This window comes from Brassica rapa, chromosome A09 (genome assembly GCF_000309985.2).
Source record: "Brassica rapa cultivar Chiifu-401-42 chromosome A09, CAAS_Brap_v3.01, whole genome shotgun sequence".
NCBI lineage: Eukaryota > Viridiplantae > Streptophyta > Magnoliopsida > Brassicales > Brassicaceae > Brassica > Brassica rapa.
The window spans coordinates 12456462-12718345 of record NC_024803.2 but is presented as its reverse complement, the minus strand read 5'-3'; the positions used below and the strand labels follow the sequence as shown (position 1 = coordinate 12718345).

Sequence of the window (261884 nt, the reverse complement as noted above, 5' to 3'; positions counted from 1 at the left end):
CGATCCGAAATAACCGAACCCGAACTAAAAATATCCGAACCCGACCCGAAGTACAGACATACCCGAACGGGTTTTACACCTCTATACCGAAATATCCAAAAATCCGAAATACCCGATACGAACCCGAACGGATACCCGAATGCCCACCCCTAATTTTTAGAATGGTTTGACACTCCTCGTTTTGGACCTTACAAAAAAATTGACTATCTTCTGGAAAGAGTAAGTGAGATATCGAAAGATAGGCTCTGGCCACTTTCCGCCTCTTCAGTTGCTTCCCTCTCTCCACTTTTTTAATATTTGCGATTAAAGTTTATATGCACATGATAAAAAATAAGGAGATAAAAGGTTTTCTTGTTATAAACCTTTATGTGAGATTATATGCCCTTGTGGATGACCCTAATATTGAACTGATGATATATAATCCATCATTAGTTTGATCCAGTGAAAATTAAACTTCATCTTGTGAAGAAGGGGCTTTATAAAGTCCCATTCTATCTGATCTTAGAACTTTCTATGAGTGCATCATAAATAAAGCCCGTCTTACCTCCTCTGTAACATTCCGTTAGTTTTTTACATTTGTATAATAAAATTTTAATGATAAATTTAATTCCGTTAATTATTTCTATCAATATATAACTAACTTAATACTAATCATTATATATTTATGTCATACGTACATGGTTTAACCCATCAAAACAATACAAACATACATGTGCCAGTGGCGTACCATTTAGATACCAAAATAAGACACATATTTTTATAATTTCAATGGCTAATTCGTTTATATACATCAAAATCTATCATTATATACATTATTCATACTAACAGCTTACAAATTAAGAATGATCTTAATAAATTTTGTGTTGTCCATAAATAAAAAATTTGAAGGTTCAAAAAATTATTCCATGTATTAAGTACATGATTCATTAAACAAAATACATTTTAAATTTGACTCTTGCAATATTATATACTTAATAGTTAGAAATACCCATCTTAATAAACATTCCAAAAAAACATTTTTCCTGCTTACAGTTTTATGTTAGTTTACAAATCTGTTAAGATACCACTCTGATAAATATTTTCCAAAATTTTTAGTAATAAAAGAGGATATTCAAGATAAATTGTTTTTCTACGTAAGAAATTATATAAGAAAATATATAAACTGATTTTTAGTATATTTAATGATTCTTTTGGTTTTAATGGTTGTTATATTGAAGACACTGATATTTTCATAAATAAATAATCAAAATGAATATGTTTGAATAAAATTAACATATTTAGAAAATGGTACTTTTGTCAATTGGTTAAACTTTTTAAGGGAATAAGGGAAAGCAAGAATTCATAAAATATAAATTTTGAGTTTGATCAGAAAATTTAAATCTTTTTTGAAAAAAAAAACCTGTATATTTTTATCAACAAAAAGCCCTATATATAAACCAATAAAAATTCTAGAGATATTGTTTAACTAAAAATAAAAACCTTAGATCAATAAATCTTTGGCCTATAATTTTTTTACAAAACAAACCAAACCAATAATTTTCCAGATCAAATAATTTAACATACTAATGTTTATCAAATGATTAAGCACATATTTCTTTAAATTATTTGATAAAAAAATTTAAACCGTGTAGTGTAGTAGTTTTGACAGTTTGAAAGAGAAGTTTTGGAGTTCTTTCCCATTACGCAAAGAAAAGTGGAAAACTAAAGACGAGATTGAAAGAGATCAAAGATTCAAATTGCTGTTTTATAAGGTCAGCGAAACACAACAATAGAAAAACAAGTAGCCCTCTTAATCTCATGAGGTTTAACAACAAGCATCATTATTCGAAACAAAGCTCCTTTATCATCTTTCACAGATAAAAACAGGTCTAAGAGAGGCAAGAGTAAGCAAGGTCCTTCTCTTCCTTCAACTCCTCTGCTGTCAAATCCATTTTCTTCCTCGATGCTTCATCGATCGGTAAACCTTTGAACAACATCAAACAACACACATCAGCAATCACCAACATTTTTAAAACATTTTGTTTTTACTTTGGTAAGAGAAAAAATATGTATACCTTGGACAATAGACCACTCTCCGTTACGGCAGGTTACGGGGAAAGAGTAGATAAGTCCAGCGGGAACGTTGTATGATCCATCTGAGTATACTCCCATTGAAACAAATGTGCCCTGAGAAATTAAACAAACAATATATTTTTAGTTATTATAGTTTATTTAGTACATAAATAATCAACTGGTTCGAAATTGAAAAGAACCTCGGGGGTTCCAAGGACCCAATCACGGATATGGTCACAAGCAGAGCTAGCTGCAGAGAGTGCACTAGACAGCTTCCTGGCCTTGATAATAGCAGCTCCACGTTGTTGAACGGTAGCGATGAACTCTCCATTCAACCTACATACATTACTCTTTAACAAACATCGTATTTACAAGAAAAAATAGATTGAGATATTAAAAGGGAATTTAAAGATATCTTACCACTCGTCGTCCTTGACAAGCTCACGCACTGGCTTCTCCCCAGAAGAAGTCTTGACGCTAGCGTGGTTGACATCCGGGTACTGGCTCGACGAGTGGTTTCCCCAGATAATCACGTTCTTGACATCAGACACCGGCACGCTTAGCCTCTCAGAGACCTGTCCCAAGGCCCTGTTGTGGTCAAGCCTCGTCAAGCAAGTGATGTTCTTCTCAGGAATCGACGGTGCAAACTCCTTAAGGATCAACGCGTTGGTGTTTGCAGGGTTTGCAACAACCAAAACCTACAAAAAAAAAACAGTTAACAATCTCATGATTTAATAGCTGATTCGAAAAAAGACTCATCATCAATCATCAATCATCAATCATCAATCATCACCTTGCAGTTTGGTGCGGCGTGCTTCTCCAAGGCAGCGGCTTGAGACTTGTAAATGGAAACGTTCTTGGACATGACATCCTTCCTCTCCATTCCTTCTTTCCTCGGGAAACCACCAACCATAACTGCAACGTTGACGCCAGTACACCCTTCAACAGCGTCAGTGGTAGCCACCACACCTTTGAGAAGAGGGAAAGCAGCGTCGATCAACTCCATTTTGACACCGTTCAAAGCTTCAGCAGCAGGAGGGATATCGAGCATGTGGAGGATCACAGGCTGGTCTGCACCAAGCATGATTCCTCTCGCAATCATAGGGACTAGAGCGTATCCGATTTGTCCTGCAGATTTGTTCACACACACACTTGAATACGATCCTTTTTAGATCTAACAACTACACTATGATTCATCGATCGGACGATACGAAACGATAACTATTGCGTTCGCTAACCAAAGATCTGATACTAGATCGGAGAAATGTGAAGTTACCTGCAGCTCCGGTGACGAGAACACGAACTGGATCCTTCGCCATCTGATCGATTGGAAAAGGTATCGCCGGAGAAAGAACTCGTTGATTTTCTCAGTCTAGCAGAGCTTGAAGGCGTGAAGATGGGCTGAGGTTTATTTATTAGTCATGATGAAGCTTCAGATCCATGGTGTGTTAGCCACGTCAGCTTATGCAATCGAATATCTTGAACGTGGAGATTACGTTTATCCTAATGAACTTCTTTAATGGGCCAATGTTTATATAAACAAGCCCATATTTTAACCAGAGTCTTTAGATTTTAGGCAATTTTTGTATGTGTCGGGCTGAGAGGCCTTAATCCATGCTTAATATTCACTTTTAAAAAATCATTTATATATAACAATTAGGGTTTAAAAAATTCCTAAAAATGTAAATATCACTCAACAAAGGGCAATTTTCTGAATTAAATTTTTGTCACAAAATAGTTATCGATAAATAAAATGACCAAAATAACTCTTTTTATTTTCTGAAAATTTTTATTTTTATTTTTTATTTTTTTATAATTTGAAATTCTATCTTCAAAACTTCACCCCTTAATTCTAAATTCTAAGTATAGATTAATTAGTGTTTCAAAAAAAAAGTATAGATTAATTAATCTTAAGATAAAAATAAATTTTTACTTTTTAATAAAATTTATTTTGGTCATTTATTTCATTAAAGACAAACTAAAATGGTTGTCCTATAAAATTTCTTTTCAAACAACAAGATGAGAGTAAATAATTTGACGTGGGGTGGATAACTTTATTAACATTATATTAACAAACGAAAAGAGAAAGATGAGAGATTCAACAAGATGTTCGTTGTTTCCAAAATATACACAAGTGTTTTTATTCAAAATATCAATAATCTATAATATAACATATCACTTGTCTTGCTATGTCACATAGCCTATATGCATAGAGTGGTTTAAAGTTTTTTAGAAGTTATTTTACGCAATTTTTCTACCAAATTTGATGATTCTTTTTGAAATGAAAATGTCGGAGTGAATATCCTACTATATAAAAGGGACTAAATTTAAGGCTTTTGAGACTATCCACCTCAGCCAAAATATTCTCATCCAAAAAAAATTAGAAATAGATGTCATTTACAAGATAATTAACTAACATATGACTTTTGATATTTCTAGAAATTTCAAATTTGTAACTGCTAATTTATTAATAGAATCATATATCTATATTGAATTATGTTATATTTTTAATCGTGAGACTTCAAGGAAAAATAAATTATTAATTTATAATATATATAGTTTATAACTTTATATTGTAGTTATAAATAAAGAGAAAATAACCGGGAAGGGTGAAGAAGCTCATGTAAAATTATGTAACTAAAATGGTAAAATGGTGAGTATGATGAGGTGAATCTAAGAAAATTTATTGTACAGATTATGGTGCTTTCTTCGTCCACTATAATGATTTAAAATAAAATATATATTCACATAAATAAGTCAATATTTGTTGTTTTTTTTTTGGTAAGATGTTAAGATTATCATTTTCTGAAAGGTTACACTATTGTTTTTAAACAACTTATTACAGCAAGGAAACAAAAACAACCAACAACAACTCAAGGTAAAAAAAGCCTTAAGGAAGTCTTATACAAGAAAAATAAAAAGAAGTAGAGAAGAGGAGAAAGGAGAACTTGCCGGGTAAGAGAGGAGACGGTCACCGCATCATACGGTCGAAAGAGGCAAGGATGACTGATGAAGGTGAGGAGTCAGCTGTGAACACACGAGCATTACACTCTTTCCACAGCAGGTAGATGGCTGACTGAAAGTAGAGCTTGATGACTGGAGTAGCATGCGGATCTGCATTGACGCGAGATTGATTGATCCGGGCTGCAACAAAGTATAGATCAGCCGGAGGAGAAATCCAAACTTCAGGAGCAAAAAGCTCTCATATCAAGCGAGAGAAAGAGCATTCAAAGAAGAGATGATGGTGAGTCTCTATTTCCAGATTACAAAGGACGCACGTTCCTGAGACATTTAACTCCCAACGCCTCAAGCGATCCTTGGTTGGCAGTCTTCTCCGCAAAGCCAGCCTTGATATAAACACATTAAGTGGAATATGTTCATTGAACCAAATAGTCTTCTGCCAATATCTGTTGTTGATAGTGTTTATATTCTTTTCTGACATTAGTATCCATATTTTTTAGTAAACTGATCCAAAGAGATTAGTTTATGGAGTTAACCAAACGAGGATTATAGTGTTTACTTTAGAAAAAGTAATAGGTTGAATGATAGATGGCGTGCATGCTTTTTCACATGGAAATCTGCACATATATTAAAATTGTAAGATTTGAATCATAGAGAAAATATAGTGTATATGACTGAAGTTGGGCCATTCTGAAACTAAAAATGGCTAAAATTCTTCTTTGTCAAAATGCATAGATGTGAATCTTATATGAATAGAGTTCTCCATTGCTTATAGCAGTGTAATAAACTCCGTGTGTAAAGGAGAAAAAATGTTATATAAGTGAAAACAAAAATTATGATTTTTTTTCTTGTGCCTATAGGCTCTTCGCAATTTGAAGAAGAAAGAACATATTGTGTGAAAATCTTTGGCTCGGTCAAATTTTATCCAGTTGTTTATAAAACTGTTGTTATCTGATTCATGTAATTTTTCAGTGTTGATTTAAAAGCCAAAAAAAACCATCTATACTGACTTTTTGATATTTTTCTGTGATTTGAATTTAAAAAGAGATAAAACTTTCGATAAGTTATGTAAACTCAGAACAAGTATTTTGCTTTAGAAAGCATTTACATGTTTCAAACTTATAATATATACATATATAATTTTTAAAATTATGAATATAAAACATGTATAAAATGTGCCTAAATATGTTTCTCATCTTTAATGTGTTAATCGTACTATATATAACATTATTTTAAAATTTCAAAAAGTTTATCACATACAAAAAACCATCAATAAAAAATATAATTCTCCATCTACAACAACAAAAATGAAAAATTATAAACATATAAATTTAAATTAAGAAAAACTAACATTAGAAAAACAAGAAGTTAATGTAAAAGAAAAAAATCGACAACTAATATTATAAATAAAATAAATTTATAAGACACAATCCGCGCGAAGCGCGGAAAAAATCTCTAGTAGCATTAAAATTAAGATGAGAAATGTAAGAGATACTGTACGGCAAAAGAAAACAAAACTAAAAGTGTAGATAGAAACAGAAAAGAAAGACTACAAAAATACTAATGTCAACTATTTACAAAATCAAGGTTGATATTTAATTGTAGTTAATCAAAATATACGTTTTCTTTCAATTTGTTTTAATATATGTACTAGATCTTGATCCGCACAACCGTGCGGATAGTTATTTTCATTTATCTATTTAAAAATATTTGATTTACATGATTAATGGTATATAATTTTAACATTTACTATATTACTGATCGTTTGATAGTTTAATTTAATATTTTCAAATACAACAATTTTGTAGTTTGAATGCAGTAATTTAATTTATTGTTTCAAATATTTAGTGATATTTTTTATAATAAAACATGAACACTTACTAAAAACCTTATATTATGAGATATTTATGATAAATTCTATTCAATTTAACTTAGATATTAATTTCTTTAAGTTAAACTTTGATAGTTATGTATTTATTTGTTTCTTTGTTCTTCATACTATAAATAAAGAATGAGTTAAAGGTAACGCAACTTTCATACAGAAATAAAATAAAATAAAGGTGACACAAATAAAACAACCCACCATCTGCTATAAAAGTCATTAGCAACCAAACATGTATTTGTAAACACTTGCTTCTGTTTTTTAGGTTTTAGAATGTTTATTTATGTTGTGCAACCTCATGGTTGCTGCTGGACCTGTGATTGAAGACAAATACACGTTGTTCTGATAGATAAAAAGCAAGTCATTACAGAGGACTGTCTCTTGGTTTAAGGCAAGACTTAAAACAAAAGATGTAATATTTTCTCTAAGAAAATAGAATCTATCTATCTATCTATCTATCTATAATAATAAAGGAGACTTTTCTCCCTCATTATGCTGCCACATCATTTGGGAGACTGGGGCAAAACAGGACACGTCAGCGTTCTCATTTCCCGTAAGAAAGTTAACTCAATTTCAGTGTGGGCCGTTTACGTTAGTATTGAAATGATGAGGCCCAATTCACAAACACAACAAGCCTAACGTAATCTCACTCCTTCTTCAACCATGGCTGTCTGCTCGAATACCTTCACCGGATTTGCCATAGCTGAAACGTAACTCTTTTCTAAGCCATTGAAATTAATCTTATTATTAAAATTCACCATTAACTCTTTCATTCAAGCTCTCATGATTTAATTACCCCTTACCTAACTTCAATCACTAATCCCTAATTTGCTCAACGTAAATATGGATGAAGAAAACTCAGAATCTCACTGCTACGCCTAATACAACCGTTCTGCTTCCTTATGCAAACAACCAGCAACAATGGTTTCAGCCCATATATTTGATTTGAAGTCCGTTTGTGTCTCTCAAACGGTGGTGACGCGTCTTCAGCGTTTATGGGAAGCACAGAAAGGAGGGGAGCTGATGGAACTTCACCTGCTTCTGCTTGATGATAAGGTTTGACTCCTCTTTTTACCTTAATCATGTAGTAAGAAGATTTGACAGATCTTTGCTGATATACATTTTCTTCTCCCTTCCCTTGAGGTTATGAGTTTTTGAGCTCTGTATCATGAATTAGATAAATATTTCGTATTTGTTTCAACTTTTTAAGAAGCTCTCAGAAGTTCATTCCACATAATCTATAATTGTCTACAGATTTTCATGTAAAGTAACTTGCAAAATCTTAACTTCCTGTGTTCTCTATGTATCTTTAATGTTCGATTGATATGTTCATAGATCAGGCCCCTGCAACAATAGACTCCGACATTGAAGAGACTCTCAAGAGTCTCTTGCTGCCAAAAAGACTTCTGAGTAGGTGTTTGATGCTCTCAAGAATCAGCATGTTGACTTGGTATTAACTGCTCATCCCACACAATGTAATCATTGGTCTTTGCTCCAAAAGTTTGGAAGGTCTGTAGACTTTTTTCCCAAGTTACTGACACTTGATTACTGATTTGTTTTTGCAATGTTATCAGGATATGTGATTGTTTTACACAGTTATATGCGAAGAACATTACTCCTACTGATAACACGGACTCGATGAAGCTCCGAACAAGAGTTATACACAAACAAAGAACTCTCTGTAAAGCTTTCTTTATTGCATGAGATATACTAAAGCTATGTATTTGTTTCACCAGATTCAAGCTGCTTTTGTCATGGATGAAAATCTGAAGAATTCCACCTACACCACAAGAAAATGAGAGTGGGTATGAGCTACTTCCATGAAAAAAAACTGAAAAGGAGTTCGGAAATTCTTGAGACGTTTTGGCACGGCTCCGAATAACATTTGGATCGAGCATGGTCATTACAATGCACCTCTCATTCAGTTCTCTTCTTCTATAGGTGGAGACCGTGACGACACACTCTTATTTATTTATTTTCATGAATCATGAAAATATATGATTGGTTTTAATTGTTGAGCATTTCTGAATCCAGGAAACCCACAAGAAACTCCTGAAGTTACAAGAGATGCATGCTTACGACCCTGGTTCGAGGTGGTTGATCAGTTGACTCATTCACCATTCCTTTTGCAATTTGAAAGGTGGACAGTCTCATTACGGTTCAATATATGAAATGACTAATTGATAGTCTTTTTTTAACTACTACCGAATCACAGCTTCATGATTCTCTCTTAGTTTTAGAGTTACCGTAAGTTGTAGTTTGCCAATAAATAATGGTTATAGAGTTTATAGAAAATAACAATGCTATTACAACAATTTCTCAGTGTCCTGTTTATGACAATATCTTGCTTTATGTTTCAGTAGAAGGGCAGTTCCAGGACCAAAATAAGTATGAAAGATTGTAAAAAACTATTCAAGTCTGTTTCAGCAGGTTAGTAACAATGGATTTGTGTTATTGTGTAATGGAATTATTACTAATTAACAAACCTTGAAAACAGTACTTCTATACATTTAAGATTTTAAAAGGTTGATGTGTTCATGTACAATCAAACAGAGTTCACTATGTATAGTAAAAAACTAAAAACAATAAGTAATGATGACAAAAAATGCAAAGGAAAAGATGCTCTCATCACGAGACGTAACAATCTGGAAATGATTCTAGATGTAGAAACTCAAATAAGAACCTTAAAACAACAGAGGCCGAACACAATGTCAAAGATACACGAACAGTGATTTAGTAATTGCCAAATATTTCCACTCCTTATTAGCATGATTACTTTTTTTTTCTTCCTGAAGACATAGCGTTTTAAGTAGCAAATGGTCATCTAACTAATTCCTTGACAGAGTTCTCTAAATGCAAGATACATTTTACCTACACAAATCACAAGAAGTAATTGAGCATATGGACACTGAACAATTACATGATCCCAAGAACGCAAAGCAAACATAACAAGGTATAAGATTCTAGCAAGCAGTTGTTTAGTAACTTGCCAAATTAATCCAGTGGTATTGTAAAATACATAATATAACTTAAACTTGGTAAAGAATATAGTAAAAAATTAACATATTCGTGAAAACACATTATACAATTCATAAATCCAATAATATATAGAGAACTTTCAAAAGAACAAAAAATGTTGGTTGATCTATTTCAATATTATTAGTCCCAAACTCAAGTTTTGAGAAACTAACAAAAAATATAAAACAACAACCAATGATTAATACATAATCAAAACAATTTTTTAAAAATAGTTATAAAAAACAAAAATCTTATTGATTTTTCTCTCTTTCTGGTAGAAGCTCAAGGTAAGGGAAATTAGCAAGAAATTATTAGAAAACCATGACAAAGAATTGATACACAAATAAAACTAATATTTTTAAAATAGTTAATTAAAAACAAGCAATAAAATAACAAAATAAGATTCAATCAGTTAACAAATAAACCAAGTAGGATTCGGACCTACGACCAATCAGTTAACAGCCGACCGTTCTATTAGCTACTTAGAAATAACGGGATATTAGATCTCATAGAGTTCAATCTTAAACTCAGGTTATATATTTTGTTGTGTTTTATTATATTATATTTTTGTCCTATCTAGGTAATTAATTTTTTTATAGTAAATCGTTGTTTTATTTTTTCGTATTATGTAAATCAATATGTTTAAAAGATATAAATCTACAACCAATATGTAAAGATATAGTAAATATGTTTATAGTAAATCTAGCATACAAAGCACTTTCTATGGTACACCCAATAAATCTACAAGCTACACATAATACAAATATTAAAACCATACAACCAACCGTGAAGATATATAAACACAATACATGTTCTACGTTCACTGATACAAACACATAAAGAAACCATACATTATATAACAAACAACATCCCGTGCGTGTAGTGTTTAAATGGATAACTTATCAGAGAATAAAGCATACGAACTACTATCAAATAGATAACAAAAAAAAAACAATTTTGAATTCATTAGAAAATAGAATTTACGAACCCGGCGCTACGCGCCGGAATACCACTAGTTAATTCAGTAAAGTCAAGTTTTGGAAACCAACATTCTCTGACAAAAAAACTTTTTGTTCTTCAAGATCCGTAAAAAAATTGATTATTCAGATATCATAATCATTAAGTTGTTAATAAAAAAATTAGAATAGAGCTTTAGAGACAAATAAATCTATGCTCGAAATCAAATACATTAACAACATAAGTAATTACTCTAGAACCTAAAAAACAGAAGCACATGTTTGTATTTTTCAGCCTTCACTTTCTTTTGAACAGAGCTGCTAGGTTTTTTAGAATTGCGATCATTTAGTTTTCTCTTTCCCTTGGATGGTTTTGGAGAAGGTGTTCCATGGGAAGATGAAGGTGGTGCTGCTGGTGCAGGATTTTGAGGACTGCTTTAAACAGGTTCTTCTTTGGTTGCAACCTTTTATTTTGAATTCGTAAGGGGATGAAGTTTGTCTATACCTCCACCGCTTTAAATATAATGAGTCGCATATACACTACCACAGATAAGAAGCTGCACATATATATTCACATTATTCTTCTGTTTCTTAACCAGCATGAGTCCATTTCTTATGATAAAAAATCTGAAGTTGAGATCATTGGCGTATGAAGAAGAGACTATGAGGAATGTGCCGAGACCCAACACAAGCTCCAACGATTCATTTTATTCCATCATTTAAATGTATGTAGATGAATTATGCATACTAAGTCATCAAGAATTATTTTATATTAGGGTTATATATAGGTTCACCAGACCTCTAGCTGCATCTTCAGTTATTTCAAGCCGTTTAATCAAAAAGTAAGAGGCTTTGGAGAATACATCCATATCGTTTTTGACTACTCTTGTGGCTGCATCTCTCTAGGATTTGTTCTCATCTTAAGCAAACCTGATACAAATCTTGCTAATTCTCTATGTAAGAGCTGTGGATATCTGATGTATATGAGATAACAGGTTTTGATCGGGGAAAAAGAAACAGACTTGAAAATATGAGAGTGTACCTTTTTGTTGTTGATTACTTGATGACTTCTTGTGTTTATTTTTCTGAGAACTGAGATATCACTTTCTTCTGTTTATGTAAACAACCCAGAAATTGAAATTAGGGTTTGCCAAAATCGAATTACAAATAATCAAAGAAAGAATCAGACGTATTTGGGCTAAGGTTCATATTTACCTTGGGGTTTGTGATTGCAATTAAAATTTGTGTGTTTTAATATCTATTAATGTAAATACACTGAATGAAATTTCTAAAGAATAGTCCAAATAAAAGATTACATTTTAAATGATAGGATAATTAAATGTGATGATTTTCTATAAGATGGTCCAAAGTAAAATATCACACATGAAAAAAGTCAAACTTTTATAAAATATTTTACATTCATATGGGGTCATATTACACTCTTATAAAATATAAATATCAAACTTTTAACTTTAAAATAAATATATAGTGTAGACACAAACAATGAAGGCGTGTATACGCACCGGAGATAATACTAATAATATATATTTTTCAAAAGATATTTTAGAATATGGTCTCTTTAATGTAGATTAGATTTTTTTTTTTTTTAACTTTAGATTAGATTTTTTAAGTCTTAATATTTAAACCGAAATCGTAGCTGTCTTTGTAGAAATGCATGTCATTACATGTTTGATACTGTTCAGGTGTACAACTGTATATTTTTATAAATAATTATTGGAAAATTTTTTTCTAAACAAGGGCTTTCAATTAGTGGAGAATTCAAGAAACACAATGAAGTAATATATGATTATTATTATTATTATTATTATTATTATTATTATTATTTATATACATACTTAGTGATTGTGAAAAAGAAGGCAAATAATAGAGAACTATATTTTCCTTAAGTTGAAAATAAAACATTCATAATAATAGTGATTGTGATTGTACAGGACACAGTTATAGAATACAGAACATTCAAAACCAACCACTAATGTTTAATATAAATATAAAAAATCTCATACGGTAATGTAAATGGTTTTAGTTTTAAACGGTGACGCCACTTTCTAATTAAACAACAATTAACCCACAAAAGAAGAATAAAGCAAGTTTTCAGAGAAAGAAAACAAGCAAACAAATTAGGGATAAGGAAAGACAATCTCTCTCTCTCTCTCTCTCTCTAAAGGCCGTCTCTCGTTTTTCTTCTAAAGTTTGATTTCGTCTCTAATTCGTTACCGTCCCATTTTTTTCAAAAAAGATACTCAATCGAATCCGAAGATCCCTCTTTTCAGCTCTCTTCCCTTTCATTATCCTTTTCTCCTCCTCAACCTGATCTGAAACTTTTGTCTGAAACAGAGTTTTCTCGATTACGACGCTGGTCAATTGGTAAAAATTTTAGTTAGCAGAAGCGTAGCTCAATCAATTAGATCACTTTGTGATTACTCTGATCAATTCAGCGATTAGGGCTACTTGATTCGATCTGAGTGGTGGTTATAGATTCTACCGAGCTAGGGAGGGAACACGATTGAAGATCTGGGTCAACTTGGGTTTTGTCTGGATTAGCTAATCGGGTCTGATTAGAGGCGAATTAGGGTGAGATAGATCGAATAAAGAAGGCGGCTTTTTGATTCGAAACTATGGATCGAGTGGTTGGTGGCAAGTATAAGCTGGGACGTAAACTCGGAAGTGGATCATTCGGTGAAATTTTTATAGGTATATTGAGAATATTCTTCTTTGTGGTAAATCTCAATCTCAAAGTTTTCTTTTTTAGTAACTTGTTTTAATTTTCAGGTAAGAATGTGCAAACTGGAGACGAAGTTGCCGTGAAGCTTGTAAGTCACAACAACGTTTGACTATCTTCCTTTACTTTGTTCGGATGATTAAGGGTTTGTGTGTTTTGTGCAGGAGCCTGCGCGTGCTAGGCATCCTCAACTTCATTATGAGTCAAAGCTCTATATGCTTCTTCAAGGAGGAAGTAAGTTTCTTTCTTTCCTTACTTGAGTATTCACACTCTTAGGTGTTGTTATTCATTATATTTACACTTGTTTTCGTGAAGCTGGTATTCCTCATTTGAAATGGTACGGTGTCGAGGGTGAATACAACTGCATGGTGATTGATCTTCTGGGGCCTAGCCTGGAGGATTTGTTTAATTATTGCAGTCGGAGGTTTAATCTGAAGACAGTTCTAATGCTCGCTGATCAGATGGTATGAATAAATATCCTCTTCATTTTATTTTTGAGTTATTACACTGCTTTACTTAATTGTATTTTTTTTTTTCTAATTTGTTTAGTTAAACCGAGTTGAGTATATGCATGTCCGGGGATTTCTTCATCGTGATATTAAGCCAGATAACTTTCTGATGGGTCTTGGACGCAAAGCAAACCAGGTGAGACTGAGAGCAGTTATTGTATACAATCTTATATGTTTGTATCCATTCTCTGATATGTTACTCTTTGGTCTTGTGTAGGTGTACATCATTGACTACGGGCTTGCGAAAAAGTACAGAGATCTTCAAACTCATAGGCACATTCCCTACAGGTACATATATTATGCTTCATCTTTTTGAAAGAGTTTAATTTAGAAATGTTAGAATAGAAGGAATATTGAGAGATACTTTTTCTTTTTTGGTAGAGAAAACAAGAATCTTACTGGAACAGCTAGATATGCAAGTGTTAACACTCATCTTGGTATTGGTGAGTGTTTTTGGCTCTTTTACTCTTCTATGCTTCCATCATATTTGTCAACTTCCTAAAACTGAGATCTCTTGCGCAGAGCAAAGTAGGAGGGATGATTTGGAATCCCTTGGCTATGTGCTTATGTATTTTCTACGTGGAAGGTATATATATAAATATATAGCTGCTTCCATTTGCTTTTTATTTGGTTCCATTTCACCTTACCCTCAGTTTCTCTTGCTAGTCTGCCTTGGCAAGGCCTTCGTGCGGGTACAAAAAAGCAGAAGTATGACAAGATCAGCGAGAAGAAAAGGCTCACACCCGTAGAGGTAATTAGTTTCTAATCCTGTAAGGAATCTGCAAGGATGTTGTCTTAAAGGTACCTGAAGATTCCTTTCTTACCAAATAATATGTACATTGACAGGTTCTCTGTAAATCGTTTCCACCTGAGTTCACATCATACTTTCTCTATGTACGATCATTACGGTTTGAAGACAAACCAGATTATCCATACCTAAAGAGGCTTTTCAGAGATCTGTTCATCCGAGAAGGTTTGGGAAAACTTATGCTTGAATATTTTCACATAAAACACAAAAAAAAAGATTTTTTTTTAAAATGTTATATATTTGCAGGTTATCAGTTTGACTATGTATTCGATTGGACAATCTTGAAGTATCCACAGTTCGGTTCAAGCTCCAGCTCCAGTTCCAAACCAAGAGTAAGTAGCATCGTTTTCAATTTCTCTAGAGCATATTATCAAATAAACTCTCACGATTGTCTCTGTGTTTAAGCAGTCAAGCCTTAGACCAGCTCTGAATCCCCCAGTGCCATCTGCCGAGAGACCAGAAAAACCTTCAGGTAATTCCTTAACCTTTGTTGTTAGATCATATGAGAAGAGTCTATTGATTCAATTCCAGTTTTGATTGAATATTGAAGAAACCAAATTTTTGTTTTAATGTATTACAGCTGGACAAGACAGCCGTGAGAGGTTCTCGGGTGCTTTAGAGGCATATGCTAGAAGAAACGGCTCAGGAAGCGGTGCGGTTCAAGCTGATAGATCTAGACCAAGAACCTCAGAGAATGCATTAGCATCATCAAAGGACACAATAACACCAGTGAGTCATCTTTAAATTTTTTATCAAAATCTTCTCAGAAATGCTCTTGAAATATACTTTTAAACAAAGAAACTTCGTTCTTGGTTAGCAAAACTACGAGAGAGTTGTTGAAAGACCAATATCTTCGACAAGACACGCAAGTTCTTCAAGAAAAGCCGCCATTGTCTCGAGCGTCGTTCGAGCTACTTCTTCAGCTGACTTCACAGAGAACCGCTCGAGCAGAGTTGTTCCAAACAATGGGCGTTCCTCAACCGCTCAAAGGACTCAGCATGTTCCTGACCCGACCAGTAGACCATCGTCTTCTTCATTTTCTCGAGCTGTGCCATCGAGGACTGCTCGTGACACCGCGCTCCAGAACTTTGAGCTACTCACCATAGGGAATGGGAAGAGGAAGTGAGAAGCTCTGACATTTCTATACCATGGCCTACTTTACGATGAATGAATGAGTGGGTCAAACTGTGACATTTCTCTTCGCCACTTTGTTTTTATTGCGTGGTTTCCTAATTCAAGGAATAAAACGAACGTCATTTGACTAAAAAATGTATGTGATAAATATATGGTTTTAGTTATGATAATACTTATAATTTATCATTATAGTTATATAGAAACAAAGACAAAAACTTGCAACAATAAGGGATACTGGTACATAAAGATAAAGTGATGTTTTATAGAGCAATTTTCTTCGATAACCATTTTTTAGTTTTTGTTACAAAAATAACTCTTAAAAAATAAAATAAGTAAAATAATAATTTTTTTATTTTGAAAATTTTAATATTTATTTTTTATTTTTAAAATTTTGAACTTTCATTCAAAACGTCATTTAAAATCGAACGAAGGGAGTATCATTCGGTTAATTAAAAGAAATATTAAATTTTTTGACCAATAAAAAACTGATAAAAGGATAACCCTATGAATTGTTGGATTAATCTAAGGGGGCGACTGGTTTTTCCGCTACCATCCGCAAACGTAGCTTTTACGGTTCGTAGTGGTTGTCGGCGGTTTGCAACAATCACTCAAATCGCTTCAAACCGCTTCAAACCGCTTCGAATCTCATAAATTCAAAAGCTGGCTCCAGCTAGCGTTTGCGGTTGCGGACGGTTGCGGGAGGGTAAATTTTTTTTTTTTTTAAACAATATATATACAAAAATAAAAATATTTAATAAAAATTTTAAAATTGAAATTATGAAAATATTAAAATATATCTATTATATTTTAATTATATTATAAAATTTTATAATAAAAACAATTTCAATAAATTTTCAAAAATTAAAATTATAACTTTCTAAATATAAATTTTATATTTTATTATAATTTTATGATTTTTAATATTTTTATAATTATATTAAATGTAAATATTGTTAATTTATTATTTGACTGTTACTGCATTTTGTAGTTAACCAGTCATAAGTCACCCGCAAACGCACCAATTTTTAACCGCAGTACCAGTCGTACAAATCTCTTAAAACCGCTAGAAATAGCAACCGCCCACATCCACAAACTCCCGCAACCGCAACCGCAACCGCTGCGTTTGAACCAGTCAGACCCTAAATCCAAGGATACAGATTTATTCTTCTCTCTTTCTCTCTGTAGACACATATTTCTCATTTTCTTCTTTTTTTTTTTAGTATGAATCTTCTCTTCCTCTTCTTTTTTACCATTTATTTTTCATATTTAATCAACAAAAAACATAAGAAGATGATAATGGACTTCAAAAATACGAAGATTTGCTGGTGGCGAAACTCTGGAGGCCCTGGAGACGAATCCAAGGCAGAGCTCAAGGTCGACTTCACGCCATCATCTCACATGTGCTCAAGCTCAACGTCACACCATCTTCGCAATCTCGTCGTCATGCCATCAGCTCGAGTTCGCCGTCAATCTAGCCTAACAAAGAGGAGGAAGATTCTTTCCAAATCTCCATTATTCTTTTTCATTTCTTGCTCTTTTAATCTGCTGATGCATGAATCTGATATGTTTGTGATGGTGAGATTTAATGTTCTTTTGTGGGTTTGATACTTAGAAAATCTGAAAGCTGAACCGGAGATTTGCATATAATCTAACGGTTTAAAAAGCTTACGACAAAAAGAAAAGAAACTACGCAGCTGATATCACTGAATATGCCTTCAAATAGAAATATTCAAGTTTTAAGAAGATCTTACCATTGCTTCTTATATATTTTCATCATTTTATTCTCAGGGCATAATGAAGCAACTTATTTTGTGCTTCGAACGACATCGGATCTCCTTTCTTCTAGTTCAACTCACTCACGCTGAAATGCACGATAAGTTGAAATTGAACAGTCTGCTGATGTTATCGACTTTCGTTGCTCTGTATTCTCCTTGAAGCTGCAACCAGTAGAGGAATCGTTGAGAGTTTTAGAGATGAAGGGTTGCTTTGTTTAAGATGAAGTATATATAAGGAGAATTTAAGGAGGTGTTACGAATCGAAACCATTAATAATGAATTGATTTAAGATGAGAAAATGAAGAAATTGACGAAGAGAAATTGTTTCTTACTTTCCTGGAAACTCAAGAGTCAAAACATATTTATCATAACATAATATCGAACATTTTTTATTTTTCGAAGAAGCCCATTTATCATATGGTATAATATCGAAAAAAATGAAAAAAAAAATACTTTGAGTGAGACCACCATATAATATGGGGGTTGCGTGGTTTGAACCCACAAACTTGCAGACTTAATTAGAAGCCTTAGACCACTTGGTTAAAGTGTATTTTGTTGTTCATAACCATCTTACCAAAACTATTGGTTTTTAAAAAATAAATGCGGGATCCACAAATTTGCTGACGTGGCACGCTGGAGAGCCTTAAAACTGCTTCATTATAATGGTGAAAGTTTAATTTCTTTTCTTTTATCAAATTCCTTCAGAATAATGTATGGATGCAGAAATTTTCGCTTTTGCACTTCTATCTTTATTGGATAGATCAGAAGAAGAAAAAACAGTTTAATTTAAAATCAATCCTTACATCAAAAAAAGAAGAAGAATCTACCTAAAATTAACATGTATCTATGATCTATCTATCCACTTGTCTAAATTAAACCGTATCCATCTTGTCCTATAAACCGCGAACCAGATAGAATCGTCCAGAAAAGGACACAACAAAAGATATCAAAATAATTAGAGAGAACTGAGTTCACCTCGTAAATCAACAAAACATCTTCTGAACGCAAGAAAAGCTTGAACATTCTGCGAATGGACTATTCCATTCGATCTTTAGACCCTTCTTTTGTATCGAATGGAATATTCGTATCTTGTCACTATGGAAATTCCTTCTGCTTCTTCCATTTATAAACTTTAAGTTTTGAGACTTTATAGAAATTAAATATTGCTCTAGAGACTATGGCATTGTCGGTATTTTCTGCCAAGTTGTCAACAGGTAATAATAAAAATAATTCTTGGAAATTCACTTGTTTATTTCAAATTTCAAATTTCTATTATTTGGTTTTAGGTGTTGAAGACGATAAGAAGCAGGAGGCATTTGTTTTCCCTAAATTTGTCGTAATGGGTCATAGAGGATTTGGGATGAACATGCTTCAATCTCCAGACGAGAAAATGAAATCAATCAAAGAAAATTCTATTCTTTCTTTCAATGTTGCTGCAGATTTTCCCATTGACTTCGTTGAGTTTGATGTCCAGGTTTGGGTTTTTGCCTAGAATATCTTCATAATTTGTTTTTTTTTCAAGAAAATAACAAAAAAATCACAGGCAAATTCAAACCACAAGTTTTAGTGTTAAAATACATTGCTTTTTAAAATTGTAAATGTAAACGCTAAGCACAAACACCATATTCAAATGAAAGAAGAAACTCCATTTGCAATAGTATTTGCAATAATATTTTAAATTTTGTAAAGAACGTTTCTAAAGAATAAATGCAAATTGCATGAACCTGCGTTTGAAACCATGACATCCTATATAGGGAATGTAACTATTTTGTAGGTTACAAGAGATGGCTGTCCGGTAATTTTCCATGATAACTTCATATTCACGCAAGAACAGGTTAGGTTTTACTCTCTCTTTTTTTTCTCACAATAATCTTGTTGCTGGTAAAAAAAAATTGTTCTGATAACCAAAGATAAATCAGCAATGTTGGCATCAAAATTTTCAGGGAGTCATCATTGAGAAGAGAGTAACAGAAATGGCCTTACATGAATTTATCTCTTATGGACCACAAAAGGATGGTGCGAATGTAAATCCTATGTTCAGAAAGACAAAAGATGGAAGAATCTTTCAGTGGAAAGTGGCTAAGGATGATCCTTTGTGCACCCTTAAAGATGCATTTGTAAAAGTTAAATGTTCTCAAGGATTCAATATCGAGCTCAAATTCGATGATAATATTGTGTATGGAGAAGAAGAGTTACGTCAAACTCTTGAAAACATCTTGAACGTAAAAATAAACATATTCTTTTACTCATCTGATATTTGTCTTGGTGTGTTGCTTCAGTAATGCAAACTGTTTTAATTTCCTGCGATAAATCTGTTATTGAACAGGTTGTGGATAAGCATGCAGAGAACCGTTCCATAATCTTCTCGAGCTTCCATCCTGATGCGGCTCGACTAATTAGGACTATGCAAATGAGCTATCCAGTAAGATTGCTTCTTTAATTTTCATTTCTCTATCCATGCCATCAATCAGTTAAATGGGTGTGTGATAAAATAATTTTCTTTCATTTATTTTTACCTAACAAAATAAAATAAAATGATATACTAATGGGTGTACTTGGTTTAGTTATGTAGCTAATGCATATATATGTTTAGGTATTCTTCTTAACAAATGGAGGATGTGAAATCTATGCGGATGTTAGAAAGAACTCATTGGACGAAGCCATCAAGATTTGCAAAGAAGGCGGCTTGCAAGGGATTGTTTCTGAGGCTAAGGCCATATTAAGAACCCCAAGCGCAATCACTCGAATCAAGGACTCAAAACTTTCACTTATATCCTACGGCCAGCTTAAGTACAGAGACATAAACATCCTTTTCTTTTCATATTGTGGTCTTATATCTCTTGCCTCCTCTGTTTTATTCTGAAAGGAATTATCATTAATAATTTCAGCAATGTCGTAGAAGTGGTATACTTACAAAATCTCCTGGGCGTGGAGGGAGTGATCGTTGATATGGTCATGGAGATCTCTGAAGCCATTGCCAATATCGAGGTTAAGAATGAGGAAGATGATGAAGAAAACAATGGAAGAAAGTGTCAAATTATGTTCGGAGAGGAGAGTAAAAAGGTGAGTATTTTCTTCTAATGATGGGATCGCTTTCTTAACAAATCTCGTACCAAAGACTACTTAATTTGTTCAAAAATAAAGTTTTTGATTTATTTATTCCACTTGTACGTAGACTATTTTTTACTATATTTTCGTGTCATTCTTGCGAAAGGACCATCCTAATATTTTCTTTATAGTTCTAATGTTATTGGATGTGAATAGACTAGTTAGGCGGTTTTAATTAAAAGTTTGTAGCGTAGTTGGTGTATAGTGTGTGTATTGAGTTGATTACATAATGGGCCAAATTCTGTTTTTCTCTTGTACTAAGAGATACATTACACATGTGAAGTACTTTTTTTTGGTAAAAGACAAAAAAACGGATAAATATACCCTTACCGAAGGCAGCTTGAGTTTTTGCTTCCCAAAGGAAAACTGGTTTGGCTTATGAAGCTCGGTTTATTTGTTTCATATGAGGCATTTATTGGTTAGGCTTATTGAGTGAAATGCCTTAATCTTGACTGTCGGATCTGGATCTTGTGGTTTCAATCAAAGGCCAAGATTGAAACTTGAGAAGTAGGTCAGCTTTGATAAGGACGTGAATTTATCGTGTTGGATGTGGAGGAAGCGACCGAGCACACTAAGTTTCTGTCTTTATTGGAGCTGTTCATGGCAGAAATTGAAGGTTTCGATTTGTTCTTGTTTTTGGTTTGACATTTATAGATCCAACTGCATTTTGCTTGAGTTGTGGACGGGTGGGCTGTGTACGGGAGGATTTTGGGTGGTAGAAGCGTGGACGGGTGAAACATTGATGGGGAATGAAGGTGTTTGGAGATTGTGGATTGGTGAGGCGTGGATGGGTGAAGCATGGACGGAGGAAGAGTGGACGGGTGAAACATTGATGAGGATGAAGGTGTTTGGGGATTGTGGATGGGTGAGGTGTGGATGGGTGAAGCGTGGTCCGAGGAAGCGTGGACGGGTTCACCAGTTGTTGACTTGCTGTGAGAAATTGAGCCGTAAAGCTGTGCCGCGTATTGGCTGACGACCGTGCCGCGTATTGGCTGACGACCGGAGAGTGGATGTGATCTTCCTCCATAGGAGCTAGCGACTGTAACAAGTACAGGAAGCGGCGGATATCTAAGAACGGCGGAGTGGCGGAGAGTGTGTGAAGAACGTAAGGAGATGGAAGGAGAGACTGTGAAGAACTTAGATCTAGGGTTTTCAGAAATCGCCGCAAAAAGAAAGCGTTGGAGAGAGAGAGAGAGAATCGTAAAAGAGAAAAAGAGAAATGTGTTAATCTGAATTAGAGATAGGGTTGGTACAATTGGTAAACCGAAATATAGGATTTCGACCGGTTTGGTTTTTTTACTTTCTCTACCATAAGGGTAAGAAAGAAGTATGTCACATGTGCAATGTGTCTTGGAGAGTAAATCCAAAGACATAAAGTGTCTTGGAGAGTAAAAAAATCAAAGAATAAAACTCGTTAATACATTCCAAACATCAAGGTGAATGGCTTATCGTCCATATAAATCTAAAATTTACTTGAAGGCCGTTTGCCAACTTATCTCAAAACTCTTTATCACTGGTTGAAAATAATACTAAAAGACTTTTCTTTAGGTGATTTAGATCATGTACTAGATCGGAATGCTCTTTTCTTTCTGAATGCTCTTTTTGTTCACTCTTTGGCCGATCATCCTCTTATCTTGCATTTGATGAACTCTTGGACCGAATTTGGAGTGGTGTGAAACTCATCTCTAACAATTGTCATTTTCCTTACAAACTAAAAGACGAATTGAGTATCCAAATTAGAACATGATCTACATGAGCAAAAATCTCACTAATTAAAATTTATATATGTTCCAAGAATTGTCAATTGTACTCATGAAACGCGGTGGTTTGGACTTTTTTTTATTTTGCTCATCCACTATATATTAAAAGAGAAGTATTTGTAAAAAAAAACATTTGTGATAGTTTTGCTCACACATTAATGACACGTGATAACTTCACAATCATTTAAAATTAGAATGCTGATGTCTTTATAATCACTAGAGGATTTGTCCGGGCTACGCCCGGATTTTTCCTATAATATTATTAAATTGAATTAAACTTGCGTAATTTTATTGTAAGATGTTAATTAGAATGCTGATGTCTTTATTGTAACTCTTTTTATATGTAAAGAGTAGTGCATCTCATTTTAAAAGAATGGTTATGGTTGATGTTAGTGAATTCAACTGTTGTTATATTATTTTGGTAAATGATGCTATGTGTGGTTTGTATATCTGAATTTTTAATTTTTATCTTATTACTATATAAAATATTTTGTATGAACTTGAATTTATTTTGCATATTTCTTGTTTTTGGTATTTTAAGCAGTTTTAACTAAATAGTTCATTTACTATTTGATTTGTTTCTTCCAATAAATTTAGAAGATAATTTGCTATTTCTTATATTATACCACATATCTTTCGATATAATAATATGTTTACAACTTATAAAATAAAAATGGACTTTGATAACTAACAAAGGGGAGTAATTTAATTTGTTGTTGGTTTTTTTTGTCAACGTAATTTGTTGTTATTTTTTTTCTCATGTCACCTATTTTGATCTTATATATGGTATGATGTGATTTTGTATTTTTTTAATTTCCATTTGAAACTTTGAATAATTTATATTTTTATGAATTAGTTGAAATAATTTTAATGGTATTGTGACCACCAGTACTAATTTCACTACATTATTTTGATTAGTTTTTAAAATATATTGTATATATTTAGTTATTGTAAATATTTTTAGATTTTGGATTTACTGCTTATGACCAACATGATATCTTGAAATCTTATAATTATCCTTATTTTTCAATGACTTGTAAACAACTATAACATCTATTATATACTGAAGCATACAAAGAAATATTTTGACTACACCAGTGATCACATTCTTATAAGTATTGTTAAGTGGATTTAGGGCGAAATCACATTTTTAAACTATAATAACGTGATAAAGTTCTGTAATATTCATCACATGTGTTTCCAAGTAACATTTTCTATAATACTAAAAAGTGACACTAAAATTATTTCAGTGTATTGTAAAATAAAATTATACAGAAGTTTAATAATCATTTAAATACATGTCATCTAAATAACATTTCACAACTTTGCTTATCTCTCTCACTCTAAATATGGAAAAGCATTCATAAAACAAAATAATCTCGAGAGATGAAATAGAATCACAGATTACTAAAACGGGGTTTAACAATCTCAAAAATAAAGACATTGGGAAGAAGATTGATAGTAATATACTCCATACAACAAATATATTTGCAGGAGCTGCGGAATGAAACCAGTCGCCAAGGTTGAGATGTATGTGCAAAAGGAGCCTCCAAAAATGCATTGGTGAGACATTTCTCTCTGTATCAGTTTTCACATGTGAGCTGTTGTTTCTCTGATCATCTGACGTAATAGTCTGCACGAAACAACTGAAGAGAATGCATCAGTAGTTAATACTTTAATAAATTGCTTCAAACCATTATTGGTATGCTTACAATGGAAACAAAATCTCAAGCCTGCAATTAGGAAAGTATATTAATTTGAGGGTTACACGATCTTTCTCAGCGTAGTCATTGTGAGGAGTAATGAAAAGCATTCTTCCTGATGACAAAAATTTAGTACATGAGAATTATCAGAATCTTACATTTGTTGTGTATCACAATTTGGTCAAGAGAGCAGCCTGTCCTGGCTTTGTCACCACAAAACTATTCCATTAAAATTGCTATCTTCATTGATTCTATCTTCCTTTGTTCCCTTGTCATCCTTTTCCAATCCAACAGCTTCTTTTAGCACACTCTTTCCTAACACAAACCCTCAGGTTTTGTGACCCTTGAGACGTATAAATTGGATGTGCAATTCCATGTCTGTATGAGAGGAGCGAACACATCAGAGTCTGACGTATCTGATACATTAATCTCAACACGGTACCTTCTTAAAAACAGATATGAGTTACTAAAATATAAGAAAAAAACATTTAATGGAAGGGACTGACTTAGAATTTTACTGCGGATGGGAATTTGAGAACACATGAATTAAGTTCTGACACTGTCAAAGAATTCAGAACTGACTGGCCATCAATATGAGGTGGTCGTAATTGCAGAAGCAGAAAACTCCATCAGGATAAGGTCCCTGGATCAGAGTTGACCATGAACAAAAAAATAACCCGTGAGACATTCTCAGATGCAAGAGACGCTGACTCACAGCTCACGGCGGTACAGATCCACAACCGGCTGTGGTGAACGGAAACGAACTCGGCAACGCTCTTGCTTGGTCGCTCCTCTTCCATACACAAACATATCAACAATCTCAGAAGAAGAAGAAAGGTGGGAATGAAGAAGAAACAAAGAGAACGTGAGGGAAGAGAAGAAGAAAAGGACATGGGTGGTGCAAGCAACGACCATGGCGGCTTGCCATCGCTCTAGACCTCACTTCGGCTTGACGGAATCACAACTGCGGCGACATGGGCTGCACCTCCGCTGACTCACAGCTCACGGCGGTACAGATCCACAACCGGCTGTGGTGAACGGAAACGAACTCGGCAACGCTCCTGCTTGGTCGCTCCTCTTCCATACACAAACATATCAACAATCTCTTGAAGAAGAAGAAGAAAAGAAGCATTGAAGATGAAGTAGTGGAGATTGAGGCTTGAGTGCCATTACGACTGCCTTTTCTCAGCTGAATCGAGTGGGGAGGGAATCAGTATGGTAGGGTTGCTAGAGTGAAACGTAAAAACAAAGCGAAGAGGAGACGTCATCTTCTTTTACGGATGAGCTTCTTGGGCTTATAATATAATGTAAATTCGAAAGCCCATATTCAGTCGAAACAAAACGTAACAAAACGTAAAAAATATTCGTCTATAAGATGCAGAAAAACAGGCCGAAAACAAACTAAGCCCAAAACAAAATAAATCGAAGATGCCGGATGACGTGGCTGTTTGCTGCATTACTATTGGTCGTTTTTTCTATCTGACGTGGAGGGCTTCATAAGGCTTTATATTGTGCTTTTAGTATAGTTTAGATTTAAAAATTAATGTGTTTATACACTAATTTTCTTAATTCCAGTGCATAATGTAATGTGTTCACTCACTAATACAATTTAATGTGGACATAATGTTCAGACACACATTCATCTGTGATCTGTGCCATTAGTACTTAAAGGGCCAACTTTTGGTTTCTTTTTTTTTCCGTTCGGAATGCTCTTTTCATTCTTCTTGAGCCGATTATCCTATTACCATGCATTTGAACTTTTGGACCAAATTTGGAATGGGGTGAAACCTACGTTGCATGGAAGCTTCATTGGGTGTCTGCTTCTCCCTTCGGAACCGGAATCAGAATCAGAACTTTGTGAAAGCTTACGGAATCTCGCTTCCAAACGCTTCTAAAATATTCTCTTTAAAAAAACGTTGGAAGCTTACGATTCTGTTGTTAAGAAAAATACAATGTCTTATATCAATAAAAATATAAAATTATAGTTTTTAATTTATATGAAATCCAAATATAATAGTATTGAATAGAGGGAATAGAAATATACAAATATTAAAATTAATACTGTCAATTATATTTATGCATTGAAGTCTTTATTAAAGATAAATCATATATTCAAATATATCATGTCAATTAATTATAAAGTATTAAAAATAATAAATATAATAATTTATGTGTATTTATGTGTATTTCCACAGTTTTAATATGAAATCATTTCAAAATTATTATAAATGAATAAATGCTTTATTTTAAATTTAAATCATATAATTTGTAGTTCTAGATTTTAAACAAATTCTTATATATATATATGGATATGCTTCCAACATGTACCCGCTTTCTAATTTTGTTTTTAAAATCTCGCTTATGCGCTTCTATACGCTTCCGCTTCCACGTACCCGCTTCCGTGTCTATGTAACGTAGGGTGAAACTCATCTCTAACAATTGTCATTTTCCTTACAAACTAAAAGACGAATTGAGTATCCAAATTAGAACATGATCTACATGAGCAAAAATCTCTCGAATTAAAATTTATAAATGTTCCTAGAATCGTCAATTGTAGTCATGACTCATGAAATGAAGTAGCTTGGACTTTTATTTTGCTCATCTTCTATATATTAAAAGAGAAGCATTTGTAAAAAAAAACATTTGTAATAGATGTGTTCATACATTAATTGACACGTGACAGTCTCACAATCATTAAAATTATAATGCTGACGTGACAACTTTACAATCATTTAAAAATTAATGTGTTCATACATTAATTTTCTTTACTCCAGCGCAGACAATTTAATTTGTCCACACACTAATTTTTAATCCGTTCATTTAATCCGTTCATTTTTAGTTCTTGCATTTTTAACTTTTTTATTAGTAATTTGAAGTTATCTCCGTGCAACTACTGAATAATATCATTATTGAAAGAAAGAAATTATAAAATCATTAAGATTTGCATCAACGAAAATGTTAGAATGAGAATGTTTTCAAAAATTAAAAGTTTTGTACCTTGCCAAACTTGTCATGGTTAAGGCTTCTATACACGAAGGTAACAAATAATTGTGATTGATTATGAGTTAAGAAAACTGAGGTGAAAAACACCACACACAAAGTCGGATCTTTAGTTTAGTCAATTATTGATTTTCTTTAGAGAGGTTTCATATCATACCAAGAATTAGAAACATAATCAAATAATTAGAAAAAAACTAGAAATCAGAAAAGCTTTAAAAGAAAAATAAAATTCACAAAATTGATTGAAAAATAGAATTCAAGTGTTGAGTGATAGATCACATTATTTTCGATGCAACTCTAGCCTCTTTCACTTGATTGTATCGTGTTTTTATTATAGTTACCAAGATTTTTAAAAAGAAAATACACGTTATTAATTATAGACTACGTCAATTTTGCAACATGGCCAATAATGACACGACACCCAACCATTTTACTGGCATTCTTAAAAGTATGGTCCAATAATTATATATGTAAATTTAGCCCAAAATATTTAATTTACATTTATTTAATTTGCTTTATATTAGTAGAAGAATTTATATTAGCAGAAGAAAGTAAGCCTAGGTAAAATATTTGTATCCGAATAACCGAACTGAATTTGATTTGAAAGTAATACTAAATAAAAACTAAAACGGATTAAATACTCATATGGATCTAAAATTTTAATTTCCGGATATCCAGACCCGAAACTGTTCCAAACTGAAATTTTTTGGATGCCGAAAATATTTAAATCACAATTATATATTAAAATATGTTAAGTATTTAATTTTATATCTATTATATATTCAAAAATATAAAAATATCAAAGTAGTCACAAATAAATATCTAAAATAACAAAAAAATGTTCGAAATACTGAAAATGTCTATTTGTTCTCCATCCAAATATTTAAATTGAGCTAATTTTATGTCAATTTAAGTATTTAATCTTACATTATTCAAAATTTGATGTTTTTTCTTATTTTATTTTTGGATTTTGAGAACTTAAGTATATTTAGATTTTTATTAAAAAATTACATAATTAATATAGGCACCTGAACTTGAATCCGAACCGAATCTGTAATGATTCCAACCACATACAAACCAAATTCAAACCAAAACATCTGAATCATATTTAAACTTCTAACTTTAAAAATCCGAAATCTGAATATATCAACGGAATCCAAATAGATATTTGAATGCATATCTTTAGAAACAGCTATACGACAAATCCCTTAGTACATCGTAAAATAAATAATCTAATCACCTACTTATCTTTACGTACGACACGGATTAGGTTACCTAGTAAGATTATTATAATGTTTTGACTAACCTTCTCTAATATAACCGTGATTTAGTTACAAATTTTAATTTAGTTATAAACTTGGAAAAATGCCTCAGAACTTTTTATGGAATTTAAAACCTCTCTCATTACGCGTCTATGATATAAATGGGCTCCCAAATTAATTTATGACTACAAAATAATATAGGCTCTGTATACACGTTAACATACATGGTTGACTTTGTTGAATGATTTGAGAAGGATAAATCCAAAACCAATTCATCAAATAGCAGAGACGACAAAACCTAAACCATTAAGTCAACCGAACCTGTCTGTATCCGCTACCTAGTCACACAAAGTTTTTTTGTATTTACATTGCAAAGTCAAAGCCACACAGCGACAAAAAAAACTCGATTTATTAATGCATGGGACCTAAGATACAAGGTTACGAATTTAGCCACGACGGTTTATTCATAAAATGTGTGGACAACTACACTAAAAAAAAACTAGTGATAAGATGACCCATTTAATGGTAGTGTTATAGGTCCTCGCAAAATTAAAAATGACAAAAAACGCATTATTGCCTCATCTTTCAAAATAAATTTAAAAATAAATTATATTCTTCTTGTTTCACAAAGAGTCTTAATTATTTTAACATTTCAATTATAAAGAATGTTATTAGAATTTCGATGCGTTTTACAGTTACTTTCAACTTGGTATTAACTGCAAACTGCATTGAACTTATAAATAAATTTTATTTATTTATCTTTGTGCAGGTGCATCTGTCTGTCCGTGAAGGCCGCAAGCTAGGAGGTCTTTGCAAGCTGTTCTTGACAAATCCGATCTTTAAGAAATGTTCACCGGGCAAACCAATTTCTACCGGGCTCAGTTCTCGTTATCACTGCGGGTTCAATTTTGCGGCAAGTGTGTTCCGATTTGGTTGTATCCTTTGCTTATTAGCTGTTGTGTTTGTAGTTAGTCCCTGTATAGTTATGCATGAGTCTCTGTTTAGTTTTATTTCTGTTATTCTGCTTCTTGTGTCATCTGTACTTCTGTCAAAAACTGAAAATTGGTAATGAATTTTAACATTTTACCAAAAAAAAAAAATTTATTTATTTAAAATATTATTGACTATATAGATATAATTAATAGAAACATAAATATATTTTTTATCATTTTCTATCAATGTGAAAAGTTTCAGATATTGTTTATGAAACTGAAAGAGTAATATTTATCTTGTAGTTTATGTTAATGTTTTTTCTGTAATAAACCAAATATAAACTCTATTAATTCATGCAACTACCAAATATATACATATATATAACACCCATAATATTCTGTCACCTACCCTAGTTCAAATCTTATTGTTGTTCAAAATAAATATTAACACAACAATGATTTCAACTCGGGTAATATAATATCGAGACGAATATCCGAAGTACAAGATTTATAGATATATATATATATATGTCAATAATATTGTAAAAACTAAAATATAATATTATAAGATTAATTCATTATGAATATTAATATAGGGAAATGCCATAGGATAACACTAAAAAAATTTCCATCACAAATATAGACTCTACGAATCAAAATGACCAAAATATTTCACTAAAGAGGTAAATATACGCTTATATTCCTAGGGTTAACTAACCCAAAACTTAGGGTTTGGAGTTAAGGGGTGTGGATTTGGGTTTAAGGTATAAAATTTTAAAAATAGTTTCAAAAAGTATTTTTGAATTACAAAAAGAAAATTTGAAAAAAAAAATAAAAAAAACCGAAAAGTTCAATTTTTTTTTATAAAAAAGTTCAAATTTGAAAACATATAATCTAAAACTATTAAAAAATATTTTTTTTTATTTTTTTTTTTTTTATTTTTTTATTTTTTTTATTTTATTTTTTTATATATATATAGGGTATTAGTGTTTTTTTACCTATTAAATGAAACATTTTGGTCATTTTCTTCCATGTGGTCCATTTTTGTGACAAAAATTTGAAAATGGTCTATTTATGAGAATTGCCCATTAATATATCAAATATTAATATTAATGAAATTTAAAAATTTAATGTGTTTTAGAAATACGGATCCGAATCCGGATATTCGGACCTAAAAATTAAGATATCTGGATTCAGTTTGGACGGATCCAAGATTTTATTATCCGGATTCGGATCCAGGCATCCCAGATATCTTATTTTCGGAGCAGATCTGGGATCGAATCCGGATCTCGGATAATAAGTCTCATGCCTAAGTAGACCCGTCAAATGTTAATAAAGTTTGAATATAAATTCAGCACACCTTTATCTTTAAATAACAAGAATCTCTCCTTTTCTTCCTCTTTATCCCCTACACCTGCTCCGCTGCTTGTATGTGTTTTCTTGTCCCACACTCATATGGCAGAAGAACAAGTCTCTGAGTGGAAGACAATGTATGGAAGCCACGCCCTTGACGAGTTTATTGTTAATGAGCCGCATCTCTTCTTTCTGCCTCAAGAACATCTTAGGCTCATGCCAAAGGAAAATTCCGTCATCAACAAGTTAGTCTCATCAAAGTATGACTCCAGTCCAAGACTCCAAGATATTACCAACGCTCTAGCCATGGTTGAACCCCTAACCCACTCAGTCCGACAGATCTCCGAATCAACGTAAATAAATATAGAACTTTTTCAACTTCAAGAACTCCTATTACTTTTCTTTTTTTGAAATATCAGCCTTCAATAAATTCTACTCATGACCCTTGTTTATCAATATGAAGGGTCCCAATATTGGGAAGGAGTACTTTGAGCAAGTTGGATAGGTATACATTAAAGGTGAAGAACAACTCTAATGGAATGAGTGATGATGGATACAAATGGAGAAAGTATGGTCAGAAATCCATCAAAAATAGTCCCAATCCAAGGTGCATATAATATATACATGATCTGCTTCAGAATCCTATATATTTCAAACTTCTATGGTTCAGCCAAAGCATATTGTATTTGTATATACTATAGCATATACTTTAAGCTTTTGGTCACAAGCCTAATGTTACTACTATGCCTGATTTATGTGTAGGAGTTATTTCAAGTGCACAAACTCAATATGCAATGCAAAGAAACAAGTGGAGAGATCAATTGATGACCCTAACACATATATCATCACCTACGAGGGTTTCCATTTGCACTTCACCTATCCTTTCTTCTTATCCAATAGCACACATAGATCCAATAAAAAACCCAAAATACATAATGATGCTCAATATAAAGCCCATTTTGAAATCAATCCAAAATCTCAAACCCAAGAAAAAAACAAACAAACCAAACTAGTCAAACCAGACTACCAATATTGTATGGCCTATGAAGCCGATGAAAACACACCGGCAAACCTGGAAGATGAATTTTCCCCCCTACTTATTCAGGACCGGCAGCAACAAGGTCTTCTTGAAGATGTGGTGGCTCCGGCAATAAAAAATATTCCGACCAAGAATGGTTTTTTGGCAGCTTCTCGGTCTTCATTACCGTCTTATACTTCCTCAACATGCTCTTTTTCTCGGACCGATTCACCACCCCTTTATCCATCCTTCTTTAAGTTGGACTCCGAGTTTTTTAACATCGGCTTTAGTGATGAAATAGTTCAATCGGATCTTGTAAACTTCAAGCATTTATGATAATTGTATTAAATATATGTTTGTATGTATCGGGAAATTGTTGTTTTTTGCTTTAGTCTTTCCGTTGTTATCCGTTGGCATCTGAACAAACGAAGACTCTCGTGGCGGGCTTTGCATAAGGAGTTTGGTTACATACAGATGGTTATTTTATACAAAATAGCATGTAAGATAATATATATTTCTACTTAAACGATATGAGATTTCAACTTAAATGACATAATGTAAGATATATCTTGGATCAAAATCTAATCAAAGATCAACTTCACTCAATGTGAATCAAACTGTTCAGTAGACTTAACCATTGATATAAAGGATCTTAACTTGCACGAAATTTGAACGATCGAGACAACTGACTCAAGCCCAAACTAAAGTCATCAAATTATTCAAGCTGCTGTAGAAACTATATAACAAATAGTTTTTAAAAAAACTTGTTCCAAGAAAAACCTTATTGTTTTAGAGAAAGCAACAGAGACTCTCGTCACAGTTTAGAGAAACGAGGCTGTCTTTTCATCATCTGCGCAGAGACAGCTTCGTTGAGATCGTTCGATATAAGCATACCCGAGTTCCAAGTTGCTACATAATCAAGACCTTGTTCTACACTCATCTCTCTGCTTCTCAACAACACAGCCTTCGTCCCTGTCACAGCTAAAGGAGACTTCGCTGCTATTCCTGAACAAAAAAAAATTATAAACTTTAAAAATTCTCATTCTAAAATAAAAAAAAAAAAAAAAAAGTGAGATTACTTTCAGCGATCATCGTGACGCCTTTATCAAGCTCCGACTTAGATCCAAAAACGTGAGAAACAAGACCAAGATCCTTCGCTTCACTCCCCGAGAATCGCCTCGCCGTCAACGCCAACTCCATAGCCTTCGCGTGCCCGACGATTCTCGGCAACCGCTGGAGAGTCCCGAGATCCGCGACGATCGCTAGATCAACCTCCTTGATCGAGAAGAAAGCCTCCTCGGAGCAGTACCTAACGTCACACGCCGTGACGAGATCGACTCCCCCTCCGATACACGCGCCGTGCACAGCTGCGATCACAGGCTTCCGGCACTCCTCCACGGCGGTTATCGCCGCCTGCATCGATTTGATCCTGCGGCGTAGACCCTCGCTCGAGCGCCCTCTGTCGCCGCCTGAGGAGGCTTGGGCCGAGATCGAGGAGAGGGAAGCGAGGTCGATGCCGGAGCAGAAGTGTTTTCCGGCGCCGGAGAGGATGATGACGGAGACGTCTGGGTTTTGGTCGAGGGAGGATAGGGCTTCGGGGAGTTCGTCGAAGAAGTCGAGGGAGAGGGCGTTGAGCTGCGACGGCCTGTTGAGGATGAGGTGGAACACGGAGGAGTCGGTGTTCTTGCGAACGATTTCGAGGGTTTTGTAGGATTCCATTAGCTTCGAGTTTGGAAAAAAATGGTGGTGATAAGATTTGAGGTTGCAAATGTGTATTTCGTTGGGAACGATGATGACCTTTTTGGTTTGATTGGAGACGGTTTACGTGAACCGTTTTTCTCGGTTATCAGTTAGATGAGCCGATGAAATCAACTTTGCAACTCGGTCAACAAAATGCTGCCAACAACTTAGGCCTCGGCATTCGGGGTCCCAATCGGGTTTCGGTTTTATCCAATCGGGTTTCGGTTTTTCGGGTTTATCAAAATCAACCCCATTCGGATTATATGAAAATTCGGTTCGGGATCGGTTCGGGTTCTATCGGGTTCGGGTCGGGGTTAGTAAATCTTCCAAGAACCGGTACAACCCAATATACTTTCGGGTTCAGGTCCCAATCGGTTTTTTGGTTCAAAAGTACCTGATTTTTACCTATTTTATAACTAAAACATGAGTAAAATCGGTTCTTCAGTTTTAAAATACCTGATTTATACCTATTTTGTAACCAAAACTTAAGTAAAATCGATTCAAAAATAAGGAACATCAACCATGATCATTCAAAATCAAACGAAAAGTAAACATATGTACTGATAAAAAGAAAACCAAATAAATAAAAACATAAAACGAAAACCAAGTTCTCATGAAATGAGAAACATTGTTTAACGAAAACAAAATCAAAATCTAAATACTTCAAGATTCAACGACCATTTTTAACCATCAACCTTCATGTAATAGAACCACCAACCGTCATGTAATAGATAAGTATTTTAGATGTTCAATATTTTTTAGTGTATTTTGGATACATATTTGGAATTGAGATCATGTTTGGTACAAGATCTTTTTGAGGTTTTGAATGTTTCGGGTTCTATCGGATATCCATTTAAATTCGGGTTCGGTTCGGATAATACCCATAACCCGAAATACCACAAAACAAGATCCATTCGGTATTTACGTCGGGTTCGGATCGGTTCGGATTCATTTATATCGGATCGGATTCGGTTCGGGTTTTCGGATTCGGTTTATTTGCCCAGCCCTACAACAACTCATGTAAATATTTTGATAATCCTAGAGATGTTTTACGAACTGAGAACAAATATTTCATGGAAGACAAATAAACGATGGACATGAATAAAGCATATGATTTGATTAAATAACTTTATTGAAAATGGAATTTGTATAGTTGTATATATATATAGTTGATTTGATTTTTTTTTTTTAAATAAGAGTAAGTGTTGCTAATAAGTTTTAAGGATTTAGGGATCGAATTCCTCGGAGACCAATGTTACACTATGAATCTACGAGAGGAGAATCAAGCTAGAATGAAAAGAGTTTGTTTTATGGTTTCAATTGAGACAAATGTAAAAGACAGAAAGTAAACGAAGTTGAACATCAAATTCATGGATTAAAATGCGAATCAAGAAATGAACATTAGACAAAGAATATGATTTAAAGCCCTTTTTGAACTCAAAAAACGCAAATAGTTTAGTCTACTTCCGCAATACTAAACCCTACTTACTTCCATTGAATTTAGAATCCTAATCATGCAATCTAACAAGTTTGATTAGTTCACAAGTTCCCTAACAACAACTTCCGTCGGTTATGAATACTTGCTCAACTAGATTTATTTCAAGAGTTTTTTTTTTTGAGGTCAAAATTTCAAAAGTTTAAGCATTCAATTTTTCGGTGCATTAAACAACCTACACTCTAAAAAGTCAAAATAGCATAACTAATCCAACGAGTTTCTAAAACAAAATATTCGAGTGGCTAGGGTTTTGGCGACGACTCTGGCGATTTCGGATCTGTGAAGACGTGACGTACAAGCAGAAGACGAGAGGGAGACTAACAGACACTCCTCTCTCTTCTACGGTGTCCTATATTGCATACAGTGTATCCAGTTTGGTTTTATACTAGTTTTCCACCCCCTTGGTGTGTTTCTGTTGCTTGACTATCAAGGCTCGTTGGCTATTTCGACAGCATGAACCGTCAGTTTGGATTCCGTGCAAGAGAGGGTAACGATGGGCACACCAGACGTCGACTAAAAGAAAACGAGGAAGAGATCATTAGGGTTCCTGCGTTTGATAACTCTGATCTGATTGCAAAGTTCAAACAAACCCTAATTGGTATGATGTTTCATTCTGATGGAAGAAGCGTGGAGGCTCTGCTCAAACACATGCCCAAGCGCCGGATCTGGGATGTCGAGGGTCGGGTTAGAGGAACGAATCTTGGGAACAATAAGTTTCACTTCGATTTTGATAGAGAGGAGGACCTGATCAAAGTTTTGGAAAAAGGACCTTGCCACTTCAATAAGTGGAGCTTCTCCCTAGAGAGATGGACCCCGACAATCAAGGAGGACTTCCCGAACTCTATGCCATTCTGGGCAGTGGTTTCAGGAGTTCCGATCCACTACAAAAAACAGGAAACCTATGAAAGCGTGGGTAAGGCACTGGGTGTCTTTGATAAATCGGATGTGGAAGGAAGTAGGGTGAGAGTTTTTGTGAATGGAGATCTTCCTCTGAAATTTGAGTGTAAGATAGGATTTGCAAATGGCGATGTAGTGAAAGTAACAATCCAATATGAAGATCTATACCGGCATTGCTATTCCTGTAAGCGACTATCTCATGAAGAGGGCACTTGTCCGGAGCTCAATGAAGATCAAAGAGAGAGAAACCGTCTGGCGAGAATTGAGCAAAAAGAGAAGGAAGAGAGAGCGACGAAAGAAGCCTTCTCCATTCCTCAACGCCAAACCCCAGGAGCATACATTGACTTCTACAGACGCGAGAGTAGGGGAGGAGAAATAAGACCGACATATCAAAGGTCCCCAAACTTCCGTAGGGAAAACCGCAGAGAAGAGGAGAATGAACATGACCTTCACAAACAACTTAAGGAGAGACGTGAGGTCCACTCAAAGAACGTATGGAACAGGCTTGACTCTGGTCAATACTCTGAGCTTCCCCGAAATCGGGATAGATACCATCCATATCAACACAGCTCAGGAGCTATATCAAAAGAGAGAACTAGAGATACTGCTTCTTCGTCCGAGTGGAGACCAAAAAGACCACAGGGGGACAGATACGATAAGCAACCTGCGAGGCCCTGGAATCAAACAAATACGAGCTCTAGGAGCAGGAGATCCCCTGATTCCCAGAGAACCATATCGGATAATCCCCGAAGACAAAGCTCCCATGCTCACACTAGGGGACGGAACTCACGCTTCCCACCATCGGGGACTCTAGAGTGGAGACCAGTTAATAAGCACAGGGAGACAGGGGCACCCCGTGGCCTTTTGAAAAAGGATGATAATCCTGTGAACTTAATACAGCTCTCAGAAAATGATGACGCTGAAAAATCAGCCAGCAGAAGGAGTAACACTGAAGTTTATGATCATGTAAGAGATAAACAGACTAATATCTATCTGGATGACACTGGCAAAGAAAGAGAGAATGAGGTCGATACAAATATGAACGTGGATAAGGAACCACTGATAGATACCCGAGCCAATGGGTTGAAGCACAGATCAACACATGGAATTGATCAAGAAACAGAGAAGGAAACATAAACAGAGAGGGAGAAAGAGGATAGAGAGCTGGAAGACGAGATCGATGAATACACTAAGCTCGCTGACCTTGCTGACCTGGATATGACAGAAGACATGGTCAATCAAGACGATCTCTTAGATGATATGGAGCTACTGAAGGAGCATACCAGAGACGATGAGATGGAGGATGGCCGGATAGAAGCTATCTCACAACTCTCTCCAGAGCGACAGCGTACTAAAACACAAATGGCTATAGGAAAGAAGACAGCCAATCACGAAGTGGAGAGAGGAGAGATTGTGGAGAAAGGAGAGACTGTGGAACAAGTTAAACAGGATCCGAAGAACAAGGCAAGTGCTCAACAGACCTCAACTCTGGGAAAGAAAAGGGGAGCTCGTAGCCCCGATCTCAAAGGGGCGTCAGCTTCTAGGAAGCTAGCCAGTCGTGGACGTCTTTCTCCAAAATCAAAGGTGATGAAGCCTGCTCGGGAGACGACATCTACTGCTCAAAAGGTCCCTCGTCATGAGGTGTATCCATCTGCGATGAGAGGCAGAAAAACAGTGGCTACTCTAGGTTCGGTGGTGTCCCAGAAACCACCCAATTCTCGATGAATGCAATTGCATGGAACTGTCAGGGGGTTGGTGCGTACCTGACAAAGCAACACCTTCGAGAGTTGCATCGCTGTTTTCATCCTCGTTTTCTTTTTTCTTTCTGAAACAAAAAACAATTTTAATTTTCTGCAAGATTTTAAGTTTGAATTTGGTTATGATAATTTGTTCACCGTGGAGCCATTGGGGCTAAGCGGTGGACTTGCTTTGTTTTATATGAATGATTCTGATGTGAAGGTTGAATTCTCTAATGAACGAATGATTGACATAGAAGCCAAGATAGAAGGACACAAAGTGTTTATTACCTTTGTGTACGGTGATCCGGTTGTTGAATACCGCGAAGCTGTATGGGAGAGACTCATGAGAATCAGCCTTCACAGATCGGGGCCTTGGCTTATGGTAGGAGACTTCAATGAGATCACAAGTAATTCAGAGAAAAAAGGAGGCAGGAAGCACCCGGAGTCGTCCTTTTTACCATTTAATAATATGATCTCAGCATGTGGTATGATTGAATTCCCATTCTCGGGAAATCTTTTCTCATGGGCTGGGAGGAGGAGATCAGGGAGGGTGCAATGTCGCTTGGATCGTGCTCAGGGAAATGAAGATTGGCACCAAGCTTTTTCCCACACTGATGTGGAGTACTTACTGCAATGGGGATCCGACCATCGTCCTGTTCTAGTGAGAATAAGATCGAGAGAATCTACAGGGCGAAAAGGGTTTAAATTTGATAAGAGGTGGCTGGGGAAAGAGGGCTTCACAGATACGGTGAAACAAGGCTGGGGGCATGAAGAGTACCAGGAATCAGGAAGCTTTCATGAAAGGATCGGCCGCTGCAGGAGGGCCATTTCGAGATGGAAAAAAAGAAACCCTACACACAACCAGAAACTGATCGAAAAGCTCAAACTGGAGCTAGACAGAGCTCAAAATAACAACAGCATGTCCACTGAAGAAGAGCTCGAGTTAAAATGGAAGCTCTGCGAAGCATATAGAGAAGAAGAACTTTTTTGGAAGCAGAAAAGCCGTACGATCTGGCTTCGAGAAGGAGATAGAAATACAAAGTTTTTTCATGCTAGGACAAAGCAACAGAGAGCTTGCAACCGGATCACAAAACTCCTGGATTCATTGGAAAACTGGGTCGAGACAGAGGAAGGCATAGAGAGCCTGGCCACAGAGTACTTCACTAACTTGTTCACAGCTTCCGCGCCGAACGACAGGGAAGAGGCCCTACGGTTTACAACCGCGAGGGTCACTCCGGATATGAACATAGCTCTTATGAGGGAACCAACAGAAGCAGAGATAAAGGAAGCCGTCTTCACAATTAACCCGGACAAAGCCCCTGGACCTGATGGAATGACGAGCCTCTTCTATCAACGCTTTTGGAACTTTGTTGGAAAGGATATCGTCCATATGGTGAAAGCCTTCTTTGCTTCGGGGGAACTTGATGAGAGGATCAATCAGACTAATATCTGTCTGATACCAAAGACGGAGAGGCCAAGATCAATGTCTGAATTCCGGCCCATAAGCTTGTGAACGTAAGCTATAAGATCATCTCAAAAGTTCTATCTACTCACTGAAGAAAATTCTCCCCAAGCTAATTTCGGAAACACAATCGGCCTTTGTGGCTCGTAGACTCATTACATATAATATCTTGATCGCGCAAGAGATGTTCCACGCACTTCGTACGAACCCGAGCTGCCAAAGCAAATATGTGGCGATAAAGACAGATATGAGTAAAGCTTATGATCGTGTGGAATGGAGTTTCATGGAAGAACTAATGGAAAGGATGGGATTCGACGGGAGATGGATCAATAGGATCATGCGCTGTATCTCGTCGGTCTCCTATCAAGTCCTCATCAACGGGGAAGTAAAGGAAACATCACACCATCTCGCGGAGTGCGACAGGGTGACCCTCTGTCACCATTTCTATTTATACTTTGCACGGAAGTGCTCATCTCTCAGCTAAAGAATGCGGAGCAGGAAAAGAAGCTCACTGGCCTGAAGATTGCACGAGCCAGCCCGCCAGTCTCGCACCTACTCTTCGCCGATGACAGTCTGTTTTTTTGCAAGGCGGACCAGGGAGAGTGTAGTGAGCTGATGAAAATCATTGACGTCTACATCAACGCCTCAGGACAACAACTGAACAAATCAAAATCTTCAGTTATATTCGGTTCTAAGGTAGTAGCGTCCTCAAAAAATGACCTGAAAAGGTCACTAGCCATATATCAAGAAGGTGGAATGGGTATGTATCTCGGACTCCCTGAAAAGATATGTGGCTCTAAGAAACAAGTTTTTAGCTACGTTCAAGAGCGATTGAATGATCGCACAAACTCTTGGTCGACGAAATTACTATCAAAAGGTGGTAAAGAGATCCAGATCAAAGCGGTCGCTCAAGCGGTACCATCCTTCACCATGTCCTGCTACCTCTTACCACAGGGAATTACAAAGAAACTAATGAGTGCAGTCTCGCGTTTCTGGTGGAGCACCAAGATCAATAATAAGGGACTTCATTGGGTAGCTTGGGATAAAATCTGTGTACCTACGGACGAGGGCGGACTTGGTTTCCGTGACTTTCACGCGTTCAACCTTGCCTTACTAACAAAACAGTTGTGGAGATTACTTCAGTATCCTCACTCTCTCTTAGCTCGAGTTCTAAAAGGTAGATATTACAGACACACAAACCCGATGAACGTGCAGAAGGCAAGCAACCCATCCTATGGATGGCGAAGCTTATTAGCCTCAAAAGAAGTTCTCCATAAGGGTCTCCGGAAGAAGATAGGAAATGGACATACAACAAAAGTATGGGAGGAGCCCTGGCTCCCAACGCAACCAGCGAGAGCACCACTTAGTATTGGCAACGTCCGAGATGAAGACTTCCACGTTCATCATCTTATCGATGCTCAGAATCAGTCTTGGAACCTAGAGATACTAAACACAGTCATCTCCACGGAGGATATTCCCAAGATTACATCACTCCGGGTGAGCCGTACAGGTCGACATGATAGGTACTCCTGGGATTTTACGAAGTCCGGAGTATACTCGGTGCGATCAGGCTACAAGATAGCCCGCGAGCTCCAGTCTACGGCCAACCCGAGCGTTGTAACGGAACCTAGTACAACAGAACTGAAGAAAGCAATATGGAAGTTCAAAGCCCCACGAAAACTTAAACACTTTCTATGGCAAGTTACAACAGGCTACTTAGCGACGGCAGAGCAACTTAAAGAGAGACATTTTGCAAAAGAAAGTATATGTGTTCGATGCGGTGATGAAAACAAATCCATCAATCACACAATCTTTAAGTGCCCACCGGCCCTACAATGTTGGGCTCAATCTGATATACCGTCTTCTCTGGGGCTGTTCCCGAGTAACTCTCTATATTCAAACATAGATTTCTTGTTATTTCGTGCTAAAGAAACTGGAGTGAGGTCAGAGGTACTGGCCGCATTCCCATAGATCGCCTGGTATATCTGGAAAGCGCGTAACGAGAAGATCTTCAAAGACAAAGATATCACGCCGTTGGACTCACTGCAACTCGCAGTTAAAGAAGCAGAGAGCTGGACACTAGCGCAGAGAATACCGGAAGACACGAAGGGTGAGAGGGACGAACAACGAAGAACACGACACAGTGCCAGTATACAAGAGCTTCCCGCAGCTAGATGGAGATGTCAAACTGATGCATCTTGGACAAACGAAAGAGACAGAGCCGGGATGGGCTTCGTACTGCTGGAGGACGACATACCGATTCTATTTGGAACACAGGGACTAAGTGTCGCAGTATCCCCACTCCACGCCGAAGCCGAAGGGCTACTGTGGGCGATGCAGGAAGTGATGAGGCATGGAACCAGAGCGGTACGTTTTGAGTCTGATTGTGAACAACTAATCAAGCTGATAAGGGATGACGAAGATTGGCCATCAATGGCATCTGAATTAGACGAGATCAAAGATTTATCGGCTGAGTTTATTGAGTTCTCTATAGCATACGTTCCAAGATCTGCGAACATCCGTGCAGACTCTCTAACCAAAGGGAAAAGATCACGCGTCTTCGGTACACCATTTGTCAACTGCTTTGCACCAAGTTGGCTAGCTCTAAACGCTGGCCAAGAGGCTGCTAACTAGTTTCGTATAAGTTTTATTTCCGATATCAAAAAAAAAAAAAACAACCTACACTGTACTAAATTTCTGACATAATATATTATACTTTGAAATGATCAAGAAAATTTTCAGATTAACCATCCAACTTCTAAATATAGTTTTTTTTTATGGTTAAATTTGCGAAATCAATATCAGTTTAGAAAGTGTATTCAACTAAGAGATTAACCTGATTTGTATAAGAATGATAAACCCACAGTTACTTAAATATGATTTTAAAAAAACCTCATTTAAAATTTAGTGTTATTAAATTTAATATTTTATACAATAGTCTAAAAATTAATGTTATTGATAATATGTTAATTTGTGAGTTTTAGAATTTTTTGGCAATTCTAGAATATTTGGATAAAGTTTCTTAGTTAAAATAAAAATTTTAATTTCATGATTTTAGATGAAATTTTAAAGTGGTTTAACAAAAATTATTTTAAAATCTCTAATTCATCTAAAAACTCAATAAAAATAAATAGCTTGAAACTCTAGATTGAATAGACCTTCTTAATTTACGATGCTATGGTTGGAAGCAAATCTGTTAATTTAAATATTTAATCAACTTTTTTTTTTGAACAGTATTTAACCAACTAAATGAGCATTAATCAGTGCTTCAGGAGACAATTTTAAATAAACAAAAAATACAAGGGGATTATAATGTTTAGGATTGTGCCATACCTGATGAGTGGCTTGTCTTCCAGTACAATGATAACTCTAACCAACGTTCCATTCCTATGATAAAATGTTTTTAAAACAAACTTATTAGTATATATAAATTTACTAACCCAAGAACTTAACCTTAAAAGGGTGTATCGAATCATTTGCATTTTAATATAAGATTAAGAAGGGGAATCATGGGTTATTCTTGATTTCGACGCTCTTTGATATCTACCAAGTCCACATGCTTGTTTAACTATCAAATTGCTTTTTAATATATAACATAAAGGTTTTTTATAAATAAAATTTTGCTTTTTCCTCGACAATGAAGGAATCGTCCAAAAAAGTTGAAGGTGATGAAAGCAGTTTGACTCCTTCCCATCTCCCAACTTGCACACACCACATGCTCTCACTCTTTTCTATCTCTCTCTCTCTCCTCGCTCTTTCTCTCTCTATCTCTGCTTCTTCTCTCTAATGCTCATTGTTTTGTCAAGCAAGAAATGGAAGTTTTACTCTATTGACGACGAGATCCTTCCCTAATTCTCTAATCAGCAGGTAACCCATCTTTTGCTTAGATTAATTTCTTGTTCTTATAGCTTAAAGTACAGATTTGTTATTTACTTAGCTTAAAACAAATATTAAAACAAAAAGTTGTTATAAAATTGGAGAAAAACTTCTTTACCATAAATGGTGAGACATCAACTTTATCTCACTCTTCATTTTCTATTTCCATTATTTTTTTTTCTACTTATCCCTTATATATTATAGGAGAAGCATTGTAATAAATGCATTCACACTATAATATACACGTGGCAGCCTCACAATGATTTGATAATAAATATGTTAACGCGTTCACACTATATTCATAAATGTGTTCACACTATATACTTTTTTATTTTTTTTAATATAAAACTTATGTGCATGGTTCAAATAAAACTTTGGATTTTTCGGTTCGAATCAAAACAAATAACGAATCAAAAGCTAAACTATATATATATATATATATATATATATATATATATATTTTTATTGTTTACGGATAAAGTTGGGCAAAATATTTATAAGTTTTGATTCAATTCGTTATCCGTTTTGATTTGAACAAAAAAATATGGACATCGTAACTATACGAAGCAAATCAACTACTAAAATACAATTAAAAAAAAACAAATCACAAATACCAATATTTTTAGAAACGGATATCAAATTTGATCTGTTATATGCATATATATACATATATGTATAGAATTATATATATATATATATGTTATATATATTATAGTTTATATAAGTTTTACAATATTTTTATGGATTAAATTTATTATATTAGGTATTAAAATTTAAAAAGTTAAATAATATTTTATTTTTGTAATAAAATGTTATTATTAAAATTTTCAATTATTTTTAAATTTTATTTTATTTACGGATCAAATCAGATATTCTTTAAAATTCTAAATCATTTCGGATATCAGAGTCAAAGCCTTTTTAATTTTTAATTAATTTTAATTTTATCTTTCATGTATTATTTAGAACAAAAATGTTATTTAATACTAATTAACAATATATTTATATATTTATCATTTATTTTTATATACTTTTACATACATATACATGTGCACCTTGATGTGAACACTGTATAAGTATTTACCACCAGGGAAGTATCAATTTTTTTTTGGAAGTTGAAACATTTTTTTTCTTAATGTTTCTTTCACTACCGACCAAATTATAGTAAAATGATTTGTCTTAATAATTTTTTTTTCTTGAACTATTATCCATTTACAAACTATGAAACCATTGGTTCAACATGACGATTATCTAAAATTTATAACATGAAAATAAATAAATAATAATTATTTTTGGATTTTACCGAAAAAACTAAAAAACAAACGTTCTAACAGAATAAACCAAAATAAATATTAATTTAAAATAATGGTTATATTTTAGGAGATTAAAAACAAAAAAATAACTTAAAACCGAACCGATATCCAGATTAAATAGATTTGTTTTTTTTTTAATTAAAAATAACAAAACTAATAATCACATCCCGCGCAAGGCGCGGGTTATTACCTAGTAGCATCATAAAAGATAGGGATGGTTGAGTAAAAAAAATTTACCATTGTTTTGCATCTATTGTTGAATATATAAATCTCAAATCCCATTTTCTCTACAAGGTTAAACAAGAATTGTTACTCTTTTCAATTAGCCCTATAGATCTTAGGAATCAAAAAAACCTTGCAAGGAATGTCATGTAATTTAAGTAGTAGAGACACATGTTACGGAATGTAATTTTAAAAGGGTGATTTTGACAGCTTTTGAGTAGTTAATCCGCATCTGTGAAAGGCTTTTGATAATGAAATGGTAAAGGAGGGTCCTACATCTTGAAGGATTGTGCCCCCACAAACTCAATGAATGTGAATTATTGGTGAGCAAAAAGTTTTTGTGATGAGGGTATCTTTTGTTGTTGTTGTTATAGATGTGGATGACCTTGTGATAGAAAAACTCTTACGCACCCAGAATAAAAAATACAGAAAATAATATTTCTGCTTCCTCTGTTGTCACGTTACGAAGAGTTAGTGTGTGTGTTTAAGGTATGTTAGTGTTTATGTGATCTGTTGAATTTCTCCTAGGTAAAGAGTACTTTTTTGCAGGTTGAAGTTTTATGTGTGTTTTATTTTTCTTTGACTTTACAAGTTGATTTGCTGTTAGAAGACTATGGTTATGTCGTGGAAGAGCTAGAGAGTGGGAAAGCTTCTTAGAGATCTGTGTTTAGTATTTTTCGTTTACTTATTGATCAGACAACAAATATCTCTTATTTCTCGAGGAGAGGATGAAAGATATTGAGCAATTCAGAGAACTTAAGCTAAAAACATCCGAGACTTTTGTAATAGAGAACCTTGGAAACCTTAAATAAGACAGCTCATAATTCGCATTTTAATGGGAAAATCTTTTTTTTTTTTTTTTTTTTTTTTTTTTTGAACAACTTAATGGGAAAATCATTCTTAGGAAAATCTATTTTATCCTTTTTATTTTTTTTCTTCTTGCTCTGCTTTTAGGTTGGACTCGAGTTGTCATGGTTTAGTTTGTAACAGAGTTAAATAAAGTAGACCAAATATTATGCTCTTTCATAAACTAGCTTTGACAAGCAAGAGTTAAGGTTGACTATTCTTGTAACCAAAAGTTCCAAGTTTTGAAATACTAATTATTACTATATATTGTAAACGCATTTTCGTGCATTTGCTAGTTAGTTTCTAAAGAGAATTTGTGATTCTTTCAGATCTTGGTGGTCAGTGTCTAAATGGAGTGTAATGCGCAGTGTGATTGGGAAAATTTAATATCTTTTGGTACATCATCAGCTGAAATTCCAAGAAAGCTACGACCAATGGATTGGGAAACTGATGAGTTTGATTGTAGCTTTCCTACAGCTGCTTGTGGTAGTAGTTCAGGTCTAGCTCATGCTTTCTCTAAAAGCTCAAAGTCAACTTCCATTAGCTCCTCATCACCTGAAGCGAGAACACTCAACTTCACATCAGAAGAGCTGGGGAGCAGTGAAGAGTTTGCGAAAGGAATCAATACATCTCCGAGTCTTGAACTATCCTTTGGGTCTAGTGATCCAGTTCTTGGTTTAAAGCTTGGTAAGAGAACATACTTTGAAGACTTTTGGGAAGTGGAGAACGCTGCCAGAGGCTCGGCACTTCCTGTGAGTCTTGTGTCATCTTCTGCTTCTCCCGTGAAGAAAACGAAATCTGTTCCTCAGAAGGTACAAACTCCTCGTTGCCAAGTTGAAGGATGTAACCTCGATCTCTCGTCAGCTAAAGACTATCATCGGAAACACAGGATCTGTGAAAACCATTCAAAGTTCCCTAAAGTCGTTGTGAGTGGCGTAGAGCGTCGGTTCTGCCAACAATGTAGCAGGTAAAGTGATTTTTGATCAGTTAGCTAATGCATTAAAGAAAACAACATATGACCTTTTATGTTTTTTTTGGTCTCCAAAGGTTCCATTGTCTCTCTGAGTTTGATGAGAAGAAGCGTAGCTGTCGCAGGCGTCTCTCAGATCACAATGCACGACGTCGCAAGCCAAATCCTGGAGGGACATATGGTATTATATAAAACAATCATTTCTCTTTAATTCTTAGATGAAATCTGAGTTTGGTAGCATTTAGTAGTTTGAAGTTCACAATAATTTTGTGCATGAAAAATTAAATTAAAATCATAATAATAATTTTGTGCATGCAGAAGGGAAACAACAAATGGATTTTGTATGGAACAGATTTGCTCTTATCCATCCAAGGACTGAGGAAAAATTTCTATGGCCAAATCCAAAACCTATACCATCTAGAGGGTTAATACAGCAACCTGCAAAGACTAGATCAGCTGAGTTGTTCAGTAAAGGTTTGTTCATTTATTTCTCTTCGTTTATATTTGTTCATGATTTTGATGATGTTTGTTTTATGTTGGATATTTTAGAAAAGGTCACAATCTCTTCAAGCATGGGTGCTTCCCAAGATCTTGATGGTGCTCTCTCTCTTCTGTCAAATTCAACAGCATGGGTTCCCTCTGACCAGCCAACACGGTTTTCCCTTGATCACCACCCCACCACCAACCTCCAACCCACGGCTCACCGGTCCGTGACTCACCTCAGTACGGTGTCCGACTACTGGCAGCCGGACCCACCAGCGGTTGAGGGGCCAACCGATCTACATAGAAACGGAGTAGGCCAGTTTAATGAGAACTACTTCAGCTTGAACCAGTTTTATAACTGAATATGTATTGCCTTGAAATCCTAATAAGATGTGTAAGGATCATGCATGCATAGTGTTAACGTTAATATAGGAGCTGTGAAACTTGCTGAGACACCAAATCCTCTCTTCTTTATTTTCTCCATTGATTTTTTTGGGGTTTGAGAGAGCTGTGACAATTAGTCTTATAAATCATCTTGTCGTGTTATTATACATTAGAATTTTCATATTTTGTACTGATAGTCTAGCAAACTACAAAATTGATCAAACGCATGATGATGTATATGATCTTTGGAAATTGGAAGTAACGTAAAAGAGATCAGTTATTCGATCTATAGATATAAACTTACATTATTAAGTTTCACCAGTGGAAAGACTCAGTTATTTGATCTATAGATATAAACTTACATTATTCAGTTTCACCAGTGGTAGTGGACAAAGTCATCATAAAGTGCTTTAAACGTTAATGAATCAAACTGAAGTATGTTTCTCCAACCATAGCAGAAACAGTGATCCTTATGTAGTCACATACACAGGTATATATATAGCTATGATAGATTAGGATATAGTGTCATCTTCCCGCATTGATCTTGACTCCAAGCATTGGTTTATGGTCGCTGTCTTTGGGTGCCACAAAGCCTGTGGAGTAGGACGTAGAAGCGCCCGTGTCTATAGTTTGAAAGGCGCTGAAAGAGGAGTTTGAGGTCTCATCAAATCTCATGTCGGTTAGGTAACCTAGCTTGGAGGTTACATCACTGACCTCAACATCTCCTGTAAGCATAGCCACCACTCTTGACATCGATGGTCTCAAGGAATGAGAAGAATATGTGCACAGCAGAGCAATGCCTATCATGCGTTTCACTTCTTCCATATTGAATTCAGTCAGCTTATGATCAACTAGTTCAACTTCACGGCTATTCTCGTGTAGATTCCATGCCTGTATACACCCATAATTGATAGTGTTAATTTTAAAAGTGTCTTAAGTGTTTAGGTATTGTAAATTCATTAGTTTACATAATCAATATGCAAACCCTAAAATAATAGTTGTCTCAATTCGTTTTTTGCTCTTGAGTTTTCTTTTAAAGTTGATTCACGTTGTTGGTTCATTGATAGATTATATAATCTTTTGGATGATAACATTTACAATCAATTTTTGAGAAACAAGCAAGGACGTACCCATTCAAGAAGATATTTTTTTTCATTCCCTAGGTTCACATCAGAGTTTTTCCTTCCACTCACCAGCTCAAGAGCCACAATACCAAAGGCATACACATCTGTTTTCTCCGTTAAATGCCCACGCATGGCATACTCTGGCGCAAGATATCCACTTGCATTTCGTACAAAACAACACGTGTGTTATAAATAATACCATAATGTATATAATAATGCTGCAAGGAAGAAAAAGTTGAGGGTCTGGAATGCTGCTTACATGGTCCCTGCCACTCGGGTACTTATGTGGGTTTTCTTGTCATCGTATAGCCTTGCAAGCCCAAAATCAGAAACTTTTGGGAGAAGATTAGAGTCAAGCAAAATGTTGCCGGCCTTCACATCTCTGTGTACTATGCGAACACTCGCCTCCTCGTGGAGGTAAGCTAAACCTCTGGCTACTCCCATGCATATCTCAAAACGTGTTGACCAATCAAGATGTAAAGTCTTATCACCTCCTGCAGCATCCAAATAATGAATAACTGAGCCTTGTAGAAACAAAGATTAAAATAATTCATATTTATGTTTATGTAATTATGTTCATTACCAAATAGTGCGTAATCGAGGCTTCCATTTGGTAGATACTCATATACCAGCAAACGATGATGTCTTTCAAAGCAGCACCCGTAAAGTTTTACTAGGTTGCGGTGCATAACGGCAGAAATTGCTATGATTTCTGCAACAAATTGTCCCTTCCCTTGTCGGGATCCAACAGACAACACTTTCACCGCGATTTCTCTTCCATCATTCAGGGTTCCCTGTTGCATGTGTTAAAATCATCACCAAAACACCTAGGTGGTTCTGGGTATAGCCAAATGAAGCATTGACATATGACCCCAAATTTTTTAAAAAAAAATTACATAGAAAAAGTCTTCGTATTTGTAAAAATTTTTTTACAAAAAGCATTACTAAATTGTTTATGGACCCCATAATGTAGGATCGCCCCTGCATGTATATGTTATCCATTTTGTTGGTTTTAGCATTACCTTATAAACAGACCCAAAGCCTCCCTCTCCAAGCTTGTTTGCAGGATCAAAATCTTGAGTGGCGCTTTTAAGCTCAGAGTAAGTAAAAGTGTAAGGCTTTACGTCCATATTTAGAAGCTCTGCAACAATAAAAGTATGAACCCATTTGAAAGATGATATTAAAGCTCAAAGCCTTTCTTGTGCTGTTATCACTACCTTCATCATCTGTGTAAGCCTTACTGCTTTTTCGGATGATAAAGATAACCGCACCAGCGAAGAGGCCTAAAAGTCCGAGGCCAACTATAACACCCGCAACAGTACCAGTCCTATTATTTTGCTTTGATGGTGGCCTGCTGTCCACAGTTGGTGTAAAGTCTGAACATAGACAACATGTAACACTTAGGCACCAGGAAGGAGATAGAAAAAAAAAGAGTTTGCCAGTATCCTAGGCCAACAATAACACCCGAAACAGTACCAGTTCTAGTGTTTTGCTTTGTCGACGGTGGCTTGTTGTCCACAGTTGGTGTAAAATCTGAACAATGACAACATGTAACACTTAGGCGCCACTGCACCAGGGAGGAGATAGAAAAAAGAACATGTCAGTTGTTGTGATACCTGGTTTTGCACTGACAGCCGATATAAGTGGTCCATAATTACCCATAATAGGAACATAACGTGATCCTTTGCCAGCCCAGAAAAGATGAATTTCAAGATAATTTTCTGATACATTTGTTTTATATTCCCTGTAAACTGCTCGGAGAGTAGTGTCACCAGATGTTCTGCGTATATCAAAATCCTTTTCAACAAGTCTTCCCTATAAAAACGGAGCTACGTCTCAGAATTCAGGAAGAGGATTATTACACCAACAAGTTAATTTCTAGAGCTGTAGAGCAGACCTGGACATAAATGTCAAAACGTCTTGTTCCTGAACCTTTCCAAGAGTAAAGCCCAAATGTTGACTATTTCAGCAAACTGAAGTGTTACGGTGTAGCCTCCATTTTCGAGCCCCAACCCATAATACCTAAGGGAAGATGAAGAATGTCTTGCTGACTGAAAAAGCTCTGAATCCAAAGTGTTGTTAATCCGTACAATATTGCTACTCCCGTAATAAATTCCTACGCTACTGACTGCCCATCTTTCAACATCACTCACGTAAAATGAAGTTGATCCATGATCCACGTCGTCCCTCTCAAATACTGCTCCGCTTAAGGACCGTATTTGTGGTCCTCCGCAGTTGATCAAAAACTCAGAATCTAGTCACCAGACAATAGAGAAGCCCTTAAGCAAATATTTTGTTTTCCAACAGTAAATACAAGCATAGTCCAAAACAATGATATCTCTTTGTCACACTTACAGATTCCTTTGCCTCGGTTGCAGGGAAAGTTCTTCTGCAGACACTTCAGTCTTGCTAAAACCCTTTTAACAAATTGAAAACAGATCTAAAATGTAAAACTGAAATTTGAATTTCAGATCAACATGAACATATTTAATAAAGTCACCTCTTGTCAAGACCATTCAAGGTGAAGTTGTTAGCAACAAGATTGCTGCACAAATACTATGTCAAAATTAGAACTAAATGGAATAAGTTATAAAAAGTTTTGTTAAACATCTTGCTTTGGACTCTCTCACGTCCAAGCTCTTCTTTGTCTCTCTCTTTATTTTTCACTCTCTGTTTTCTTCTTTCTCTAGTGTTTCATGTTAAGTTGTTAACACAAGCATTGCTGTCTCTCTTCACTTTCTTTGTCCCTTTTTATTCGGTAGGGACCGTTCGATCTAAGAGAGAGAAAAAAATGCATTTGATGTCTACTGATATATCTTGGTTGTTACTAGTCTTAAAAGGTTTTTAGGTGTTTGGACGATTTGGAAGACTTTGGTGAAGTTTTACAGGGATTTCAAGAGATTTTAGTAATGATTTGAAGAAGGAGAAGAAGTGCGGAACATGAGGAGATTGATCGATCCTGTTTCAAGAGCAAAAACGGATCGATCGATCTGGTACAAAGAAGTGAGTGGTCAACCATGAAGCATGGATCGATCAATCTGAAACCAACACTGATAAGTGTAGATGATAAGTATATAAGGGTAGATTAGTCTTTATGTAATCCCTAGATTAGTCTTGTACTTAGTATAAATACTCTATTATACCTTTCTAATAAATCATTCAGTTTACAATCCATATGGTATCAGAGCAGCAATACTTAGTGATCTAAAAATTTTTTTTCCGCCGTCAAATACAAAAACATCTCTTTCACGGCTCTAATGGCTTCTCCTGCATCAAACAGCGAGACCATCAATATCTCTGAAACACAGAGTATTCTCAATCTCAATATGACCAATGTGACTAAACTTACGGCATCCAACTTCTTGATGTGGAGTCGTCAAGTCCTTGCTTTACTTGACGGATACGATCTCAGCAGCTACATCGACGGCTCCGGTATTATACCATCCCCAACGAACACTGTCGATGGTGTCACCACACCGAATCCGGCATACGCGATTTGGAAGAGGCAAGACAGGCTGATCTATAGCTCCCTACTAGGAGCTATCACCGTGACGATCCAGCCAATTCTCTCCACTACCACAACGTCCTATCAGATCTGGGAAACTCTCTCCACGACCTATGCTAAACCGAGCAGAGCACATGTGAAGCAGATACGCCAGCAACTCAAGACCTGGACGAAAGGCACCATGACCATAGACGCTTACGTACGTTCAAGGTTTTGTCACCCGTTTTGATCAATTGGCTCTCCTCGGGAAACCGATTGAAATTGAGGACCAGCTCGAGTATGTCTTGGACGGTTTACCGGACGAGTACAAGCAGATCGTTGATCAAATTGAAGGTCGCGACACAGCCCCTTCCATTGCTGAAGTTCATGAGAAACTTCTCAATTTTGAAGTTAAACTTCAGAGTAAGACAACCACTCCTGCTACAACACCAATCACGGCGAACGTCGCAAACTATCGTGGCTCAAACCACAGCAACACCACCCGCAACAGCAGCTACCAAGGGCAGAATCGCTCCAACAACAATCGTCCTCAGCAACAAACCTGGCAGCAACAGCAGTTCTCTGCTCCTGGTGGTCAAGCTCCTCGTGGCTACCAATGTCGCTGTCAGTTTTGCAACGTCCAAGGACACAGCGTAAAGCGCTGTCCTCAGCTTCAGAACGTCCCTGCTGTCAGTCAGTCATCCCGGCCGTTCACTCCTAACGTCAGCTCTTGGAATCCTAGAGCTAATGTCGCGATCGCCCAGTCATACAATCCCAACAATTGGATTCTTGACAGTGGTGCCACACATCATTTGACTACTGATCTCTCCAACCTCTCTCTTCACCAGCCGTACACCGGTGGAGAAGAAGTGACAATCGCCGATGGCTCCAATCTTCCCATCTCGCATACTGGTTCCACATCCCTTAACTCCTCTACTCATTCCTTTCGTTTAAATGATGTCCTTTATGTTCCTAACCTTCACAAGAACCTTATTTATGTGTATCGTTTGTGTAATACTAATAATGTCTCTTTTGAATTCTTCCCTGCTCATTTCCAGGTGAAGGATCTCAGCACGGGGGTCCGATTGCTCCAAGGCAAAACTAACGATGAGTTGTACGAGTGGCCATTGACTTCCCAGAACACCATCTCTCTCTTCGCTGCCTCAACATCAAAGACGAACCAGTCAACATGGCACTCTCGCTTGGGACATCCATCTTTTTCTGTTTTTCAAACTGTTGCTTCAAAGTTTTCATTACCAGTTTTTTCTTTATCTTCAAAAGAACCTCCTTGTTCACATTGCCTTATTAATAAAAGCCATAAGCTCCCTTTTCACACAAACACTATTACCACTACAAAACCTCTCCAATACATCTACACAGATGTCTGGACATCTCCCATTCACTCTCTTGACAACTACAAATATTATCTTATTTTTGTCGACCACTTCACTCGCTATACCTGGTTTTATCCCTTAACCAAAAAGTCCCAAGTTCGAGATGTGTTCATTCAATTCAAAGCTGTTGTCGAGACCCATTTTGGAAGTCGGATTGAAAATCTCTACTCTGACAATGGAGGCGAGTTCATTGCGCTGCGATCATTCCTTGCAAGCCATGGCATATCCCATTTAACTTCACCACCACACACACCGGAGCACAATGGCGTTGCGGAACGGAAACACCGTCATATCGTTGAGATGGGTCTCACACTACTTCATGAATCATCTATGCCCACGACGTACTGGACCTATGCCTTTGCTACTGCGGTTTATCTAATTAACCGGTTACCAACACCAGTACTACAGCAGCTGTCTCCCTACGCCAAGCTTTTTCAAAAAGAACCCAACTACTTGAAGCTCCGTGTCTTCGGCTGTGCTTGTTACCCTTGGCTGCGTCCTTATGCGAAGCACAAGCTTGATCTACGATCATTGCCAATGCATCTTTCTTGGATACTCGCTTACACAAAGCGCATATCTCTGCCTTCATCAACCAACCGGGAGAATATATACATCTCGCCATGTGAAATTTGATGAAACGCAGTTTCTCTACAAACCACCTTCGTCCTCTGCTCCACCAGATTTTGATCATTCATCACCCGCTTATGCTCCTCCGACCATCATTCCCCTACCATCAGCGCCACTCGTACACACTCCGTCGTCTGCCTCCCCGGGCCAGGATCCTCACCTGCCGCAGTCGCCTGCGCCGAGCACTGCTCCATTGCCGCAAGGTAACTTCGAAATGAGTTCAGGTAATAATTCAACAGGTTCGACATCAAATAGTTCTACACCGACAAACACAGAATCTAACCCAACCCAACCGGACCCTCAACCCTCTCAAACCATACCCTCGTCATTACCGAACCCGACATCACCACAAAGCTCTTCCTCACCTGAACCTCCACCTGAACCTGAACTTGAACCTCAACCTCAACCTGTTCCCCAAAATGCCCATCCTATGAGAACCCGAAGCAAAAACCAGATAACCAAACCAGTTAAAAAGCTTACCCTTACAGCTGTAACCTCTGCCCCTAACCACACTATTCCCAAAACCGTGGCTCAGGCCATGCGAGATGAGAAGTGGCGCGCATCCATGAGTAGTGAATACAATGCTCAACTTGATAATCACACGTTTGAGCTTGTACCACCGCCTGCTAATCATCGTATTATTGATACACGGTGGATTCATACAATCAAGTATTGGCCTAATGGTGATATTCGCAGGTACAAATCACGGTGGGTTGCGCGAGGATTCAACCAAGAGTATGGTATTGATTATGGGGAGACGTTCAGTCCCGTGGTCAAATCATTAACCATTCGTTTGGTGTTGCATTTGGCAGTTACAAACTCTTGGGAGATCAAGCAGCTTGATGTTAACAACGCTTTCTTGCAGGGCACTCTTACCGATGAGGTTTATGTTACACAACCACCAGGCTTTGAAGACCATGATCGTCCTCACCATGTTTGTCGTCTCCGGAAGGCTCTCTATGGTCTCAAGCAAGCTCCACGTGCTTGGTACCAAGAACTGAAAACATTCTTGTGCCAAATGGGGTGTCACAACTCCGCTGCTGATACTTCCGTCTTAATTTACACTGACAACACCAACCTTCTCTACATTCTCGTGTACGTGGACGGCATCATTATCACTGGTAGCAGCTCCACACTTGTCTCTGCTTGTATCAACGTCCTGGCCTCCAGATTCTCACTGAAGGATCCGACTGACCTCGATTACTTTTTGGGGATTGAAGTAACTCGCACCAGCCGTGGACTCCACTTGATGCAGCGTAAGTATATTGTGGATCTTCTCACAAAGATGAACATTCTGGACGCTAACCCTGTCTCCACTCCACTTCCTACCACACCAAAACTGACGCTGAATTTTGGCTACGCCCTGGACAATCCTCATGAATACCGTCAGGTGATCGGAAGTCTTCAGTATTTGGCCTTCACAAGACCTGATATTGCCTACAGTGTCAACAAACTGTCTCAATTTATGCATAAGCCGACAGATGAGCACTGGAAGGCTGCAAAACGAATCCTTCGCTACCTGGCTGGTACACTCTCACACGGCATCTACATCAGTAAGTCCTCGCCCCTCACACTTCACGCTTACTCCGACGCAGATTGGGCTGGCGACACTGACGATTACGTCTCTACAAATGTGTATATCGTATACATGGGTTCCACACCTATCGCTTGGTCTTCTCGAAAACAAACCGGAGTCGCGCGGTCCTCTACAGAGGCGGAGTATAGGTCTGTCGCTAACACAGCAGCCGAGTTAAGTTGGGTCTGTTCTCTGTTGACAGAACTTGGCGTCACACTTAGCACCACCCCGGTTGTCTACTGTGACAATGTGGGTGCCACTTACCTCAGTGCAAATCCGGTTTTTCACTCTAAAATGAAACACTTGGCATTGGATTTTCACTTCGTTCGGAATAATGTTCAGTCGGGGGCTTTGCGAGTCACACATGTGTCTACAAAAGATCAGCTTGCAGATGCTCTCACCAAACCACTCTCACGATCTCGATTGATAGAGCTTGTTAACAAGATTGGAGTGACAAAACTCCCTCCATCTTGAGGGGGTGTGTAGATGATAAGTATATAAGGGTAGATTAGTCTTTATGTAATCCCTAGATTAGTCTTGTACTTAGTATAAATCTTGTATTATACCTTTCTAATAAATCATTCAGTTTACAATCCATAATAAGAACTTAACCAAAGTAAACCAATAATTTGGTTTAAGAATACACGTGTATTAGTGGAATTGTCTAACGTGTGATATTTGGGAGATTGAGGTTCTGAATGGTAAAAGCAGTTCAAACAGGACATGTCAAGCGGATCATGCAGATCAAGCAGGACAAGTGCAGATCAAGCGGATCATGCAGGAGAGATGCAGATCAAGCAGGACAAGTTACTTGTGAAAAATGCAGATCATCATATTTAAACAATAAAAATTACACCAAAATATCAACATATAATATAAATAATACATAACAAAGATAAATGAATTTATTAAAAAATATTTAGATTTTCCCATAACATATCTGCAATATTAAACTAGTGTTTTAAAAACCGGACCGGATGATCATACCGGTCCAACCGTGACTTAGTGAAAAAATCGAGTCTGGTTCGGTTTAAAACGTGGATTTCAGAAAAACAAGTAAAACTGGCTAAAAACCGATAAAACCAGTGAACATGTTCAATTTCAAAACCCGGTTTCAAAAAATCAACATAGAATTAGTGTGATTTCAATTATTATTAAATTTAATATTTAATAGTTAATGTTTAACTATCACTATTTAACTAATTTTCTTTTTAATTTTATTTTCTTAAGAAAGAATGTAAAAAATTCCTTTTTGGTTCTCATATACTATTCTTATTTTGTTATATTCATAAAACTTAAGACTTCAATTGTAAGAATACATAATGTGGTAATTTGAACCGTTAATTATTTGGTTTTTATCAATTTCAATTTACATAATATTTTCTTGTTTATTATATAGCTAGATTTATACTTATTGTATACAGATATATATATAGATATATATATATATATATATATATATATATATATATATATATATATATTTAATTTAAAAAATAAAAAACCAGGTTGATGATTATATATTTAAAAATATCTAATACATATATTCCATGTAATGTATGTGGTTTCTACGAAAACTTCGTTGTTATTAAACTCTGTGGTTCTAAATTTGAAGCCTCATAAATATTAGTCATTTCTTACATTCATATATTATAGATAAAACAATAAAAACATTAATTTGTAGAAAAATCTACTATATGTTGACAAGAAAAAAAAAGAATTAAATCTACTATATTTGTATTTGATAAGTGAAGTTACCTAATAATGAAAAATAAGAGAGAAGAGTATAATAGTTTTTTAAAATTTAATTTGTAGAAAAATCTTTTATTGGTTAGAAGAGAGAGATAATGGGTGAACTTCTTTAAAAAGTAGGTGTTTAGAAAATGAGGCAGGAGAACTGCCTTTTGCACAAAAGGACAAAAAAAATATCCAAATATACAGATGTCCTGCCTTTTACTTTTAGAAACAGAAAAACAGTGAATGGGAGTTTAAAAGCAATTCTCCTGCAACACATATGATCTGTCCTTGTACTGCCCCTCCCATTCATAACCTGAGTAATTATATATTGATGTAATTTTATTTGGATGATATGAAAAGAAAATTACAGTAATTTTGTGTTCTTGTTCTCTCAAGTCTGTGGGACCTATCAAACACATAAACAGAACAATCGATCAGGTCCATAAGAACATTGTGATCGTCTGATCGATCGATCAATCCTGAGAGCTGAAGAAAAAGAAATCTGTCGGACAAGAATGGATCGATCGATCGATCGATTCGATGAACACGACAAATGCTGATGTTTCCTTTTTTCCTGTTTGGTTTGCCATTTTCTCGAAAGTGTCTATTTGTCTATAGATATCCTTTAAAACGAAAATTAGAGACATAATTTTATTTATTTATTTATTTTTGGTCAAAAGACAAAATTTTATTTTGCACCGGATTTTAGGTTTTAGAGTTGTGGGGATCGATAGTTTATTATTTAAACTCATTTGCTTTTCTTTTATATAATTACTAGTACGCACCAGATTTTGTTTGCATTTATATTATTACTAAGATAAACCTTCGCAGAGTAAATTTATATAAAAATTATTTAAAAAATATTTTATGGAAAAAAAAGTTGTATTATTGATCGAATTAATATATTTGGCTCTTAAACGATCTTTTAAATTTTTTTTTGTTGATTACATAATTTGTTTACTAATAAACTGATCCTATTTTTAAAAATATTTTAGGTCAAAAGTGATATAAAAATCTTAAAGACTAATCAGGAAGAACACCATAACATATTTAGCCAATAACACTTTTTGCAATAACCAAACAAATGAAAGATTAGACAAATAGATAAACGAAAGAGGGACATTTAAAAATCAGCGGAGTCAAAAAATAAAATCACCGGAGTCAGTGAATTAAGAAGATAAACAGATACGTAACCATCAAATCCTTTTCCACAACAGCTGGTAAAAAGGATATTCGACTGTAACAGTAATCAGAATTAGAGGAAGCGAAGGAAAGTTACGACTATTACACGTTAATGATCGCTGAGTTTTGGTTGGCATTGATGGTCCTTTGGATAAGCGGAGACTGCTTGACAAGAATAAACAATAACTTTACACAATCGGTTTTGTGATAAATGTTTGTATTAATAAGAAACGGATGAGGTCGTGGGAGTTACCTTCTTGTCAAGGATGAGGTTGGAGCTGTTGCATTACAGAGTTTAATATTTAAGAAATCTGGCCGGTGGGGTTGTTCATCGCATCAAACAGACTCATTTATAGGTGGAGCGTCAAGCCGGTACCTGCGCCGATGATGAGACTGAATAAATGAGATGGAGTGTGAGGGGAGGTGGAGTGTAGTTTAATGATTTGATTAATGGTGGAGTTACAGAGAAGGGAAAACATTACAATTCTTTTTAATGGGAACCATGGAAATATAAATGTTTACGGAGCCGAACAGTAGCTTGAGCATGAGATAATTCTAAAAGACATTTCGGGCCGAGATTTTTGTGTAATCAAACGAAAAAAGAGGACACAAAATTCAAACATAAAGAAAGAGCGATGGAACAGCGACACGTGGCGAGTTTTGGAGCATGGAGGGATGACGTGGACGTACGAGGAGCCTTTCTGAGCAACTTTATTATTATAGATAGATCTGAAAAATACATGCATTAATGATCTGGTTGCATGTGAATTTCTTAACACCTTGCACTTTTATTTTATAGTTTACATGTGAACAAACGTTTTTCTCTGTTTAAGTAGCTTTAGCGGTTGATAGCGATATGACCGATTTTACCCCCGAAAAATAGTTGGTGTTAGCTTGGTAAAAAGCCAACTAAGTGGAGCGAGAGTGTTTGAGTAGTTAAGAGTGTGAAAACGTTAGACTTTGTATAAATTGGATCTACATTTTCTCATTAGACAAAGAAGAAGATTACAATAGAGTCACTTATATAGTCTCAGTGAAACTCTAAAACCCTAGTGTCATGCCTTAATCTAGTTACACGTGGGACATTTTAAACCCTTAGATACATGACACAAGTGGAGCGTATTGGTTGTGCAGGACCACAGCACCAGCTAGCTCCATCTTCTTCCTTGCCGTACTCGTTTGTCTACACTGCATACCTTCTTCAGTCAAAATTTCCTTTACCGCCTTAAGCTGTGGGATTATTCTGTTTCTCTTCATGCACATCTGAGTATCTTTGTCGTGGCCCACACTCTTCAACTCTTCTTCATCCTCTGTTTTCTTCATATTTCTTACAAAGAGTTGTTAGTGGTTGAAGCTCGATTTTTACCCTGGCTTGTAAGTCATCTATCTAGGAGTAAGGTCTAATGAGTAGCTAAATCTATAAGTTTGAATGTGTGAGTGGAGTTAGTAGAGAAATTTACTATAAGTTCATGTATGTAGTGTTGTGTAAACTATCCGAGTGGTCTAACTTATCGATTTAATTAGACAATTAAAGTCAAAATGTGTTCTTTGTTTTCTCTCTGGACAAATGAACTAAACAAAGTGAGAGAGAAAATTGTGTTCAATAAAAGAGAGAGAACCAGAGGAGGAACAAACATAAGAGAGTTATAGACACAGAGTTGGAACAAAGGCTCCAATTGATGAATTCTTTGTTCATCTAATTTTATACCAATCATGTTAAATTTTTTTGTCAATTTTCTTACATGTAGGTCCCACTGAATTCATCTCTTTTCCTCTTCATTTCCATCATGTTTAAATGAATTAATCAAGAAATTTATTCCTTTTAAATTTTGATGAGGAACAAATTGAATTCTTTCTGAAAAGTTATTCATGGCCGTTTTTTTATTTATTTATTTCCTTAAATGAAAATTTGGTCATTTATTTTTTCATTCCTTTGATTCATCGAACTGACACCAATTGGAGAGTTCAACAAGTTTCTTTTTTAAATTTCTGAGATTTATTGTCGGTCAATTTAGAAATTTAAGTTCTAGTTAATTATAAAAATAATTATATTAGACTCTCACTCACGGTACCCGAATGATTTTTAATTTTAGTTCAAATACTTTAAATTTAGATGAAAAATAGTGTGTTAAAGTGTTATTTTAATTTGAGTTTTATTATATTCGTTAAGATCTAATTTTGGAACTTAAATTTGTGAATAAGAACTTAGGTTTCATTTTGGGATATCAAATATATTCATTGCTTGGATATGTGATAGCAATTCTCAATATAAACTCCAAAGATTTATTCAAAAGCATCTTAGGTTCTAATCATAATTATGCGGGATTACAATTTAAAAAATATTTTATTTTTAATAAAACAGTTGCTATATTTTTCAGATATATTTTTTCAATTGTAAAGTTTGGTTTCTTTTAATTAAGTCAAAAAGAAAAGGAACATGAAATCTTTTTAAGATTGAAAAACACGTGAATAAAAATAGAGATATAGTGTATTTTGATTACTTACAGGTCTAAGTTTGGTAAGCTGACCCATGAAGGAAGACTACCAGATAAATCATTGTAGGAAACATCTCTGAAAAAATAAAAGGAGAATGATTACAGGATAAGTTATATTTATATATATTCCAAAACAGTTTCTTGATTATCTACAAAACTTGAGACTACCCTGTGGAAGCTTTTCTAAGAGGGAAACAGTTCATTAATCATGACTTTATTGATTTTAAAGATGATCGACTGTAAAGGACTTTGTTACCCACATATTTCTCAAATTATGGCTCTTTTGAGTGGGCAAAGAACCATTCAACGTGTTGTTTCCCAAAAACCTAATATGAAGACAACAAAGATTTCCGCAGTTATCACTGGTAGTAACGAATTGGTCCATGTAGACAACAAAGATTCAAAAGAAGTAGAACAATTACAAGTAACTAAGTAGATATAGGCTGAAAAGTGAAGCTGGAATTGGCCCATGTAGTTTGTTGAAGCTTAAATCACTGGCAAAAGAATTGCACGGCGACATATTAAGTTCAATGAATGGTGAAAACTAAGAAATAATATCATAGAAATGTTAAGATCAATTTGGTAATTAACATTTTTTACCAAAAAAGATCATTTTAGTATTCTCAAGGTGACTTTCACAAATCATCTAACTCGTTTAGCAAGAGAGACTCCGACACACGGGGGGCGTATGTTCTACTTACAGTTCTTGCAGATTTGAGTATTCCCCGAAATTAGAGGGTATTGTCCCAGTGAGATTGTTGTTCCTCAATACTCTAGGAAACATATCATCAATGTTAAATACACGTAACGAGAATGAAACAGTTCATGAATTGGAGTAGAATTGCTGCCTTACAATGTACTTAGAGATTTCATGTCTTTGATGAATTCTAGAGAAGAGCCTCCATTGGATATATCGCCAAGCAATCTACATTTAGAGTAAGATTATGTGGAGATAGGGAACGAAAAAGATATAGTAAACAAGAATGATTTCTGACACAAAGGCAACACATACAGTTCTGTTAAAGAAGTTAAGTTGGAAAATGACGACGGTATCGGACCCCTCCAAGCAGTTCCTTGGATTTTCCTGCAGCAAACATGGTAGCCCAAAATTGCCATGAATAATTTTCCACGAAGATTAAAGATATAAAAACAAGAGCAACGTAACAAATACATATATAAGATATTCTCTGTAGAAATTCACTCTTACAAGATAGTTAGCTTGGTCCAATTTCCTATAAATTCCGGTATCTGACCAGTAACGTCCAGATCATTCATTGATCTGGTACAAACATTAAGGGAAAACCAAGCCACGGTAAAACGAAACAAATAATGTAAAATAATATATTACAAAAATGTAAAAATAGCGTTAAACTTAATTATATGCAGTGTTTTGAACTCCGATCCAAACTTGACCGGTAAATCCAGTGATCCGATGTATAATTCGATTTGGATTTATGAAAAGATCATTATTTAAAAACCCAATAATATCCGTAAGACACCATTAAAACCCAGAACCCGACTACCAGTTGAATCACGGGTTAAACCATATATAACTTTTACTTATTTTTTTAAATACTTTTAGTTATGTTATTAGAATATGTTTTGTTTTGTAACCTGGCGAGCTTGATTATAATGAATAATTAGGAATGCTCTTGCTGAAAAATATCTCAAAGATGATGAAGTGACAAACCCATAAAATCTTGATGGTAATTCTTAAAGTTCTAATTGAACTTTCTGATTTTTTGTCATATATAATACCTGCTAAACTATTTCATTTGTGATTTTTAGATTTTTATGAAGACTACGTTCTCTCTCCGCGCGATGCGCGGAAAAATGTGTTGATAGTCGAATTTTGATTATAAGTTTCAATATTTTTGTTTGAAATGGAAGCATCGTATGTTCCAAAATGTCCAAAAAATTAGTGAATATTGAGTTTACGCAATTGTTTAAAAGCTAACAGAGTAGCAAAGTAAAATAAATAATGTAAGAAACAGATTAAGTCTTTCGCAGATCAGAAGTTGTGTTGAGGTTCATAAAAAAGAAATGACCTGAAATTGGATAAGAATAAGTTAGTTAGTATAAATTTAGGTAAATACAATAGTATTGTTATTTATATAAAAAGGTTTGTACCTGGCTTAGCTGGGAAAAAACCTATGTGTAAGTCCTTTCTTTATTGGATTGTATCATCACTTGGTTGATATGTCGGGCATTGTTGGACCAGAGTTTATTGTATTACTCTTTGTATATACTATAAAATATTTTCTTTTAGAGTAAAAAAGTCTATCAACTCAATACTTCTTCTGGAAAAAACATACATCAGGATTCTACTTTTTGGGAAAAAAATTTAGCAGATCTTACTTAAAAACAAAAATTTAAAAATTTAAAAATTAACAAATTAACTTTTACCAAATGATAAGGAAATGAGACAAACATAAATATTTAGCATATACATGAATATAAGAAATCACCTTTAAAACAAATAAGTTAAAGGTATTCTGCTTTTTTTTTTTTCTCTCTCTAAGGTATTCTGCTTTAAATCGACCATTTCGTCATCAATATGCTAAAAGTAATATTTTATAATAAATATTATTATTTTATAATAATTTTGGATTTTGTACTTATTTTTAGTTTAATTTAATTTATTCGAATCAAAATTAGAATAAAAAATTGGATATTCGAATACCTAATATCCAAATAGATACATCGTGGATTGGATATAATTATTATAATCTCGACGATATATATCAGATCACAAATACTTTTAAAACCCCAAATATCCATCTTCTCAAATATTTTTCTCTTACACGACTTTTTTCTTGACATGATCGGTTCTTCTGAATTTGTAAGAATAAAATAATTAATGAGTTAAGTGTTAGTAAGGGCTGCTATTCTAAAATTTGTGAGTTTTTATTTTAATATATATACGCATACATATATTGAAACTGGTTATATTGTAAAGCAAATTTAAAATCATTAGAAAAGATATTATCATATTTTATAATCAAAATTATATACAGAATTGTGAGTAAGATGAAAAAATAATTAACCATTATTAAACTTACAACTTAATTTTTTTTAAAAAAAATTCACATTTTTTTCTTTTATCTAAAGAAGAAAGTACCAACTCCGTATTTTGTATATTTTAATTGACTAAATAGATTAATTGATGTAGTTAACTTTACGGTTATGCAGCCTTTGTTAAATATAGATATAATATTACATTATATTCCTAACATATATATATATATATATATATATTACAGCATTTTGGATTTGACTTTATTATTTAATTGTTCTCATTTTTGTCATATAATTTAATTTTTCTAAAATATCATTCATATCTATTCAACTTATATTTTGTTCCTTAGTTTTCATAGCTTTCAAACTCCAAATTGTTCTATACTATATATGATATAAATGACATGAATCATATTATATTCTAACTCATAAAAATTTTAGTCGCTCAGCTAGAGAAAGTTCACTGGGAGGAGAAAAATTATGATGAAAAAAGGACATGTAACTGTTCTGCTATTGTGTTAGAAAAAAATAAAGGAAAAAAAATTCCTGCTAGTAACAAAGCACAAGACTATATCAGTCAGAAAGTTACAACATCATCCTATAAAATTTTAAGGATCAGAGGTAGTTTCTCCCAGCCGGCATATCCCGGAGCAAGCCCAATATCCTCTTTATCAAGACTGACCATCCTTATTCAGTTAGATCACAATTCCACTGGATTTCACATCTTGTAAACCTTGTAAAGATTTCCTCCTACGAAATTAATCTTTTAGCTCATGGATGACTATGCAGTTTCTTTTGTTTTTGTATGCATTTTACTGATTTCCTCTTTATCTGCTGACATCAAGCTGAAAGTCGTATGATCTAAAACATGGAGAATATAAATGTCAATAACAAACTACACAAAAGAGAATGTGACGTAGAAGATTTAATTTGTTTGAACCAACTTAAACAGATTAAGCACAAATTTAATGCAAGGAAAACATTTCAAGGATTTATGCAACCAAACTAACTATATTGACTACATCTCAAGATATACGGGGACTTTTCACAAAGTAGCACTTGGAAACACACATAAATCAGGAAATCATCAGACTGAAAAAGTGCAAACCTGGAGGAGCCGTTCTTCTTCATTGGTTGCTAAATCAAAAATGGCAACTTCTATGGTCTCTCCGCTCAATTTGCCACCCCGTTTACATTATAGTTACATTATATTACTATCTTAATATAAAACTTTTTGAACTTATATACGTTCTTTGTCTTCAGACCAATCTCTTTACCTTAATCCACTGCACGTCCGAGACTTTTCTCTGGATTCGTTAGCATAATCAAAACTCCAAGTGCATGTAATTTGGAAGTTTATCAAAGCTGGCATAGTCACTATAAGGTTATAAGCTTTACCTGCAGCCACAATCGCAAAATCGAAGCTGGCATTGTCTACGATGGCTCAATATCAAAATATGGAAGATATGGAAAATCAAGAAAGATGTTTCTCGGATTTATGGCTACAGAGTGTTCTTCATCGACAAAACTCTAATAGTTTCCAAACATATAGAAAAGGGGAAACGCAAAAAAGTATATTAGTCTTAAAAGGGTACTCACACCGAGTTGAGCCATTGTAGACTATAACAGTGCCAATATAATAAAATGCACTGTTATGCAGAAAAAAGAGTAGCTTACAGAAGCAAAAAAAAAAGTTTCTTCTGTGTAATTGTCCAATACATCGACCAAGCTACTGAGCGCTACGCTTGCAAAAAGAAAAGATAATTAGCCAATGCCCCCGGTAATTGGGATAAGGCAACTGAACATCTCTATTTGGCAAAACTTGTTTAGAGTTTTACCTATCATCTTTCCAATAAGAGTGGTGATCCAACTCAGGTACAACTAAAGTAGCATTAAGAATCCGTGCAACAACCACTGCATCTGTTATCTGATCATAAAGAAAGCATTCAGTTTCAAAAAGACAATGAGCAATACAAACATGTATACTCTTCTATTGGGCATATCCTAACACATTTAATCTTTAAGATATAACGTCACTTACTCCTGTTCTTTGCTGGTTGAGACCTCCACTGGCTGCAATCAGCAAATACCCATTAGACGTACGCTCTGGTAATTGGGATAGTGTAGTCATGAGAATATAAAACAAATAATAAAGTAAATAGAATGTAACAGTACTGCACCATGGGAAAAAGAGATGAAAAAAGAGGATTAATGCTTAGACCACTGGTTTTCTTTGCAGACAAAGTTACATAAGACAGATGCACGACTAATGGTAGTTGTTTGCTTCAAATATATAGACATAATAGGTCACTGTAAACTTTTTGCTTACTATATTTGTTGGCAGCAATAGAAGGTTCCCTTATAGCTGAAATCCAATAATTTTTTTTTTGATCAACCCCTCAGAAACACATCAAGGCAACCAATTAAACCGGTACGTTAGGAAGCTAACCTTCAAACAAATCGGTTATGATGTCAATTGATATGTATCTAACCTTCGGTTTTTTTCCTGACCAAATTAATATATATCAGTACAAACATCAATACATAACGCCAATACAATCAACATAGATAGCACGACACTAAAACATACATGCCCCTTTCTGTGTTTCACAGAAACCAAAGATATCAAATCCACCAAAGAACTTCCCCTTCGCACCTGCAGTAAGAAACACACAAAGCTATCACCAAGAGTATAAAAACCTGTATTAACAATATTTTTAACATCGTTCCGACTCAAGGTCTCTGCGTAATTACTTTTGAGGTTGTATACCAGTGTACAAAAAAGAGTAGAAAACACATTCTTAGTCAGTATTAGACTCAGAGCGTCGGAAGTGAAGTTTGTCGAGATCATAAACTATCTTCTACAACCAAAAAAAACACATGAGATCAAACTATTTGTAGTCCCAGTTTCACATAAGCAAATCATAAAATCGACTGGAGACGTAAGAGATAAGAGATTCCATATCAAACAAATAAATAAAAGTACATGGCGACGGGAGCGGGAAGCCTTTCTGGTGGTGGCGGGAGCCATTCCGGTAGACTTAACAGAGTTCATAGCTATCGCTTTATATTTTTCAGTGGAAATTTTTGATTAGAAGAACCATTGGATGAAGGAATTTATAAAGGAGGAAGAGGAGGAACAAAAGGAGGTGGAACAAAATCGTGGTTCCAGATTAAAAACAAAATTGAATGAAAAAGATTGGGTTTGGATAACGGTGAATTGCAAATAAATGGAACGACCAAGACGTATTTGAAGAGTCGGAGATCAACACCGTTTAACAATAAATAGGTATGTGAGAGGTGGATCTAAAATGGGCCAAATCAAAATATTGGGCAGCCCACATGAATGGCCCGGTTAAAACTATTTAAAACGAAAAACGATTTGACATGGCAAAATAAAGAATCCATATTGGTTGATTTTTTAAAGTGACGTGGCATGCTTCTCCTTGCACCATATTCCTCTTTTATTATTGTTAGATATCACTATGCCACCTGAAGAAAATGAAGTGAACGATGATAAAGAGAATCAAAATTAATTGATGTTATTTGGAATCAGTTTAATTTTGTTATCCATAATCTATTACCATTTAATGTTTTACTTTTGGTTTAGTTTGGATTTAAAGTTTAATTTTATTATATACACTAGACATGTAAAAAATCTTGACATTTTTTTATTAGATGTCATAATATTTCATTTTCATTTGACATACAAAGTATCAAAAAAAAGAATATTTAATAATTTTGTAACAAATTAGAAAGAAACAATAGTGAAGTATTTTCTACATTTTAAAAAAAAATCATAAAATATATATTATATATTTCAATAGCTAATATATTATTATATGATAAAATAATTTATTTTAACCTATGGTTTGGCCGTAGACCCAATAAACTGGTGATCCATGAAGTTGTTCGGTTCAAAATCTGAGTCGGGTTTAAAAACATTTTTTATATGTGAATTCGATGAAATCAAATTCTTACACGTCTTCCAGTTCTACAAGATTAGCAAATGATGAAGGTACTTCCCCTCTAAGTCCTGAATTGGATAAGTATCTGCAATAAAATGTAAGAAATGAGTACAACACTAAATGATTTTGAAAGGTAAGTAATCAAGTTTTCATATCTGAACTAAAAAAAGACAGCATAACTGAACACATAAACTACTTTTACATTCTCACATTTTCAGTAGTTTTGTACAAGTCCCAATCTCAGCTGGTATAGGACCGGACAAATTATTTAGACCAATACCGCTGCATGCAGAAAAAATATACAAGACATGTTTAATAATAAGGAAACATCAAAATCTGACATTATTTATGACATTTTATAAGAAAAATGAGGGAGAAGCAGCTTACAGCGATTTCAAGTTTGTAAGCAAACCAATTTCCTTGGGAAATGGGCCAGATAAGGCATTGACACCAAAAGTCCTACGGTAGTTGAGAAACAGTTGGAGCGTGAGATACAAGAAAGACAGATTTGGAAAAAGAAGAGGAACGTTTCATTCAGTCAACAGCCTTACAGCCATTCCATTCGAGTCAAATTTCCAATTGCAGGAGAAATGGAGCCCGTAAGATAATTTTGAGCTAGGTTCCTGAAAGAAAGAGGCGTATGATTTTGAGGTACAGTGAATGCATTTACAGACTCTTTTTGATGATGATAAGAAAATAAAAACAAAAAGGTATAGTCTATACAGATTGCTGAGGTATATCAAAGTCCAGAGCTGTGGAGGTATAGGTCCTACAACATCTAATGCATAAACCTTGCTGTGGAAGTAAGAACAACAGCATGGTAAAGATTCAGTGGGTTAAATCACAGAGATTAAAAAAAGAAAGAGAAAGAGAGATTGTACTGTACAGGGCCGTGATGCGGCAGATTGTGGAGCTGTTGAATGTGCAGTCGCATTTAATAAAAGGGTTGTAGGCTTTGTCGTCGATGAAGATATTGTCATCGATGGCTGCCCCGGAGCACAATTCACCGCTCGTGTTCCATGCCCTTGACGCCCGGATCTTCCAAGCCGCGAAGATGGAGTTCAAAGCTTTCTCTGTTGTTAACAACTATCAGTTTATTCAAACCAAATAACTTGTTATTAATTATTTAAATGTGTTCAACTACAGAGGAAAGACCGTCGCCGGGATGAGTAGTGGCTCCGATTTGATTTTGAGCTCCAACCATGTGAAGTGAACCGGGGATACACAAAAGGAACCAGACGGTGAGGAGCAGACACGTGGGCATCGTCGCCTACCGAGGTTTTACTCTCTTTTTTTTCTGTTTGGTTCAAAACAGCTATCGTCTACCTTACTAAGCTAAGAACTTAAGCTTTCAATTTATCGTCTCCTTAACTGTTTTCATACGTTATTGTTTTTCTAATTGTCTTTACAAATATCTTTCTTGACTTAGATCCATTGACTTATATATATCATATATGTGCCAACCAAAACATGATAAGTGGACCCAAAACCTTATTGGAAAATTGCCACGAATATCACATTCATAATACCACTTTTCATGTTTACACTAACTAATTTTATCTTTGTTTTTAATGAAGGATAAAAAACAATTATATCCTTAGGATTAACTAATCTAGACTTAGGGTTTAGAGTTGAGGGATGGTAGAGTTTTTGGAATGTGAAATTTAGGATTATAATAAATATATAAATAAATACTTAAAAATATATATAAAATTTTTAAAAAATAGTTTCAAACATAATTTTCGTTTTTCAAAAAGAAATTTGAAAAAAAAATAAAAAAAAATTCGAAACAAATTTCAAAAAAAAATTTATAAAAAAGTTCGAATTTGAAAAACTATAATTCGAAAACATAAAAAAAAAATTACTTTATTTTTTATTTTTTTTTATTTTTTTTTATTTTTTTTATTTAAATAATGATTTATTGTATATATATAAATAACAAGGGTATAAGAGTCTTTTGAATAAAGAAGATATTTTTGAAAATATCTCCTTAGTGGTGGTAAAAATGAAAAGTGGTACCATGAAAGTGGAAAACAAGTAATTTTCCCAACCTTATTTTATCTAGGGTTGGGCATTCTATCCATTAATTTTTATTTGATTGTTATTCAATCCAAAAAATTAGGATATTCGTAAATATTCAGAACAAGACAAATATTAAAAATCAGTATCGTTGAAAATGAAGCAAATCATAAACACAAAACTTTTTGGAATCAAAAATCCGCTCCGCTCTGACTTTTATACAAATAGATGTATATTTACAATTAAATATACAATTTTCAATGTATAATTTTATCTTATAATTATTTTTACATATAATTCTATCATTTTTATTTATAAAATTATTTTAAAAGTATTAAACTAAGAAAGGAATAGAAAATCTTTATAAAACTACATTTTTTCTAAAACAAAATTTTTATAACTAATTTTAAAATTTATAGAACATATAGTTTCACTAATCTTTACTTTTTATTTTATATTATGTTAAAAATATTTTTAAATAAATTTTTATAGTTTTTTTTCTAAATCTACTTGTATTGAACAAAGTGAACGAAATATCCGTAAATATTTGTAAATAATTTGTAAAATTTTTGGATATCTAAAAGACCGGATATCTGTATTTTTCTAAATAAAACAATCACAAAATTAGATATCTGTAAAATATTAAAAAATAAAAAATATTAAAAATTATGGTAGTATTTTATCCGTGCCCACTCCTAATTTTATTGTAAGCCACCAATTTTTTATTATTTCAAGGGTATGATTTTTGGCTATCAAAAATTATAGGTAAAATAAATCATCTTTGTTACATTGTTGAAAAAAAAGCTAAGATAATTCAAACAAAAAAGTAGTCACAGCTTGATAAAAACAAAATCTTTTTTTTTCTGGGCAACCACAAAATCTGAATACTACATTTTATAGTCTTTGTCGGTTTACACAGGTTTAATCTCTCTTTAATCAAACTGAAAGAAAATATCGTTCTCCTCTCTTTTATTCACTTAAAACAGAAAAGACGCAGTTATAACTAGGTGACTTCATTCCATCTCACAAGTCCAACAATCTCTCCTCTCCAATCTTAAACGCTAGTAGTCGACTGCTGATCTCTTTGTAGATGTAATGAGCAAGGGACAAAGGTGATGATAACGAGCCATTGTATTTATTAAATATGAAATCTTATGTTTGTGTAAATTATTACTTTTATAATTTTCTTTATTTATAATTTTGGAATTTTAAACTTTTTTAAAAATAGAATTTATATAAATAGAATTTTACTAACTTTTTAAATTTGTATTCCTAAATATTTTTAAATTGTAAAGTAATATAATCAATTTTATTATAAATAAATATACGTCATCACAAATTATATTGTCATATATTCACATCGTCAATTTTTGCTACATCATTAATTGGTTAGTGTGATATATAGTTTGAATATGTTAATTCTTTTTTTTCAAGTTAAAGTAATAATGAAAAAAAAATCAAGATTAAAATGTATGTATGTGTTGCATGATGTGCTTATGACCGAAGAATCCGATAACCCAAACCAAACCTTGATTGATAAAGTAATATGGGTCGGGTTAGCTTTTGATAAGAAACCGTCAAACCGATAGATCCTTAGATTTGGTATTATGGGTGTTCAAGTCGGTATCATATATATTTGAAACCGATGGAGTATATGCATAACTCGAGTTATCTTATATTTACCTTTTCATAACTTGATTCAAGCATCAAATTTCCACAAATCCCATTATTTTCTTAACAGATCATTTCCTAAACCTTATACTCAAATATTTACTCTAGCTTCTGTAGAGGATAAGTATATAAATGTCTTTTATACTTATCTTTTACATAGTCTTCTATACTTATCCTCTACAGCTTCCCTTTAATGATCAATAGATTTTGATCCGCGTTTTCAAAGCGCGGGATTTTTGTTCATAAATTAGTAACATGTCTGTTTGTTCATATTAGAAATATCTATTTGTTCAACCCGTTTCTACTCGATAAATATTTTGTATATTCGACGAAATAACCGGGAAAACATAAGTTGAGAAAATTATACTCATTAATCATAGGTTGGTTTAGAAAAATCAACTTTATTTTAAAATTTTAAATATTAATTTAAAAATAACTAGAAATTATTTAATTAATATTTATGTATAATTATAGTTTTGTAAGCTATATATATTTAGGAAATTTATGTAATATCAATTTAGAAAAGTATTACATTTAATTTTAAAATATATCTTATAAAACTTAGAGAAAAAGACCAAAATAGCACTAAATCAAGTTTTTGTTCCCAAACTAGCACTCAAGGCCAAAAGTCACAAAAATAGCACTCAAGGGGTGGGGTTTAGGGTTTAGAATTTAGGGTTTAGGGTTTAGAGTTTAGGTTTTAGGGTTTAGAGTTGAAAAGTGAGGTTTTGGGGATAAGATTTCAAATTTTTAAAAATAAAAAAATTTAAATTTTTCAAAAGATAAAATGCTATTTTGGTCATTTTAGTTTTTGAGTGCTATTTTTGTGATATAAATTTAGAAAAGTGCTATTTTGGAGATTTGCCCTAAAACTTATTCTAGTATAATTAAATAGAAAGTATAGATTGCATAGACTTAGAGTTATTATGATTCACAAAGATATGGAAAGATTAGTTACCATAAATATAGGAAATATTCAGTTGTTTATTTTAAATAAAAAATAAATACCAATGGCAGTCTCTTGTAAATAATTTGAAAGCTAATGGAAGAATCCCTAAATGGAAGAATCCAAGGAGAGATTCTGCTTTAATAGTATAGATTATCAGGTACTCGTAATGCTCCTATGTACCCAGTATCAAGAAGAGATCAATCATTTTTCATTTTGGGTTTATCGGTTCGATTTTGTATACAATAATTTTGAACTTTCTTGTCCCATAGATTATTTGTTTTATGTATATTCTTTGTTGTTAGCATAAGGTTTGCGAGTTTACTTTGAGATTTATATATGATTTGTGTTCTTATTAGTCTCATTATTCGGGTTCGTGTTCATGTTAATATATGATTTTTGTTACTTCCTTATTCTTTGTACTCAAGTTTTTTTTTTTTTTTGGATTTCACGGGTAACCAAGAAATGAAAGAGAATAATACATTTCTTACTATTCGTAATTTGTTTTTACCATTTATAAGAAATATTTTTTTTTCTTTTCATTCATTCTCGGTCCTTTCATTCTATAGGAATATAGAACAAATTTGTTCCTCAATTAAAATTGATAAGGAATAATCTTCCTTTTCATTCTTATAATTTTATTCCTCTGTGTTTTTTCCCTACTCATTCCTAATGTTCCTATAATGGTCACCAGTTAGATCCATAGTGTTTTTATATATGACTTACCAATAAGTGTTATGAATATAGTAAAACCTCTATAAATTAGTAATGTTGAAACATTAAAATTTTAATAATTTATAGAGATATTAATTTACAAATTTTCATTTTTTAAATTTTTTTCTATTTTTATTAAAAGAATAAGAAAATATTTGATTTTACTGTATATAAATTATTTAAATTTTAGAAATTTGACTTTCATATTATTTTATTTGGTGTATATTTTTATGTTTCATAGATTTTACCGCATATAAGTTATGTGGTTTTCGATATAATTTTACTAAATATTATCAAAATAAATTAAAATATTTAGAATAAAGAAGTATTTTCGTTGTGAATATAAAACCAAAAATATTTGTAATTATATAAAATACATATATAGATAGATTATTAATTTATAATTTTAATAGGACTATATATTTACATGGGAGTCTTAAAAATATTATTATCTTATTATTTTATCGATTTGTGTCATATTTTACACCGGTCAAAGTTGGGACCAACAAAATTTATTAACTTATAAAGATTATTAATTTATCGAGTATTAATTTATAGAGGTTCTACTGTGTGTATATATTTGGGGAAATTACATGTTTACCACTTTCATGGTACCACTTTTCATTTTTACCACTACTAATGAGACATTTTCAAAAATACATTCTTCATTAAGTGACAAAAGACTTTTATAACCTTGTTATTTATATATATAATAAATTATTATTTAAATAAAAAATAAAAATAACAATAAAAAAAAATAAATAAAAAAAATAAATAAAAAAATAAATAAAAAAATAAATAAAAAAATAAAAAAATAAAAAATAAAAAGTAAATTTTTTTTTTTGAAACATACTTTTTCAAATTCGATTTTTTTTTAAATTTTTTCGAATTATTTTTAAAAAAAAAAATTTCAAATTTCTTTTTGAAAAACGGAAATTATGTTTGAAACTATTTTTAAAAAAATTTTATATATTTTTTAAGTATTTAAATTTATTAGAATCATAAATTTAACATTCCAAAAACCCTACCCCACCCCTCAACTCTAAACCCTAAGTCTAGATTAGTTAACCCTAAGGGTATAATTGTATTTTACCCTTCATTAAAAGTGAGAGTAAAAGTGGTTAGTGTAAACATGAAAAGTGGTACTATGAATGTGGTATTTGTGGCAATTTCCCTATATATTTTCATGTTTGAGTTATTATTAGTTTTGTTCTTCTTTGGTATTAGCATAATTTTTTTTTTTTTGTATATATGAGTTATCGTTAAGAGTTGTGATTGGTTTGTAAAAGGCTTTTATAACCAAATCTTTGTTCTAGGTCAATGATCTCAGTCACTGACAATTACAAATCCCACATTTTACGTTCTGAGTATATTTTCAATATAAATGAATGTATCAGGTTTTACCAAAACCCGATTTAAAACTACCTGAAAGTGTTATAGATGCAAAAGGTTTTCTGTTTTTCACATAATTTAATAATTCGAATAAACCAAAACTAAAACAGAAACTTCTATAATATATATGAATTTAACTTTAGGGGCATGTTCAATCTAAAATTTGAAATAATTTGAGTTTAATGAGGTTTTAGATGATTTTAATGAATTGCAGAGTTTAAAATAACTTTTGTTAAACTGCTATAGAATATCGTCTAAAATCATGAAATTTTTTTTTTTTTTTTTTTTTGACAGCAAGAAAATTTACAGACTCATATAGACTCTGTAAACCAATGTGGTAACTCTGCATCCATGTGTACGACGAAAGACGGTTGTGTCCGAGCACTACGTGCCAAGCGATCCGCCTTTATGTTTTCCGTCCTTGGAACATGAACAATCTCTGAGTTGGTAAAGCTTCTTCTCAAAAACTTAATGTCATCCAGGTAGCTTTCAAATGCCGGCCATTCTTCTGGTTCCGAAACCATCTTCACCAATTGAGAACAATCCGTTGCAAACGTGACCCGGTACTGTCGTAAGTTCTTCATACACTCCATTGCCCAAATTAGAGCCTCCAACTCCGCATGAAGAGGTGAAAGACTTGCCCTTACATTTCTTGCCCCTAACAAACCCTCAAACTCCGGAAGCGTGCTGAACCAGCCTTGTCCTGAGAAATAATCCTTGTCTTTCCAAGAACCGTCAATGAAACACCATCTTCCTGTAGTCTGTGAGTTAACTCTGAACTGCGCTTCAGGGGCCATCCTGGAATCATTAACAATTTGTGCCTCCGCCCAAAGTGTTGATTCCAATTCAGCTAAGTTTAGCGTTTCTCTCGGGTCAACATCAATATTACTAAAAACTTTATTATTCCGACCCTTCCAAATGTACCATAGAATCCATGCAAACTGATGATCCTCCATTTTTGGATTAACTCTCCAAAACAGATGATCCATATTAGCAAATATCGAGCCCAAAGGGAAAATATTTGGGTTCGATGGAATCTTAGATAGTGCCCACACTTGTCGTGCCGGAGGACATTCAAAAAACACATGATTTATTGATTCCTCCGGATCACCACACCTTGCACATCTTGTATCTCCTTGTATTCCACGTGATTTTAAATTTTTGGTCACTGCTATACAACCTGTCAACAACTGCCATAGAAAATGCCTTAACTTTGGAGGGCACTTCACCTTCCAGCAGAATGCCTTAAGAATATCCACGTTGGGTCCATAAAATTCTGGTTGTTTCTCCTTATCAGGATATATCCTTTCAATTTGATACCCTGATTGTACCGTGTATCTTCCATTTTCAGTGAAATGCCATCCATTTCTATCATCCAACAGATTTCTACTCACAGGAAGACTTTCAATCATTTTTGCATCATTGGGTTCCACCAAAGTCCTAATTGCCTGTAAATTCCATGTTCGGGATTCCTGATGAATGAGGGAATCCACTGTGAGGTCCGGGTAGCTATCGTGAAAATTTTTGTTTGCTGGTCTCGGGCGAGTGGATGGGAGCCAGGGATCATTCCATACTGAGATAGATGACCCTGTTCCAACCCTTTTAATTAGTCCTTTACAAACCAGAGATCTAGCAGAGATAATACTCCTCCAGCCATACGACGGGGAATATGAGCGAATCGGTTCCAGGGGTGAAGCATTCCTGTAGTACCGTCCTTTGAAGATTCGCGAGAAAAGAGAATTTGGCTTCTCAATCAGCCTCCACAGCTGCTTTCCCAACATTGCTGTATTAAAATCCGTCAAATCCTTGAAACCTAGCCCACCATTATCCTTATGGGCACATAATTTATCCCATGATTTCCAATGCATACCCTTGTACTTCCTCCTGGGCTCCACCAAAACTGAGCTACTGCACTCGTTAACTTCTTCACTATAGCTTTCGGTAGTCGATACACCGACATCACATGATTTGGCAGAGCCGTGATAACCGACTTAATAATCACCTCTTTTCCCCCTTTTGTAAAAAATCGAAGAGTCCAGCCATTCACCCTATTATTCAGACGATCTTGTACAAAACCAAACACTTGAACCTTAGATCCCCCTAAACTTTCTGGCAAACCTAAATAAGAACCCATACCTCCTAGGTTCTGAATCCCCAAAATATCTCTCAACTCTTGCCTATTGGATTCCTCAATTTTATGTCCAAATTGAATTGAGGATTTCTGAAAGTAAAAAAAAAGAAAAAATTTAAAACACTTGAACCTTAGATCCCCTAAAATCATGAAATTTAAGTTTTGATTTTTTAACTAAGAAATTCAATTCAAACACTCTAAAATCACTTGTAAACTCTACAATTTAAAATATTTTTAATAACAATAGATTTCAAAGAACTTTATAAAATGTCAAATTTAGTAACAATAGATTTTCAATGAGTTTGTAAGATCTATCAATAATCGTGGATTTGTCCTTTTAATACAAATTTAAAAAAAAAAAAAAAATTGAATACACTTTAATCTGTGCTTGGAAAACCGAATCGACCCGAAACCAACCCCGGCTGGACACCGCCTAACTATCACTTTTGAAAATTAAAATGAACATTTTCCCTTAAATAAATACAAAATTAAAGACCACATTTTTGTCTGAAAACGAACAGGAAAAAAAAAATCTTTCCTTTCTTTGGACGGTCTCTCTTGTTCAATCTCTCCACGATTCTACCTTTGCGTTATCCCCAAAATTCGCAACCTTTTTTCTCTCTCTTCTCAACACAATGGGTCCGATCGCCATCACCCAGCTTGCCACCGGTCTTAGCGTCTTAGCCGGCGCGGTTTTAGTCAAATCGGTTCTCGACCAAAAGCCTATGGCCGGTGGTCCTTTCCCTCGTTGTCCGACCTGCAACGGCACGGGACGTGTCACGTGCTTCTGCTCTCGATGGTCTGATGGAGATATTGGATGTCGTAGGTGTTCCGGTTCTGGTCGTGCGGCTTGTAGCAACTGCGGTGGTACTGGAACCGGTACACCTCTACCGGTTCAGATCACGGTTCGGCCACCGAGTCGCCCTTTCTAATTCTAAAGATTTGTAAATTGCTTCTCTTCCCTTCTCTGTATCTCTGTATTGTAAGTTGATTATATGTACTTTTGTTTCACACAAAGAGAAATAGGAATTACGTTTGTTTGTGGTGAATAAATTTAAAATTCATTCAGAAGATAAAAAAGAAATATAAATAGTTAAGAAGAAATAATATATAGCTTTCTTGATTGTGTTTTTGTGTTGTGATATAAAGATTGAAAAGGTTAGCTTCTTTAGGCTAATCGTTTAGGATATCAAGAAAAGAGTTTACAGCAACTTGTTTCTTCACCACGAAACTTAAGAATTGTTTTCATCATAACATATATAGCCAAGACAAAAAAAAAAAGAGAAGAGTCATTGTAATCCATCTTCCTTCCATATTTCTCTAAGGAGCTGATATCTTACGGTCTTTTTGCGTCCGTATCCTTTTGGCATCCACTCTGATGAACTGGTTGTTCCAGGAGCAGAGATTATGGAGTTAATGGATGTATCTAAGTCATCCAGCTCATCGTCACTCGTGTATTGTTTCTTATATACCGATGACCCGACTTCTGATAAAGATGGGTTGTTCAGCTCTCCTATGAAGCGTTTTATGGAATCTGTAGACGGCATTAAGTATACTGTGGGTGATGCTGCACAAGGGAAGACTATGATGCATCCATTATCTTCTTCGGTCAAACCCTGAGTTTCAGACATAAATGGTCTGTCAAGAACACACACTGACTATTTTATTGTGAATACGGTTTTTATTCTAACCTCAGAGTTTAGAACATCGAATAGCCTTCTAGGGATTCTGTGCGGGTTAAATTCGTCGGGGACAAAGTTTCGTAGAACTCTTTTTATTATTGGGGGACCAAGGGTTGGACAAACCTTTCAGACAGGAACAAAAAGTAAAGAATTAGTCAAAAAGTTTTTTTTTTCGGAACAAGAGGAAATGAGTTGTAAGTAGTGTAGTTACCTCTCTTCTGGTTGATTTGTCTGCAAGCATTTTGAATGGAAGCATCATAAGATCGCCTAATGAGTTAAGTAAATGGAACTGTCTGAAATTTTCACATTCTGGCTTCTCCTTATTAATGCTATCAGATTTGCCTTCCTTTTGCTCGAATTGATCCTCAAGCCATCTAGACCAAGTTCCTATCTGCAAAGGCAAATAAGATATTACATACCAGATGACTAACAATATTTTTGTGGTTGTTAACATTGGTCATGTGGAGCCTAAGTTACCGCATTTTTTAGTTCTGCGCCTGCCCCAAAACTTGCTTTCCCTGCTGGAATTGGAAGAACATTTATGTCGCTGATCGGATCAGAGACAGGATCTGTCGGCATTTCACTTGCTGACTCACGAAGTATCGCGTTGAACATTGCTACATCAAGTCTACTGATTAACTGTTCCATAACCTGATTTTCAGAAGCAAGTTAAGCAGCTACAACAAGAAACTGGTCAATCTGATTTAACCTAATAAACCGAAAAAATCAAACTAAAATGCTTAATATCTCCTACCAATTTAGCAAGCATAGGTAGACAACCACACTCTTGTCTTGAACCTCTTAGTGGGCAAAGTCTTTCACAAGCAGCTTTAAAAGCACTCTTCCATAGCTCTATAGCATAGATTCCATGGTTCTTATGACCTAACCGTCTTTTCCCCGAAACTTTCCTCGACATTGATCCTTTAACTGCTGCAGATTGCATATATGGCGTCATACTCTGCAATGTGATGATCATTTCAGATCAAAGGTTTGATGAAAACTCTATTAAATTTTAGAAACATTTTGAAAATTTTATTTATTTTTTAAATTACCTGCCACCATACTGATTTAACAACTCGAGAGAATATCCAAGACTCCAACTTCTCCAAAGCCGCAAGAAAAGCTCGAGGGTCTTCCCATTCGTCTGAACCGGGTTTAATAGAGACCAGGTTCAGTTTCTCCATACCTCGGCTTAAAGTTGCTCTAAGCACAATCGAATTTGATAGCCAAAATGTTAACCTGTGTATATATATATATATATATTTATAGAGACATACAACATTAGAATCATATGCCAACATGTAACCATCAATATATATTATGGAGGAGAACAAAATCTGAATGGAAATGGTTACGTATGTACCTTGGGATATCATTTCCACATGCTTTAGAAACTAATATCAAACCAGAAACCGCGGCTCTAGCTGCACATGCTCGCTTAGAATGATCTGAGCCGCCATTTCCTTTACAAGCATGAAGATAAAACCTAGCAAGACGACGAGCTGGAGCATGAACCTTGCTCATGGAGCTACTATGCTCAGCGACCACAGAGTAAACAGCGGCTTCAAGAGCTGCTGCTTCTTTCAGCTCATCTTCAAGCGTCTCTGTTCTAGACTCTTGCGGAGTTATCAAACCTAACTTGTTACTCACTCCACTCACCTTTTTCGGATTATCATCATTGATCGTATTTGTACCGGTTCCGTCAAAATGCACCTGAATAGACTTAAGCTGTTTAAGTCTTGGCACACCTTCCATTCCTAGAGTCTTTCTTCCTAAGGCAAGAGTGTTTGTCCGAAGTCTCATCTGTTTCCTCGCTGCGTCTGGAGGTAACGGAGACGGAAGGGATTTGATCTCAGAGAACTGTTTCTTGAGCTTTGAGGCAATTGTATCATTCTTGTGTTTTTGGTCACTCTCTGCGGTCACAGCCACTAACTCACTGCTATGTCTCTTTCTCTCTTCTTCTCTCAGTAGATTCTCGATCTCGGAGACTAGTGCTGCCTCGTTGTTACTGTGCTTAAGCGTTACATGTTTCCAACCTTTCTTCTCATCTTTGTTCATCTCCGCCTCTGCGTTCTGCTTTTATTCAACAGTTCATAAATATTTAGTCTTGCTTCTTCAGGAATGCACCAACGAAACACTACTATTGTACTTATATCACATATATTATGTTTAAAAATCAGATCTTGATAGCCCTATCACAATCATAAAGTGAAATATTTGCTATACAATAGTGATCTTTAACAAAAAATAAAGGTTCAGAGAACAGAGAAAAAACAAATAAAAACAAATAACTCATACCAATAATTAAACAAATCATCAACAACAAAAAAAAAAATTGGTGTAAATGTTACAAATCATCAAATCTTGTTTTGCTAAAAGCCTAAACCTAAATTTAAAATATTTCTAGTTATCCTAGTAAAAACAGGGGAGGTCAAAACATTACATACTAGAGATATTTGCTAGACTTCAGTTACAAAAAAAAAGATTTGCTAGATAAGTGAAGTGTGTGTGTGTTTTTTTTGCGTGTGCTTTTAATTTTAATAAACAAGATATACTATATATCAATTAGATAAGGTATTATCGGACAAAGTAACATGATATTTGTGTTTTTAAAAACATGTACTGTCATTTTAAATAAAAAACATGTGGTTCAAACTACTTGTGATTTTGCCATCGGTATTTGATAAGTAGAATATCTCTCTTATTAAAACATAAATTTTGTAACCAAAATCATAAAAATACAAAGAATCTAGAGCATAGACGTGCGTACCTCAGATCCAATTCGAAACACAATGTTACTAATCCAAAGATTAAAAACTAGAAATAAAAAAAATTATGAAATGTGTACCATGGGATTAGCATCACACGTAGCTGAGAAAGAAACCCTCCGTGAAGACGAACACTGCGACGAAGAATCATCGTCGTCATCCGTCAACGACGCCAAACTAAACTCACTACCTTCTTTATCAACAGATCCTCTCATTTTCGGCTGCGATGAACTGCTACTCCTATAACCATCATCATCTCCGGCCGGCTCAATGGTTAGGTAAATCTCAGAGTTCGCATCGTTCCTCGAGCTCTTCTTGAAAGTAAACGGAGCTCCCACGGGAACGGAGTTGGTCAACACGCCGTAATCAGCTAGGTTGACCACGGCCGAGCCAAGAAGCTTGTTCTTGACGCCCTTGTCTTTCTTCTTGGCGTCGTAGACATGAAGCTCAAGAAGATTCTTATGGAACTTCTTGTCATCCACACCTTTGGGTTCTAGCGTTAAGGTTAGCCTAAAGGACTCGTTGAACATGATCGTGTCTTTGCCCACGACCGCGATAAATGAGCCTGAGCTGTTTTCGCCGTTCTGCCATTTTAGGAGGACGCATTGTACAGGGACTTGGCTCGTTGGCCATGGCTTTAGCTCTTTGATTGAGATTAGATACTCAACGAAAACTCCATTGTCTCTACGGCTCTTTGTTCGAAGACCCAACACCATTTCTTCTGTTTTGGATGTGGATGAAAAAGTGATTGTTGATTGTGATTTAATAAAGAGGGGTTTTGATTGTGGGTTGTAATGGAGTTCATGTTTTGGTGAGAGTAATAAACAAAACCACCTTTCCTGAATAGGACGTGGGTTGCACCATTTTGTTTTTCTTCTTATTATATAAATCATGAGTGCTCTAATATACCTTTGCCTTTTATGTACTGAAAATTTTACATGAACTAGCAAATAATCCCAATGAAATTTAAATATGTTGAATAATATAGTAGTAGTATGTTTTTTAAAATGAATAGTGTTGTTATTCTTAAAGTGAATGTTGTTAGAATGATATTATTCTAGAAAACTTTTGAGAGAGTAAAAACCTTGTTAGGCCGGCTCAACATTTTTTTGAACCCATAGGCAAAAGAAAAATTAGGTTTTTAATGTTCATGTTTATGTAAAATTAAAATGTAGAATAGTGTTGTTATTCTTATGTAGAATTTTTTATCATTAACATGTTATAAAAAATTTGATGAAAACAAATTATATACATGTAAAATATTTTAGGACCCTTTTTAAACCAAATTTAATGAATACTAGATCTCAACCCGTGCAACCGCGCGGATGTTTGTTTTCATTTATTTTTATATAAATATTTTATTTTTAATTCTTAATTGGTATATGTTATAATATATATGAGGTGTGTCAATCACTTTTTAAAATATAATAATTTTACCATATTTTTTTAATTGAATTCGTTGTTTCAAACATTCACAAGTTATTAAGAAATCAAATTTTTAGCTTCATACATTTATATTATCGAGTATATTAAAGTTGTTCAAATATAATAATATTAGAGTATACTTGTTCTCCATCAAATACATTGTTTCAAACTTTCATATGTTTTTACTTTTTCTTATATTTTTTTTGTTGGATTAGTATTTCATAATTGAATATATAAATAGAAATAGAATTTGGAAAATATTAAAATATTATCATCTCCAAATATAATCAAACATTTCACAAAATAATAAAATTAACAAAAACTAAACTTAAAGCTTCGTGTATAAATTTTATAAAGAATTTAATTCAACATTTAATTATATTTTGTAAATGAAGTATATACAAAACACAAATCAATGTGAAATTAGTTTAATTTTAAAACTGTACCTGGTTAGGTGTAGAAGTCTCGAGAAATATTTATGTTTCTTGCAGTTTCTTTCTAACACGATGATAAAAGATATGGAAGTAAAAATTGATAACAGAGTTTCGAGATCACGTTTTTTGCTTGGAAAAGATTGATAGTTATTTAGTTCCTATAATGTAGCAATATTGTGTTATAGACATATTTTTTAGTTCCTATAATCTAGAAAGTGAATTATTTAGACCTATAATAATGATAAGATTATAGATTAAATGTAACATGACTTTCGAGTAATAGGTTCATTAGGTCCATTTAAAAGAAAATCAAACATGAATTAAAGTTGTGACTTCTATTTTAATATATAAGATTTAAAATTATATATAAAATATGTATATATAAAAAAAATTGGGTCCTTAACTATCAAATTACAGAGAGACAAGGGTAAGGACCTGGGGCGTCGCACCGCTTGTCCCTCCATATTTGCCGGCCCTGACCTTGTAGAGAGAGAAAGTTTTGAAGGATCAACCAAAGGACATGTGATGGTAATAAGTGGTAGATTTTCGTCTGTGGATTCTGCCCGATTCGTGTATACAATTTCAGTCACACAAACTCATATTGATCACTAAATTAGGCTAATATTTGTGTTCAGTTTACATGCTACCATCATTAGGAAAAAAAACATGCATCGGCATGGCACCGACCACCGAGCCATCCACGACTAGTCATATTATCCAAAGCATCGCAAATTAACTATAAGAAATCATTTACAGTCGATCCCAGCCATGGGTGACAGTAAATACGAGGAAAGCTTTGTCCAGTGGTTCACAACAAAATAAATAAATTAAGTTCCAAGTTACGTTCTCTATTTTAAAACATCTCAAAGTAATTCTAGCCACGAAGTCATGACAGTGTGGTTGGGTGGTTGCATGGCGTCTCAGTGTCTCTAAGGGATGGAGACTCGAATCCGCGCCAACTCGGTTTACCCATCTATGTGGCCAGACGACAGAAATATCTAAACCACTTGCGAATAACCGGGTCTGATTAGCGTCGGTGTGGTCAGACCCCCAAAAAACTAGTCAGTTGGATCTCGGCTTACCGAATACTCCCGGGTTATAAAAAAAAAGTGTCAGGAGCATTTGATGTAAAATGATATTACTTAAATATTAATTTTACATACAATTCAAACAAAAAAGAATAAAAAGTAAAGTGTATGAGAAATGAAAATTCAAAATGTTGAAAAGTGAACATAAGTTTGAAAGATTTTTCTATATTAGAAATTTGAAAGATTTTTCTAAAGTACGTAAAGAAAGAACTTATGTATGAATTCATAAGTGCATACCATAAAGAGTATGAATAAGAGGATACACCAAGCTAAACGCAAACGTGCACGGCATTTCTCAGTTTGGTTGGGTCCGAATCTAGGTCGAATTGTGAACATATGTTAAACAGAACAAGTCAAGTATATTGTCAAACTTGTATAATTTCTTCGTTAAATGTACAGAAATCAAACTATGAATCAACAAACAACCTCGAAACTGCCATTTTCGGACTGTCAATTCAATCTGCCAATGACAACTATATTGGATTATTTATCTTCGGACTATAATTGTGGTTGCATGTGAAATGACTTGAATTTGAGCATCCCCGAATGTAAGAAACCCAATCTTATCATAAAACCTGCTTGTGTATCATGTCCTCTTATCTCCATACAGAATTCTGAATGATTGAAGCAACACAACAAATGCTCCCACTCCCAGCAACATATTAAACTTGACCACGAGAGTTTTGTTTTGAACAAATCTGATGCATAAATTTGAATAGAAAATGATCTGCTCCTTTTTAAACTCTTTATAGTTACTAGTAGACAGCTTAGTATTAACGTAGTAGTTATCTCTATGCAAATTCAAGTTTACCTAAGATAGACTATAAGTAATTAAGTATGATTGTCTTTGATATCATTTTTAAAATCGATATCAACTAACGTCGTCCTACGATTAATCATTCTAACCCACTTGTTCCTTTTCTCAACACTAAACATGATGGTTGTCTTACGCCGTTCTGACTTTGATAAATGCTATCAACTCATTAATAGTCAAATTCGATTTTTCTACTTTGCTTATGGCAGTTTCGAGGTTGATAGCATTTAATTGCATAAGCAAAGTAGAATTTTTATAATAGTTTTTAGCATATTTAAAGTATGTATGTATTAAAACTAGTATTGTTATGTATCACCATCCGAATTCAAACCCATCAAAGACCACACTTAAATTATTTTATTCCGTTCAATTTGGTTTTGCAATAACTTTTGTTACGTATTAATTGCGATTTGAACTTTCCACGTCTATTGTCAACAAACGGGATTCTTTACACGTCTTCTTCCCTTCTCCTACCTTCTTGAAGTAAAGCACCACTTGATTCAAACCACTTTTTTCTCTCTAATCTTGCACCATGTTCCGACTCAGAGCTCCCGGCAAGAAACCCATTACCATCACCACCACTTCAACCTCCGCCTCCAATTTCCTTTACTGGTCACCGGAATCTTCCCCCACCGCCGTATCCTCTCCCACCGCTATGGATCCGGTCATTTGGTCCAATCTACCTAACCACATCCTCGACCACATCCTCTCTTTCCTCCCTTTCAAAACCCTCGTCTCTCTCCGTTCAACATCCAAGCATCTCCGGTCTCTGATCCTCTCTCCAACTTTCCTCTCCGACCATTCCTTCCCCCTCCCTTCGTTCCTCCTCCTCTCTCACCCTCAGGCTTTTCAATCCTTCCCGCTCTTCGACCCTAACCTCATCTCCTGGCGCACGTTACCACTCCCCCGCTCCCTCTCGCTAACCTGCGCCTCCTCCCTCCTCTCTTCTTCCCACGGCCTCCTCTGCTTCTCCGTCTCCCCTTCCTCTGCTTCTTCTCTCTCCGTCTTCAACCCCTTGACCAGATCCTCCAGATCTATCAAATTCCCGTTTTACCCTTTCCCCTTTGAGCTCCTCTCCCTCGTCGCTTTCCCCGACAGCTACCGGATCTTCACCATCTCCTCCTCCGCCTCGAGGTCCGTTTGTCTCTACGATTCCGGCGACCGCTGGTGGAGAATATTCGGCGGCGTTGACCAAGTGTTACCCCGTGGGTTTAATCAAGATGGAGTCTTTTACAATGGGTCACTCTACTTCGTCAGATCCGAGCCTTTTCTCCTCGTGAGCGTCAATCTCGACGACGGAAAATGGACAACCGCCGCCGGAGATGGAGTCTTCCCGGCGGAGGATGAGATCACGTTTGCTAGATTAGTTACTGATCCCGAGAAGAAGATTCTTTACATGGTGGGAGGCATAGGAAGCAACGGGATATGCAGGAGCATCAAGATTTATGAATTTAAAAGAGAGACAGAGAGTTGGATCGAAGCTGAAACGCTCCCGGACATTGTTTGCCGGAAGTTTACTTCGGTTTGTTACCACAACTACGAGCATGTGTACTGTCTTTGGCACAAGGAGATGATCTGCGTCTGTTGCTATAATTGGCCTGAGATTCTCTTCTTTCATGTTGGGAGAAGGACATGGCATTGGGTTCCCAAGTGTCCTTCGTTGCCGGAGAAATGGAGCTGTGGGTTTCGCTGGTTCTCTCTCGTCCCGAGCTTGTCTGCTTCCGTTTAATTATATTGGTCTTCGATCGTTTGTCAGTATTTGTTATTGTCTGTACTTCGAATCTCCTTAATTGTCTGCCTTGCAATCTCTGGTTTCTCTTTGTTTTCATCATCATTGATCCAATGTGCATTTAAAAATTAAAACCTCATTCATTCTGTTTCTTTTCTTCTCAAATATAGAATTTAGAATAAAATCTTCTCTAACTTTATATTATTTTTATCCATAATGGACTAAAAATTAAATTACTTCAAAAATGGAATAATAATTTTATTTTTACTTATGACTCCATCTTTTACTTTACAATAGAATATATTAGAGTGAGACTTATTTCTATTTTTGTATGCTGACAAAAAGACACAGTTTTAAATAAATATTTTAGTTGAACTTATTCATTTGATTATTATTTTTAAAGTAGTTCAACAACTATAATAGAATAGGTGGCAACTAGATATCCAAAAAGTTCAGTAAATGTATTTTTGCTTGTTTGCTCCAAAAAATGTATTTTTACTTGCTAATCATGGTTATGAATGGTAAACATGCAGAACAATTGCAGTGTATTACAAAAATTAAATTTAACAAAAAATTATAAATACATAATTATATGTATAAATTCTGTTATTGTTAATTTGTGGTGCTGTTTACTACAATTTGAAACATAAATTCTCTAAATGTCTCATTTGAGATACAACTCTCATTTCTCTCATGTGTTTTACAATTTTTAATTTGAAAGTTCTACATATATACTAGGCATAGGTATTCAAGTCTCCGGGCCAGGTTCGAATTGGTTCATTTCTGATCCGGATCTTGTGGGTATTATAAATTTAGATCCAATTATATATTTAGAAATTTACGGTTTGGATCAGTTTTTATCAGATTCGGGTCAGTTTAGTTCTATAATTAAAATACTTATAGTTTTTTACTATATATCAGGTTCGGGTCGGTTTGTGTATTTAAGACCCGAAAAAACCTCAAGCGGTCGAACTGGACTTGAAAACCCGAAAAATAATCGAAATCCAAAAAATACCTAACAATATTCTAATAATTGAAAATAATTGAAATTTTACCTAAAGGCCAAAAATACTTAAATTTTTATCTGAATATCTGAATTATATTTATGAAAAGTCTAAATTTTACTTGAAACAAAAAACTATACCCATACACCCCAATAAGAAACTTTAAAAATATCTATAATACCAAAAGTATATTGAAACACTCAAATATAGCTAATAGGATTAGTTCCGGTTCATATTTACGGATCTAGGTAAAATGTCCATGCCTAGTAAATATTGTCACAGAAACTGTTCTTAGATTTTATGTGTTTTATTGCTGAGACATGGTACGAATTTACTAATTTAGGATTTAATATGTTAATTTTTATAGTTTTATGTCAATTAAATCATTTATATAGTTATATTTTAGTTAGTCGTCTAAAAAATCTATGTATAATGTTTATCATTGTAATAATTTATTTTTGTTAATATGTGGAATGGTTATTATATGTTGGTATTTTGAATCATGTTATAGTGAAGAGTATCTGATAGATGTATTAGCCATGTCGGATTTTGGATCTTTTGTACAAGTCGCTTCGCGAAGTTCACTATCAAAAAGCAGGTCAATATAAGGTAGGAATATCAGCTTCTAGAAAGAAAAAGCATGTCCACGGTCAGTGTCGTGCCAACATGTTCAGGGACCTACTTCGTTTGGATACGCAATTTAGTTTTATAGTGAACAAAAAGAAAAAAAACAATTAATTTTTCTCTTTTTAATAAAATATAACCACTAATATGTTGACCGCATTGAATTCATTCGATGCAAAATTATCCAAAAGAGCTTTTAATGATATCTAATACTTCCTCTGTATTCCTCTGTATTAAAATAAGTGGATTGTAAGGTTTTTTGCACAACGATTAAGAAATTACAAACTTTTAGAGGGTGTTAGTGGGGATGAGATTTATAATGAGTTTTAGAATTTCTAAGTCTAGTGTTATTGGTTTATAGATTCTCATATTCTCATTAAAATCTATTGTTATTGGTTTGATGATTCTATAATTCTATACAAAGTCATTTGTTATTCAAAAAGTTAAAATTTTAATGATTCTACAAATCTACTAAAGTAAGTGTTATTAGGAGTTGAATTCTTATCATTTTAACTCACAAATTAAGATTTTGAAAATACTACATGTTTACTTTGAATTCTTAGAATCATTACATTACTTTATTTTCATAGATTTTCACAATAGACAAAATTCTCTACATCTCTTTCTAAATTTAACAAATCTCTCAACTTTTAAAATCAACAAATTCTATAGAAATCTAAGTCCCACTAACACCCCCTTATATAATTTTTCTCGTTGGTCTAAAAACAACAATAAATACATACTTATAATTCAACCAATAGAAAATCATACTGCAGAATACAAATAGTTAAATCATAAAATTACATTTATTTTTTACATTGAAACTCGAAAACATCACTTAAAATGAAACAAAAGAATTCTCTTAAAACATCATTTAAACTGATACGAAGGGAGTAGTTACTCATTTGCCAATTTCTAAAACTCCCAACTCAGCCGATCAACAGGCGAATATATGTGACATGCTAGACCACCGATGCGAATTGACGCTAATCAGTTGATAAATCTGAATTTTTGAAAAAAAAACATTTTTTTTTTTAATTTAAGCTAGAAAAGATGTTCTTTTGTTGGATCAATTGAAATTTAAGTAAACTTAATAAACATAGATGAAAAAGTGATAATTATGGAAGAAAAATAGAGGAAATCCAGTTTGAAAACAGAAAGTTACAGTTTTTAGGAGAAGGAAGATAATTGCAAAATTACTTTAATGCACTTCAGTTAAAAGAAAGGAAAAATTACTTAAAAAAAGCTCTCTCCAGAATACAAATTCGCGGTCAAAAGACTATTAAAACCTTCAGGTCAAAAGACTATTAAAACTTCCAGAAACCAACTGAGCTACTACGTTCTATAGTAATTCCAAAGAGAAGTTAGATTTTATATAGATACGAATATGCAAAAATCTTAAAAACTAATCCTTGATTAATCCATGCTTAAATTCCAATTTTTCATTAATTCTCTAAATCCATGTCTACCCTCCGACTTGCGTTGGGCGTAATTTCAAACATGGCACATTTTAGATTCCATGTATCTAAGAGCATATCAAATGGGAGTTCTAACCACAAGGTTCTTAATATATACACTAGTATTTAATTAAGAATTTCTTAAAATTATGGAAAATCCAACCAAAATTATCTAAAGTATTCCAACTTTTCTAACACTATTCATTTTTATTTAATTATATTATCAAAACTATAAAAACTCCACCAATGGAATTGCATACATATTTTGTGTGTATACAAAAAAACACGAATAGCAAATATATCGAATAGTGGAAGCCCAATTGGTCCAATGGTTTGACCTAAAGATTTATTAATGTTTTTCATAGTTTGTAATTTCATAATTAACCCGTGTAAAAAAGCAAATATATAACGAATATTTTTGTAACAGAAATCTTTCACAAAATAAGCAAACATGTAAAGATAAATATGAAACAGTATAGAGAAAATATATAAACAGTTAATTATTTAGATAAATATGTATGTAATGACTCATTACACTCATGAACTAATGTATTGTATATATATATAAAAGAAAATAAAATTGAAATCTACAGGCATTTTTATTGGTTAATTCTTAGATGAATATCGTACTAAAAATAATAGAAATTAAAAAAAAAACAGATGTGAGAGTTAACAAAATAATATATGTAGAATTCTGACCATCTTCACAGAGTATTTTTGTATGCTCATGCTTTTTTGTGATGTGGTACAATGAACTGAGTAATCAAAGAACATAGTTTGGATACAACACGAAAGCAACAGCAAAACAAGTGGTCGTGCATTGATTAAAACTACAAGATAGTGGAGTGAAAAGAGTGACAAGGTTTCTGAAAAGAAGACATGTGATTTTAATCATGTCCAGCCATGAACGCATAGCAGAGAAGAGGACAATAGAGTTCAAAATTAACTGATGAGACTTGAGAGTCTACGAGTCTGTCCAAATTGAAGAGTTTCAAGCATTTTTATAGCTTCGTTGGCAAGGGACGAGCCTGCGCTCAAACTAATAGAGGAGCCTTGGGAGTCATGGGCTTCACCCTTTCCATAGATAGACCACCCAAAACCTCCAATTTTTAGAGCTTGAAACCACATTCCATTCACCGAATCAGTCGGAAGGATTTTAAATTTTTAACATGAACAATTGGGGACCTTACAGCTACAAACTCAGGCGACAAATCCCTGCTTTATGAAGTCTGAAATTAAGCTTCATAGTGAGGTTAATGAAACTCACAGAGCCTGCAACATCCTCAAACTGAGGTAAAAAGAGCTTCAAAGAGAGCACAACATCCTCATTCCAGAGTAAAAGGAGACTCTTATTGAGATAATTAAAACCTAACAAAAGGCAAGGTTCCAATATAAGTGATTTACTCCAATAGACTAAGGAACCCAAACCTTGTGAACGCTTGATGAAAGAAGCGAAGGGTCCAGCAAAAGGTAACAATGGGTTCTCCCCGAGAATATGACACGATTGAAAACTGCACAAAGCAGTATATTGTCTGGATCGGGAACCAGACTCGTCGTGGCTGAAAACCGAGCAAGCACCATCGTAGCCATGGCAGAAAGAAAGAGGAGAAAGGAAGAAGAAGATTCTCGTTGGTGGACGTGAGGTCACACCGACGGAGGAGACAGTAACGACGAAAGAAGATTCTCACTCACATGTTCTCTAAAACTCAAGAATCAAATAAGATCAAGTATAAAGAATAACTCTCTTTACTAATGCTTAAGAAAATAATTCAAAACTTAAGCTCTAAACTGCAATGGTTAGCTTGAGTAATCTCTGAAACATCCAAGAAAAGTTATAGGTTTCTCATTTAGAGACCAAAGATGAGCATGATTTAGGTATGTATGCCTCCTCATAAGCGATCCAAATAGATCCTGCTCTAAAAAAGAGCATCCAAATAAGCTTTACAGCATATTTTCACTCTAAACCTCAATGTTACGGATCCCCAATTCTCTCCTTGGTGTCGGGGCAGAGAGATCCAACCAAGCGACTTATGCACCAGAATGATTTCCAATCACCTTCTTTGAGAGGAAGAAGGAGGTACAAACAGAGTTTATGACAGATTTGTCGATTGTACCTGAGATATAATATTTTTATAGATTCATGCTAATTTCCCTTTTTTTTTAAAAATATCTAGATATTCAAAGAGTATCTTCAACTGGAGATCTCTTATCAAAACACTAGTGTAGTAACAATATTTTTTGAAAAAATAAGAACACAAAAAAAGCCCAAAGCATTCTCAAACAAATTTCATCAAAAGCATATATAAGTACGTATTGTAAATGGAACAAGAGACAATAATAATCGAAGAATAATAGGTTGAACGAAGTAAGCAGTGAAGCAAAACAAGAATAAAAACAACAAACACATACATTTAGTAGTCGGAGTCTTTTACAGACAGAGTTGCTAAAGAAGACAAACACCAAGACAAATCTCCCAATACAGGACATATAATGGTGTATGATTTCACAGAACAAACCCACCACAAAACACTCACCTAAAAAACCCAACGACGATTAAGTCAAAGATACAAACCAATGGCATAAGAAAACCTGAAGCAAATACATTCTTAATTCTTTCTCCCCTCTAGAGATTGAGACTCTCCAGAATTTTATTCCCATACATGTTGCACCTCATCAATCGTTTATTACGATTAATATGCATCATCAAGAGCATGCGCAACTCCTCCTGCATACACCAAACAAGATTTGCATGATCTCCAACATAAATCTCTACGCAGAAATATACCACAGTACTAATCAAAGTACGTCTTGATATTCATTACCTTACATACAAACCATGCCGTTTGAATGACATAGTTTCCAAACGGATCAAGAAGAAGTGTATCAATATCTTTAAGCAAGTCGTATACGATGAAGCTAGGGTCGATATACTCGATTTTCAAGAACTTTTGCACAACATGGCTTGCAAATTTGTTACGGGCGAGGAACGCGTAGTTCCCTAGCAGCTGTTTTAGGAGCAAAACTGTTACATTTGTATCACCGAGCTCCAGTAGATACTGCACCACGTAGTTTCTGAAGGAGAACATATAGTACTTGTAAGTAACCAAATTAGGATATGAGAACATAAGAATATGATTGTATGTATGATCATTCATCTCATGTTTACCCGTAGGAGTTAGCGCAGAGTCTCAACGCGTTCGCGATTATCTCCTGAATCAATCTTTGCTTTACCACGTTACAACCAGTTTGAAGACATTGTTGAAGCATGCGGCAGCCATATTCATCAGTTGCTATCTGCAAACAGTTCTGAGCGATAACTGCAAGAAGCTCCTGTAAAGAACAAAAGACAAAACGCAGGGGAGTGTCATATTCCAAGACCAAACCTGTTTGGAAAATACGATTGCTAATTTTACTTGTACCACAAGTAAGAAAGTTAGCTAGGTTAGAACTGCTACAGAACATACTATACAGATATTGTAGAATATATTTTTGGTCATGACTTCATAACTGAAGAAAACAGACAGTACTGCAAAAATAACTGGTCCATCTAACTATTGTAACTACTTTAAGTTGGTACAGTATATTTCTTTAACTATATATAAAAAAATATATATATATATATATATATATATTTTTTTTTTTTTGTGTTATAAGGAAGTGATTTCAAGTTTGAGAAAGACAAAGATGAAAATTGACTCCAAAGAACCAACCATATCATAAAAGAATATATCAAGAACTGAGTACTGTGGATAAGAGAGATGCGTACCCTAGTGTGCGAGGGAGGAAACTGCTTGAAGCATTGGAGAATCACAAGTGCATTGCTGCTCCTTGTCAATACAAGTGCTCCCCAGCTGACAACTCGCACTATATGCAAAATTTGTTCCTCATTTTGAAGACACCTCAACAGCGCCTTCACCGAAAGGGCTCTGAAAATGCCAAAACAAAGAAAAAATCCAAACTAAACACACATAAACTAAGCCTAATGCTTAAGTCAGCTCAACAAAGGTTGATAAGAGGTGCGTACCCGACAGGATCAGTACAAATTTTAACAAATAGAAACTGTTGCTGAGTGATGACATCAACAATCTGAGAGATCTGTTCAGAGGTGCACCTCTCCATAAGCTTCCTGAGAACGTGATGGCCGTAAGGGTCAACCATCAAGTCACAGACGTGAAAGATAACACCCTCGAAAACCACATCGATGGTCTCCTTGGAACCCTCGGAGATCTTCCTCTGCAACTCAGCACTCGAACTCTGATCTTTAGCAAGCGAAGCAATCGATCTCGTTCTAGGGTTCCCGAAATACAGAGACTGATCATGGTTGTTCAAGAACCCTTGGTTGCTCCTCCAAGAACTATCGTTCCTTACATAACCTAGTCCATTGTTGGAACCCCACTGACGACCTCTTGACAAAGAAGGAACGTCTTGCGAGTATCCGTTTCGGAAAACACCACGGTTAGTGTTAGGATTCCTATAAATACTATCCCATCTCCCTGCATAAGCATTATAGCCAGGGGCGCCATTGATCTCTTGGTATTGTAGTGACGACGACGAAGACGATCCATTGGTCCAACGGTTTTCAAGAAACGGAGGAACACTTGAATCGGCAAAGGAGAGCGAACCGAAGGAGGATTCTAGGGTTTGCAGATCAGCACCACTGGGGAATCTAGATAGCCGTTCATCTAGAAATCTGCGAGAGTAATTGGGTTGAGGCTGAGAAGGTTGCAACTGAGTGGCACCTAGTTGATTCGCTGCCGGAGTTGGATTCTGCCCTTCTTCATGGCTTTCGCTGCTGTTTTCCCTGTTGGTGTTGTTGATGCCAGAGGAGTCCATGACTATGGAAAAGCTGAATTACCAGAAAACAAAAAAAAAGAAAGAGAATATATATATCTTGATGGAAAGATAATCTGAGATCTTAGATATTAATGGAAAAATACTGATTAAGGTAAATAAGAGAGAGATTTATTTGAAGAATGAACAACTAAAGAAAAGAAAATCTAAGAGATTGAACCAATACGTTTGAATTCTGTAGATTCTTTTTTACTCTTTCCCCCTCTCTCTCGCTCTCTGGCTTTTTATCTCTCTAGTCTTTAGTTTTGAGTTTTTGCCACGCAGATTAAATAATCACAGAAAATATTGAAGTTCTTATTGAGTTATGGGTTAAGACGGATTGTTATGATATTTTTTTGTTGATACATACACAATCTACCTTGAAATATGAAAAAAAATATATTTAATTTAGATTATGATAGACGTAACAGAATAATATATACTTGTGTATTTATGTATATCGGTAGGTTTTACCAAAGTAGTTTAGGTTTTGGTAAAAGGATATTCTCGGTACATTTAAGTTTTTTTATCTCGTACTAAACCAAAAGAGAAGAGAATCTGCAAGTTTTCCTCCTCTCCTACTCAAGAAACTGCAGTTACTTCGAATAGTCTTCTAAAATTAATTCGAATATCATACGAATATAAGATATTTGATTTGGGTCTGATTCATGTATAGATTAATACTTGCAAAAATTAGTCCACTGGCGAAGAAGCATCACCAACCCGGCAAAATCCACCGCCGGCAGCATCTTCAAGCGCGGAAGGAGAAATAGACAAAGAAGCGGACGAGTGAAAAAGACACAACGTCCGTGAATGCACAAACAAGACATGAGAAGGAGATGGAAACAGACACGACGTCTCATCTTCTTCAGTTCGAGTCTTTGAAAGATAACGCAATTTTTGATCCTCAGATCCTGTATCCAAAAATGAATTTAGTCCATAGATGAGAGGTCTTATATCCATTGCCAAACTTCTGATTCATCTGCATAGAGTTATGCATCTTTAGTTACTCGTTTGCATTCAAAATAACTCATTCTCTTCTAAAGCATTATAAAACTTGAAAAGAGGACAAAAGGACTTTAAAGTACATGCTTTGATTCAATAAAAAAAACTCAAAACAAGAATTAGAAAAAGCTAAAAATATAATTTATAGCTTTTATTCAATACTCTCTAGCTTGGTTTAAAAAGGTGAGCGTTGTCCCCATGGCGCAAGGCGCACCAAGGCGAAGGCCCTAATGCCATAGACCTCTAAGGCGAGGGTGGTTCCGCAAAGCGCTCGCCATGGTGTGCCTTTGCCTTAAGTCAATGGTGTCAAAGGGCGATTAAAAGGCGCACCTTAGAAATCTCACGGTGTTTTGACTTCTCATTTCCCTCTCGACTCTCTTCTTCTCACTTATCTCTCGACTCTCTTCTTCTCAGTTCATCTCTGTCTTTTTTTCTATGTCTCACCTTAGAATTCATTTGTTTTCTTTTTTTGCTTTGGTCACATATCCATAGTTGAATTTCCACTGTTTATATTTGATTGTTTGATCATAGATTCACAGTTACGTAACACGTTTTTTAACATGTTCCATATTGATTTTTGGTTCTTCGCTGTGTTAGTAACATGTTTGTGAACACATGTTTACTTTCGTTTCTTACATTTAGCTATTTGTCTTTGGTGTTTCTGTTTTGAACAATTGGATTTGAGTTATGGTTTTGAATGATTGGATTTTGAATTGGTTATGTCAAATGCTAATGCATTTAGTTTAAATTTCTTTGTAGCTTTTCTAAGTTTCTATATATATAATGTATTTTCTAGCCTAGTTTGCATGGCGATCGCTTTATTGCGCCATGGCGCATGGCGCAAGGCACACCACTCATCGTCATTGAACGTCATGCGCCATTTAAAACACAGCTCTCTGGCTTTCATATTATGTGTTATTCTATAGTATATTTGTTACAATGTAAGTGTTATTTTATTATTTGAGTATAGTTTTTACGATTATTTCTTAAGTGATTAATTAAATTAATAAGAATCATATTATGCATTTTAATTAATAGTTAAACAAAGACAAAACTAAACATTTATATATTCTTAAAAGTGGAAGTGTAGAATTAGACTTCCTTTGAATGTAAAATTATACTTAAAAACCATTTTACATCAAATGTCTGATTAAGTTTTTAAAAATTAATCATTGAATTTTTTTTTCTTGTTCTATGAGATCCATACTGTAGCATTTTTATCATCATATTATTTAATTTTTAAATAATAGTATAATTTACACTTTAAATTAAATACTTCAAAAATATTATTCAAAATTTCTACAATTTTAATGACCAATTTGATTTAAATAAAACTTAAAATAATAGCCAAAGTCTCAACATTCTCATTTTCTACAACGATAATTCTATAACTAAAGCCCAAAGCGGAAGTTGTTACCAATCGGAGCCCAAGTGTTAACTTATAAGTAAACTTTGGGATACAAAATGAGCCAAACCAGAAATGCAAGATATCTTCATACTTTGAGCTCTTAGTGTTCCACATCAAGAATAGGCTGTTACAGACATTCTTGTCTATTATTTTCATCAGTCTTTGAGCCGGAGAAGGAGCTTGGCCGTGGCATCGTTGATTCTTTTCTTTCCACATTAATACTGATTTATTGATTATGTTTGTTTCTTTCGTCTGATCTGATTGTTTAAGAAATTTAAAGGTTATATGTAACTTTTGTAAAGGTTTTGTCGTGATTTTCAACAGTGTTTAGCTCAGCTTATTACATGACAGCCAAGATCTCATATGTTTCTTGTTGCCATATTAGTGTTTGAAAAAGTATGACAAAACTAGATTCGGTTCTTGCGCGTGATGAATATTGTACGTATATATATTATTTTATGTATTATATATTTTCATATATTATGAAATAATTGATATACTAGGTGATAACCTGCGCCCTGCGCGAAATGAGTGACCAAAAGAATTTATTTTTTTTAATTTATATATATTAGAAATTTATATATGAAACAAAAGTGTGAATGTATATATAGTGTAAGCTTAAGTGTTTTTTTTTGAAAAAAATTGTTTTGTGTAATTGGTTATGTGTAAATTAGATTGATGTTAGTTAAAAATAGGTTTAATAGTATGCAATAACTTTTATTAATTTATTATGAATTTAAGACAAAACAAAACATAGGAAATAAAATTATTGATTCCATAATAAAAAATTATGATATAATATTCAAAGAAACATATATAATAGAAAAATAAAATACGAAAGAAAATTTTTTTTAAAGAAACAAATAAAAAGGGGTATAGTGAGTCAATAAATTGTAGAAGGCGTATATTTATATTAAGAAATCATTGCCCATGTGGTTAATGAAACATAAGATAATCGCCATAACTAAAAAACATATTACATATTTGATTTCATGTAACTTGCGCTCCAATCGTAATCGCAACTTACCTTAATTTTGTAAATAGTTAAATCAAACTTCCTTTATATGACACAATTAATAATAATAATAAAATTCACGATTATTAATTAATTACAATAATTTGAATGCATAATCTAACTTCCTTATATACAAAAGTCAAGTTGTCGTTTCCAATTTTGTAACCATAATCGACGTTATATTATTACCAAAAATGATCAAAAATAATAGCCCACGCCTTGTTACCAAATTCATAATTTAAAAACATATCAAAGTTATTAGAAGTTTCCTTTTAACAATCATTAATCACAGTTGTGCTCGCAAATCACATTTCTGTAATATCACCCAGATTTGAATTTGTATTTTTTCATTCATGCTACTAGACAACGTTATTTCGTAACAATCATTAAACGTGATAAGTCCTTAAACGGAATTATACAGGTCATCGTGATTTCGTTATAGTTAGACATTTAATTAATTTGTAGACACTATAGTTAGCCATTTTTCTTGAATTAGACTATAGGTAGACATTATACTTAGATTGTGTCTAACTATCTATAAAATGCTATACAAAATATATAATTGTACAATTATATATAAAATGGTATATAATATTTTTGTCTCAATCTATTTAACTTGATCATAGATATTATAATTTTAACGGTAATATTTTGTTACATGAAATCCGATATATATACACATAATGGTATAATCCGACACATCATGATTATAAATTGATCATGCATATATATATATATATATATCTTTTATTTAACTATTTAACTATAAGAAGTATAATTTATAACACGTATATGTCGACCATGTACCAAAAACTCGTTATCTCATATATAAGTAACTTTGTAAGTATAGGAAATAATAATAATAATAATAATAATAATAATAATAATAATAATAATAATAATAATAATAATAACGTCATTAAACATGGACGTCAATGTTTTGTTAGTTATTGTAATGAAGAAACGTATAGTATATTAGTAAAGTTATAATCTAATGATCAATGGCAATTAATGGCAATTATTGTAATTAGTCTAGTTAATAAAGGATTTTTGAATATAGGGTGTGAGAGAGCTTGTGGTGATGCCACATAGGAAATTGTAATTTTGATAATAACACATCAACTAAAGTTTAGTTATCTATAATGCTCCTCAAATAATATAAAAGGGATATTGAATAATTAAAAAGTCAGTAACTATTGCGTATATAATTAAATTGGGGCGAACATATAAATAAATTTTATTAATCAAAACAATATTTTTTTCTAGGGAAAATTTCATTAATACATTCTTCATTAAGTGGCAAAAAACATTTATATCTTTGTTCTATATATATATAATAAATAATTATTTAAATTAAGAAAAAATAAAAAAATAATTTTTTTATGTTTTCGAATTATACATTTTCAAAATCAAACTTTTTTATAAATTGTTTTTTGAATTTTTTTTCGATTTTTGTTTTCAAATTGTTTTTTAAAAATCAAAAATTATGTTTGAAACTATCTTTTTTATATTTTAAAGTATTTATTTATATATTTATTAGAATCCTAAATTTCATATTCCAAAAACCCTACCTCACTCATCAACTCTAAACCCTAAGTTTAGATTAGTTAACCATATGCGTATAAGTGTGTTCAACCTTTCATTAAAAATGAGAGTAAAAGTGATTAGTGTAAACATGAAAAGTGGTATTATGAATGTGGTATTTGTGGTAATTTCTCTTTTATCTATTTGGTATGGTATATAATTAAATATAAATGATATTAAAATATATATAGTATATATTTGCATTAATATCTATTAAATTATGCTTTCTACTCATATGTTTTTTTTATAATTTGTATGTCTTATAGCAAAAATAAATAAATTATTGATATCAAAATTTTCATTGTGGGATTAATAGTTTTAGTAATCAATATTTTGTTAGAAAAATTAAGCTATTAATATTTGTTCAAAGCTTTTATCAAAATATATTGTTCAAAATAAAATATTTTATGTATTTTTATATGGTATATAGTTTAATTTAAAACGATATATATATTTATATCTTCTAGTCTTAATAATTGTTAAATGATATTTTATACTTATATGATTTTGTAATCATTTGTATCTTTTCATAACCAAAATTTTAAACGATGTATTACAAAATTTGAATGTGAGAATTTTAACAGTATTAGTAATTTATAATCGTTTTAAAATCAAAAACAAAACATATTCAGAAAATATTAAGTTTTATAATATGATTAATATGGTTGTTTACTATATTTTAATAGTAAAATTAAAAAAAAAATCCGATAGAAGATACACTAATTGTTATCAAATTTTTATTATTCAAAATTATTAATTGTATATACTCTAGGCATATTAGACAATTTCGTAATTTTTATTTTAAAAAATAATGAAGAATATTAATAATAAATTTATGATTACTTTAATAAAAAGCTTATTATATATGGACCAACATATTTCTCTAATGATTCTAAAAATCATCATAGTGATGACACGTGACTACAAAAAAATGTTGTAGTGCTCTCAATTAATATATAACGGATCTTACTGTATTTTATGAACACGTTGACAAAAAGATATTTCTAAAAGATATTTAATTTGTTATATGTTGTTTTGAGAAAAAAATATCAAATAGTATCAGTTTACCAATTTTCTTTTGTATCAAAAACAATCATAACTTGAATTACAATTTTTAAATTAAGTATCTAATCTATCAATTTAGGTCATACTTTTATCTAGGCCTGGGAATTTTAACCTGGACCCGAAAATCCGAACTGGAACCGACCCAAAAATACCCAATCCAGAACCGGATCAAAAATTTACAAGTATCTTTTAGGTCTAAATTCTTTTACCCAAAAGAACCGGAACAGAAAGGAACCGATCCGAATGGACCCGGATCCGAAAAGAACCGACCCGAATAGACCCGACCCAATAAAAACCAATTTGTACCCGACTTAAAAACATGTATATCTAATACTATGATGTTTTTTGTTCTATATTTTTTTTTTGACAGCAAGAACATTTACATACTCATATAGACTCCGTAAACCATAGTGGCAACTCTGCATCCATGTGTATGACGAACGACGGTTGTATCCGAGCACTGCGTGCCAAGCGATCCGCCATTTTATTGTCCGTCCTCGAAACATGAACAATTTCTGAGTTGGTGAAGCTTCTTCTCAAAAGCTTGATATCCTCCAGGTAACTTCCAAATGCTGGTCATTCCTCTGGTTCTGAAACCATCTTCACCAGTTGAGAACAATCCGTTGCAAACGTGACCTGATATTGTCTTAAGTTTTTCATACATTCCATTGCCCAAGTCAATGCCTCTATCTCCGCATGAAGAGGTGATAAACTTGCCCTTACATTCCTTGCCCCTAACAAACCCTCAAACCCTGGAAGAGTACTGAGCCAACCTTGACCTGAAAAAACATCTTTATCTTTCCAAGACCCATCTGTGAAACACCATCTTCTTGTGATCACTAAGGGCAATCTAAGCTGTACTTCAGGTACGACCCTTGGATTATTGATATTTTGTGCCTCAGCCCAAAGTCTTGACTTCAATTCTGCTAAGTTTAGCGTCTCTCTCGGCTCAATATCAATATTACTGAAAACTTTATTATTCCGGCCCTTCCAAATATACCATAGTATCCATGCAAACTGATGATCCTCCATTTTCGGGTTAACTCTCCAAAATAAATGATCTATATTAGTAAAAAGAGAACCAGTTGGAAAAAAATTTGGATTTGATGGAATCTTAGATAGTGCCTACACTTGCCATGCCGGAGGACACTCAAAGAAGACATGATTTATTGATTCCTCTGCGTTTCCACACCGTGCACAAACTGTATCTCCTTGTATTCCTCTAGATTTTAAATTTTTTGTCACTGCTATACAACCTGTCACTGTTTTTTGTTCTATATTATATATATTATTTTATGATTTAGTTGAAATATCTTTTGTTAACAATATTTGTCATTAGTTTTTAACATTTTTTAGATAATATGAAGCTTTAAAATGTAAAATTTAGAGTTTAAAAATGTTTTATTTTAATTATTAATAGTTTTATTTAAGTTATTTTGTAAAATTTTAGATATATATAACAAATATCATCTAAATTTGATGGAATTGGGTATGTCATGTTCTTTTCACATCTTAAATATCCGAACCCGATCCAGACTCGGTATGGACCCAAAAAATTATGAATATTTTGTGGGTATTTTAATTATAGACCCGAAGCTATCCGGACCCGAAAAGAACCGACCCGAACCCGAACTGAAAATTTATGAGTACCTATTGAATCTAAATATTTAGGACCCAAAAACCCGGACCCGAAAGGAATCGGCCCAAACCCGATCCGAACGTCCAGACCTACTTTTATCTACTTAAAAAGTTGTTATTAACTGTTAGACTTATTTAAAAGTACATTAATTAAACAATGTCTACCTCATTATCTCCTAACATTACATACAAGGGTAAATCATTCTATTAAACGCATCAGTTCGCATTTATATTTCAATTATAGTTGTAGGACGTTTACTAACTTTTACACGTATGTTGTTTATATATAACTATAAGCGCTTCGAAAGCTCGGGTTTTATGGGTTATATACGAAGTTGAATATGAGATAGTATTTTGAATATATTGTGTATTATTATGTTATAATGTCGTATTATATCGAATACAAAAATTTGTTTAAAATTATATAACTTATGAATAAGTTTATTCGAGATTTTTATATATATACTCTTATGTAACACTTTTCCTTAAGTATGAAAATTTTACCTAAATTTGATAAACGAACCATACCAATACGAAATACAGGCTGAGGCTCGGTATTGGGAAAAAGTACCGATCAGATTTTTTTGGACCAGCAGGTCTCTGTTAGACTCCGGGTACCCAAAGTATCTAGAATGTCTTGTTCATATTCTGTATATTTGAGTAATTCAGATATCTTCTCAGTATAAAAATATTATTGTGAATTTAGATTTGCGTTTTCTGTTATAGTTTCAGATTTTGGGTAAAATTTCAAATTTTAAAAATATATTTAAAATATTGGATATTTTTGGTTCTCGGGTAAAATTTTGGTCTTTTAGATATTTAGTTATTTATGGGTTATTTTTTTATTTTGGGTATTTTCGTGTTTTGTTTTTTTGGATTTTCGGATTTTTTAGATCTTTTTGTCCTAAATACTCGAACCGAGCTAGCCTCATTACGTAACTAAATTACATAGTAAATTTTACAGATTCTTGAATTATTGATTCAAACTGGCCTGGAACTTAAAGGAACTTATATCAACAAAAAAAATTCAAACACCGAGTTGGATATAAATGCCCAAGACCCAAAGAACTTGGACCTGAAAGAAACCGATTTATATTTGACCCAAATCTAACATTTCATTATATTTTTGTGCATTTAATAAAAGTTACTTTTGTTCAATTGGTGAAACTTAAGATTTTTTTTTTTGCAGCAAATAGCTATTCTATTGCTCAAACTTAAGATTTATTTAAGAGGTCTTTTGGCTAATTTAATAGTATAGATTTGTAGGTTTTTTGTTGAGCAGTAAAAAAAGATTTGTTGAGTTTTTGATAATCTTAAACTTATCTTAAACACTAAATTGTTATTGATCAATGAAATAAAATTAACATAATATATAATTTTTAAATTTATCTTAATTATGAAGTTAATGAGATATATTTAGAGAAGATTATAATAAAGTGTACGTGATGTTATATTTTCGTGAACGAAATTTATGTGGTAGTATATATATGGTATAATCTTTTTGTTTATAAAAATATATTGGTCCAATAAATAAAAGTTTTGACTAAATGATTGTTAGAGAAATTTAAGGTAACATATTGTTTGTCCAAATCAAAGTAAGATCAAAATATTATTAGTTAATAAAATGGTCCAAAAAAGTAGATTTATTAAAACGCATTCCCTTTTAATAGTATTGATAACTCGGATGAAACCACCCAAAAAAAATCGTTCAAAAAAAAAAAATAACGTTGTCACTATACCAACATCTTAAAATATAATAGATGCAAATTTTTGTTTGATATAGACATTTACTTATGTGTTTCAAAACTTATTTCAACTAGAGTTAATCAAGTCGGCATCCATTGCTCTACTTATAGTCATCAACAAAATAACTTCATCATTTAAGAACAGTCTATGTCATAATCGATATTCTTCTCAAACATAAATATAAACCAAAATTACAATTGCATTGATAATCTCTCCCTAAATATACCTGAATACTGGATGATACACATATCTCTCTTTTCACATATGTATATGTCGTCGTGATATTTGAATTATTTTTTTTTTTTTAAAGATATTTGAATTAATTTTCAGCCACATTACTCGGTCTAAATCAAATAGTCCAACTAATGAAATATAATAATTACTTCAGGCTCTATTCCATCTATAGTTTGTCATGAGATACGAATATTGTATAAAACGGAACTATATGTGTATCTTCTTATATTTTAAAAATCCAAACAATTAAATTGTTTTCAAATAAAAAATCAAAACAATTATAATTGATATTATCAAAATTCTGAAAATATAAACAGTTATAACAAGAAATAGTTACTATACCGAATATACTCAAAATATAAACAATTATACCAATTTTTATAACCAAATATTAACTAAATGGTATTATAAATCATTTAATTAAAAAGTATAATTAATAATGACCTAGCCGAATATACTTAAAATCTAAACAATCACGCCAATTAGTTATAACCAAATATAAACTAAACTGTATTATAAATCACTGAATTAAAAAAAAATCAAATTATATAATATAAAACTATTTCTAAAAACAAACTATATTTCTTTAAAAAAATCAATTATAATTTGTTTATAATTAAGGTAATAACAAACCTAACCATAATCATTATATATATATATATATTGATCAAGATCGTTTCTAATCACAACAACACCGAAATTATTCACGTGAAAAACATTATAATTTCTATATTTAATAATTTTAATACAAAACATATTAATTAAAAAATTATAGGATATAAAACCTATTCATTTAGGAAATTATATACAAAAGACTTTTATCATATCCACATTTTTTTAAAAATTATTTAATTGAAATTTATATAAAACACTAATATGTTTATAGTTATAGATTTTACTTACAGCATTAAACATGTTTACATATAATTTATTGAACTAATCTATTTTAATTCAACTAATTTTGTTGTAAAATACACAACTAACACAATATAAACCACACAAAGAAGTAAATTATTCCATGAAAAAAAAAATTACAATAACATTTTTTTCCAAAAAATTAAAAAATATAAGATAAGTAAGAAAAAATAAATTAAAAAATAAATAAATTATAAATATTAATAAATAAAATCCCGCGCAGGCCTGATAGTTTAAAGTTAGTTGTAACATAAAAAGTTATGACAATATCATATGATCAAAATGATCAATATATAATACATACGATCGACTTATATTATATAAAATATTTTGTTTATTTTTATTATTTAGTAAGAATAATAAAAGAGAAATTGCCACAAATATCGCATTCGTAATACTATTTTTCATGTCTACGCTAATGACTTTTACCTCACTTTTAATGAACAGTAGAAGACACTTATTTCCCTAGGGTTAACTAATCTAGACTTAGGGTTTAGAGTTGTGGGGTGAAATATGGTTTTTGGAATATTAAATTTAGGATTCTAATATATATGTAAAAAAATACAACTTAAAAAAAAATAGTTTTAAACATAATTTTTGATTTTCAAAAAGTATAAAAAAAATTCGAAAAACAAAATTCAAAAGAAAAAAAATTATAAAAAAGTTCAAATTTGAAAAAGTATAATTCGAAAACATAAAAAAAATATTTTTTAATTTCTGTTTTTATTTTTATTTATTTATTGAATTTATTATTTATTTAATAATTATTATTATATAGAAGTCTTTTGCCATTTAATAAAAAAAAATGTTTTTGAAAATATCTTTATAGTGGTGGTAAAGATGAAAAGTGGTACCATGAAAGTGTAAACATGAAATTTTCCCATAATAAAATTAGAAATTAGTTTTTTTTCCTTTTAATGTTTATTGTTTCATCTTAATTTAATGTTTAAAATATTATATGATCTCTTAAAATAAAGATCTCTATTAATTTTTATTAATGAATATATTTAAAATTACGTTTATAATTTTTTATATATTCTCTTTATATTTTAATCTATGATGTTTCTTTTTGTTTTTATGTATTTAAAAAATGAAACTAAAATTAAAGCTTAATTTAAAATACTATTAATAAAAAGTAAAACTAAAATAAAATATTTAATAATGACACTATACATAATTTGTTTAGTTCATTAAAGATTATATTGTATTTGATCAATCTAAGAATTTATGTGGACCAACATGCATAAAATTTTATTTATAAATATAATCTTTATATTTTAGTTTTATAATATTATATTTTTGTTGTTATTTGATTTGAAAAAATATTATAATCAAAAGAAAGCTAAAAGTAAAACTTAATTTAAAATATTATAAGTAAAAAGAAGAACCAAAAGTAAAAAAATCATAATAATGGTGTTAAGCATAATAATTTTAGTTTATTAAGGATATTATTGACTTTTCAAATGAAATATATTATAATTTCAAATATTATCAGTAAAATAAATAACTTAAAATAAAAAAAATCTTAATAAAGACATTATGCATCATATTTTTGGTTGATTGTAAATATATATCATTATAATTTAACTATTTTAAAAATTAATATGAAAACCACACATAAAAACTGATTTTTCAAATAATATTAGGGAGATTTGCAAAATACGTACATTTACATGGAGGGATATTATTACTCCTCGAAAGAATCATTCAACAAAAACTTTCAAGTTATACATTTAATTTAAATATAATAAATCCAAAAAAATCCAAAAACAGAAGTAGAAATTGTTGATTAGTGGCCAACTCCTTTTCCGCTCGGCCCAGAAGCTAACCGGAAACCATAGCTCCTCGTCAAAGGACGCTTACTGCTCCAGCTTTTCTTCACCTTCATGGCCGCCTCGGTGGATTGATCTTGGCCGTTGACGTCTCTCCATTGTTTCGATCGTAAGGCTCTGCAATCAACCCTCCTAAACATCAAAGACGAGCCCACCAGTAAAAAAAACATACACAGCACAAACACATTAATCTTCTTCTCCATTATTATAACTATTTTTGCATTTACTTCTATCTCTATCTTTTTCTTCTGTTTCTTGTTTTCTTTCTTTTTGAGATTTAAAAGAACGGCTTCTTGGTTTTTGTTTATATATGCATTTGTGTGTGCGTGTGTGTAACCAAAGGGCATTTATTCTTGACCAAGAATGTTAGACTATCTCTTTTTTTCTTTTTTTTTGGTGAACATGTTAAATGGACTATCTCATTTTGTTATCACGTTTTTACATATATTCAGTTGAATTCTTCAAGTTCGGGCTTTTACTATTTATATAAGCGGGACACAACAATCGACGTGTATTCATATTACAATCGAATGTTGAATGGGTTTTTCCAGACTATCTACACAACAGATGATGCTGAACTTGACTTTCATAACAAGGTTGAAAAAATAACATTTGTTTCAAGGAAATAAAAAGTAGGAATTAAAGTTAGTTGGCAAATTTTGTAAGAACTGGATTTTTTTTGGTTAATAGGAGGCCAATAGGTTTATTATGAAGAAACAACAATCTTACTATTAGCCACTCAGTTTAAAGGAAATAAAAGCTGTCAAACTTTGACTTTTTGCTTTGTAGTTGGTTTTTTTAGCTAACAGAGTGTGAGTAAGTTGGGCAAAATATCCAGAAATTTTGATTCGTTCGTTCTAATTGGTACTGAAAAATCGGATATCTGTAACTTGAAGAAAAACAAATACTAATATTCAATATTTATGAGAAACGAAACAATCACAAATACTAATATTTTAATAACAAATACCCAATTTGATCTTTTATATGCATATGTATAAATACATTTAAAGAATTATATATAACTTATATAAATATTATATTTTATATGAGTTTTACAATATTTCTAGTTATTAAACAACGGGGAATTTATCTTTCATTGCTGATGACAGTATAAAACAAAAAAAAAACGCATGATTAATTGGAGAAAATTCTGAAACTTAACTGGAATAGATTTATAAACACCAGCATCATTCCTAAAACCTTTCAGACCATCAGTACTGGTGAGAGTATTTTTGAATTTCTTGACGATACATTTTAATACATTTTGATACGTATTAAAAGAGTTGTTTCAAATCTACTAATTTCAATGAAACAATAAACTCTCTCATTCTTTTTTCTCTTTTTCTTTTTAAATTTATGAAAATTCTTTTAAGGATTCACCAAGACTAATGTTTTTAAAGGCTTAGACGGTCATCTAGTTCTATAGTATAACTTTTGTTATAGTCGTCTGGATTGTTTTCTAATAAGAAAAAAAAAGATTACAATTAATCAGAGATTGTTATCATAAAAAAGAACAAAAATAATCGGAGCCCTAAATGTATCCTAACGATAGAGATAACAAAGACAATAAAAAAATTAATAATCGAAGATACAAAAAAATTTAACACACATATTTCCGAAATGTCAGAATTTTACATAATTGCGGAAACACACCAATTTCTTCTTAATATTTTTGCACGTGGAACTAAATTGCAAGTCAATAGTATCCGCCTACACAAAATGTTACACGATTTTCCTTTGAAATTAGCTGTGTTTTATTATTTTCCCCCATCTATCCGCTCTACATAATATTTTGAACTGTCTTCACTGGATGCGGCAAAGAAATCCGTCCTCTAGTTCTCTGATGGGACGCGTTGCAATAAACATGTCTACATTTGGTGTTGATTGTGTGAATACATTTTTTTTTGTCATCGGGTGAATATATTTTGGTTTACTTTTTGATATTTACATTTTGGTTATTGATTTTTGTATGTTAGTTAAAAAAAAATTGATCTGCAATTTTTTGTTTTACAAAATTTAAATAATGATTTAATTTAATACAAAAAAAAATTATTTTTTTAAATTCTAATATTGATTTAATTTTGGAAGAGGTGGTTAGAATGTGCATTTGCTTTCAGTTTTATTTGATTTGTTATGAATTAAAATTTGCAATTTGTAATTCAGAAGCAGCTTGGTCCGGCTATTCTCTCAAGGCGGGCTTAGGATAATATATATCTTCTAAATATTCAAACACGAACGTTCATGCTACAACTACTTATTCATCCGTGCCCTCGCCGCTACTAGCTGAAGCTCTAGCCCTTAGAGAAACCCTCTGAGCAGCTCAGCATTCTCACCTCATCAACGTCTGGATGCATTCTGACTCACTTGAACTCAATAGAGCTGTCAACTCAAAAACTTATCCAATGGAGCTCAAGTTTCTAACCTCTAGTTTTGATTTCATTCTGATTTTTCGTTTTGTCCCTAGAGCCCAAAATGCTACAACTGACTTGCTTGCAAAATCAGCTCTCTGTAATGGCTCGACTTCTGCATTGGTCTGAAACTCTCTTTATTAATCAAAGTGTGTTGTTCAAAAAAAAGGTTAAAAGGTAAAATAGACAAATCTCACCAAAAATGGTGTTATATCATGGAGTGACATATCTTATAACTAGAAAGTAGAAAGTTAAGATGTGACTTGGAGTGTGTTAATCTTTTTAAAACACTAGAATTCCATATATGAGGAGATATCCGACAAAAGTATTACAAGGATCGTTTACAAACAGCAAAAGAAAGGGACAAGAACATTGTAGGCTTATCTAAACAAGTGATTAAGCCAACAAGTATGACCCAAAGCAATATATGATTGAACTAGATCATTGTTGATCACACTATTTGCTATGAATTTTGTTCCTTTAATCTGATTATGGTAGTAAAACTGAGCATGCCAATCTGAAATTTCATTAAGACTAGATAGAACCTTTGATGAGTAGAATTTGAGGGATGGCCAAGCTGACGGTTTAGAGATTGCATTGATCAGGCTGTGATCATCTGAAGCAAAGACAATCGAGTTGAAGTGAAGAGTCTTCAGACTATCAATAGCCCATAGCCAGCTTTCCAGAGAAGCGTCACGTTTACAAAAAATATCCACAAAAGAATGTCGACCATGCAATAATACTTTCCCTTCTCTGTTTCTGATGACCCAAGAGGCACCACTTTGATTCCTATTTTTATCCCAAGCGAAACCAATGTCACATTTGATCCAAGATAAAGGAGGTGGCTTCCAACCAAAGATGATTCTCTTTTACATTTCTAAATCTATAGCTTTTTCCTTTTGTTCCATTGATTTGATTAGAAACCAATGATTTACTTCATCATAGATTGTTTTTAGAAAGGATGGACCAAGAGCGCCAGATTACCTTGAAAGAGAAAAGAGTTTCTGTTTTTTATATTGACCAGATAATCCAAGCTCCACTTCTTCTAAATATTTTCTGGTACAAGTTGATCCTTCCATGTCTTTAGAACATAAAAAATGTTGGAGTAGACAGAGGCATGATCGAAACCACTTAAAGTGTGTTAATCATTATTTTTTTTGTTGTAAATTAAACAATGATTTATTTTAATACAACAAAATTATTTTTTACAAAATTTTAAATAATGACTAAATTATTAATAAAAGATATTAAAGTGTTTTTAAATTATTTTATTTAAAAAGTATTTTAATAAAAGTGAATATTATAAATTCTTACAAATATACAAAATTACTTTCAAAAGATGCATATTCTTAATACTGATATAATTATTTACAAAATAAAAAATATTAACCATATTTAGAAAGAAATTCAAACACGCATTTTCTAATTTTTTACTGAAATTTATTAAAAGTTCAAAACTAGATTCCCTATTTTGTAAAAAAAAAACTTTGTCAATATATTGTTTTTTTGTCATTACTAAAAAACACTTGGAAAATATATTAAATAATTATAGAACAAGCCTTTAGAAAAATTAAAACAAAAACGATTTCAAAAACTACAATCAAGCGCCCGTACTTTGTCGTTGCTCCGTTGTCCTCTTTTTCTTCGTCGACATACTTTCAGATCTGGGCTTCTCCTTTGCCCTGGAATTGGCTCTGCACGCGAGGAGTTGTGGTTCTGGTGGTATCGTGGTTTGCTCTGGCTTTGCGGTAGATCGGTAGTCCTAGGTAATAGTCGGCTTTTAGGGTTTAGGTTGACCAATTTTCTCCGTACGGTCTTCCGGGTTTTACTGCTTGAGTGGGCGAGGTTTGTGATACGTCATGAATTGAAGGATCATTTTAGCTGGGTGTTGGATATGATCCGAGAACACAAATGACACTACTGGAACTGAGATGGATTGAAAGGATCATCAAGAGATGCAGAATGGCTCTTGATATACCCAAGATCTAAGGCTAACCACCTAAAAAAGAATGTAGTATGTTGGCTAACCAGCAAACAACACACAAATATGAATTGGCTGACCACCAACTCAACAAGCCGGTTCACACCAATTAACTAGCTAAAGAACTCTCTCTCTCTCTCACTCAGAGAAAATAAGAATCAAAAATAAACTCAAATTTAGACTGATTTTATTCATGGAAGAGACTACATATTTATACTACTTGTAGTCAAAGAGAATTAAAGAGAATTGTGGGAAAACAAGGCATAGAAAATAGAAACATTGACTAGAATATTATTAATGAGTCAAAGACTCAGTCTTCCATACATATTGGTCAAAGATGACCCTTCGGTTCACGTTCTGGTCAAGGAAACCCTTCGGCTACTGTCCAGGTTCATCCGAACCTAATAGATGCACGATAGTAATGATAAGGACTCTTGCGGGACTGTCAGGATGGTCTGCCGGGTGAGAATCCATGTCTGTCTTCAGGTTCTTCACGACCCAAGTTAAGTCTGACTCGGCTATTGTCCTTAGAATGTCGAGATGGTCGGGAAAGACGAGTTCTGGTACGGTCAATTCGGTTGTCTGGACGTGGTTCCAGCCTTAGCTCTATTCTGGACGTACGCGGGTCGATCCGGTACACGTCTCGGTCAGTCTGATCGGTACGGTTGGATGGATGAACCTCAGTTGAATTGTTCAGAACGTCCTGATCTCCATGCGGAGCTGGTTCCATATACTGATATGTGGACTGGGGCACATCAGTTTGGCTTCTCTTTCCTTTCATCTTCTCAGAGGATCTCTTCTGGTCTGTTTGGTGGTTAAGTGGCTCCAATGTGAGGCTCTTCAGGTATGGTGGTGCTCTCTCGTTTTGTTTCCTCTATGTCGGGTTCCGGTGAGGTCCGGTGGATTTTGCTACCACGGAGGCGGTCTTTGAGTCCATGTACCCATGCTGGAGATGGTACTGGGCTCTTTCGTGTTTTTGCACTTAGGGTTTTCAAAGGGTTTCGTCTATGGCTCCTGGATGGTCTCTCTCCGTGCGTCCTCTCCTCAAAGCTCCTCTAATCGGCCCTTCTCCGTTTTGCTCTGTTTGAAGGTTATGTTTCTTGCGGAGTGGTGCCACTGTTCTGTCAAGATGTTCTTCTCTGTGTGGCGCCAGAGTGGGTTTTTCAGCTTAGAGTGTTGCTTCTTCGGTTCTCGATGACTTCAAGTGGTGTGGCGGCTCTCGGTTGCAGTCGTTTGTCATCCCTGAGGCACACTTGGATTTGCTCACATCCCAGCATTGCATAAGATCACTTGAGCTTGTGTGGTCGTGCAGCATTTCTACTATTTGCATGTCTAGAGGCATCGGGTTGGTGCTAGGCGGTGATTCCAAGCCCGCGCTTCTGGACGGTTTCAGTCCTTTGTGACTGGTGCGTCCCTAATAAATGCTCGTTTTGTCGATGCAGGTGCTTGGCCTCTGGCGTGGCTGTCTGATTGTGCAGGTGGATGCTCTTGAAGTCTTCCGCAAACTGTTCTTGGTCGGGCCTCATCTTTAAGAACAGGTTCATCGGGGAGGCTAAAATTACCGGGTTCTGACTCTCGGTTTAACTGGCTCTTCCTTTTGCGGCAAGTGGTAAGTGCAGATTAGTTGATGCCTCTGGTCTACGGCTTTTGCTTGTTGTGTCTGTTCCGGCTTAGATAGATTGAGTCGCTGTTTAGGTTTTATTTTTCTTTTATCTGCTTCTTGTATTCATTGTATTTCTATCAAAAAATGAAAAGTTAACAATAATATCTTTACATTTTACCAAAAAAAAAAAAGTTAGTCTAAACCGTGTGAAACTTCAACCCATCTTTTTCACGTGGATTTAGAGTTTAATTCAAGAAAAACGATTTGTTACGAATTCCAACTATGAAAGCTTTGGAATACCAAGCTCACCGTTGGTATTGCCACTCTGCCTTCCATGCTTATATTGTCCACAACTCTTCCATTCATGAAATTACCGTCCACAACTTTATCTCTTGTTCTAATAACTCTTTATCGTCCACAGTTTCAAGAGAATTAAAATTAAATATGATTTTCATAGACAATGGTTTAATTTGCAAGGAACATCACATGTTATGTGAAACTTTTTTAAAGTTGGTTGTGTCCACAATCCAATGCATTCATCCATAAATTAAGACTCAACTCAAAATACAATACCACGTAATACAATCAAAACTCACCCACTATGGGTCCATGCTTCTACCGTTAATAAATACAAATATATACGTATATTTTTGGTGATTCAAAAAAAAAAGTATTTCAAAAAGTGTGTATTTTCGATTTAACAAAATAATATATTTATTATAAATGTCAATCTTTGTTCTAAAACACCCCCACCACCGATAACTCGTCTGATTAAACGCAGATCGGAAGGTCACCATGGCGAAAAGGATGTGAACGGTATGTCAAGGCGCTGAGCCGTATTATACCCGCCTTACCTGGAGAAATGAACAGCGCCTAGTTTTGTAAAATCGAGTTTCTCAAATTCGAAAAGCTTACAAAATATCAAAATTTCTGGTTCGAAATCAAATTTTAAGTCTTAGATTTGCTATATGTAGATAACTCCCAAAATAAATGATTTAAAAACGGTGAAATCATGAAAAAAAAATTGAAAATGGCTGCATATTAAGTTTGAAAACTTGTGGAAAAAAGTAGAAAATGAAGATATAACAGTCACTCATTAAACCTTAAAAGCTGAAAAATGTCAAAAACACGTGCATTCTTCATCGTAGTTGCTTTTATATACATACTAGAACTTGATCCGCGCACCCACCGGATATTCTTTTTTATTTTTTAAAAAAAATTTATATAAATGGTAATATATATTTATAAAATTTATATGTATTAAATAATTGTTTAATATATTTCTAAACCCATAAATTTTATAATTTATAGTGAATATTTTTATTTTATTTTATTTTTAGATCCGTCAATTATTAGATCCATATTTTTAAAATATAACCCGTGTGTTGGTGTAAATGTATTTTTTTATGGATCAAAAATTTAGGTAAAATAAAAATGTTGTATATGGTTATATTTGATTTATACTATCAAATAATCAAATATATATATTATTTATAATTTTGTGTGTTTTATATTATGTATTTTTTATAACATTTTCTATGTTTTTTTAGACATAGTTAATATACCAAAATAAAAAATAACCAAATCCGTGTAATGAACATTTTGTTATATTTTTGGTATTGATTAAGTGTAATTTATTATTTAGCTTGATTATGGGAAATATTCCTTAAGTAAGTTGGACATAATTTGTTGTATTTCATCTTAGGAAAATGCATTCATTAAACTATAAAAGACAAGAATACTAAAATGTAGGTAAATTTATTTTTTCAGTGGCATTGAGATGTAATAAATTAAAAAACTAAGAGTTAATTTATAAGTGTATTTCTATTTTAATAAGATAGATATTGATGTAATTAAGAAAGTTTTCTTTTAAAATCCTAGAAAATGTCAATATGTAGAAGATTTTTTTTTAATTGCTTTTATATAGATATATTGATATTTATACATTAGAATTTAAAATAATGACCAATTTAAACTTGTTGGTGATATAAAAAAACATGTTTTAAACTAAAATACTTAATTATTGCTCTTTTATAATCCTATAAACCAAACTCCCGTTTAATGCAAACCTCAATCTTAATTACATTCTCTATATGATATAACTACGTCCACTAATTGACCCATTAGAAGTGACTATGAGTGTTAAAAATAAAGACAAAAGTGATTTACAAACTAATGCACTCTTCTTTTCTAAGATTTTAAAAGAAAACTTTCTTCATCATAGTGGGATGTAACTAGGAATGTTAAAATGGACTCAACCTAACAAGATTAGCCTTAACTTGTATCAAAATCTTTAATTCTAACTATGACTTTTGAGATATGGCTAAAATAGGGGAACATACTAGTTCATAGGCAGAGTCGGGCTTGTGGGTATGCTTTCGAAACATTTGAAAGGACCTCTTTAAAAAAAAATATTTGTATATATAGGTGTATTTATATTATTAAATAGTGTTAAATATATAAAGTAAAGAAATTTACATTAATTTTTACTAAAAATCACTTAAAAATATCTTTAATTTTAAATTAAAAAGAAATTTGAATAGGGCCCCACACCTCTAGGACTGGCTCTGTTCATAAGCTTTAGGGGATGATTGGTTGGGGCTGTAGATGCTCTGGACAGCCAAAATTTAGTCTACAGCTATATATCTCAACCAATCGAGCTTTGCTTTCCTTAAAAAACTCACAGCAAAAAAATCTCTGCAAAATCAAAATATGGCTGTAGAGAGCTTTATTTCCAGAGCAAAAAATTAGTGTTTTAGAAATCTACAACAAGGAAAGCTACAGCAAATAAATCTACAGATTAAATTTTACAGCAAAAAATATAAAGCTACAGCACTTACCAATCATCCCCTTATAGGGTTAAGTTTTTAGCCAAATGATTTTTGCTTCCTCGATTCTTCTTGTAAACCTTGATACCAGACAACTCTGAAGCAGCTTTTCTTCTCAGGAGGTTATCTTCAAATAGATGTTGGACAATGTAAAGATATTTTCTTCATCTAGTGAAGGTCCGTAGCTGAAGATGTCAAGAGAGGAACTAATCAACCAAGCAACCCCCATTCGAATCTAAGTGTGTAAGTTAGCCCAATCAACCATTTCTCTCACACTCTCTAAGCTTATGGTACACTTCCTCGGATATCTCACATCATTAAAACGTGAAAGCAAACACAAACAAACAACATGAGCTAATGTGAAAACATCTACTAAAAACACTAAATGGAGCTTTAAAATATATATATACAAAAGCATACACTACTAGCTAGCGAGCTTGAAGGCATCAATGAAGAGACCATAAGTGAAACCCATCTTGAAATTATTGAGAAGAGCGATGGGGAACGTCACGGTGGTGCGGCTGTAGTAGAATCTCGTCACATACTCCGTTAAAAGAACGCACAAAACCGCAGCGATAACGTCGTTCACTCCCAAGGCTCCAAACGAGAGAGAGATGGTCTGCGCGACATAGAACCCACCTAACAACGAGATCCCTCCGAAAAGGGTTCTTCTTGACGGCTTCTTGAAGTAGTTCCTGGAGATATCAGGAACCGTTCTGATGATGTCGATTAGTCTTCTTGGACCTCCTTGAGTCTCTTGCACAGCTCTAATGGTTCTCGCGAATCTCGTTTTAGATTTAGATGGAGAGACAAAGGCACCGAAACTCCGACACTGATGATGGTTGAGGAGTAGAGTGTTCAAGTTGGTGGAGATGAAGCTTAGAGAGTGCGCCATCCTTAGCTACCTGGCAGATGTAATAATAACGAAAAATGAGCAAACTCTACGATTGTAAACTGAAATTAGGGATTCGATTTCCTAAACAGTGAAATTTGATTCACAGTTGAAAAGTAATATAAGGACTAATCTAGGTAAAATTTGCACTATGAAATCGATACAGGGTTTAGAAAAGGAATATTACCAAGACGGTGAAGATCGAAGAAGCGAGGAATCAGGAGAAGTGATCAGAGCGAGGAGAAGATGTGGAGGGGAGAGGGACAGGACTGGAAAGAGGAAAGGCCCACTTTAATATTGAGCCCATTTTGCTAATATGGGTTTCGTTCGGTAGGATTTAAGAAAGTAAACGAATATCCACTGCAATAAGTTCTCAAAATGAGGTTCTAAAAATAATATAATAATTATGTTTCATAATTTGTTTATACAACTAATTTTTTAATAATAGTAAAAATAAACTACTTAAAATGTGACACATGTTTTTATGGAATTTTATGGCGTTATAAAAAAAATTAATGGATTAAATTCCATTTGAGAACTCCATTACATATTCTCTCTTATTCTCAAAATTCAATGGACATGTTCTTAGAGTTAGAGTTCCAAAAAAAAAAAAAAATGTTCTTAGAGTTGACTGATAGAGCTTTAATGAGATCAGTCAAATATGTAGAAAATACCAATGTTTTCAAATGCCTTTTATTTTATTTTATGCTTTCACATATAGATTTTCGCAAAGTACTAACTTAAAAATATCTACACACACAAAGAAGGGATATTGGTAGTTAAATTAATATAAGGTTTGTTGATCTAAGCGTTGAGATATTTGTAAAAACAAATATAAAAAATTGCATATTTAGAAATTCTATGGAAATATTGTACTAATTTTAAGAATCTAAAAGCATCATCATTGGTTGAGAAACTTACTGAAATTTTCATAGAAATTTTTAATATTTCAATAATATTAACCATAGACAACTTACCACATGCGAAAAGCGTCGGGAGACTCTATTGAGCCTATTTATGGCTCGCTAGGTGGTATTGAACTGGAGCAAGCGATGGAATTGGTATAGAGGTGAACTGACTATGTTGGGCCTGAATGCCTGATTGTGAGTGACCCATAAAATACTCAGCTGCCTGAAACGACACCATTTAAATGCATGTATGTTAATTGTACTTGTCGATAATATTGTTATGTACTTGTCGTTGTACGATCATAATCAGAAAGACAATTAAGCTGGACGTGGAAGACAATATGAAAAATACGTATTTTAATAATGTAATCGACTCCTTGATGTATTAATTGTATATGAAGGTCAAAAAGCTAAAGACAATGAATGATATCTGACACGTGTGAACACGGAGAAGGAGTTAAAACCGTCCGATGGAAAATGGGCTATTCCGTAATTTATGACTCTTTCACGTGTATTTTCGTGTGGCCTTTCCTTACTCCCGAGAAAGTTCCTTTTTTTCTTACACTTTTTTTTTTTTAAGTACTTGAAAAATTCAGACAAAAGCAGAAGAAGCAAAGTTCTTCTGTCTGTGTCTGATTCTACGTCTGTCTCCGCCACCATGACCAGCTCTTCATCTCCTTCACGCAAGGTCTCTCTTTGATTTCGTATTCTTCGATTTTGGATGTCAATTTTGTTTGTTTTTTTTGGGAGTTTTTGATATTTAGAAAAAAATGGTGATGGCGTAGGCGTTAAGCAAGATCGCGTGTAATAGGCTACAGAAAGAGTTATCAGAGTGGCAAGTCAATCCTCCCACTGGGTTTAAGCACAAAGTTACCGATAATCTCCAAAAGTATATATTATTACAAAAAATCTCATCAATGTTTTTCGTCTTCAATTCCTAAATTTTGATGGACTTTTTGGGTTTGTTTTTGTGTGATTGTAAGATGGATAATAGAGGTAACAGGAGCACCAGGTACGCTCTATGCGAATGAAACTTACAAGCTTCAGGTTGATTTTCCTGAACATTACCCCATGGAATCTCCTCAGGCAACTTTTCTCATCTCCTTTTTTGGAATTTACATTTTTGTATGTTCTTACTGGCAATCAAATCGTGATTAGTGTTTGTAATTTCTTGTGTGTGTGTTGGATATTGAGCAGGTAATTTTTGTTCCACCAGCGCCGCTACATCCGCATATTTACAGCAATGGACATATTTGTTTAGGTATCTCTTAGTCAGTCTCCTCTTGTTTCTTCACTCTCTGCATTATATATGCTCTTTGTTTTTTTTTTAATTATTGGTTTCCTTGTGTTGGATGCTTCTTTCTGTTGTATGGTTTTTCCCATTAACATCTTTTTTATAAGTAAATCAAAATAATTTTCTTGTAAACCCAGGAAAGAATTTGATGCATACATAGAGATAGATTACACTTTTTTTTTATGTTTGCTGTTTTCACAAAACAATCTCAATGCACCTAAAATCAGGTCTAATTAGTTAAACAATATGTTACACATAGGAAATGTAAAACACTCTCTCTTTTCTTTTTGCAGATATTCTGTATGACTCGTGGTCTCCAGCAATGACGGTTAGTTCAGTCTGCATCAGCATTCTCTCCATGCTATCGAGTTCACCGGAAAAGGTTTCTACATTTTTATTAACTCCCACACTTCGTATTATCACAAAGCCACACACAATCTTACTATGTCTATATATGTCTCAGCAACGTCCGGCTGATAATGACCGATACGTAAAGAACTGCAAGAACGGGAGGTCTCCTAAAGAGACGAGATGGTGGTTCCATGACGACAAGGCATGAGGATGATATGATCAAACATCATAAATAAAAGAAGAGGTTTTATATAATTTCCCCAGACTGATGGTACTAATTTGAATTCCTTGTGGCCTCAACTCTTTTTCTTTCTTCCTATCTTTGTCTTCTGTATGGATGATTATGTGACATCTGAAATGTCTTACACCTTGAATTATCAGTTTCTGCGTTTCTCTTCCCTAAAGTAACCTTTGGATATTCTAGGCAAATTGTATTTGGAGACATTTTTTTGCTGTGTATGTTTATATTTTCAAGCCAGAGTGACGGATTTGAGTCTAAACTGATGGCCAAATTTCTTTCTAGCTTCTTAAATGAACTTCTTCAATGAAATTATGTTAGAGGCTAGCGTTAATATGGCTTGGAAGTGCAAGTCAGCAACCTAAAGCAGCATGGAAAAACTTTTATTATGGAATTGGTGGTGTGATTTTTCTTGTCAACAACATAAAACCTAAAACGACTCGGATAAACAGCGGCGGTTGTTGACAAAAAAAAAAAAAAAAAAAAGCGGTGGTTCAGAATCTACATAAACAAAACATGACAGTTGCATTCAAACACTGCTATTCATGGTTCTTGTATTGTTTGCAAATAAAATGTGTTGAAAAATTGTTTATATCTCAAAAATTCTTCTAAATGAATAGAATAAATGAAATAACTTGAGAATGTAAAAAGGAAAGAATTTGTTATTGATCTCGTTAGGTAATAGCCTGTATTTATACAACATATAGAATTCTAAAGTGATAAAGCTTAGGACTAGTTACATCATTATCCTTAGTCTAAGTAGTCGTTATTTGAAGATATAGTAGTTATCTCATTACTCTCCCTCAAGTTGGAAGTGTGAGATTTCGAATACCCAACTTGGACATAAGATCTTCAAATGAAGGCCGTGGCAAGGCTTTAGTGAGTATATCGGCAAGCTGGTTCTTAGATGAGACATGAGTAGTAGAGATCAACTTAGACTTAAGAGCATCACGGACATGATGACAGTCACGCTCTATATGTTTGGTACGTTCATGAAATACCGGATTAGAAGCAATGTAGATTGCTGACTTGCTATCACAATAAAGTTGCATAGGTCCTGGATGCTGAATGCCGAAAGATTGTATAAGACCCTTCACCCATTTTAGTTCCTTGACAGTTTCAGACATTGCACGGTATTCGGCCTCAGCAGAGGAGAGCGAGACGCAGTCTTGCTTCTTTGTTCTCCATATGACCGGAGAGTCACCAAGAAAGATGAAGTATGCGCTTAAAGACCGACGAGAAGTGGGACACGAACTCCAGTCATAATCACAGTAGGCGCTTATCTGAAGTGAATCATTAGCTTTTAAGAAAATTCCTTAACCAGGGCAACCTTTGAGATACCTAACAACACGGATAGCTGCATCCCAGTGAGGTAGTAGCGGTTTCTGCATAAATCGAGCAAGAATATGAACAATGTACCCGAGTTCAGGTCTTGTGTTAGTCAAATATATCAATCGACCAACAAGGCGTCTGTACTATGTGCATTTGCAAGAGGACCAACTGCTTTAGCCAGCTGATGATTAAGTTCAACCGGAACTGGAGATGGTTTGGCGCCAAGAAGCCATGTCTCTGCTATTATATCTAGTGCATATTTCCTCTGTGACATGTAGATACCAGAAGCATTCCTCGCAACTTCGAACCCAAGAAAGTATTTAAGCGTACCGAGGTCTTTCATACGGAAGCAACGATGAAGATAGTCTTTGAACTCTTGGAGAGCAGTAGTATCATTGCATGCGATGATAAAATCATCAACGTATATCAAAATATGTATACAGACCGAACCGCGAACCTTGGAAAAGAGTGAATGGTCTGCGTAGTCATGAGAGAAACCAAATTGTGTAAGAGCAGTTGTAAGCTTCGCGTACCAGCAGCGTGGAGCTTGACGAAGGCCATATAAAGATTTCTTGAGGCGACAGACTTTGGTCGGATCTGAGCACGTAAAGCCCTGAGGTAGCTTCATGTAGATCTCTTCTTCAAGATCTCCATGCAAGAAGGCATTGTGGACATCCATTTGATGGACATACCAATTTAATGCTGCCGCAAGTTTCAAAATAAAACGCACTGAGGCGAGCTTTGCAACAGGGGCAAAAGTTTCATTGAAATCTTCTCCCTCAGTTTGATGATTTCCCAAGACAACTAGACGAGCTTTAGGTCGTTCAAGAGTACCATCGGCATTGTATTTGTTAGTGTAGAGCCATTGATTGCTGAGAGCCTTCTTTCCTGGAGGCAGTGTTGCGATATCCCATGTATTAGTAGCATCAAAAGCATCAATTTCTTTTCCCATTGCATCACGCCATATTTTAAGCTTCACAGCTTCTTTGAATGAACGAGGAGGGTCATCGGCAATGATATTGGCCATGAAGACGCGATGCTTGTCTGTAAAAAAGTCATCAGAGACATAGCTAGATATAGGGGAGGGAGTGATACCTGAGGACGTTCGTTGAGGACCAAGATCAGGCGAGGAGAGAGCATGAGAGAGTTTATTATTATCAGTAGTCTGAGCAGAGTGTGAGACATAGTCTTTAAGTAGTATGGATGGAGTTTTCTGTCTAAGTCCTCGTCCAAGAATCTCTGGAATCCGGAGACGAGCTTTCTGCAGGAGTGGGTACAGATGAGTGTCTGACAGGTGACGATGGTATATGAGAGTCAGTCACTGGCTGAGGAACATAGGATGAAGTAGTATCAGGGACCTTATCTGCGGCTGTTGTCGTATCTGTGGGAGTTACCATTGTAGTAGGATCTATAGTTGGAGTAGGTAGGACAGGAGATTGTTGCGTGGAGGAGACGTCTTGAGGTTCCGAACTCCCCCTGGATGGTATATTGGGTAGTAGCCAGTCATCGACAGCAGTATCATAATGATTAAGAGGTGGAGAAACATAGTTATCAGTGTCAACTCCGGGAAACTTTGATTCAGAGAATGCAACATCACGACTTGTGAAGAAGTCTTTAGTCTCGAGATCATACAGCGACCACGCCTTCTTGCCATACGGGTAGCCTACAAATATGCAACGTCGGCTTCGGTCACCAAACTTATCTTTATCACGTGCTTTGCGATGAGCAAAACACAAACACTCGAAAACACGTAACTGATCGAGATCTGGTTTCTTTCCAAACAGTAGCGCATAAGGTGTTTTGCCATGCAGAACCTGAGATGGAGTGTAGTTGATTAAGTGTGTTGCAGTAAGGATGCTTTCTCCCCAAAACGTAGACGGTAAGCGAGCCTGAAACAAACACGCTCGTGCTATGTTTAGTATATGGCGGTGTTTCCTTTCCACGCGGCCATTCTGTTGTGGTGTATCCACACACGATGTCTGATGGATTATACCATTTTGTCGAAAGTATCCAGATAAAACCATGAATTCAGAGCCATTGTCCGTTCGAATCTGTTGGACTGATCTACCAAATTGCTTCTCGCAAAGAGCAAAGAAGTTTCGAAGTAAACCCGCCACTTCTGACTTTTCCAACATCAGATATGTCCAGACAGAACGGGAGTAGTCATCAACAATAGTAAGAAAGTATTTGGCTCCGCAGGAATAGGGGGTTCGGTATGGTCCCCAAACATCGCAATGTATTAAAACAAATGGTGCCGTAGCTTTATTAAAACTTTCAGGAAAACTAGAACGAGTTTGCTTAGCCCGAAAACAAATCTCACAGGACTTTGCTTGTTCAGAATCAAAACACATGTTATCTAGAAAAGGTAAAGAAGACAAAACACGAAAAGATGGGTGCCCAAGCCTCCTGTGCCACAGTTCCGAAGTAGAAGCATTCTTATACTCAGTCTGATGAACACTCGCAGCTTTGACTCCCGTAAAATAATAAACTCCCTCACGTTCTTCACCCGTTCCAATCAGGGTCTTCGTAAAACGGTCCTGCAAGACACATAGAGTATCAGTAAAAATGGCTATGCAGCCTGTTTGTCTTAGTAAGCGAGAGACTGATATAAGAGTGCAGTTAAAGTCGGGAACATATAGCACATCTCGTAAGAAATAATCCCGACTAAGCACAAGAGTGCCCTTTTTAGTAGCACTGGACATACGACCATCTGGAAACTTTACTGAAGATGGTATAATATCAGTGATATCGCTCAGAAGAGCCAAGTCCCCTGTCATATGGTGAGAAGCACCCGTATCAATAATGACATCATTTAACTTAGTTTTACCCGACAATCTCTCAGTAGATATATTGGTTGACCGAGATGTTTGAAGAAGCTGAAGAAGTTGAGCTATTTGATCGTTGTTGAGAGATGACTGGGATGGTGTAGTAGTCGTATTGTTAGAGACAACTCTGGTGGAGCTTGAGCGACCCCGTCCTCTGTTTGATGAGTACGATGAGCGACCACCACGGCCACCACGTTGACTGGATCCTCCTGTGTTTGTCTTTTGTTGTTCTAACCACCAGTCTGGATAGCCATGAAGTAGAAAACACTCAGAGTTGTCATGTCCTTTGCGAGAACAATGAGTGCACGTTCGGTTTGGATCACGAAATCTTGTTATAGCAGCAGATTGTTGAGTTTGTTGAGAGTCATTGGTAGTTGAAGTTGAGTGGACCGAGAATCCTATAGCCTCTGTTTTGAGTTCCGATGAATGAGACGTATTGTTATGTTGTTCCTCTCGAATCACACGTGAGTATACATTGTTGATGTCAGGTAAGGGATCTTCATCAATGATCTGTGATCGAATGGTGCGGAAGCGAGATTCGTCAAGGCCAAAAAGAAATTGATGAACACGAATTTTTTCACGTTCTTTCTCAATATCAGATGCAGCATCACATAAACACGATCGAGTTGTTTTGAGGTTGTCGAGTTCCTCCCATAGCTTAGTTAGATGTCCATAGTAGTCAATAACAGACTGACCGTTCTGCTTGCAGTTATTAATTGCATCCCGAAGTTGATGTGTTCGGACCCCGTTTGTAACGGAGAAGCGGCGCTTTAGATTATCCCAAAGTTTATGTGCTTCAGGAACAAAGGATACCGTGGATCGTATCTTTGGATCCATGGACGTGCGGATCCAACCCACGAGCATCGAATTAGTAGTAAGCCATTGAGACAGCTCAGGGTCGCTAGATGATTTTGGTATTGTACCATCAATAAACCCGAGCTTCTTCTTCGCTTGTATTGAATTTGATAGCTCCGTAGCCCGTTCTGTATAGTTATCACCTTTTAACAGAACAGAAGTGATGAGAGCTCCTGGATTATCTGATGGATGAAGGTAGTGATAGAACCCAGGACCTGGACCTGGACGTGGAGCAGACTCAGCATGGTGACCAGGACGATCAGATCAGTCCAACTGAGGTTCAGCCATTTAGCCGTTCCAGATCAACGGACAGAGCCGTGTACCGGATCGACCCGCGTGCACCCGGACGTGACCTAAGGATGGATCCACGACCTGATGACCAAATCAGCCAAACCACAGGCGTTCTTCCCCGACCCATTCGCCATTCTAGAGCCAACAGTCAAGCCAGAACCCATGATCATCGAGAAGAATCAGATTCCGGACTTAGCCTGTCTTTCCTGGCCCGTTTGGGACGTACCGCACGCCCGGATCAGGCTGATCACGACCTTTCCAACCACTTTGATGATTTCATGATGAACGATGCTTCCAACTACTCCAAAGGAAGGATACTTAAGCTCTCTGAAGATTTGGGTCGAGCTATCTCTTCATCCGTTCATGGATCATCGACGATCAATCATGCGGGCAGCCTTACGTCCGTCCTGCTCCTTACCGCGAACGACCTGATCACCAGAGGATGAACCTGGACGTTTTTGTGAATCTGGACCAGTCAACACAAGAATCCGCACCTTGACCAGTCTTTAGTCAAAGTCTTCATTTCTAGTTTCTATGTCTTGTTTTCATTCATTTCTATTTTTTATGTTGTCTTTTCCCACAAATGTCTTTATGTTTCTTTGACTCACAAACCTTATAAGTATGTGATGATCCCCCTTAATAAAATCACATCGATTTTCCTTTGCTTATTTTGAGTCTTCTCTCATTGTTCTTTGCTTAGAACATTCATACTTCTCTTGGTGAGGTCATCTCCAAGCGAACCACTTCGTTGTGTTGGACCGGTGCGTCACATCCGGCAACCTTCGAATATCTGGTAGTATCTTTGGGCTCATCCGCAACCCTTAGTGTCACCCTTCGATCCATCAGTTCTCAATCCTCTCGGATCTGAGTTCATATCAACCTTACCGAAAGAGTGATCCTTATTTTGGTTCTATCAAGTGGTATCAGAGCCACTCTCTCGGTAACTCTTTTTCAATCCATTTCATCTCATCTTCCATATTCTTCATCTAAATTTCATATCTATCTATCTTGAACCCGGGCCCCTCATTACCCCCATAAAAAAAAAAAAAGAAAGATCTATAAAAAAAAAAAAAAAAAGTATAAAAAAAAAAAAAAGATATTCCAAAGTTTGATTTGTTTGTGGTGTGGTGGTGGAAGAGAAAGCCTGCTGGCCGAAGAGAAATCCGGTCTTTGAGGAGGTTAAGGCGGGTTCCCCTCTAAATCTCTTATCTTTCTCTCTTGATCTTTGTGGTTCACTTGGTTTTGCTCATTGGGTGATCTAGTTTGCTCTCTTAGAACTTTGGGAGGAACTCTCTTGTGTGATTACCAACAAAAATTGAGTGAAACACGTGTGTGGGTGAGGATAAACACCTGAGTGTGTGAGGGTTTTAATCTAACTTTACCTTGTTTAAGTTTTCAGGAAACCATGGATAGTGAAGAAGAAAGAAACCGACCCGGAAATTCATATGCCGGATTATCTAACTTGCAAATGCGTGCTCTCAATGATTCTATGTCTAACTTGTTGAATACAGGTTTGGAGGCGATCCATCAGAGGCTTGATGAACTTCAGGGCCGACCAACTCAGTCACGAACCAGAACCAGACGTGACCATCCAAGGAGGAACAGCCGGTCCGACCTAGAAATCCGAGAAGAGTCTTATGATGATGATCGATCCATCAACCGTCCAAGGAGAGTTCCTAGGCATCAAAACCGAGGTGATGTCAATCCTTTTGGTAGAAATGAAAGAACCAATGATGGCTTGAGTGGTTTGAAATTGAAAATTCCAAGTTTTGATGGCAAAAATGATCCGGATGCCTTTCTTGAATGGGAAAGAAAAATTGAACTTGTGTTTGATTGTCAAAATTTTTCTGATATTAAAAAGGTTAGACTTGCTGCTGCTGAGTTTACTGGCTATGCTATTAACTGGTATGATCGAGTTGTGACTAGCAGGAGGAGAGCAGGTGAGGCGCCAGTTGATACATGGGATGAGCTTTCCATGCTGATGCGGAGACGCTTTGTTCCCGACCATTACCACCGAGATCTACACCATAAACTCAGGCGTTTGCTTCAAGGTTCTAAGTCAGTTGAGGACTATCACCAGGAGATGGAGACCTTGATGATCAAAGCTGATGTAGAAGAGCCCTTAGACGCCACCATGGCCAGATTTCTTACCGGGCTCAATCGGGACATACAAGACCGCATGGAGCTGGAGGACTATGACAGCATGGAGCAGATGCTACACAAGGCCGTGCTGATCGAGCAACAAGTCAAGAGAAAGGGTCTCACTAAACCGACCTTTGCCTCTAAACCGACCTTTGCTTCCAAGCCAAACTATCAAGACAAGGGTAAGTCTTCTTCCACAACAAATACAGCTTTTAAGACTAATGTCCCTGCTCGTGTTGATAGAGAAAAGAAAGAAGAGGCTACCAAACGAACCAGAGACATCCAATGCTTTAGGTGTCATGGCCTTGGCCACTATGCCAACCGATGTCCAAACCAAAAGGTGATGGTGCTCTTGGAGAATGGAGAAGTCGAATCTGAAGAAGACAAGGAGGATCTCGGACCAGTGTATGATGATGATAATGAGGAAGAAGCACTTGACTTCCCGGTTCATGGTCCCCTTCTTGTTACTAGGAGAGTCTTGGACGACACCACTGATCCCATCTTTGATGAGGAGGTCGATGGAGTGATCAATGAGTTTTGCTCGACCTTTGTGGAGAGTTCTTATCCGATTTATGATGAGGATGTTCTTGAAGAACCGAGCCATGGTTCACTACTGGTTACTAGGCGTGCCTTGAGTGTCCAACCAAAATCCAATGACAAAGAACAAAGGGAGAATCTCTTTCACTCTAGATGTCTCATTTCTGATAAAGTTTGTTCTTTAATCATTGATGGAGGTAGTTGCACTAATGTGGCTAGTGACACCCTAGTAAAGAAACTTGGGCTTGTTACTCGGCCTCTTTCTCGTCCTTTCAGGTTGGAGTGGCTCAATGAGGCTGGAGAACAGTATGTGAAGGAGCAAGTCACGGTTCCACTTTCCATTGGCCGATATGAGGACGAGGTTGTGTGCAATGTGCTTCCCATGGATGCTTGCCATGTTCTCTTGGGTCGGCCTTGGCAATTTGACAAGAAGGCAGTGCATGATGGTTTCACAAACCGGCATTCATTTGATCATAAGGGAAAGAAGATCACCTTGGTGCCTTTGTCGCCTTCGGAAGTCCATCAAGACCAAGTCCAACTTAAGAAGAACCGAGACCAAGACTCTAAAGCTGATAAACCTGAGACCAGTACCAGGAACTCCAATTTCTTTGTCAAAGAAAGTCAGGTAAGAAAGTCTCTTTGCTCTCAAAAGCCATTTCTCTTACTGATTTATAAAGAGTCTCTCTTGGCCTCATCTTCTTCTGACCTTGCACCGGAGATTCCGAGTGAGTTTTTAGGTATCTTGCAGGATTATTCTGATGTGTTTCCAGAAGAAAATCCCAAAGGATTGCCACCGGTGAGAGGCATTGAGCATCAGATCGATCTCGTTCCGGGCGCCTCTCTACCGAACCGACCAGCGTACCGCACCAATCCAGTCGAGACCAAGGAGCTGGAGAAACAGATCAACGACTTGCTTGAGAAGGAATACATCAGAGAGAGTCTCAGTCCCTGTGCCGTGCCTGTTCTACTTGTACCAAAGAAGGATGGCTCCTGGAGGATGTGTGTGGACTGCCGGGCCATAAACAACATCACGGTAAATTATCGACATCCTATCCCTCGTCTTGATGATATGCTTGATGAACTCCATGGTTCTAAGTACTTTTCTAAGATAGATTTGAGAAGTGGCTATCATCAGATTAGGATGAAAGAAGGTGATGAATGGAAAACGGCCTTTAAAACAAAACAAGGTTTGTATGAGTGGCTTGTCATGCCCTTTGGTCTCACTAATGCACCTAGTACTTTCATGCGCCTAATGAATCATGTCTTGAGGTCTTTTATTGGTCATTTTGTTGTGGTTTACTTTGATGACATTCTTATTTACAGCAAAAGCCTTGATGAGCACAAACAGCATTTAAAATCCGTTCTTGAAGTCCTTAGAAAGGAACGTTTGTTTGCTAACCTTGGAAAGTGTTCTTTTGGCACAGATCATGTGGTCTTTCTAGGTTTTGTTGTAGGTGCAGATGGCTTAAGAGTAGACGAGCAGAAGGTCCAAGCAATCCGGGACTGGCCGATTCCGACCACCATTGGTGAAGTAAGAAGCTTCCATGGTCTTGCCGGCTTCTATAGGCGATTTGTTCAAAACTTCAGTACCTTGGCCGCTCCTCTTACTGAAGTAATCAAGAAGAACGTGGGGTTCAAATGGGGACCAGCTCAGGAAGAAGCATTCGAAATCCTTAAAGGGAAGTTGACTCACGCCCCTTTACTTGTACTTCCAGATTTTTCTAAAGATTTTGAAATCGAATGTGATGCTTCTGGTGTTGGTATTGGTGCTGTGTTGATGCAGGATGGAAAACCAGTGGCTTATTTCAGTGAGAAGCTTGGAGGAGCCATGCTCAACTACCCCACATACGACCAAGAACTCTATGCCTTGGTGAGGGCCCTTCAAACGTGGCAGCACTATCTTTGGCCTAAGGAGTTCATCATCCACACTGATTATCAGTCTCTAAGACACCTTAAGGGTCAGCAGAAGCTCAACAAGAGGCATGCTCGTTGGATGGAGTTCATTGAGACATTCCCTTATGTGATCAAGTACAAACAAGGTAAGGAGAATGTTGTGGCCGATGCATTGTCTCGAAGGTACACTCTTCTCTCAGCCCTTGAAACTAAATTGCTTGGCTTTGAATTTATCAAGGATCTTTATGCTTCTGATCAGGATTTTAAAGAGATTTTTCGAAAATGCTCAAAGGTTGCTTATGGCAAATACTTTCAAAATTCTGGTTTCTTGTTCTTTGATAACCGTTTGGGTGTGCCCCAATGTTCTTTGAGGTAGTTGTTTCTCAGGGAAGCTCATGGAGGTGGGCTTATGGGACACTTTGGAGTCAAGAAAACCTACAAGGCGGTTCATGACCATTTCTACTGGCCGTGTCTGATGAAAGATGTTGTGAGGATCTGTAGCCGATGTGTGGTGTGCAAGAAGTCTAAGCCTAAAGCATCACACCACGGTATGTACTCAGCTCTACCCATTCCCTCTCATCCTTGGGTAGACATTTCTATGGATTTTGTGCTTGGATTGCCTAGGTCTAAAGCTGGACGAGATTCTATCTTTGTGGTTGTTGATAGGTTCTCGAAAATGGCTCATTTCATTCCTTGTCACAAAACTGATGATGCTGTGCAAGTTGCAGATTTATTCTTTAAGGAAGTTGTTAGATTGCATGGAATGCCTAAGACCATTGTCTCTGATCGTGATGCTAAGTTCCTTAGCTATTTTTGGAAGACCTTGTGGTCTAAGCTAGGTACTAGATTGATGTTCTCTACAACTTGTCATCCGCAAACTGATGGGCAAACTGAAGTAGTTAACCGAACCTTGTCTGCTTTGCTTAGATCTTTGGTTAAAAAGAATCTTAGGACTTGGGAAGAATGTTTGCCTCATGTAGAATTTGCTTATAACCATGCTTTGCATTCAGCTACTAAGTTTTCTCCTTTTGAGGTTGTTTATGGATTTAATCCCTTGTCTCCACTTGATCTTTTACCTTTGCCTTTGAGTGAACGAGTTAGTACAGATGGCAAGAGGAAGGTGGACACGATCAAGAAGCTGCATGAACAGGTTCGTGCCAACATTGAAGCCAAGACCGAGGGCTACAAACGACTTGCAGACAAGAAAAGGAAAGAAGTGATCTTCCAGGAAGGTGATCTTGTTTGGGTCCACATGAGGAAGGAACGATTCCCGGAACAAAGGAAGTCCAAACTCATGCCCCGGGTCGATGGTCCATTCCAGATTCTCAGGAAACTCCATGACAATGCTTACCAGCTTGATCTTTAGGGTAAGTATGATATCTCTTCAAGTTTTAATGTTTCTGATTTATCTCCTTTTTGCGCAGATGATCCGGATTTGTGGTCAAATCCTTTTGAAGAGGGAGGGAATGATAGAACCCAGGACCTGGACCAGGACGTGGAGCAGACTCAGCATGGTGACCAGGACGATCAGATCAGTCCAACTGAGGTTCAGCCATTTAGCCGTTCCAGATCAACGGACAGAGCCGTGTACCGGATCGACCCGCGTGCACCCGGACGTGACCTAAGGATGGATCCACGACCTGATGACCAAATCAGCCAAACCACAGGCGTTCTTCCCCGACCCATTCGCCATTCTAGAGCCAACAGTCAAGCCAGAACCCATGATCATCGAGAAGAATCAGATTCCGGACTTAGCCTGTCTTTGCTGGCCCGTTTGGGACGTACCGCACGCCCGGATCAGGCTGATCACGACCTTTCCAACCACTTTGATGATTTCATGATGAACGATGCTTCCAACTACTCCAAAGGAAGGATACTTAAGCTCTCTGAAGATTTGGGTCGAGCTATCTCTTCATCCGTTCATGGATCATCGACGATCAATCATGCAGGCAGCCTTACGTCCGTCCTGCTCCTTACCGCGAACGACCTGATCACCAGAGGATGAACCTGGACGTCTTTGTGAATCTGGACCAGTCAACACAAGAATCCGCACCTTGACCAGTCTTTAGTCAAAGTCTTCATTTCTAGTTTCTATGTCTTGTTTTCATTCATTTCTATTTTCTATGTTGTCTTTTCCCACAAATGTCTTTATGTTTCTTTGACTCACAAACCTTATAAGTATGTGATGATTTCCCTTAATAAAATCACATCGATTTTCCTTTGCTTATTTTGAGTCTTCTCTCATTGTTCTTTGCTTAGAACATTCATACTTCTCTTGGTGAGGTCATCTCCAAGCGAACCACTTCGTTGTGTTGGACCGGTGCGTCACATCCGGCAACCTTCGAATATCTGGTAGTATCTTTGGGCTCATCCGCAACCCTTAGTGTCACCCTTCGATCCATCAGTTCTCAATCCTCTCGGATCTGAGTTCATATCAACCTTACCGAAAGAGTGATCCTTATTTTGGTTCTATCAGGTAGTATGGTGAGGAAGTAGTGATATCTGCAGGTTGTGCAGGAATTATCGTATAGGAAGTAGAAGAATTAGTATCGGCCATGTTTCTTGAGTGTTAAGAAACGCCGTTTTTAAAAAAAATTAGGGTTTTCAGATCTTTTGCTCTGATACCATGAAATAACTTGAGAATGTAAAAAGGAAAGAATTTGTTATTGATCTCGTTAGGCAATAGCCTGTATTTATACAACATATAGAATCCTAAAGTGATAAAGCTTAGGACTAGTTACATCATTATCCTTAGTCTAAGTAGTCGTTATCTGAAGATATAGTAGTTATCTCATTAATAAAGCAGACAATTCTGATGGTTAATGCAATATCTTCACCAAACAGTCACCCAATAAAATCCATCAGTTATCAGTAATCTGAACTGCACAAGTAAAGATCTAAAACTCCTATGAATTTGAGTAACAAAATTATCAAACCAACGAAATCCCAAGACTATTAAATTCATAATTGGCAATGAACTTCATTATGAATTCTGAGATAGTAGGAATACAAAAAGCGTTACGTTTGGGATTACCAAGTTTTTAATGGAGGCGACGTTAGCTCGAGCAAATAAATCAGTATCAGTTTAGCTCGTGAACAACAGTACATAAACACATTCTTGTGAATACCAATTTCGAAAATTATGATAAATTGAAATCACTGGAAAGTCAAGTAAACATAACACTAAAATCTGACAGAACACAATAACCTCAAAGAGTTGATAAAACAACTAACATGAAAATTTAGCATAGCTGCGAGTTATAAAGTTTGCAAACATTTATTCACACACCCAAGGCTTGTAGGCACCACAACACAAAGGAAGATGATGACTCAAGTGAAAGTGCCAATAAAGCAACAAGGATTTTATTAAAACACCAAACACATTAGCAAATAGAAGAAAGAAGAAGGATAATCAAGCGGCAGCAACTTGAGAGTGCTTCAAAAGCTTGGCTTCGATTTCCTCCTTCGCAGCACCAACAACCTTGTCGAGCTTCTCTTCGCCTTTCATGTAGACAAAGGTCGGCATGGCCTGAACATCGAACTCCTTAGCAACAGTCTGCAAACAAAAACAAAACACAAGAACCAAGTTGTTTAACTTTAAGGCCAACACAATCAAAATGAGTTTTGTCTGGATATAGTACTCACGGCCAATTCATCGACGTCGACCTTGAAGAAGACAACATCAAGGTGCTTCTTAGCGAGCTCGACAAAGATGGGTGCAATGAAACGGCAAGGTGGGCACCACACTGCTGTGAAGTCTATCACAATCTGCGTGTACATCAAATACTTATTAGAATTTCAATCTCTGAGATCTGGAGCGGTTTCATAAAATTCAAAATCGATTCGGACATGAACCTCCAGGTCATGTATTCAAAACCCCCCCAATCATGGATCAGTCAACATACCAACATCAGTCGCTAGAAGAAAAAGAAAAACAGTAGATCTGGAGGGGAAAAAAAAGAAATACCAGTTTGTTGGATTCTTTGGCTGCCTTGAGCTTGTTGTTCCAGTCCTCGACGGTGTGGCAAGCGATCACTTCTCCTGCTGGGATCAATTCTGCTGTTGCGGCCATTGTTTTCTCTCTCTCTCTCTTTGATTTTGATACTTTTGATTGAATAATTGCTTTGTTGTCTTGGGGGTGGGTCGGTTCTTATAGAAAAGGGAGGACGGTTACGGAGAGAATCTTACCACATTTTATGCCTTTTTTTTTGAGAAAATAGCAGTATTATTTTTAAAAATGGAATAATATTATTATTTACTATGACAAAACTGGACCCAAAGGATTTATCCACCACGCGGAGGAATAAGATGCGTGAATGTGGAATCCAACGGTTGAGACTGAATCAATGTTAAATCGGAACCGGCATTTGATGACGCGTGTGGTGACGCTCGTTGAATTTTTTGACGAATTTGCTAGATAGAATGAATATTTTCGATTGTGACAAAAAAAAAAAAAAAAAAAAAGAATGAATATTTTCGTAAAGAATTAATGAGTATTATATATTTCTTTTATTTTCTTTAAAGAATGTTTGGGTAGTTGGATACCGGATGTCTTCATATTAAGTCACAAATAAAACATGCCGACATCTTATCGGAGATTATTACTAAAACATAATCTGACAAATTCTTACAAAACTAAAATACTCGAGAGATTCAGCCATCACATTACTCTAGTCTATAAAAGAAAGGCTTTGTTATTCCTGTTTGATTGGTTTACAATCCGTGAGGCACGTCTCCTGACGATTACCTAAATATTAGCCGATGAGAGAGGCTTATGCCTAAAATTTTGCCATATTACTGTGTTTTGGGGACGATTTGCTTACATTTGATCTCTTAAGCTTTTTGCAGATATTAGGTTTATTTTTATATCGAGAAAAGATTGGGAATGGGAGGATTCTAAACAAACATTTGCAGATTTTCACTAGACTAAAAAGGAGGTTTAGCATACTTTTTTTTTCCATCAGGAACGAATTAGTTTTACAAGAGAATGGTCAAAATAGCAGTAACGTGAAAAGTGTGCCACTACCTTTGTTACTACTTCTCTTTAGTACTTTATTACCTAATTTCCAACCATTAGAAAAAATACTTTTAATCACTTCGTAATTTGTATCACCAATCAGAGCAGCATCTAGATTTTATTTAGGTTTCAAACTTTGAAACATTGAAGTTTGAATAATAATTTCCAGATATAAGAAACCGGAAAGATAATAATAATACAGAAGACTGGGTAAGTTATTCCAATGAGGTAGCAACCCTCCCATTGGTCTTCGAGAGCAATTGAGCAGAGCAGATGAAGTTTAAGCTATTTACAGGACAGTAGTTTTTAAACGTTGGAGATGCAGAGGTCTGAATCTGAAATCAAATGAACGAAACTTCCTATTGGATTGCAATAACATGTAGTAAACCTGATTTGAGTATCTAATACATAATTTAAAACTGTTCTTCAAAAACATTTTATCACTACAGAGGAACTCAGAAAGTGAAAGACGACAAAAAAAAAACAGAGTTTTCAGTTTACTTCAGGAACACATTAGTCATCAAGGTTGCGTCTGTGTTGTGCGAAAATCTCTGAAATAAAGTAGAGCATTACTCATCAGAACCATGGAGAACCCGAGACAAAAACCAACTTCATCCTCCCCTCTTTAATCCTCAATGGACTGAATCTCACCCATCATGATCCTGTTACTAACCACGTTAAATCCCAGAACCGATGAGCTTAAGCTTACCTTCTTCCCTTTCTTCCCCTTTTTCTTTCCTCCTCCCACTTTAGAAAACCCTTCATTTGCCGAGGGGGCTTTGTAATACTCCTCTTCTTCCGCCGCCTTGTTGTTTCGGCTTTTCACTACAGACGACGACGACCCCTTTGATTGAAATGCAATCTCCACTACTTCTGATGGTAGCAGGTCTTTGTAGTTGAGGAACTTGTCGATGAACTTGTGGTCTCTATCAACCGTCCCTAGATTTTCTATCAGAAGGGTTTCTGCTTCTGATCGGGATAGCTTCAGACAAAACTCCAACACACTTGTATCTGACCAAAAGAGAGACAATATTACACAAATCAGAAACAGAATAAATGATTAACTGAAACTAGAGTGTTGTATGAACTTTTTTACCTTCTGAACCAAGAAGTCTGAGACATTCGCTTCTGCACCAATCTCTGAAGCCATTCGCCTCTGAGGAAACCATAAACACATGAGAAGAAGAAAAAAAAACAAGCTACAAATTTTGGAGACAGCAATTGTCAGTAAAAAAAGCAAACCTGTGAGTTTTGTCACTTCCTCCTTTTTCCCTTTATGGGACGCAGGTGAAGACGCTGAAACTGATTTCTGCCGATTCAGCGAGCTTCCTGCACTTCCTTTCCCAGGTGTGGTTTTGGTTCCCCAACTGTTTTGACTTGAAAGTTGAGGAAAGTCTCCCCTGTGTTCCAAAATAACCCATAGTTAGTTAGATTCTTTCAACAAATATAAGGCGATGATCAAATGCAAACTTATTGGAAACTCGGGGCAACAAGAGATAGATTCATACTGTTTTGATTCCTGGGTTGTTTGCTCAACTGGACCCCAGAAAAGGTCATCATCTCCCTTGGATTTTGACTGCAGGGAAGATTGAGAAACAGCCTGTGAAGGGGAGCGCGACCAGGAAGATTGAGGCACAGCTTGTGGTGTAGGTTTCTGGATGGTAGGTACTGGACTAGGAGACGGATGTGATGAGGTCGTCATCTTCTCCTGCTCCCTCACGATGTCCCTAAGTGAGCTAGGTTTTGTGGATTTCTTTGGACCAGTCGACCAAGCAGCAGCTGGTGAAGGATTGTTCACAGGCTCTTCTTTCCAGAGAACAAAATCTCCCAAAGAAGGCCCAGAAGGAATAGCAGGCAAATCTTCCTTAAGCTGCTGCTGCGCAATGCGAGCATTTTTTCCCTTCTCAATGGAACTTGTTGAGAGGGATGTATCTACTACAGCAGGAACATGTGCAGCTGTTTTTGCTGCAGAGTTCTTTGCCCTTGCAGACTTCTTACGGCTCTTCTTTGTTTCCTTGGCATCAATAAAGTTATCGTCGTCTAAAGACTCTGCGTTAGTGGATGTGACTTGCGTATATGTGTCGTTAGAACTGCTTCCCACTACATCCCTCTCTTTGACAACAGATTTGGCCACAACATCATCAGCCAACAAGTGGCTTTGCTTACCCTTAAGAGCAGGAACACTTTCAGGCTTTACAGCACCTGTTTGAGTTTTGACCGACTCTCCGAGGGTCTCTCTTAGGTTGATAGGATCTGAATTGGTAACAATTCCACCCCAAGGAGAAGCCAAACCACCAACTGAACCCGAGGAAGTAGAAACCTTTGGAGCTAAAGCTTCTGCTTGTGCTACCCTCTGTTCTTCCATTTGAATTTCTAGCAGTGACTTTGGTTTAAAGCCAGGGGCAGGCTTCCAAGCACGTCCTGGTTGCGTTCGTGTGTTTTGCAGTGACGACTCATTTACACCAGATTCTCCCCTGACTGAAATAGCTTCAGAACTCATTAGTACATCATTGTCTATCAAAGTGTCAGCTGGATTCATATTTTTACCCTTTATCTCAGAATCATCAGAAATTCCTGTTTCAGGTTGCTTTGCCTCCTGCAGAGAAGACTTAGAAGCTGCCTTAACCGGCTCAGCAGACTGCTTGTTACCCCGTTGCTTCTTGGACTTCTTTTCAGAAGTCTTCCGTCCTCCAGAAACTTCATTGCTTTTAACTTCAGCTGGAGGAATCTCCACGTTTAACTCATTACTTGGCTCTCCCTGTCCAACAAACACATCTTTCGTCTGATTCTCCAGTGACTTACTGTCACTTGTTTCAGGTGTGGCGCTTTCATTGTTTGGAAAGCTCGCAGGTAAGAGAACAGGCTTTTCTGAGTACAAGCTGTTCATGTAATCCGCAGGAATTGATCTTTCATAGTCGGACTGTAAATCTTTTTTATGGGTGCCATCGATCTGATCTGTAGGAACTCCCCCCTCACTCATCCTAGGGTCAACATTACCAAACAGCTGGGGTTGAAGGTTCAGATGATGGGTTCCGACAATTGCAACATTCTGACTAGTGGCTTGATTTACAGAGAGAAAATCAGTTAAGTTGGCACCTCGGGCCTCATGGGAAACCGGAAGCTGCATCTGCTGATTGACCTGTGTCACGTCCTTTGATTCTTGCAGCCTAAGAGCATCAAAAGATTGCTGCAACTGTCCATAAGATGGCTCTCCAAACCGTTGTTGAGGATGCTGCTGGTCAGCAAGAACCTGGGAAAACAGCTGCTGTTGCTGTCGTAACAACTGCTGCTGCTCTTCTCGTTTTTGTTGGTGCTTAAGCAAAAGCATCTTTTCAATCAATAGACGCTGTTGCTGTGAAGAAAGGGGTGTCTGAGCATTCATTTGCAACAAAAGCTGTTGCTGCTGCAACAGATTGAGCGATTGCTGTTCTTGGGAGAGTCCAGGGACGAGCATCATATCAGGGGGTAACATGCCAGCTGGATTATTTCCAATAGGTTGACCAAGTAAACCTGCCAAAGGTGAGTTCTGCTCTAGCTGCCTTTGCTGTTGGACCCCAAAGGAAGTCTGAGTTTGGAAACTTTTCGCATGGTGCAAATCATCCTTTTGATTGGGATGCGACCAAGCAGGAATAGGACCACTAACAGCAGGAGCAGACCTATCCTTTGCACCTTGGAGGATGGACAACAAATCAGTACTGGGAGAACGGGCAGGCTGTTGAGCAACTTCTGGCACATTCTCGGATCTTGGCATCAGGTTTGCAGATTCCGGACCAGGCCAATATGAATACGGACTAGCTACTGATCTCTGCCGTTCAAGTTCCAATTTCTTGGCCAAGAGATACATGTCAGCCCCACCATCAGTAACTGGTAAAGACAACCCACCAGAACTATTTACTGCATATCCTTGAACACCTGCAGGCACAACATGGAAACATAGAAATTAAAAAAAGTTAGTGATCCTGAGCGGCTAATAGTAAAATAAAGGAAATTATCAAAACATATCAAATGTCCAACGCCAAGAGACTACCTTGAGATGGATTGTTCAAACTGCCAGACATCAACGATTCAATAAACCGATTTTCCGCTACCGTACCTCCAACTTGCTTATACCTCATATCATTTTGCAACATATCAGTCTCCCCCATCCCAGTATGAACTTTCCCCACACCAGGGAATGCTGGTGAACCGGCTGCATCAATAGTCTGGCTTGGCTTGGCATCGGAAAAACCAGGTGGTGGTCCAGACTTGGCCCGCAAATGTGGCATTACATCACCAAGTAATGAAAAAGGAGAATCGATCGGTGCACTCGCAGGACGAACTAGCAAATCTATGCCAAAATATCCAGCCTCAAACCATCCAATAATATCACTTCCAGAAAAAGGGCCTTGAATTAGACCCTGAGGATCTTTATAAAAGAGTGAAAGTTCTTCAGGCGAAGATGGCATAGGCTTTCTAACTTCTCGCTCCCTGTCAAACACCAAAGATGGCTGCCTTCTTAGTGCAGGATCTTCACCGATTTGCCATCTTGATTCCCCTTTGGACTGTGGCAAGCTCATCACACTGCTTCCTGAATGGTTTATTGAATCTTTAGGGTGTGACCAGACGCTGTCAGAAGATTTCAGCTTGTTATCAGCTGAAGGGTCATTCCAATCATGTGAGATCCTACTCGACCTTTCTCCAGGCTGACGCCATGGCGATTGGACATGATTGTTTCCCTGCACCTCATTGCCTTTCCTAAAAGGAGCATAACCTTCATGAGAAGCTGTAAACAAGACAGAAACAATCAAAATATGAGAGGCTAATAGCAACATAGAAAGAACTCGCATATTTTATAGAACAGATATTAGCTTTTTCACCTTTAACAACACTGCTCACAAGATTTTTTTTTTAAATACGAGTTAAACTCAAAAACAATAGTGTAGAAAAGGACTAAGTTCCCATATCAGCTATTTTAAACAGTACCAAAATGATCAAGTCAACAAAGCTGCATGAAGGCTACAATATTACAGCACATACCTTCAGGCCTAAACTTATCATCTGGATAGTTCCTTGTTTCCCCACTTTCTTCTTTAGATACGTCAGCAGCGGATGTCATATCTTCCCTGCTTCCAGCTGAAACAAAACATTCACTAATTTTACCATATGTATCATATATACAAAATACTAGAAGCCTGGATGTCTTTCACGGAATTCATACCAGGCTTGAGTCGCCTAGGTTGAGAAAACTCGGCTGGATTTCGTCCACTAGGGCCATCCTTGGATATCTGAGGGGCACCACTACTCACTATTTTTCCTTTCTCAATCCCATCCAGAATATTCTATGAGGAACAACAAGGGCATAACGATTAGAAAAGTGACATACTATAGGAAGAAGAAAAACATAAACTAAATTAATGAATACTGACCACTTCCTCAGAACTTGGAGCGCAAATAGCCAGAGGATCCGACGGCTGCTCACAAGTAAGGGAAGGCACCTCGATGAACCCATCTGGAAACTTCTCAAAACACACAGTATCTGCGATCCTGTACACATCCAACAGTTTCATTCTGCTATATCTCAGATGGTAAGGCTCTCCAGTACCACTTTCCCCTTTCTCAGAGGCAGATCCAGGAGGGTGAGACTGGTTAGTAAAAAGGCTTCCACCAGAACTCATCCTTCCACGCCCAGCTGAAAAGATAGCAGTGTTTTCTCCACGCCCCCTGCTGTGAGAAAAGGCTGTACCCTGCTTGTTTGGGGTTGACTGGCTATGAAGAGATTCTCCTCTTCCTCGACCTTGAGAGGGTCTCCAGGGCCGGTAATGATCTCCATCACTAGAAGGAAGAGACGGACCCTTCTCACGAATGATCTCACCATCTTTGCCAGCTTCATCCCACTTGTTACGGGCGTTCTCAGCTTCCTTGTCATCAGGTCCCCAGCGAGAGTTCCACTTGCTTTCACGCCGCTGCTCAGTCCCAGCATCCTTGTTTCCTGAATCAGTCCACCGATCACTGGGACCACGGCGCTGCTCTGTCCCAGCATCCTTGTTACCTGAATCAGTCCACCGGCGAGGCTCCCCAAACTGTCTAGAGCCCACATTATCCCGCCGGTCAACCTTCTTGCTATCACCAAAGTCTTTGTCACCATTCCGCCAGCGATCATTCCGGGCAGCGGAAAAGGTATCCCTTTCCTCATCACGCCAACCCTCACGGCGGCCAGTTTCAGCAGTAAGTAAGGAAGGCCGGAAAACATCCTTCTTCTTCGGATTATCCGGTGTCTCCTCCCCATTTCCAGAGGGATTATGGAGGCCCTGAGCTTCCTGTAAAAGTGAACCCAGTTAACATGTCAAGTCCAATACAAAACTGAAAGAGAATGAAACAAACAAAAATGCACAGAGAGAGAACAATGTGAAAATACCACAGTCCCCATTCCAGCCTTGCTCTTCCCTGATTTGGAGAGAAGCCACTGAGGTGAAAGAGGAATAGGATTGTCAGAGCCCTGGACATCTGCACACAGTAGAGAAACATCATTCATCTCCCAACATAAGAACTACAAAACATTCTCAATCCACAACTTATGGATCTACATCAATAAGTGGTGGACTCTGATAAGTTTAAAATCCAGAGGTTATCTCCTATAATCAAATACAAAGGAATCAAACAGAGATCGATCGAGAGAAACCAAAAACCCTAATTAAAGGGAGACTCAAGAGCATATAGACTCTGTGAAATCTGGTTTCAATCGACGATTCAGCATCGGAGAGAGAGAGAAGAGCTGCAATCTATCAGGAGATTGGAATGGGAGAGACTCGAACGCAATCGGAAAGAGAAGAATGGTGGTGGGAGGGGGCAATAACCTTTGAAGATCTGGTGAGGTGGATTGATGGAGAGGTGCTTGCTGCGGTGGTCTGCGGCGGAATCAGCGGAGGAGTTAGCCATGGCAGGTTCGTTCCGGAGTTGCAAATACGCGCGAGAGAGAGAGAGAGACGGCGAAAGAGAGCGATAGCGATTACGGTGAAGAGGAACTAGGTTTAAAAGACCCTACGAGGATTGGGGGACTTAAACGACGGCGTACGTTTACCTATCCTGCGTACGATAGCATCCTCCTTTTAGGCTACAGTAAATAAAAAATTAAAAATATCTTTCTTCTTTTAGAGGCTAGACAGTTTTCCATGTTTATCCACTTCGTGTCTTGACTCATGCGCTCACTCGGCGCGTGTTACGCATTTGTAGTTGAGTAGAACACTCACGTGGCGTTTACGCGCCGTGCAGCGTAATGATGTGTGTTATTATTATTGTTTGTCTCTGGCTAACATCTTTTTACCAAGTCCTTTGAGATGCTAAAGAGTGGTTTCTAGGTAGTAAAGAACCCTTAACCGGGAATTAAAGAGGCCGAAACACGACAGATTACGGATTTGGATTGGGTTTTGACTTTTGGACACGTTTGTTGGGTCAACATACACACCACATGTGGTTTGTGGATGTATGGTTTGTAAGTGTCACGATTTTTTGTTTGTTTGAACTTTAAACGGTTGTGGAAGCACCGTGGCATTAGTGATCAAAGTTTAAAGGTTTCTATATTCAAGTTTAGGGTTTAGATTCTAGATAAAGCAATTTTTATAGGAAGAAGTCTAGGTTTCAATTCCCGAAAAAGGCAAATTATGCAGAAAATTTAAAAAAATTCTTACAAGAGATCTTCAGCATGGCGCAAAAAGTGCCGTCAAAAATAGATCTCATAGGGCTACTCAGGGTGATGCAGTCAGGCGTGAATTCTCATAAGACAGGTAGAATTGTCGGCTATAATATCGTCTATGTAATATTTCTCATAATTTATAATAGCATAATTAACCAGACAAAACATAAAAACTTTAAATTGTTTAACAAACAAAAAAAGGAAGAACTAACTTTTTTTAACATTAATTCGTATTTTTTTGTTCTTTGTTTATATGAGTTTAAATTGGATTTGACTAGGACTTTGTTTGTTTGTATATCTCGAAGATACATCCAGATGGTACATCTAGATGCCATATCCAGATGCTCCAATTGAGTGTTATTCGTTGTTTTCATTTCGTCTATACATCCAGATGAATCATCTGAATGCAACTATGTTCGTTTGCTTTTTATTTTTTTTAACTTGCATATGCATCTAGGTGGACTTGTTAATGAAATGATTAAAATATTTAAAAAAAAATTGGCCGGAAAATACCATTTTTACGGTTTTCGCAGAAAATAATTTTTGGGTTTTCGCAGAAAAATATGTTTTGGCAAAAAAGTGTGTTTTGTGGTTTTTGCGGGAAAATACATTTTTGCGATTTTGGCGAAAAATTGTGTTTTTGCGGTTTTTGGCAAGAAATCTTTTTTTGCCGGTTTTGGCGGAAAATGTGTTTTTAACAGTCATTTTTTGCGGGTTTGACGGGAAAATGTTTTTTTGCAGTTTTGGCTAGGGGTGTTCAATCCGGATATCGGTTCGGTTTCGGTTCGGTTTTTTCGGTTTTCGGTATTTCGGTTAGTAAAATATAACTACCATTCTAAATCCATATTTACTTCGGTTCGGTTCGGTTTATATACCGTCGGTTTTCGGTTTATTCGGTTTTATACCAAAAAACATAATTATTTTGTTTGAGATCATATTATATGAATTTTAGAGTCATATTGTCAATACAGTCATTTATTAAAAATATATTACATGTTCAAATAAATGAACAAAAAAGTAAAAATGCCTCTACCATCAAATAAAATAATCAAATCTATAACTAAAATCAAAGCTTGAAATTTCGAAAATAAAAATATGAAACAAAATAGAAACATGAAAGAAAAGTTTTTCGACTCTTCCATATTTAGTGTTCATTAAAGTTATACTTTTTAAATTGAAAATTTTCCATTAATTATTGTCTATCAAATTTATAATCTTCATATTAATTTAGTGAAGACTAAAATAAATAAAAAAGATCAAAAAAGACTTAGAAAATAAGATGTATAAATTGTGATGTATTGTTATTTAGTTATAGTTCAAACGTTTTACAAATTAAAGTTTTTTTATTACTATAAAATTATGGTAATAGTTATTAACACAAATTTAACTTATGTAACAAATAGATTTTCATGTATTGTTATAAAATAGATACATATTTACATGTTTCTACTTTTAATCGGTTTTGTTCGGTTTATTCGGTTTAATCGGTTATATACCAAACCATATCCAAATCCTACGGTTTTTATAAAATTATATCCATTCGGTTTATATGGTATATACCAAAACCAAACCATATTGTCTATTTCGGTTCGGTTCGGTTCGGTACGGTTCGGTTTTACCATATTGAACAGCCCTAGTTTTGGCGGAAAAAATGCATTTTTGCGGGTTTGACGGAAAAATGCATCTTTGCGTTTTTGACAGGAAAAGTGCATTTTTGCGTTTTTGGCGGAAAATATTTTTTGTGATTTTTTGTGGAAAAATGTGATTTGACGAAAAAGTATTTTTGTGATTTTGGCAGGAAATATGTTTTGCAGTTTTGGTGGAAACCTGCGCTTTTTTGCGTTTTATACGGGAACATGCGTTTTTGGCGGGAAAATGTGTCTTCCAATTTTGGCGGGAAAATGTTTTTTTGCGGTTTTTACGGAGACCTGTGTTTTTTTTTGTTTTTTCTGGGAAATTGTGTTTTTTGGTTTTTGTGAAAAATGTGTTTTCTGGTTTTGGCAGGAAAATGCGTTTTCTGGTTTTGGCGGGAAAATGCATTTTCGCGATTTTGGCGACAAAGCGTGTTTTTACGGTTTTGGCGGGAAAGTATGTTTTCAGCTTTTGTGTGGTTTTACCCTTTTGGCGGGAAAGTGTTTTTACCGTTTTAGCCGAAAAGTGTAGTTTTACTGGTTTGGCTGAAAAGTGTGTTTTATGGAAATGTGTGTTTCTACGTTTTTTGCGAAGAAACCTAGTTTTGCGGTTTTGGCAGAAAAATGTGTTTTTAGTTTTGGCGAGAAAACACATTTTTCAGTTCTGGCAAAAAAATATAGTAGGATTTTTTTGGTTTGAAAATAGTATTTTGATTTAAAAAATTTGTTTTTGTCATTTATTATTTTGGATTGAACTGAATGCATCTGCATCCAGATACACTATCAAAATTCCCTTATTTGGGTGAAAGATAAATTTTTAAAAATTCAACTCGATGATCTATCTGGATATATTATTATAATGTATAAAACCAATATCAATTTGCATTTTCACCCATATGAATCACCTGGATCTTTATTGATTTATATAACATGAACTTTTTTTACTAAGATTTATTTTTGGCTAAATTTTTATGATTCAACGTAGTTAAGTTCATATTTTTTTACGCATTTTCGAACCGACCAATCGAAACTACACCAGGTGTAGTACACCTATTGGTTACTTAATCACAAATTGGAATGCGGTCTAATATCTAAATGCCCATCTAACTGAGAGCAGTAATCCTGGACATTTGTTTTTTTTTTTTCGGGTTAAACGGGTCGCGTTATTCGGTTTACGGTTCATTCGGTTTTGGAATTATAACACCGAAATTAACCAAAGTAAATTTCGGTTCGGTCCGGTTTGAAAATCGGGTTTTTCGGTTCGGTTAAAAATATTATTATGTTGCCCGAATTGAACCGAAGCGATACTTTCTCAGTATATTCGGTTATATTTTTAATATTTTTTTTGGTTTTCACGGTTTTCTTGGTTTTTTCTGTTATGTTTCAGTATGTTTGGTTTTTATGGTTTGATAATGATAAATGAAAATTTCAGACTTGAACGATCCATAATTTTTTTGGTCTCAGACAGTCACAATGTGATGTCAATACAATAGAGTTTTTTTACGGAAACCACCAAAAACAAAACACATCGTTCATACAACTTCATAATTTTAAACCGAGATTGAAGAGGTAGACCAAAAACAAATACCATCTCCTTCTCACTGAGCAGCATCTTTAGGCAAAATAGTAATTCTAATGAATATATATTGGTATATTGTTTTCATTTTTTAACTGAGAATCTAATGAGAGATAAAAAAAAGGTGACGAGATAGAAGATAAACAGAACCAGAAAGTAAACCAATGTGTTATTGTAACTACTAACTAGTTAACAACAAAGTAAGAAATGAGAATTCAAAAAAATTTAAAGAACAGGAAGGGACGTGGGTGAGGAAGGAAAAGGCTATGAATCCTGTGATACTTATTTTGGTCGGGCGTGGGGCATATGTCCATTTTGCTCTTTAAACGTCCCAGAGCAGGCATTAACTTGCCAACTTGATTTTCCTCCTCTTCTCCTAAAACACCTATTTACACATAACGTTTATTTAAATTACACAGTTAATATATTGAAATTTAAATTTAGTCTGTGTTGTCATTTGTTCATTTAGTCAAAACATCTCAGTTCTCATAATATTTTTTTTTGGGTCAAATTCAATTCTCTTCTTAAAAATATGTTCTTATCCGTTATCACTGACTGAGTATTCATTACCATAATTGAAATTTAATATTTGTTGATTTAGGCAAAGAAAAAAATATAGAATTGAATTGATTTAAATCAACGAATAACAACAAAAACCATACTAAATTTCAATAATGGTAATAAATGGTCAGTCGTCAGTGATAACTAATAAAAACCGTTTTAAAAAAGAGAATTGAATTTGACCAAAGCATTCAATTCTCTTCTTTAAAAAATTGTTCTTATCACTGACTGATTGAACCTTCATTGCCATTTTCTTTCTTTCTTATTTAGTCTTTTTCTTTTTTACCAATAAATTTATAAAAACTTTTTAAGTTTGGTAAAATGGTAAATTACATACACATTGCTGTCTCTCCCTAATAATCCTCTTGTCTGTTCCCATTTCTCCTCATTCCCTCATCTCTTTGGTCTTCCTCTTCTCTCTGCAACAAACCAGTAGGTTCTCTTCTCTTCCCCTTCTGTATTTTGAATCGTTTTCATGAAGAATCTCCCTAAACTTTTGCTTTTCTCAAGATCGGTTTTGTTTTCTAGCTCTTATGTATCTGTTTGTATTTTTTGTATATTGTTCTTTCTTGGTTTTATTGTGTTCCCAAGCTCCATCGATATCGATTGGTGGGTTCATTCATTTTTGGAGCTTTGTTATATTTATGGGTCTAATCATTCAAAGTTGAGCAAAATCTAATGAAAGATGGTTCCTTTAGATAAGGTTTAAGGTCATCTCATTTGAATGGATCTCTATGAACGTGTTCTTGCGTTTATTAATTATTAGTCTTTTGAGGTTGTTGATTGTTTATCTGATGATGCTTTATCTTCAAGCTGTTGTCTTTCTTTCCTTTTTAAATTTCCTATCTTTATAAATTATATAATTGTTTATGCCATTTATTATTACAGTTCTACTAGCTGTCTTTGTTGCTGAAAAGTTTTACTAACTGGCATTGTTCTTTTTTGCAGTCTCACATTGTTGACAGAAGGAAACTCTCGTGAGTAAGTGTAACTGTGGTTAAAGTTCAGCCGAGATGCAGGAAGAGAGGGCCATCCTCGGCTTTTTATCAGAAGCCTTGAGCTTTGAGCTTGGTTCTTCTACCTCAATTGATGCTGTCACAGATCATTGGGATCACATTCACAGTCTCGGTGATAACGACTTGCACGATTACATGATTGCGAATCCCGAACCAAGTCACGAGGAGCAACATGATTTACATAGCGAGGCTAGCTCTAGTGGCACCAAGAATGAAGCAGCTTCCAGTCACAGTGAGCAACGAAGAAATGAAGATTCTGAACAACCACCATCTGCCCCCAATCAACATGTTCAGAACTCAAACCCTCCTGCTCTTAGCGTACCACCGTTTCAGTGGACGGAGGTCTCACTCGCGGCTGGATCATCAACCTCCACTGTACCACCTGTTGAGAGAAATCTTCAGTTAGATGAAACCAGGCCAAGAAGCATACCAGAGAGTCCCTTGTTTGTTCCAGCTCCTGAACTTAGGAATGCAACAAGTGGAGACCTGAATGTTGCATCAGCCGTATCTAGGACAGGCTCAGCGACAGGTGTTCAACCACCGTCTTACCAGAACTTGCCACATCAGCAGAGAAGAAGATCCGAGCTAGCTCGTAGGTCATTGATATCTTCCCTTGCGGGATCTGGTGATCATCCAACACTTGGTGCCTCTCCGGATGGGCTTGTGCTTCAGCCTGGTGGTGATAGACAAGGGGATGGTGTGGCCGGGGCTCATCATTCTTTTCGTGCCTTGGCAGCTGCAAGCAGAGGAAGAAGCAGCAGACTCACGGTGTCACAGGTCAGTTCATTACAAGTTCTATGGTCATGAATGAAGCCCTTTTAACTTTAATGGTCGTTTTGTTCTTCACTCAAATAGAAGTGACCAATGAGCTTTCCTTTTGGACAGATGCAGAACATCTTGGATGTCATGCGTAGGGATCCGAATCATAACTTGCGGCTCGAGGTTAGTTTCTCCTTCCGGCTTAGTAGAATAAACAATTAAGAGTATTGCAAAGTTATCTTCTCTTGTTGCTAGGCCTGTGGGTTTGGTTTTATTGGTTAGTTCGAAATTCAGTTACTTTGGGTCGGTTTTCGGTTAAAATTTTGGTTTAAATTGAATAATATTCAAACTTTTTGGGTTATGCTCGGTTATTTCAGTTATTTCGGTTCGGATTTTGGTTTTTTTTAAACCAAACTAAACGATTACCAAACCGAAAACCGATTTTTTAAGCTGCTGAACTGAACCCAACCTTTCGGTTTGGCAGGTTCGGTTTGGTTAATAACCGCAGGCCTGCTTGTTAATGTCTAGCTGAACTAACTTAATAAGTACTCTGAATGGGTGTTTTGTCACAGGACGTTATGCTTCTAAACCAGTCATTGCTGTTTGATGGGGCTGGTGGTATGCATGATCGTTATAGAGACATGCGACTAGATGTAGACAACATGTCATATGAGGTGAAAAAAAAACCCCATAAATCTTTGTCATTTTTGCTCGTAAAAGCTTCACTCATTTGGTTAATGAACTTTAGGAACTGTTGGCACTAGAAGAGCGTATTGGAGATGTTTGCACGGGTGTAAACGAAGAAACCATATCAAACCGGTTGAAGCAGCGTAAATTCAAAAGCAGCACAAAATCTCCACAAGATGCAGAGCCATGCTGTATTTGTCAGGTACAAATATATACTTGTTGCTGCAATGGTAATACCAAGAAAGATTACATTTTTTTCCGGTTATGAATGGTGAAACATGGTGTGTAGGAGGAATACAGTGAAGGAGAAGACATGGGGGCGTTAGAATGTGGGCATGATTTCCATAGCCAATGCATAAAAGAATGGCTGAAACAGAAGAATCTTTGCCCAATTTGCAAGACGACAGGCTTGAACACTGCCAAGAAGCGAAAAATAGGATGAATAAGAGTATTCAGAAGAGAATGAAAATCCTCTTTTTTTCTGTATTTGGTTGGATAATATATTTTACTCATTTGTCAATGGATTATTATGAATCCATTGAAAGAAGCAGGAAGTTGAGTCGGTTGATGTTGAGATGTTACTTATGAGAGGATTGTTAATAACAACCCATACTTTGTTTTTTGAAGGTGGCTCTCTCTTTTCTTTAACTCGAGCTTGAAAATGCAGTCTTAGATATTTTGATTCCAGAGACAAACCTGCTATGCTTAGCCTCTAAGAGACCTTCAACATTTAAAACACCAAACGAATTGTCGAATAATATGTAATCCGTGAATCTCCTTTGATGTGGTGAGTACGTTAGATGCATTATCCCGCGGAAAGACTTTACGCTATTGTATGTGGATGTATCTATTAAACTAATGATGTTAATTTTTTTTACAACAAGAGGAACACCTAACTTAATAATCTTTTGATGTCAAAAAAACTTCTTTTTTTTCTTAAGCTATTACTAATTCAAAAATTCCGGATCTATGGGGATCATGTGTGATTGCTGGACTCGTACATTCATTGCCGGCTTGTCTGTCATTGTACATGTTTTTGTCACCGGAATATAAGAGATTATAAAAACGTCGAAAGATTTCCATATGAATTGAAAAAATAAGCCATTCTTTTGGTATACACACTATCTTAATTAACTATGCATAATCTGTTCAAATGCTAGTTTTGATTGTTAGAAAATGATCATGACCAAATCAGTGTTTCAAATTCCGCATGTAATAAGGACATGCCCGGCTGTGCAGAGAAGCTGAGGAAGTATGGACTTCCGGCCCACAATAATATAAATAAAATTCATTCAACTTTTTAAAAATCTCTTTAGTTTAGTGGTGTAAATCATCTAACTATCACCTAAAAAACATGAATTCTTCTTTCTAATGTTCCTAGCACCTAATAACCCTTCAAAGACTCCATGTTTACTATACCACCTTTGCCCCTAACCATATATGTCTCCTTTCAAAATCCATCGATTTTACACCATCGAAGAAAATTCATACTTGGATGTACGATGGGGGAAGATAAAGATAAGTTTACCCCTTGGACCATTTTTAATACCACTTTCGGGTGTGCTTCAGACCAATGAAACAATTCTGAGTCAGCTACTTTAATGTCTTAGGATCCTGTCAATGTTACTACATAATTTAGCATTCCAATTTTTTCTAGATAAACCAGAAAATTCATGATAATTTATTTCGATCATCAACATAAATTATTCTCCAATACAAATAATTCATATTTGTGAAGATTGATTATGTTGAAAAAACTGTCGGATTCAATGGAGTATTGTTGGATAATGCCCATTACTGCTTAGATGGAGGACAATTAGACAGTACATGATTAATTGTTTTGTCCTCCATCCATATCTCACACAGTGTGTCTTGCAATTTATCCCTCTCCCCTTAAAGATTTTGCTACATGAAGACAACTTGAAAGAGCTTGCCAAATAAAGCGTCTCGATTTTGGTGAGTATTTTAGTTATTATTATTTATTTTATTTTTTTGCTACAAATGTAAATATCAAACTGAAGGAAAAATTTGAATACTCCCTAAGTAAATCGATAAAACTGCATCACCTCGGCAAACAAGTTTAAAAACAAAGGTGAGACAAGATAGGCAAAAGATAAATGTTTGAATAACATAAAAATTTGTTATTTGTATATTCAACATTCAAGATTAAAGCCATCATTATATTTTTTTTCTCTAGATGTTCTTGGCCTAAAAAGATACTGTATATAAGAAGAAATTGAGTACCCTAAAAAAGATTTTTTTTTGTTTTATTTTAAATAGACCTAGGCCAAAGGTTTATCTAATTTATTAATTTAGGATCCTATTTTTATTTACCATTAACAAGTCATAGTATGACCATTTAAAGAATTAATTAATATGACATACTTGATTATTTACATTAATAATAAATCAACTATAAATTTGAATTTTGTTTTTTAAATTATAGCAAAATTTATCGAGAAAGAATCTAACAAAATCTTACTTAAAAATTTAAATTTTTATAAAATAACATACTAATTAACGATTTTTTTGAAAAGTGTTTTATTTAAATAAATTATCACACATCATTAAAAAGGATTAGAATTCATAAAATATATAATATTTTTATACAAAAATAAATTTATTAACATAGGTTAAACTTTGATGTCTACAACTATATATTATCTTTTTATTTATTTTGAAACTCTCAACAATATATTTTTTAAAATGTTTATATACAAAAATATAATATATATAATAACCTTTAGTTCATACACCATTTAAAAAAATGTATTATTAGAAAACTATGAAATTTTAGTAATTCATTTAAAATATTAATGACAAATTAAATTGTAATTATATTTTTTTAATTATGACAAAATCTGTTGAGAAAATTTTAGAAATATTACCAAAAATTCTAATATTTTTTAAATAAAATAATGCATTAATGTAGTAACAAAAACAAAAATTCAAAATTCATGTAATCTTTGAAACTCAAAAATGATAATATTTCAAATTTTACAAAAGATAAAATCATAGATAATAAAAAGAAACTTTTTGAAATGCACCATGAAAAGACAAACTATATATGTTGTAAATATTAAAGCAATCTAATATTTTGAAATCTTAATTAAAAATAAAAAGAAAACTTAATATCATAATATCCAAAAAAATATCCTAAAATAAAATTTACTAAAATAATATGATAGATGCTACTATGTATAAAATTTTCAAAAATAGTAGGACTATATTATTTAAACAAAACAATGTTTTTACTTATAAATCCCGTAAAATACTAAAATAATATATGCTAAAGTATATTTTTTAAACACATCATGTAAGTATAAATTATCTTAAACATATTTTTTTTATATAATATAAATAAATAAAATTTTAAAATGTATTATAGCGAAATGTATAAATTAAAGAAAAAACATATTTTGATTGCTCTACGAAACATCTGTAACTACCATCTTTAATTGCAATATATAGATCCACCGCAATGGATCTTGACTTTGATTTATAGTTGGTTGATCATTACATATATTAACAAAACAAAACGAACAAACATCAAACCATAGTGAGATTTTTTATCTTCTAAGCAAAATTTGATCCGGTTTATGTTTTCCTTTTTTAGCACGAGGTCAAACTTTCTAATATGGTCGTAAAGGGAGTTCAGTAGTTTGCTTTTATATAAAGATCATATTTTCACCGAAAATCCAGTCGAAATTGATGATTTTCACTATTAATCATTAACGCAATCTAATATTTTAATGCATATGGGATTCGTCAAATCAAATATGTCTCCCGCGTAACGCAAGGTTTATGAACAACGCATGTGTCAATAATCTTGGCTTGTGGACGGAGACCAACCTCCATGATATCATCGCAATATCGACATTTAAATAATAAAACAAAGCAAAAGCATAAACTCGTGGCAAATATTAAAATATATTAGCCTAACATTGCATAAGTACACAAAGCTAGCATGACTTAAACTTGCAAACCAACTCTTCCAGCTAAAAGAATTTTGACAATCAAACCACAAACAAAGAAAAGAAAAATGTGTACAACTGAAAACTATTTTGTTTTGGATCCGCGAGGAGCCACCTTCTCGGATCTAATACGTCTTCTCTTCTCCTCAGATCTCAGGAATAGAAGGTTCATACACTCTTCTGAAGATAGGCTTGAAGATAATGATCCTTGCAAGTTCCGGAGAAGATGGATCATCTTTGTATCCATCGTGATTCAAAAACTCATGATTCTCCTAAGGAAACCTCTCTACTTTTTCGGATTCTCTCTTGGTTTTTGGTTCAACCTTCTTTATATCAATGGTGGCTTCTTCATGATTCTCCCAAATCTTTTCAAAGGTATGGTTTTCTTTTGACTTTCTTGCATTTAATCAATTAATATAAGTTCGTTAATACATCAAAATCAAATACAACGGGAAACACGTAAATTAGTTAAATCCTATAAAATATTCTTTTGTTTTTGTAATTATTTCAGGAAAGATTATTTGGCCAGAAGAAACATCGTCGACATTTGCATCTCTAAACGGAAACCTAGACGGACGAGTGGAGTTAGACGGGAGAATAGAGAGAGGAAGTAAAAGATACAAAGCAATGTTGTCAATCATGGCTTCTAAGCTTTCTTACGAGAACATTAACTTTGTCAGCTCTGTCCTTCACAACCATTGGAAGGTTTTATTAATTAACTCTTTCATTTCTATTAACAATCTTATTTATTAGTATAAATTAAGAACATATAACAGATACTATTTTTTGGTTTAGTCAAGAACAGTATCAAATGAATATAATTTAAACGTACATGCATCAAATTAGTAAAATAATTAGTTGGACTTGGAGTATTAAATTAGATAAAATATTTTTTGGTATTGAGAAACTTATTAATTTTATAGGTTTTGCCAAAAGTAATTTTATAATTTTTTCTTCTAACAATATAATTTCAAAGTAATTTCCTTATAGTCTAGTTTTTTCCTTGTTGAGTAAGTAAAATGTTCATATAAAATACGGAAACTGACGTAGCTAGACTGTCATTTAGCTCTATCTTTATTTCGTCGAATTATTAAAACGTATCTTTAAGTTATAAGCATGATCATGCATGATTTTCTTTGATTAAAATAACAACAAAATCAAATCCTATTGATTATGTGTTGGACTTATAATCACAATTTTTATTATATTCCTGATACAGATGGACCTGTTGGGGTTCTACAGCTGTTGGAATGGTGAGAATGCTGTCCTTTTTTTATTAATGAATAATGATAATACATATAATTAAGTAAATTAACTGCGTTGGTCCAAAAAGGCAATACCATGTGAAATATGCGGATTTTCTTGTATTGTTTCTTACCAAAATGAACTTGATTCCAATAATAATTGGCGACATCACACGCGAAGTCTCTAGTAATTTAATCTTTTAAACCAATTTAATCTTTTAAACTAGTTTCATCCAATTCCAAATGACTTCAAAGAAAATATTTAATTCATTGCTATACATGTCTTTAATCACAGTCTCTCTCAATTCTATAGGATCATATATACCTTAACATCCCCATAAATTATAGGATCTTGAATTCATTTGTACTTGTATCGAATATAAAGAAGTTTGCTGACAAATATTTACATGATTTTTGTAGTAACACATTCTTCATTGGGTTTTCTCAGGTTACCAGGAACAGAGGTCAACGGAGGTGCTTGTCATAAAGGACGCAAGCACAGATCCAAACCTCATCGTTGTCAGTTTCAGAGGGACTGATCCTTTCGACGCGTACGATTGGTGTACCGATTTGGATCTCTCATGGTGATTTATTTTTTGTTTTGTTTTAATTTGATTAAAGTCTTCATTGATTAGTTTTCTTTAGGTTGGATATTAATTAATCGGGTTATGCTAACCGCTCTCTAAGTATAGGTACGAAATTAAGAATGTGGGAAAGATCCATGGAGGATTCATGAAAGCTTTAGGACTTCAAAAAGAAGGAGGATGGCCTAAAGAAGTGAACGTTGATCAAACCCAAAAAGAAACAACTCAATATGCATACTATACTATTAAGAGTCACTTAATAGAGATTCTCAATCAAAATCCGAAATCCAAATTTATTCTGACCGGACATAGCCTAGGTGGAGCCCTAGCAGTCCTGTTTACGGGAGTGTTGATGATGCATGAGGAAGAGCAAATGCTAGACAAGCTCGAAGGAGTTTACACATTTGGCCAGCCACGTGTAGGAGACGAGGAGTTTGGAAAGTTCATGAAAGATTCGCTGAAGAAGTATGAGGTCAATTACGAAAGATACGTTTATTGCAACGACATGGTTCCTCGGTTACCTTTTGACGACAAGACACTTATGTTCAAACACTTTGGGGCATGCCGTTACTATGACAGTTTCTATAGAGGAAAGGTAATTTATAATTTATAAACCATCCAATGTTCTTTTATTTTCTTAAATTTAGTCACCCATATGATTTGAGATGGATACAGTTTTTGTTGTGTCTTGTTTCGCACATGTTCCTAAAGTTCTTTCTCAGATGAGAATGTACTTCTGGTCGGGACATGACTTGATATCTCGGAAATAGGAGTGGACGGAGAACTAGATGATTTATATTTTATAATTTTATTTAATATATCCTTTCTGTTTTGTTTTCGCATGGATTTTCATTTAGTTGTTTCCCCTACTGATCTGTCTTCATTGCTATTGTGTAATAATGTGTTCAGATAGAAGAAGAGGAGCCTAACAAAAACTACTTCAATATCTTATGGGCCATACCGAAGATTATGAATTCAGTGTGGGAGATGATTAGGAGTTTCATCATACCTTATTGGAAAGGTGAAGAATACAGAGAAGGATGGTTCTTGAAGTGTTATAGGGTTCTCGGATTGTTAATTCCGGGAATACCTGCTCACGCTCCTAATGAATACGTCAATGTCACACTTTTGGGAAACTTATTTGACTCGCACCATGACTAGAATTTGGTGTGCATCGTTTCCAAATTCTTTGTATAATTTACTTTTCGTTCAACTTTAAATAAATATATGAAGATAATGAAGGAGTAATAAAACGGATATAAACGTATATATAGGCTGGAGAATGTCTACAGAAGGTACAGCATTCACAAATGAAAACTCAAAGACAATATTCTTCACTTGACTTAAAAAGTTGGATAGTTTCATTTTATGATTTTTCTTTTAAGATGACTTTAGCTTAATCTTGATTTTATCCTATCCAATATGATAAATTTCTCAATTAATTTTTAGTTTTTATTTACAAAGATTGTGTGAGAAATTTTTTAATCATAACACAAAAGGTTAATACACATAACTCATGTAACATTTATTTATTTATTATTTTAATTGTTAAGTTTACCAAGTTTTTTTCGTGCGGATTATGTATTTTAATTGGTTATTTTCCAAAATTTGCTACTATTTGAAATTGTTTTGTTCTAATTTGTATTTTTCTTACTACTATTTCGTAAAGTTTAGATAGATAGAGATTTATTCTGTATCAATAACTTTGAGATACTAGAGTGGACTTGCATCGTCCGACTTTTATACTGGGCTGGTGAAATTAGCTTTTGTTCAGCACTTATTTGGCTACTTTACCATCAAGAAACATGTGCAATCCTAAATCTCTTACAATAAGTCTTTTTCCACAGAACAAACCATGCTTTTTATTGATGCTCTTAATAAGATCGGCATTCCATTGTCTTAAAAAGAGTGGATCTAATCCCATTGGATAGAGATGACGAAAAAGGGAAGATTGCTTGTCTTAAAAAACGCGGAGAGTCTGAGGCTTTACAAAAAAGATTGTGCGAGAAAATATCTTTGTTATCTAAGAAAAAGATCTAAAGAGGTTTGATTCCGCCAAATTGACCGGTGATGACGTGGCAGCATAACCACGTGTAAAAGCGTACTGTTCTTTTGTCGACTCTTTTTCATATGAGATATTTTTCCTCCTCTCTCACAACAAGATAGACAGCCAATGGCTGGTGATTACAGAGGGAACTATATCCGTAGCTCCGACCATGCTTCTTCTGTAGAGGAACACACGCCTTCTTCTATGGTATATATTTCAACTATTACTGATTCCTTTTCGCCTTTTAAAGATCTGATTACACAGTAGTTTGTATATATAATTGATGTTTCCACATGTTTCAGTATTCCTCGGGAAAAGAGTGTATGCCTACAGAATGGACTGATGAGAAGCATAGTCTGTATCTTAAATCAATGGAAGCTTCATTCGTACACCAGTTTTACAGCTCCCTCAGTTCAAATTCGAGTAAGGAGAACGTAGGAGGAAACCCATCTGATGAACAGGTGTGAATGAGACGTTTACCTCTGTTTTTTGTTTCTTCCATATAGCTTGTGTGATTGGATCATCGAAATTTAGTCTTTGTATGTATTGTTTTTGCTATTTGTTCAAGGTTCTTCGTGATGGTGGTTTCTGGCAGAAGATGAATGTAAGACAACCTGAGTATCGTCTCAAAGGAAGACACGGTGGTGGTTCTCCTCATGAGTTTCTTAGGAGTCCATGGATAAAGCACTATAAGTCTTTACCAAAGACTCAAGTGGTTAGCTCGAAGGCTTTAGTCATATGCAGCTCTGGTTCAGCGTCTAATCTCAAGAACATGCTACGAGAAGGCTGCTCTCATTTACATGACCGGGATCAAATCAGCATAGGAGAAGAAGAAGGTATTAGTTTTTTCTTTCGCGCTCTTCAAATATATTGTGTTATTGTAGATTTGTATAATCATTTGTTTCCTATTTAGCTAATTTTTTTCCTACAGAAGAGGCATCTGACCAGAACTTTGTCAACGAAGTAACAAAAGGGGGAAATGGAAGCTCCAAGAAGATGAAGACAGTGATGAGCGGATCATCGAGTACTGATCAGGTGAACTTTCACCAATTAGTTTGATCATAGCTGTAAATGTGATCAAGTTATTGATCTAATGTTATCGTCTTGTTCCTTGTCATGTATATAGGTTGTTCCACTCAGAAAAACTCGTGCAGACATGACGTAAACTGAAGTCTATTTATGAAAAGGTCGTTACAACTGGGTATGTGAGGAGTGTTTTGTAATGTATAGACTATAGAGTAAAAACAGTCAACCCCCATGGTTAGTTGCATGTGTCTTCATCAAATATCCCCCTAACTATAAACATATTGTATGCTCGTGTGAGTGGCCTTCATATGTGATGTAAACCTTAAATTTGCATCAAGTTGTTTTTGATTATTTTTGTTACTAAGAGCATGTACATTGGTGTATCTTAACACCGTAGCTTAGGGAAATTAGGTTTAAAAAAAAAAGATTAAATGGGATTAATACAAAAGACGTAGCTTAAATAACAGACAGAAGGAACGTCCCTTGGTCGCCACGCGTCGCATCGCAATTGGAGAGAATCGGTGTCGCTGGCGTTTCCTCTCTCTCCTTCTTCTCTTTCATTCTTTCGTGTTTTTTTTTTCTCTGGCGATATGGCGATTTTTCTCCTCTCCGGTGGATCTTCTCAGCGAGACGGTGTATGTGTGGGTGGGTCCTGTCGACGCTGGAAGACGGTGTCCTGTCTATCTGTTGCTCTCGTCGGGGTACAAAACAGCGAGATCTCTCTGTCATGGTGGCTCTCGGAGACGATGGAAAACGATTACTGTTGCTTCGCCGGCGAATCGGAAGGTAAAGAAGCATGATGCATGTCTTTGATTGTGTTCCTTCATCGTTAATCTGAAGAAGTAGAATCAAGTTTGAATATTTTAATTATGCTTGTCTTTCATTTTGTTTCGTGATCGGTATTTAAGATGTTGAATCCTTTGATTTGTGTTGATTTGTTTCTGTGTTTTTGTCTTGAGATGTCTGACGAGAATGAAATGGATAGAAGAAGAAGAAGAAGCATGGTCCAGGTTCGTCGGACAAAACCCCCGCGATTTCTCATACAGGTAAAACCTTTACTCTGTGGAATTGTTTAAAGCATAGCATAGATATGATCTTTCTGGTGGCTTGTGATTAATGTTGCGTTTGATGTTGGTGGTTAGCTTCGTTTGAAATGAATTGAATGGTGGGTTATTGTTTGGTTAGGTAATAAATAGAGGTTTAGGTGGTTAGATAGAAATGAGATTTTGGTTGTCTTGGGTAATAAATACATGTTTATGGTTAGATAGATATGAATAGATTTGTGTGATGAATGGGTTAGATAAACGTCTTCTCGGTTTGGTTGGGTGTGATCAATGCGATTCTAGCATCTGTTCTCTCTATAAAAAACTGTCTTCTCCTCTATGTTGAATGCGTTAAAAACTTACCTTCTCCTCTGTCTTCTCTTCCCTCTTTCTCATCTCTGTTAATTTCTTTCTCTCTTCCTTGAGGTTGATTCAGAAATGGATTCTAATCCATTCTCGCAACCCTCTAAATTTCTTGACCTATTAAATAGTCAACAAAGCATCTTCTTTGGCAACAATGATGACAGTGTTTCACTGTCTTCATCACAATCTCCGTCTGTACACAATCTTGGAACCGACGATGGTGGAGAGACTGGTACACAGCGTAAAGAACGGCAGAAGTGGACGCCTAAGGATGACATTGTGCTCATTAGCTCATGGCTTAACACAAGTAAAGATCCAGTGGTGAGCAATGAACAAAGGTCAGACGCTTTCTGGACAAGAGTAGCGGCTTACTTTGCGGCAAGTCGTCAAGATGGTGGCCGTGACCAGAGAGAATCTAGGCATTGCAAGCAACGCTGGCACAGGATGAATGATCTCGTGTGCAAGTTCGCTGGAGCCTACGCCGCTGCAAGCAGGGAGAAGACGAGCGGGCAAAATGAGAATGATGTGCTGAAACAAGCACATCAGATATTCTACACCAATCACAAGCAGAAATTCCTCCTTGAACATGCCTGGAAAGAGCTGAGGAACGACCAGAAGTGGTGTGATTTAGCGTCTGCTAAAACCGAAGGAAGCTGCAAAAAAAGAAAGTGTGAGGATGGTGCTGCTTGTTCAAGCTCCCAAGCAACTGAAGTGAAGCGTCCACCGGGTGTTAAAACCGCCAAGGCCAGTGGCAAGAAGACTGTGACTGAGGAGAATGCGACGATGGAGTTTCACAGCATGGTGTCACTAAAAGAAAGGGATATCGCCATGAAGGACCGCATGTCTAAGATGAGGCTACTGGAAAGTCTGATAAACAAACAACATCCCCTTCTCGCGTACGAAGAAGGCCTGAAGAAGAAGCTGGTTGATGAGTTGATGTTGTCTTAAGTTCCATGGCTCTGTGTTCTTGAAGTTTCATCTGCTGTTCTCATTTTAGTTTAAGTTGATCTTGTTGTGTCTGAATGCTCTTGATGTTGTTGTTATGTTCTCGTTATTGTTTGATCTTGTAATGGTTTTAAAGTTTAAGAAAAATGTTGTTGTTATGGTTTAATGTTGCTGCGCTTTGAACTTTTTATCGTTTGTTGTTGTAATGGTATTAATGTTCTTCTTCATCTTGCAGGTCACGGGTGAGAGACAGAGGTCACGGGTGAGAGACAGAGGTCATGGGTGAGAGACAGAGTTCACGGGTGAGAGACAGAGGTCACGGGTGAGAGAGAGAGGTCATGGGTGAGAGACAGAGTTCACGGGTGAGAGAGAGAGGTCTGTAAAGGTGTCTGTAGAGGTCTGTAGAGGTCTGTAGAGGTCACAAGAGTTTGTATTATTGTTTCACGGTTTTGATGTACGTAGAGGTCACGAGTGTGTAAAGAACACTTGAATTCTCAACATTATAAATTGCAAGCAAACTCTCATTCCCAACATTCTCAACATAACAACAATCTCATGTTCTTCTCTCCAATCTCATTCTTAACATTCTCATTCAACGGTTGTAACCAACAATCTGATCCCGCTTCATTCAACCTTCCTTCTCTTCTTGTAAACCAATCGTCTTTCTCCCCTAAACTCATCACAACCCAAACTTGTAACCCAAGCTTCCATCTCTTGTAAACCCAATCTTTTATATCTCTTTAAACCCAACCCAATATTTTATCTCTCTCTAAACCCAACCCAACCCAATCGTTTCTTTCACAAATACATATATAATCATGGCCTCTTCTTCTCAAAACCCAATTGATGACGAGTCAATTGATGAAGTTTTCGATCAATATTTTGATCAATATCTTGATCAAACATATCAGAATCTGTTAAATGCTCGAAGTGATCAAGCAGATGAAAGAAGGACAAGAAAAAAACGAGTTTTTATCGAACGAAACCGTGAAGAAGGCCATCTCCGGTTATGGAACGATTATTTCAGTGACACTCCTACATATCCTGAAAATCTATTCAGACGACGATTTAGAATGAAGAAGCCATTGTTCCTGCTTATTGTAGATCGCCTTTCCAATGAAGTTGAATTTTTTCGTCAAAAGCAAGACGTTACCGGAAGACTTGGTCTCTCTGCACTTCAAAAGTGTACAGCAGCTATTCGGGTGTTGGCATATGGTTCTGTGCTTGATGCGGTCGACGAATACCTCCGGCTCGGTACAACCACTACTCGGTTATGTGTGGAAAATTTTGTGGAAGCAATAATAGATTTGTTCGGTGATGAGTACCTACGAAAACCAACACCGGCTGATCTTCAGCGTCTACTTCATATTGGAGAGCTTCGTGGGTTTCCTGGAATGGTAGGAAGCATCGATTGTATGCATTGGGAGTGGAAGAATTGTCCCACCGCTTGGAAAGGCCAATATTCTCGTGGTTCGGGAAAACCCACCATCGTTTTAGAGGCGGTTGCTTCATATGATCTCTGGATATGGCATGCGTTTTTTGGACCTCCAGGTACCTTAAATGATATTAATGTTCTTGATCGCTCACCTGTTTTTGATGATATAATATATGGTCGAGCCCCGCAAGTGAATTTCTCGGTCAACGGAAGAGAGTACGATTTGGCTTACTATCTCACCGATGGTATTTATCCAAAATGGGCAACTTTTATCCAATCTATTCCAATTCCCCAAGGACCGAAAGCAGTTTTATTTGCGCAACGTCAAGAAGCTGTCCGAAAAGATGTCGAGCGTGCTTTCGGAGTTTTGCAAGCTCGATTTGCCATTGTCAAAAATCCCGCTCTTTGTTGGGATAAAGTCAAGATTGGAAAGATTATGAGAGCATGTATCGTACTCCATAATATGATTGTAGAAGATGAAAGAGATGAATACCCTCGATATGATGTTTCAAATTTCCAACAAGGAGAAGGCAGCGGAAGTTCACATGTCGATCTCAACTATTCCACAGATATGCCAACAAATATCGCCAATCAGATGGGTGTTCGAACAAGAATTCGTGATAGACAAGCACATCAACAACTAAAAGGTGATTTGGTTGAACATATATGGCGTAAATTTGGACGTGATCAAGACAACAACTGAACTTCTATGTTTCTTTCAAATTATTTTCGTTTATTTTTCTACTATTTGTTTTCATGTTTTCATGATTCTATTTCAAAATCTTAGTTTAAAATGTTATGTTTGACTTTCTTTTATTTAATAAATAATTTAAATTTTTGTTTAAAACTTTATGTTTAAAGATAATAATATTTTTTAATTGTTAAGAACCTTAATTAAGAGACCACCAATAAACCACTATAATTAAGTGTCTCTTAACAAAATCCCTTATCTTAATTTTAATAGTAAAAAAATCACTAAGGGACACTTAAGGGTTCCACCAATGTACATGCTCTAATAGCGCCGGAAGTATAGTGTATATGATTTTGAACTTCCATATTAGTCTACAAGAATCACTTTGAAAGTTAAAAGTAATCGTTATAGCAAATTAAGTTCCACACTTTTACCAAAAAAAAAAAAAGTTTTTACACTTTGACAAGTTGTATAGTACCGTCTCTTTAACGTCACACAAATAATGTCTACTAGATTTTGACTCGCGCTTCAAAAACACATATTTATTTTTAGAAACAAATAAATACTTCTTATATGAATTTCTATATAAGAAAGTGTATAAGTCTGGACAAATATATCCGAAATCGAAGAACGGAACCGTGCCAAACCAAAATATCAAAATCAAAATTAAAACAAATTTCATAAATAATCGAACAAATCCTATATTTTAAGAATAAAAAAACTGAACCGGACCCAAATCAAAAACCGAATGAGTATCCAAAGTTTTAAAATACAAATTGTAAACCTAAAAATATTAAATTATACTTAATTTTTAAATAACGAAATATCTTAAAATACTCTTTATAAACCGAATTACCCAAAAACTAAATTACACAAATATGTTTTAATCTAAAATATTAAAATTTATCCAAGTTATTTGATATTTTTATCCGAACAAACCGAATTACCTGTTAATTAAACTAACACCCCCCCCCCCCCCAATTATCTGATGTTTTTACTTATATTATATCAAATTACTCGGAAACCAAACCGGAGCCACATTTGACCCATTTTTTTGGATATTACATAGTTTCTAATTTTACTACCTGAACCGAACCAAAATAACCAAATCGAACTTTGTATGAATTGCTAAATTTAATGGTTCCTAAATATAAAGAACTGAAAAACCAAAAAAAAATACCCGAACATAAACTGAATGTTGAGGCAGAATTTTTTATCTACATTTAAATGATGCGATTACAAATTATTTATTTCCTTCTAGTGGAGTACATAAATAAATTAAGATATAAGAATTGTTTTCGTATTCGACTCAAACTCGAAGTCAAATTGGTAAACCTAATGATCCATATATAATGCGGTTCAGATTTAATAAAAAACTATTAACTAAAAATTTGAGAAAGCCTAAAAATCCACCTTTAACTTGTGACTTGATATGATGTTGGTCCACCTAGTAAAAACCCAGAAAAACTAATATTTTTAAAAAATTGATTTACTTTTTAATAAATACATTAAAATTGAAGAAAATAGTTTATCAAGTTGTTGATTAGCTTAACTTGATTTAGTATGTCGTCATACACTTATTCTAAATAAAGATTGGTAGGCTGTTACTACTGAATCTAATAAATATCCGAAATGAGTAAGCAATCCGATTTTGTATTTTGTAATCGTAATTAAACCAAACCTGCCAATTTTTGTTTTGATTTTTAGTGTATCGATATATGGTAGGCGATTCTGTCGGCAAACGAAAAAAAAATCAGATGATCACTTTGCCATTAATATGTGTGCTATTAGTAATAATAATGTACTAGGATAAATACTACGCTTTATGAAAATTATTTAAGAAAATATCGTATGGAAAAATAAAATTTATATTCTTGATCTAATTAATTCTTTTGTTAATTACATAATTTGTTTACTGATGAGCTGATCCCATTTTTTAAAATATTTTAGGTCAAAAAATTACTTATCGCATAAGAACCTAACTTTTAGGCCGAAGAATCTCAGACCTACAATTTGGTTACAATGAAACTATGTCACTTTGGTTTTATATCATGATTTAGCAATTTAAAAGTTAATTATTGTTATGAGAAGTTTATGTGCCAATCATATCTATTTTCAATATTTTTTTTTCATTTTTGTGTCACTTTTTTCATTTTAGTTATTGCTCGATATAAATATTGACTTTGAGTTTATTCTCATTTCATTATTTTTTTTTGGTCTAAGATTTAGAAAATGTTTGAGATTTAAAATTATTAAAGAGGTACATAGTTATGGTAAGATCTGCGCCTTGTGCAGAATAAATATTTTATATTTATTACTGATTTTATGTTTTTCTGCATATTATGAAATAATGAAATAATAATTATATATTAAATAACTAAAAAATCAGTTACTATTATGTAATAAATTGGCTTGCGCATGTAAATCAAACGACTGCTCTTGTTTATTAGCAATCACTTAGGATAAATAAATCAAAACAATTAATCTTATCTATCGTATACGATATATAATTAAATTTAAATGATATTAATATAGATATATAGTATACTTTTAATATGGATGTTTATTAAATGAGGTTTCTACTCATATGATTATTTGCATATTTGTATAACAATATTTACACCATCCATTTTTTTAATGTGGAATATTTAGTGGTTTCAATAATTTATAATCATTTAAGAAAACAATGAAGATTTCAAAATTAAAATATTAACTTTTCAATATATGTTCAACGCAGAAATCAAAATATAAGTATGTATTTTCATATGATGTATAATTTAATTTAAACGATATGAAATATCTATATATATATATATATAAACATAAAAACCTATTAAAATAAAATTATTTATTCATATGATTTTATAATCATTGTATTTTATTATAGAAAAAAAGTTTAAACCTTGATCACAAAAGTTTATGTGAGACTTTTAATAGTTTTAGTAATTTATACTCGTTTTGAGAAATTCAAAATACAACATATACAAAAAATCTAAATTTTTATTATATGATTAATGTAATTGTGTAATTTATTTTCATAATAAATAATTAAACAAAAATGATTTAAATTATACAGATTGTTAGCAAATCTTTATTATTTAACATCATTAATTGCCATATATATCTTAATCACATTACATAATTCCGTAGGTTTTATTTATGGAAAAAATATATAATAATTTCAATTTTGATAAATGAATAGTTCATAATGGACATACTATATAATATAACATTTCCCAACAATTTAGTTTTGAACTAACAAAATTATCAATTGATTTTCAAGCCGCCACGTAAGCAAAATTAACATTCTAATTACGTGACAATTTAGTATGACACCTTTTTAATTAGTACAAACTACAAGTTATAAATTTTTAAATGTTTCTCTATTAATATATATGGCATAGATAGAGAGATAAATAAGGTAAGACTAAAAATTAATTAGCTAATGAATAGGTCCAACTTAGATTTTTTAGTATTCTTCTATTAAACTTTTAATAGTATAGATAGATTGAGTCATGAATTCCGATATGTTACTGTAAAATTCCGTCTTGAATTCTCGTTGAAAACTCCTTAACAAAGAACTTGACTACCACTGTACGTGATTAGTTTTTTTTTTTTTTTTTTGCTAACTACCGTACGTGATTAGTTGAAAGTTGAAACACGGCTGTTAGGGGTAACCGGCTCCCTTTGTAACCATATACCATTGCTTTGCTTATCCAAAGACTAGAAGTTGGGACAAGGACCCTGTTCAGCAAGAAGATTACCACAAATGCGATCGCATCTAGTTTATCGTGTGATGTGTGTCTCTAACTAGAACACTTTCTTTTGCCTCTTCTTTTTTCTTATTTTGCTTTTTGTTTGGTGTGTTATGAGCTTTTAAAGCGAACGTTGCTAGGTTTATAACAATAGGGGATAGTGGACTGGTGGACTGGTGGACTGGTGGACTGGAGATACATCATACATGCATGATGCATGCTAACTTGGAAAAATTTACTAAAATAGTGGATTACAAATACTAATTTTAATTCGTTGATATTTATGTACTTATATGAGCTACATATGAGAAACAAACTTTTAATGTTATAGTCTTTCTACGAGATTATAGGCTTTATTAAACCTTTTGAATTTTTGTGGGTTGAAGAGAAAAAAAACACAACGATTCACCAATTTACGGGCTTCCAAATTCGTCAATTTTGAGGCAAGCTCAATAAGGTAACCGAAGAACAGGGCCGATCTCTGGAGCATAGGCGAGGGAACCAACCGCTTAGAACATCATATTTTAAGCGAAAAATTTAGTTGTATATAAGGCATAATTTTTTTTACATAAATAACAAAGACATAAAATTTTAAATGAGCTTAGAGCATAAAAAAATTGAGAATGTTGGACCGGCACTGCCGAAAAAATTAATAGAATATTTAATTTTATTGCTATCAATACTATTAAAAGGGAAGGAATCTAAAAAAATCTACCTATGAAAGTTGTTTGGACTTTTTCATTTAACTCATTATTTTTTGGGCTTACCTTAAATTTAGACTAACAATATGTTACCATATATTTCTCTAACAACAATTTATTCAATTCTTTTATTTATTTAAATCTCACTCTTAAATCCTAATCATTACTATTACTATATTTACCATTTTGATTTTTAATCGTAAAAGCATTGAAACTAATGTTTTATAATATCACTTTTATCATATAATATATGATTTAAAGCAATATAAATTACAAGACATATATATGTACATTCTAACTTCCTCTTTCGTTTATAATAAAGTAATCATATCATATATAAAATATCCCACTAAAATCTTATATCATATACTAAACTTTCAACCGTCTATAGTTTGATAATATTTTCATATTTAAAAATAATTTTTCTGTATATTTATGTTACCTTCACAAAAATGAAAAAAATTCATTAGTTCTATTAAAGCTAACCCGACTTCACGATATCAGTATTGATTATTCAAGATTTTGAAAATTATTGGTTTAGATATTATACTTTTATATACTTTTCACTTAAAACGAATCAATACTATTAAAAGAGAAAGAGTTTTAAAAAATCTAATATAAAAAAAATTGTTGGAGTTATGTATAACTATTTATTATTTTTCTGATAATACATTAATCATTCTAAACATACAATATTTTAAATATTTTTAACAAATCTTAATATTATTTCTTATGATATCTTTACTCAGAAAAATATTTCATCAACCATGTTTTTGTACAATAACGTTAAAAATCTATATCAAAAGGTTGTTGGACCTGATATGGACGTAATAGGTCCACATCTGTTCGGGTATTTAGGATCCTAAAAGAATTCGAGATATCTAAAAAATCTAAAAAAATATCCGAAACACGAAAAGTATTTGAAACTCCAAACAAATACCAAAAAAATTCAAATACCTAAAAAATTAAAATCTTACACGATGAACTTAAAAATACGCAAAATTTTATCCAAATACGCAATTTTTTTTTTAATTTGAAAAATTTACCTGAAATCAAAACTCTAATCGTAAACCAAAAACTTAAAAACAATATCCATAATACCGGAAACATATTCGAAATGTCTAAATATACCTAATAAACACATATTTATGATCGGGTCTAGGTAGGATCCGGACTCAAACAAAGACCTGCGGATCCAAAAAACCCAATAGGTTATCTTCTCTGGACCTGAACTAAACCTATAATTTTGGGTCGGTTCGGTTTGTTTTTTTATCCGGATATAATTCTCATATCGAAAAGAAACTTACGTAAAAGTGTATATATAAAATCTCAAATAAACGAATTTGTAGATTATATAGCTGTTAAAAATTATGTTTTTCGATATAATAAGACTTTGTATTATAATATAATCCAACAACTCTGCGCTTTCCAAGCGCGGATCAAAATCTAGTTTCTACTTATAAGTTCATGCCAAATTGTCTCTTCAATAATATCAGTACCAGTTGAATATACCAACACCATGGTAAAATACTAGAAGGACGAATATTCGTTTTTGTACCTACGGATCACCAGTGTGAGTCTCTTAACATGAGTCTCTCACATGTACTTACTATTTCACTTTTAATTTTAAACAGAAAATGATTTTTTAAATAAAATTTGTATGAATTTTAATTAATTTAAACAAAAGTAAATTAATTATTTTCTACTATCCATTATATAATGGTAAAAATTAGTAAACTATATAATATATTCACACAAAATATAAATTGATCAGCATATTTTTACACTTTAAATTCTACAACTATATATTATATAAAGTAAATTAAAAATATTAATTAATTATATCAAAAATAATTTGATGTTTTTAAAACGCGGTTAGAAATAAGTATTTTCAGAAGGAAATAAACATTTTCGGCTATGTAAAAATATTAAACCAGAGCTGTGTAGAAACCGGTTAAATATAAACCAAAACTCAATCGAGATTCTCAGTGGAAAACCAAAGGAATCAGAGAGATAAAACTTGTGGGAACCAACCGAAGTCTGAATCTCGACCAGATCAAAAGCAAACACAACGAGAAGTAGAACCTAAACCTTCTTTGGTAAGATCCGATCTTTCTCACACCCCTTTTCTATTGTATATCTGTTAGATCTTTAATCGATCTCCATTGAGTAGTTCTCGCAGTTGTGATTATTCGTAAGAGCTTAATTTCAATTTTGTGTGGTATCTAATGTAGTTGGTGAGATTCAGACATGGCTCCTGTCGGTCCTCGTTCCGGTGATGCCATCTTCTCCAGCATCGATCGCGTGGTAAAAGTTCAGATTTTTTAAGAATCTGTTTCTCGTTATAGAGACATTTGTTTGATTCTCTTGGGATTTGGATTAATTTTGTAGAACGCAGAGTTGTTCACGTTGACGTATGGTGCAATCGTGCGCCAGTTGCTTACTGACCTCGAAGATGTCGACGAAGTCAACAAACAGCTTGATCAAATGTAATTCTTCTTCTTCTTCTACGCTTTCTTTAGCTCATAGCATTTTACAATTTTGATCGAAAGTTAGTTCCTTTATTCATATGGCGCAGGGGATACAACATTGGAATCAGACTTATCGATGAGTTTCTTGCCAAATCTGGCGTTTCCAGATGCGTTGATTTCAAGGAGACTGCTGAAATGATTGCCAAGGTTTTGCACAATTTAGATAATCTCATTTGGTTTTATCCTGTGAGAAGCAGTAACAGGCTTTGTGTTTACTTACATTAGGTGGGTTTCAAGATGTTTCTGGGGGTCACTGCATCAGTGTCAAGCTGGGATGCGGATGGGACTTGCTGCAGTATAATCTTGGAAGACAATCCACTCGTTGATTTCGTGGAGCTTCCCGATACTTGCCAAGGCCTTTACTACTGCAACGTCCTAAGTGGAGTCATTAGAGGCGCTTTGGAAATGGTCAGTCTTCTTCTATCTTCCAAAAATTTTTTAGTTACATCCAAAATGTTATGGCTGAGTGTTTTTTTTTTTGTAATGGTTATTTGTCTGAACAATGATCAGGTGTCAATGAAGACAGAAGTGACATGGACGCGTGATGCTCTTCGAGGGGATGATGCATATGAGTTGCAGGTGAAGCTACTGAAGCAAGTCGCTGAGGAGTATCCGTACAAGGATGATGAATAAATGGGCTCTTTCTCTATCTTGCATTCTTAGCTTCTTTGGCTCTTTTTTCTTCAAGAAACACCAACTTTAAGCTTTGAGACTTAATACTGTTTTATGTTTGGCGCAAACCGATTAATCCATTTCTTAGCTGAAATCAAATCGTATACAGATCAATTCAGTGGGGTCAGAGGTTATAGGTTTTGTATCATAGCTCGGATTCCAACTCTGGAATGTGCCTATGTGACCGTTAACACACAAGAAAAATGAGAGTGGGTAAAAATTGATGAGACAGAGAGAAGAGTTTCTCTAATGAATATACTTCTCACATGCACGGTAACTCACTCACTAACTCGAGACAAATAGAATAGTATTGGACACTGTAAAGTAACAGTGGTGCAAATATAACTGTCATTTAGCTAACTTTTTAAGCAAATGTAATATTACTGATAGATAATGTTAATAGGTTTGGAGATTATTTTTATCATTTATGAAAAAGTTTATTAGTCAATTGAAGATAGACATGAGAAGGCATGGGCGTTGGGATGGTTAACACATCGTATATGATGAACTCGTTTTAACTTCGGGTTCGGTTTGGAGTTCTTTGGGTTGGTTAACACATCGTATACGATGAACTCGTTTTAATTTCGGATTCGGTCTTACATCATGTTTCAGTTACCCAAATACTTGTTTATGATTCAAAAGTATACCCTTTAGTTCACAAACTTAGCATGTATAAACAATTTTTACTAATAAAAACTTGGTGGAATAATTCAGAAGTAGTCTTTAAGAGGAAAAAAACATAAATAAGTTAAATTAGCAACTAACAACTCTAAGTCTCTAACAAATAGGAAACATAATTTAAACTTCAAAATAAATCAACGTTGTTGAAGTTGAATTTCAGACGCAAATTTATTCATAACTTAACTTCAAAAACAACTGTCAAAACATAATTTTTTTTAAATCTTTGACTAAATACTTAAATATATATATATATATATTAATCTAAATATCTGAGTTAATTATACATTTAATAGATACTTACTTTAAGTACTCAATAGTATTTAAGAATATTTTGGGTACTAACTTGAGATTGAGTTCGGGTTTGGTATGCGTTTCTTTTGAGATTTTGATTTTTTTGGGGTTTTTGGATATTCATTTGGGTTTGGTTTATATAAAACCATAACCCAAAATACTTTAGAATAAAAAATATTAGGTATTTATGTCGGAAAATTCGGCATGATTTATTTTAGTGGGTTCGGGTCATTTCAGGCTTTCGGATTCAATTTATTTTAATTTGTTTATTTTATTTTATGTCATATATGTTTGGTATAGTATGAGTTAATGTTTTAATTTTTAAAATTAAAACATGAACTTTAAAAATATTTTCAATTATCTCCAAAATCACAATTGATTTTTGTTTAATCGTTGGTAACTGGTTTAAGATTTGTCTACTTTTTTTTTTGTCAACTAAGATTTGTCTACTTTTTTGAACTTATAAATTGTTTTGTTTATTATTTATATAAAAAAAATCTAAATCCAAAGAGAAACCGAAGACCGAAACTTGAATCTACACATAATTCAACCACTCGGCCTAGCCTAGGATTATAACATTTAGTTTACATCACAATAATATAATACTTAACACAAATATTTATCTCAAACAAATACATCAACTCTCATCTTCCTCCCAACAGAATCCAATCAAGTTCGCTAATGCTCGGAAGATTAGAAATATTATTCTTCTTATAAACATCATAACGTCAAGATCAGTGAACCCAAGAAAAAAAAAGAAGCAAAAACAGACTCCACAATCCACATAATAAAATTGAAAATACAAAAACAATAATTTCATCTTGATCATGTCCCAATCTCATTCTCACCGGATAATTCTTCGAGGGATTTTCCTTTGGGCTCAGGGACAAGGAAGGTGAAGAGCATACCGACGAAGTTGATGACACCAAGCGTGATCAGTGAGTTCTTGATTCCAATGCCCGGTGGATACCCTGCGTCCGTCTTGGTCTTGTCCTGTGGCTGAGCTGCGTATAGGAACCCAAAAGCTCCCACGATGGCTCCAGCCTTACCTGTTGCGGCTGATATCCCATGGCACGTGGATCTTAGCCTAGCTGGGAATATCTCGGCCGGTATAATGAAAGTGGTTGCGTTTGGTCCAAAATTGGCAAAGAAGAAAGTGAGAGAGTACATAACCACGAACCCTAAACGATTCTCCGGTTTGGTCCAGTGATCATAAGGGAAGGCAATGGCAAACATAAAGACAGTCATCATGAAGAATCCCATCAGCTGGATCGCAACTCTTCCCATGATCTCAATAAACGCAACCGTAAACCAGTAACCAGGGACAGTACTGCATAGCGCAATGAGAGACTGAGCCCTAGCAATCCTGAAAACCTCATGGATGGCGTTCATGGTGGATGCCTTTGGGATCCATCCAATACCCGAGAAGATATCCTTTTGGAACAGGTTTTGGCTGTAAAAGGCAATGTCAAGCAAGAACCATGTGGTTGTACATCCTAGGAGTGGAAGACCATGGCGTTTGGCGAATTCCTTGGAGAACAAGCCATAGCTAAGTCTGGGGTCTTTCATGATATCTGCCGCTCTTTCCTCCACCTCAAGTTGTATTTGTAAGACCTTGGACATGTCTTGTGTTTCCTGTTTGATGTGTTTTGCAACCAAAGCAGTGTATCGAGCGGTCTCTGGCATTTTCATGCGCCAGTAGTAAGTCAAGACTGCGGGTAGAGCACCAAACATGACGATGATTCGCCAAACGTAATCAGCCTGAGGAGGCGTTGAGAGAAGCCTATCAACTTCATAGGTCGGTGCTGGAAACTTCATGTCGAATATAGAAGATACTACAAGTGCCACAAAACCTCCAGCCAATATACCAACACCTTGCATAGCAAACACGGCAGCGATGAAAGCACCGCGAGTCTTCTTGTTAGCGTATTCAGACATAATAGTCGCAGAAAGAGGGTAGTCACCTCCAATACCGAATCCCAGCCAAAACCTAAACATTAATTACTTATTACTTGTATGTTAGTGTGTATTTTTTGGGGGGAAACTATGTTTGTGTGTGTATATCCCTTATATACTAATTGAGGAACATTTGAAAAGATGTAACCTCAATTTTGTATTAATTAAAAGAGGCCCTAATGCATAGGTGACACTCAATTAGGTAGTCAATTACATTCAATTGAAAAATAAGTAGGTCCACATTCGATTTTTATATGTTGTTAGATACATAAGTTGGTCAAACTATATGATATAATGATATGATATGATATTTTCTTTCCTTAAATAAAACCTACGGAATTACCATAAATGACTAATATATATATGACAATTAATGAGTTTAATAATAAAGATTTGATAACAATATATATCTCCTCCATCATTTTTTGTTTAATTTTATATTATTAAAATAAATTAAACAATCAAATTAGCTATAAAAATAAAATTTAGATTTTTTCGTATATGTTATATTTTGAATTTTTAAAAACGACAATAAATGACTAAAACTATTAAAATTATTATGTTAAAAATTAATGATCAATGGTTTAACATTTTTATTATAAGAAGATACACATGATTTTAAAACCATATGAGTAAAAAATATCATTTAATAATAAAATAAATATATATATATATTAAACACTATATACCATAAGATTACATAAATATTTTAATATTAAAACTTTCAATGAATTTTCAAGAACATTTATAAATTATAAACTTATTAAAGATTTCAGATTGAAAATTTTGTTATCGATGATTTAAATATTTTGTTATAAAACGATATGAACGATCATAGAACCGTATGATTATAAATTCTTATTTAATAAATAACTATACAAAATATACTATTCCTAGAAAAATAGGTTGGTCCATCTTAACTTATATTACACTTTTTATTAAACTAACTATCGAATTGATAAATAACGTACCAAAAAATGTTTTGCACTTTCCTTAAATAAAAGCTACGAAATTACCTAATATGATTAACGTATATGTAAAATTAATTATAATGAATAATAAATATTTGATAACAATTTTTGTATCTTAGTTCTTTTTTTAATTTTATATTATTAAAATATATTTAAAAATCACATTAAATATATAATAAAAACATTTATAATTTTTCTTATATGTTATATTTTGAATTTTTCAAAACGTCTATAAATTATTAGAAATTTGAAGATCCCCACTCTGAAAATTTTGTGATCAATAGATTATTTTTTTGTCATAATAAGTTACAAATGATCATAAAATTGTATTAATATGAACTTTTATTTAATATTATAAGAAGATACACATTATTTTAAAACCATATGAGTAAAAAATATCATTTAATAATAAAACATATATATTTATATATATATATATAGATTATACTATATACCATAAGATTACATAAATAATTTAATATTAAAACTTTCAATGAATTTTCAAAAACATTTATAAATTATAAACTTATTAAAGATTTCACATTGAAAATTTTGTTATCGATGATTTAAATATTCAGTTATAAAATGATATGAATGATCATAGAACTGTATGATTATAAATTCTCATTTAATAAATGACTATATAAAATATACTATTCTTAGACAAATAGGTTGGTCCATCTTGACTTACATTATATTTTTTATTAAACTAACTATCGAATTGATAAATAATCTACCAAAATATTTTTTGCACTTTCCTTAATTAGAAGCTACGAAATTACCTAATATGATTAACGTATATATGAAAATTAATTATTATGAATAATAAATATTTGATAACAATTTTGGTATCTTAGTTCTTTTTTTTTAATTTTATATTATTGAAAGATATTAAAAATCACATTAAATATATAATAAAAACATTTATATTTTTTCTTATATGTTATATTTGAATTTTCAAAACGTCTATATATTATTAGAAATTTGAATATTTCCACTCTGAAAATAATGTGATCAAAAGATTATTTTTTTGTTATAATAAATTACAAATGATCATAAAATATAACGCATATGAATTTTTATTTAATAAATATTTAAACTAAATAATATATATATAAACACTAATGATTTAAAGCAATAAGATTGGCTGATCAATTTAGTCGTCCAGTTGAAATCTTTCAAAAGTATGTGAAAGACTAAAGTCAAAGTAAATATGGATTTAGAATAGTAATTATATTTTACTAACCAAATACCGAAAAAAACCAAACCGAACCGAAACCAACCCGATATTCGGATTGAACACCCGTAATCCAAATGAAGCCAAACTATTGTTTCATTTTCCAAAATATAATAAAAATAATAACTTAATCCCGCGCAAGGCGCGGGTCTTATCCTAGTATATATATATATATCAGGTTTAAATTTGACTAATCAAAAAAGATGCATATCAAAATATATATCAGGTTTAAATCTAACTAGTCATAAAAGAAGCATATCAAAGATATAGCATACATATATAATTATAATTTTACCTGAAGAAACAAAGGGTGGTCATGACACCCGTGGCTTTGTTACCGAAGGAGAGACCCGAACCGATGGAGCACAAAGTCATCATGATCAAAGTGATACCATACACTGTTTTTCTTCCAAGCTTGTCACCGAGCCATCCGAAGAAGAGCTGACCAGCAAGGGTTCCACAAAGAGCCGCACCATTGACCGCTCCCGCAACGTGAGGGGGAAGTGAGCCAGGCTTGTCTGACAGTGGATTGAAGTAGTAGATGCGGCCAAGGAGTTTGGTCACCAGAGAGACACAGAAGAGATCGTAGGCATCAGTAAAGAAACCCATTCCAGCAATTAGAATCGCCGTGAAATGGTAGAGTTGCGTCTTCGCAACATCAAGTGCCTTAAGCACTCCTAATTGTTTTTCAGGCATTCCTTGAGCCTGACCAAGCGAGGTAAAAAATTCAAGATTTCAGTTCATGAGCTTATCTGTTTTGTATAACCCAAATTTGTATGTACGAGAAAAATGTTCACAAATTTTTTTTTTAGTTGTTAGAAATTTGTTAGAAAGATTATGCTACGTTCTTATTTGTATGAAAAATATATAATTTGTAAGTTCTACAAGATTATGGTACGTAATTTTTTTATCAACAAAGAACGTTGTAAATTTTTAGTGGCCATTGTATCGCTTTTTATTATAAGTATTTGAGCTATGTATGGACGAAATTGTGTAAAAGACAAAAGAATGAGAACTAAATAAATTTTAAAACTAAAAAAAATCAACATGATAAGGTATAAAATAAAATAAATTCGATGGAAGTAAGCAATATTAACCTTCATCAGCTTTGAAGGAGTTTTAGAACTTCAATGGAGAATTAGAGGAAAGCATGAGAGAGAGGATATGAGGTGACAAAATGAACAATATGGTGGCAAATTTATACAGAAGCAGAAGGAGCAGTACACATTAGAGAGAGAGAGAGAGAGAGAGAGAGAGAGAGAGAGAGAGAGAGAGAGAGAGAGAGAGAGAGAGAGAGAGAGAGAGAGAGAGAGAGAGAGAGAGAGACGTGATCGCCTGCTTCTTCTTATTATATATTTTGCAAGTAATCCATTGGGGTTTAGACAGTAGTTAATATACATTTGTTAGCCGCGAAAAAAAACTTTTGTATAATTAGTAATAATATAAAATCACTATAGCAGTGTAACACATGCCGTTTATATACTTTAAACATGATCATGACACGCATACACATATTTAAAATTTACATTTACATTTTAAATTTGAGGTTTTGTAATTTATCAAAAATTTAAGTTTAAATACATCGAACTATAAAATGTAAATCTAATATTTAATATTTAGATAATCTTTAATTAGAAAATATGGTAATATATGATTTACCAGAGAACATTCATTGTTCCAAAGGAACAAAATAATACTATAATGGTCCGACTACCTACGGCTAGTGTATTTTTCATGTTTGATCCGTACGTCAGACGACAAAGCGTTAATTTTTTTGGAAATTCAAAAATTTGTTTATTTATGATTTTACAATTATCACATGAACTTTTTCGTGATTTTATCTCACTCGCACGATATCATAAAATTTTTCGATAGATCATCCATCTTTTGAATATTCAAACTGAGGCACACTTCCTTCTAGATTTCTCTTTGGATACATATCCGAAAAGATAAATACACTTTAAAAAATAGTTATATAATTCAATTCTCTTAAACTTTTTAACATATACCACAAACAAAAATATGACAATCACTCCTCACAAAGATAAATAACGTTCTCATTGCATTCTAGGAATGTCACTCATATTAGCGGAAGTCTATATTGGATTTGGCTCTTATACCATTTATAATACTCTGAATATGTATAGCTAATGAACCTCTCATATCCGTTTGCTCGACATGTGGATTGCATCTCTTGCAATAGACAATAGACAGTGCGTTAATTTCTTGAAAGCTCAAAAATTTTGTTTATTAGGTCTGCAATATTCTATGATATTTTTTCCGTGTTTTGGTCTTATTTGTACGGTACTGAATTTTTTATCTGACCTCTCTATAAAATAATATGAAATAAGTCATTCTAGTATGATTTATTACCTTGATATACATATAATGTGTGCGTGATAATCATAATCTATTCTATTAAAACAGCAGTGTGACCCATTGATAAAAGTAGGGTCCAACTTTTTATTTTTAAGAAAACTGATTTTCCTATATAACTGCATCTATTATATCAACGATAACCACGTTCTATTTTTCTATAACAAAACTGTTATTTTTCTTCCTGTATAAACCAGTTGGATTATTAGTTTTTGATCCTACACATGATTTCTCATGATCATCCGATATGGAAGGCCGGGGCAAACAAAACGGTTATTGAAAAAAAAATGAGAACTTGGAGAATATACACAGAGAACAAGTTCCACTAAAAACCAAAAGGAAGAGTAGATCGGCCACTAAATCGGATTGCTCTTTGTTCGAATTAGGTTCAGTATACACTTTTTTTGGCATCGTTTTAGTATACGTAACCTATTTGTTATTGTTAACCATGGATGTTTGTCTTAAACGAATCATCAATTTTTTTCTTTTTTGGTTTCTAGAAGTAAAAATTCAGTATTATATGTCAAATCTGCAAGATTTAAGCATAAAAATCAACAAAAACGCATAACAATCGATGGATATTAAAAGAAAAACAATGGCTGCTCTAAAACTCTGTTCTGCGAAACCTAATTCGACTAGGGAAGAAGATAAGGAAAATTGCGTTTATGCCATTAGTGAAAAAAAATGAAAAACACAAAGGGAGCGATTCGAACACGGGATAATGCAACGGGTGTATGCTTTATTTCCACTAGGCCGCATAGCTTTCCTTTTCAGTTTATATTTCTAACCGGTTATCATATATATCTATATATATATATATATATATATTGATCAGATTTGTTTTATAAATCACAATATAAATCATGATTACAAATCGTGATTAGCTGTATATCTTCTTTTACCCATGTAAAAAAATAAGAATAGATTAAAACACAAGAAAAATACAAAATTACAAATTATATCAAATAAATTTGATTTGTTTCTATTGAAAAATATTGGTTTATTCCGAAAATAAAAATATTAAAACTGCTTCTTACTTTTTGACAGTTTTACACAAGCCTAATAATAATGGTATATACAATTTATATTAGTTTTAAATATAATTTATATTAAAATATTTGAAACGGATTTTTATATTTTACTCTATTCAGTTCCATCCATGTATGATTTAAATCTGTTTACATCGATATAAAACATTTAATAAAAAAGCTTTATAAAAAATATAAAAGCATTTCAACTTAAGGTCTGTAATCATGTTTAACATATATTTATAGCAACAATACAACTGAACACCAATTTTTCCAAAAAGCATTATCACAGTACAACAACATAACTTACATCTCAGCCCAAAAAATTGTGATTTATTAAACAAGACATTAATTTATTTAAATTTTAAATATTTTACACATACATTAAGTTTATCAATTAACAAAGTACATGATATTAAAATAGGGTTTAATGGGTTTTAAGTGGACTTTTATTAGAAATAAATATTCATATAAACTCATTTAGGTTAACGGGTTTTAAATAGGTTATTCGATTAAAAGGTATTTATTAAATGTGATTTTACTTAAAGTTAGTTAAGACCATATTGACACATTTACATATATCTGTATATATTTAATAGAATATATTTTTTAAAAAAAATTTACACAATTTTCAAAAAAAAATGTTCGTTCTTTGGTGCATGTTGGATTTGATATTGGTTTTCAGATATAACACTTTAAGAACCGTTCCAGTATATAGGCTATGTTTAATAGAATATAAGATTTTGATTTTCGAGTCGATTTTGAGTCAGATTTTTTTGGATACAAATATTCTTGACTAATTATGTTAGATAACTAATAAGAAAATATAATATGTTGTAATTTTTAAGAATAAAGTTTAAAAATAATTTATGAAATGTATATGGCACGAGTGTATAGTTATGCAACTTGACATATTTAATATAAAAATATATTACACAAAAATATATTAAATTAAATTAATATTACAAAAATATAATTAAAACACAAATATAAAAATTAAATTTGTCAAAAAAGTAAAATAAAAAATTCTGAAGGGCGGGTCAGAATCTAGTAAATCAAGTTAAAGCAACAAATATTTCATAAGACTATAACATATGTAAACAGTAAAATTGTGAAACGTGATAATCACATTATCCTTGCTATGGTTTCATGCTTATCGCAAGTGGCATGAATATTTGTTTTATTGAATTTCCTCGATCTCTAGGTTGAATTAGTGTGTACGGTATACTTATTGTCAAACAATTTGTGCATTCAACATAGTATCAAAAATTCCTTTAAAATGCTAGAATTGATGGAAAAGCAACACATATATGTTGGATCTGTTGTATTTGACTCGTGGTGCAATGATTGGGACGCACTCATTTCTTTACTCACACCACAATTTTCATTTTGATTCTGACCATAACTTCTTATCATCATATAAAATCAATACTATTAAAAGGGAAGGAATCCTAAAAAATCTACTTAAAACAAGTCATAATTGGACCATTTCATTCAACTAGAATTCCTATTATTTCTCATATTACTAACTTAATTATTCTTCATTAAAGGCAAATTAATCATAAAAAATGGTATTAACCTAATTCTCTACATATATGTTTTCTATATACTCATTATTCCATCATAATTATTTTGTGCTATTATTAAATAATGTCCATCCTATATTTATATATATGGTTACTTGTGATTTATTTAATAGTTAATACCTTCGAAAACTAAACAGAATACAATATCCACTGTAAAGGAAATTTCATCTTTTATAGAGATCAACCATTAATTTATACCAACCTTATTAACTAAACTGATTTCATTAACCATGTTATATATATATGAACACTTCAACTTTATCATTCACAAACTAAACGATGTTCGTCACAACTTAATATTCCAAGTTGGTTGTATAATTTAATACCAAACAAGTTTCTATATGAATCCATAGATATGATCATGGTCTACATAAAACATGTTCAATCTTTCCATCTGCTATATTTTCAGAAAATGGCTATTTATCTTCGGTTATGTTAGATATTTAGTCTAACCAATTATAAATCGGTTAGTGATAACTTCTAAAAACTTTGAAAACACTTTGCTATTTATTAACACTATATAGATACTTTAAAATAGGTTAGCAGTAGAATTGTGTTATAGAACAAAATCTACTTATTTTAAAACATAAAATTATTTTGAAAATTATTTTGAAAATAGTTTTGATACTATGTGTTATATTAAACATAGTTATATACATGTAAATATATTTTAAATAAATAATTATATACATAAATTATACTATTGGTTAACTAAATTATTTATCAACCAAATAAAAACATTCGGGTAATTCAAGTTTTCGGGTTATCCAGTTTATAAATAGTATTTTTAGGATATTTGGTTATTTAAAGATTGAATGTAATTAATACTTTTAAATATATATTTTTTTATTTAAAAATTTAGGTACTCATTTGCTTCTCGGTTCGGTTTCAATTTTTCAATCATAGATATATGATTTGCTTTATTATTTATGCAGTTCAGTTTAATTTTGGTTTTTCAATTTAGTACGGTTTGGTCCGTAATTTTGGATAAATGTGTTCAAACTTATAAACTATCTTATATAGAATTTCGTTTAAAATATATTTAATTACAAAAACAAGTTCGCGCTTTCCAAGCGCGGATCAAAATCTAGTTAAGTTATTAACAGCATCTTCTTTTATCTTTTAAACTAAAAAAAAAAAGAAAAGAAATGTTATGGGCGAAAATTAATTCTTTAATCTCTGAACAATTTATAAATATATCTAGTAGTTGTCGCTATTTCTTATAATCCAACACATATATATTACAACTTGCTCTAATCAACCAATTTTTATTTTAGAACATTATCAACAAATATCTTGGAGAGCTTAAAATTAAAAATATAATTAAATTTCTGATTTTATACCATCCACAAAAGACAAAAGACAATGTCGTTTTCATTGCCCTTCTCCTGCCATAAGATAAACGACATAGAGAACTATTGGAAGTTGTAATTCTAATGGAATTATAAAATTTGGGGATTCATTGTTATTGGTGTATGAGATTTTAAAACTTTAGTAAAAATTTTATTACTGGGGTGAAAACTTTTAAATTCCATTCAAATCTTTTGTTATTGGAAAAATTTACTTATCATTAATTTAGCAATTCTTTAAAATCTATTTTTATTAGAATGTAAATTCTTTTTTTTTGCTCATAAGATTCAAATTTTAGAGTATCAGTATAACCATAAGATTTTTAAAATCTGTGTAATTAAAACACACAAACACACATAACTGAATAATACAATCACTCAAATCACAACTTTTTGATAATCTTATCAGTACGACTCATAAAGATTTTTTTTGCAAAACAGTATGAAAACTTATATATCATAAAATATTAGCGTATATGAATATTTTCAAATTATTGTTTCATGCATAAAAAATTGGTTTAATAATCAAAAGAAAATTCAATAGGACAAATTAAATATATATTAAGAAGCAACATATATATGTGATTAATTGAAATAATGAATTAATTTACAGTATGAAAAATATAAAATTATTGTATTTGAAATAGTTATAGAAACATTTAAATACATGTTAACATTAAAAATACATACTAATTATGTAAAACAAATATATGTATATATAAACATGAAAATAAATACTGCACGGTTGTGCCTAAAGATTATGTTGTACCTAAAGATTATGGTATATGAATATTTTAAAATTGTCATAAAATTCAAAAAATTACTAAATAATTATTATTTTCTTACTACTACTTATAACTTAAATTGAAATTAGATCCATTTATTAGTTTTAATAATAGATAAGGAAATATAAAATAATTTTCAATTTTTTTGAACTTTGCATATTTTAGTTTGCCAAATAATTAAACATGTAACCAATATATATAATAAGGAGAAACAAATACATGTGAAATAATTAATTGAATAAAACAAACAAACTATAAAATTTAGGTATTTGAAAAATAATATAAATATTTAAAATCTGTGTAATAAGAACACACAAACACACATAACTGAATAATACAATCACTCAAATCACAATTTTTTTGATAATCTTATCAATACGACTCATAAACAATTTTTTTTGCAAAACAGTATGAAAACTTATATATCATAAAGTATTAGCGTAATATACTTTTGTTAATCTAACACTATTTATTAGCATAATCTATTTTTGGAGATAATTAACAAAAGCTACAGTTAGCATAACTGATCCTGGAACAATCAGGCTCTAGTTATGAAAATAACAGATCCGTAAAACCGTCAAGATCAACAGTTAGAACTGCTAAAACACAGTGAAATGAGTCATAAAAAATTAAGCTGGAAATGTTGAGATAAAAAAATCTACATATGTTGTGTCGAACTTAAACAATGGTTCATTATTTATAAAACTTATATGAAGTCAACATTCATATAACTTTCACAAAAAATACCAAAACAGTTTTCTTGCAAAAAATAGTTATGCTAGACAATTTTTGTATAACTAAACAAACAAAAGACTTAGCGAAACACTTTTCTTACAAACAAAGTCTTATGAATCAATCTTCGTAAAACAAAATTTTACAAAACGATCATCGTAAGACCAAACTAAACAAAATTTTATGAAATGACCTTTGTAAAACCAAATAAAGTTATATAAAACGATTTCGAGTGAAAATGGCCATCTTAACATCCAACCCTTTCTCCTAGCAACTAACTGCACAGATGGCTTCTTCCTTGCAACTAGTTGCAAGCAAGGGCCTTTTCTGGTAAACTTTTCGAAGGAATTAATAGGGACCATTTAGAAACTTTTAGGAATGTGAAACCAGAATGCCAAACATAGTTTGAGTTTAATATCAAACGAGTGAAGGAACCAGACGAATGACATAACCAATCATCTATACAAACCGTAAGCTTACAAACAATATTTGTATGATTGATGGATCATGGACCCAAGATTCATTTTTAATGGTTATAGTTGGGTTTGAACAAACTCTACAGAAAGAATCAATTTTTGGAGAGCTAAAAATTAGTGGAGAAAAATGCCATTGATGCATGCAGAACTCTGAGGCTTTTTTTTGGGTTATGAAATGCATGCTACAAATATTGACGTGTCAACATTTTTGTATTGATTGAAAAAATCTGATCTTAATGATATAAGATGCAGAAGCCTGACCAAGTTTTTCAACAGAATTAAAGAGTTGTCAAGACTGAAGAGTAGATTTATAGACTTCTCTTTTGTTTATCATTCTCGAAGCGGATTTAGTAGCTAAAATAGTAAAAACATATCATAAGAATCTATATTATATTGGTTGTTCTTTTGTTTGGTAGAATACCTCAAGATTGAATAGTAAAATTTTAATAAAAAATAGCTAAGCATAGTCCCTATGAAAAAGCAAGCATACTTTATTTCTATCAATAGCGTTTATTTAATTTTATTTTATTCCTTAAGTCTTTACTAATTACCAATCGATGCCAGGAATCTTATTCAGATTAATTAATTATTGTGTCTATACTTTTCGAACCAAAATAATATATTAGCTAGTGACAAAGTAGTTGACGTTTTTGAATTAGATTAGGTTTGTTTTCGAGTATTAGTTTTAAAGAAAACAAGTTATTAAAATAGCAGGAAAAGAAAAAGAAAAAGACGTAAGATATCTGTCGTGAAGTAATTGCTGACGTAGTTGCTGAAACAAACGCCGTGTTGAGTGGTAAAAATTATGTGGAGTCAAGGTGCTGAGCTAGAATTGTATAGATTTGAAGATCAAGAAAATATCTTGGAGATAAGGAAAGAAGAATAAACTTGAGGAGCAAATTTATGATTTAATGGAAGAGGAATAAGTGCATTCTAAGAAAAGAAAAATTACACTTAATGTTATGGAAGATGTCCATATTCATGTTGTCTTAGAGACTAGAATTTCGGAAACGTGGAGAATAACTATAAAATAGCTATGGGTCGTCTGAAGAGAGACATGGACACATAAGCTGATCTTATAGAGAGAGGGAAAAGTTCTTGAGAGTGTCTTGGTCGTGCTGAAACAGTTGTCGAAGTATTTGATAGAAGAAAGACATGATTTATGGGTAGATTAAAAATCTTTCAGTAGCAGCTGTTAGGGTGTTGACAGACTGTGTAAAGCTGATAAGCAAATATTGTAATAGATTATTTAGGCGATTTTTAATAAAATATAGTTGGTTGTTTGTATCCGATTATTTTTTTGATTTATCTTCTGTATTACTTTACTGCGATGTCATCTTTGCACTAACAAAAGACAGCATTAGAGAAAATAATTTGAAAATCTGTCGTACGATTTGATGATTTAATTTTATAATATTAATTCATCTTCTAAGAATTAAAAATACCAATTCAGCCTATTGATTATTAAAAATAACACTCAAAGGATATTAAAATGACATGTACGATGGATTTAACAAAACGTATCCAATGAGATGTATCCATTCTAGGATGCATTATTACATCTCTATCAGAATACGTAACAGACATGTCACCCACAATAAATCCAGCAATTTCGTATCCTTGTGGAAATTCAAATTGTCTTTCACGTTCTTTATTTCCGAGTATCTTAACTGAATATTCTTCACTTGCTTTTGACTCTTATCGATCTCTAGCTATTCTGAACACTTTAGCTAACTCATTGCACTTGTCATGCATCTTAGTTAATCCTCTCATAATACTTTCATCTAGGTCGTTTTTTTCTTTTGCTAGTTAGTTGAAACGGTTCTGAAGTTCATGAGCCGTATCATATATGTATAGCTGTGCAAAACCTGGTATATCTCCTTCCGCTAGTAGTAAAGATCCAATTTTATAGTAGTTTTGATCATGCATACGAAAAAGAAAGAACCATTTCCTGAATGCATATAGTTATTAATTTTCCTCCCATTGATGTAAAAGCAAGCACTAAATTATATATCGTATATATTTTCTGAAACGAAGTTGACAATGACTGTGATAGTCATCTACTGATCTACGAGAGCTGGAGGTTCTCAAGATTATTGTAGGATAACTCGTCTCCGTGACATAAGATCAAAATTGGTTCTTTCCCTTTCAGTTTTAAACTTTTAGTTTCCACACCAAAGCTTTCAAGTGAATACATGTGAGTGTGATCAATTCATTGGCTTTTTTCTTTTATATTTTTTTCCCCGAAAAAGGGGTTAATCCTATATATATGCACGGGCCCATTGAAACTTATGTAGGCCTAATTTTATCAAGTAAGTAATTACAAATTAGTATGATAAAAGATAGTGAATCAATTAGCTTTTTCGTGATTTTGTACCACGATTGTTTGCTTTTTGCCTTCTTCTTAGACATATTCGTCTTTATAACATGTTTATCTTGTTAATCAATAGTATTTTGGTCAGATTATTGCCCTCAGGATTATCTTGAGATATCCCATTTTCTATGAGTTCTCTTACAAGATTCAGTGTTTATATTCGAGGGTCTTGACTCCTTGTTAGTTCTAGATTCCCATGTCCGGTCCTGATAGAAAGCTATAGAAGCATGGAAGTCCAGTCCAACCTTCAAAAAAATATTAATTTTGGCCTTTTTTCTAAAATAGTCCTCTAGTCTAGTGGTATAATAGAAAAGTTGGAACTTAAGCATCCTGAGTTCAGAGCAAGGATTAATCATTTTCAGCTTTTTTTTTTTTTGAAATAGCTTCTGGTCTCTTATAAGTCAGGATCGGTACTGAGATACCTTTGATCTTCAGCTTTAAATCCTACATTATTGTTAGATGAACGTGTTTTTAATATTTTTAATAGGATAGACTATAGAGAAAGACAGTTGTAACAATTTTCTAAACTGCGTACTTGTAAGTTGGGGATCCTATATTTTGTAAAATTGTGTTAGAGAATGAAAGTTTATGGATGTGAATCAGAATTTGACTTTTAACAGTTACAAATTGATTCATATTGTCGGTCCATGCTTGAAATGTGATAGTTGTATACAGAGTCGGCCCTTTGGACCAAGCTAATGAAGCATGGACTTCTAGCCGATTTATTAATCAAAAAAATTCGGCCACAATTTTGTCAAGTATTTCTTTAGGCTAATTGTAAAAGTTCAATTCCTAATTTCAGGAATATCAACCCATGTTCAATACTTCTTTACCTCATATTTCTTTTCTGTTTTCCTGAAAAAGTGGCCATTTTATTTTTTGCTTCTAGCCCTATACATCCTAGGACCGGCTTTGGCTGTATATGAGGTTTTTCAATCACTGGCTTCTCGATCGTAGTAATCTGTTCATCATTTAGAATAGCTTGTTTTCTTTTGTTAGCTGCATTTCCAGTTTTCTCTGGTGTGTTCATGTTTTAATGTTCCAACCGAGTGTCGTTTATGGAATGCATTTTATTTTAATTCAACTTCATTGTAGTTGCGGTTAACTAAATTTCTTAATGTGATAGTTTGGATTGTTTAATTGTGGATATGTTCTTTTTATAAATAAAAAAATTGACTTAAATATCTTACGATGTTCTTTTTATTCCAAGTCATCTAATTTTATTCATGCTCTTATGTGTCTTTTAACAGATTATTCTATTTTGTGTTCATGTTCAGAGTGTTCAACTATATACTTTTAACATTAATATTTGATTAGTGTTCAATATTTTTTTTTCAAGTTCATGATATAATTCTAAAAACCCTATATTATTTATATAGACACAATGATCTACGATCTCTTATTTCTATTACAAAAACCAATTTTACATTTTTATTTCTATGTTTATTGTTTTCCTTTTATATCTCTCTATATTTTGTTTATCTAACCTTTTGAATTTTTTTTATCTATTAATTGTTTGTGTGGTTTTGCCTCAAAGTTTATTTATTAAAAGGGAAAAATATTTGATTCATTACTTATTTTTATCTTTTGCTTAATTTGGTTTGATAAATCTAGAAAATAAATATTGCGAATGTTACCTTATTTTTCGTTTGTGTTAGTTTTTTCTACATATTCTTTATATAGAAAAGGAAAATTCTCTCTCAAATTTTTTTCTATAATTCTCTCTCAAAACAATTCTATATATCCTTGAAATTTATGTATTTTTGCTATATTGTGTATTTTGGGTAATGTTATGAATTTTACTAAATTTTATTGTTTTCTTTTGTTTATATTTTATTTTTTGTATTCCTAATATTTTTAAAAATATATGTTTTAATTATGTATTAATATTTACTAGATTCTGACGCGCCCTTAAAAGGGCGGTATATTTTTTGTTTTACATTTTTTGAGAATTTTTTTTTTTATATTTGTGTGCTTTTAGTTATATTTGTACTTTTTTGTATAATATTTATCCTAAATGATTAATAACAGGTTTTGATAATTGCATTAAAATAGTTGGATCACACATATATCAATAAGTCATGTTGTTGTTTTAATAGAATAGATTCCATAACTGTTTAAAATTTTGTAAATTTAAATTTAGTGATCTAAAGAGGATTTTTGGGATTTTTGAATCGTTTTATTTAAGTTCATCAAAAATCATTTTATCTAAGTTTTTTTTAGTTACTTGTTTACTTTATAATTCTCTTTTATTTAGGATTTTAGAAAATTAAAGTTTAGATTAAAAAAACAAAAATTACTTTCAAATATATTTTTACAACTGTGTTTGTTTAAAAGTTTAGAAAATAAAAATTACTATAAAATAATATTTACAACTATGTTTTTAGTATTTTATAAAAATATAATAACTATTCAAAATAATTTCCAATTACAATTAAATAATTTTTAAAAGATGCTTTTACTATCCGTTTTAATGCCGCTACTAATTTTACAATTCATTTTTGTTGAATAAATAATTTTTAATATCAGGTTAATTGTCAAATTCTTACTAGAAAAGGAAAATTTCTTTTTTTTTGTTAACTAAATAACTTTTAATATCATGTTCATCCTCAAATTATTTTAAAAATTAAAACTATTATCAATAGTTTACAACCCTCTTTTTGTTAGTACTTCAAAAATAAAAAATTACTATAATATATATATATATATTATAAAATATTTGTTAGATTGGATATTTCTTTTGATTAGGATTTTTGATTACCATTTTTATTTTATAATTCTCCTTTTTAGGATTTAATAAAGGAAAGTTAAGATTCAAAAAGGATATTTCTCTATTGAGCTAATTAACTCTTACTTTGAATTAGATTTTAACCATTATATTTTGTTTAGGATTTTAGAAAAATAAAATTAATAGCACATAATGTTTTACGATTATTTTTTGTTTGGGTTTCAGAAAAATAAACTTACTTACTATCAATAGTTATTTCCAGTTATTATTAAATACTTTTCAAAAATTACTATTTTACTATTCATTTTTGTTAATGTTATTTGTATTTTATAATTTATTTAAATAATTTAGAGTATCATGTTTATCATCAAATTATTCTAAAAATAAAATTACTATCGAATATTTTTCAACAATTCTCTTTTGGTTTGGTTATGATTTTTTTTTAAAGAGATAATGTAGTGTGAAATAATATTTTAAAATAATTATAATAAAAAAAACTTATGTAGTTTTTAACATTTGTTACCATCTTAAATTTTTTATTAACACATGTCGCGACAATGTTAATTAGCAATTGTGAAAAATTGAGTTTCATATAATAAGATTACATGATAATCCTCGTGGATGCGCAGAGTGAGTTTTTAATACTAATGGTTGTTCATTAAATAGTTTTAACATTTTGCAACACTACAATATTTATCGATTGTAATATGACGAATACAAATGTTGGTCCATTAATGTATCATCGTTAATGAAGAATTAACGTATTACAAATCATTTTAATTATTTTTAAGATTTCATATGAACAAAAAGAAAGCATAGTGTGGAGCATGTGGTCAGAATGGTTTTGCGACTGACACAAATCACCAAAACCAGATAGGTAACATCAATTGTAAAATGACGAAAAGGGATTTGGTATTCTGCTCTCGATTTGTTTACTATTGACTCTCTATAAGTGTTTTCACTTCTTTTTTTTGTTTACTGATATAAGTGGTGTTTCTTGTTTAACTTCTTCTGTGAATTCGGTGAATTATATAAGTGTCAATTTAAAAAGATTGACATCTGTAAAAATTAGTTTCACTCCAGTTACATATCTAAGAATCATTTTTTTGAAAAACAATTACTGGCAAACTCTATTCACAGGTTAATGTTCAAAACTAATATATCAAGTTGTTATAGAATATAAGTGCAGACTCGATATATATGTCTGTCTAGTATATATTTACCAGTTCGGTCCAAAATCATTAATTCTAGAACAACAAAACAAATTATTTATTGAATTAAACCTACGGTTTTGAGGTTTAGTTACTTAAGAGTATACCGATAAAAAAATAATGCTTTACCATTTTATTATATGTAAACTATGTATAAACTAAGAACTGTTTGATTTATTAAATGATAAACCATAAAACTTATAATAAATAATTCAAATCTCTCATTCCTACAATTATAATAGCTTGACAAGATATTAGAGAGAAACTAACATTAGACGAATGATCAAATCTACCATTTTCTGAACAAACTCAAAAACAGATAGATTGAAATTGTGTCATGATATTTCATTAAAAGTGTTTTAGGTAAAATCAAGACTAAATTATTTAATCTGAATAAAATAATATATATGATGCTTCCAATATTAAAAATACTTCGATTTGAAGAAATGTATTAGTGGAATTGTCAGGATCAAATACCATATTAGAAACCACCTATTTTAAAAACAATTGTATACATAAAAGTATATACATTAGAGTAAACACATAAATCAAAACCAATACATTTTGCAAATAAATAAAAAAAATTATTTATTTACTTGATATAAATTACTAAACTTTAGTGATATTGACATAGATATATGGGAAATTACCACAAATATCACATTCATAGTACAACTTTTCATGTCTACATTTACTCTCACTTTTAATGAAGGTAGAAGACTCTTATATTCATATGGTTAACTAATCTAGACTTAGAGTTTAGAGTTGAGGGGTGAGGTTGGGTTTTTGGAATATTAAATTTAGAATTCTAACAAATATATAAATGAAAACTTAATAATTAAAAAAAAAAAATTAAATAGTTTCAAACATAATTTTCAAAAAAAAAATTTGAAAACCAAAATAAAAATAAAAAAATTTCGAAAAGTAAAATTCAAAATAAAAATTTATAAAAAAGTTCGAACTTGAAAAAGTATAATACGAAAACATTAAAAATATATTTTTTTTTGTTTTTTTATTATTTTTTATTTTTTTATTTTTTATTTATTTAACTAATGATTTATTATATATATAGAGAACAAAGATATAAGAGTCTTTTACCACTTAATGAAAAATGTATTTTTGAAAATGTGATTTTAGTGGTGGTAAAGATGAAAGTAGTACCATGAAAGTGGTAAACATGAAATTTTCCCTAGATATATATATATATATATTAATAACATTTAAATTAAATTATGTACTATATAAAAAATATATAATTTCAAAATTTGCATTGAAATATTATTGAGATCTTAATATTTTAATTTTGAAATTTGTATTGATAAATCTCACATTAAAAGTTTTGTGACTAACAATTTAATTTTTTTTTATAACAAATATTCAAATGTTAATAAAATTATATGAGTAGAAAATGTCAATAATAAATATGTATATTAAAATATACTATATATATCTATGCCAATATCACTAAAGTTTAACTATATACCGTATAAAGTAAATAAAATGATTGTTTTGATTTATTTACCAAAAACATGATTGTAAATTAACAAATTGTATTTATTTTTATTTATGTGCTTACTCTAATGTATATATTTTTATGTATACAAATTTAAAATAGGTGGTTTCTAATATGTTATTTGATCTTGACAATCCCATAAATACAATTCTTGAAATCGAAGTGATTTTTAATATTGGAAGCACTATATATTATTTCATTCAGATTAAATATTTTAGTCTTGATTTTTATTCCTAAAAATCTTTTAATGAAATATCATAACAAGATTCCAATCACCTTCTTTTGAGTTTGTTCGAAGGATGAGAGATTTGATCATTTGTTTAATATTTGTTTATCCTTAATATCTTATCTAGCTATTATAATTATAAAAATTAGGGATTTAAACTATTTAATATAAGTTTTCTAGTTTATCATTTAATAAATCAAACAGTTCTTATTTTGTACATAGTTTACATATATTAGAATGGTAAATTATTATATTATTTTTTTGTTGATACACTCTTAATTAACTAAACCTCAAAAGCGTAGGTTAATAAAATAAGTAATTTGTTTTGTTGTTCTAGAATTAGATGAATTTTAGACCGAACTAGTGAATATATACTAGACATACATTTATATTTCGAGTATGAACTTATATTATATTAAAGCTTGATAAATTAGATTTGAACACTAACATATGAATAGATTTTGCCGGTGATTTTCTTCAAAATTTTGATTTTTAGATATATATCTCGAGTTGAACTAATTTTTAAAGATGTCAATCTTTTTAAATTGACACATATGTAATTCACTGAATTCACAAAAGAAACTAAAAAAGAAACAAAACTTATATAAGTGAAACATAAACAATAATGAAAGCACAATTTTATAGAAGTAGAAAATGAATTCACTTATGGAGAATCAATAGTAAACAAATCGAGAGCAGAAAACTTTCTCTTTACGTCATTTTACAATCGATATTGCCTATGTGTTTTTTTATTTATGTCAGCCGCAAAACTTATTTTTTTGTGCATATGAAATCTTAAAAATAAGTAAAATGAGTTGTAATACATTAACTATTCAATAACGATGATACATCTAAGAGACCAATATTTGTATTCGCTATTTTACAATTGATAAAGATTGTAGTGTTGCAAAACGTTAAAACCATTTAATGAACAAACATTAGTATAAAAAAGTCATTCCGCACATGCGCGCGGATTATCAATTTGTTGTCACATACTTATATGTTAATCATATTAGGTAATTCCGTAGTTTTTATTTAAGGAAAAAAAATTGAGAATATTATTTTGTACACTACTAATCAATTTGATAATTAATTTAATAAAAAATATAATATATATTTATATGGACTTTTTTTTAAACTGCATTTTCATTAAGAAAGCTAAGGTAGGTTCGAGGCCCAAAGGGCTTGTTTAACCATAGTATCGGCCCTTACATTTTCCGATCGTGGGATGAACTTGAAAGCAATAGACTTAAATGCGGTAGCTAGATAGTAAACGTCATTGAGTACTCCAAAGATCTCCAACTTCAATTCCTTCTTGTTGATTGTATTCATGAGGGTTTGAAAATCTGAAAGTATTGAGATGGAGTCCAATCCGCGAGAGACAGAAAAGGTTATGGCTGAGTGAACAGCCAAGGTTTCTGCCATAAGGGGCAAGGAGACGAGAGTCGCCTTCGTTGCATGCTGGGAAGTCGAGACCGAATCATCAATGATCCAACCAAGCCATGCTTCACCAGTCGATGAGTTCCACGCTGCATCCGTGAAAATCGAGATCAATCTGGGGCATCTAGGGTACGGTTCGATTCTGATCAAAGGCATCAGTGGTTTCTGAATAGGGGGTGGTTGAGCCAATATTCATTCTCTGGCTACGGAGATAGCTTGCTGGATCGTTTCTTCATGTGTGAAGGTTCTTTTTTCGAAGATGAGGTGGTTTCTTGAGCGCCATAGAGACCAACAGATCCAGGCTGCGAGGGTCCCTGCTCCGATTCCAGATGGAGGCAGGGTGGGTAACTTCCTAATCTTTTCCCATCCCTCATGAAAGTTTGTAACAGCTTGTGGGTTGAAAACTGTTCGAAATATGGACCAACTTATTTTTATAAGAATTCTAAGAATCATTTTAATGATGACACATGCTTACGAAAACATGTTGAACTGTTCCATGATTAATACATAAGGAATATGATAATGCACAACTTAAAAAAAATGTTCAAAAAAAGAAAAAAAAAACTTTAAGAAAAAATATGTTAGTTTCTATAGTATCACGAAAAATCTTATGTTATTTTACCCTAGCACTCATAACCATGGAATATTTACTAAATTACGTATCTTTCGCATTCATTCGTTTATTTGATACATATTCCTATTCCTCCATATAATATTTGTAGAGATTTTTACCAGAAACAAATACATTTGTACAGAGATTCATCAGAGAACAGTAGTTGAGTTTGCATTTTTTTTCTTAATTACTGTATTAGGAGAAAAAGGCAAGATTAGTCTCTCCGAATTCTCCGAAAATAAAAATAGAAATGTATCCGTGAATAGCCGAATAGGGAAGCGTGCCAGGGCTATCTCAATCTTCCCATACTTATCGATCACGTCATCATCTCCTTTGTCCGATACGAAACCGAACCTCCCTTCTTTAAAATCCACACCTTGTCCGAATCTCTCTCCAACCGCAAAAAAGAGAAAAAAAATGGCGACAACACAGCTAAAATCCGATGCGATCATGGATTTGATGAAGCAGCATCTCTCCACCGACGCCGGTAAAGAGCTCACAGAGAAGATTGGTCTCGTTTATCAGATCAACGTCGCTCCCAAGGTTCCCCCCCATTCCTACACTCGATTTGTGTTCTTTTTAATTTTTTGTTAATTTTTTTTCCGTTTTTTGTTTGAATTATCAGAAATTGGGGTTTGAAGAGGTTACCTACATCGTTGATCTGAAGAAAGGAGAAGTCACCAAAGGTTAGCTCTCTCGTTGATTATGTCAATTGGGTATTCGAATTTCGTATTTGGATTCCGTTAAATCAATTTGATTGATTGTTGATTATGCGAAATGATTTAAAGGAAAATACGAAGGAGGGAAAGTTGATGCTACTTTCTCCTTCAAAGATGATGACTTTGTCAAAGTTGCTACCGGCAAGATGAATCCTCAGATTGCTTTCATTAGGTTTGTTCTTTATTACAAGTGTTTTTCTTGTGTCTGAACCCAAATTCACCATTAGCAACAACAAACACAAGCTTCTGTTTTCTTCGATTTAGTACAAGAAGTTGATCTCTGAGTCTCTATGAATGTTGAATGTTTTTTTGGTGCAGGGGTGCGATGAAGATCAAGGGTAGTCTCAGTGCGGCGCAGAAGTTCACCCCTGACATTTTCCCCAAGCCTTCAAAGCTGTGAACACAAGAAGAAATGGTACTAGCAGACCCCTTTGACTCAGGCTCAATTTATGTCTCCTTCAAAGGGTTTGAGAGCTGGATTATTAAAATGCAATGTTTAAGAACTAGTCCCTAGACAATAAAGGTCTCTTCTAAGTATCGTCGTATGTTTCTGGTTCAATTGGTGTTTGGTTTAATAATATTAATACTTTTGCTTTGAAATAGATTTCTATGTTGTCTGAACTTGCAAGAGTGTGTCAATGCCTTTATTTCCTACAAGTAAATTAAAAAAAACTTCATGCATGGAACAGTAATTGCCAGACTCATCTCACTGTAATGTTGTTGGCGTAAGAAAAACAGCAGGAAACAAAACCAAAATATTCTGTAGAATAGAAAAAGGTATTCACTTGGGAGACAGAGAAAGCTTCTTCTTTGGTCCAGGAGTCGGATTATTTAAAGTTATTAGTACCTCCTCCAATGTTGTTGCCAAATCCATTCTTCCTTCAGTGCTTGACCTCGTTGGGCTTTTCTCAGGCTCCACACCTCTCTCTCTCTATTCACTTCCTCTAGTTTTCCTGAGAGTTAAGACTCTTCTTCTTTAGCCACTTGTATTTGAGAAACAATCTGTGATAGCTTTTACAGCGATTACCTTCAATGTTTTTACATCCACTGCTGCTTTCCCTGTTCACGGTATCAACAGCTGCATGTATTTCTTTACTAGAGTTTCCATAACAGCAACTTCAGTTTCCTGAAGGCATGAATAATGGGTAGTCCGTAACTGAGAAGTATATTTCATGGGTCATTGTCCCAACAAGATATCAGAGAAGTCGTTTGGCTGCAGTCCAATGGTACGTCGTGGGTCTGTCATAGACTAAAAGAGCTTATTGACGGTGTAGGAAATGTATGGACGAGTTAGTAATAAAGTATTGTAAGCTTCGTACAAAGGCTCAGTATTCTGTAGGATTGCCAATGGAGTGAAAAGAATCGTGATTAGGCATGTCGGCTTGTGATTGGCTTTGTATTTGTCATGTGTGTCCGCTCTTATAGAATCTGCTATGTAACGAATAAATGTAATCCATGACTTGTATGAGTAACTTCAATGCCAAGAAAATATGACAGTCGCCTAAATCTTTTAGTCAAAAACATTGAGAAAGGGTGTCGACAAACCGGTTTATGTGGGTTTCCTGTGATGATATCGTCTACGTAAAACAACAATGCATAAGAGATTAAGAGTATGTTGTATTTGTTGTAGATAACTAAAGATGTATCCGCAAGAGAGTTTGTGAACCCCACTATGAGCTAGAATGTATAGAGCTCATTGTATCATGCCCATGGAACTTTTGTAAGTCTATAAATGGTCCTTCGAAGCTTACAAACTGTTGTTAGATTGTCGGTGTAACTGAATCTGATACGCTTGGTCATGCTCTGGTCAAAGGAGGAAGTGAGATAATGCTGGCGTGGAGTTTGCTGTTAGACTCTGATTGGGAAGGGTTTGCTGTTAGAAGAAGCTGAAGCTTTAAATACCAGTAAGACGTTGAGGTTGATTACAGAGTATATAGGCATCAATCTTAACAGAATCATGGCGGTTGAGCCACGTAGACCTCATCCGGTAAATGGCCTTGCATGAATGCCGTTGGGACATCTAACTGTCTCATAGACCATTGTATGGTGATACTAAATACAATGTGTATGGTAGCAAACTCGACAAGATGGCTTAATGTGTTTTGGTAATCAGTCCCCGGTACTCGAGTGTAATCTTTGGTGACCGAACGAGTCTTGTATTATTCGATAGAAGCATCCGCTCTGTGTGTGATGGTAAAAATCCAGCGGCAACCTACAATATTGAAAGAACGAGAAATGTTAGTGAGATTCCAAGTGTGATTTTTAATTCGAAAAATAATCTCTTCGGTCATGGCTTTTCGCCAATAAGGTGATTTGAGTGTTTCAACAACGGTAAATTGTTAGAAGACTTGAGAGATGAAGTTTTGAAATGCTAACTTGTGCATCTTATTAATAGGGTAAACATAACTTGACTATGATAATTTATAAGAGATCTTCGGTTCGAGTGACCGGTGGGACGAAACTAATATTACATGTTGTGATTTCAAACCTGAGGGGATTAGGGCTTAGGCCGAACCCTTGGTAATTCCAAAAAAAAATTAATAATAATAATATCCATGCGATTGAAAACTCTTTGAAGCTAGACTCCATGGCCGTACGAAGCATGGAGGCACCAAGAGAGTTATCAGGGTGCTGTCTAGAACGGAGAGCAGACTGATGGACTGTGCAGATCATGGCGCAGGGCCGCAGGCCATAATAAGTCAAGATCGAAACATTTCAGCAACACTCGTTTAAAAAAAAAAGAACATTTGGCAATACATGTAAGGTAAATTGAAAAACTTGGTAAACACTATTTGAATTACTAAAATGTATATGAATTAATGAAAATATTTATAAGTATCAAGTTTAATAAAAAAAATAATCTCTGTGTGAAAATTATCCAAACTCTCCACAATCTAAAGTATCAAAGTTTCCTAAAGTTACTATGCCAGAAATTAATGAGATTAGTTAACTTTACGTACTATGTTATATGAACTAATCCAAGTGTCAACATTGATATGTTTAAAACATGAAAACATTTATAAATATAGCAATTGAATAAAATAAAACTAAGTTTTCTTTTTTTTTTTGGTAAAAAAAAACTACTAAAGTTTGATTGATATAGTCTATATACTAATAAAGTAGTAAATAATGTTAACATTATCCCTAACGAGTGTGTAAGGATTTTGGAGAGAATGTGTGGAGCCTTTTTTTGGAATGGGGCTCCAAATTTAGCTAGAGGGGCTAAGGTAGCATGAGAATCAGTGTGTACTCCTAAAGAGGCAGGAGAATTGGGGTTAAAGAGATTAGCAGATTGGAATGTTGTTCTCGGTTTAAAGTTAATTTGGCTTCTATTTGCGGCAGAAGGATCTTTGTGGGTTTCTTGGGTGAGAAGAAATTTGATAGGTAGAGAGAATTTTTGGATGTTGGTTCCGAACATGAGGGGTAGTTGGATATGGAGGTCTTTATGCAAGTTGAGAATCAAAGCTAGGCCCTTTATAAAGTGTCAAGTTGGCTCGGGGATTACAGTGAGTTTTTGGATGGATGATTGGACCTCTTATTGAGCTAATAGGGGAGAGAGGGCCAGTTGTTACTGGCTTGAGCATTAACGCAGCGGTGGCAGATGCTCTAACAGGCGATGGGTGGTGTTTTGCTCAAAGTAGAAGCAGGAACCCAATCATCACATTGCTTAGAGATAGTATGCCTGACGCTCAACCTATCTTGAGTTCAGAGGTTGATGATACTTATGTCTGGGTCACTAATGGTCAGAATGGTTCAGAGACATTAATTCTCCACTAGTGAGACATGGAGGACTCTATTTCGTTGTACGTTGGAGATATTTTGGCATGAAGTGGTTTGGTTCTCAAGCCATATTCTGAAGCATGCATTCTTATCGTGGGTGGCAGCAAGAGATAGGAAGGTGACAAGAGATAGTGTGTGAATGGTGACACACAAATCGCGTATTTCTTTTACAAATCCGCTTATGTTTCACCAATCACAAATAAATGATAAAGGTGTGCGGTTTTTCAATACTGAAAAGTCAAAACCGCGAATAGAAAAAAATGCTCATTAAACAACATAACGCACTTGAAATACGCACATCTGTTAATAACCAGCGGTTCACATGATTACGCAGTGAATAGTTCTTTTATTTCTCAAATAAATTAAAAGAAAATAGCTTTTTGTCCAATAAAAGATAAAAATTAGTATGTTACAATTTACTTTTAATATTAAAATAATAATCTGTTTGTCATATATTTTAGCAAATAACTAACGTAATTAATTTAAGTCGTTAATAACTATCATAATGATTGCTTTAAATGTGTCAAATAATTCAATATTTTCATCAGAAACACACAAATTACATCACCTATATTAATATTAACATATTTAATTTTACTCCTCATGTTTCATATTAAGTATCATTTTAAAATTTTATTCTTGTTACGAAAAGAGTGTCATTTTAGGATTTCAGTGAAACTTTCAGTTTAATATCAATTACAAATGCATTAATTTTTAAATAATTTTATTTATCTCAAATATTGTTGGTTGAGTATGTGTAATTAATAAGAACTTAAATAAATTTCAATTTCTTAATTTGTGTAGAAAATATCAAAGTGACATTTTATTATGAAACGGATGGCGTATAAACATTTTTATTATTTAAATGAATAAATAATGCAAAAATAATCATGTCCATTATTACTAACAAAAGAAATTAATTTATAGGTGTATTACTACATTTATTTTATATTATTATTTTCTTTCAAAACCGCACTACTTTTTTTTATCAAAACCGCACTATTTTTTTAATGAAATCCGCACTTGTCCTGCAAACCGCATGAACCGCAGTTGGACCGCACCGCACTTTAATTCCGCACCGCTTATATTATCAAAACTGCGATCACCATTCGGACCCATAGACTCATCAGTTGGGGACTAGCAGTGCTGGCGACTTGTGTGCTTTGTCACAATGAAAATAGACAACACTTGTTCTTTGACTGTGACTTCAGTAGACAGGTGTGGTCTTTCTTCACTTCTAGACTGCAGTTGGTACCTCCAAGCCTTTTCGAAGATGGATTAAGATGGTTGAAGAATCCATCGAGGAAAAAGAATGTTAAGTTGATTGTAAGGTTGCTTCACCAAGCTTGCCTTTATCTCATTTGGAAGGAGAGAAACTCAAGAGTACATACTGATGTTGCTCGTCCACCTGAGGCCATTATTGCTGAGATTAAGCAAATCATTAGGCTAAGGCTGGATCTGCTAGCTCGGGCTCAAACGCTAGCTCACGGAGAAGACTTGGTTCTGGCTGTGTGGTTTTCTATTTTCTAGAGAGTGGAGAGTGAAGTTTTGATTGCTTAGAATGCTTGTAAATAATGATTTCTGGTTTCTTTGTAAACTCTGGTTTATTATTTGAATAAAATGGAAAGTTAAAAAAAAAACATATTAAAACAATAGAAATTGATATTTGGTGAACATTTGTAAGTTTGTAACTTCTAAACAATTTTAAAAAATAATGATTATTTTAAAAAAGATTATTCAAAGCGTAGACGAAAATTGAAAACGAGAAAAAGTGGATCACGAGGAAACGACGAAATAAGCCCACCTTTTGCCCCGTCAACCTCTTCTTCCTTTAGCCATTTTCTTCTTTCTTCATTTGAATTTCGTTTCTTTCTCCGCAAGACGATGGTTGGTTGATCATCCATCGAATTGACTTTTCTCAATTCACAGAAAATGAACGCCGTGGGTAGGATCGGGAGCTACATCTACCGAGGCGTAGGCACGGTCTCAGGTCCGTTCCACCCCTTCGGCGGCGCGATCGACATCATCGTCGTCCAGCAGCCCGACGGCTCCTTCAAATCCTCCCCCTGGTACGTCCGATTCGGCAAATTCCAAGGGGCTTTGAAGAACAAGCGCAACCTCATCAAGATCGAGGTCAATGGCCTCGATTCGCCTTTCAACATGTTCTTGGCCCACACAGGCCAAGCCTATTTCCTCCGAGAATCCGATGACGTCATCGGAGACTCCGAGACCGCCGAGGTTTACAATTTATCTTCCGGCGACGAAGGTGATGGTGATGATGATGATAAGGTTAAGTTGCCGTTGAAGTCTAAGAGCTGTAACTATGATTGTCCTAGTAAGCCTGGGATTCTAGGGTTTGTGTTTGGTGGTAGATCGGTTAGGGAGAGCAAGGTGGAGGATGGTGTTGTTGGAAGCGAGGAGAAGATGGTGGATAGTGATTTGATATTGGAGACTCCTCTTGTTGCCTCTCCTACGTTGCGGTATTTGGATGAGAAAGAGCAGGACTTTCGTGAGAGTAACAATGTGGATGATTATTGTGAAGAGAATGCTATTCTTGTTGATAATGGTTCTACTAGTACTGTGTTCTCTATTGCTAGTGAAGGGAGTGGGGAAGTAGACGTCTGTGTGGAATCAGCCGAGCCGTTAGTACAGGTTAGTCCTTTATTGAATCTCGTTTTGTTGGTAATGGTGTGAATGGGACTGATGTCATTGTATGGATTGTATCTGCATCAGGATTCTAAGCAAGAAATGTTAAGTGTTCCTGAATCTGTGGAGAGTGTAGCTGCTGACCAAGTTGATTTATGGAGCATTGGCACTTCTCAAGAAGGGAGCAGTACTGGCTCTCTTGTTCAAGATGAGAGTAAAATCACCACTGGAGATGATTTTGAGAAGTCTCAGTCAACAAGCGTCCTGCAACCGGAGATGAAAGAGGAACAATTTTCATTTAGCGATCTTGACGATTGTAAACCTGCTGAGAGTAGTTCTGGAGGGTCGAATTCTCCTCATACAGTAAAAGTTGATGGGAAAGAGGACTCAAAGGTCTTGTCAGAGGCGGTTGATATAGAGAGGAAAAATGATGTCTCTGGAGAAGAGGTTGAGCGGTTGGTTGAATCATTACCGATTATGCGGCTTCACGACAATGATGATATGGATGCCAGTCCTTGTCAGCCTATGAGCCAGTCATTTGACCCATGTTCCAATACTTCCAAGTGGGATTTGAGAGAAGATGAGTCGTCCTCGAGAGGTTTAGATGCAGAAAGCGTTGCTGAGAGTAGCCCAAACTTTAAGGCGTTCACACATGTTATCGCTAATCCTGATGTGGGTAAGGGAATATTACTTACTTTACTTTTATAAACTCCTTAGATATGATGTGGGATGCTATAGTCTTTAACGTTTGCTCCATTCTCAGTCGAGCTCTCTTTCTGCAAGCACTTATTACGTGAAGGAATGGGAGCAGAAGCGGCTTCTCAAGCCTTCAAGTCAGAAAAACTGGATATGGAAACCTTTGCTTCTTTGGGCCCATCAGTGTTGGAGAATGATAAGCTAATATTGAAGATTGGTGGCTGCTATTTTCCATGGGAAGCAGCAGCTCCTATTATCTTAGGAGTGGTTTCATTTGGGACTGCCCAAGTATATGAGCCTAAGGGGATGATAGCTGTTGACCAGAATGAGAAACCTGGTGATGCATCAACTCCGGAGGGGGGAAGCTGGAATCTTTGGCCTTTCTCTTCGAGAAAATCAAAGAACGATACTGAAGTCTCTTCTAAAGACGCTGGTGAACCTGAGGAGAAACAACAAGAGAAGCCGCTGCCAAGACCAGTTAAAAAGATGGTCAGGGCATTAGCTCCAACTTCTGAACAATTGGCTTCTCTAGACCTGAAAGAAGGGATGAATACTGTGAATTTCACTTTCTCCACCAATATTGTGGGTATTTTATCCTTTTTACTACGACATGTAACTATGAAGAGTTCCCACTTGGTGTTCACAAACTCATTAATTTGACAGGTAGACGCGAGGATTTACTTATGGAAATGGAATGCTCGGATAGTTATCTCAGATGTAGATGGTACCATCACAAGGTAGAGGATTCACCTTTGGTTTTCTATTATGTTTCTAGGTCTTTTCCTAATTTTCTCTATGTTTGATAGATCGGATGTCTTAGGCCAGTTTATGCCTTTGGTTGGAATAGATTGGTCGCAAACAGGTGTTACACACTTGTTTTCTGCTGTTAAGGTATGTTCTACGTGCTTTTCTGGTTCTTACTGTTACAAATGGAAGCAAAAGATTCATTTTCTCTGCCTTAACATTTCCACAGGAAAACGGATATCAGTTGATGTTTTTAAGTGCACGAGCGATTTCTCAGGCCTCAATCACAAGACAGTTTCTAGTTAATCTCAAGCAGGTACCAGACAAAAAACGCATTCATAAAAATCAAGAATCTAGCCAACTTTGTTAATCATAAAGCTAGCAAATGCCAGGATGGGAAAGCATTGCCGGATGGGCCTGTTGTTATATCTCCTGATGGCGTCTTTCCTTCTTTGTATCGTGAAGGTAGAATCTGTTTACTCCTCAGATTATCAAAAAACATTGACTTTCTCATGATTTGTTTCTTTCTCTACAGTAATTAGAAGAGCACCTCATGAATTCAAGATTTCTTGCTTGGCGGTTAGTTAACTTTGTGTGGTTTCTATCTCTTGAAACTCTTTATGTCGTGTGAACAGCTATATAACTGTTTTTTTTTTAACTCTTTTGAACAGGAGATACGAGCGTTGTTTCCTCCTGAACACAACCCATTCTATGCTGGTTTTGGAAACAGAAATACGGATGAGATAAGCTACCTTGAAGTCGGAATCCCCCGGGGAAAGATCTTCACTATTAACCCCAAGGTACCCATCTTTAAAATCTTAAACACATTACTTAGCAACGTTTTGTGGAACAAGTTATGCCTTAGGTCTCCATCTCTCTATTGCTTGTTTGCGTTAGTTTTGTCTTTCAAATTAAACAATGACTTCAAAGTGTTTTGCTCAACTTACAGTCTGTAAGTTTGCGTTTGGCGTTTTCATTTAGGCTTTGTAGACGTATTGTGTAGGAAACACTGAAAATGTAAACGCAAACGCGTAAATTGGCACTGAAACAATTGTAATCTTGCAGGGGCAAGTAGCTGTGAATCGTAGGGTGGATACAAGGTCATACACAAATCTTCATGCTCTTGTCAATGGAATGTTCCCAGCTACAACAACCTCCTCAGAACGGGTATACTATATATTTCTATGTTTTGTTTTCTTCTCCAATGTTTTACTTGCGGATTTTTTATAGAACTTTTACAAACAGGAGGACTTTAACACATGGAATTTCTGGAAACTGCCTCCTCCATCGTTTATGTGATGATGCTGATGATGAGGATTGTGTTGAAGAAAATAGAGATTAGCTGATAGAGATAACAAATGGTGGCCCATTATTGATCATATCCATCTTCTTTTAAAGGACACGGTAATTTTGGTTCTTTGCTTTTTTGTCACACTGGTTTCATATCACAGGTTTACGATGTATGCGCAGTTATACTTGTATATAAATATATTTAATATGTAGACAGTGTTATTGGAAACATTTTGAAATTTAGAAGAACAATAAATATACATTTACACAAATCTTACATATCATTAGAGTTTTCTATCCATGTAAAGTATTCATATTAGCACAATAAAAGAAATTTGTTTCACAAAAGAAAAAATCATTACTATCAACTTTTCTTTTCATTTAAATTCACTTATCCAAAAATATTTTTATTAAATTAAACTATAAAATTTAACTATTTATTCAAATAGGTTCATTTAATTATTTTTCTTTTCTGAGAAAGAGTTAACATAATTATTAGAAGCTTTATGACAACAGTTTACAGTTATATATTTCATTAAAATGATAAATACCATAAGATGCGTTACGCAAAGCAAACTATATGATATTGTATACATAATTGAAAATGTAAATAAAAATCATTAAATTATATAAAATACTGGATGTCAAAAAAAAATATATATATATAAAATACTGATGTGATCAGGTTTTAACTTTTAATAAAAACCGCAGAGATTGAATCCACTAATACCAAAGTTACACTACGGTTCTGCGATACAGTAAGTTAGAACAAAATGAATGTTATTATGATTTTCAAATTACAAAACAAGTGAAGAACAAAATGTAAAAATTACTAAACAATTGAATTAAAAGCTTTAGATAGTAGGAAATTCTCAAGAAACATGTCTAGTGTGCAACTAAGAACCATTATTGAACTCAAACAAGTTAACTAGATCGATCTTTTCCCAAAGTGATAAACCTTATGTATAGGGCTAGGTAAAATATCCCAAAATTTTGATTCTCTTGGAGTAGTTTGTAACTTATGCAATATCAGTAAAAAACGAAGCAAATCACAAATATTATACTTTTAGAAAGAGATATCAGATCAAATATGTTATATACATATATTTAAAAATTTATATATTCTTTTATGAAAGTTTTACAATATTTTATTTATTAAATTATTTATTTTAGTTATTAAAGTTTGAAAAGGTAAATAATTTTTATTTTATTTTGCAATAAAATATTATTATTTTTTATCATTTTGGATTTTTATTTTATGATTGAATCAGATATCCAGTTTAAAAATATAAAATTTTCCGGATACACGGACACCGAATATCCAGAAAATTATGGATCAAATCGAATCAAATAATTAACTATTCAGACAAAATGGATTGGATTACGAATACTTCCCAAAAATCCATTTGTACTCACCCCTACTTATATAATAGAATCCTGTAGATTAACTTCTATTGAGTTTCAAATTCTAAACATGCAAAATCAAGCTTTATAAGTTCACAAAACTCCTAGCAGTTAACTCATGTCGACTAGGATAATCATGGTCATCTAAGTTTTTTAACGTGTTTAGCTAATCAATTTCAATGGATTTAACATTCTAGATTCTAGATATCATGAACAAGGTGTATAGTCAAGTTCAAGGTTTAAAATTAATTTAAATAAATAAAAAAAACTAAACATAAATTTTCCTAATCTGAGATATCAATTTCAATAATCCATGAGTCCTTCAAACAACCCCTAGCATGTAAAATTAGATATGGAAATAGAAACACAGAAAACCACTGATTAGTACACGCCAAGTTCCATGTGCATTCATTATTGATTCCTTTCAAAATCTAACTAGTTCATTTTTCAGTGTCATTTTGTTACTATTTAGATCCAAATTTTACTTTTACAAAAAAAAAAAATACCGTTATTATTTAAAATACTGCTTCCAAATTTAAATAAATTGACTTATCTTTTCCCCAAAATTTAATTTCTTTACTTCAACATAAAAACTGACGGCTTATCCATCATTACAAAAAAATCCGATCCAATCTGATAAATTAAAAGAAATGATAAGTTGTAGAAGAAAGCAATTCAGATTATCCATGTTTTGGTTCGCTTGAAGTGGTCCGAACGAACCACAGGGAAAATATATCAAAGTATCAAACTCTTGTGCAAGTGTTCACGATAAAAACAAAATTAATAGGTCACTTGATATTAATTAACAATCGCAATAATTATCTTAGTGGCCCCCGCCTCCACTCAATGACTGACTAACCAACCATTCAGTACATAATACGCACATAACTCACCCCTTTCGTCATCACCTTCCATTTCCTGAATCTCAAGATGCACACCAATGCAGCAGACTCCGAGGTAACAAGCCTCTCTGCTTCCTCGCCCACTAGATCTCCCCGTCGACCAGCCTACTTCGTGCAATCTCCTTCGCGTGACTCGCACGATGGAGAGAAAACCGCAACATCGTTCCACTCAACCCCCGTTCTCAGCCCGATGGGATCTCCTCCGCACTCTCACTCCTCCTCTAGCCGCTTCTCCAAGATCAACGGCTCCAAGCGCAAACAACATGCTGGAGACAGGAAGTTCGCAAGGATTGAAGAAGAAGGTTTGCTCCATGATGGTGACAGAGAAGAAAAAGGTTTGCCTCGTCGTTGCTATGTTTTAGCCTTCGTTGTTGGATTCTCCTTGCTCTTCGCTTTCTTCTCTTTGATCCTTTATGCAGCTGCTAAGCCTCAGAAGCCTAAGATCTTAGTCAAGGTTAGTGAATGTCAGATTAATCTTTATATTCATTTAAATAACTCAGATCGGATCCTAGATCTAAAACCGGACTGTGTGGTTTAATATGTGAATCGAATTGCAGAGCATAACATTTGAGCAACTTAAGGTTCAAGCTGGACAAGATGCGGGAGGTATAGGAACCGACATGATCACGATGAACGCGACACTGAGAATGATGTACCGTAACACAGGCACATTCTTTGGTGTTCATGTTACTTCTTCTCCGATCGATCTAAGTTTCTCTCAGATCACAATTGGTTCTGGAACTGTAAGTCCAAAAATCTTTTAAATTTTTTTTTAACATTTGTCTGAATTCATGTTCATTAATGTTAACTGTTGCTATCATCAGATGATTTTAGAAGCTATTGCTTTTTGGTTTCTTCCGTTTTGAAAAATTGACTAAACAAACTTTTTTCCGGTTCAAGCTGGAAATATTCGGTTCGGTTTTTAGTTTTTAGTTTGTCTTTGATCAATATTGTCGGTTGATAATTGCTAGTATCACATGCATTGGTCAGGAAATGCACATTCGTTTTTTATAATATTTTATTATCGAGACAACTATCTAAAATAACCAAAAAATACCAAGAATAGCTAAAATACCAAAACTAAATTTTATTCAGTCCATTTGGGTTTGGCTTTTGATAAATATAAAGTTCGTTTGTTACTTTTTGACTTTTTTTTTAATTATAATTGTAGATTAAAAAATTCTACCAATCGAGGAAAAGCCAAAGAACGGTGATAGTGAATATGATTGGAGACAAGACTCCTCTCTACGGAAGTGGTTCTACCTTAGTCCCACCACCACCTCCTGCACCAATTCCAATCAAGAGCAAGAAGAAGAAAGGACCCATCGTGATCGTCGAACCACCAGCACCTCCTGCTCCCGTGCCGATGAGGTTAAACTTCACCGTTCGATCTCATGCTTACGTTTTGGGGAAATTAGTTCACCCCAAGTTCTACAAGAGAATCGTGTGTTTGATTAACTTCGAACACAAGAAACTCAATAAACATATTGCACTCACGAACAACTGCACCGTCACTTCTGTTTGAAGATAAAAGCCAACTCTTGCAAGTCCAAGAATCGTATTGGGCACGTGCCAAATTATTGTCGGTGGGTTTAATATGTACTTTAATTTATGTGAGTGGACAACGATCAATGGAGAATATTTTTGTCAATGATACACTGAATGGGAAGATTCACATTTTAATTTATTCTTTTCTTGAATGCGAAATATCGATCTCATTTTCTTATACTATATAAAATAATTATTGTGGTAAGGTATATTATGTCAAAATCTGAATTTTCGTTTATTTTAACAAATTAAATGCTTTGATTAATATTACATCTTCACATTTAGACTTTTCACTTTTTCGTTTTAGTTCAAGTATGAATTTGCTAACTAACCAAGTTCACAACAACCATGAAGAATATACCATCACAAGTTGAGAAATGAAATCAATAGCTAAAAAACAATGTTTTTGATTTTCCAAATATAAACAAAATAATGTTGTACTATGTGTCAATTGTTTTTATTTATTTATATATTTATAGATACATAATAGTATGCTACTAGATGATAATCCGCACCATGTGCGGGATGAAAAGATTTAAAGAAATTATCACTTTGAATCAATAGGTATTAAAAAGTTAATAGTTTTAGAAAGAAATATTACATGTTATCTAATAAGAGATTCAACGAAATTGTGTATCTCTATTATAAATTAAGTTTGGATTTTTAAAAAATTGTCTATTTGTTTTGTTTAATTGAAGTATATTTTGTGGAAATGAATCTTAAGAGTAAGCAAAAAACTTATATAAAATAAATTATCTTCATGCTAAGAATTGTGTATGTCTATTATAAAGTAAAGATAAAACGAAACAAAGGCAATAAATTATTGTTTTCATACACTAAATTATAAATATAAAATAAAACGAAACATAAGCAATATAATAATAAAATATGAAAGAAACAAAATATAATATAGGAGACTACTTTACGGATGAGGAGATGTAACTATACATGCTTATATTTATATATGCAAGACGCGGACGGAGATAAATTATAGCTATTTGCCATAATTATTTCCGTAAAATTTCCGTAAAATTTCCGTAAAATCAATTAAAATTGTTGTCCAAGGCAAAATATTTACATCCCTTTTATATTCAAAATATTGAATTTCAAAAATTTACTTTGATTGTTGCTGTGCGGATTTATTGGAATAGTATAGGAAACGAACTGAGATTCTAGTCAACTAAATTAAATTCAAAATTAGTTGCCTTTTTATATTTCCTTAACATACGAATATTTTTTGTTGTCTTTTTCACTCCACATCTGCATTATTGAGTCGCGCCTTCCTTTTTTACCTTCTGTATGTTACCACTAATAGACCTGTGTCATATTCCTGTTGTTCTCGGCAATTCGGATTGTAATGCATATGTCACAAATCCGATCGAGATCTAAATAAATCATATTGTATAATGTATATGTCCAATGGCATTTGGTTGTAATTATTCTAGGTCACAAAGGGTTATTTTAAAAAGCTAGTGAGAGTGCATTAGGTGATGACACATAGGAAATGTCACTCATGTAATAAACACATGAGGCCAAGGTTTATTTCTACGAATGTTCCTCCTTTAATAAGTAAGAGATAAGATGATAGATGTTAAATGAAATTAAATTACGCTGAGTAATGAATGAAAGTTATATGTAGAAAGAATTTATTGTTGATCAATGTTTTTTGAAGCTATTGAATACATGTTAAGTTTTTAGAATCTGACTTTTTGAAATAGTATAAAATTTGTAAAAAAGAATACAAAAAATTATGATAGAATTCATAAGGAGAAAATTATAAGATTGTTGATAAAATGTAAACATGGAATCAATGATAATATGTTCTATATATTATCATAATGATTGCTTTTAAAAATTCAGATCATGTTATATGTTTTGAATATTTTTGGGTATTTAGTTTTAGTTATTTAAAGTATTTTCAGAATGTGGAAGCACCATATCCTACTGGTTAAGGTTTAAAGGTTTCTACACCCAGGTCTAGGGTTCGAATCCGAGACTATGCAATTTCTTGCAGAATACAGAAAATCCAGGTTTCAAGTTCCGGAGAGAGCGATTTATTAAACAATTATGCAGACTACACGGAAGAAAGGCTTACAAGTGATCTTCAACATGGTGCAAGTAAATCTGGTCAGACGTGAATTTTCATAGGACGGTTCAGGTGATACAGTTAAGCATAGGTCTTCATTAGACAGATAGTATTGTCGGTTGTCGAATCGTCTATGTAATCTTTCTCATATCATAATTGTAATATCCTAATAAATCAGCGTTAAAAAAAAATATATTTTCAAAATTATCTGAATGTTTTTGAATATTAAATTTTAAAATAATTAATATATATAAATATATAATTGTGATTGGAGTATTCTAGTTTTGTTGGTTCAGATTTGGTTTTCAAGTACTAAAATATTTGGCTCGTTTGGTTATTTTGCCAGTTTTACTTCGGATTTAGTACAATTTTTTTGTGGGTTGGGTTCGATTTGGTTCTCGGATCTGGGTAATCTACCCGGCCTAAAAGAAGTTAAACCTGAAAGTAGAGATACAATATAGATGAAGAGGTAAACTTTCTTTGTTATTATTCTCTCTTAAGTTGTTTTGATGCATTACATTTTCTTTTATATAGAAAGGGAACTAGGTTAAGATGTATGCAACAGCTCATCATTTAGAACTTGGAATCTATTAGCCGTTGGGATTGTGTGAGCTGTTGCCAGTGATGCTTTCCCTTTTACGGATGCCAGCGCAATACTCTGGTTTGTCGCTTGATCAACTTTGTCTTGTGTGCAGGTACTGACTGAAGAGGATGAGGTCGTTATCGCTGCTGTGTCGTTTTGCTGCTTGGGCCTCCACATTAAGTTAGGGGATGAGATGGGCTTGGGGTCATTTCTAATAGCCCCCCCAAACTCTGCGTGGGTGGAAAGCGCACGCCGAGTTTGCCTCGAAAGTGACGAAACGACTCTTGAGGGAGAGACTTTGTGAAAATGTCAGCGATTTGGAATTTGTTGGAGATGTGCTTGACCTCAACAGCTCCCAGCGCAACCTGCTCACGCACATAGTGATAGTCTCGCGTGAAGTGCTTCGTCTTGGAGTGAAAAGATGGGTTTGCGGCGAGCATTACGGCTGAGAGATTGTCACAGAGCAGAAGCGGAGTGGCCGGTAGTGGGATCACAAGTTCTTTTAAGATCAGACACAACCAGGTCAGTTCTGAAGCTGTTTCTGAGAGTGATCTATACTCTGCTTCTGTAGAGCATTTAGAGATTGTAGATTGCTTCTTAGATGACCAAGATATTAGGTTTGAACCTAGATAGGTAGCAATGCCTCCTGTTGATCTGCTTGTAGATGGACAACCTCCCCAATCACTGTCGCTGTAAGCTGTGATTTTAAAATCTGTGTCTTTGTTGAAGGAGATCCCCATGGTCACCGTGCCTTTCACATATCGTAAGATTCGCTTGAGGAGGTGAAAGTCTTGGACTGAGGGAGCATGCATCTTCTGACATACAAAGTTGACTGCAAATTGTATGTCTGGCCTTGTTAAAGTGAGGTATTGAAGTTTACCAGCTAAGCTTCGGAAATAAGTGGGATTGGAGAAGAGTTCTTCTTTCTCGGTTCCTCTGTTGATATCCAGGGGAAGTGGAGTGGGCATTGGGGAGCAGTCAGACATCGCTGCTACTGCCAGTAGATCCTCTGCGTATTTTTGTTGAGAGAGAAATAGACCGTTGCCATTTTGTTGGACTTGAATTCCTAGGAAGTAGCTTAGGTTCCCCATGTCTTTCATTTTGAAGGTTTTGTTGAGAGCTTGTAGGAGATCTTTTAGTAGCTCAGAACTATTACCAGTAATTAGCATGTCGTCTACATGAAGCAAGAGGATGATGATGTTGTTTCCTTTGATGCAGACGAACATGGAGGGATCATGAAGACTGCAGATGAAGCCGAACTCGAGCAGGAAGGTGCTGAACTTGTCGAACCAGGCTCTAGGCGCCTGCTTGAGGCCATAGATGGCTTTGCGGAGGAGACAGACGTGATCAGGATGGTCTTTATCCACAAAGCCAGCAGGTTGTCTCATATATACAGTTTCTTGTAGATCCCCGTGAAGAAATGCGTGTTTAACATCAAACTGTCTTATGTCCCATTGCATGACTGTTGCAGTGTGAAGAACAGCTCGGATTGTGGCGGTTCTGACAACTGGGCTGAACGTATCTAGGTAGTCAATTCCCTCTGACTGCTCATATCCTTTTGCCACTAGTCTTGGTCTTCGTTTCAGTAGTGTTCCATCTGCATTTAGTTTGGTTCTGAAAACCCATTTGCATCCTAGCACATGCATTCCTTCTTGATATGGAACCAGTTCCCATGTTCCAGTTTCATGACAGTTGGCGATTTCTTCAGACATAGGATCATGCCATCTTTTGTCTTTCAATGCTTCAGTAACTGTCTTAGGTTCAGGGTAGGCTACTTTAGATGTCATTAGAACGTAGCGTGGATTGGGTTTTGTAATTCCAGCTTTCGATCTAGTGAGCATAGGATGATGGGAAATTGATGTGGCTTGTGTTGCTCTTGCAGGCTCAGGAGCTGAAGCAGTTGACACTGGGTCATGTCTGAGTTGCTGCGTCGTTGTAGCTTCAGTCGAAAAGATTCCTGATGAAATCAGAGAGCCTGTGGTAAGAGCTGTGGAGATCGCATGAGGCTGTGGTAAGCCTACTGACGCCCTTAGCGGAGGAAAATCTTGTTCACTGAAGAGAGGTATAGCATGTTCAGACGTTATGGTTTCTGATTGAGCAGTAGGAGACTGAGCAGGTTGAGTTTTTGTAGGTGCTGTAGGTTGAGTTGGAGGAAAACTCTTTTGCCAGGCAGTCATCAAAGGCGTTGCTGCTTGTTGCTGGAGGTGGCTGTATTTATCAGCAAATGGGTAGCAGTTCTCATCGAAGATGACATGGCGCGAGATGTATACTCTCCCAGTGGGAGGATAGAGGCATCTGTATCCCTTGTAGAACGCGTTGTACCCCAAGAACACGCACGGTAAGGATCTTGGATCGAACTTGTTAGCTGAGTAGTCTCGTAGAGTAGGATAACATGCACAGCCAAAAGCTCTGAGAGCTGAGTACTCTGGAGGTTTTCCTTGGAGTTTCTGATATGGGCTCGCTTCTTGTTTTTCTAGGGCAGAGGAGGGTAGAAGATTGATGATATAGTTGGCTGTGAAGAATGCCTCGACCCAGTAGAGCTGCGGAAGCTTGCTGTCAAATAGCATTGACAGGGCAAGGTCAGTGACATGTCTATGTTTCCTCTCGGCTAGTCCATTTTGCTGAGGGGTATGAGGACAAGAGACATGCTGAGCTATCCCATGTTGTTGTAGATGAGTGAGGAACTTGGAGTTCATGAACTCGCCGCCACCATCGCACTGAAAGGTACCGATCTTGCTTTTCAGTTGGTTTTCGACTAGGCTTTGAAATTTGCAGAAGATAGGGTAGAAGTCTGATTTATTCTTTAAAGGATAGAACCAACTAAATCTTGACCATTGATCAATGAAGATTACATAGTATCTGAAGCCCTGACCAGACATGATTGGTGCAGGACCCCATAGATCACAATGGACTCGTTCAAGAGGTCGTGAAGCTGAAAAGGTAGAAGCTGAAAACGGTAATCTACTGCTTTTCCCAAGTTGACAGGCCTCGCAAATCTTCTTGGTACTTATGCTTATTGAGATCAATTTCAAAGCTGACAGTTGCTGAAGAACTTGAGAGTTGGCATGCCCCAGCCTCCTATGCCAAACATCATCCGGTGCTGAACGTTGTCTAGAGGAGATCATGGCGCAAGCTGAGCTTCCCGGTTCCAGCAGGTAAAGCCCATTAATGTTTCTTCCCTTTATCATCAACCTCTTTGTGTGCTTGTCCTTAACACGTACCCCATTATCATCAAATTTAAAAGAACAGGGATAATCTTTTGTAGCTTTGGAAACAGAGAGCAAGGATTTGGCTATACCAGGGCACACAAGGACATCAGAGAGAGGTAGATTACCTGAGGTTGTTGCTATCGAGGAAGATCCAGTGTGGGTGATGGGAAGATAGCTGCTGTCTCCAACCATGACTGTATCGGACCCATAGTATGGTTGAGACTGGTGTAGATGCTGCGGTGAGTTGGTGACGTGAGCAGTAGCTCCACTGTCTGAATACCATTCTATTCCAGCTGCATCAGTAACATTAGTGATTCTCATTGCAGCTAGAGCCTGAGGAATATCTTCTTGTTGATAGCTATGATTGAACCGATGCCAGCATCTTAGAGCAGGATGACCAGGCTTCCCACAGATCTGACAGACAGGTCTGTTGCCAGTGTCCGAGCTACTGGAGGATGAGATCTGTTGGTGAAAACCTCTGCCACGGGTGGAGTAGGAAGATCCACGACCTCTGTAACCTCCATATCTTCCTCTGTTTCCTCTTCCTCATGGGATAAAGTAGGCTTCTGCTTGTTCTGTCTGGACAGAGTTGAAGGCTAGGTGGGGAGAGACATCGTTGGTTTTGGTGTAGCTCTGGAGACGGTCGTTGTAGCTGATCAGCTTGGGCTTGACATCCTCAAACGTCGGTGTTGGGTCGTTGTCCATGGCGTTCTCAATAGTAGTCTTTATAGGTTCGTAATCTCTTCTTAAACCTCTGAGAGCTGAGAAGATCTTCATTGTTTCAGTGACTGGACTTCCTATGGACGCCAGCTGATCACTTAGGTTTTTGACTTCTTGCAGGTAGACCTCCATGGTTTTGCCGGCTTTCGAGACCGTCTGGAGTTTGTTTTGAAGCTCGAACATTCGGGAGTTGGTGGGTCGGTTGAACTGTTTCTCGAGTGTCTTCCAAACTTCGCAGGACGTTGTGCAGTCGATGACTACACTGAGAAGCTGTTCAGATAGGGAACCAAGCAGCCATGACTGGACCACTTGATCAGATTGGAACCAAGTTTGGTGGTCTGGGTTAGGGATGGGAGTAGAGGAGCCTGTAATGGTTGGTGCCATGATGGTGGGAGGTGGTTGCGGAATGGTTCCAGCGACAAAGCCATAGAGGCGTTGTCCACTGAGGAAGGACTGGAACTGTCGTTTCCAGAAAGCAAAGTTTTGGTCTGTGAGTTTGACCGTGATGCAGTGCACCACGTTTAGAGATGGTGGCTTGTAGGGCTCAAGATCCATGGCTCTGATACCATGAAAGTAGAGATACAATATAGATGAAGAGGTAAACTTTCTTTGTTATTATTCTCTCTTAAGTTGTTTTGATGCATTACATTTTCTTTTATATAGAAAGGGAACTAGGTTAAGATGTATGCAATAGCTCATCATTTAGAAATTGGAATCTATTAGCCGTTGGGATTGTGTGAGCTGTTGCCAGTGATGCTTTCCCTTTTACGGATGCCAGCGCAATACTCTGGTTTGTCGCTTGATCAACTTTGTCTTGTGTGCAGGTACTGACTGAAGAAGATGAGGTCGTTATCGCTGATGTGTCGTTTTGCTGCTTGGGCCTCCACATTAAGTTAGGGGATGAGATGGGCTTGGGGTCATTTCTAATAAAACCGGGGTCTAATTTAACGAACTTCCACAATAGCGAGGATCAATAAAGAAAATTAAATATTATTATTTTACCCCAAAAGAAAACTGTATTTACAAATCAACCCCTTATTAATAATACCTCATAGTCTTTTAGGGCCGCCCTCACTCCGGGCTCACGCGAGTCGCCACACAAATAAACCTAAACCCTAGATCCCGATCGGTAACCGCAAGCTCCTCGTCGGCGAGGCCTTTCACGAAGACCGCTTAATCCTCTCCGTTACTCTTCAGGTAACTAATTAAACGGATCTGTTTAAATAAAATAGTCACGATTCTCGTTCGAACCATATAGATTTCGTTTATCTCTCGCTGATTCTCGGATCTAAGCTTAGAATCTTTTGTTCAAATTCTTCATTGAATCTCAAACCGTTAGATGATTTTGATTTATATATTCAGGTGACGATTCGAACCCATGGCGGAGCATCTAGCTTCAATCTTCGGCACGGAAAAGGACAGAGTAAACTGCCCTTTCTACTTCAAGATCGGCGCGTGCCGTCACGGCGACCGTTGCTCTCGTCTCCACAACCGCCCCACCATCTCCCCCACCCTCCTCCTCTCCAACATGTACCAGAGACCGGACATGATCACCCCCGGCGTGGACCCTCAGGGGCAGCCCTTAGACCCGAGCAAGATCCAGGCCCACTTCGAGGATTTCTACGAGGACATATTCGAGGAGCTCGACAAGTTCGGCGAGATGGAGTCTCTCAATGTCTGCGACAATCTCGCTGACCACATGATAGGCAATGTCTACGTCCTCTTCAAGGAAGAGGACCAGGCCGCCGCCGCGCTGAAGGCTCTGCAAGGGAGGTTCTATTCGGGGCGTCCCATCATTGCTGATTTCTCCCCCGTGACGGATTTTAGGGAGGCTACTTGCAGGCAGTATGAGGAGGATAACTGTAACCGCGGCGGGTATTGTAACTTTATGCACGTGAAGCAGATTTCGAGGGAGCTTAGGAGGAAGTTGTTTGGGAGGTATCGGAGGTCGTACCGCCGTGGGAGCAGGAGTAGGAGCAGGAGCAGGAGTGTAAGCCCGAGGCGCAAGAGAGAGCGAGGGGAGAGAGGAGGGGATGTTAGGGAGCGTGGTGATGTTAGGGAACGTGACCGTCATGGGAATGGGAAAAGAAGCAGTGATAGGTCGGAGAGGCATGACAGGGATGGTGGTGGTGGTGGGAGGAGGAGACATGGTAGCCCGAGACGGAGCAGGAGCCCTGTTGTTGTGAGAGAAGGTAGCGAGGAAAGGAGGGCGAGGATTGAGCAATGGAACAAAGAACGAGATGAGGGAGTTTAAGGGTTTCTTTTTTCTTCTCTTCGTTGGCTGTGCTGATTTGATTGTCTCGTAATGGATATTTATGTGTTTTTTTTAAGAACTTGAGAGTGGCATGAGACTGGCTTTCCTTAGATATAAAGTAAGGTGAACTGAACTACTTTTTTCTTGTTTAGAAACTAGTTCGTGTGAGATGGATCCTTTGGTAGTTTTGTTCTTCCTCTTCTTCATGGTTGTCCTTCTTAAGTTTAAAGTTCTCTTACAAGTTTTAACTTACTGTCTTGTCCGTAGAACTTTGTCCCAGTTGATTGGATTGAGAAATTTTGTTTCTAGGTAGTTTCATCAACTTTGATGTTCCACTTCTCATGTTTGTTTTGGATAACATGCTGCCAAGGATTGCATCAATAAAAGGCCTAACATAGTGGTTTAGAGGTCAAATAGTAGGTACCGTTTTGTTTGATTTCTAATTCAGTGTGATCTTCAGCAACGACACCTTGAGGTACACTAATAATCATGTTTACCAGTAATATACAACCTTGCGCAGAGAGTGAACTTGGTGTCATCTAGGTTCAGCTTAATCTATTTGCAAAGAAAATACTCAAACTCCTTGCATATATCAACAAGATTTGGGCCTTAGAATTATCCAGATTCATTTCTGAGACTTTTGTACAGATTTGTAAACACAGCCCGACTTAGATTTTTGACTCTTCTCCATAAACAACGCGTTCTCCTAATCAGTGAGAAGAGATGCAGCTAAAACATGGGGTTCGCTGAAAGTTGAACCATACCTTGAGGCGCAAGAAGGGTATTGTAATTAGAGTCGCCAGGGCTGTGTCCACTGAACGATATCGCATATATGTCTACCGCCTTTTCCCTAGAGAAATGGACACCGCGAAGCTGGTGGTGGGCGAGACAGTGCCATAGTGATCAGAGAGAACGTCGACTCAAAGTGGAAGGAGGAACTGTCCAAACCATTTAACCTGTCTGAAACTGAAAAGAAAGTGAATCAAAAGCTCCATCTTCTTGCCCTTGGAATGATTACGCCGCCTACAAGGCCAAGCTGAGTCGAACCGGGACACAGTGAGTAGGGTTTGTGTGTTTAATCATCTCCAATCATCTATAGAATATCAAACTAGTATTGGTCGAAAGGGTTTAATAAACCCAGCATTAGATGCAAGTATTCCATCAAATGAACATTCACCCTTTGGGTTTTCGTTTTCATCATTTAACAACAACAATAAAATAAACAAACAAACTCGTGGTGTTGAGACAATCCATGACCTTAGCTATCTGAACGTTTTGGATCGCCGACTTGTTCTTCTCCCTTCTGCCTCCGGCTGTAGAAGCTAATTATCTTGTTATCCAGTTTGTAGTATGCATCCATTCTCTTCAGTGGTTTCATGCTTAAATCAATGAAATGTACCTACAAGAGAGACCATACCTTATGTTTAAATGAGCGAACACAAAACAAGAATCTGTTATAAATAGATCATACCTTGTAATCAAACGTCTGATTGGTCGATTTTAGACAGACGGCATCACAAGAAGGTGCTGAATCATCCCATTCATTCCTCAATCGAAAACTGATCATAAGACTACAGTCCTTAGCAGTTGCAGCAATCAGATACTCCTTGACGATCTTCAAGCTTTCATCTAAAGGTAAACAATGCAGAGACTCCTCTTCCTCCTCCAACGTTCCAGCTTCTTTACATATAGGACAAGGCTGGTTGATTATATTGTAATAACAATGAATCGCACCTTCAATGTCTAATTTATCCAGCTTCTGAACTTCCAGAAGCTTATCTAGCACTCCTGAATCATACACAGTATCAGATACCAGCTGAAGAAAGCATTTTGTCCTGAGACCATCGTTTGATTGAATGAAGCCTTTGAGTGCTTCCTCAAAGGCCTGTGCAGTTTCAGGGCTGGTTCTTCCGGTGCTTTCACCGGAACCGCCTAGAACAAGAGAACCGTTCAAGAAGACGCGGAAGTTGTTCTGTGGGATAGAGTATAAGGCTTTTACAGCTTTGGAGACTCTATCTTTGGATCCTGAGAACAGATCAAGAGGATCATATTCACTTACTTCAGATATCTGCAGAAGATGTGACATACTTATAAGACACCTTTTCAGCAAATTCCATTAAGATTTTTAGCAGTGCAGGACTTGAGATTTTAGGGGCTATAAACATTTTGGAGGCGAAGGCTAATGTTTCACTAGCCTATGTTAGTTCCGACCCTGTTCTTTAAGGTACAAGTAGTTTGCTATTTACCTCGTTTTGTTCCAGCTTAAGGATTTGGTGCATTTTGAAACGGCTTATGCTTCTTTTGAGCTTGTTTTCTTCACTGATGAACCTTGAGGTTGGAAGAAATCCGCATTTGGGCTACTTCATGGAACCAAGGACAGTGAGTTTAGGTCCAAGGACCGTAATGAAAACAAAAATTACCAACGAAGAATGTACCTTTATTTCAACACTTAAGCAGTCACCACTAGAAGTCCCTGGCACATATATAGTTTTAGAATGATTTAATAAATATACTCATGGACTTAGCACAACTCATATAGTAGTTTCTGATGATACCTTGAGAGAAAAGTGAATGATCATTCAAAATAAGAGCAGAGTCATGACTCGTATCAACATTAGCTGCATTAACACGCCACGGGGGACGCTGCTTAGTAACTTTCTTATCAACAGACTCAAGAAACTCCTTGGACACAGAAACACGCACCTGCACAAATCACAATACTCTCTTACTCATCAAACAAAATTCTGATAGGACAAAAAGAAAAGAGCTAAACTTACTCCGGGGTCTATATATTTAGGACCCAAGAGTGGGATGATCACATCTTTTACATATCTTTGTTCAACAACTTCCTTGTTTGGTGATGAAACGAGCTCCTTGTTTTCCCTCCACAGAAGCTGTTCATCGGTTGTTAAAACAGACGCAGCTTTGTTGGCTTTATCAGCCTTGGGAGCCTTCTGGATACGAATCACTTTCCCCACCTAAAAGATTGGTCCACTTTAATCACAATCCAAATATAATATTTATCCGATTAAATCAAAAGTAAACATTTTTAACTAGACCAAAGTGAGTAGTAGTCCATGTAGACATATGATTCTGAATCTTTTTTGACTCAAATAGAAGAAAATGGACAACACTAAAAATAGAATCTGAAGAAAAATTCAAAATTTAGTACGGTCGAAGAAGGAACTAACGAAGAGAGGAGAGGAGGCAGCGTAGGCGAGGACCAGATTGGCACCTCCTTCGCCTCGGTAGATCCAATCGGATGCATCTTTCTCCTCCAGAATCATCTTTCGAAAAGGAATCAGAACCGAGAGATAGATCGATCAAATCGAGGCTTCCCTTCTTCTGTGTTTGTGGAGGAGGACTACTACTACATCAACTCTCTGTGGGGGCTCTCTCTTTCTCTCTTTCTTCGTCTTTATTTGGGTTTGGGCAGAGTCAAAATCGAAGCTGACCTGTTGTTGAGACAGATAGTAGCGTATATGTTCCTGTTCTCTGTCTACGTGGAGAGGGCAAGCTCCACCTGTTTGTGTCGTCTTACTTTATTCTTTCTCTTTTTTCGGGTTCTTCTTTCTTTTCTTTTCTTCTTTTTGTTCAAATAACTTTTACAAAACTTTATTAATGTATAAAATTGGATTGATGACATATTCTCCATAAGAAGTGTCATGTCTCCTAAACTATGTATTCCCTAATTAAAAAAAAAAAGAAGTTGATTGCCCCTTTTTTCGGAGAAAGAATGTGAATGCCATGGTGATCAGCATGAATCGAATCTAGGTGATTTTTCGTATTGCGACCGAAGCTCCCTCAAGTAATCTCCACTGAACTAGCGCACGCTGGTTTTGTATTCACTAATTATAAAGTTTCATCCTTATTTTCCTACAGTATTAATGTTACAAGTTTATTTCCTCGCATATATAAACATCGAAATCGGTATTCCCACATTCACGACTAAAATTATTGTATTAAAGCAAAATGTAAACTAATTTCAACAAAGAAATAATTAGATAATACTTCTATTTTATTTACTTATAAGTTTAAAATTGTTCTGTAATGTGTGTATATATATATATATATGGAAAATAATATTTATGTTGAATACAATATATTGTTACCTTGTTTAGATATATGATTCAGGTATATATAATAATCTGAATCGGTTAATTTATTCATTTTTGGTGTATTAAGTTGGACATATTGTTTCAAACTAAAACACATTTTTTTTGTCTTAGTTAGGTTAAAAAAATAAAAATATGCAAGTGTCTGAAGAGATTATTATATTCATGTGGAAATCATTCTGAAAATACTGATTAGTCGGTTCCTGAAGCCGGATAACTATCACATCGATCCATCCTCCTTGCGTTCATTTGATAAAGAGGTAGCAAAACAATAATGACAACTGAGACCTTCCATGTTGAATAAGCCTTGCAAATTAAACCAGCAATCCTTTGCTTCAACAACCGCCCAGACATAACCACTAAGAGCTATAGAGAAATACACCGTATATAGCAAGGCCAACAAAGAAGCGACCATGAAAGGCAAAGGAGGAAGCTTGAAAAAATGAGTTCATGATTAAATCACCTGGGAAAGGACAGGGAGAAAAAACAGTTCACACCGGGAAAACCTATCTCAAAATCATGACGGAAGGACCAAAAAAATTAAGAAGAGGAGTAAGCGAGTGAGGAGATAGACCAACCAAAATAAATTGAACAACACACATCAAGTGCTAAAGAAAATATTAAACCGGTCGGGCGAACGCATACAAAAGATGAAACAAATCCAATATGAACCAGAGAAAAGGGCCAGATTAGTGACAAGTATATTAAATGATGTGCCACATCCGACAATTCAAGTGTTTTTGGACAATATATATGTATATGGATAAACCTCTATTTATGAGATAGTTTTTGGCTGTGAGTTAAGTCCATTACTAATATGGTATTAGAGTTCATGGTGAGTCTATCATATAATTTTCCACATAAACAGTTTCATACCTATATAGCATGTATAAGTGGTTCATATTGCTGTGGTATGTCTCAGATGTTGGGCTTGGGCTGTTTCCACTGGACCGTTTTCTACCCACATTTCGAGAAGAGGCTATTAAATGATATCCCACATTGAATAATTCAAGTGTCCTTAGACAATATATATGTGTATGGGTAAACTTTCACTCATAAGTTAGTTTTTGGGTGTGAATTAGGCCTATCACTAATAAAATAAAACTCTGTGAGGTGCTTTCTCTCATCAAAAACACTAGACAAACCGGAAAATAACCTTAGAACCGACCATAGTAACAAACCATTGAGCAGATCTAATGTGTGATCTCTAGAAGTGCATGAAGGCCATCTACAACATTCGGTTAGACAAATCTAGAATCTCCAATCTTATAGAAGCATATACTGAGGGCCATATAGGAAATAAGAATTCTTCCACTCCGTTTATAAAACACCACCGGAAACATCGATCAAACCACTCACTATTGATACGGAAACGACAAATAAAGACAAAGAGGAAGATTTCAGCTCCCCTGATTGAAAAATTCACTGGAGCTGGTTAAGAAATGGAAGGAAGTCCCAAATGGAATAACGAAGGCTGAAGAAAGATAGAAAGTGTTTGTGTCATGTCATGATATTTTAAAATAGTTTTTTTATTAAATAAGATAGCATGTTACATTTTAAAGAGAATCATACTAGTAATTATCTTGTTAGGCCAAAAAAAAAAAATCAATGTGCAAAGAAAATCCCTAATCGCCAAATATATTATAATAATAAAAATTTTGAAAACAATGAAAAGAAAAGTAGATGGCAATTCTTGTCGCTTTCTCACCAACCAAGCAACTTCGAGCCAACGCACATTTCATCCGCCGGTACAGTACAGCTACATCCAAAAGTAATAAAATCAAATCACACTTACCAGTTTGCCAAGTACCAAACAATCAAGTCCTTAGCCAACTAACGTTCCACACGTGCTTTGCCGGTAGGTACTCACGTGACGGTAGCTTCTTAATAGCAATGTTCAGGCTGTGGTACGTCTATAAAATGTTTTCTTATAGCACGAAGATTTCCACCGAAGCTACATAGTAAACTCTTTCTCAAAGCATAATCCATCTTTCACACACAAAGATGGTAGCTCACAAAGAGACCGTGTGCGTAACCGGCGCATCAGGATTCATTGGTTCATGGCTCGTGATGCGGCTACTGGAACGTGGTTATTTTGTCCGTGCCACTGTTCGCGATCCTGGTACATATCTTACAAACTCGTTAATTTCTCCTGAGAGTATGTTAATAAGTAACTTACGAGTGTTCTTGGCCTGTAAAGGAAATTTGAAGAAAGTGCAACATCTTCTTGATTTGCCAAACGCGAAGACGCAACTCACTTTATGGAAAGCCGATTTATCTGACGAAGGAAGCTACGATGACGCCATAAACGGATGCGACGGCGTTTTCCACATAGCAACTCCCATGGATTTTGAATCTAAGGACCCCGAGGTGAGTTATACTATGAACCTTTTTTTATTACATATCAATCCTACAAGATTTTGTTAAATGAGTTTGTTTGAATCAGAACGAAGTGATAAAACCGACAGTGAATGGAGTGTTGGGGATAATGAAAGCATGTGATAAGGCAAAGACCGTACGAAGAATTGTGTTTACTTCGTCTGCTGGAACGGTTAATGTTGAGGAACACCAGAAAAATGTCTATGATGAAAACGATTGGAGTGATCTTGACTTTATCATGTCCAAGAAGATGACAGGATGGGTATATATATTAAGGATCATATATAAAAAATTAACTTGAGGTTGATCTTCTTCAAAGTTATTTATGTTTTTGATAAATTGTTGGCAGATGTATTTCATGTCGAAAACGTTAGCCGAGAAAGCAGCTTGGGATTACGCGAAGGAAAAAGGAATAGATTTCATTAGTATTATCCCGACATTGGTGATCGGTCCATTTATAACAACATCTATGCCGCCTAGCCTTATTACCGCGCTCTCTCCTATCACTCGTGAGTGAGCCTACTTTCTTATCCCTCTTTTTTTTTAACTAAGAGGTTAATTTTAAACTGTAAAAATGTTTTAGGTAACGAGGCACATTACTCCATCATAAGACAAGGACAGTATGTCCACTTGGACGATTTATGCAATGCCCATATATTCTTGTACGAACAAGCTGCTGCCAAGGGACGTTATGTTTGTTCCTCTCACGATGCAACGATTCTTACTATCTCCGAGTTTCTCAGGCAAAAATATCCAGAATATAACGTGCCTTCAACGTAAGATTTTTATCAATACCGGTTTAAGCTTGTTTTGCATATTCAGTTAATTTTTTTTTTCTGAATATGAACTCTTTGGAACAGGTTTGAAGGAGTGGATGAGAATCTAAAGAGCATTATGTTCAGTTCCAAGAAGCTGATTGATATGGGATTTAACTTCAAGTATAGTCTCGAGGATATGTTGGTGGAATCGATTGAGACATGTCGTCAAAAGGGTTTTCTCCCTGTCACTTTACCGGAACATTTGAAATCTGAGGACAAAGTTCCGGGCAGTGATGATAATAAGGAGATTAAAAACGGATCTGCAGGTTTAACTGATGGTATGGTAGCTTGTAAGAAGACCGAACCAGGGATGGCCGGCGAGAAAGCCGATAGTCACATGTCGGCACAGCAGATCTGTGCTTAGAAATTGAACCCGTATCTAATATGGATCTATTGTCTTATGAATGTGTGATTTGTTTTTTTTTTCTTTTTAAGTTTGTATGAAAGTGTTGTGGACTTATTTATGGTATATGATATCATGTGTGAGTGTGAAAAATTATGAATCAATATTATTAAATTAAACCGTAATACGTATGGCAGCGTAAGATTATGAATCCGAATACATATGGATGCATGATACAGTCTTACGGAAGTACAGGGTGTAATCAGGCTATATAACGAAAAAATTATACCTGAACAAGAAAACAAACATGAGGTTCTATGGACCAGACACTAGACCATTTATAACTTTTACTTGGAAGCTACAGTGTTCTCGGAAATTGAAATATTTTGTTTTACAAGCAATATATGGGAGTTTATATTTCATTAAGGATTTACGGTCACGTGGAATTCAATGTGATATGCTATGGAATATATATTTGGAGCGGAGAAAGAATCAATTAATCATGTCTTATTTGAACTCAAACCAGTGATTCAAACTTTGACTACATCTAAGATTTCTTGTAAGAGTGTTCCACTGTATTTACTCTTCTCGGATATTGATTACATATTCAGGAAGCTTCCAAAGGAATATGACTTCAACTATTTTCCGTGTATAATACGGTATACTTGGAAGAACATAAATGATAAGAGTTTATAAAAACAAAAATGGAAATTCACAAGAAATTTTTCGTATAGCGTAAATAGAGGGAGCCTTGTGGGTTGAGGCACGACTTAAAAATTTACCAATTCCAGAAAAAAGTAAGATATCCCACCAAACAAATGTATGGTAGATATGCGATGGTGTTATGTGGATATATCTTAGAAAATACAAGATATTTTTACAAGTCAAAAATGGTTTTCTAGCATATGGGAGTATTTTACTCAACTGAAAATACCGTGGGAGCCATGAATAAAACTTATCATTTTTACATATAGAATGTGAATGTTTGATTTGGGTTACGAAGTGCATAAGAACCATTTAGTTCTTATAAGTGGTGCTCATAACAGATTATTCTCAAATGATAAATATTTATATATCGATGGAATGTCCGACTTTCACTATTCATATAGATGAATTTCAAACGATATAATAAGTATTTTTCTAACTTTACAATCTAATATATTCCAAATGCAAGTACACATTAGCAGACAAACTTACACCAAGTTCTCAAAGTTTTTTTCTTATATGGTTTATGTTGCTTTAGTTCCACTATTTTGGCTTTCAATCCGTGTCTACTTTAGTTTTAGTATAGTTATTGTTGGTAAAACAAAAGAATCATGAAATAATATTGGCCATAGGTGTTTTTACTATTGAAAATCTAAAATTTAAGATATATATTTAACGTAGTATTGTTAAACCAAAATTTAACTAACTAATTAATAATTTTTTATTTTGAATATATATATATAAATATATATGTTTTGTTAACAGCTACTCAAACAAAAACTAAAATGGTTTAAACGTATATAAAGATATAGTACAAAACTACAAAATTGACAAAAACCAAAGAAGAGTACAAAACATTACATTATCAACTTGTCCACGTGCGTGTTCAGCGTAGATCGAAAATAAAATCTGATTATTATGTTGGTATAAACAGTATCTTCACTAATTTAAAATAATATACTACAAACATTACATTTGCTTATGTTAAATTTTCGTACACTTCATAGCTTATATAAAATCTTATGGGTTAATTTGCTGAATAACCAAAATGGAAATGTAAATTAAGTAGATATCACTGATTTTGATATAATTAATAAACTAATATTTAGCATGTTTTTTTTTCCGGTTATGCTCTTCCAATTGCAAATGGTCAGTTAAAGTGAGAAAGTAAATGACATGGTCGGTTGTAAAACTCCACTATTAATTATTACACCATGTAATACCACTAACATCACACATTTTTTATCACATAAATATGCATCCGAGTTTTTATACCATATCGTCGAAATAGTATAGGACTCCAAATCCACTCATAACTCCTAAATATTAAAGCTTACTCAAAATCCCAACCCTCAGCCTTTAAATACTAAACCTTAAACCATAATCCTAAACCCAAATATAAATATATACACCCAAATCAAGGAAGTATAAACCCTAATATAAATCTTAATGTAAAGCTAAACCATACTAATCAAAGAAGTATAAACCCAAATAGAATGTATACTATATGGTTTAGTATACCCAAACCTCTACTTAACAAATCAAAAATCCTAGGCAGGAAAACCCAATTACAATCTATAAATTGTTTTCTAATATTAAACACTTGACAACACATTTACTTGGTTAGCAAATTGCATATATCTTCTATTCCATATATTCTAAATAGTATAGTAAACAAATGTTCCAAATAATCAGATCACTCAAAAAATGAGTTTCATATTACAATCAATCACACAAAATGACAGAAAAAACTATCAAATTTCAAAACATGACATATTATTACATTTTTAAGGAGTAGTATATAAATATGTCTCAAATAGTATTCATAAAAAGGTACACTTTAAAAATATACTATATTATTTATTTCACCAAATATAGTACGGTGAGTTCATCTTCTTCAATTCTTCTTTTTTCTTAGACATGCTGATACACATTCATTTCGCTCGCCATCATTATCCTTCACCACCATGTAGAGATCGTTTTCATCTCGTTTCGTTTTCCCGACACGGCGGCGCTTTTACTGACCTGCCGTCGTTATTCTTCACCACTGGATTTGTAAAACAAAAACAGAAACGAAAACATAGTGTAAACAAAAGCATAATTGTGAGAATCAATGATTAAAAAAAAAGAGAAAAATAAATGAAAGAGTTGCTGTGTGTGCTCACCGTCTTCGCCTTCATCGTGTCTTTTCTTTATCACAATTGGTTGTCCTTCTCGTAAGAAGAAATTCAATTCAAGAAAATATGTGAGTAATGAAAGACCACGTTTTACCTTTTACAGTTACAAATTATTAAAAAAATTGTTTTTTTGTGTAGATTTCACCGGTTGTTTACATGGATATAATGGCATTATTATATAAAAGACCCAATACATATTTGCAACTTAGGTCTTTTTGTCATATAATAAATTATAATTTATTTGAAAGTTATACAATGCAATTTTCCAAATGCATTATGCATGGAAGGATGATAGATTTCATATTTCTCTTGCTCTTTTTTTCACAAACCTATTTTGGCCTAAACATTGTCTGTTTTCCCTGCTCACAAAAAATAAACATTTCTCAATCAATTTAACTCCATTTTTGATGTTTGAATATACTATATTGTAGTGCTCGTTGTAACTTTTCCAACGAGGTGTTAATCCAACCACAACGACCATCAGTCTGGCCAAAAAAGCTACCAGAAATGTCAAAAAGTCAGTCTCTTCATTTTACAAAACAGAGTTCTAACAAAGTCATCCTTGTCAAATGTGGTTGCGTTACACTACACATGCTAAGAGAGCATTATCAATAGTCTTAGCTAAACTATTACTAAAAAATGTACATAAAGAAAAGTAATATTCTATGATCGAAACCGCAAAATAAAAGTGTAACATCTCAGTTTGTGGTACATGGAAATACACAAAAGAATTAATTTGGCTATATATGTCATTAAAATGTGCTTATCTTTTTAGGCATAACATTCGTTTAAAATTTCAGAGTTAATCATGCTTGATCTGGAGTAGTGGAAGGATGGGTGACCTATCAGAAAGTGATTCGCAATATCGTGCGAGTCATGCCAAAACACGGAGAAAGATCCAGAAAATTAACCTTCCGGCTGTTGGATGGGATGGGCGTTCCACAACGTAGTACTGATTATAACATCATATATTGCTATAAAGTTCTTTTTTACAGCCCAATTGGCAAAACAAAATATGCCATTTAAGGTGGTGGCTCCAAGAATGTGCTTGAAGCAATACCGGCCCATAAGGGTTGACGGCCCAAGTGGCCGCTTAAGACATACAATTTTAGAAGACATTTTTATTAAGAATTTTTGTTAATATTTGTACGTAAAAAGAATTTACGTTTTAAAAATGATATTTGTAAGAAAAATTAACACTATTATGAAAATTTATTAATAAATGTATTGAATAAATGTATAGCAAAATAATAACATTTTTTAGATTACAAAAAATTTGGTATAAATAAATGATTTTAGTAAAATTATGATTAATATAATCAAATATTTATGATAATGTTTAATAGTATTGTTATACAATTAAATTTATAAAACTATTCACTTATCATTAATGAAATTATAAGCATGAAAAGGCTATGACAATATGATTTGCTGGTAGATTACTTCTCTTTATTTGTGTATTCCAGTATTATATTTGATAGATCGTTTAGTATCCGCTGCGATCAATCTCGCGACATGGAAACGAACAACTCAGCGACCCGCTGCGATCAACCTCGCGGCCTTCAAACAAACAACTATCAGCGACATCATGTCGCAGTCGCTGGTCGCTGACGCTGGCGACCACGAAATGAACATGGCCTATAACTCCAACAAAATTCGTCCATATGATTGAGATTGGCTTATCGCTAAACTACAGATCAACGATGAAAGTCAGTTAAACCGATAAAAGTGATTGGCATATTATTACTAAAGATTATCGATATATAGTAAAACTCTATAAATTAATATTGTTGGGAATATAATATTTTATTAATTATAGATATTAATTTATAAAAAAAAAATCATCTTTTATATTTTTTTATTTAAAGATATATGTTTTTCTAAAATAAGATTTTTTTATTTTATTTTAGTGTACATGATTAATTAATTTTTGAAATTCAACATTTAATATTGGTTTTATTATATTATTTAGTGTATATTGAATATGTTTCATAAAATTTAAATGTGATTTTAGATACAATTTTACTAAAAATAATTAAAAATATATTAAATATTAAAAAAATATAAAAATAGTTCCATTGCGAATATAAAACAACAATATAATGGTTGGTTCGTACTTATATACAATGTTTATACACATAAATTACTAATTTATAATATTAATGAAATTATATATTATTTTATTATCTTATCGATTTGTGTCATATTTTAAACCGACATAGATCGGAACAAGAAAAGCTTTTATTAATTTATAGTGTTTTTTTTAGAAAAAAAAATATAGTGTTTATTAATTTATAGAATTTACTGTAGTAATATCTTAAAATCACAGCCCAAAACGCCAATTATAAAGCCCAATAAAAGCCTATCAAAGTGATGTAAGCCCATTTGTTCAGCTAAGATCAAAAAGGAGAAAAGAGCATCCATGGCTTGAAGCAAAAGAAAAGTGTCTGAGCTGCTCTCCTCTCTATAAACCCTTCTCCAAACTAAAGCACCAAGGAAGAAGAAGAAAGCTAAAATGTTCAGGAATCAGTACGACACAGATGTGACGACATGGAGCCCAACAGGCCGTCTCTTCCAAGTGGAGTACGCCATGGAAGCAGTCAAGCAAGGCTCCGCCGCCATCGGGCTCAGATCTCGCTCCCATGTCGTCCTCGCCTGCGTCAACAAGGCCCAATCCGAGCTCTCCTCCCACCAGAAGAAGATCTTCAAAGTCGATGACCACATAGGCGTCGCGATCGCTGGGCTCACCGCCGATGGCCGTGTCCTCTCTCGTTATATGAGATCGGAGGCTATCAACCACTCCTTCACCTATGAGTCTCCGCTCCCCGTGGGACGCCTCGTCGTTCACCTCGCTGATAAGGCCCAGGTTAACTGAGATTTGGAATCAATTGCTCTTGATTTCAGATTAGCTTATTGGATTTGAGGTTTAGGGTTTCGAAAATTGGGGATTAGTTTGTGATGTATTGCAATTAATGTTTGAGGCTGATTAAGACTAAGATACACTCTTAAGTTGTAGGATTCATCTTACCAGAAACTCAAATCGTGTTTGGTGGAATGATTTTTATGTTGTTGTATTACAAAGGCTTTACCTTTACCAATAGCATGTGTCTCGAGGAGTTTGGTGTTCTTCTGATACTTCGACTTGTTTATGAATGAATTGATTGTTGTGTCATGTAGATAATGGAGTTAGGTCTTTGTCTCACATACCTCTGCTAGAGCCTAGAGGTTGTTGTACAAATCGCCTGTTGTTATTCCACTCTCTGTTTTGCGTCTAACTTATGGGTTTTCTTGGTTTTACTGATTTATTTATGAATTGCCTGAACTGAAAAAGTACGTGTAGATCTTTTAAAAGAAAACTGATTGGGTTTCTGTTTTTTGTTTGGATATCTTGCAGCTTCGTGGTGCAGTTTTCTTTTGTTGGTAACATGATAATGTACTTATGCATATGTTAACTTTTTTTCTGGCTTGAATTGGTGATAACTGCTTATCAACTTGCTTTCCAGTAGATATTCCTGCAAGTCCCTTGTGCAAAGCTTTGATGCTTAAACTTAGATGAGGCAGACAAATATGTTGCATATAATTGTATGCTTGTATCTCACTTTTGTTACGTTTAATACACATTTCCTGTTGTATTCCATCTTTCAATTCTTTCTTTCTGACAAGCCACTGGGAAGAACTCCCTTCCCATAAACTATATGTATTATTAAAAGGAAGGCATTGTTGCATAAGAAATTTCACTAGACAAGTCCAACTAAGTTGCATTAAATCATTTTCCTTGAGCTTTAGCAAGTTTTTTTCTTGATACTTGAGGAATAACTGTGTGTTTGTTCTGGCTATGAACAGGTCTGTACCCAACGATCATGGAAACGTCCCTATGGTGTGGGTCTGTTGGTAGGTGGACTGGATGAGTCTGGAGCCCATCTTTACTACAACTGCCCAAGCGGAAACTACTTTGAGTATCAAGCTTTCGCTATTGGGTCCCGTTCACAAGCCGCAAAGACCTATCTGGAGCGTAGGTTTGAGAGCTTTGGGGATGCTTCCAGAGAAGATCTGATAAAAGATGCTATTCTGGCTGTGAGGGAGACACTGCAAGGAGAAACACTTAAGAGTTCTCTCTGCACGGTCTCTGTTCTAGGTGTCGGTGAGCCGTTCCACTTCTTGGACCAGGAAACCATACAGAAAGTGATTGACACATTTGAGAAAGTAGCGGAGGATGAGGAAGGTGAGGCTGGTGAGGGTGATGCTGAAGCTGCTGCTGCACCAGCAGAACAGGGTGGTGGTGGTGCAGGTGACCAAGACGTGGCTCCGATGGAAATGTAAGGCGTGGGTAACGCTAGAACTGTTTTAATTGAATGTTTGTTGGATTTACTTTGGATAATTTCATATGAATCATTTGCAAATCGCTGCGTCTTTAGATTATATGCTCGCAAAACTCGTGGGGTTGAAATCATTTGGTCATTTTAATTTCATAGCTACCGTTAAAGACTCTGTTTTTCTTTCATTTGGTCATTTGATTTAAGTCTGTTCACGACTTCATATCTCATTTATACCATTTTTCTGATTTGGGGCTTGCACATTAGAACGGTGGGCAGTAGGCGTACAACAATACACGCCAAATTATGTTTTATATACTTATCACGCTCACGCCTTTTTGTAAAAGCTAGAACTGCCTTACTATAGAAAAAGACCACATGTCTTGAAAGATGGACTCACAAGAGACCTCCAAGAAGGGCCTGAGTGAAACTGTAGGAGTTAAACGTACAAACTCTGTTATGGTTGGCGCAAGTCCTTGAAGGAAGTCATAGTGGTTTCTGTAGTGTGTCCCATCATCCTTCTAGTCTTGAATTAGCGAAAGAGCAACAGGTTTTCAAATTAAGAAGAAGATGCTCGTGTAGCGGCTAGCGTGTGAACTACCTTGCAATCCTGGACTGGCTAGCTCTGTGGGGGAGCAAGGTGGAGTGTTGCTAAGAAGCCATCTTATCCTCAAAATGGAACTAGGAGGGCTCCAAACTTCGAGAACTGTTCCTAGAGAATAATTTCACTATCTTCAGACCTTTGTTTAACATTTATCGCAAATACATCTTTCTCTAAACGTACAATTAGTCTCATACTCATAACCGATAGTAATACAACTTCACATTTCTAACCTTGAGTTTCCTTATATGGTTGCCAATAATCCAAAATTCACAAGAAACACACTATAGATAGCTAATTTAAAACTCCAATAATGCTGCATATTATTATTACTTTGACGTCGTCTAGTTCAAAAGAAAAGCATAAGTGGGCCTTCTACATGGTGACAACTACGGAAAACATAGGATGATGGCAAGTATTGGCAACCATGTAACCACAGCCATTGACTTTTCCGGCTCTCTCAATCATTTGTTTAGCGACCAACCCGTCCATTATCCATCAAATGAGAATTAATCAGAGTTTTATAATTTGTATTTCACAGCTTAGTGGATCATACAAAATTATATTAAGAAAGAACAACCAATGTGTTTTGGATGTATGAAGCCAATGAGATTAAACATATAAAACAAGGTCCAATCGGTTGAAAATTATTCTCTTTTGGATGGTTTTTTTTTGCAAAGATATTATGCATTTTTTAACATGCAGAAAAAACCATATCTTTCTAAAAAATTATATGAAACTTAAGAGCAAAGCATCGCATAACTCGCAGTTTACTATTATTTCCTGGGACAAAGAAGTTTATCATTTCAACGTAAGTTAATTAATATATATGACATGTAATTTAATAAAGATGTTTCAGTTTGTTAATGAACTTTTTTCTAATGGTGTTTTGAAATATCTAAGATGCAGAAACTGCATCAAAAACCTTTGAATTTTTCGTTGCATTCAAACGTAGCATATGGGCAAAACACATGTATTATTTTGACCAAACGATCAGCATCTAATTCATTTACAGATGTTACATCCGAATGCAAAAAGCGAATAGCATCAAGTTGAGTGATCTCATTTGTCTTGTCATAGTTAGAATCCAAGGTACCAAATATCGATTTTGAAAATAATCAATTGGACCAATTACGAAAACAAAAATAATTTATTAAACCGGACCAAAATAATTCTCAAACAACAACCATCCTAACCACCATGTATATGTTAATCCAACAACTTATTGAATGATTGACTTCATGCGAGAATATTAAAACCTACAAATAAAATACAATAAAGGAACGAAGAAAGTGTTGAGAATGTTATGCAAACATGGCCAGCTCAATGTTTATATTGTAAGAAGTTGTCTCTTCTCAAACCTGTTTTTGTATTTTCTGCTTTATTATTAAGGATGAAACAAATATCCATCTTCGGTTAGAGAAAAAAAATCCGAATTGTGTTGAGAAATGAAAGGAAGGGCCTACGTAATGATCTTCTTCTTCTGGGCTCTTCTCACTATCATCACCCCAATGCTAGTTAGCTGGTCTCAGGCTCTTAAAGGTACTATTCTTAACATCAAACTTCATTTACTAGTCAAGAAAGTGAACGTTTTTGATTTTCTATAGTTGTCATTTTCCAAAGAGAAAGTATTGTAAATGCATGATCCAATTCGAAGTTTTATACTGAATTTTCAGAACATAATAAAAAGGACTCCGGTCCAAGGAGAATGATGGGATATTCAGCAGAAATGTTTTTGACAAGAGAGATTGTTGAACGCTTAGAAGAAGAAGTAGAGTTGATGATGAAGCCGTCAATGGCGCCTGCCCCTGAAGATAGCTCTGTTTTACCATCCAAGAATCAAACTTCGAAGAGGATAAACCAACAAGAAGGATCAGTCACTAAACATAAACATCCCATGAGTTTGCGATAAATTTCTTTGAATATTTTATTTTTATTTGTCTATTTCCGCGACTATATTTAACTTGTTCATAAGCACTCGGTTTGTTTTTGGATATACCAAAGTTATTTAATGCTGGTGAGGGGTGAGAGCAGTTCTTGTACATATTTGGCATTCGCTTGGAAGAACTTTCTGTTTCTACGTTCTTGGTAGAAAGATATAGAAATTATTATTGTGTTATTAATTTAGTAACGAGTTGGTGAACAAAGAAAGAAAAGAACAGGTGCTACATGAATTTTACCAAACGTCATGGATGACTTTTTAGTATGCATTTTTTAATTCAGTTATACATTTTATTCATTAAGGATATAAACGATAAATATCGCTCTAACTTTTAACGTGAAAGATCGATTCTAAAAATTTACTTCGCAAATAATAGTATAGATGCTCATTTTAAAATCAAACTATTTTTATTTTTAATCGAAAATATTAATAAGTTTATAACAAATTACAAAATTTTCAAAATCCAAAAACAAATCTGAAAAGTTTCTAATCTTTTTAAAAATATAGACATAAGAAATTTAAATCGTGAATAACCCTTACACCTTTTAATTTTAGTTTTATTTTTAATATCAACTGTTTATGACTTACAAATTTTTCATCGAATGTTTACACATTAAGAAAAACCTATAAAAAATTTCATCAAATGTGTGCCACACATAACACATTAATAATATCAACTGTTTATGACTAACAAATCCGGCCTTAAATTGGTAAAACCTTTGACCAAAAAACGGTAAAATCTCCAAAAAAGGAGTCCACATGGCAATATCCTTCTTACACGTTGATAAACGAGTGATAGCATCAGAAGCTTTAGCAACTCTGTACTCATTTCTCTCTCTTCTTCTTCTTCAAATCAATGGACGAGACCAAATCGAAGATTGAAGAAAAATGTAGACGTCGCACTAAAGCCACACCCATTTGCCGCGAAACTGGGGATCACGTCCATTCCCCTCCCACGCGCATAACCAAATCCACGCGCCCTACTCACGCGCCACCGCCAAACCTCGAATCGATCTTCCGGCTCACTCCCGAGCCACGCTACGGTGAATGCAGGAAGAATCAGGCAGCCAGCGCCGGCACCACCGCCTACGACGGCTGCGGCGAGTTCGTCAGCGCCAATCCCGGAGAAGATTCTTTCGACTGCGCCGCATGCGGCTGCCACCGCAGCTTCCACCGGAAGGAATCTCTCTCCGACGGTATCCTCGAAGTTCTCAAGATTTCGCCGTCGCAGTTTCGCCAGATCTTCTGCTCTCCTTACGGCGAGGCCGAAGAGAAGAAGAGGATCGCGATGGATAAATCCCCCGAGGAGGAGGAGGCGGCGAGAGCGAAGAGGTTGAAGACGAAGTTCACGGCGGAGCAGACGGAGAAGATGAGGAGCTACGCGGAGAAGGTGGGGTGGAAGCTGAGCTCCGAGGGTAGGGAGAGAGTCAGAGAGTTTTGCGACGGGATCGGAGTGACGAGGAAGAATCTGAGAGTTTGGATGAACAATCACAAGGAAGCTAACGGCCGAGTGGATGAGGAGGAGGAGGGGAGAGTGAAGAGGTTCAAGACGAAGTTCACGGCGGAGCAGACGGAGAGAATGAGGAGTTACGCGGAGAAGCTGAGGTGGAAAGTGGGCCCTGAGGATAGGGAGGAGACTGAAGTGTTTTGCAATGAGATTGGAGTTAATCGGAATAATTTTATGATCTGGATGAATAATCACAAGGAGGGAAGAGACTGATGATGACAATTAAAATTTGTATTTCGTTTCAATGAAGTTTTTAGTGTAATGTATGAAAAATAAAATAACATAAAAAGAAGCATGTATAAATAAATAAATAAACAGCTTTCGTCATCCCTTTGCTCAATTTTGTCAGATGAATAAAAATTTACTTGGAAACATGAGAAATGAACATACATCAGATGAAAGTGTGACCACGGTGGTTGCATATGTAATTATGTCTGACTATATTCGAGTGACCAGAGAGAAGCCAAGTTTGTTAATCCTAATTGTTGCAGCATGGATGTGAATATAGCATCGTTTTTTTACTTGGTTTGGTAAAAAAAAAACCACCAATCACAATCTAATGGTTTGATTACTACTTCGGAACAAGTCAAACAACTGAATAGTTTATCCATGATCCTCACGAGTAGCAAGCAGATCATGAATACACCACCAACATTTAGACATTTTCTCCTATGTGCTTGCTAATGCTTCCTTTAGAAGTTACTCAATCAATTCTTTAGGCAAACCCATCAGGCTTATCTATTGTCCCAACTTGATACATCCTTATTCAGCATGCATGGTCCAAAAGTATAAAAATAACATAATCGACTTGTTGCAGAGCTTGTTCGTGTTTATATTCAATGATGAAGAAGGAATACAAAACTCTAAACCAAAATCTTGAACTTAACCAAAACCGAAATCTATTCCAAACCGTTTATAAAAAATTATTCTTAATGGAATTTAAAAGTTATGTACCTTCAGGTTCATATACACCCCACACCACACCAAACAGAAATCCGGATACAGATCCAAAAATATTTGTAATTAGTTAAACAATCAGATATTTCAGAATATTTTAAAGATTTTTGTAGTTTTTTTATTTGTTATTTTTAGTTCGTTTAATTAGTTTTCATTTAGATTTTTAGTTCTTTTTTAGTTTTTTTTTTTTTAAAGTTCGGACGATTGCATAACCTGATCAAACTGAACCAGATCCGAAAGTTAGTAAAATTGGAATGAGACTCATGACCATAATAGTATCAAAAGATGTTTTGTAAAAAAAGACACCATTCAGTGTGTTTTGGCAAAACCGGTTTTAACCAAAATAAACCATTTCGTTTAAATATCACGTGGGGGCGGGTTAAGAAATCTTTGAAGATTGTTTTTAGCCATGACTGCTCTTCTTATCCCCATCCTCCGACCTTTCTTCACTTCAATCACTGAAACCCAAGCACCAATCTCTGCTCGAACCTCCGATCATCCACGCACTCTCTCACGTCGCGACGCCCTCTCTCTCTCCTCCGCCTCTGTCCTCCTCTTCTCTCTCTCTCCAACCGATCCCGCTTTTGCCTTCGGAATCTGTATACACACACACAATTGTGCCGAAGTTTTTTAAACATTCTTTGAATTTTGAAAAACAAAACACTAATCCATTGGTGGGTGGGTTTAACGCAGCAGGACCTAAGGAGTGGTTGAAAGATCAGAAGAAGAAGTCGTCCAGGTTCTTGTTAGCTCCCATTGATGCGTCTCGTGAAAGCCTCCGCTCTGTTTACCTTTCTCTCTGTACAATTTACTCTCTTCTCTCACTTTTGATATCTGCTTCCCTATAGTTTATTTAATTTAATTTATTTTATATTTGTAACGTTTAAGCAACTAGAGAGTCTGATTATACGGACAAAGATTTGGAGAGCCTCCAGAACCTGTTAAGGTCTTCTGCAAGAGATTGTGTTCCTAAAGAGAGAAGCTCTATTGTCGATTTTCAGTCTAAAACCGGAGTGGAGGTTTCTGTTTTGTTTTCTTTTCATTCTCTCAAGTGATGATGGAGGTTTGTTTTTTTTTTAAATGGAGATGAATGATTTTTTTCAGGTTTGCACATTCAAGCTTGTTCTGAAGAATGCTGCTTCATTACTAGATGATAAGGACCCTGTCATACTAAAAGCAGAGAATATACTAAATGATCTTGCTAGGTAAATTTTCAATTTATATTAGCAAGAATTTTTTTTTTTTTGAATATCTTGTTGCTTAATGATTTGGCCTGTTGATTCCGCTCTTTTATGCCACAGGTCCTTTGGTTCTCTCATCGTTCTGACGAATGGGATTGATATGAACCTTCCTTCTGATAGGTTAGTCTTTTCTCAGTAACCCTTTCTAAACATGTTAATTATTTTCTTTCATGTCACTAAAACAGCACACTGCTCAACTTGTTTTCAGAAAAAAGATTGCAGATGCAGTTATGGAGGCAATCTCTTATCTTGACAAGTTTGAGAAGAGTGTCAAGGACTGCCTTGAGATCTGAGATTAAGTGTGTCTGTTCTTCTCTTCTTTACGGCTGTTTAGGGGTACCATCGTTTTGTTACAATTTGTGGAAAGGGAGAGACGACAGACATCTCGGTTTATATGTAAAATAATCATATGCTTGATGCTGAGCATGACAAAATAGGACTTTTGAGTTTATGGTTTAAGATACAGTGATTTTGTTTATGTCAACGGGTTTATACATTCAAGTCGAAAACAATATCTCATACACAGTTTCTGTTGTATCCGTTCTACAAAAGCGTTGCAGTGCCACATGGTTCTCTATGGAGTTATCAGGACGCGGTTAGCCAGAAGCCTGGACCAAATACAAGCAGCAGCACGGTGCTCGGTTGATCCATGCTGCCAGTGGCAGGCAAAGAAGTTTGCTGAAGAAATTCAGCGGATCGGGCAGTAGACCGAAATTGGCATCTGGATCACCAATCTGTGAAAGCTTGACACTAGAAAACCATAAAGATGATAAAGAGCTGATCAGGCCAGTCATTGTAAAAGTGGAAAACAGAGTTTGGGAGTGTAGCTGATGGTTTGTTCATGCAATCCGGTAAGAGAAGTGTGTTGGATACCACACACTTCTCAGCTTCGACCTTCATTACTTGCATTGCCTCCGTGTGAGAAAGGTAATAGAGACTGCCTTCAACAACCCATACAGTGTTGATCTCTGGCATAAAACCGGATTTCTTGAGCTTGTCTTGTCGAACCAATCCTTGTCTCTGATATCAGTTGCTACTCCTACTAGTGACTTCGCCATTATCCTAAGCTCATTTCTTGAGTCTATTGCAGCTTGGACTAGGCTTGTTTGGCTTGCAAAACATCGGGAAAATCAACTTGGAATACGTCACTTTTCTTCAACAAGTTTAGTCTGTATGATCTCGCATCCACTCCTAAAATTTATTTACACCCTTCTATGTTATCTTAAATTTTATAGATCATAACATGTGTGTTTAGACTTTAGACATTATTGTTCTTGTGTGACTTTTTCTTTTCTATATCAGAGATTGTTTTCTTCTTGTACTCCTGAGACGAATAATGATTTGTCTGGTATATAATGAAGGAATGTTGCAAATTGGTGGATAAAGAAAAAAGAACCACACATAAAACACAAAGGCATACGTTCTCGTATGCTTGCTTAACCATTTGCATTTTATTTTCTGCTAAAAAAAGAGCAAACGAGTGGCTCCACACTCAAGTTGCCTCAATTACGAGACTACTGCATTCATGTAATGATTTTGACCAACTAAATTCAGAACTCGACTGTCCACTAGTTTTTAGTTCCTTTTTAACTTGTTTTTAGGGGTGTAAGTAGAGCTGGGAATTTTAATTAATGCCCGCGGGCCCCGCCCCATTTGACCCGCTGCGAGGCGGGTGCGGGTCGAAGAATTTGAAAATTTGCAATGGCGGGTGCGGGTGCGGGTCAAGATTATTTTAAGCGGGGCGGGTGCGGATCAGTCGAATTTGAGTCGCGGGTACTCGTTAACCCGCAAATTTAAGAAAAAAAGATTTTTTTTTTTTTAAAATGTTTTTTTTATAAAAAATATATTAAATCTCGTAAATATTTATATAATTTTAATTATTAATATATTATTTTAATATAATTTTTTAAAAATAATATTTTTTTAACTATATAATAATTATTTTTAATTAAAATAATTATTTTTAATATAATTAATATTACCCGCGGGTTAAGCGGGTTACCCGCGGGTTTTTGCGGGGCGGGTGCGGGTAGAAATTTTTTTGTTTGTGAGTTATGCGGGTCGATTTTTTGAATCGAAAAAATGATTCAACCCGCAGCGGGGCGGGGCGGGTCGGGGCGGGTTGACCCGCAAACCCAGGTGTAAGATGGATATAAATAAAACCATCAGCATTTATGGACAACTAAGTCTAATAGTACGATTAATTTGTCCAAGGTTTGATGTTGTTTGCTATTGTCATTCTCATTTCTGGAGAACGTCATGTAATATGTTCAGTTTATCAATAGAAAAAATCTGCAAAACTAAATTATGACTCTTATCATTCACACGGTTATGATAATAAATTTAAATGTAAAATACCTATTGAACTGAACCCAGTGATTTGTTTTTTTTGGAAAATGATTGTTACCAAAACTTTATTGTCAATGTGCAATGCCAATTTGCATTCAATCTGATGGTGCGTAGGATCTCGCTCAATGTTCTACTGAAACCTGTGAGAGATCGTGACGACAACTTGAGGTCCATTAGGTCGATATGTAGTAAATCTATTCTACATTCTAAGTGATGTACACACACACACAAAAAAAAAACATTTTAGTACCATATACTGTACTAGTTAATTAATTCATAATTTTGATCTCTTTTGTTTTTATATTTAAAAGGTATGGTTTTTATTTTTAATTAGTTGTGTAACTTTCATTAATATCCTTTGTTATTGATGACAGTCAAGAAGGCATTGTTGTATTCTATGATGGTAAAAGCCGAATGATTGGTCTCATTATTGAGCTTGGCCACTACTTCGTGCAACAAGTCGTTGTGGTGTCCTACCAGAAAGTTTACAGCGTCTTTGATAAATGGGGAGCCCTTTGCAAAGTGGGGTATGTACCCTAGCGGTTGCAATGATGGTACTGCTATCTTCTTGATTCCCAAGGAGTGGATTCGCCTCAAATTCACCTCGATTTGATTCACAACTTGCTTGATGAATGGTAGGATTGCCTGGGAAACGCAATAGAGTTAAAATTTGCTTAAGGACGAAAACAATTTTTCACTTTAATGCACATACTAGACCAATACAAAATTAATATGCCGACTGCATATCTAGTTTTCTTTTTCAAAAGACTCAGTTATACAAAAACAAATTATACAATAGAACCTCCATAAATTAATACTCGATAAATTAATAATTTTTATGAATTAATAAATTTTGCCGGTCCCAACTTGAACCGGTTCAAAATTTGACACAAATCGATTAAATAATAATATAATAATTTAAAAAAAAATCATATAAATATATGGTCCCATTAAAATTATAAATTAATAATTTATTATGTATACATATTTTATATAAGTAAGAATATATTATTATATGGTTTGTTTTATATTCACAACAGAATTATTTTTATATTTTCTTAACACTTGATATATTTTTGATGAGGTTTAGTGATATTATATCTAAAACCACATTTAAGTTCTATGCAATTTATATTATATACAGCAAATAATATAATAAAATTAATATAAATGTCAAATTTCAAAAAATAATAATTAATATCTATACACTAAAATCAAATATTTTTCTTATTTTAGAATAAATATATCTTAAAATAAGGAAATCTAAATAAGGAAATTTTTGTAAATTAATATCTCTATAAATTAATAAAATTTCAAAGTCCCAACATTATTAATTTATAGAGATTCTACTGTATAACTAAAATTGAACTAGACATTTTATGTCTAATTTAGCATATGATCTCCTAATAATACTGACATTCTTAAGCATGTTTTAATTTTACTCCATAACAAAATTAAATTATATAGGTAAGAATCCTGCACTTTATTTTTTCATAACATTTTATGTGAATTTCTAATATAATTTAGCATATTTCTAACAATACTAAAACCTCATATCGTAAACTGACATTCATTCAATAAACTAAACACCTATTTAATACAACTATTTAAGAAGTTAAATGTTATAATAATCTAATGTGTGATAGTGAATTTTGTTTGTAATGATCTAATGTATAAATAATGATCTATTTATATTTAACGAGAATCCTATGAATAATTAACAAACAGTAAAATTGCCCTTCAATCGCACGAATTGGCAAGATTATTTCAAATAATGTTTCTATGTATCTATACTATTATTTAAAAGTTAATTTGTTTATTTGTCATCTTCTCCATAATTTTAGGATAGTTCATTAGTTTAGTTATTAATTATAAATTAAAATTTTATCTTCTCCACAATTTTAGTATAAGTCTTTATTTTAATTAATATTATAATATAAAACTAAAATTTTATACATATTTCATTACTTTAATTAAAATTATTATTTAAATTTTTATCTTCTCCATAATTTTAGGATAAGTCATTATTTTAATTAGTATCATTATATAAAATTTTAATTATATTTACTTATTTATCATGATATTTAAAATAATTAATAAATATTAACGTAATTTATGATATATATAATGTTATTTTTCAAATAAATTTTAGTATATATATATACTTATTATTATATTTAGGATATTTACTTAATAAATAGATATTAATAATATCTATAGATAATATCATAATTACGTTTATCTTAGATTTAGTCTAAATTTTTAATGACTAATATTATAGTCAATTTCTCTGATACTTTTTGAAAATATTGATATAAATACAGATTTTTACAATATTAAAGTTAAAATTAGAGGTAAAACATCACTTAAAAATATATCAAAAAATATAAATTGTACTTATGTAAAATATTTTATATAATTAATATTAAAAAATATATTCATAACCAAAAATAAATTAAATTTTATTTTTTTATCAAAAAACATCAAAATCAAAAATTAATTTATGCAATAATGAATTCATCCGTAAAATCACAAATTTTATTTAAATAATATATTTTAAACCAAAATAGTAAATATTACATAAACGACAAAATAAAAATTAACTAAAGTATTAAAAGTATATGTAAGCATGAAAAATTAGGACTAAAACATTAAACAACATTAACAATCTGAAAAATAATAAACATAATATAAATATAATCTAAGAGAATACAGAGATAATGTTTTGTAATACATTAAAAAAATTCAACAAATTATAAACATAATATAAAAGATTACAGAGATAATGTTTTATAACTTATTATTTTTGTGTTTGTGTGACTGCTTTTAAAACCTAAGGACACTATTACTTTATTGATGTTTTATTGGTTGTGTTTGTTTATAATACTTTCAGTCCTACTGGATTTATTTTCAGTCCAACAAATACAATAAGTGTTTCATTTCAAACATAAATTTCCTAATTTGATTATTACTATAGAATTTTTTTTATCTAAAATCAACATCCCATAAATAAAAACTATGAAAAAACATAATATAGTATACTGACTATCAATATGAATATTAATTTTTTTTAATTTCTAATATTAATTTAAAATTTGTATCTAATTTAATAATTTAGTTTTATAAAAAATAAACATTAGAATTAAAAATTGGTAGGTATTTTATATATTAATCTGCACAAGGTGTGGACTATCAACTAGTTTTAATAAGATAAATAGAGTAATATCTATTTTAATATACTATTTATTAATCTATTTAGCTAACCTTTTGTTCAAGAAAAATAAACTATTAAACGTCAGTGTTTTCTTCAAGATAAACTATTATCTTCAAAAAAAAAAAAAAACGTCAGTGTTTTCTTACGATAAGGGGACGCGTGGAAAGGAAATAAAGGTAGTCGTTGCCAGCAACACTAACGAGAGCGACGGACGAAGAAAGGTCGGATGGAGAGTAGACATTGCCGAGGAGTTGCTCAAAAAGATTGATCTGACCGGTCATGTTAGGATAATTAACCTGAGTGTCGAACACTCCTGTTCCTCCGTACGCAAAACTCATTCCGTATTGTAATCGTGTCTTATCCACGTCATCTTTCTTGGAGTAGGTCACTGGTAACTTTATCCTTAGCAATTTGGCTGTATGGAGGAAACATGTGTTTCAATACAACCAAGGAATATTGATGAAATTGTGTTCAGTCAAACAATTCGACATATATATTTAACTCATTAAAAATATAAATATGCATGGGAAGATGGTAAAGAGGCTGTAATAGAAATTTGTTATCTCTGAAACCTCAAAAAGACATTTAGTTTGAAACAGAGGAAGTAGGTGTGTTTCCTTTCACAAGTTTTTTATGCGACGCTGAAGTGAATTTCCTCACAAACTAGATAATGAAGATAAATCTTTAGCTTTAGGCTCCAAAAGGAAAAAAGCTTAAATAATAGAGAGGTACCTAGAAAATCTGTGGAGATATGGCCGTCGGAGAATCTGCCAGAGGGTTTACCCGGATAAGTGATACCGTAAGGGAATGCCCATGCCCCCTTATCAGTAGTCTTTGTGTTTCCAGTATCAGCATAAGAATCTCCAAACACAAACAATTTATTTCGACCGGAAAAACGAAGATTCTGATTTGAACTCTCAACTACATCGATATCTCCTGCCAAAGTGATATATAAGAAACTGTAGTTTTATATTAAAACTACTATTTCATATGGATTCTAAAGATTCAGTGGCAATATTGACAACTTAATATAAATTTTACCAAATAGGAGAGAAAAGAAAACGAACAGTAACAGCGAGGCAAAGAGTTTCATTAAGGATTTCATCTTAATGTTTAGAGAGACAATGTGGATGAGATGGGATGAAGGAGTGAAACTTAGATGATTGAGATTGAAGTGGACTCTTTTTTTATTTATAAACCTATAACCCCGACAATATTTGAAAATAATAAATTTTAAAGAGTATATATATATATATATCATATATATAATTTTAACTCATTATTTATAAAATCCTACTTTATAATATTATATATCCTATCCAAATATGTATCCCTAGGTTCTCTATTATCTATGTGTAAGTTGTATTAGTTAAAAGCACAAAAACTGAAAAAGTTGTTACTTTTCAAAAAGTATCCTTTAATATATAAGCTCAAAACTGTTCACATAATATGCAAAAAAATAAAAAATACGTTGAAATATGAATAACAAATAATATTTTGAAATAAAAATAATTATGAAACAGAAAGAGTACTAAAATGAAGGGGAGCTAGTTAAATGACCATTGTTTGATCCAAATTAATGACTTAGATTGGTATCGCAAAAATGTACAAATTTATTGATGATATAAAATTTAATTTTTATATCATGTTACTAAAAATATTATTGTAAGTTAAAGATATAAGAATTCATTAAAGGTTATTTAGATTAAATATAAAATTAAAATAATAAATAATAAATATTATGCACTTGATCACATATAATTATTTAGACATCAATAAACAAATACAGTTATATATATATATATATATATATATCAACTAATATTATCTGTTTAATATTACAGTATTTCAATATCATTAATCTATAGCTACGTTTATAGGTTTTATTTGTATATTTGATTACAAAACATTAATAATTAATATATAAACACATTATTCTTTTTACCAAGATAAAATGAATTAAATCTACATCACATCTATGAATATTTAACTCATAAAATATTTATATAATTATAACTCCATGACTAACAAAACGTCAAAACCTAGAAATACAAGGCCTACCATCATCCCTACACGCAAAATTTAAAGCATTTATTTGGGCACTGAAGTATATTAAAAAAATTCGACAATTTAGTATTACGTTTGTAATAGATTGTTTTCAGTTTGTAAAATTGGTTTTGGAACCAAAAATGGTTTGTTTATGCAACATACTTTGAAGATATTCATCGCATGAAGAAAAGATTTTCTACTTTCCATCTCACACATATACCTCGGAACACAATAACAGATAATCTTGCACTGGTGCACGAAGTCAGTCATCCTATTTGGTCCATATGAACGTATAGTCACCCGATGGTTATTAGAGTATTAATTAAGTCTCTTTATGATGAAAAAAAAAGAATAGTAATGAGATATACCATTTCTTGTAAGAGAGTCTCGGGGGAAGATTTGATTTCAGACAGCGTGAAACTAGTTTTTTAATTCTAACTCGTGAATCTCCATACAAAGCTACATGATAGCACCCAATAGGCCAAATGGCCAATACAAGACCACCATATTTACTATAAATTTAGCGAATTTAATACATGCTATACCATAATGATTCAACTTTAGCAATTGGAGAAAAATAATATGTCAAAAAGAAAAACCAAATGAAAAATATCTAATACATGTGTCTCATTAATGGAAAATACAGCCCTACCCAAATTTAGATGCCCAGCATAAACTTATTCTCTTACTCAGTTTCTGTTTGTTTTATGCAGGCAGAGAGTGGTTCCCCTTTAAACCGTTTTAATTTTTTATTAAATTCTTGATATAAGTTGGTTAAGTTTCAAGATTATATCAAACGTTGATCTGTTTATCTGCATATACCATGTTTTGAAATTTGAAATAATACACATAATTACCCTCCTAGTGAAAAGTGAATGAGTGTGAGTAAGAAAATGACAATCTATGTAAAATATACAGAATAATGTAATTGAGTTTATAAATATTTGTTGGTTCTATCGATATCAATGGTTTAAATCACTTTAATATAGTGCAACATGTCATCAATATAACCGAACCAAAAATATTGAGAGAATCACTGCATAACACAGTACACTGCCATCAGCTTAACAGTGACACAAACGATTAGTCCCATATAACTCTTTCCCGAAAATGTACCGAAACAGGTTCCGTGCGGACAAGCGTTATCTGAGAAAATTGCCTCCAGACATAGCAACCAATGGGATTTAATAAAACAGCCTTTCCTATCTGTAGTGGTTTACAAAATAAACTTTCGTTAAAAGAAATAAACCGTAGGATATTTCTCTTATAATTTATGACTAGGTGATGATCAGCACAAGACGGATTAAAGAAATTATGAGTTAAAAAAATAAAAATCATAGTAACAAATAATACATGTTATATGACACAATTTTGTAAATTTTGATATACAGATCAATTAAAAACAAACAGTTTGGAATTTCCGACGTACCTTGCTAGCATGATTAAACGAAAATAAAATAATTAAGAGTAATAGTCTTCTTAGTAAACTAATATGTTATAGTTTTTTCACAATTTTCTATTGTTTCGCTGAATCCCTAAAATAGAAGAAGGATAAATGTAATCTATTAGCAATAATAGTTGCCAAATTAAATGGACAGATGAAGACATACATGTAAAAATATGAGCCATTATTATGACACATAGACTTTTTTGGTTTCAAGTCGGAGATGAAATTCTTGGCACTCATTTTCTGTTATTGTTCTCGGTTGTGATACCGTAGCTAGAAGTTTAGTATGGTATTTATATATTCACAATTGTAAAGTTCTGAAGTCCCTTATTGTTTGATCCCTCTTTGAAAATTTTGGAAAGTATTAAATGTAGAGAAATAAAATATAGGCAATAACATTAAAATTTATATTTGACTATAAACTTAACCGGATTTGAGTTTTATATATTGACTAAATAAACATGAACATGATGGAATATATTATGGTTTTACCTTATAGTTAATATCATATAACTTTGCAAAGTAAGAAAGCCCTCTATTAAATAGTTTATCCAATTATCAGTGTACCAAAGAGAGAATTTTTTTTCATCTCCAAAGAGAGAAATTATATGAAACAATTTATAAAATTGTTTCGGTTACTATTAACCAAAATTTACGAATCTTTGATGTACTATATAACAAAACCACTAAAAATATGTTTGTTTCAAACATCAAATAAGACAATGTTCACATACTATAATAGATTGGTGACAATGTTCATAATCAAGAAAATAAGATATGTGACAATGTTCACATACTACAATATATACTATCTGATAATAAATATATTATTGTTTTTTAAAACAAATGTCAAGCACTGCAGTAATATAATGTTACCACTTTCCTTCTCACCGCAAGAAAGATACATAAAATGAAAGATATACTATAATCCTTATCTTGTATTGTTTGGTAATGGCTTTACATGTAATTAGTCTAGACAAGAAATGATTATTTAATAAAGGATGTGCGGTGGATTTTAGCGATGACACCTAAATAATGGCAAACTTGTTAATCACACATAAGAGCAAGGTTTAATGTTAATAATATTCTTCAAATAATAAGAAGGGGATACACATAATATTTAATAGATTTTTTTTCATGTTTTCTAATTACATGTCTGTCATTAGTGGGTCAACGTGACCCAATTATTCAACAATGGTTTAATATCCCCTAATTGTAGCAAAAAGAAAATAATATATGCGTGTCACAAATGGAAAATGTTGTTGTACCTAACATTTGGATGGCCAGCATATCTTTCTGTTATCCACAACTCAATTATTTTCTCATTTTGTCATTGTTCTATTCCGACTGAAAATGGATTTCCCCCTTTAAACATTTTTTTCTTCAATTTATGTTGGAACCAGTTTAAGAAGACAATTTACTGGCTAAACATTGAATTTGAGAGATAGTAATGTCTATTTGGGAATTTAGGAAAAAAAACTCTTATTAACCTTGGCTAAAATGTACAAAATGCACATTCGAAGGTAAATCAAAACAATTTATGGTAAAGAAGGTGACGCTCTGAAACGACGGCAAAAAATTTTACTTACTTTTTTTGAGTCTTTTTTAAGTATCACGATTCTAGATTCTCCGGCCATGGAACCGTCTTCTGATGCAGCGTAGATCATTCTTTCCTTTTTGGTTTTGGTGTTTTTTCCTTTATCGTTATTGATGTAAGATAAACGTTAACTTTTTCTTTTATTTTAAGAGACTAAGAATAAGACTTATGGATATAATGTTAGGCCATAATCCATGAGGACTTAGGACTTTTCCTATGAGGCTATGACTATATATAATGATCTCTAGGCTTTGCAAAGAGACACATTATTATTGAATTTATCAAACGAAGCTTTGCTTTCAATTCTTATTTACAGCTAGACCATTGGTGATCTCACGGATTCAAACTCGTGGGTTCTTTTAGGCATTTTTGACTAAAAATTTGAAGCTACATTATCTGTTACGCTATAGTTGGTATCAGAGACAACCATTTAGATTTCTCAATGTAAACCCTTCGATCATGGCACCATGAAAAGTCACAGATGATCAACTTGAAGAAATATGTCTCATGCTCGAGGAGTTTACAACTGGTCTACAAGCAGCTTTATAAACTTAGTTACAGCCTTACAAACGGTGTTACACAAGCAACACAACCAACATGTAGCTTAGGGAGACAGCCCTCAAAATCAACTTCAATTACGGGAGGCTCAATTCAACGCATTGGATGATGAAGTTTTGGTCGAAATGTGTTTGTTGAGCACAATTTTGATCAACGTCGACGACGTGGTGGTCATTGCAATGAGCGCCGCAATGCTCAAGGTGATGAACATGACCAATGAGCAAACCAGCCAAATCGTTGGGAGTCCAGCTTTCGTTCCGACATTCCAAAATTCCATGGTACCCTAAACTCATATTTTATTATTGGATAAACATAGTCAAAGAAATTCTTAAATTTAGATAAGTCTCAGATGATGTACGGGTTTCGCTTGTTACAACTCGTTACAAGGGCCGTGCAATGGCTTGGTGGCAACATCCCAATGAATGTCGACGTCAAGACAACAAACCTCGCATTAACACGTGGGAGCAGTTGACTAAACATATGCACAATGGTTTCTTACCATTCAACTATGAATGAACCTTGTACAACAAGTTACAAACTTAAGACAAGGAACTCACAATTGATGAATATGCTACGAAATTCTTCTATATGACAACAAGGATGACATTGGGTGAAACCGAAAAACAACTTATCTCTCGCTTCACTGGAGGACTACGTGTGCAACTACAAGTCGCCTTCGCATAATTCAACCCGGATTCTGTGTTGGAGGCTCACCAACATATCATCTATGTGGAGATCCAACTCCGATCTTCTTGGAACTCAACCCTGCGTAAACGCTTTCAAATTTCAAGTGATACTTCGGAAAACCTTACCTCAGAATGAACTACACAACGTACTAATCCTACAAAACCGAGACAGAACACATACACCATCGCCATTTCTTGGCCAGCTCATACCAATGGCAATGCCCTTTGTTGAATCTCTTATGGAGAACGAGATCAGTTACAAACGACATGCCCCAAGCAAATAAAATGTGGTCTTGTCATCCAGGAAACCGATGATGAGGAACCACAATACAATGATTATGACGAAGAACATGATGAGACACCATACGTATTACATGGAGATACATGTCTAAATTTGGTCCTTCGTCACAACTGTCTCCTCCTGAGAGCATCGTAAGAGTCATGGCTGCGTAGTAACCTATTCAGGTCTACTTGCACTATCAACGGAAAAGTATGAAAACCAATTATTGACTATGGAAGATGTGCTAATTTTTTGTGGCCACAGAAACCGTACCTGAATCGAAGCTCAGCCAGACAAGCACAATTGCCACAACTGCCTCAATAGAGCTACCTGCGACCAAGGTTCATTCAAAGAAGTACATCTCAACCACCAGAAGAAATTTTGACATGAAACAAATTTTCACAGAAGGCCAACTCAACCATTCATCACAGAGACTTGGAATTACAAGCAACTCTTCACGGAGGAAGATGTTATGGATTTTAAAAACTAGAGGTTTCCCAACCCGTCCAGTTGCGAGTACCAGCTATTAGAGGTGGATTTCAGTCCAACCATGAAGCGGCCTTCTCCAGAATTAATCATGGGCTTTAATATTAATGTTTTAGCTTTCCATAAAGCCCAAAATCAGAAGAATTGGTCAAGTGAAAACGAAGATGCAATCAATTTCCCAAAACCAGCCAAACCGATATTGTTTATGGAAAGTCTCCAACCAATTCAATTTGGTTCGACCCATAGTTATCTATGGAAGCCAGAATATCATATCAACCATCCAGAAGAAATCCAAGACTTCCTTAGCTGCACCTGCAGCTAGGGGATCAGGCCGATCCTCATTTACACCAACCTTCCATATTTGGTATCATGTACACTCAATGCCTTAAATGAGTTTCTTCAAGTTATCTCTCAAGATGAACGGCCATATTATCCATCAAGGCGCTTCAGGATCATATCAGGGAGACTACTAAACCGTGGAATCATTCATAAGTTGTCCAGATACAAATCATCCAAGTTTTCCCTTTTGAAGGCTCAAATCGAGCTAACAGCTAGTTTTCAAGGAGCCATCAAAGCTTTCTCATCTAAGTCTTTTATTTTTATTTTTATTTCTTTTCTTATGTCATTTTATGACTGTTAGAGAGTCCCAGTAGTTGAGCCTATAAAGCTCAAGTTGTTTCTTCATTGTAAATTACCTTGATCATTGAAAGTAATAGAAAAGATTTTTTCTTTTAACAAAGTTGTATATTCTTTGTTGTTATTTTTCTAGTTCTTTGTGTGTGATTCACTAAGTCCTAAAGAAACCACGTTCAGAGATCCTTGTGTGATTCAAGACCATCTGTTCGTCCATTGATTGAGAGAGTCAATCCATATACATCTATCCATTCCATCCATCGATCCAGCGTGGAAGAGATACATATCAAGCAAGCCGTATTCCATCTTCATTCATGTATCCATCCACTGATCCTTGTTGAGAGCGACACACGTCCAGCAACAAAGATCCCATCATCCATCTCTCTACCTCCTGGTTTTCATCTTTAGATTCACTTGCATAACATTTCATCACCATTCGCCCATGTAGTTCTGATTTTTATTTAATCATATTTTCATTTGTGTTCATCATTTATCATATAGTTGTTCTTCAGTTCACTATATAAAATCCATAAAAATCATAAAAATATTTCCATTTGTTTCAGGTATCAATCGGCCAATCCAGCCTCCATCGCGTCCGCCTAACCGCTCCCCCGTCCGTCCGACCATTCTGTCCAGGCCGATCCAAACCAAACCTCAGTCAAGCCATCAGTACAGTCTGAATTTCAGCTTGCAACATAATGTCATCTCAAACAAACGAAGCACAAAAATTGGGTTTGGAAATCAAACCCCATCCATCACCAGATACACTCATGTGGCTCAACAACGGTACCAAAATCAAAGTATCCAAGAAAGTGTCTTTTATCATTCTCCATTGGCCACTATAAGGATTCAACAACGTGTGATGTCATTCCTATGGACGCATGTCACATATTACTCGGACGGCCGTAACAGTTTGACTGTGATGTAGTCCAACGCAGAAAAGCAAATACATATAGCTTCGTGTTCGGAGATCGTACGATCACTTGCTGCCTTCTATGGAGCAACCGGAACCAAACATTCGCACTGCTCAGGATTCTCATGCAGTTTCTGCATCAAAAACACGCTTGACCATTCCTAAAGCAGAACTCGCAGAACACGTTAGTAACAGTGATGTACTTTGGGTCCCCGTCGCCTCACCAGCATTGACCACGTGTCCTTCCGCAGCTCCATGCATTCTCAGATTTGTTACATAAATTCAGTGATGTGTTCCCTGGTGAACTATCCGGTGACCCACCAACTCTACGAGACATACAACATCATATCGATCAAGTGCCTAATGCAGTTCTTCCTAATAGCCCGCACTATCGTATGAGTCTGCAAGAACACAATGAGCTAAGATGCCAAGTGGAACAGCTACTCGCCAAGGGACACGTGAGAGAAAGTTTAAGCCCAGCAGCCGTCTCAGCGCTACTCATTCTAAAAAATAACGGGATATGGCATATGTGTGTTGATAGCCGTGCATAAATAAAAAAACCATACGCTATTGATTCCCCATACCGCGACTGGATGACTTTCTTGATCAGATCGGACGTGCCATATTATTCACCAAACTCGACCTCAAGAGTGGTTATCATCAAATTTGAATCTGTCTGAGAGATGAATGGAAGACAACGTTCAAGACTGGGGAAGAACTTTTTGAATTGATAGTGATGTTGTTTGGTTTATCTAATGCTCCTAGCATCTTCATGCGAGTTATGAACCAAGCTCTTCAGCCATTCACTGGAAATTTTTTCGTCGTCTATATTGACGACATCTTAATCTTCAGCAACGATCTCAAGAGTCACTTGGACCATTTACAGAACGTTCTCAAGATCCTCTGCCGCAAGAAACTTTATGCAGCACGTCATAAGTGTATATTTGACGCCAATCGTGATCTTTTCTTAGGCTATATTGTCTCTAGTCAAGGTCGTTAAGTCATCCCAGGAAAAGTTGAGGCAATCAAATTGTGGCCAACACCTCATATAATCAGTGAGGTTTGTAACTTTTATGGTCTTGCCTCATTTTATCACAGGTTCGTTCATCACTTCAGGGGCAAGGAGGAGTGCGTAGGAATGACGATCAAATATCACAGCACCACTCACGGACTGTATGAAAAGGTGTGTCTTTCTCTTGGACACCCGAAGCAAACACTGCATTTGATGAACTCAAGAAACGATTAATCTCAGCTCAAATATTGGCTCTTCCCAATTTTACTCAAGTATTCGAGTTACATTGTGATGCTTGTAAGCTTGGTATTGAAGCTGTTCTCAGTCAATATTGCCGTCAGTGGCATTTTACAGTGAAAAGATTGCAGGTTCTCGTGCTCGTGATAGTACTTATGATGTGGAGTTCTATGCCATAATCCAAGCTATAAGACATTGCAGTAATTATCTCTTTCATCAGGAGTTTATACTTTACATCGATCACGATGCTTTAAAACACTTGGGAAGACAAGACAAGATTTCCTCACGTCATGCTTCATGGATTGCTTTTCTTCAGCAGTTTACATTCGTGATCAAGCATTAATCGATGTGGATCGCCATCACCACAATATACAGTTCAAGGTCGGAGATCTTGTGTGGGTAGTCCTTACTCAAGAGAATTTTGCACCGAGTGACTACAACAAATTGAAGTAACGTAATGTTGGTCCTTTAAAGTTCTTGAGAAGATAAATGCTAATGTGTATTGACTTCTTTTACCTTCAACATGTCGTTACTCGGATGTATTCAATGTAAAGCATCTAATTCCTTATGTGACGCAAGATGACACTAAAGATACGAGGCCGGATCTTTCTCTATCCCGGGTTACCTAATGCAACGTAGATCATTCTTTTCTTTTCATTTTTGCTGTTGTTTTCCTTTATCGTTATTGCTTTAATATAAACATTAGTTTTCCTTTTATTTTAAGAGATTAGGAATAATACTTATGGATAGAATGTTAGGTCATAATCACTAAGGACTTAGGACTTTTCTTATGATTATATATAGTGATCTTTAGGCTTTGTAAAGAAACACATTATTATTATTGAATTTATAAAACGAAGCTTTGCTTTCAACTCTTGTTTACGGATAGATTATTGGTGATCTCAACGGATTCAAGCTCGTAAGTTCTTTTGGGCATTCTTAGAATAAAAAAAAATTGAAGCTACATTATTGGTTACTCTGTCATCTTCTTCGGCTTCCCAACAATCTCCATGGAACAAGATCCATGTATCATCTTTCAGCAAACCATGCTTTGCCTCTACTTGTGAGACTGTGAATGGTGTATCTCAGGCCACAATTCCAATTGATATCGTCAACGATTCGTTACCCTTATGGAACAACTATATTATAGGGTAATTCATCAGAGACCCTCTTCATATCGGTAAAGTTAAGTTACAGTAAACTGTCTGCCCTGGACAAGCCTTCAAAGATTGATGCTCAGTACTTCAACCCAAAATTGTGCTCTTTAAAATTGATAATGCTTAGAACCAGTAGAGACTTCTCAAGAGCTATTACTGGCACATATATGACGTGCCATTGGTTGTTCAGGAGTGGAACCCGAGATCATCATCTAACACATTTGATCTTACCGCTCTACTAATATGGATTAATCTCCATAATGTTCTTGATAAACTTGTAACGCCCCGACCGTTTATGGCTAATGGCCTTCCATGCCGGCTCACTTGGCTCGTGAGTCCCATTGTGTGCGACAATGACTCTGCAATCACCATATGTCATATGCTTTGGCCTTACTCGCACGATATCGCGAATCACTTCCCTACAGCTCACCATCATTCTACTACTCCAGTTCAAACATGCTTAATTCTAGAGTTCTAAACGGATGTATGCCCGAAAAGGTAAGCGCATTTTGGTGAATAGGTAACCATATCAATTATTTTAAATCTTTCCATATATTACAACTCGGAATGTTACAAAACTCTTCTCAAAAAAGGATTTATGTTCTTGGGAGATCTGGTTGGTATATTGAAATATCTGCATCAAAATACAGAGAGGTGTATCCGCTTGGATGTAGCTCACGTTTTTTGGTGTATCCGCTTGGATGTAGCTTGCATCAAGTTGTTATAGATTTTACATTTAATTGTGGACTTAGGTCCATGAGCCCGTATAATATAAAGCTTTAGGATATGCAATAATATATATATATATCACCTCTAACAATAAAAAAAAATTTCCCGTTGACATAGTTTAGTTAGTAAACCACGTTAAATCATTGTGTCTTTGTTACGTGGTTTTATCTATTTGTTTATACATATGTTCTTTCTTACATCTGTAACAACACAAACCTTCGAGAATGTAGATTAAGGGGACATATGTTACATACTAATTCAGTAATTGGTAAAACCTGTTAAAATGTGAATTTAAAGACTTGTGGCAAATTTTACAAATTTGAGATCACACCCTCTATGAGTGGAGTTATCAAGACCGTAAATAACTGACGAATTCGTAGGGTACTCAACTCTAATTCCGGTCACATTCACGCTTTATGCATTCATAACCCTTAAAACCAGCGCACTCATCCATCGCATCGAAGTATTGGTGAAAGTACCGAAATATTCATCCACGGGCTATAACCCGTCTGTCAACCATACGCAAGAGCATCCCGTAATTGTTCAAGTAGTGCTCTACTTTTGACTGTGGTACGAGATTCTGATGTGTTGTGTGAGATCTTTTGCAAACTACATATCAAAAGATCATAAACCTCAGTGTGGTTTCAATGTTTTAGCTACGTACAACTGTACAAGCTGGTGTGATATTATTGTTCATTCATTACGCAACGTTAAACATTATTTAAGGTCAAGAAGGTTTACATTCTACTGGTGTTTGGATTCTCAAATGTCATTATTTGCATATACTGCAATATAAAAAAAAGGCTCTCCGATATAATGCTCCGAATTCTGATTTTAGGGAGTTTGGAGTTTATGTTGTTATATCAGGATAATAACAAAAGAGTAGCAATCAAAAGTATATTTATTAGGACAACAGAAGAAAGAGAAAAAAAAAACTGGGACGTTGCACGTTTGATTGAAAGGAGAAAAACTTGTTCGTCTGATGCAACTTCACATCTTCGGCTCGGGACTTGTCTGATAAAGTATTTGAAATATATTTCATTAATCATACGGTGAAGAAAAACCAATAAAGACAACTGAGAATGCAATATTTACCTCGAGATATCGTTTCAAAAGTGTTGTGGTACTGTAATTGAATCCCTCGGGAGCAGCTCCCTGAGTACGTGACGAATGAAGCTGTTTCCTCACCTGAGTAGCCAGAACTTTTCCTAGCTCAACTCCCCACTGGTCAAACGAATTGATACCCCACACAAAGCCTTGAACCGCCACTCTGTGTTCATAGATCGCCAACAACTGAAAATATAACATAAAACAAAAATATCGGCTTTTATAACTCCCTAATGAACCTCTTATCTCAAAAACCTTAAGAGAGGGGCAGACCTGGCCAACATTGTAAGCACTCAGTTCCGGAAGTAGAAGGCTAAGAGAAGGTCGGTTGCCGGAGAATGTCTGTGGAAAGAGATACCACAACGTTCATATACTTAGAAATTCGTAGCTCTTTTTAACAGAGACACTATTTTTACCTTGTGAGGAATGAGATTCTCTGAAACATTCTCTTTCTGCAGCTGTTCAGGTGTCTACAAAAAAAAAAGATTTAGTGTGATTCAGAACGGAGTCTTAGTCATGTAACAGTCTCTTTATACCCCATAACCAAATGTGATGTCTTACTTTTCCATATGCAAGAGCATCAGGCTGAGCAAAAAAGTTGGACATAAGCTCGTCATGGTTACTGACAACCTCTCCTGTGAATCCAATTCAGGAATTAGTCTTATGTTTCAAAAAAGAATGCATAATAAAAGAGCTTAAATCAAAGTTTGGAGTAACAAGAAATGCCTTACCCTCCAAGTACACAGGTTGCTGACTCTTCACAGTGCCAATGAAATCACAAGGGATTACGCGTCCCTAAATCATCATTAACAAAAAAGATTTAGTGCAATATGTTATAGCTGGTAGTGCGGTAAAATTCAAAAACTATATGTAACCTGGTGAATGAGTTGGTAAAAGCTGTGTTGGCCATTTGTTCCAGGTTCACCAAAATCAATCTCACCAGTCTCGAACGGGAGAGGTAGACCATCAATTGAAACTCCCTTTCCATTACTCTCCATACTAACCTAAGAAAATCAAACAATGTGTCCCCAGTTAAACTATATTTATATTATTATTATCTCAAAGCAAGTATAAAGCAGTAAAGATTATGAAAGAGAAACTCAGTTCACATGCCTGTTGAATATGCGGAGCAAATTTCTCAAGGGCTTGGGAGTAAGGTAAGATGGCCTGAGAAAACAAAAGGATGTTGATGAAGATAAAACATCTTACTTAATATGAGAAGAAAATTTTACTTGCTGTTATACAGGAGTCAGTTCTTACCCTGGCAGGATATCCAAGAAATGATACATTCCATACACTCAATAACCCTAAAAGCACCTGAAATCGTCAAAAGTCACCAATCAACCTCTCACTATGCGTTGACTACACTAATAACTTCATGAATCTCTAGTGTTGATGTACATAGCAAAATGACAAGAAAACTGTATAATCACACAACTAATGCAACTCACGGGTATATTCTTCTCAAACGGTGTGGACTGGAAATGCTGATCAATGCTTGAAGCTCCCTTTAAAAACCTGCAGTCCAATTTAAAAAAGGATGAATATCAACTGGATCTACTAAGAAGGTTTCTTCTTGATTTAGAGACAGTGACAACTTTTGAAAATAAAACGGGAATGCAATAAAAAAAAGAAGAAATCATTCAGACGAAAATAAAATAGAAAGAATATGCCTAAGACATTTTATGAGATGGCTGATAAAGTAGAAGGTACCGTACTTCTCAACCACAGAGAAGCCATACTGTAGAGACAATGGTAAGACTCCAACAGCACTGCAAACTGCAAAAGAATTTCAGTTACAAACTAAGCAAGTGGATATGGATGAGAAATTAATACAACCATATAAACAAGCACTTACCACTGTACCTTCCACCAACCCAGTCCCAAAATGCAAATGCATTGTTCGGATCAATGCCGAACTTCTCCACTAACTGTAAATCAAAACATCCAGAGTTTTAAACATTTTCTTCTGTACTGTCTGAATACATGTAGAAAATAAATCATGATCCCCAAGAACATGGAGACTACCATTGTACATCAGACCCGGTAGAAATTTCAGTTTGTAAAAAGGTTATACATTCGGTTTATTGTACGAAAACGAACAATGAAGAAAAGAGTCACAAACAAACAAATTTAATCACAAATTCATACCGCAAGATTAGTGCTGACAGCAACCATGTGTTTTGCAACAGCCGGAGCCCTGTTAAGTTAACCACATGTTAAATGACTGGTGTTCATTCATCATAACACAACAAGGCGACAGTCACGCAACAATCAAATGAATACAATCATGAAATTTGGACGGTAAGCAAAGAGAGATAGATACTAACCCAAGAGCAGTTGTAATCCAATTCCTCAATGTCCTAGCGTTCAGCATTGTTTCAGCCGTAGTAAACGTTTTTGAGACCACCACAACTGGAATTAACAGTAGCATCAGTATTAGTTAGAGTAAGAATCCATAAAATAAAACTACCAAGGTGGATGTATTGATAGGTTTGAGCATGAACCTAGGGTAGTTTCTGGATTTAGTCCATTGATATTTCTAGCAACATCAACAGGATCAATATTTGCAAGGCTGCAAAAAAAAGTACAAATTAAATCCAGGCATAAATATAGATTGCCCACAACACAAGAAAATATAATAAATTATTGAATCTGAAATGCTGACTAGAAGCTAACAAGTTCAACACAGCCTCATCTATCTATAATACTATGTTAACCAAAATTTAGATGAACGTGGTAACAAGCATATCAATTAAATCCAGGTTTTAAGTGTTAAGTTTTGTCACTTTGATTGATTACAAAAAGCATATCAATTTATAAGTCAAACTACCAAAGCTTTACAGAAAGAAACAGAGAGGTATATGATGCTTACAAACGCAGTTGACGTCCTTTGGCACACTCTGCAGCTTCAGGATCTGATAGAGAACATGCATATAAGAGAATTCAAAACCAGCTAGAAAGACAGACAAGCAAGAGCCCAGGTACTAAGACGACATGCAGTCACCTGTTTGAAGAGCCGTGTGCACAAAAAGTGGACCTAAGAAGCTACCACCAATACCAATTGCAATGACATCTTTCAGCGGTTTGCCAGTGGCTCCAACCTACCAATAAGTTCAGAGAACTTTTAACACATGGAGACACAAAAACAATAAAGTCAAAGGTTTCAAAAAATTGAAATCTACTAAACTTACCCATGAACCAGAGCGAATTTTCTCAGAAAAATCCTTGATCTTGTCTAAAACATTCCACACTTCAGGAACCACATTCTTCCCATCGGCCTTAATAACTGCATCCTTTGGAGCACGGAGTGCAACATGAAGCACTGACCTGTTCTCCGTACTGTTAATCTGAGAAAGCCATTACAAAAGTTACACAAACACTAGAGAATGATACAACGGAGATAAGAAGGGGAAAATGGTCTCGGTCACTGTAATCAATGTTTCATATACTCTCTCTGACAAGTCTAGCATATAGACATGTCTTAATTTATATTGTCTAATAATACAAGGAACAGTTCCATAAGATCAAAACAAAGTGAGATTAACAGCTCTTTAAATTACAGGATAGGATACTTACATGCTCCCCATTGAACATGCGGCTGATCTTCTCTGACAAATGTGCAGCCTGCATATAAAAACAAATGATTAGAAATCTCGAAGTGAAATATACTAATAAACACCTCTCATCCTCACCTTAGCCAAGTTCAGAAGCTTGTCCATTGTCTCCACAGTTGCACGCTGTCGAGAATAATCCAACAGCAGCCCCTCAAATTCCCTAATTAAAAAGCATACCAAGAAAGCAATGGGAAACAAGTTTTTTTTTTTCAAAATGCACATTCTCTTATACACCACAAGAAATATAATAATCTTAAAATAATTAAAGAACAAGAGAGAAAAAATGTGAGACATTTGAAATTGAATAAATAGAAGGAAAAGAGACAATACAACATCATGGACTCGCATCTGTGTGCATCACTCATCAAATCACGCAAATGAGTCTTGTTAATATCTTCAACATGCCCCTGCCCAAAATTAAAAAACTCAAATTTTCCAAACCTTACAGTCACTATTTACAGAGAAAAAGTTAATCTTGAAGACTACTAACCTTCAAATCCTTCCAGGCCTGGGTCTCAGAAATCAGAGCTGTTGGTGACGCCATACTAGTAATCCATCAACAAATTGAGATTCAGTTACATGCACAGTTATAAACCAGTTCCAATCGAAAAATGAAGAAAGTGACGGAAACAGCTTTTGATTGGATACTTAGATAGTCAATAGATATTTATTTATTTTTAGCTCGAGAACCGTTACGATTCCGATGAATAGAAAGAAAAGAAACGATAGATCGAGGGAGGTACGAAAAATAAAGAACCTGAGGATCTTCCGAGATGAGATGAGATGAGGAGAAGAAGGTTCCGGAATTGTGAGAAGGAGACTACAGAAAAAGCGATAGGGCAGGTGAGGGCTAGAGAAGGAGACCTAAGATTATGCCACGTGTCTAAGAAGGTTCTTGCTCAGCACGATGGACGGAACCATTTTTAAAGTAGGATGATGGCGTTGGGGCTATTTTGGAAACAAAATTAGGATTTTTTATTAACTTTACTTTTGGAAAATGGAAACACTCAGATTCTTGCCACTCAGACCGTTTATTAAGATATTTTCTAATTTTATTTTCATATCAATATTTTAAAATAAATAAATAAATTAGCGTAGGAGATAGATTGCATCCATTCATAAAACCCATAAAATAAACGATTTGGTCTAGCAAGCCGGCCCGAATCATCGGCTTAAAAAAAGGCCTACGGCTAAACGCGCAGTCTTGGCTCCTGACCACTTTTGCTCGGCTCTCCGAAATAAGAACGTCGACTTGGCTACAAAGTTGATTATTCGGAATTTTTATGAGACTCGAATAAAGGTAAGCCTATTACCGCGATACGATATAGGATAATAAGAAAAGAGAACTTGTCTATGTAAGGAGAGGGGAGGATGACGAGAAGAATATCTAAACATTGAGACACATATTTGGTGGGTAGAACTAGAGTTTTACTTATTTTGTATCTAGTTGATTTATAATTTCCGGTCAGCGCTCCGAGCACCAGCTTACTTTATGTTTAATGTTTTTTATGGGATTGTAGCAAACCGTTCACCGAGCTAATAAACGCCTTTGGATTAACCCACTGAGGAATTCCATCTCTTTTACTCGTTACCGACCGAACTCGGTTCAGACAATTAATTAGAATAATATAAAAAAATGTTTATTTGTCTTATTATTAAAACATAAATCATAATTTATTCATGTGTAATTTTTATTTGCACTTTCTCTTAAAATGTTTATTAAATATATATTTTTATTAACTTAATAATATCTCAACCGTATTTGGCGACATGTATTTTATTCCCCCCAAATACTCTTGACATGCCTTTTAAACAAAACTCAAATTTTTACAGATTCGTTTCTCAAAAAGAAAAAGATTGAGTTTAGAGATTATGGAAGGACCAGCGATAAAAAAAATCATTTTAAAATTATAGATAAAATTCTGAACAAAATCTGAAAATAATCCGAACTTTTCTTTTTTTTTAAGTCCATTTAGTCTTCATTATATTATGAGCAATTCTATCAAATAATTTATTTTAAAAAATTTGTCACCAAAAGAGGTCACAAAATAAAAATGATAAAAAGTGTCATTAAAAAGGGAAATGATTCTTCTATCTCTTGATTTATAGATATATAAATAAATAATAAAAAGTAAAAAAAAGATTTTTAAAAGATTATAAAAAATGAATCTGAAAACATATAATTCGAAAAAGAATTTTTTTTTTTTGAAATTTGAAATTTTATAATCTTTTTGAAATTTTATTTTTCAAAAAAAAATTCAAATTTTATTTTTGAAATTCAAAAATACTTTTTGAAACTATTATTTTAGAAAAAATTATTTATTTATTTTGAAAAAAATTAAACTCATCCTAAAACTCTACATCTTAACTCTAAACCTTAGGTATTGATTAATTAACTTTATAAATATAAGTGTACATTCACTATTTAATGAAATCTATTTTTTGATTATTTTTCTCTTTGTAGATTCTTTTGGTTTGGTGAAAAGAAACTATTCCGATGAATTTCTCTTATATTATTTGTTAATAAGTCCGCCCATTGTTATAGAAATGAGCCCATTGTTATAGAAATGATGAATTACATAAGTGCTTTTTCAAGGGAAAACGACAAAAGTTTGGGCGACATGTGTCTTGACTCCTGCCTTCTCTTCTTTCTCTATGGAGACTGGAGTGCATTATAATCCTTCTAAGATCTTGCGCTTTGGAGACGTCCTATACGGCTAATGCGGATGTTTTTTTTTTAGTCAAACCGTTCACCGAGCTAATAAACACTTTTGGATTAACCCATTAACGAATTCCGTCTCCTTTACTCATTACCGACCAAATTCGGTTCAGACAATTAGTTAGAATAATATATGAAAATATTTATTTGTCTTATTATTAAAACATATATCATAATTTATTTCATGTGTAATTTTTATTCCCACTATTTCTTAAAATGTTTATTAAATATATATTTTTATTAACCTAATTAAGTAAGAAACCCGTGCGATGTCGCAAGGACACTCATTTTATAAAAATAAATATCCACATATTTTAATATATATGTTTAATACAAAGATAGTCATAACAACTAAATTTCATTT

The 261884-nt window shown here is 34.4% G+C and overlaps 37 protein-coding genes, 1 long non-coding RNA gene and 2 pseudogenes across 52 annotated transcripts; 26 read left to right on the top strand and 14 right to left on the bottom strand.

Annotated features, from left to right (window-relative positions):
- Positions 1-1709: 1709 nt before the first annotated feature.
- LOC103839246 (malate dehydrogenase 1, cytoplasmic) lies at positions 1710-3569 on the bottom strand. The gene is made up of 6 exons (XM_009115753.3): positions 3329-3569; positions 2846-3180; positions 2473-2750; positions 2253-2388; positions 2055-2166; positions 1710-1963 (listed from the first exon to the last, which is right to left on the bottom strand). The coding sequence occupies exons 1-6, from the start codon at positions 3369-3371 to the stop codon at positions 1869-1871; spliced, it is 999 nt and encodes a 332-aa protein (XP_009114001.1). The 5' UTR covers positions 3372-3569; the 3' UTR covers positions 1710-1868.
- A 2387-nt stretch (positions 3570-5956) lies between these two features.
- LOC108869745 (phosphoenolpyruvate carboxylase 2-like) lies at positions 5957-10934 on the top strand. Its single transcript, XM_033279952.1, has 4 exons — positions 5957-7951; positions 8236-8345; positions 8470-8551; positions 8632-10934. The coding sequence occupies exons 1-4, from the start codon at positions 7817-7819 to the stop codon at positions 8692-8694; spliced, it is 390 nt and encodes a 129-aa protein (XP_033135843.1). The 5' UTR covers positions 5957-7816; the 3' UTR covers positions 8695-10934.
- A 2058-nt stretch (positions 10935-12992) lies between these two features.
- Positions 12993-16249, top strand: LOC103839247 (casein kinase 1-like protein 8). Its single transcript, XM_009115754.3, has 14 exons — positions 12993-13581; positions 13660-13700; positions 13774-13843; positions 13925-14073; positions 14159-14254; positions 14336-14406; positions 14500-14561; positions 14641-14704; positions 14785-14869; positions 14965-15091; positions 15173-15258; positions 15335-15398; positions 15507-15655; positions 15744-16249. The coding sequence occupies exons 1-14, from the start codon at positions 13506-13508 to the stop codon at positions 16050-16052; spliced, it is 1449 nt and encodes a 482-aa protein (XP_009114002.1). The 5' UTR covers positions 12993-13505; the 3' UTR covers positions 16053-16249.
- A 951-nt stretch (positions 16250-17200) lies between these two features.
- LOC103839248 (glycerophosphodiester phosphodiesterase GDPD3) lies at positions 17201-29693 on the top strand. Of its 2 annotated transcripts, none has more exons than XM_033279892.1 (7): positions 17201-19049; positions 19131-19309; positions 19610-19669; positions 19779-20057; positions 20162-20257; positions 20429-20625; positions 20724-29693. In XM_033279892.1, the coding sequence occupies exons 1-7, from the start codon at positions 19013-19015 to the stop codon at positions 20914-20916; spliced, it is 1041 nt and encodes a 346-aa protein (XP_033135783.1). In that variant the 5' UTR covers positions 17201-19012; the 3' UTR covers positions 20917-29693. The 2 variants fall into 2 exon arrangements, with proteins under 2 accessions (XP_033135783.1, XP_009114003.1); XM_009115755.3 differs by having other exon boundaries at positions 17206-19049; positions 19122-19309.
- Positions 29694-30674: 981 nt separating this feature from the next.
- Positions 30675-32365, top strand: LOC103839251 (probable WRKY transcription factor 49). The gene is made up of 3 exons (XM_009115757.3): positions 30675-31306; positions 31417-31560; positions 31716-32365. Exons 1-3 carry the CDS (start codon positions 30927-30929, stop codon positions 32305-32307), a joined length of 1116 nt encoding a protein of 371 aa, XP_009114005.3. The 5' UTR covers positions 30675-30926; the 3' UTR covers positions 32308-32365.
- A 186-nt stretch (positions 32366-32551) lies between these two features.
- Positions 32552-33812, bottom strand: LOC103839250 (delta(3,5)-Delta(2,4)-dienoyl-CoA isomerase, peroxisomal). Its single transcript, XM_009115756.3, has 2 exons — positions 33051-33812; positions 32552-32976 (listed from the first exon to the last, which is right to left on the bottom strand). The coding sequence occupies exons 1-2, from the start codon at positions 33688-33690 to the stop codon at positions 32786-32788; spliced, it is 831 nt and encodes a 276-aa protein (XP_009114004.1). The 5' UTR covers positions 33691-33812; the 3' UTR covers positions 32552-32785.
- A 5676-nt stretch (positions 33813-39488) lies between these two features.
- Positions 39489-41938, top strand: LOC103839337. Its single transcript, XM_009115844.1, has 3 exons — positions 39489-39728; positions 39785-41254; positions 41312-41938. Exons 1-3 carry the CDS (start codon positions 39489-39491, stop codon positions 41936-41938), a joined length of 2337 nt encoding a protein of 778 aa, XP_009114092.1.
- A 353-nt stretch (positions 41939-42291) lies between these two features.
- Positions 42292-47578, top strand: LOC103839253 (squamosa promoter-binding-like protein 2). Of its 3 annotated transcripts, none has more exons than XM_009115758.3 (6): positions 42292-43171; positions 45087-45201; positions 45888-46525; positions 46606-46709; positions 46847-47002; positions 47078-47578. In XM_009115758.3, the coding sequence occupies exons 3-6, from the start codon at positions 45909-45911 to the stop codon at positions 47371-47373; spliced, it is 1173 nt and encodes a 390-aa protein (XP_009114006.1). In that variant the 5' UTR covers positions 42292-43171; positions 45087-45201; positions 45888-45908; the 3' UTR covers positions 47374-47578. The 3 variants fall into 3 exon arrangements, with proteins under 3 accessions (XP_009114006.1, XP_018510423.1, XP_009114007.1); XM_018654907.2 differs by lacking the exon at positions 45087-45201 and adding an exon at positions 44923-45035; XM_009115759.3 differs by lacking the exon at positions 45087-45201.
- A 130-nt stretch (positions 47579-47708) lies between these two features.
- LOC103839256 lies at positions 47709-69696 on the bottom strand (annotated as a pseudogene).
- LOC117128008 lies at positions 62819-65966 on the top strand. Its single transcript, XR_004451085.1, has 2 exons — positions 62819-63504; positions 63537-65966. It is a non-coding gene; the product is annotated as an uncharacterized LOC117128008 (long non-coding RNA).
- Positions 69697-77264: 7568 nt separating the features above from the next.
- On the top strand, positions 77265-77946 carry LOC103839257. The gene has a single exon (XM_009115762.3). The coding sequence runs from the start codon at positions 77509-77511 to the stop codon at positions 77803-77805; it is 297 nt and encodes a 98-aa protein (XP_009114010.1). The 5' UTR covers positions 77265-77508; the 3' UTR covers positions 77806-77946.
- Positions 77947-78021: 75 nt separating this feature from the next.
- LOC103839258 lies at positions 78022-83001 on the bottom strand. 2 transcript variants are annotated; one of them, XM_033279800.1, is made up of 8 exons: positions 81404-83001; positions 79919-80631; positions 79608-79794; positions 79310-79513; positions 79033-79206; positions 78767-78946; positions 78565-78678; positions 78022-78489 (listed from the first exon to the last, which is right to left on the bottom strand). In XM_033279800.1, exons 1-8 carry the CDS (start codon positions 82214-82216, stop codon positions 78163-78165), a joined length of 2712 nt encoding a protein of 903 aa, XP_033135691.1. In that variant the 5' UTR covers positions 82217-83001; the 3' UTR covers positions 78022-78162. The 2 variants fall into 2 exon arrangements, with proteins under 2 accessions (XP_033135691.1, XP_009114011.2); XM_009115763.3 differs by having other exon boundaries at positions 78163-78489; positions 79919-80628.
- A 2357-nt stretch (positions 83002-85358) lies between these two features.
- On the top strand, positions 85359-86978 carry LOC103839259 (F-box/kelch-repeat protein At5g43190). The gene has a single exon (XM_009115764.3). It carries the CDS (start codon positions 85617-85619, stop codon positions 86811-86813), a length of 1197 nt encoding a protein of 398 aa, XP_009114012.1. The 5' UTR covers positions 85359-85616; the 3' UTR covers positions 86814-86978.
- Positions 86979-88235: 1257 nt separating this feature from the next.
- Positions 88236-99509, bottom strand: LOC103839260 (pumilio homolog 14-like). 3 transcript variants are annotated; one of them, XM_009115765.3, is made up of 6 exons: positions 94916-99509; positions 93923-94744; positions 93665-93824; positions 93065-93228; positions 92721-92970; positions 88236-92623 (listed from the first exon to the last, which is right to left on the bottom strand). In XM_009115765.3, exons 2-6 carry the CDS (start codon positions 94729-94731, stop codon positions 92522-92524), a joined length of 1485 nt encoding a protein of 494 aa, XP_009114013.1. In that variant the 5' UTR covers positions 94732-94744; positions 94916-99509; the 3' UTR covers positions 88236-92521. The 3 variants fall into 3 exon arrangements, with proteins under 3 accessions (XP_009114013.1, XP_033135694.1, XP_033135693.1); XM_033279803.1 differs by having other exon boundaries at positions 93923-95103; positions 95153-99509; XM_033279802.1 differs by having other exon boundaries at positions 93923-99509.
- Positions 99510-106372: 6863 nt separating this feature from the next.
- Positions 106373-115970, bottom strand: LOC108869822. The gene has a single exon (XM_033281252.1). It carries the CDS (start codon positions 107515-107517, stop codon positions 107128-107130), a length of 390 nt encoding a protein of 129 aa, XP_033137143.1. The 5' UTR covers positions 107518-115970; the 3' UTR covers positions 106373-107127.
- A 360-nt stretch (positions 115971-116330) lies between these two features.
- LOC103839261 (uncharacterized protein ycf20) lies at positions 116331-117255 on the bottom strand. The gene is made up of 2 exons (XM_009115766.3): positions 117073-117255; positions 116331-116898 (listed from the first exon to the last, which is right to left on the bottom strand). The coding sequence occupies exon 2, from the start codon at positions 116886-116888 to the stop codon at positions 116418-116420; it is 471 nt and encodes a 156-aa protein (XP_009114014.1). The 5' UTR covers positions 116889-116898; positions 117073-117255; the 3' UTR covers positions 116331-116417.
- Positions 117256-118283: 1028 nt separating this feature from the next.
- Positions 118284-119882, top strand: LOC103839263 (probable ubiquitin-conjugating enzyme E2 18). The gene is made up of 6 exons (XM_009115767.3): positions 118284-118481; positions 118579-118682; positions 118777-118879; positions 118991-119054; positions 119381-119469; positions 119551-119882. The coding sequence occupies exons 1-6, from the start codon at positions 118290-118292 to the stop codon at positions 119644-119646; spliced, it is 648 nt and encodes a 215-aa protein (XP_009114015.2). The 5' UTR covers positions 118284-118289; the 3' UTR covers positions 119647-119882.
- A 12949-nt stretch (positions 119883-132831) lies between these two features.
- On the bottom strand, positions 132832-133654 carry PEC-2 (thioredoxin H-type). The gene is made up of 3 exons (NM_001301915.1): positions 133519-133654; positions 133197-133319; positions 132832-133107 (listed from the first exon to the last, which is right to left on the bottom strand). The coding sequence occupies exons 1-3, from the start codon at positions 133621-133623 to the stop codon at positions 132964-132966; spliced, it is 372 nt and encodes a 123-aa protein (NP_001288844.1). The 5' UTR covers positions 133624-133654; the 3' UTR covers positions 132832-132963.
- A 1255-nt stretch (positions 133655-134909) lies between these two features.
- Positions 134910-141662, bottom strand: LOC103839265 (protein ESSENTIAL FOR POTEXVIRUS ACCUMULATION 1). The gene is made up of 10 exons (XM_009115769.3): positions 141402-141662; positions 140963-141051; positions 139974-140864; positions 139766-139886; positions 139585-139680; positions 138596-139330; positions 136077-138480; positions 135811-135968; positions 135665-135724; positions 134910-135579 (listed from the first exon to the last, which is right to left on the bottom strand). Exons 1-10 carry the CDS (start codon positions 141481-141483, stop codon positions 135194-135196), a joined length of 5022 nt encoding a protein of 1673 aa, XP_009114017.1. The 5' UTR covers positions 141484-141662; the 3' UTR covers positions 134910-135193.
- Positions 141663-146064: 4402 nt separating this feature from the next.
- On the top strand, positions 146065-149115 carry LOC103839267 (probable E3 ubiquitin-protein ligase RHG1A). Of its 2 annotated transcripts, none has more exons than XM_009115773.3 (6): positions 146065-146441; positions 146954-147798; positions 147907-147963; positions 148353-148454; positions 148529-148669; positions 148757-149115. In XM_009115773.3, exons 2-6 carry the CDS (start codon positions 147019-147021, stop codon positions 148907-148909), a joined length of 1233 nt encoding a protein of 410 aa, XP_009114021.2. In that variant the 5' UTR covers positions 146065-146441; positions 146954-147018; the 3' UTR covers positions 148910-149115. The 2 variants fall into 2 exon arrangements, with proteins under 2 accessions (XP_009114021.2, XP_009114020.2); XM_009115772.3 differs by having other exon boundaries at positions 146136-146437.
- Positions 149116-152488: 3373 nt separating this feature from the next.
- LOC103839268 lies at positions 152489-155536 on the top strand. The gene is made up of 6 exons (XM_009115775.3): positions 152489-152816; positions 152953-153146; positions 153661-153694; positions 154134-154269; positions 154378-154864; positions 155179-155536. Exons 1-6 carry the CDS (start codon positions 152510-152512, stop codon positions 155428-155430), a joined length of 1410 nt encoding a protein of 469 aa, XP_009114023.1. The 5' UTR covers positions 152489-152509; the 3' UTR covers positions 155431-155536.
- Positions 155537-156267: 731 nt separating this feature from the next.
- LOC103839269 (cold-regulated protein 27) lies at positions 156268-157702 on the top strand. Of its 2 annotated transcripts, none has more exons than XM_009115776.3 (5): positions 156268-156523; positions 156619-156777; positions 156885-157152; positions 157230-157351; positions 157443-157702. In XM_009115776.3, exons 1-5 carry the CDS (start codon positions 156443-156445, stop codon positions 157479-157481), a joined length of 669 nt encoding a protein of 222 aa, XP_009114024.1. In that variant the 5' UTR covers positions 156268-156442; the 3' UTR covers positions 157482-157702. The 2 variants fall into 2 exon arrangements, with proteins under 2 accessions (XP_009114024.1, XP_009114025.1); XM_009115777.3 differs by having other exon boundaries at positions 156348-156523; positions 157248-157351.
- A 32-nt stretch (positions 157703-157734) lies between these two features.
- LOC117128243 (glutathione S-transferase T3-like) lies at positions 157735-159859 on the top strand. 5 transcript variants are annotated; one of them, XM_033280263.1, is made up of 3 exons: positions 157735-158128; positions 158302-158388; positions 158913-159859. In XM_033280263.1, exons 1-3 carry the CDS (start codon positions 157980-157982, stop codon positions 159694-159696), a joined length of 1020 nt encoding a protein of 339 aa, XP_033136154.1. In that variant the 5' UTR covers positions 157735-157979; the 3' UTR covers positions 159697-159859. The 5 variants fall into 5 exon arrangements, with proteins under 5 accessions (XP_033136154.1, XP_033136153.1, XP_033136157.1 ...); XM_033280262.1 differs by having other exon boundaries at positions 158877-159859; XM_033280266.1 differs by having other exon boundaries at positions 157743-158211; positions 158251-158388.
- Positions 159860-160451: 592 nt separating this feature from the next.
- Positions 160452-162603, top strand: LOC103835504 (putative nuclease HARBI1). Its single transcript, XM_033280261.1, has one exon. It carries the CDS (start codon positions 160512-160514, stop codon positions 161829-161831), a length of 1320 nt encoding a protein of 439 aa, XP_033136152.1. The 5' UTR covers positions 160452-160511; the 3' UTR covers positions 161832-162603.
- Positions 162604-168172: 5569 nt separating this feature from the next.
- Positions 168173-169592, top strand: LOC103839271 (trafficking protein particle complex subunit 3). Of its 2 annotated transcripts, none has more exons than XM_009115778.3 (6): positions 168173-168374; positions 168510-168582; positions 168667-168764; positions 168854-168953; positions 169032-169214; positions 169317-169592. In XM_009115778.3, exons 2-6 carry the CDS (start codon positions 168526-168528, stop codon positions 169437-169439), a joined length of 561 nt encoding a protein of 186 aa, XP_009114026.1. In that variant the 5' UTR covers positions 168173-168374; positions 168510-168525; the 3' UTR covers positions 169440-169592. The 2 variants fall into 2 exon arrangements, with proteins under 2 accessions (XP_009114026.1, XP_009114027.1); XM_009115779.3 differs by having other exon boundaries at positions 168303-168374; positions 168507-168582.
- Positions 169593-170377: 785 nt separating this feature from the next.
- Positions 170378-190207, bottom strand: LOC103839273 (probable inorganic phosphate transporter 1-3). Its single transcript, XM_033280268.1, has 2 exons — positions 174910-190207; positions 170378-172440 (listed from the first exon to the last, which is right to left on the bottom strand). Exons 1-2 carry the CDS (start codon positions 175308-175310, stop codon positions 171276-171278), a joined length of 1566 nt encoding a protein of 521 aa, XP_033136159.1. The 5' UTR covers positions 175311-190207; the 3' UTR covers positions 170378-171275.
- A 3071-nt stretch (positions 190208-193278) lies between these two features.
- LOC103839274 (non-specific lipid-transfer protein-like 1) lies at positions 193279-194451 on the top strand. Of its 2 annotated transcripts, none has more exons than XM_033280682.1 (4): positions 193279-193594; positions 193677-193737; positions 193840-193989; positions 194047-194451. In XM_033280682.1, the coding sequence occupies exons 1-3, from the start codon at positions 193469-193471 to the stop codon at positions 193977-193979; spliced, it is 327 nt and encodes a 108-aa protein (XP_033136573.1). In that variant the 5' UTR covers positions 193279-193468; the 3' UTR covers positions 193980-193989; positions 194047-194451. The 2 variants fall into 2 exon arrangements, with proteins under 2 accessions (XP_033136573.1, XP_009114029.1); XM_009115781.3 differs by having other exon boundaries at positions 193291-193594; positions 193840-193942; positions 194089-194394.
- A 4170-nt stretch (positions 194452-198621) lies between these two features.
- On the top strand, positions 198622-199180 carry LOC108869648 (the record flags this gene model as incomplete). Its single annotated transcript, XM_033278309.1, has 1 exon — positions 198622-199180. A coding segment is annotated over one exon (459 nt), but the record flags the coding sequence as incomplete, so codon positions are not given.
- Positions 199181-199266: 86 nt separating this feature from the next.
- LOC103839275 (phosphatidate phosphatase PAH2) lies at positions 199267-203200 on the top strand. The gene is made up of 11 exons (XM_009115783.3): positions 199267-200202; positions 200284-200872; positions 200960-201474; positions 201556-201629; positions 201699-201783; positions 201866-201952; positions 202029-202101; positions 202172-202215; positions 202308-202436; positions 202702-202803; positions 202882-203200. Exons 1-11 carry the CDS (start codon positions 199483-199485, stop codon positions 202933-202935), a joined length of 2472 nt encoding a protein of 823 aa, XP_009114031.1. The 5' UTR covers positions 199267-199482; the 3' UTR covers positions 202936-203200.
- A 1101-nt stretch (positions 203201-204301) lies between these two features.
- LOC103839276 lies at positions 204302-206950 on the top strand. The gene is made up of 3 exons (XM_009115784.3): positions 204302-205686; positions 205790-205975; positions 206404-206950. Exons 1-3 carry the CDS (start codon positions 205261-205263, stop codon positions 206755-206757), a joined length of 966 nt encoding a protein of 321 aa, XP_009114032.1. The 5' UTR covers positions 204302-205260; the 3' UTR covers positions 206758-206950.
- A 7491-nt stretch (positions 206951-214441) lies between these two features.
- Positions 214442-215880, top strand: LOC103839277 (splicing factor U2af small subunit B). Its single transcript, XM_009115785.3, has 2 exons — positions 214442-214575; positions 214741-215880. Exon 2 carries the CDS (start codon positions 214757-214759, stop codon positions 215630-215632), a length of 876 nt encoding a protein of 291 aa, XP_009114033.1. The 5' UTR covers positions 214442-214575; positions 214741-214756; the 3' UTR covers positions 215633-215880.
- An 846-nt stretch (positions 215881-216726) lies between these two features.
- On the bottom strand, positions 216727-219153 carry LOC103839278 (inositol-pentakisphosphate 2-kinase). Its single transcript, XM_009115786.3, has 7 exons — positions 218824-219153; positions 218410-218610; positions 218188-218335; positions 218068-218105; positions 217879-217989; positions 217104-217700; positions 216727-217031 (listed from the first exon to the last, which is right to left on the bottom strand). The coding sequence occupies exons 1-7, from the start codon at positions 218917-218919 to the stop codon at positions 216891-216893; spliced, it is 1332 nt and encodes a 443-aa protein (XP_009114034.1). The 5' UTR covers positions 218920-219153; the 3' UTR covers positions 216727-216890.
- Positions 219154-221662: 2509 nt separating this feature from the next.
- LOC103839279 (dihydroflavonol 4-reductase) lies at positions 221663-223475 on the top strand. Its single transcript, XM_009115787.3, has 6 exons — positions 221663-221869; positions 221948-222117; positions 222194-222388; positions 222476-222635; positions 222710-222902; positions 222987-223475. Exons 1-6 carry the CDS (start codon positions 221752-221754, stop codon positions 223306-223308), a joined length of 1158 nt encoding a protein of 385 aa, XP_009114035.1. The 5' UTR covers positions 221663-221751; the 3' UTR covers positions 223309-223475.
- Positions 223476-228585: 5110 nt separating this feature from the next.
- Positions 228586-230730, top strand: LOC103839280 (proteasome subunit alpha type-1-A). Its single transcript, XM_009115788.3, has 2 exons — positions 228586-229035; positions 230013-230730. Exons 1-2 carry the CDS (start codon positions 228685-228687, stop codon positions 230487-230489), a joined length of 828 nt encoding a protein of 275 aa, XP_009114036.1. The 5' UTR covers positions 228586-228684; the 3' UTR covers positions 230490-230730.
- A 232-nt stretch (positions 230731-230962) lies between these two features.
- Positions 230963-234859, top strand: LOC103839281. The gene is made up of 2 exons (XM_009115789.2): positions 230963-232625; positions 232760-234859. The coding sequence occupies exons 1-2, from the start codon at positions 232532-232534 to the stop codon at positions 232993-232995; spliced, it is 330 nt and encodes a 109-aa protein (XP_009114037.1). The 5' UTR covers positions 230963-232531; the 3' UTR covers positions 232996-234859.
- On the top strand, positions 233646-234877 carry LOC103839282 (zinc-finger homeodomain protein 13). The gene has a single exon (XM_009115791.3). The coding sequence runs from the start codon at positions 233882-233884 to the stop codon at positions 234743-234745; it is 864 nt and encodes a 287-aa protein (XP_009114039.1). The 5' UTR covers positions 233646-233881; the 3' UTR covers positions 234746-234877.
- A 943-nt stretch (positions 234878-235820) lies between these two features.
- LOC103839284 lies at positions 235821-237251 on the top strand. Its single transcript, XM_009115792.3, has 6 exons — positions 235821-236088; positions 236183-236290; positions 236378-236508; positions 236594-236694; positions 236791-236850; positions 236939-237251. Exons 1-6 carry the CDS (start codon positions 235899-235901, stop codon positions 237021-237023), a joined length of 675 nt encoding a protein of 224 aa, XP_009114040.1. The 5' UTR covers positions 235821-235898; the 3' UTR covers positions 237024-237251.
- On the bottom strand, positions 237157-237928 carry LOC103839283 (annotated as a pseudogene).
- On the bottom strand, positions 237809-245213 carry LOC103839285 (GDSL esterase/lipase At5g03610). Its single transcript, XM_009115793.3, has 4 exons — positions 243335-245213; positions 243026-243229; positions 242440-242708; positions 237809-239724 (listed from the first exon to the last, which is right to left on the bottom strand). Exons 1-4 carry the CDS (start codon positions 243552-243554, stop codon positions 239428-239430), a joined length of 990 nt encoding a protein of 329 aa, XP_009114041.2. The 5' UTR covers positions 243555-245213; the 3' UTR covers positions 237809-239427.
- A 9623-nt stretch (positions 245214-254836) lies between these two features.
- Positions 254837-259816, bottom strand: LOC103839286 (glucose-6-phosphate isomerase, cytosolic). The gene is made up of 23 exons (XM_009115794.3): positions 259559-259816; positions 259292-259346; positions 259132-259208; positions 258880-258961; positions 258764-258811; positions 258379-258534; positions 258192-258288; positions 258060-258102; positions 257692-257759; positions 257515-257599; positions 257336-257384; positions 257043-257115; positions 256903-256963; positions 256636-256702; positions 256445-256501; positions 256298-256351; positions 256060-256188; positions 255916-255979; positions 255746-255819; positions 255601-255654; positions 255458-255526; positions 255173-255370; positions 254837-255091 (listed from the first exon to the last, which is right to left on the bottom strand). The coding sequence occupies exons 2-23, from the start codon at positions 259343-259345 to the stop codon at positions 255068-255070; spliced, it is 1683 nt and encodes a 560-aa protein (XP_009114042.1). The 5' UTR covers position 259346; positions 259559-259816; the 3' UTR covers positions 254837-255067.
- Positions 259817-261884: the final 2068 nt, after the last annotated feature.

Excerpts from the sequence above, each read along its gene's own strand:
- LOC103839286 (XM_009115794.3), bottom strand. The coding sequence starts at position 259,345 with ATGGCGTCACCAACAGCTCTGATTTCTGAGACCCAGGCCTGGAAGGAT. Across the intron at positions 256,502-256,635 it reads CGTTTGAGAAGAATATACCC|GTGCTTTTAGGGTTATTGAG; the intron begins GTGAGTTGCATT and ends TGACGATTTCAG. Across the intron at positions 255,655-255,745 it reads ATGCTCTTGCATATGGAAAA|ACACCTGAACAGCTGCAGAA; the intron begins GTAAGACATCAC and ends TTTTTTTTGTAG.
- LOC103839253 (XM_009115759.3), top strand. The coding sequence starts at position 45,909 with ATGGAGTGTAATGCGCAGTGTGATTGGGAAAATTTAATATCTTTTGGT. Across the intron at positions 46,710-46,846 it reads AAATCCTGGAGGGACATATG|AAGGGAAACAACAAATGGAT; the intron begins GTATTATATAAA and ends TTGTGCATGCAG. Across the intron at positions 47,003-47,077 it reads AGCTGAGTTGTTCAGTAAAG|AAAAGGTCACAATCTCTTCA; the intron begins GTTTGTTCATTT and ends TGGATATTTTAG.
- LOC103839259 (XM_009115764.3), top strand. The coding sequence starts at position 85,617 with ATGTTCCGACTCAGAGCTCCCGGCAAGAAACCCATTACCATCACCACC.
- PEC-2 (NM_001301915.1), bottom strand. The coding sequence starts at position 133,623 with ATGGCCGCAACAGCAGAATTGATCCCAGCAGGAGAAGTGATCGCTTGC. Across the intron at positions 133,320-133,518 it reads CCAAAGAATCCAACAAACTG|ATTGTGATAGACTTCACAGC; the intron begins GTATTTCTTTTT and ends ATGTACACGCAG. Across the intron at positions 133,108-133,196 it reads TCGACGTCGATGAATTGGCC|ACTGTTGCTAAGGAGTTCGA; the intron begins GTGAGTACTATA and ends TTTTGTTTGCAG.
- LOC103839274 (XM_009115781.3), top strand. The coding sequence starts at position 193,469 with ATGGCGACAACACAGCTAAAATCCGATGCGATCATGGATTTGATGAAG. Across the intron at positions 193,595-193,676 it reads AGATCAACGTCGCTCCCAAG|AAATTGGGGTTTGAAGAGGT; the intron begins GTTCCCCCCCAT and ends TTGAATTATCAG. Across the intron at positions 193,943-194,088 it reads CCTCAGATTGCTTTCATTAG|GGGTGCGATGAAGATCAAGG; the intron begins GTTTGTTCTTTA and ends TTTTTGGTGCAG.
- LOC103839267 (XM_009115773.3), top strand. The coding sequence starts at position 147,019 with ATGCAGGAAGAGAGGGCCATCCTCGGCTTTTTATCAGAAGCCTTGAGC. Across the intron at positions 147,799-147,906 it reads GCAGACTCACGGTGTCACAG|ATGCAGAACATCTTGGATGT; the intron begins GTCAGTTCATTA and ends CCTTTTGGACAG. Across the intron at positions 147,964-148,352 it reads ATCATAACTTGCGGCTCGAG|GACGTTATGCTTCTAAACCA; the intron begins GTTAGTTTCTCC and ends GTTTTGTCACAG.
- LOC103839269 (XM_009115776.3), top strand. The coding sequence starts at position 156,443 with ATGGCTGGTGATTACAGAGGGAACTATATCCGTAGCTCCGACCATGCT. Across the intron at positions 156,524-156,618 it reads AACACACGCCTTCTTCTATG|TATTCCTCGGGAAAAGAGTG; the intron begins GTATATATTTCA and ends CACATGTTTCAG. Across the intron at positions 157,153-157,229 it reads CAGCATAGGAGAAGAAGAAG|CTAATTTTTTTCCTACAGAA; the intron begins GTATTAGTTTTT and ends TTTCCTATTTAG.
- LOC103839285 (XM_009115793.3), bottom strand. The coding sequence starts at position 243,554 with ATGATATATATATATATATACTCTTTAAAATTTATTATTTTCAAATAT. Across the intron at positions 243,230-243,334 it reads TTTCTTTTCTCTCCTATTTG|GAGATATCGATGTAGTTGAG; the intron begins GTAAAATTTATA and ends TCACTTTGGCAG. Across the intron at positions 242,709-243,025 it reads TATCTCCACAGATTTTCTAG|CCAAATTGCTAAGGATAAAG; the intron begins GTACCTCTCTAT and ends TCCTCCATACAG.
- LOC103839279 (XM_009115787.3), top strand. The coding sequence starts at position 221,752 with ATGGTAGCTCACAAAGAGACCGTGTGCGTAACCGGCGCATCAGGATTC. Across the intron at positions 222,389-222,475 it reads CCAAGAAGATGACAGGATGG|ATGTATTTCATGTCGAAAAC; the intron begins GTATATATATTA and ends AATTGTTGGCAG. Across the intron at positions 222,636-222,709 it reads CGCGCTCTCTCCTATCACTC|GTAACGAGGCACATTACTCC; the intron begins GTGAGTGAGCCT and ends AAAATGTTTTAG.
- LOC103839261 (XM_009115766.3), bottom strand. The coding sequence starts at position 116,888 with ATGGCGCACTCTCTAAGCTTCATCTCCACCAACTTGAACACTCTACTC.
- LOC108869745 (XM_033279952.1), top strand. The coding sequence starts at position 7,817 with ATGGTTTCAGCCCATATATTTGATTTGAAGTCCGTTTGTGTCTCTCAA. Across the intron at positions 7,952-8,235 it reads TGCTTCTGCTTGATGATAAG|GCCCCTGCAACAATAGACTC; the intron begins GTTTGACTCCTC and ends TTCATAGATCAG. Across the intron at positions 8,552-8,631 it reads CGATGAAGCTCCGAACAAGA|ATTCAAGCTGCTTTTGTCAT; the intron begins GTTATACACAAA and ends TTGTTTCACCAG.
- LOC103839250 (XM_009115756.3), bottom strand. The coding sequence starts at position 33,690 with ATGGAATCCTACAAAACCCTCGAAATCGTTCGCAAGAACACCGACTCC. Across the intron at positions 32,977-33,050 it reads CGTCACGATGATCGCTGAAA|GAATAGCAGCGAAGTCTCCT; the intron begins GTAATCTCACTT and ends TTTTTTGTTCAG.
- LOC103839275 (XM_009115783.3), top strand. The coding sequence starts at position 199,483 with ATGAACGCCGTGGGTAGGATCGGGAGCTACATCTACCGAGGCGTAGGC. Across the intron at positions 202,216-202,307 it reads TCAAGATTTCTTGCTTGGCG|GAGATACGAGCGTTGTTTCC; the intron begins GTTAGTTAACTT and ends TCTTTTGAACAG. Across the intron at positions 202,804-202,881 it reads CAACAACCTCCTCAGAACGG|GAGGACTTTAACACATGGAA; the intron begins GTATACTATATA and ends TTTTACAAACAG.
- LOC103839273 (XM_033280268.1), bottom strand. The coding sequence starts at position 175,310 with ATGCCTGAAAAACAATTAGGAGTGCTTAAGGCACTTGATGTTGCGAAG. Across the intron at positions 172,441-174,909 it reads ACCACCCTTTGTTTCTTCAG|GTTTTGGCTGGGATTCGGTA; the intron begins GTAAAATTATAA and ends ATTAATGTTTAG.
- LOC103839246 (XM_009115753.3), bottom strand. The coding sequence starts at position 3,371 with ATGGCGAAGGATCCAGTTCGTGTTCTCGTCACCGGAGCTGCAG. Across the intron at positions 2,389-2,472 it reads CTTGTCAAGGACGACGAGTG|GTTGAATGGAGAGTTCATCG; the intron begins GTAAGATATCTT and ends TAATGTATGTAG. Across the intron at positions 2,167-2,252 it reads GGGTCCTTGGAACCCCCGAG|GGCACATTTGTTTCAATGGG; the intron begins GTTCTTTTCAAT and ends TTAATTTCTCAG.
- LOC103839278 (XM_009115786.3), bottom strand. The coding sequence starts at position 218,919 with ATGATTCTGGAGGAGAAAGATGCATCCGATTGGATCTACCGAGGCGAA. Across the intron at positions 218,336-218,409 it reads CTAAATATATAGACCCCGGA|GTGCGTGTTTCTGTGTCCAA; the intron begins GTAAGTTTAGCT and ends TGATTTGTGCAG. Across the intron at positions 217,990-218,067 it reads GCTTAAGTGTTGAAATAAAG|CCCAAATGCGGATTTCTTCC; the intron begins GTACATTCTTCG and ends TCCATGAAGTAG.
- LOC103839284 (XM_009115792.3), top strand. The coding sequence starts at position 235,899 with ATGACTGCTCTTCTTATCCCCATCCTCCGACCTTTCTTCACTTCAATC. Across the intron at positions 236,291-236,377 it reads CTCTGTTTACCTTTCTCTCT|CAACTAGAGAGTCTGATTAT; the intron begins GTACAATTTACT and ends GTAACGTTTAAG. Across the intron at positions 236,509-236,593 it reads AGTCTAAAACCGGAGTGGAG|GTTTGCACATTCAAGCTTGT; the intron begins GTTTCTGTTTTG and ends GATTTTTTTCAG.
- LOC103839247 (XM_009115754.3), top strand. The coding sequence starts at position 13,506 with ATGGATCGAGTGGTTGGTGGCAAGTATAAGCTGGGACGTAAACTCGGA. Across the intron at positions 14,074-14,158 it reads TAATGCTCGCTGATCAGATG|TTAAACCGAGTTGAGTATAT; the intron begins GTATGAATAAAT and ends TAATTTGTTTAG. Across the intron at positions 14,255-14,335 it reads TTGGACGCAAAGCAAACCAG|GTGTACATCATTGACTACGG; the intron begins GTGAGACTGAGA and ends GGTCTTGTGTAG.
- LOC103839276 (XM_009115784.3), top strand. The coding sequence starts at position 205,261 with ATGCACACCAATGCAGCAGACTCCGAGGTAACAAGCCTCTCTGCTTCC. Across the intron at positions 205,687-205,789 it reads AGCCTAAGATCTTAGTCAAG|AGCATAACATTTGAGCAACT; the intron begins GTTAGTGAATGT and ends ATCGAATTGCAG. Across the intron at positions 205,976-206,403 it reads TCACAATTGGTTCTGGAACT|ATTAAAAAATTCTACCAATC; the intron begins GTAAGTCCAAAA and ends TTATAATTGTAG.
- LOC103839263 (XM_009115767.3), top strand. The coding sequence starts at position 118,290 with ATGACTCTTTCACGTGTATTTTCGTGTGGCCTTTCCTTACTCCCGAGA. Across the intron at positions 118,880-118,990 it reads ACCCCATGGAATCTCCTCAG|GTAATTTTTGTTCCACCAGC; the intron begins GCAACTTTTCTC and ends GATATTGAGCAG. Across the intron at positions 119,470-119,550 it reads TATCGAGTTCACCGGAAAAG|CAACGTCCGGCTGATAATGA; the intron begins GTTTCTACATTT and ends TATATGTCTCAG.
- LOC103839248 (XM_009115755.3), top strand. The coding sequence starts at position 19,013 with ATGGCATTGTCGGTATTTTCTGCCAAGTTGTCAACAG. Across the intron at positions 19,050-19,121 it reads TTCTGCCAAGTTGTCAACAG|GTGTTGAAGACGATAAGAAG; the intron begins GTAATAATAAAA and ends ATTTGGTTTTAG. Across the intron at positions 19,310-19,609 it reads TCGTTGAGTTTGATGTCCAG|GTTACAAGAGATGGCTGTCC; the intron begins GTTTGGGTTTTT and ends ACTATTTTGTAG.
- LOC103839265 (XM_009115769.3), bottom strand. The coding sequence starts at position 141,483 with ATGGCTAACTCCTCCGCTGATTCCGCCGCAGACCACCGCAGCAAGCAC. Across the intron at positions 140,865-140,962 it reads AGGCTGGAATGGGGACTGTG|GAAGCTCAGGGCCTCCATAA; the intron begins GTATTTTCACAT and ends TCACTTTTACAG. Across the intron at positions 139,331-139,584 it reads TGATAAGTTTAGGCCTGAAG|CTTCTCATGAAGGTTATGCT; the intron begins GTATGTGCTGTA and ends TCTTGTTTACAG.
- LOC103839257 (XM_009115762.3), top strand. The coding sequence starts at position 77,509 with ATGGGTCCGATCGCCATCACCCAGCTTGCCACCGGTCTTAGCGTCTTA.
- LOC103839277 (XM_009115785.3), top strand. The coding sequence starts at position 214,757 with ATGGCGGAGCATCTAGCTTCAATCTTCGGCACGGAAAAGGACAGAGTA.
- LOC103839281 (XM_009115789.2), top strand. The coding sequence starts at position 232,532 with ATGAAAGGAAGGGCCTACGTAATGATCTTCTTCTTCTGGGCTCTTCTC. Across the intron at positions 232,626-232,759 it reads CTGGTCTCAGGCTCTTAAAG|AACATAATAAAAAGGACTCC; the intron begins GTACTATTCTTA and ends CTGAATTTTCAG.
- LOC103839258 (XM_033279800.1), bottom strand. The coding sequence starts at position 82,216 with ATGATTTATATAATAAGAAGAAAAACAAAATGGTGCAACCCACGTCCT. Across the intron at positions 78,947-79,032 it reads GCGCAGAACTAAAAAATGCG|ATAGGAACTTGGTCTAGATG; the intron begins GTAACTTAGGCT and ends TTGCCTTTGCAG. Across the intron at positions 78,679-78,766 it reads ACAAATCAACCAGAAGAGAG|GTTTGTCCAACCCTTGGTCC; the intron begins GTAACTACACTA and ends CCTGTCTGAAAG.
- LOC103839280 (XM_009115788.3), top strand. The coding sequence starts at position 228,685 with ATGTTCAGGAATCAGTACGACACAGATGTGACGACATGGAGCCCAACA. Across the intron at positions 229,036-230,012 it reads ACCTCGCTGATAAGGCCCAG|GTCTGTACCCAACGATCATG; the intron begins GTTAACTGAGAT and ends GGCTATGAACAG.
- LOC103839268 (XM_009115775.3), top strand. The coding sequence starts at position 152,510 with ATGTGTACAACTGAAAACTATTTTGTTTTGGATCCGCGAGGAGCCACC. Across the intron at positions 153,147-153,660 it reads TCCTTCACAACCATTGGAAG|ATGGACCTGTTGGGGTTCTA; the intron begins GTTTTATTAATT and ends TTCCTGATACAG. Across the intron at positions 153,695-154,133 it reads GTTCTACAGCTGTTGGAATG|GTTACCAGGAACAGAGGTCA; the intron begins GTGAGAATGCTG and ends GGGTTTTCTCAG.
- LOC103839251 (XM_009115757.3), top strand. The coding sequence starts at position 30,927 with ATGTTAATAAAGTTTGAATATAAATTCAGCACACCTTTATCTTTAAAT. Across the intron at positions 31,307-31,416 it reads CGACAGATCTCCGAATCAAC|GGTCCCAATATTGGGAAGGA; the intron begins GTAAATAAATAT and ends ATCAATATGAAG. Across the intron at positions 31,561-31,715 it reads AAAAATAGTCCCAATCCAAG|GAGTTATTTCAAGTGCACAA; the intron begins GTGCATATAATA and ends ATTTATGTGTAG.
- LOC103839337 (XM_009115844.1), top strand. The coding sequence starts at position 39,489 with ATGTTCCACGCACTTCGTACGAACCCGAGCTGCCAAAGCAAATATGTG. Across the intron at positions 39,729-39,784 it reads ATCTCGCGGAGTGCGACAGG|CTAAAGAATGCGGAGCAGGA; the intron begins GTGACCCTCTGT and ends CTCATCTCTCAG. Across the intron at positions 41,255-41,311 it reads AAACTGGAGTGAGGTCAGAG|ATCTTCAAAGACAAAGATAT; the intron begins GTACTGGCCGCA and ends CGTAACGAGAAG.
- LOC103839260 (XM_033279802.1), bottom strand. The coding sequence starts at position 94,731 with ATGGACTCCTCTGGCATCAACAACACCAACAGGGAAAACAGCAGCGAA. Across the intron at positions 92,971-93,064 it reads CTCTGCGCTAACTCCTACGG|AAACTACGTGGTGCAGTATC; the intron begins GTAAACATGAGA and ends GTTCTCCTTCAG. Across the intron at positions 92,624-92,720 it reads CGGCATGGTTTGTATGTAAG|GAGGAGTTGCGCATGCTCTT; the intron begins GTAATGAATATC and ends TGGTGTATGCAG.
- LOC103839271 (XM_009115778.3), top strand. The coding sequence starts at position 168,526 with ATGGCTCCTGTCGGTCCTCGTTCCGGTGATGCCATCTTCTCCAGCATC. Across the intron at positions 168,765-168,853 it reads AACAAACAGCTTGATCAAAT|GGGATACAACATTGGAATCA; the intron begins GTAATTCTTCTT and ends CATATGGCGCAG. Across the intron at positions 168,954-169,031 it reads CTGCTGAAATGATTGCCAAG|GTGGGTTTCAAGATGTTTCT; the intron begins GTTTTGCACAAT and ends TACTTACATTAG.
- LOC108869822 (XM_033281252.1), bottom strand. The coding sequence starts at position 107,517 with ATGCCCTTTGGTTACACACACGCACACACAAATGCATATATAAACAAA.
- LOC103835504 (XM_033280261.1), top strand. The coding sequence starts at position 160,512 with ATGGCCTCTTCTTCTCAAAACCCAATTGATGACGAGTCAATTGATGAA.
- LOC103839282 (XM_009115791.3), top strand. The coding sequence starts at position 233,882 with ATGGACGAGACCAAATCGAAGATTGAAGAAAAATGTAGACGTCGCACT.
- LOC117128243 (XM_033280262.1), top strand. The coding sequence starts at position 157,980 with ATGTGTGGGTGGGTCCTGTCGACGCTGGAAGACGGTGTCCTGTCTATC. Across the intron at positions 158,129-158,301 it reads CTTCGCCGGCGAATCGGAAG|ATGTCTGACGAGAATGAAAT; the intron begins GTAAAGAAGCAT and ends TTTTGTCTTGAG. Across the intron at positions 158,389-158,876 it reads CCCCGCGATTTCTCATACAG|TCAACAAAGCATCTTCTTTG; the intron begins GTAAAACCTTTA and ends CCTATTAAATAG.